Source organism: Erithacus rubecula (genome assembly GCF_903797595.1).
Source record: "Erithacus rubecula genome assembly, chromosome: 3".
Classification (NCBI taxonomy): Eukaryota; Metazoa; Chordata; class Aves; order Passeriformes; family Muscicapidae; genus Erithacus; species Erithacus rubecula.
This window is the reverse complement of record NC_136689.1, coordinates 60,225,502-60,471,181: the sequence shown is the minus strand read 5'-3', so window position 1 is coordinate 60,471,181 and position 245,680 is coordinate 60,225,502. Positions and strand designations below refer to the sequence as shown.

General features: G+C 41.4%; 2 protein-coding genes and 1 long non-coding RNA gene across 3 annotated transcripts; 1 reads left to right on the top strand and 2 right to left on the bottom strand.

The window, feature by feature from the left end:
* Window positions 1-3,404: 3,404 nt before the first annotated feature.
* Window positions 3,405-19,717, bottom strand: DEK (DEK proto-oncogene). Its single transcript, XM_079302376.1, has 11 exons — window positions 19,494-19,717; window positions 17,745-17,903; window positions 15,984-16,085; window positions 15,369-15,478; window positions 13,410-13,504; window positions 11,880-12,000; window positions 10,650-10,832; window positions 8,781-8,913; window positions 7,187-7,335; window positions 5,860-5,928; window positions 3,405-4,974 (listed from the first exon to the last, which is right to left on the bottom strand). Exons 2-11 carry the CDS (start codon window positions 17,890-17,892, stop codon window positions 4,963-4,965), a joined length of 1,122 nt encoding a protein of 373 aa, XP_079158502.1. The 5' UTR covers window positions 17,893-17,903; window positions 19,494-19,717; the 3' UTR covers window positions 3,405-4,962.
* An 809-nt stretch (window positions 19,718-20,526) lies between these two features.
* On the top strand, window positions 20,527-108,255 carry RNF144B (ring finger protein 144B). The gene is made up of 9 exons (XM_079302213.1): window positions 20,527-20,613; window positions 39,355-39,402; window positions 79,206-79,395; window positions 92,065-92,169; window positions 99,882-99,942; window positions 104,537-104,741; window positions 105,846-105,990; window positions 107,729-107,818; window positions 108,009-108,255. Exons 3-9 carry the CDS (start codon window positions 79,231-79,233, stop codon window positions 108,147-108,149), a joined length of 912 nt encoding a protein of 303 aa, XP_079158339.1. The 5' UTR covers window positions 20,527-20,613; window positions 39,355-39,402; window positions 79,206-79,230; the 3' UTR covers window positions 108,150-108,255.
* Window positions 108,256-111,056: 2,801 nt separating this feature from the next.
* Window positions 111,057-113,415, bottom strand: LOC306800258. The gene is made up of 2 exons (XR_013773786.1): window positions 111,484-113,415; window positions 111,057-111,372 (listed from the first exon to the last, which is right to left on the bottom strand). It is a non-coding gene; the product is annotated as an uncharacterized lncRNA (long non-coding RNA).
* Window positions 113,416-245,680: the final 132,265 nt, after the last annotated feature.

Genomic DNA, 245,680 nt, shown 5'->3' with positions numbered 1-245,680 from the left:
TCATCAGGCTTTACAGCCCTTTCTGAGCTGTAAGCCCTAACTCTACAGTTCTTTGGACAACACTGTAGCCACTGACTTTTGCCTCCAAATTTTACAAAGCAACACATAAGCTTGTGTCAGACTATTTTCCTTAGGCCAGAGGAAATTTAAGCTAGCAATAATTGTTGAGAAGCATGGCCCATAATTTTTCAAATATTACCAAATAACCATTTAAGGCTTTTCATGGAGTAAGTATAGTGTGATTGCTTTGTAGGATCATGGTCCTGAAAAGTTCCTACTAGCACAGACCACTATAAGCATGTGCAAGCCTGACTTCATATTCAAAAATGTTTAAAATACAAATTGTGACAAATAGTAACACTTATTTGCATTGATCTTCATGAAAGGAATATTAGGTGCTCATTTTGTCTAAGTATCATTGCAGCTGCCTTAGGAGAAAAATACTCTTAGTGCTTTGGCAGTTTATTTCATCTACATGCAGGTCTGAACCAGTGAAAATGCATTACTGAGGGCAAGATTCACTGCTTTCCCCTACCCATGTCATAGTTGGTGTGCAGTTCAAGGTTTGTATCCTGAAGATGTGTTTTGTTTTCCAAATGCCAGCTTACTACTACCTGATACTGCTTTTGAAAAATGATAGCTTCATTCTAAGAAAAACAAGCTTTAAAATAGAAATACTGATGAAATACTTTAAAATAGAAACGAAATACTGCTTTTTATCATAACATGCAAATCAGCAGATTTCATCATACTCATAAAAATTAACAGTTCAAAAAAAGAGTACTTTTTTCCTTTTGGCCCAGTTGTCTAACACTTAGATCAGAAATAAGTGAAATAGTGCAGTCCAGTGAATGAGGTCAGCTGAAAGGGCAGGGCAAGTTACATCATACTACCATCCTCTTACACCCAGAGTCTCTGGAGATCATCTGGTACCAAAGCTGCTACTTGGAACAGGGCCAACATGGAGCTGGTTACTTGGGCCCCTGCCAGGCTGATGTCCAAACTTTTCCACTAATAGGGACTCAACTGCTCCTCCAGGTCCTATTTCTGTGACCACCCTAATGGTGAAGTTTCTTCCCTTAATGAATAACTGCAGTTTCCCTGGTACCAACTTTTGCCTGTCGCCTCCCATCCTCTCCCTGTGCACCTCAAGCAGAGCCTGGCCTTGCCTTCCCCAAACTCTCCCATTTGGGGGTTGCAGACTGCAGGATGATCTCTCTTCCTCCATCTCTTCTGCAGGCTGAACAGGCCCAGCTCTGCCTTCCCTCCTCACCCTGTGCTCAGCCCCCTCACCATCTCAGTGCCCTCCACTGGCCTTGCAGGTGCTCAACAGTCACTTCCCTGAGCTGCTGGCCCCACCCTTGCTGCAAGACCCCGACTGCTGTCCTGTTCCTTATCAGGAGGGCCCATTGCTGAATGGCCTCAAGCAGCTGTCTGCAAGAACCATCTGCCCCTGCCGGGCCCTTTTTGGCAAAGGTGCTTGGCAGGACACCACTGTCCCCACCCCCAGTGTTCAGTGGAGATACTCCATCCCAGAAGCAGGATGCTTCTTCTGCTTTTGCTAACCTGTGTGAGATTCCTGTAAGGCCATTTCTTCTGCAAGTCTAGAATAAACCTTTAGACCTGTAGTTTCCAGCAACTTGCTTTAATAAATACTTCTGAATCCAAAAGGCAGGAGAAATATTTCTTCCAGAAGAAACCAATGCACTTGTCAGCATTCAAGATGTTTCTTTTCTCAGCAACTGGAATATTGGTTTTTCTAAATTTCTTACTGCAAGTTTTCAGACAATTCTGATATCTTACAGATTTTTCCAATCTTCTCCCTAAATAACAACCACCACAAGTAATTTCAGGAATGTTTTTATCTAGTCCAGTTGAAGCTACTGTATTATAGTCAACTTTGTGATTTGGAAACAAGGAAGATTAGATCTGCCCAAGTAGTCATGAGCCACCCTCTCTCTGAAACAGAAGAGCTAATAACAAGCTTTACTAGAATCACTATGCTGACAGCCAGGGGCTTTATTTGTCCAAATTAAGTACTGGCCTCCAAAAGGGTTATTTTTCAAGTACAGCTTAGCAATGGCTAATATAAACTCAGACAATTCTTAGATCTTGCTCTGTCATGTGCCTTGTAACAGGATAACACAAAGACCACACACCCTATAAACAGCCTGCTCAGGTCCAAGAAGGCTGTTAGTCAAGAGCTTCTGGGAAAAAATGTGGGCTGAATTTACAGCTGTGGTTTTGTAATTTCATCTTGGTTAGATGTGCATGACCACTAATCCATGGGTTACCACATAACTCAAAATGCATGTAACTTCAGTCCAAACTGCTGAGCTCCTTCCAACCTAGCCCTCCCCATCTTCCTTCTCCTACAGGCCCCATACACTGCTGCCACAAGTTCTCCTTAAGAACAGCTCTTCATACCTGCCAATAGTTTAATTTGTGGTTTTGCAAGTCACCAACCAAAATACTGAATACCAAAAACCTAACTAAAAAGAGGAACCAATACACTGGATTGTGGGAATTATACTGGAAGCAATTAAATCAAGATATTAAAACTATTTTTAAGCATCTTAAGCATCTGGAAGGTACATGCCTGTACAATTTATTCAGTTATCTTTTATCCAGTTAACCCACTGCTATTTTTATAAGACTGTGAACAGGATTTAGATCCTTCTAATCCAACAGCATTGGGATAAGGAGGACATTTTATTTACCTTTTAGTACTGTCTGGCAGCGTTTATTCCAGCTGCAGAAAGAACTGGAATCCTGTATCAGCTGCAGCCAGACTAGTATGGATTAGCAAGGAAACACACATTTCTTCTCTGTTGAGGACTAACACTGAATCATTAAGAGATTTAAACAAAGCATTTGAAGGGTTGTCAAGTTCATTTCCATTCCATCTGTGCAATTCCAAAGTGGCAACTAATGTATATATACAATAAATAGAAGTATACTACCCTTTTCTAAGTTTTCATTAGAATTTAAACTATTTAAAAAAATGCTTATTCTTTGGTCCTGACCTATATAATTAAAACTGGCTAGGACATTTACATAAAAATCAAAAGGCAGTTCAAGTATTTTTAAAATATCAAAACTTAATACAAGTAACTTTCTGCTCTTAAGACTGACTTGAAAAATTTTCAATTTTTTTAAATGCAAATTAAAAGTGTTTTTTCTGCCAAGACAGTTCAGAGACAAAAACACAGAAAAAATGAAACCAAAACACAAACAACCTCACAGAGGATAAAATAATCCTGGTGCAAGGACATACATTTCAGCCTGTCTTCTAAAGTAGAGACGCCAATACTTTCTAGCAGATGAGATAAAGACAAACAACCTTGTTCCTGTATATGTTTTTTTTTTACTATACATGTAAGGAAATGTTAGATTAAAGCTGATTTACATTTTTGTGAAAGACATTTATTGAATACAAAAAATCCCCATTACATTCAGCCTTATTATAAATGATTACACGCAACGAAATTCAAAAGTGTGTGTAAGATCAACAGTCTAACAGGCTGAACATTTTTGGAATTTAGGTAATTTATGAACCCTGACTTCTCAACTGTACAATAATAAAATTCAAAAAAATACACTTTGTCTTTCCAGCAATTCTAGTCAGGAGGATTCTGTGCTCAGGTGTGAATGGCAGCCCACACTCCGGCAGCTCTTAGTTTTATGATTTTAAGTGTAGGACTTCCCATATTAGAAACAAAATGTATGGAGAAGAGAAAACCTAAACAAAAATTTATGCAAAAAGTTCACTTTGACCCGAAAAACTGCCAGCCAAAGTTCAACACTGCAGGCTTACAAGTACCATTGTCCATGCTGAGGCAATGAAGCTCAGATTTAGAAAAGCCTTCCCACACAGAAGAAGGTTAAACACAGGTTCAGTGTTGCCTGATTTGGAAGCCCTACTGTGGATTTTCAAAGCTATCAAGCCTCCAGCTGTATATCTTGGATACCCACTTCTGAGATGCTAGATGTCAACACACCAACATAAAAGATATTCTGCAAAGTGAACTTCAGAAATTTACCTATTGTCTTTGGAGGGATTTTATTTACTACATCCAAGACATTGTTTCAATGTCTATACTCTTTGTATAAAGTTAAACTACAGGTATAAACCTACAGTTTAGTTTCTGTACAAGGTAAGATGAGACAAACATAATGAAACCTCAGCTCATTTTTATGAAACTTCTGCACACCATTTGTTATCACTGCCTCACTGCTGAACACTGACATGTCATGAATTCAAAGATACCAAGATTAAAAAACTGATTTGCACAAAAGAAATTTGAAATAACTTTATATACACAACAAAAAGCCTTTTAGAAGTACAAAAATAACATCTATATGCCAATTAGTTGCCATGCTGTGATAGTTCTTTCAGTGCCTACACATGCAAGACTGTAATCTAGACTCAGAATAATTCTGTATCTGTAGAATGTATCAGAATATAAAAGAGATTAATGTGACTACCTCTTCTTATTTTCAGAATTAATATGTATTCAAAATATCTTTGTAATCAATACTGCAATATTCCAGTCTCTGAATGTATACATGTAGATAAGCAGCTTTCATCTTAGTCAATTTTAAAATCTCCTGTATGCTGGTAATCCACGCTAAAAAGCTGTGATGGCTCTAATGAATCTAGTTATACAACACAATTCAAAATGTACAAAACTATAAAAAAGGAAACATTTATTGCCATGCATGGAACTTAAGTATGTTCAACTAAAAATTGCATCAAATGCAGTTCTGTTTAAAAAAAACAAATAAAAAAAAAAAACACACAAAGCAATTTACATTAACACTCTTAACATTAGATCAGAAAAATTAGCTCTGACTTAACACCACAAGGGTAAGACACATTCCTTTTGCTGGTGCCTATCAGATCTTCAAATCCATGGAAACATAAACCCAGGAATCTTCATTTCCCACAGTCAAATCAGATCATGAAATCAACTGAAAAGAAAAGCAAATTAGTTTTCTTTTTCTCAATCAAATACATATAACCTTTTGTATCCAATTATGAAAATACACTCTCCTTTTGCTATCACAAAAAAACCCACATACATCCCTAGAGACAAATTGCTCTTGCATGCCTTTGCTGATAGTGGCACAGGTATGCACAAGACAGAGACACAGCAATTCTAGACAGCCATGTATCAACATCTGAGTTAAATCACAAGAAAATGAAGTTACTATATTAACTCCACTAAGTGAACCTCACTTCTACAGTTCCATTTTTAGTTTCAGGGCAAGCAAGAGTAATAAAACCTGATTTTTCTTTTACAAATTACAAACCTTAGACTGGACAATAAACCCTCTGCCTTAAGTACAGTAGATAAGGCCTGATCTTCAGCACAGCAAACTCAAATGGAACATCAACTATAACTGTACTACCAAGAGCACATAGAGAAAAGCTGTCCATCTTTATTCCCTTTCACCTGTCTGCAGAGCTTGTACAACTTCATGCACTGTTATCTATGAACATATGTGGCCAGTGCCTGAATTAGAGTGCATCTTGCAGCCAAGGTTGTAATTTAAAGCAAAGTCACAGCTTTCAGAGTACAACTCATTAAAAACAGTAATACCATTAATTCTAGTTATGCTTACCAAAGAAATGCATAAGAGTAGTAGTAGCATGCTAAGAAAAGAATCTGAAGCAATTATTTTTTCAGAGGAAAACACAAGGGAAAAAAAACCTAACCAAACATCAAAGGTGTAGGTTTAGGCAAACACTGAACTTTCAATATTATATTAAAACTAGTGTAAGAGGATGACAGGCTGAAGAAAAAGAACAACCCATCTCAACCCAGAATATTTTCTAAATTATAAAGTCTTTACCTCTTTGACTGTTTTTTTAATGAAGTCTTTTCTGTCAGATAAATCATAACTAGGATATTTTTCGTACACCTAAAAAAAAACCATAAAAACAAAATCACAAAAAACAAACTTCAAATTACTTTCAATCAATGGATTGTATGAATAGATGCAGCTTGAATGACATTAGGGCAAAAACTGATGTTGGCACTTCTAGTACAACTGCCAAAATGCCCTCTGTTACTTAGGGAAAGATGAAGCTCATATTCCTATCCTTATTTTGACCACATAAACATTTAAATGCATGTACTCTTATGTTTGATCACTGACTAAACTGGTACTATAATTTTTCACATTAACAAACTGAAATGCCTAACTTGCCAAGTCACACAAGTAAGAATTCTCCAATTTTTGTTTAAAATGCTTTATTAACTCAGATAGACCGGCACTAGTATAGAAAGCTAAACAATTAATGAAAAATTAATAAGCCTTGGTATTTGATAATAAGTAAAACTGTGAACGTTTCAAGACACTACCAGAAGAGTCAACATATTTGAATGCTACTAACAGAGTGGGAGAGAAACAAACAAAAAACAGATGCCAACACTGACAACCAATTCAGAGTATTTTATTTCAGCATGCCAAATTTCCCACTTCTAGAATGACTATAAACATGAAAAGAAGTTACATACAGTTTTCTAGTAACTTCTGGTTTAGTTTTCTCAACACAACTTACTGAAATTAGCAGGAAAACCAAACATGTAAGTTAACCACAAAATATCAAGGTAATGTATTGTTTGTGTTCTGGTCACTTTTCCCCACCTTTCCCTTTTCTGGCCACGTGGTTCCCACATTTCTGACAATTAATGGATTTCTTGCTGAATTGATTCAACTCACTAACTCAGCTGAGAACTATTCTGATAGATGTTGATAGGCAACAGCTGAATGGACTTATAAAGAGAACATATGAATAAGTGTGTCAAAGTAAGCAGCAGAAATGTACAGAACACAGGACACAGCTGTCCCCTATGGACAGCAGCAAAACTGCTGCACTGTCTAAACATGTCAGATATTTTCATTGTCACACACAGCACTTGGTTAGGAGGTAAAACTGCTACTTCCCAGATAGCTAATTTTAATATTTCCCTTTTGATGCTGATATCACTGTTGCACATCTAAAGATTAAAGCTCTTGTTGTTATAGCTATTAGCAAGTAAATAAACCAATGCAAAACTATTCAGTTTCTGAACAACTGTGCAGAGTACAAGCTTCCAAGTCTGAAATTATGATAAAAGTCAGTTCACAAACAATCCACTACCTATAAAGAGACTGCAAAATTGTATTTACTTACCTCCTTGCAGATTTGCTTCATTGTAACCTCCTCCAAGTTTGCATTAGCCAACAAATTCTTGACAGTTTCCTTCAGCTCTTCATCTGTGGGTGGTTTCTTCAATTTTTTAATTAAAGGTTCATCATCTGAACTATCCTCAGACTCGCTTTCTAAATATGAAGAACAAATTGGACTGTAATAGGTTTTCAATTTGTCTGTTTTCCTCCTTAAAAACAGAAGCCATCAGTACTTTCCACAAACATGCAATCCATATGTTTACATTTAAAACAGCCATCCTGCTAGACCATCCATTTAAAAACAGGACTATCAGGACTACATTTATTTATGAATTTGTGTAATTATTGAGGAACCATCAGTTTACAAATCAACAAGAACTCTAAAAAGTATGGGATTAATTTAATATATCACACTAATGAAAAAGATTTATTACAACAATTCTAATTCAAGTATTACAGCCCTAAGAAAATAGAAAGTAATTATTTAAAAAGTTTGGTTTTTTTTTCCCCAGCAGTGCCGTACAGTAGGATCTTGCAATTTTGCAATGTAATTTTGCAAACTTACTATCAGAAACACCATGAGAACAAATAAGGAGAACTTTGTAAATGAAGTTAAGTGAAGGAGCACTTCTACACTCCTACAATCTTTTTCAACAAAAAGGCAATTAGTCTGAATGACTACAACATCCACTCAGTTCCTCTACTGCCAAGACAAAATTCAGAGCAAATGCCAAGCAAACTAGATAATGACCCTACAGGATGACCTACTTCACATTTTGATTTTTGTACTGCAAACATAACCTGGAAACAGACAAGCATGAGAAGTAAATAAGAAATTACAAATATATTATGCAACTTACAGGAAAAACAAATATATAACATTTGTGTTATATGCTGATGACAAAATAAGATGTGCACACAACATAGCCACATTCAGAAGTCAAACTGAAAATACACTTAGTTCAGCACAGGCCAGTTAAGCTGCTGAGAAATAAGGCTATGAAAGAAATTTGGCATACTTCTATGCCTAAGAGTTTACCTGCACCTCTTCACTGGTAAATGTGCTTGGCAGGACACCACAGTCCCCACCCTCATTACTGCAATCTTTACAGAGCTACTAACAAACTCAGTGTCTGTATACTCTTCATGCACATCATGAGACATGAGAAAACCAACATGCAAAGGATGCATGGAGAAACCATATCTCTGTTAACAAAACACCCACATCAAGCTGCTGAACCAAAGACACACACATGGGATATGCACCCCTGGATCAATTACAAGATTTGTATAAAGCTACTATAAAGGTCGAAAAAGAACTTTACAATATTCTTCCAGCAAAATAGAGAACCTGCCTGATACTTTCAGTTTATATGCAAATAAAAGAATACGTGTGCACCCAGCAGGAAATACATGAAATACACCCAAACCAACAGCTTTTTTTATTAAATACTGTTTCAAGGAAAGAAACATCAAGTAGCACACCAACAATTTACCAAATTCCATTTTCTTTCACAAGAGGTGCAAAAGCTTGCTTTCTAATAAACATGCCAGTTAAGCTACAAGGCAATGTATGATGAAAGATTTAAAGCATTTACCTTTTCTAGAACTGTTCTGGTTTTTCTTAGTAGTGCTGCTGTCTGCCTTCTTGACATTTGCACCCTTCACAGCTTTCTTGGTTTTAGAAGTCATCTTTTTAGGTTTTTCTCTTTTAGATGCTTTTCTAGGGGGCTGCAGAAAGAAAATCAGAAAATTAAAGTAATGATTAATTACTTGAACAATCCATACCTCTTTTCTATAAAGGAAAATTTTCCCTCTCTGAGGACAATTTACTCCAGCCACTCCATGCCTAAGTTTCCAACAGAGCTGGTGCAGCAAAACAGATACATTGCCTACATCCTTCTACCTGTAGTATATCAAAAGCTGTTATAAACCTAACTTTCCAAAATATGCTGCAATCTTAAAGCTGTACAAACAGAAATTTTCCATTTCAGCAGGTCCTATTTTCAAACTAATTTGACAAACCAGTGTTTTTTTGTAATAATTAAGCTTTTATTCCGTGCACCTAAATTTCAACTTCTGAAGACTTCAGTCCACTCAGCCATTGCAGACATAGCTAACTCCTAACTTCAGAAAGAAGGCAAAGATGACCCAGTTAGACGAATGGAATTTACTGTTAGGCCTTTTTGCTTGTTAAAATTTTGTTTGTTTGGAGGGTTTTAGATTTTTGGGTTTTTTAAAGAAATAACTGAGTTCTTGAAAATAATACAACTCTCATCTATGACAGATATTCCTCTTCTCACTGGAGAAACCCTGTTTTCCTGAAGAAATTAACACTTAGGTCAACTTTTAGTATTTCACCCCTCTTTCAATTTACCATTTATAAGGAAAGAATTAAGGCTGTTTCATGGAGGCATAGGAATTTTCATGAACTATCCTTTTACATCAAACCCAACACCTATCAAGCAAAAAAACTGTTAAGTTACATTAACTGCCTTACAACAAAAGATTGCTACTATTTCCTATAGCTCAGGCTATTAACCTAACTGCTTATCACACATTTCAACAGGCAGAATGTAACCCAAGTAAACAGTGGCCTTATATTACAGCCAGGGGTTCCATAGCTTCCATAAAAAACTTTCTTGGACACCAGCAGTTTGACTAATTGCACCTTGTTGCAGGGGTCCAGCATAATGGTTTTTAACTGAAGGAGGGTTGATTTAGAGGAGAAATAGTTCCTTTTACAATGAGGGTGGTGAATGCTCATCCCTGGAAACATTCCAGGCCAGGTTGAATGAGGCAACCTGATCCAGTTGATGTCCCTGCTCATTGCAGGAGGATTGGATTAGATGACCTTTATAAGGTTCTTTCCAACCCAAACTATTCCATGATTTAATGCTTCTTGCCTAGTATGCACAAAGCTTTTCAGAAAACACAAAATACAACGAGATTGAGACACTTCAGAGACTACAGGGATCTTTCAAAGCCTACTGTGTTGCTTACTTTAAGACACAAAGCCTGAAGAGAGAGATTAGGATATAACATCCAGGAGGAATATGGAAACAAGATCCCAAACCAATGCAGTCAGGTAGGTCAGTGACTTCTTCTGAATTCAAAGTTAAGTTCTAGGTGTTAAATCCAATACTGCATTATGAAACTACAATAAAATCATCACAAGATGACGTAAGAAATACAATCGATTACACTAGCAATCCTGGCTGCCCCAAAATGACATATAGCAAATGGTTTTATAAAGTGCATACATCCACCTAAAAAACAGAATTTTGCCTTTTATCTAAATGATTCTCTAAGTTAGACACTAAAAATTTAAGAAAACATCTTATAAGTTGCAGATGTGTTCCCTTTTCTTTCAGTTAAACATAATTTACTCCCAGACTCTGTGTTACAAGAGGTATCAATTGACAGCAATGACACAATGTTGAAAAATGAATAAAACAACCCCTTACCTCATCTTCACTTTCTTTTTCTTCTGAAGACTCATCCTTTTCCTTCTTTTCATCTTCTTCACTACTGGATTCATCTGACAAGATCTCTGGGTACTTGGTGCGTTTTGCTTTTCTTGTTGTTCCAGAGCTAGTGCGCTCTTTTTTGCCACCTTTGCTTTGTGGTTTTTTGGACTTTGGCAATGGCTGAAAGACAAGGGATGTGTGTAACCCAAGTAGGAATACAAAAGTGAATTTTAAGAAGATAAATTCTTTCAAATCACATGAAATAGTAAAAAAATATAGAGGTGTCTTAACACAACCCAGGATTATTTTATATACACTTAAGTCGCAATATTTTGCAGTAAGCAAATATTCACTCTTGAGGCAGAGCTGAGCAAAACAAAATTCAGTTCTAAGCTAAGTGCACCCCTTGCCTAAGCAAACAAATCTTTATAAAGACTGGGCATTAGAGAAGGAAAGCAAGAAAAGTTACTTCTAGGTTGTTCTTTTACCTGCCAATCCATAAAACAAGCCTCTTCAACAAGTCAGTTGACAACTCAGAAGACTTAAAGACAAGAATTTTGTCACATTTTATACAAACCTGCATTTTGCTGCAGCTCAGTATCTGTGTCCCTAAAGCAACATGCCAACCCCTTACTCACATCACTTCCCTGTGTTTGCTGGCAATAGATTCACTTTTCTGAGCAAGAGTTCAACTATTTTAGTATTACTTTTAGATGAAAAACTGAAAGTCCAAGAAGATGAACAACAGAGTTCAGAAGTCTTAGCACTCTGAATCTAGTGCACAGGCTAAATCCAAGTTTTTGTACTCTGCAACAAATTCCATTTGGGGACATCCAAATATGATAATTTTGCCAAATACAGCAAACACAGGTAACACTTGCCACTTAATTTTCCTGTCCTTTCATGTACCTATTCTCCTCCACCCACAAAGCAGAGGCTAATTGGTATTTGGGAATGGATATCCTAATTAGCTCCATTAACTCATATTTCTGTGCTCTAACACTGTGTGTAATGGGTACACCCACAAGTAAATAGAATTTCTATTTAAGTCCTCATCCCATTATGGATGCCTACAGTAGCATAACTACTCTCTTCCACTAAGTCACTCCTACTTCAGTAAGTTAGAACAGTAATTGTATTATCAAAGCAAATAATGAGCAATAGAGAACAGATGTGTTTTCCATCAGAACAGAGCTATAAAAGCAAGTAAAGCAATCTGCATCTCACCTTGCCTGATGATTTTGGATGCATCAAGAAGTTTAATATTCTGGTTACAAGCTCACTATTAACTCCTGATCTTTCCAAGTCAAGAACTTCACAAATACTTTTCAACATTGCATTTCTAAATCTGTAGGAGGAAAAAAAAAAAAAAAAAAAAAAGATTCAGTACCACATCCTAAACAGTCAATATCTGACTGCTAGAAGCTGCTGTCTGATTTGTGTCTGCCACCTGATAATATATATACACAGTCAACTATACTTCCAGTGTTACCTATGGTTAAGCAAAGAATCACTACTATATTACATAAAGCAAAATAAAACAGAATTCCCTTATCTATTTATCTATCTCTATAATAGGATATTTTAAAATAAGTTAAAGAATCATGTATTACATTCTTTATGATCTATAGCCTGAATAGTAAGGTTCTGCAAAACACATGTTGATCTTTGTTCATCTTGTTCAATGCTTGTTTCATGGTAAACTATGACATGCAAGTGTAAAGTCTGGGCAGAAACCAACCAGAGGCAGAACAAGTTAACAAACTGATCAACAGTTTGTGTTCCACACAGCTACAAACAGCAGCAGAAGCTACCACAGTAAGGCAAGCACCCAGGGCTCTGCACCTTCACATGCAACCCAATGCAACCAGGTTTCAGAATATCTGTGGAAGACTAAACTAGCAGTTGTTTCATATGGAAAAATATGAAAACAAAAGTGCAAAATTACTTTATTTTGCAGTCTTTTTATTTGACAAGGGGAACTATCCAATTAAACCTTTGGGAAATGGTCAAAACTCCCATTAGGAGATAGAGTTTGTCTTGTAGATTCTCATGCACTTGACAAACCTTACCCCTGGAAAACTGTGTAGGTAAGAAGGCTTCAGCAAACAGGCACAAAAACCACTCCAGTTTTAGAATATATTGTGTAGATGATATTAGTTCTTTCATTTGTTACAACTAGCTACATAAATATGCAAGGGCATTTTAAACCCTTTCAGTTCAGCCAAAACTAAGTTACAGCAGCTTCTCCTCCTGATGGAAAAGCAACTTATGATAGGAGTCAGTAAAAAAGAAAAAAAAGGTTTGTGAGACTAGTTGGTAACAGCAGTTCTAGTATGTTTAATATATAATAGCAGAAATGGCTTTGATTCTGAAGGATGAAGGTTTTGAGGCACAGAAGGATGCAGGTTGAATGATGAATAAAGTACAATTGTGTTCACACTATACTTGCCCCAGGGAAATAATGCTTTCCTCTCACTAAGCAGAACAATCTACTAGTTAGTATGGAATATTTAAAGGCAGGAATGTAAGAATTGTGAATAAAATGTTCACAATTTTACTCTTAATACATTTTAAGCTGTCTTAAAAGACTGGTTTGTGTGATTAAAATGAACTCAGAAAAAAATTTAGAGCTCTAGTAAACAGCCACCTGGCTTACAGTTTAAATTTAATCTCAAGTAAAATTTTGTAAGAAAAAAAGAAAAAAGAGAGTGCATAGCATGAATCAAGCTATGTTAAGTACCAAGAGACCATTACTTTTTTAACATTTCTTCCTTCTTTTTATATTGGTCACTTCCTTTTTCAAATGGAAACCCACTGAACTGACCCACATTCTTCTTTAAAGATGCAACCTAGAACAGAACACACAGATTACTTTCCATTGCAAGCAGTCTAAAAGATTTCATCTGACTACAACTGTTAACCTCTCATATAAGAAAAATCTATTCTACCTTTTAGCTTTCTGTCCACAAAGCTACACCTTTTAAGTTATAACCTACATGGATTAAGCTTTACTTATCTGATGACAGAAACTACAACAATTAAATTCAACTTCTTGTGATTATGGTACTTTCAGTAACTTATTAGACACAGTAACCTGCCATTTCAAGTTCATTTAGAATGAACTGCATGATGACTTACAGGTTTGCAAAACTACATTATGAAGCCTGTTGCACAGTTTGCATCCCATAATTTGTTACAAAACAGGGAATTTTATTTTATATTCTATTACCTGCTAAAGCTGATTGGCTTTACTAGCTATTCTGAAGTCTTACATAGGACCATAACCATATTTTGAACCTCTTATTTAGTAGGACCAATTTTTGCAGTTACCTACCACCCAATCAACAACTTCTACCATAACACCTAATGTCCAATCTGGGCTGAACTTCCATTGCAACAGCCCTTACAATGGGAAAATTGCTCCCATCGAGTATACAAATGCATTTAAGTTCTATATAAGTTTTCAGTTCATCTCCTTTTAAAAAAAAACCAAAAAAACAAAAAAAAAACCTTAAGAACTAACCCCAGATCTCTCAGTCTTCTGAGATTTTTATAACACTATCAAGAGTAATTTGAACTAGCTTTCAATACTTCTACAAATCTTGCTTCTGCTGTTTCTCCACTAGTTGATAATTTTATCAAAGCTGAGCTGCTTTTCCAAAGAGCTTTCTCCAGCACGTAAAGAAAATTAGCAGGTGGAACTAGTATATTTTATTAAAAATGTTAATTACAATTAAAAGCACATACAAATATGTGCATCTAATACAAGATCTGACCTTCACTATATTAAGCAGCATTCTGAGTTCCCAAAAACTCTGATTAAATATAATTTTGACTGAAACCACACTGATATATTCCTTTTCTGAAAACTGGTGGCAACAGGTCATTCTTTACCATTTAACAAACATTGCATCAGAAACACTGGCCTGAGAAATCAGAACTAGCACACATTTGTACTAGTACTAGTCAACTTCTGGTTTCTATGATTGATGTCCAAGTCTCCAAAATACACAAAGATAATTAAAAAGCTGCAATAATTATACTAAACTTAGAGAAATAGTTCAGTTTAATCTGTCTCAATTTCGCATTTGGCCCCCATTAGCAAGGAAAATGGGTCATATTTACTCTGAAATTTAAGGCACAATCAGTGATACATAAACCACTTCAAGGAAGATTTACCATTATATTTTAAGTGTCATCCTTAAATATAAAATGGACAATATCATATTTTAATTATGTTAGGAAAAAACTTTATATATATAATCTTAATAGTGGTTTTTATCACTTTTATCTTTCTACTGCTTAGTGCAAACAAAGAGAAAAATAGATAAGCAGCAATGTATTAATATATGGACTATTTTAAGCATCACCTGCATGTCAGCAGCTTTTAGAATGTGAACCATAAATTACTTTCAACTCATCCTTGTAAGGTAATCCACCACTCCTCCATTAGAAAAGAAAAAAAAAAAAAAATCTATATTCAAGAGACTTTTGGCTTATTACACCCTGCCATAGGATTTCTATAGCAATATAGTTTATAGGAATTAAAAGGAGGAGGCTTGCTTAACTGGTCCTGGAAATACCCATTTTCAAAGTAGCTTGTAATAAATAACACTTCAGAAATAGATCCATATGTGCAAATGTAAAAAACTGCATTACAAACATTTTCACTGTACATGAGAACTAATGGATATACAAGATTGAAATTCTTACAGTGCCTGGCCTGTTGTAGAGGAGTTTGTGCAGGTTCCTAAGTTCATCTGTCTTCTTTTTACTCAGAAAGAACTGTATCCTCTCAATTTCACAGAGTTTTTGTCCTTTTCCTGAAACAAAATCATTTATGCTTTTCATCACATTCCTATTTACCTATGTATTTTTAACTTCAAGTTTCTACTGTTTCTTTTTAAAAGCAGTTACTTAAAAACAGCATTAGATGTTATAATAGGTCAAAAATTGAGCAGGCCTTTTTCTATCATTCAGCACCCTGACAGGATCTTTCATTGCCTACTTAGATCAGGGTACAAGGATTTGGCATTTCTTTCTATTCTGGCTGCTCCTGCCTTTGTTAGTAGTGGTGAGGTATTGAAGATCCTATTCCAATAGGTATTGAAGATCCTATTCCAATAAAGTTTAAACATCATGTAACTTTTACAGCTTAAACTGATGCTACAGAATAAAACATGGTTTTCATATAATAGCCTTATTATTTTAAAAAGGATCACAACTCAGAAATTAGGTCTCACCGACAACAAATTAGTAATTTCATGTTTTCAGAGTTGTCATTATCATTCCTAACACCCACAACTGGTATGTGGAAGTCTAGCTTACCTGGTGTAATTGTAAAAGGTTCCTTCTGCAGTGAGGACACTTGCATGGTCAGTCGGTCAACCTTCTTCTTCTCCCTTTTTCCTTCAACGATGAGACTCTTCTCTGCAAAAGACAGCTTCCTTAAACACAATATTCTTCATTGCAGATCTGACTGAAGTGACAGGCAACACCACACTGACTCTTTGAAACAGCAAATCAAAACCAGATGATGATATAACCAGGTACTATGACACTTTCACACCTTGGGCTAATAAGCCAATGTGATCATGTAGAGCTGCATGTACATAATTAGAAGTGTCTCTAGTTCTTCACCACAATCTGGGTATCCAATGTAACCTTGAAGACAAGACTGGGCATTTCTTAAAGGTAATTTCACCATAATGGAGATTATAGGACTTCATGTTTTCAGAAACCTATCCTTCTCTCCTTTCACTGCCTTTTTCAGGTACCAAACTGACCCTGTTTGCACATTCTCCTTGGATGCTGTAGTCTGTACACACACAGCTCCACACACAGCACTGTGAAGAATACTACCACCAGATGGGTAAAAGCAGGGTCCAGGACGCCTGCACACAGATTTATCTCCCAGTACTGGACTGGAGAAACCACACACTTTAGCAGGAGAGGCAGAAGAACAAGTGCAGTGAGACTGTCCTACACATCCCAGGGTACACAGAAATGCTCTGCAGGTCACAATATGAGTGTCACTAATACCACAAGAATATTATTCTCAGTAATTCTGATCCTGCTTACTAATAATACATTTAGACTGTTTTACATATACCCTGCACATCACTAATTTAATGATACCACTCAGAAGAAAATGCTAAAGCTTCACCTAAACATTTCATACTAAAATAATTTATCTCAAGTAATACTATCCTTAGAGTTAAACAGATGGGCTGTCCAGGCTTTAACATCTGAAAGCAGCTTCAAAACCTGCATGAACATAATTAAAACCTGAGCAAAAATAATTTTTTTTCTGAAAATCCAATGCTAATTATTTCACTGTTTTCCAAACAGCATAATCTGTCTTCTTTCTGCTACCTTTCCTAAAGACAACTTCATCTCTTTCAATGATCCAAGAGACCAGTGACGTGGTTTTCACTGTGCCACATTACAGGTCTATTTCCTTTTGAAATGGATGGATGGAGACAGATGCCTGGAGACTTCACAATAGAAATTAACAATTTTTGCATAGTAGCTCCTTCATCTTGTTTTGTTTTCCTTGACTACCTTCAATTACATGCCACAACAAAAAACTTGCCTTGCCTGCTCATCCTATCATACTGCCACAATTTTTTATTATGAAAATTAGTCTAAAAGAATTACTGCTAACCCAATATAATTACATGTGGATCACTGTAGTTAAGCAAAGACATCTGTATTGTTTCCAAAACCACTGCAAACTAAAACGTTTCTCTTTTGCAAACACAGATCACTACAGAGTGCTACTGGCAAAAAGTAAGTTGATAAGGGACATTACCTCCTATAATCATTGAAAAATGTATACAACAACAAAAAAATCCCTAGTATGGAAGTCCAGGATGCTGGCAATTCCTTCAATCTTTTCTGAGATAAATCAGCACCACTGTTTTTAGCATTGCCTGCTATAGTCTAGTGGAAAGCTATTATGACCCATAAGACAATTGCACCATGGCATCTCCTCAATAACTGTGAAATCAGCCAAAATCACAGGAAACTGCACTCAACAGCTTGGTATTCATTAAAGAACGATTTATTCAATAGAAAAACAAATACCCTTTTCTTCTTCTTCTTCTTCCTCCTCCTCCTCCTCTTCTTCTTCATCTTCCTCACTTTCCCCAGCTTTGTTTTCAGTTTCAGGTTGTTTCTCGTCTGTTTTTTCTGATGACATTGTGTCTTCTTTTGATGAATCAACAGAAGACATGGTATATGCTTCTGTAGAAAGAGTCAGGGAAAACCATCATCAGTAGAACACCACCCATGAAAAACACAGGAATCTTGCTTTCAAAAATGATCTTGTGCAGAAGCAGTGTGCTGGTACTGTGATTATCCACATTCTGTAATCACTAAGGTGTTCAGCATACACACAACACACACAGCTTGTCAGGAGAAGTTGCCATCCATTCTGCAAGAACCCTTTAAAAGGTTATAAATTCTATCCACACACAAGTCTTCAAGCTGCTTTTGTGAGGCATTCAGAAACACCCATTCAAAGCAGTTGATACTGTTATCTATTAAAAACTGCAGTGTTTTAAGATGTCACCATTTTACTGCACCCTGCTATAAACATTCTTGTTTTTGATCATGGTTAACTATGCATGCAAGTTTCACAGTAACTTAAACAAGTTACTTACTTAGGTGGGAAATGGGAACAGAAAGTTAAAAAAAAAGTTGCAAGCAATTCAGGAAAGAATTAACACTGCTTTAATAACCCAGACAGCTGCTGCATCTTTGGCCATGAAAATACTTCCTGGTTTTAATTTGCAGATCTACAACAAAACAGAATAAATGCTTCACGCCTAGCATATTTAAGAGTCTTTTCTTAGCATCTGAAGTAGCCTACATATAAACTTTAAAACTAAAATATCTTAGTTATGCATGTACCATTTCCCTACTAACATCAAACGCCTATCCAATAGAGCAAGATAACCATATGTTCAATTTTTTTAAATTCTAGCTTTTCAAATTTTTCACCGTTTATATCTGGAACAGATTTTCACACCATTAAGCATTTTCTTTTTGCAATATTAAGGCCAGTATTATCTGCAAGAGATCAGGCACAATAAGTAACATTTAAATCCGCTGCTTGCATGCAGCATTAGCAGGTGCCCGAGATCAGTCGTGTTCCAAATAGCAGAAAACATGAGCTAACATTTATTATCAATTGTATGGAGAAAAGCAAAAGTTTCCTGGCTAAATCACTAGAGAAAAATTTATCTTTCAGGGTATTGCTACTAGTATTTCATTTGTAATAAGTAATCTGGCATTTCCACGGCAATTATTGACTTTTACTTGAAGGCATGAGTAAAAGCAAGAGATGCACCACAAGCTGTCTTTCCTTCCCCTTTCAAAGGGAACAGAAGGGGAAAAGTTAAGAGACTTCTTAGCTTTCCACCACTTGGGTTAGGGACGCTTTGCCTAGCGAAGAAAGGGTTCTGAGATTCACCTATCCCGGGAGAGAGCCTCCCGCCCTTTTCAGACGAGGACTCTCCACCTGTTTCCCCTTCCCGATCTGTAAGCTGGACGCCGGGGCAAAGCGACGGCGATGCGCAGCGCCCGGCGGCCAAGGCGCCATCGCCGGCCGCTCCCGCCGGGCCGCCCCGCCGCAGGATACCGCCGCACCCACCGACCCCCCGGGCAGGGGACAAGCGCCCCGCACACGGCGCGGCCCCGGGGCGGGACGGGAGCCGGGAGCCCGGCGGCCGCGTTCCCTTTCTCCTCGCCACAGTCCGTCCCCGCTCGGCCCGGGCGCGGCGAGGCGGGACCGCTCTCGGGCGCCGTTACGGCCATGGCGGCGGGACCCACCTCAGCTCAAGCCCCGGCTCCCGGCTCCCTCCTCAGGCGCGGCGGCAGCAGCTGAAGGCGGCAGTAACTGCTGGACGAGGCGGGTTCTGGCGCAGCGGCACCCACACGTCCCGCCGCGGCGCAGCCCGACAGCCACCAGCCACTCCTGCCCTTTCCCTCTCCTTCTCCCTCTTCCCTCCCTCCCGGAATCAACAAGGTTTTCAAAATGGCGGGTTCTCGGGCGGCGAGGAGGAAGCGGGAAGGCGGCGGCCAATCAGCGCCCGCGGCCCGGCCGGCGCGGGGAGGGCAGGGGAGGGCGCGCGTCACGCGCGCCCGCCCGGAGTGACGTCAGGCCGCGCGCAGCGGCGGGCGCGCGCTCCCGCTGAGTGGAGAGGGGGGCCGGGGGGTGGGAGCGGCGCGAGGCTGCGTTTTCCCTTTCAAAACTGGCGCCGTCTGTAATCGTAGCGGCTTTAAAGTAAGCAATCCGCACCTCTTTCCCTGCCTCAATTGGGCGGTGATTAATATACGCTCCCCAGATTTTCCCTTTGTACACAGTATGTGAATTGTAGCGTTTCCCAACACCTCTGGCACAGGCTGCCCAGAGCAGCTGTGGATGCCCCATCCCGGGAAGTGTCCAAGGCCAGGCTGGATGGGGCTCTGAGCAGCCTGGGCTAGTGGAAGGTGTCCCTGCCCGCATCGGGTAGGTTGAGACTAGATAATCTCTAAAGTTCCTTCCCACCCACACCGTTGTACGTTTTCAAGCATTTAGTAGTATTTGTGTTACACATATATCCTGCTTCTACTACCAGCTCTACGTGACTACACTTCACGCGCGCCTACGGCGAACAATTCCCAGGAGCGCGGCACTCTCCCCGTTTCCTCGGCGCTCCTCCCCGCGGGGGCCGGTGCAGAGCGCCCGTTCCTCGGACCGGGGGTTGGGCCAACCGCAGCGAACGGCGGAGGAGGGAGTGAGGCGGGAGCCTCCTCGCTCCTGCAAAATGTAGGGTCGCAGAAAGAGCCGAGGGCCAGTCCCGCTGTAGCCCGAGTTCAGTCGTTAAGTTTAGGAGGTAATTTTGGAGCCTGAGAGGAGGCCGGGCTGGTCTGCACGTTGCTTTCGACAGGAGTCGGGAGTGCACAGACGGTATGTTGAAGGAAAGCAGCCCGAACTAGCCAGTGCAGGTGACTTGTCTGAAAGAGCAGTTTCTTGGCTAGTGTGAGGAGCTGTAGGTGTATGGCTTTACTTTTGGAGGGACCAGATGAAGGCACAGTAAATGAGAATTGTTCATCTTAGATGAGTGTAAAGCGTAGTCCTGTAGAATTGGTAGTAAACTCAGGAAATACGTGTAACACAAATACTACAAAATATTTAGAATCAAAGAATAGTTTGGGTTGGAAGGGACCTTAAAGGTCATCAGGTGCCAATCCCCCTGCAGAGGGGGAGGGACAGAGATACCTTCCACTAGACCCGGTTGCTCAGAGCCCCATCCAACCTGGCCTGGAACAATTCAGGAATAAGGCATCCACAGCTGCTCTGTGGATGGGCAATCTGTAGAATAAATATATTAGAAATATATATAGAATATATTAGAAAATACTGCAATCTATATACTGTGAAAAAAAGAAAGTTTGGAGAGTGTATATTAATCATTGCCCAATTTAGGCAAGAAAGACACAGATTCCTTATTTTAAAGCTTTTTTTAAAGCTGGTGCAATCACAGATGGTGGTCATTTCAAAAGGGAGAATGTAGATTATTTACCAACAATACGTAATTAGACAAGCTTATTGTTAACACGCAATAAGGAGACAAAAATATTATTGAGCCATGGGCTACACAAATGGCACAAGACAGATGTTTGAAGACAACAAACGACTTCCTGTAAGATAAATAGGTTTGGATTAATTCAGAATTGTGACAGAAGACATCCAAAGGCTGTGCTTCAGGTTGTGATGAATAAGATAAATTAGATCATCATTTTCTAAAGAGGGATGTATTTACCCAATGGAGATGATTTGTCTAACTAAATTACATATGTTGATATTCTACACATACCACATTACATGCACCTTCATCTTGAGGAGAAATAGAAGATAATGGTTTCATTGATCCTTTTGGTGAAGTCATACCACTTTAGTAGCTGACAGACCCTTAAACATAAACCAAAACCAGTATTTTAGGAATTTATATGCTCAGTGCAGGTAAATTTAGTTTTGTCACAGGTTTCTCTGGCAGAACTTCAACAGCTATGATGACTTCTCTTGATTGTGTTTTTGGAAACCTTCTCTGCCCTTCATAGTATCTTTTTGATTTACAGCTTTATGGAGTAGTTTCAGTATGCTGTCAACAGTTTAATAATTGGCTGTGGCATCTTCCAGATAGACTGCGACAATATAGGTTAAGAAGACTTGGGAAAAAATCTGCAAAGCTATAATTTGGGAGAAAGAGGGGACCAATTTGAAAAAAAAAATCAGATATGTTTTAAAGGGAAATTTCTAAATTTAAGAAAATAGTTTGAAACTGGTTTATCTTCTCATTTTGACTATGAGTAAGAATGCTGATTCTCAATATACTACTGCCTTGGGATGATTTGCTGTATTAACACTTATGTATTGATTTCTTCTCCGAATCTGATAAAGTTCACTTAGTTATTTTACTTTAGCTGAGATTTAAAAGACCTGGATGTGATAATGATATTGGTATAAAATATTAGTATTTTCTAAGGTGTTTAGACAGTGTAATGAAAAGTTCTAAATGTAACCTAAAAGCCTTGGTCCTAGAAGATGGACAAATTGGAAAGGATAAGTCATTTAAAGGGCTTTTTAAGAGCTGCTTCCTATGGGCTGCTCACCTTATTCCATCACAGAGAGGGTGCTCCTCTACTGTCAGAGTCCTAATGTTGAGGACACACTGAGTTTTGACAGCTAGCTCCATTGCAGATGAGAGTTCTGTGAAATGTAGTTCTTTTGGAGGGGCTCACTTTTAGATATCAAAGGGTGCATTTCTTAGACATCATAGCTCGGTAGCATTAAATGGTGAAAACTGGTTTGAGGGGGCTGTAAAACAGGGCAGCTTCATGTTTCAGCATACATAACAAGCTTGTATTTTATGCTGAAGTGCACAGGCAGTGCAGTTTTAAACATGGTCACCAGCCACTGTTAATTAATAAAAACAGCTCTTTTCAGTTAGTTCAGAGCAGCTTGTGCTAGCAAACAATGTTTATTGGCTCTTGATGTAGAGCATGAAGCAATGTATGAGAAGCCTTTGGGAGCAGAAATGTAGGCTTCCCTTCACAAAGTCCCCTAGAGTTGCCTTTATTTTGTTTCCAAAGTGACCTGTTTACTGCAGCGTCCTGCCATCAGCACAGAAATTAGCAAGTCAGCTGTGGGCAAAACTACACAAAAGGTCATCTGTGGATTGCTGAGAAAATGCCCTGCATCAAAGTAGACACTAAGTGCCTCATTTGGACTGTTATCCATAAAGTAAAATACCACAGCAACAAATGATGGGATGCTACTTTTTTAGTAATATCGGTACTGTTGCTTTGTGTTCTTGTATGAGTTAAATAAATATATGTGTGTGTGTGTCTACACTTCGGGCGTTTTTTTAACAGTCACGTGACAAAGTTTCCTTGCAATGTCAAAATGCCTGGCTTGTGAAATTCTGAGAAAATTCTGTGCAAATGCCAAGTATACATCATTACTAACATCAGGAGCAGTGTATGGTTTTTGAATCTAAGGGTTATTTAGTTGCTGCTGAAAGCAGGAATCTAAATATGAACCAATAATTGTGCTAATTAATACAATTTAAAAGACAAGAACTTGTAAACTATTTGAGTAGCATGCATTTAAGTTGTGATGTAATCAAAAACATAAGCTGAGAATCTTCAGGTCCTCACTGCACTTTTGAGCAAGATATTTTACATTTGTTGGCTGACAAGAACACTCAATTTGCACAGTGTTTCCTAAGGGGGTCCTGAATTCTACATTAATTTCCTTTTTTTATATGCCATCTAAGTGTTTCAGGATCTGCAGACTATTGCATCCATCAGCAGGCTTGTCATGCCTGACCCTTAAAAAGCTTTAAGAGTTGTTAGTAAATACAAATACTCACAAATGCTCAGTCAATATGAAATCAATCTAAACAGTTTCACTGCACTTTAGAAATCCCTTTTTGTGCCATGATTCAGGGTAAGTAGGTGCAAGATTCAACACAATTGTAAAGTACAAAGAAACATCAGAGGTAGACAATGAATCAAAGTAGTTTATAGAGGCAAGCTTTTAATCTGTGTCTGAATGGCAACAACCTTATGTTGTCAGACTGAACTCTGTGTGGGATTTCTGTTTACATTCCACTTACCGTGAAGTCAAATCTTACCTTGCAGGGTTTGAAAAGTACCACTTTGCGTGGTATAACTCTGTGTTCGGTCAAAGCATGCACGGCTTTGATGTGTTCTATGAAGTACTTAGCTCTGCTAGATCCAGTATTTAGAAGGAAGAGCCTGGGAACTCTGCACAGATGGCATGTAGCTCCTGCAGGCGACAGCTCTAAAGAACTCTGCTGTTGACACCAAGCAGGGGGAATAAAAGGGTCCTTGCCTTCGTGTCCCACCTGCCTCTCACTATCGAGCTGTGCTCACAGGATGGTTTCCAGAGCAAAGCATGGCAAGGACGGAATCTGACCGGCAGTGAATGCTCTCTCAGTTACCGGCCTGCTGCTGCCTCGGGAGAGCGCTGCCATGAATAGTGCGTGGATGTGCCAGCGAGCTATGCAAATGTGATGGAACTCACACTTTGGAAAAGGAAACTCTGTCCATTCATTTACGCCTTAAAGGTTTGAGTCTGTAAATTTCTGTACAATTCTGTAAAATTAATTTACAATTAAACATTTTTGAACTTATTGTAAATGGAAAATATTGCTGGGGCTGTTACTGCTTTGCTAGGAGGAGTTTACACTTAGCCCATCAAGTTGTTCTACATCGTGAAATCGGTGGTTTCCCACACACATTGTGTATAGGTACTGGCAAACTATTAAAAAAAAACAAAACACCAAAAAAACAAAGATGAGGAAAACACTGTGGCTTTCTAATAATTTAAGGTGATCTTGGTAATAACTTGTCTTCCTGACTGATATAATTTGAAGCTGTCCAGAAGACAAGAAGCTTTTCTTTCCCGAGCGAGGTCCTCCCCCCACAGCCGCCCGGTAGCGGTGGGGCCCACCCGGCACCGAGCCTTTCCGCGCTCGGGACGTGGAAAATGAATTTGTGGGAGGCGGCGGCGGAGACAGCACCGCCTGCAGCTGCACGCCCGGGACCGCCACCCGCAGCGGCGGGAGCAGCCCGCTCCCTGCGCGACGCGGGACAGGAGCTGCCCGGGCTCGCAGCCTTTCCCGGCCGCCCTCCCGCCGGCAGGAGAAGGCAGGGAGCGCTGCCCTCCGAGCGGAGCGGCCGCCGCGCCCCGGCTGCGGGAGCCGCGCTCTGCCCAGGCCGGGCAGGCTCCGACCGGCACCTGCCTGCGCGGGAAGGGAGCCGAGCCCCTTCCCTCCTTCTCCCGGAGCTTCAGGCGAAGAGGAGGGGATTGCTGGCTCCAGGCATGTGTGTTAATTGCGTTATCTTCTGCAAAAGAGGTGAACGTTTAAAGTTTAACTGGAGTTTGCTTTGGGATTTGCGTGGGGCTCCTCTGGACTGGAAGCTTAGGAACGCAAGTATGCTCCGGGGCTAACATAATGGGGTAATGGCACTTAGTGGGGGTTTCATTTTGTTTCATTACTTCGTTTCCTTGAAGTAACATTCTGAAGCCTAATTGAGGTTTCATTTTTATTTTAAATAACACTAATTCAAGCCTGTACTCTGAGTAGTTTTGACAGTTGTTTTAAGTAGTTTTTCGCATACCTTTCCTTTAGGTGTGCTTTGCTCCATGTAAGGTGTAAGTGCAACTCTGCAGAAGTTTTGCTTTAAAGAGACTACTGCTGTGATTAATCTTCACACTTTTATGATTCCAGCGTTTAGTGTTAACTATGAAATACATAAACTAGATGCACAAACAAATATTTAAGTATCCAAGTGTTCCATAGTTGAAACAATTAGATTTAGTACTTGGAAAAAGAAATCCCAACTGAAGTTGTTTAAAGGTTGTAGTACCTCTGGCTGTAATATTCAATCTGCTTTAAAATTCCATGTGAATTCTGCATGAATCATGCCTTATTTTTAAATGTATGTAATTTTACACTGAAAGTATTCACAGCATATTAAAGCAATATCCATAGCCTGGCTTAGACTAACAAAAGCCATAAAGTTCAATATGAAAGCAAAGTCCTTATCCTCATTTCACCTCTGTATCCTGGGTTTCTAGGCATTTCTTCTCACAAATGATGTAGTTATTCATTGTTTGACCCTTGCAGGGCTTTAGGTTGGGTGAAGTAAGTACTAGGTGACCAAGTTTTGTTCCCAGCTACTTCAGACTTTACACCATGGCAACTTTATTTTTTTCAGAGCTGTCACCACAGATTTACCTGACTGTCACTGGAGGCTGAATTTGTTCAATAGCTTCTGTCTTTTTTTTACTTTTCCACCTCAAGTTGAAGTTTTAAATACAGGATTTGTATATAAATTGGATAATGGTTTATTTGATCCCCCTCTATTTAGTTATGGTTTAATTGATCCTCCTCTTTACTAGGACTTGCAGAATTGGAAATCTGCTTTTAGTAGAGACAACAAAATGCAGTGCTATTTTGTGTGACTAAAAACTATGAGCTTTCAGTCCTGGTGACTTCTTAGTGGAAATTCTGATATGACAGAAGTAAAGGCTTTTGGGAAACTATTTTATGTATACACTCATAAATAAACTTGCACAGTTGAGATGTGAAAGGCTTTTAAAGTGTTTCAAAAATGCCAGCAATGGCATTCTAAAAGAGAGATACTTCAAATATAGGAAGCTCATATTTTCCTTTCTGATGGCTGGACTTCAGAGGCTTCACTGGTTTTGCATCTGGCTTCATCTTAGTGTGAGGTGGGCTCCACCATGGCCTGGGACACCACGGAAAGTTGCAGAAGCCTGTGGAGAGCTGAAGGGGTTTAGCATAGGACAGAGGATTTACTGTTTTGTAAGTCATGTCTTGGTTTGTTCTTGTTCTATTTTAATGAATAATTAAGGGGGCATTTAGGTGAAGTTTTTTTTTTCAGTTTAAGAACCTAGGAAGACATATTTTAAATTATTGAAGTATGTAAGGAGAAAATGCCTCATTTATTGTACAGAAATTTGATATTCAAGTATGAATGAATGGAAACGGATTGCCAAAGTCTTGCGTGAATGTTATCACAGTAGTTCTAAGTGGAAACAAATTTTATAACACTTACCTGAAGCATCACTTTTGATAGCAGTATCCTTATTTTGGAGGAAACATGGTTTAATACCTAATTTTTTATGTGAGACTCAACCGCTTGTTACATGGACAGGAAAACTGAAATAAACATTCTGAAGTTTTTGTGGAGCTGCAGTCTAATCTAAACATTAGAGACAGGTTAGAAGTTTGTAATTGCAGTTTCTGTCACTGTATTTCTTCTCCATGTAGCCTTTTAATTTATCATTTTTCCAAGTAAACTTTAATTGATGTGTTTTATTTAGAGTTTGGAGCATGATGGATTTACACTGACACAAATACGTTATGTCATTCCAAGGGGTATCCACATGCAGTAATGACTATGAAAAACCATGAAAAGGGAGAGTGCATTTAGGCTGAGATGACTGAATCACTCACCATTCTTTCCAGCAGAGGTACTGGCTGAAGAAGCTCATCATTCTGAAATGTGCCACTGTATAGTGCATTCAAATGATGTGGCAAGGTCTGAAAGCTGTGAAACTAATCATTCCTGATGAGCAGCTGTGGACAAGGTGATAAAAATTTCTTTCTCACCAGAGCCTAAAATAAAGACTGCACCTTGGTAATTACCAGATAAAGCGATCTGGCTTGCAGAAATTACAATGGGTAAAAGTCCCCATGTTACAGTGGGGATAATTTGGTGGATAATGAGGTTAAAATAGTGCATGATTTTGCTTGTAACAAGCAGGAGTGAGCAAAATTCAAGGACACTCATTATTTTGGTATGGTATAAAGGAATGAAGATACTGGTGTAGAAGTGGTTAGAGATGCTACTATGCAAAAGCTGGAGTCAGTTCTGCAGGATTTGACTTCTCCCAAATTTACCCCTAGGACTTCAGCCATTCTTTGTGGAGGAAGACACTGACTTAAAGTCACTGATCTTGAATGACTGCTCAGCTATTTTTTCTGTACAGAAGAGAAGCATGTAGTCATAATTTTATTACTGTTCCTTTAAACAGACTTCTTCATATTTTAGTCCTTTTCACATGACAATAACAGATACATTCTGAAGTCTTCCTAGAATAAAGTAGTGTTTCTACATTTGTTGATGGATTTTAGAAAAAAATTGCTGAAGATTTAAATATGTTTTACCAAAATTGCTTAAATCTTTATGTTTGAAAACATGGAAAGGCTTTTCCAGTATGGAACTAGTTGCAAGTCCTGTGTGTTTGAATCTGATGGTCAAATCTAGTGTCAGCAAAGACAAATTAGTGAAGGTTTCTGTTTCTGGAGGTAAAATATGGAGTAAAAAAATTACAGATTATTCTGAGTTGGAAGGGACCCATAAGGACATCAAGTCCAGCTGTTAAGTGAATGGCCCATATGGGGATTGAGCCCACAACCTTGGTGCTCTTAGCACTGTGCTCTAACAGGGATATTCTGAAGCTTGCTCAAAAAATAAAACATTGTGTTATGCCCAGTGAATGAAAGCTATGTAAATTCTTAAAATGGTTAATGGAATTGTATATTGTGTTTTAAGTCATGCCTGTAAAGTTGGGCTAAGCCTTTCTGGTCAAAATACCTAAATACAAGAATATCCACTTACATGGAAATCAGTACTTTAGTATCCTTTTTATTTTGCAGATGATATAAATACACTGTTTTACTTGAGGTAATTCTAAAAATTAGATTGCTCTGTAAAATGCTTGGGTTACAGCAATCCTTGTACAAGTCAAAATTATTGCAGGGCTGTCACAGAAGGCAGAATTTGAGTACTGAATTGCCTGAAGATGAGTGATACCACATGTGAAATGTGGACATTACAAATAGACTTTCCAGGAATAACATCACATTGCAGCCCACATGCATCTGTGGGTAGTTGGTTAAGCTTCTCCAGAAAATTCACAGACTAGCTAGGGGGTAAAATTCTTAAACTAGTTGGAATTTGCCAGTTAGTGTCTCTAAGTGAAACCACCTCCAAAACTCCAAATTTGGACTAGCTGCTCAGGTAAAGTCTGGGTTTTTTTTTCCTTTTTTTTTATTTTTGGTGATTGTTTTGTTTTCTTTTTCCCATTTTATGGCTTGGTAAATTGAGGATTAGCATACTATGAATATTATTTAATAGCAGAACTGGAAATAGGCTGCAAGTTTTCTGATTTCCATCCATACTGTGTGGGCAGTGGAAAAAGAAAATGGAAATTTACAACATCTTTCCTAAAAGTCAGTAGAAAAGGGTAGAGTAAACCAATCAAACTGTTCAGTCCCAGAGGATCCTAAATTGCTAACAGAAATAGTTTATCTGGAAATGGTTCTGATGCCCATTCTGACTCCTTTGGTGGTTTTGCTGCCTATGAAGCTGCAGCCTCACTCTGCTCTATGGCTTGGTGTGTTAGGATGAAATATTGGCTTGCAATCCATGGAAGGCAGCTGGGATTTGGGACAGAAACCCAAACATATACTGGATATATGCTGATGACTTTTCACTTCCAAATACTTTTTTCTGAGTGTGTGAATGTGTATGTGTTTTATGATGCATGTTTTGCTGGCATGAAAACTGTAACACAATTATTTTCTTCAGTTTTCATGTTTTGCTGGCATGAAAAATGTAAAGCAATTATTTTCTTCAGTTTTTGAGGGTGACTTTAGAACTTTGGCTTAGAACTTTAGAACTTTTGTGCTTTTCAGGATTCCAGCACAAAGCAATCAAACATCTGTTACTGTAGGTGCCCTATTTTAGGGCCAACAGAGTAAAGTATGCACAGGTCTGATGTCTCCTGCATTCTCACTCCCATATTTTTATGTACATTGTGAACAGATTTTAAGGTAGATCTTGAAATGCAAAATTAACTTCAAAACTGGTAAATTTTTTTTATGTGTTGGGTAAGATGGTACATTATTTAGAGCATTATGTAGAACAACTGTTTCACTTAAATATTACTAATGATCTAATATCCACTGATAGGTGCATTGCAATAGTTTTAAAAGATTTAAGAATTGGTAAAATAGGGTTTGTTCATTTTTTGCAAAAGTTTCTGGAGTGTTTAAAATTTTGCTCTATAGTTTTTATAGAAATAATTTTATAAGACACTTCAGACTTTTTGTTCTTACAAAACCTTTGTTGTTACAGGTATTTTTATTATTTCTTCAGTTTAGAGGAAGGTGATACATATTTCAAAATAAATGTCCCAGCTTCTCCAAGTAATTATTTTATAAATAAGCTAAAAATATTTAATACTGGAAAAATGAAATCCACCAAACCTGCCAAAATTCTGTGATTCTGTGAAATTATCTACTGCTTTTGGAACAAAACATGCATAGTTATGTGGACAAAACTTTGTGGAGTAGAACATATTCTTATGCTTTTTGATTATTTGTTCCTAATGCTGAACAAAAGTGTACAAAAATCAGACAGAAGTAGAGAGCACACAATATAGTGCCTGTGTCTTGAATTCAGTTGAGTTTTTTGAAATAAATTATTATGTTATTGTTAAAATAGGTAGTAGTTTGTAGTAGCTGCTGAGTGGAAAGTTACGTAAGAATTTTCTCCATCATTTTATGTCTGAATGTTGTCTTTGCATATTCACAGTTTAATGAAATATTCTTCTTTCCTGATGAAAGTTTTATGTTTGTTTTAGTCCAGAGGTTGACTTTCCTGGAAAGCTTATGGGAAAATACTTTGGCTGGTTTTGATTTAAAAAAAAAAAAAATTGTATGCTTTTCCCATTTGAAATGTAGCTGGAGAAAGAGACTGGTGTTGTATAAACACAACTGTATAGTTTGACAGTTTTAGCCTGGCCATTTCTCATTGAGGGTTTAATTACTTTAGAAATAAAAGATTGAAAAAGTATTTTAAATTTCTGGTGTCTGTTTCTAGTTTACTCTTAGTTGCTTTATGCTGTTTTGAAAGACTTGCACCCTGGTTGCTACCATTTGGTGAGGCTTGTAACCCTGTGCTCTTAAACTGCTGTAAATTAGTACAAATTAGTAAATACCAACTACACTTGCTTCTGCCTTTGGTGGGGGGATCCTTGGATGCTTAAGCCTTAAGGGAGACACTGAATATTGCTATGCAAAGCAGCTTTTATTGCTCATGAGAATTAGACTTTTTGGTGGTGGGTTGCAGCATTGATTACAAGATCCTTGATCACACATGAGCTTTGTAACCCAAGCACTCTGAGGTGTTGGAAGAAGTCTGCCTCTCAGAAATAGGTGCTGAAACCCCAATACTATAAGTACCTATGAGAGTGGTTTCCTGATTTGTTTACCAAATAAAGATGGATGATTCATGTGCTCACGGTTTCAACAGTTGTGTGCAGGATTGTAGACCTTAATAATGTAACGTGGCTGACATCTCTATAACAGATTTTAAAGCTTTATATAAGATTGTGCTATCTAATATTTTTAGGTCAGATTGTTCTATAACACTTCCCATTTTGGGCTTTAAAAGTAAACATGTTAAAACACTAATAATTTGCTTAATCTTCCTTAAAATTTGCTATAAGATCTGCCAGTGCCCTAAAGCCTCGTAAAATCTTTCCAATGTTTGAAGTAAATCCTGGATGTAGCAACTGTGAGAAAAGTCTTCTTGTCCATGGTAAATTGCAATCTGATGTATCCTATTACTGAAGCCAGCTGGGAGTGTACTCAGACTGAGTGATTCAGTTGCAGTTTCTGTGTGTCACTTCTGACTTGTAAATGTCAGTTCAATTTGTAAGTTTGAGCCTCCATCTAATCTGCAGCAGGCTTTGCTGTGAAGGAATGCAGATGCTGAAAAGTGAAGCAGGATCCATCATTAACTACAGAACTTAAGGCTTATTAAGTACAAGTGCCATGACTCTCATCAGGGTAAGAATTTAGTTATGTTATGGCTATTTCTTATTTAAAATGTGCATATATATATATGTAATTTTCTGGTTTTTTTTTTTTCTAGTGTGTTTAAGAGGGGACTTGCCAAGGTAGAATTTGGCGTGCATTATGCATCAGAGTGGTCAATAATACAGGGGTGGTATCAAATATGTATTTTCTTAGAAATCTGAGTGTTGTTAGATTACTTATTTTTTATGTGTGTGTTTCATTGACTAAGCAATTATCCTTTAGAAAATGCACTCACCTTTAGTTTTTCCAAAAAAAGTTTTACTTGTCTTTTCAGACTACTTTTTACTTTTAAACTTTATTGAAAAAAACACAACCAAACCCAGGTATGTGACCTTACTTGGCACAGAAGGTCACATATCTTGGCTTTCCATCTGGTTAAGTAATTTAGTTGAAAAATGAGCTAGGCAACAGAGCCATTTTTGTCATTTTTGCAAGTACCTTACAAAAATACTTACTTGAAATGCTTTCACTTCACACTTCTTCATAGCTACCTTCCTGCCCAGTTTTAAACACAGCCCTCTGTCTTCACTGCATTTTCTGTCTCAGAAAAAATGAATAGCAGTCGCTAAGCTTGCATACATAGGAACATTCAGGAAAACTAGTCTAAATTACTACATGGATATTCTGTATTATGAATTTGAGTTGGCTTCAAAAGTTTATCAATTAAATCACATTCAAATCTGTTGTGGATTCTTTTATTTGGAAGTGATTTTTGTTTGTGAATTCTAAAGTGAATTAAGTTAAATTTGCTTTTTAAGTAAATTAAACAAGAGCATTTAGTTATGGTTTAACTAATACATTTTAAAAGCTTTTTCAAATTAATCTTCCCGAAAGTTCTGGCTAATAAACCCTTCTAAGTTGTGGTAGGGTGGTCGCAGAGGTTACTATGTCCAATTCTCTGTTCTGCTCCTCCTCAGTCTGCTGGACAAAGAGCAGCAGAACAACGTGGAGACTTGTTGAGCAGCCAGGGTGGTTCACAGATGGCACAGAGCACAAACTTACATTCAGAGAAAGCAAATATGGGGGAGTGTGAGCTGGAGAGGCACGAGGCACGGACAGATTGCTCTTTGTGCTGCAGCAAGGGCCATCTTTTGCAGAAAGTGGGGCAGGCAGCAGAAAGGGGTAACATCTTCAGTGCTCCCTGACATCTTCTGTTGGAGGTTTTGGCAGGACTTGCGTCAGTGGCAAGAACATCTCTGTAAATAATATGTGAAGTAGGAATGTGCTCCCTCCTGGAAATCTGTGCTAAGTCAAACCATATAGTGAGGTGGTTTTGGTGCCTTTTTTTTGTTTGTTTGTTTGGTATTTTTGTTGTTTTTGTTTTGTTTGAGTTTGTATTTGAAAATGCTTCTTCCAAGGGAATTTGCTGGGGAAAAAGGCAGAATATACAGAACACGCATTGCTGCACACTGACTCCAGTTTTGGGTGCTACTGAATATTCTTGTTCAATGTCAATTATGCTGAATTAATAACACTTGTTATACTGGAGTGTTCAGCTCATTGCATTGAGTGTTTGAATTTGTACTATATATTAGTACCTTCAATTAATACAGAGTAAATTCTTTCTGTATATAAGCTGTAAGAGTCCTTTTCTTCATTTATGCAATTCTTGAATATATTCTTGAAAATCTTTCCACACTTTTCAAGCAGTACAAAAGTCTGCTTCTCATGGGGACATTCCTGATTCCAAAGATCCTTACACAGTGAGGCCATCCTTGAGAAACTGTGCAAGAGGAAATTTTGAATACAGTTAGTGGTGGGATAAGGCAAGCTTCCTTCTCTGGAGTAATGATTATATTCTGTACAGATTGATTTGGATAGACATGTGGGATCTTTCTCATTTATGTGGTTCTGGCTGGGAACGCCGACTGCTTTTCGAACTTAGTGTGTAGCATTGCATATTGAACTTCTTTATAACCTGTAAGTAGTTACACATCACTTTCTTCTCCGGTAATAGAGACTCAATAATCTGGAATTTTCCTGGTAAGTAATCTGTGAAAAGCTCCAAAATATGTGCCCTTAAAACATTCCTGATGCTTCTCAAACCAAATACTCCCTTTTGACTAGTGAAACAGATCATGTTTTCTGGCATAGGCTCTGCTCCTGACCTCAGAGAAACTGTAATGAAAATGAATTGAAACAGTTCAGAGCATTTGGAAGCAGCGTCTTTGGAATTACTAGGTGTTGGTTTCTGATTTCTTCTGAGGATACCTGGTTTTGTGCTTGGGGTCTTCTGTAAAAGCTGGTATAAGTCATCTTCATGTACTTGCAGCTATTTCTATTCTGTATTTTGCTCGTGTAAATTAAATGTTTAATTCTTAAAGGATATTGGGACTTGTAAAACTTATTTTTTGGAATACAGATTTTTTGCTTACTTGCATTCTGTCATCATTGCAGAGCTGAGTACTGGCCCATTTTGCTTTCTGTGTTGCATTTTATTCTGGCAAATATAGTATAATACGGAAATTCGTCTATGTCTGTTTGTGCCAGTTAATATTTTCAGATAAGTACAATAGAACTCAAGTGTTTCAGGATATTTTAAAAGAAAATTGTAGATAACTGAAAAATGGCTTAAGTGAAATTACTTGGTGTATTTATTTATTAAAATAGTAGTGGACTAGGAAGAGAACTCCTATTTATATATTGCAGAAGTGGTGCTGCTTTAGCAGGATCACTCCGTCAATCATTTAACTGCCAGAAGTAAATTAACAATACTGGGGAGTGGAAGGATGTGAAAAACTGTAGAGCCCACTCAAACACATGGAAGTTTCTCGTGTGCCTGACCATTCATCCATTGCCACGACTGTGCAGGGATTACAGAACGAATGTGTTTGTTGGTGCCCATTGGCCTCACGAGGTGGAGCTCCTCTCCTTCCTTACCTTGCTCTGGGCCCTTGGAGGAATTGCCCTTGTCCTGCCTTGGCACAGAAATACCTTCAGTCCGTGCTTCTGTCTCTGTCCTCCTCCTGGCCACTCACCAAGTGGTGCTGCTCTCCTCTATGCTACTTCTAGCATTTATTAGCTGCACGATTAACTGGATAATAGACATGGGCCAGTTGAAAAGGGATCAGGTTTTTGTCATTTAAGGCTTTGCTCAGTGCCCAGACCTTGCAGATCACATGCCTGCACCAGTGCTGTTCTGGCACAAATAGAAGTCAGGACTCTCTTTGTTTTTGGGGGGTAAGATGAAATTATATTTTAGCTTAAAACTGTGTCCTGAGCATGTGGCTGGATATGATGCTGTCTAGTACAGCTGCCATTCCCATAGGAAGAAGGGGATTTCAATTACATTTCTGTGCCAATTCATGTACTTCCTCTGTTCCTGGGGCTAGTCCAGGGAACTGGTCTGATGAAAACGTTTTTTCTTTTTTGGAGGTTGGCAGAAGACTGACTAAATCTTCTGTCAGATGAGTCAATTGGATTTTGTGGTTGCACAGTTACCAGGTCTGGTGGAGAGGAAGCTAAGGAAGAGAGAGGTGAGGGGGAAGGAGGCAAGTAGGAGCTCTTCTTTTAGGGGGAAGCCCACAGTTGCACCAGATTGGAAGGTGTTGGAGACATACTACATTCAAAATGTTTAAAATAACAGAGTACAAATTTGAGTAAAATTTCAGTTGCAGATACTTTTCTTTCTGTCCTTGCAGTTCTAATGACTTGCTTTTGAATCAAAAAAGGTTGGTTTTTGTTCATAAAGGGAAAGAATTAATAAGAATTAGAACTACTTTGTCATTAACAAAACAAGCCACTGTTTTAATTATTTTGAATGCTTCTGAGGTTTTTTAGCTCTTGTGAAATGTTTCTCTTTTTTATATGTATTAATGAAGTCAGTCTTAATCATCAGATTTTGCAGTATCCACAGAGATTAGCTGACTTGGGTCTTAAAACCAAATGTAAAGTAATATGAGTACTAATTCATTGAATAATTTTATTTATTGAATAAAACATTAGATTTTTTGCATATTTTTATTAGCAAAAGAAAAATTACAATTCTAACATCTCCTAAAACCTGAAAATTATACTTGCTTGTTTTTAACATTTGAATACATAGATTTTTTTGTTACAGATGACTCAGATTCCCACCAGCCTGTTAAGTGTTTTAATTTACAAAAGCTGTAAAAGGCAGACATAAAAAAAAAGTCATAGAGTGTGCAGTGTGCTGTTCAGCACTGATTACATGCTCATTACCTCTGACTCCCCTTGTGCAGTTTGTATCCTGGTGCTTTAGTCCCAGAAGACATGTGTGTGCTACTTTGTCCTGTGCTGCTACCTGGGAATTAAGAGAGCTGTGATGGTCCTGTTGTCCATCAGCTAGGAGATCCAACTAGTGAATGAAAGGGTGCACGAATGAATTAGAGCACAGGCTGGACTGGCACAATGTGTACAGGGATTGGGAGCATGCACATGGTGATAGTCTTGGGGTGGGAGGAGGGAACTGATGGCCCCTGAGGACCTCCCTCATCCAGAATATTGGTGTGTGTGGAATTACTGAGCTTCTCTACGTCCATCTTCTGGATGAGTGCCACCAAGCACTCATTTGTCATTTGCCTGCTCATTATCCATTCTCTTCCTTTGGCCCTGTGGCAGAAGAGTTTGGGACATAAAGCTGTTAGTTCAAGCTCAACTCAGACAACCTGATGACATTAACAAGGGAAAGGGGGGATGAGAAAACAGTGGGTTGTTTGTTCACTGAGATTATTTTGGGTTTAGGACTACTGCTTGTACTTGAGGAGTACAAGCAAAAACAATTCAGCAAGTTGTTGATGACACCAAGCTGTGTGGTAGGTCGACAGGCTGAGGGAAGGGATGCCATCCAAGGGGACATGGACAGGCCTGAGAGGTGGGACTGTGCTATCCCCCACTGAGAGAGACAGGGACTAGTGATTAGTTATCAGAATCTGAATTTACTGTGAGCTACATGTGCTTATATACCATTTTTAGGAAGGCTAGTAATTTTTTACTACATTCATTGAATTAAACATCACACAGACAAACTTTACATTTCTACTTAGTTAATCTTTCCTGTCAGCCAGACTTGATCCAATCTTCTTCTTCACAGCTCTGTTTGCTCTTGCCAAGGCAGCTTGGTTATCAAAGTGCATATGCTGATTAAATCTACAGTGCTATTAGTCTCAATTACTACACTATGGAATCCTCATGAAGTTCAACAAGTGCAAGGTCCTGCAGCTGTGTTGGGGTAATCCCAAACATGGATACAGGCTGTGCCACGAGTGGATTGAGAACAGCCCTGTGGAAAAGGTCTAGGGGGAATTGCTGGATGAAAAACTGAATATAAAAGCCTATTGCATTCTGGTCTGCATCCAGAGAAGAGTGGTGCTTGCTGAGGAGGGGATTCTGCCCCTCTGCTCCTCTCTGGTGAGACCCACCTGGAGTGCTGCATCCAGCATGAGAGAGATGTGGATCTGTTGGAGCAAGTCCAGGGGAAGGCCATGAAGACTGTCAGAGGCCTGGAGCACCTTCCATGTGAGGCCAGGCTGAGAGAGTTGGGGTGGTTCAGCCTGAAGAAGGCTCCAGGTAGCCCTTAGAGCAGTCTCCCAGTTCCTAAAGAGGGCTCAGCTATACCATGTGTGCCAGAGATATTAAAGTACACAGTGGAGCACTGTGGAGCTGTTCAGCTTTCCAGAGCAGTTGGTTTTACCCTCCCCTACTGCTTCATTAAACTTTAAACAAATAGTTAAATGTATAAAAAGACTTCTACAGCAAAAACTTTTAAAAGTTCCCAAATCCTGTTGCTTTCCCAATTATGTTTATTTTAGAAGTGAAAACTTGCTGGTTCTAATGTATGGAGCCGAGTTCTAATACATTCTTTTCTTTGTTATTATGTCAGTGTTGGTAAATTTGAGCTTTGAAGGCATGACCATAAAGATATGAGTGTATTTTTGTAGGAAGACAATTGTAGACACAATAGTTGATTAATAACTGATTAAAATCAGGTTTCATAATGTTGGACACATGCCAAGCATGGTCCCTGGACACTCTGCTGAGAGGTGAGCACTCCAGCTGCCTCTGGAAGGTTCAAGAGTTTGGCTGCTTTTCTGGTTGTTTACAATTATGATTTGCTCTGAAATGCTGAATTTTAATGTCACACCATTCTTAATTCTGTATCATTCTACCAGTTTCCAATATGAAGCCTGTGAAGGACTGGTGGCTGCTCTCTCTGAAGCTTTCATAGGTAGAAATGAACATTGAGTACAGGGCTACAAACTCATTTTGCCAGGCAGGATGGTGGCTGTGGCATGTAATGCCCTTGTGCAGCAGCTCCCTGCTTTGTTCTGGGTTCCACATAGTTTGAAGTAGCATCAGTTTCAACTAGGAGCTCAGTTCATACTTGACTTTACATGAAGTAGTTGTAAAAATTTTAATGGCTGACTTTTATTTCACTTGAAATGAGTTGAAAGCATCTTGGGCAAATATATAAACCTCCTCATCTTTCAATTGTGATGTTGACAGGCATTTGAAGATATCAGTGTGAAGTCTTATGAGATCCATAAACCTTTTTGATTGCAGAAGGAAGATGCATTCATTTCTGAAATCTCTCTGGGAAGTGGAAAAGAAAAATAGGTCATTAATCAAACGTGGAACAGAAAGTGTGAAGTTACAGCTTGCAAATTATTTTTGTTCAATGTACTTTTAAAAGATGAAGACAGAAGCACTTGTAACCTTTGTAACTACAGAATTGCAGATCTTTTTAAAGCATTTGCAGAAGATGCATATTCATGCTATGCTTTTCAGTTTTCAGATGAAGAAAATGTGCTTGCTTACTTGAGTTGACCTTTACAGAGTCATCTTTCAGTAGGGATCTGTAGGGCTTTTTTTTTTTCCTTACACTGACCTTTTTTCATGGAGGAGAAGAAAAAATATTGAATGAATTTGGTATATTGTGTCTTTCTCAGGGGACAGTTTAGTTGATAGTTTTGGTTGTGTCTGGGTGAAAATGAAACCTTGTGTTTGTGACAGGTGACCTAAGAGCAGCTGTCAAACGTTTTTGAGTCCTGGAAGTATTTGAAAATGTTCCTGTCAAATAATGGCATATGAAGTTCTTTCCTGACCTTGGAAATTACTGCTTGTTTAAAAAAAACAATCTTTTGTGGCATCTCTAGTTTCTGTGAATTAGGACCAGTAGGGTTCTTCAAAATTAATCTATGTTATTGTTAATATAATAAAACAATCCAATCCCCCGTGTCAGAGCATCATAATTAATTTGTTCTAGTGTCAGTCTGCTTTCTTTCATGCTGCATTTCATTTTCTAATGGAGGTTACAGGAAGAGGGAAATCATAACAGGATGCTTAGAATTGAACCCTTATTTACATGGGAAAATATAAGAATAGTAAAGTAACAGTAAATTTCCTTTGGGAAAACAACGTTTTCTTTGGTACTGTTGTTCTTGGTGAAATTGTATGTGCTTTGACCTTGTCATCAATGACCTCAATAGAATAATTCCATAGGCTTAAATTCACTACAAGATTTAATGTATTTTCCTTTTTCTTATATTCCCTAGATAATTTTACTGATTTCATAGGAAACATAAATTTCATTTACTTTCAGATAACCAGCTTGTCCTAATTCCAGGATGGTATGAATATTTCTAAAGCTTTTGCACAAATGTTCTGTAACTGAGGAGAGTGAGCTGACATTTTCATTCCATATTTAAAATAATTTGCACTTCTTGTTCTTACAGTGACTGCAACACAGAAGTATCCCTTCCAGTCCCTGAAGAAAGAATCCTGTAAGTAAATGTATGGGAGTTAAGGATGTGTTATATATTCTATATTCTTCGTAATAGAAGAGTGAACAAGAAGTCACTTTATGGCTTTTTATATGTTCAGCTTGCCAAACATGGCTCAGACAAGGCTGATGTTACACTTCCTAACCCTGTTAATTTGGCAGTGATTTTAATTGTGCATAATACATCATTATAATAAAGCAAATGTAGAGTGGACTTTGAAATGACATCTCGAGGATGCATATCAGTTTGGTCAGAGGTCATATCTTTGCTATCTAACTTTATTCTCAAAACTTTTGCACAGTCTTTCTAAAAATGAAGACGTTATAGAAATCTAGTATTTTTTTGTAAGAGTATTTAATATGTTAGCTTTTATCTCACTGCAGCATTACATGTCTAGCCCTTTTTCAATTGCAGTTGTGTCATGGATATAAAAAACTACTACAAATCATGAAGAAGCAGGAATAAAATGTCATAATACTTTGACATCTATTGCATTATCTCCCTAAAGAAAATGCTTTGGTGTAGATCAAGAATTGCCTTTCTTGCTGACAACAAAGATCCTTTGGGTTGAGAAACTTTTCAAAATTAACTTTCAAGAGTTGTATAAAGGCTAGTTAAAGTGCTGTGGATGTACCAGTGTAACCACTCAGTCCATACAAGTTGCAATTTTCTAGCTTAAAGAACACAGTAGTTTTGTCTTTGACATCTCATTATTCTCTACACACATATATTCCCTGCTCCTGGCATAGGTAGTGGAGGTACCATGTCCTGGACAATTTTGGGTGCATACTGGGGTCTAGGAGAATTGTGAGAGCTGAAGTAACCTCATAATCTCTTGTGGAAGTTTCATGTCTCTAAGGGTGGCAGTGTTACATCCTATTCTTTGCCATTGCTAAGACCAAGGGCTCTGTCTGTCCCTCTGTAAATACAAGATAGATAGGTCTTTAACTAAACTAGAGGGGAGGTTTGGTGCTTTGGGGGGCTTTGCAGGTGGTTTTTTTTGTTTGTTTGTTTGTTTGTTTTTTGTTTTGTTTTATTGTTGGTTTTGTTGTTTTGTTTCGTTTTGTTTTTTTGAAAGCTTCCTGCAGAGTCTGGGTATTGAATTTTGTATTATACTCCTTGCACAGTGAAAGAATAACTGTCTGGCATGTGTTTGCAAGTATATAAGTAGTCACCTAAATTTGAAGTGCAGAGAATGTATTTTTCACATCTGGGTTGTGACTGCAGTTGACAAAATTGTGTTTCTAAGGTGTGACAGTAACTTGCTGATATTAGGATAAGAAAAGGAAATTAGTTACAATTTTGTACTAACTTCATTCTAATATTACAGCTGCTTGGATAATAATCAGCTACCATTTAAAAATGGGAATGGTGTTCATTCTGGGATAGCTGGCAACCACCCTTCACTGGTAAATCCATTGTGGGATTGTTACTGGTGGGTGCTGGAAGATTCAATAACAAGTACTGCTCAAGTAAACTTTTTTAGGAACAGGAACTGAAGATATTGGAAAGTACAACAAGGATCAAATTAGTCTATCTAGACACCCTCTGGACAAAATTTAAACTAATAAAAATAAAAATTTAAATTAATATTTTGTCCTATTTTATGTGTTGCCACATCTTTGTTTTACAGCTCTTTTCAGTGGAGGAACGGGTTAAAATCCTTTCTCAGATGGTGGATAGGGAACTTGAAGTCATATTCTCTATATGTTTTTTTCTACAGTCTGTGGTAGCACTGAGGGGTGTCATGCTGTGGTTCACAGCTTATCTCCACAGGCAGTTTTGTTGACCCAGATAAGGGAGTGGGGCATGTGAATGAATAAGAAATCTTAAGCTAATAGTACCTTTTTTCCACAACATGATCTGAAGGTTTTTGTTTGAGGTGAATTAATTGCTTAAAGTGGAATGGGGTGGTCCTTCATGAACTTACCTGAATAGAACCTCAATGGAAAAAAGTCTTTCTGGAGATAATTGCAGCATCACCCATTAGTCATTGACTGTCATCAGTGGTGACTGAGAGAGCTGAATAATTTTGAAAACTGAAGGATCTTTTTCTGTATATCAATAAACTTGTATCAATAAATTTTATTGGTGGATGACTGAAATATTGTTTGAACACGAGTCCTTTAAAATTATACAAAAAGCAAAGTAAACATATTTTCCAAATAACTGTGTCTTAACTATGGAATTTAAATTACTTTCTTCATGCAGATGTATCACCCAATGCCTCAAATTCATTTTCTTTCCCTTAGCTGAAGGTGTCTGGTAGAGCTAATAGGCATAGATTTGCTAGGAAGTTCCTTACTTATTTGAAATTATTTATCATAGCTGCTGTTAGTGAGCACTAGAGGGCTCTTTAGACTAAAGCAAAAGAATACCATGTCATGTTTATCATCAAGGATATGTCTGAAGCATTTTGGTATTTTGAATTAGATCGTCAAAACCACTGTTTTCATTAGAATAGTGTAAGGCTTGCCTTTTCAAGAAAAAAATTAATCAATGTGTTTGAAAGGAGAGGGGTATACCCTATTGTTATGTAGTGAGTGTTTGAATTTTTTAGAATTTTTGATGACTATATGTAATCATCCTAATATTTTAAATTTTTAAATATAATTTTGTATTAGCAGTCATGAGTTTTTTTAAGTTTCTTTTCCAAGTTGTTTATTTTAAGATAACTCATGTGCATGGTTTATATTTTTTTCTGCTTGTCTGTCCACCTTTAAATGTTTCTCCTTACATGGTGGTTAGTTTATAAAAGCCCCTATATTATGAAGCCCAAGTCTGCCTTGCAATCTAATAAATGTGATTGCTGTACATATAGGTGAATGTAATTGTAGCTATGCTTCTTTGGAAGTGTTTTTAAATCACTTTGAACTTGCTTTTCAAAAAAGGGCAAAACGTTATAAGTTTCATGAATGTCAGAATTTATTCTTAGCTGGTCTGAATTTCTGGTGCAGCCTGAAAAGGCTTTGCCATCTTACATTGGCTGATATGTGAACTGAGTGTGTTTATTCCAGTGTTAATTGATGCCATTTGGGGGGAGAGGAGGAGTTGTAAAACCTACTCTATGCTGATGGGGAAAAAAAAACCAACATAAAAGAGGACCAGTCTATAAACTGTAGGGGAACAGTGGTCTCGTTGTCTTGGTTTACACAGTCTTTGTAGTCAGATATATTTTTTTCATACATTCTCTTGTTTTTTCCTTGCATAGTGGTTCTTGTGCATAATTTCTTCAAGAGTTTTTCAAGGACACCATGGTGTTGCAGAAAGCAATTGATATTAGAGAAAGAGAGAGACATTAAAAATTGAGTTAGTTATTACAGTACCCAATTTACATCACACTAGGTAGCATAATTTTTTATTGTCAGAGGGAAGCCTGAAATTATGAACCAAAATTAATACAGCTGTGCTTTCAAATGTAAAGCTTTCCCATAGACACAAATGTGCACTTGTTTCAATGAGACTTTGTAGAGAACAATGAGTAGGCTGCTTATTTAGAAAAATTAAGGACTTTTTTTTTCCCAATAGCAAGTCAGTCATTAAAGCAACAAATGAGACTTTACATAAAGGCTGAGAGATTGTTTGTTTGTGGGACCAATGTCCTAGAAACCAGTGGAGATTTTTCTGTCTTAAATAATGCTGGCAGCAGCAAGATAATTTTACTTGAGACACTTTCTTTGTCTGTCAAACGTTCCCCATTTTCTTGGATTTTCCTGGCCCTGGTGTACTGTTTCCAGTCATAGGTATATGCAACTTATTTTTAGCCCTTGGTGGTGGTGTTCTGTACAAAATATTCTGCCTCCAAGTGGAATTTTTGGAAGTAGAGAAATGTAATGATGGAGTGGGCACAAGAGTAGGAGATCTATTTGAACTGTTTCAAGATCAGTGATCTATTCCCATCTGGCTTTTTTTTTTCAGATTCCTGAGACTTGGTGATTAAAAATATCCTTTGTTCAAAAGGGGGCTGTGAATTTACAAGGAAGAATTATTTCCTGGTCAGGAGAGATTCTTGCTGGTGTTGAGTGAAGTGTTACCTGACCAGAGCAGCTTGCAAAGAGAGCAAGGAAAGAATATTGTGGTCCATTTTATAATTTTCCCTCCTCCAAGTGTCATCAAGCTCACTTTATTGTTCTTACATGCCAGAAGCTCTTGGAGGAAGTGGGAGAAAGAGAATATTTGGAGAAGGGTATCCAAGAGTGATGGAGGTGGAATTGCCTGCCAGGGAAAAAGACAGGGAAAGAAGATACAGTGTTGAAAAGCAATAGGCTGAGGGATTTGCTGTACTGAGGTCAGATTGTGAGGAGGAGTGGGGAGGGTTAGGGGTTAGGGAGAAAGGAGCTGAAGAAGGCCTGCTACAGGCACATATTGTCCCTGACTGCTGCTAAACCTTCCACCCCTCTCAGAACACTCAAACTTCTTGCTGGTACTCACTCCCTAGGGACATTTGGGAGTCTCTCCAGACCTTTTTCAGGTCCTCATTCTTTTTCTACTGCAGTCCAACAGCTTTCCCACCTGCCATAACCCCACTCCTATCACCTCTGCCCTACCTATACCTCTGCTCTGCTGCTGTTTCCAAATATTGCTGGCACAGGAATGAGAACAGAAGTACTTAGTTTCTTCTCATCCTCAGGGCAGTAGCATTTAGTTTTATCCATCTTGCTGAGGTGCCTTGAAGTGATTCCATGGAGCTCTCCATAGCTCTCTTCCTCCAAACTCTGCTAATATTAGACCTAACTATTAACAGAATCAAAGTAATTTCAGTTTTCTTTGAAGATGAATGCACTATCTGTTTAGTTCACTTTTCTGCACACAAAGTGAATTTGAGCTATGGACATTAGACTTCATTAAAATATCTTCTGGCCACTCTGTGGCCAAAGCCATGTCCGGCTGTTATATTTCTATTTTTCATCACTGATGAGGCATGATGCGTGTGATGACTTAGATTAGAAGATGACAGGCTTGGATCTGTCTCAGCTGCTGCTTCTAACTATCATTGAACCAAAATAGCATAAGCTACAACACAGTTCATAGAGCTTGCAAAACAATCTTGCCTAGGGAAAATGCCAGCCAGGTATCAAATACTTTGGCAAGGAGAAGGTTCCTTTGATACAATCAGCAGTTTATCCCTTGAGTGCAGTCTAGGATTTAAGGAGAGAACCTGTGTTGGCACTAAGCTGAACAAACTGACTGCTCAGTGAAAAGAACATAATGCATTTTAAAAATATTTCAGTCTTCTGTGCCATGGTCAGTTCTATTTGACTAGGCTTTGTTTGAATAAAAAAAATAGAAAAAATAGAATGCAAAATACTGTGATTCTGGGAAGCCCAAGCTCCTTCCTAGCTCTACTAAGTTTTTGATAATATGACTAAATAGATACATATATGTAATTCCTACATGAAATAATGTCTTGTGATATTTTTAGCTTTTTCAATTCTAAGTTTTAGGGCAAGATTCAAATAATTGCCAAGAATTGCAGCATATCAGGAGGAAACTAAATTGTGACAAATAAAGTCAGGAAAGATTAATGCATTTCACATTATTAGAAGATAATGGCTTATGTTTAAAAGAATCAAGTAATTCTAAAATGCTAACTTATCTAAAGACAGGACTCTTTGAAGGATAATAATTTTGTTCTGTATTACATAAATTCTGAAGCAAAAACTTGCTGCAGACACATTTGACTATATTGCTGGTAAAAGCATTTTGAAAAATTAATGAAATGCATAATTTTGACATTTTCTAAATAAGTAATTATGCCAACCCTAATCATCGACAAAAAGATCAAGAATTAAAAGCACATTTGGAATTCTGTCTTTCTGATGAAAGAAATTCCATTGGGAATTTTAACAAATGTGAGGATTGGGAATTTTAACAAATGTGGAGAATCCTCTTTCATATATAGTATTATTTGCCTCAATGCCTCTTTCAGTTTATAATAAGTTATGCTACTATTGTTCTTCAAAGGCATGGCTGTTTCTAGAGGAAATCTCTTCCTGGGTTGTAGAGAGGGAGTGAAAGGGAAGGGAAGAAAGTGAAATGTTAATGTTAGACCCTGATTTCTGCTGATAGTGTTGGGAATGCTGAAGAGGTCGGTGGTTTTGATGAAGTTTATAAACTCCACAGATATTTAATAAACCATATAAGCAATATAATTAATGTTAATAGCTTTTCATATAAAGGCAGTTTATTCCTAATCTCAGAAGGTGGGTGTTGGTGATTATAATCACAGCTCAGTACTTCCCTGTGATAGGTATGCAGATATATTTTTCTCTACCCATTATCTAAAATTGATGTCTCCCAGTTTTCAGCTGAGAATTTCAGCTGGAAGTGGGAAATTTGATGTGGGTGGTGGCAAAAAATAACCCTTATTCCAATGCAAAGTATACAGACACACTCAGTATATCCATGACTGCGTCCCTATCTTTCAAGTCTTGCTTTTTATTTAGTTTTCATGGGACAGCCTGTCCAAATATTCACAAAGACAGACTGGATCCTGTGAGCTTGTCCTAACTATCCATGTTCATTTTGCCAAGAATTCATACTTTTTTTGATTGCATGTTTGCTTCACAGAGCAAATTTTGCTTTAGGCTCTATGACACTGTTTAAAAATACAAAAAACATGAAAACTATCTGACTGCTATTGAGATCTCTCTTATAACACAACAGCCAAAATATTGTTAAATCTCTTGCTGATACAGCTCTGATATCTCATAGCTAGAGGAAACTCAAAAGTTGGCCACAAGTTCATCTTTTTTGAGGAATTGCATAGTGCATCCTCTTCTGTCATGCCAAGGCCTTTCTGTAGGTGGAAGATAGGGCTGAGAACCTCAGTCTAGGGCAGCAGCACTGATCTTTTTAGATGGCTTGTTATTGGCTTCAATAAAATGCATAAAACTTAATAACATACTTACTGGCTATTTTCTCTCTCTTGAGTTATCTGTGCAAATAAACTCCCAGAAGCAGCAGTTGTGCAATGAAAATAATTATCTCAGGACATTTTTGAAGAGTGAATTTTCTGGTAAGTCTGTCATGATGATGTGTTTCCTGAAAAGGAGCACCAAGGAGCATCTCAGCAGCTTTTTCAAGAGACTAGATTTTTCAGCCACCCTATGTATCCCTTTGTCTGTCCATCTTCCCTCTAATGGTGTTGGACTCACTGCCCAACTTGTAGTGATTCCTGCCAGGTTGGAGGAGACAGAGTTCAGGTCTAGTTCATTATGTTCAGCTGTTGCTGGTCACCCATGAGTGCAGATGCAGCACTGGCAGGAGCTGGGAAGGAGGAAGAATGAGGGTGGTGACTCTAGGAAGGGGAAGAGGATGGAGAGGAGGCAGTGGAGAAATGCTGTGGGAGGACACTCAGGCAGAGCTGTGTGTGATGGAGCAGTTCAGGTATTGTGCAAGATTGCTGTGTGGGAGCACAGGGAATACAGCTGTGTTGCTCTGGAGGGCTCAGGCACTGCATTACACTGTGGGTGCTAAATGTAGGACATGATTCTGTAGGAAAGCAGGCTTCATTAGTCCTGCTGTTCCCAGGGTGACTTACAGAACAGTAGCCAAGCTTTGACATGTGGCTGTATACCAGCAAAACTTTCTGTGAATGGCTGGAAGACTGAGTGCTTTCTTTTGTTCCAGAGACGCATTTTCATTTCTACAGAAAATGGAATTATTGAGAGCCTGCTGTGGATAGAAAGCCTGTAATTTATCGGGGAGCTGCACTGCTAGGCATATCTAATCTGCCTAATCCATTGCCATTAGCATTGAACAGACAAAATGTTGAAAGCATACCTAAGCCTGCTGGTGATATAAAAGTGCCTACAGCTAAATAGATTTTTTTTTTTGTTTCTTGAGATTTATAGCTCACATATGTTTGTTATACAAAAAACCAAATCCAACTGAGTAGTATTACTGTAACTTAGTTAAAGCTTTCTATTGACAATATAAATCATGAAGACAAAGCTAGATTCCCTTTTATGTGCCTTTAGAATATTGATATAAAAATAGATCTTTTTGTGTTCATATTTCTTCACAATAGTTTAAGGGAATGCAGAGGCAGTACTTCTACTGAAATGGATCTTTAAAATCAAGACTGGCATGTAGCTGCATCAAAAGGGAAATTCAAGCACTTCTGACGAGCCACAGTTTTGGAGGAGCAGGAATCATCTTTGGTTCTTTTATGCAACTCCTCTGCTGATTCCCATTGAATTATTTCAAAAGGATACTTTTATATAACATTCGCAAATGTGATTGTTTAACAACATTGTCCTGCACATTGCAATGCAGAACAAAATAAAAGGAAGGCAGAAAGAGGAGTTAATAAACCTTAGTGAGCAAGCTACGGTCAGTGTGGCAAAACAAACAAACAAAAAAGGTGAAGTGTAGTTTGGTGCACTGTTTGGTGCTCTGGATCTCAAAGGCATTTATCCTGTGAGTGAGCCACTGGGAACACCAATAACTTCCTCCTCCAGCAGCATCTATCTGATTTCAGTTAACAAAGATCCTCATGAACCTGTTTAGTGTAGTCTGAGGAGATAATGTGCTAAACCCTGTGATAGCTGGTCCTAAGTGCACTTCTTTTCAGACATTATTCATCTTTTACACAGTAGTGTGTTTTTCTTCAGTCTACTAATGCCAGACACTATCCCGTTATCACAGCTCTTAATTTGCATTCTCTCTTTAATGTTTTCTATGTTTTTTTACTGCAGTAGCTTTGACTAAGTAGTATTCTGATTTATTGACTATTCCCCTTTTAAGCTAGAGTAGATAATAACTATGACTTGCATTCTGAAGTGTCCAGTATTTATTTTGCTCTTGAAGAACCACTGAATAACTGGTCAGAGCTGGTTTTCAGGTGACTCATGCTCGTTTAGCACAACAGCTCTTTGAAAGAGTTGGGGTACAGAAGCAGAGGGCTTTTATCACCTTTTTTTCCCCCTCTTGGAAATCTTATTGGAAATTCATACACAGTGCTAGTATGCATTAGTGATTTTGCCTTTTGCAGAAGTTGAAAAGCTCCCTAGAGACCACCAGATTTGTTTTGTGCATGGTATTAAGACAAATAATGCAATTGTGTGATCAAAACACTTGACTAAAGGTTGTCCAACACTCCAGATATTGGTAACATGCTGTGGGAACCCTTTGACTTTCAGGCCAGACCCTCTGTCAGCTGTTTCTGGTTTTGCTGTAGTTTTACCCAACATGGAGCAGTCATCCTGAGAGGAAGTCTACAAATGTGGCACAACCCAGAAGATGATGAATAGCTGCAGGGAGCATAAATGGGCCAGTACTGTTTTCTTGTAATGGGTGTCAGTATGGGGAGAAGAAACTGAAAAATATATGTATATAAAAAAGATGAGAGCTTGTTCAGTTGGGTCAGGCTGGCAAAACAAGATCATTTATTCACACATTGAAGTAGAGGTAGAAATGGGGGAGGAGCTCTGGAGGACATGATGTTTCTCAAAGGCAAAATCTTTCCCAGTGTCTAAAATCATGGCTAGGCAATGCTCAAGAGTTATCTGAGCTTCAGGAGAGCAGAGTCCTGCTCTGCACACACGGGGTTTCAATTACTCTGCCAGACAGTATTGAGTAGTATTGAATCTGCCACTTGACTGGAGGCTGGCTTGATAAAGACAGCATTCATGATAATTAAATGGCTCAAACAGACTTTGAAAAGAGAAACGTGTCCAGCTAAGGACTGGGATAGTTGATCCCTTGCTGACTTTGTCAGCATGGCTTGGGACTTTGTATCTGAGAAAGGCAAAGCTTTGTGTGACACTGCAAGGGGGCTGAGTCAGGGGATCAGTAACCTGTCTGCTACTGCCATCCCCAGTGACAGACAGACAGACAAACAGAAGCTTTCTAGAGCCCAGTCTCTGCATTTTTCTGTGTCTGTTTTTCAGGAAGCTGATCCACAGAACTGTTCTTCCAGAGTGGTCTGTGGAATGCTCCTTGATTTCATGGCATTTAAACACTCTGCTTTGTTTCTATCCCCTAACTAAGAGCTAATCCATCCTAGAATAGTTTCCTTGTATAATTTTTCAGGACAATCAGTTATTGAGGCTCCAATTACAAATGCCAGGGAAAGTTCCTCTCAGTTGTGCATGTCAGCAAAATGTCTTCTTTTATTAAGGTGACTCCCATTGTGGAGGAAGGCTACATGGCAAAACACAAACTCTGCCAGAAACACCTCCGCATTTGAGGTGTTGGCAATATTTGTGTCATGATGAAGTAATTGGAGCACCCTACTGATTGCTAAAACAGGTTCTTCACAGACCTGTCTGAAACAGTGAGGATTTTTTTGAGGGGGAGGGGGCAGGTGGGGAAGGGGTTGATGGATGAACTAGGAAAAGCTGAAAAGGGGAAATCTCCCAGAAATTATTCAGTCCATGCAGGGACTGTCAGCTTTGTGATAAAGTGTTTGAGATCAACTGATGCAAGAGTGCTTTATGGGGCTCTTGAGTCTGGAAAAGTGTCCCTGCCAATGGATAAAATCTCCTTGAAACAGTTTGTTGTTGTTTTGGGGATTTTGTTGGGTTTTTTTAAAGTGACAAAATGACCGATTCTGGAAACAGTGAAAGGAAATGTGTGGTTTTGTTGTGAGTGTTTTTTCAGGCATTAGGTGCTACCATCAAACATCCTGTGGTGCTGTGGCTGTTCAGCTGTTTGCTCAGTCCCTACACCGGTGTGTGGCTCGTCCTGAGAGCCCTGTCTCCCACAGCCTGTCAGCAGGGAAGATTGCTGCTTCTGCTCTCTGCCTTTCTGGTCCTCCACAACTCACAGCTACTCCCTTGTCTTCTGCCCGTCGGTGTCATCCTTGCTTGTGTTAGGAATTTTTATGTGGGCTCATCTATTAAAAAAAGCACCTTGCCTTATTATTCATAAAGGAAACATATCTTCTTTCAGCTTCTTTGCTTCCTCTATGACTTGTACCAGTGGCTAGCCAGCAGTGATGACTAGTTAATGCTGGTCAAGAATTGCAGCTATTTATTTTCTCGATGAGGAGGAAAGGAGGCTGAAGAAGAATGTCAAATGTTTTGACTGATTTCATTGTGTATAAAGGTATCTTGTATCTTCTTCCTGTCACATTCTTCCTGCCTTGCTTTTTGTATTATTTCACAGCTTTTCCTCTGGTTCCCTCAGACTGCAACTCAGACTGTGAACTCTTTCTGGCAGTGTGTCCCTCCCCCTTGCAGGGGACCACAGTCTGAAGTAGAGTACAGAAAATCTGTAACATAAGAAGTATTGATACCAGGCTACTTCAGTCTCACAAAGTACAGCCTCTTATCATTACTTTTAAAAGTAGAAATGTTGGCAGTTAGGAATTGTCAAATAGGTGTTACCTGAAGGAGTTGCCTTCTGATAATCCTTTGCACACATTAATGACAAACATTAAAATGTCATGGTCATGTACGTTACATTTGCAGTAACACAGGAATCCAACTGTAAATACTAGAAGAAAAATTGCTTGTTCAACACATTTCACAAGAAGGCCTTCAAGGCAAAAACAAGATCAAGCACACTGGAGCATGTTAAATATTTCTACAGATAAACTCATGAGCTACTGCCATATTCACAGTGTGATATTTGGGATTTTGCTTACTGATGGAAGTAACTACTCGAAGTAAAGGTGCAGAGATTTTAAACTTTTAGAGTAGATTCAGACAGATCTCAGACAGGTTGTGCAGGAAGTTTTAGGAACTGTCTGCCAGACATTTTATGTAGCTGAAGTAACAAGATAGAAAGGGCATGAGTCAAAAGGAAGACGGTGGGAAGGTGGGAGGAAGAATACAGGAAGCGATTCAGAAATGGAAGGTATTAGTGGCCCATTGGCTCCTCTGCAGGCATTTGTATTTATTTTGTATTAGCATCTAGTATTTAGGCAGATAGAGTGTATATGGCATTTATGTCTTCTACCTTAGTTAAGGCAGGATTGATAGAAACACATGTAAACACTTTGTATTATTTGAATGATCATTTGTATTATCTTCCAAACAAATACACTTCATCAGACCACTCATGTTTACGGGAAAGCTTCTTTTTATAGGGAGTAACTTATCATCTTCTCATTCATTCATTCATTCATTCATTCATTCATTCATTCATTCATTCATTCATTCATTCCAGATTTCCCTTTGAAAATTTGTGTTTCACTGCTTTGCCCTTGAATGTAAGGCACTTCACTGTCTGTAACAAACCATACAGGATAGTTGAGGCATGTGATGTATACTTTGTATACAAGAAAGTAAGGTTGTGGAGGTCTTTTTTTGTAGTGTTACAGATGATAAAATTACTGTGTTTTTCCAAGGTCAGAGGGTGTTTGCGGCAAAGCCTGGAAAAAACTGAAAAAAAAAATCTAAACCTTTTATCTGTGCCGCAGGTGTTTTTTGTTAAAGAGCTGGACAGCCTATTGCAAAACTTCTGAAGTTGACTTGCAATGGTCAAAAGCTGAATGTCAAATGAAAGCATTTCCTCTTTACTTCCTACTGTGTATAATGAAACTGAAAGGCTGTATGTAGTCACACATTTGAAGAGTACCCAGTAAAATGCCCTGACTTTTGCTAGGATTTTGTGAAATGATCAGCCTAATCCTTAAAGGTTTGAGCTGATTTAAATTTCCTGCTTAACTGAATTTCTTAGGTGACATAGAGCTCATGTGGATTGCACTCTTTGTCTGCTGATACATTTGACAACTTTCTGAGCCATCGATGTAAAAAGGCAGGCTGGACTGCCCTGTTGCACATATCCTGGTACACCCAGTCAAAAAAAACATCGTCACATAAAAGGTTCACTGATCAGTGTGCACGTGAGGCAGTGCAGTTTATGAGTGCTCCAGGGACACTTTGGAAGCAATAGCAGGGAAATAGGATTATTGTTTTAGCAGTGTTAAGGCATACAAATCATTAGAAACCAGGCTTCATCAGTTTTGCTGCTCAACCACTTCTTCACATACAAGTTTGGAGCATAAAATCTGCCAAATTAATAAACTTTCATTCCTGAGGAAAACCATGGTTTACGATGCCTTCTGAATGAGGAAAATAATTTATTCAGAGTGTTTTTCAGCAACATGCTGGAAACAGTTGTACAAATATTCATTATTTTAAATTCATAAGCTTTCTTCAATCTTTCTACAGCAGAAAAAATAAAGTTGTTAGGCAATGGATGGTATAGAGAGCAGAGATCTTGTTTGTCAGTTTAGGGATGCTTTAATGTTAGAGAATCTTAAACCTTCATGCAGTGCCAGTTACAGACTTTGTGTGGCTTAGGCAGAGTGATGGATGGGCCTTGTGGCCCATAATAGTATTGAAACTCAAAACATCTTGGTATGTGGAGTGTTGCACATTTTTTATCACTAAGAGATAAAAAATTTATTGTGCACTTGTTGCCATTTGAAGAAGGCTGAAGCAACTTCTCTGTTTCCTGGAAATGCAATCAAAGAATGAAAGCACATTATTGGAATTTTTCCTTCACCGTCACTATCTCCATTCCCGTCATACTCTCTGTGTTTAGTGGAAATTAACTGCAGCAGAACATCCAGAGAACATCTGATTTCCTGTAAAACATTAATTTTTTTTATTGTTCCTGCATGTTTTTCAGTTCTCTCCTTCCTAATCTTACTGACAACAAAAGAAATTACCCAAACATCAACTGTTGACTTTATGTAAAATATTACATCAAAATAATGATTCATTGGAAAAAGATTTCATACAGTAAACACACCCACAAATACCCACTGAGGTTACAAAACCAAAATGTTATCAATAAGGACAAAGGAAGTTGTTATTTTAGTTTTTGAACAGTCTTGATTCATGTTTCCTGTCATTTTGCTTGGGGAAAGAGAAACAATTATCTTTAAATAAACAATTTAACAGAACTGCCAGAAATTCTTCAAATCCTAAAGCCAGTATTATTAGGAATAAATCCAAAGCTGAAATAAGCCATGTTCTTCTGCTGTCCAAATTCAGTTTCCACATAAAATTTTGAGTGCTACATCTCACATCATGATCCGATACTATTTTTAACCCAAAGGCAAGAAGCCATTATTGCAAACCCTGTTTCTGTGGCATAGTGTTCACCATATTTGAAGAGGATCTCAGGCGGAGTTTCTTGGTTCTTACCAAGTTGTGCTCTGAGGTTTGCTCAGTAGGAAGCAGTCTATTTGTTCCAGTTTTGCCAGCCCAGAGAGGTGCTTGGTGCTTCTTTCCAGCTGAAGCCTGTGGCAGCTTGCTCCCTGGGACACCCAGAGAATGGTGAGATGCTTGTGATCACCAACAGGGGTGCTGGGGGTGTCTGGATTTTGACAGAGTTTGTTCTCTGCAAGGCTGTTGGGAAGTGCTGGTTGTCATCTTTTTGTTTATGTTGTTCAAAAAGCCATTAAGATATACAAAGCTAAAAGGTCTTAGTTTTTCCATGCAATGTTAGAAATATTCTGCAAGTATATATGATTCTTCTTCCCTTTCACTTGCCTTTTTTTCAGTATAGCAAATGTACTCTATTCATGAACCAAGACCAGAAAGACTGGAGAATGTTATGTTCAGTCTCTTCATGCTGTTAATTTCATATTTAGGAGAGTCAAATGGTTTCCCTGCCTTGCCAGGCCATGTGTTCCAGGGTTTTACCACCCTCAGTTCCTAATGTCTAATTTAAACTGACTCTCAGTGTAAAGGCATTCCCCCCTGACCTGTCACTACTCACCTTTGTAAAAGTTTGTCTCTAGCTCTGAGGTAGGTCCCTGGAAAGTGCTCCCTGGACCCTTCTCCAGGCTGAGCAGCCCCAATTCTCTCAGCCTGTCTTTGTAGGAGCTGTGCTCCAGCCTTCTGTGCTCCAGATCATCTTTGTGATCCTCCTCTGAACTGATTCCAGCAAGTCCATGGCCTTCTTGTGTGTGGGACCCGAGAGGGGCAAGCATCAACCCAGGGGGGTCTCATGAGAGCAGAGAGGGGGAGAATCCCCTCCCTCAACTCTGGTCATGGTGCTTGTTATGCAGCCCAGTTGGCTTTCTGGGCTGCAAGTGTACATTGCTGGGTCATGTCCAGCTTCTCATCTACCACACCTTCCTTGAATTTTGTGTTAATTTCCTCCTTAAACTTCATGTTCTCTCATACCTCCTTGGCAGATCTCAAGATCCTGTAAGTTTCTTCCCATCTGCCTTCCGCCGGTGGGATCTGACCTAGCTTTGCTCATTTGCTAAGTGAGAGAGGTGTCAGGACTTCTTCCTTGCAAGTAGGCCAGTTGTTTCTCCTTTTGTCTAAAGTCTCTTACTCTTCTTCTACAATGCAGCATTTCCATCCCCTGTGATTTGGGATGTTGTTTTTCTTTTTCCCAAGATATATAAATTGAAAGCATGTAGAGAGTTAGCCTGAGGATAACATAAGGAAAAATGTTGTTTAAAAAAATTTACTCACAGTCAGAGATCATTGAACAGATTTCTTCACCTTGTAAGATAGAACTCATGGAAACTAAAAATTTCAGAGTTCACACTTCAAAGCTTTGTTTATGTTGTATAATGCAAAATAATACTCTGTTGGAACAGATTTATTGATGCATTTTGCCCTGATTGTATTTTTTCATTCCCCAGGAAATGTGTATACATGTATGAAACCAAAACTTGATGTGTTAAAATTTCTTCCTGATGAGTATAGGGCAGTTAAGTGCAGCCAGGGGCTTTTCAAAGATGAAATCAAGCTTAACAAAAAGATGAGTTCATTTGTCATTTCTTCAATGACCGCAGATTGTACTGAAGCAGAAAACATCATTTGCTTGGATTTTAGCAGTGTTTGGAACACAAAAGGTTTTTTAGTATACCTCTTGCCCTTCTGCCCCGATCATTCTTGTAAAACTCACGTTTCTTTTCCTAGAGGTTGTCTCTGCCCAGCTGGGTATCTCTAATTTTAGAAGAGTCTTAAACAAATTACTAGGTCAAAAGCACCTATTTTTAATGAAGTTACCCGGCAGTTGATTGTAGCAGATACAAAAATAAACAACATTAAGTAAAGTCCTCCCAAATTATTTCAGTGCAACTAAATAAATCCTTGTGTCACTTGCAGCAAGCAAGCAATGTGCTTGGCTTTGAGTTCTCAGTCTCCTAATTTTGGGATTGTTGAATTTAACAACTGCTTGCTAGCTGGTGCATGTTAAAGGTATCCTTTCAAGGAGAATGTTGTAATTGCTGCCTGCTCTGCTCTGAGCAGAGAAGGGCAAAAAGTTTTATCACTGTCCTAACGAGAGACTGGGATGTGAAGCAATCTTGGATTTTGTTACTGCAGCTGTGATGTGATAAGAATGCTGCCAGCAAACAGTTGCACGTGTTTTAACACGTTGGTGCTTCTCATCTGGGAAGTGGTACTGTGTCCTTGTTGGATGTTGCCATTACAAAGGTGGGCAGCCCAAAGCAGCAGGGAGAAGATAGGCTCACTCAAACAGCCCTGCTGGGGTGCACTGAGAGGCTGAAATGCTTAGTAACTATTAGTTATGTTAACTGACCACATGATTACATTCCACAGAGAGAAAAGTGGATCTGGACAAACCTTTTCTTACCTGGTCTCACCATAAATGGGTGAGGTGTAAATTCTGATAGGAGACTGTAAAAGGGTTGGGGAATGGCATGGAGACCTTTCCTGGAAGTTGAGTAAGGAGGGGGAGGCTGGGAGAGAGGGACAAGTTCTTGGTTTTCCCCTATGGATATGTTTCAGCTCCATTATTTCCCTGCATAGCCAGTCCATTGGAGGAACCGCTCTCCAACCCCTCTTGGAAACTATTTCTCACCCTAAATCAACCAAAGGCAAAGTGTGTCATACTTAAATACTAAAGAAAAGTTTCAAACAAAGGTATCTATTAGCTCCACACCTGCCAGATGTCTCTGAAAGTCCTATTGTTGGCTTTTATAGCCATTAAATTAAGTGCTTCTGCTCTGTCTCATCTCTGACCTGTCCATCCTTGACTTCAGAAGTTAGTTAAAACAACAAGGTCCGGGCTGAAATGTATTATTAGGTGCTCCCTGCCACCCTCCCTCCAAATTCTACCTGTGTTTTAAACCTGCAGATAGAGTCTTATTAGGCTAAGGCAAAGCCATCACCTAGGAGACTGGCTTGGGTTGGAAGGAATAAAGCTGTCTCTTAATATTTCCAAAAAAAGCAGCTAAGAGCTTGAGACAGGACAGAAAACACAGTAGAATCAGAGACATGAAAACAGTGCACATTTTTATGTCATGACACCAATATGTTGATGACCTCCTCTGCTACAGAGGAAGCTTTCTGTGTTGGCTGCCAGGATGGTTTTCCCCTCTCAATTTTTAAACTGATGGTGATTCTGATGTCTGAAATCACTGCAATTCCAGGTACGTTACCAAAACACTTTGTTAAAAGTCAACAGAATGTGTCATTTTGGGCACACAATCAAAAGGAAGAAAAATACTTATGCATGATTGAAAGTCTGTGCCATGCTCTGAAGTTAGCTATAAGCACACTTAATAGAAAATAATTCATCTGAGCTTTAAGTTATCCCCATGCAGTCTTTATGTATCTTGTTAACAATGTGTGCTGACTTTAAGAGAGGGCAGGAGATGAGGACAACTTCAGTGTCTCCTCTTTCATTTGTATTTAGTATGGTCCCTTCAATGCTTCATAAATTACTCTTTTCACAGCTAGAGAGTATCACCTGTTACCTGATGCCCATAAGAACTGAGCAACTCCATGTCTGTATGTGTAACACAAGAATATGAGAGCAAAGAAAGCTGTTTGGTTCCATTTGATTTTTTGTCATCAGTTCACAGGTGGTGCTGGTTTGGGGGGAGCTACATGTGCTGTCCAGCTGGGGAACTGTACCTGCCTGCACAGGGTGGCCTCAGAGCCCTGGAGGTATCCCGTGTCCCTGGCTGCAGTGTCTCAGAAGCAGTGCTGTCACCTCACTGATGGTCACTGTGCAGCTGGGGAGGGACATGACTGCCTTGTGAGCCTGTGGCTGGTACGCCTCGTGTCACAGGAGAAGGTCAAGGGGCAGTGTGACAGGAGCCTGAAGGAGCTGGCTGAGGACATGCTGAGGCTGCTGCTCTGGCTGGGTGTCTGCTGCTCATCAGTGTCTTATTTATGGCAGGCTCACAGCAACGTGGCTTGTTTTCTTCTTGCAGGCTGGTTCTCCATACACTGAGTGAGCAGGAAGGAGCTAGCCTAAGCAAAAATTTCTGTAGAGCTGTTGCAGAGCTCTTTGGTTGCCAGTGGCAAAATGCCTGCTCCTGGTGGTATTGCCAGTGGAGCTCTGCCACCAGCAGGTTTTGCTATGGGGACAGGTACACTTTGTCTCTGTGCCTCCAGGTCCCAAGAAAACAAGCTGTGCTGGGATTCTGGTAACACACTGTCAAAGCCATTGGCCTGGATATTTAAACTGAAACTTCTAAGCACCTGAAACCCACCCACTGAGGTAGCAGGCTCACTTCTTATGGTTTTCTGCTGAGGCTCTATTTTATTTTTTTCCTCTAGCACAGTTCGGTATGGATCAAATACCAAAAGACAGTTAAAAGTATAAACACAGGAAAACATAGGGATATAGAAGAAATACAGAACTTATGGAAGCCATATGATTGTGTTTGGAGATGGTCCACTATGCCAACAAAACTTGATGAATATTGCATTTTGCTTTGTTGGTAGGAGCACAATGAGTGTAAGTCACCTACCACTTTTCTTTGTGTTGGAGACAAATCCACACATTTTGAGATCATAATCATAGATGTTCAGTAGACATTGTGCCATCCCACTCCCTTTTTTATGGTATAATAAAAAGCTCTTTACACTGCACCTACTATTCTTTCAAAATAATTTAACTTGATTTATTTCACTACAATAGAAAACTCCTTATAATAAAGTTTTATGTTTTAGCTAAAGGGATTAATGAAGATTTCAAGCCTGGTTTCTCAGTGAGTGACTTGCATACCAACTCAGAATTATAGAACAATAGGGTTATTTAAACAGGAAAATATGTGGTCCTGATTTTCTTGTAGCTGTACTGATTAAAGCTTGTCTGCATGCAAAATATTACATAGCTCTGTATTTTTCTGCACTGACATCTGATTTCTAGCATTGTATGACTGTCTAAATACATACATGGAATAGAGATTCCTTTTAAAACATTTGGTTTATGAAGGTACTACAGATGACTTTTGATGGTGTTATCCCCCTTTAAAATACTTCCCATTGAAGACAACTATTAATAGTCCATGATATCAGGGGTGTCACACTTGCAACTTCAGATAATATATGTATACTCCCTGTGCAAAACCCCTTCCTGTTTTGTTTTCAGCTTTGGTTATGTTACTCAGTAGTATCTATTTTTGTTGTGAAACTGTCTCTCTTAAAACTACAAATACTTTCTTTTTTTTCTTAGGGAAATGGATTATTTACATATACACTAAGTAAAATGGACAAAAACTCGCTTTTTAAAGTTAGGCTTTGATTATAAAAAGCTTGTTATAAAACCTGTTTTAATATTACACCTATGGATGGCAACTGCTTTTCAGGTTATTTATTTTTTGTTAGTTGAAAACTGCAAAACAGGGTACTGAATTTTTTTTGTTTTTCCCCTTACAAGCAAATCGTATTTCCTTATAGAGAATTACAATTAAACTGTTAGTTATATTTTAACTCAGTGTTTTCACTTGGTATTTTGTTTGTGGGATGTGAGTGATCTTTTCACTGGTCACACGATTACTTTTTTACCTATCTATGTCAAAAATTAATTAGTAATTTCAGTTAATGCAGAGTAGCTTAGTCATTTCTGAAGTATTTCAAGTCACTGCAAGGATGACACAGCCACATTAGTAATTAACTATGCCAGCCTTTATTCTTATTCTGGCTAGAAACTCAACTAAGTTTCCAGTGATACTGCATTTTTGACATCTCAAAAGCTCAGTTACTGCCCCAGCCTAGAGGTATAAAAGCATCAGTTAAAAGTATCCAAAACATTAATTGGACCCTCTCAGTTTTGTGCTTTACATCACTGCTATCCAAACAGAAAGCAAATGGGGAGAACTTAGCTTGTGTCTTGTCTGGAATTGTGTGACAATGTGAACTTCTTTTTTATTTGTTGGCTCAGAAAGGAAACCAATCAATCTGGGTTAAGAGATTCAGGGATTTGAGCTGGGTAGCAATTTTAGCATGACTCATAACACTTCACAAAATTAGCTTGCCAAGAAGATGTGCTTCTGTGAAACTGTGAAGTACCTGGGCTCGAGGTATAGCTGGAAGAGAAATCATTTTGACAGAAGAGCTCATAAAAGTCCAGCTCACGTCTTTTGGTGATGGCAATTGGTAGAATCATCAGTATTGATCATCTCAAGTCCTTATAGCCTGAGCTTCTGCACAGTGCCACATCACCTTCAGCTCCTCTTTGCTGTGGAGATCCTGGGTAAGCACAAAACTAGTGTATATAGATATATATATATATCTGAATATACTGAAGAGAAGATGGAAGCAGGGGCACAGCCAGCTGTCCACAGAGCATCAGTAAGTGATTGCCCAGCATGTAAATCCCGGCCCCACAGAAGAGGAGCACTTAGTACAAGCATATCTTAACATTTCCAGTTAATTAAATCTCTTGAGAAACATCTTTGATTTTTCTCAACAATTTTGTCATGTCTAAGGGAAAATAATTTTGTTGTAAGCAGTTTTGCACGTTTATGCAATCACATCATAACTTGCATGGAGACAGTAGGAAATGGGATAAAAATATGATGGGATGCTTGTAGCTGAAGTTTCCAGAAATTTTGTGCATTTTAATGTACTGAGTCTAGTTTTCATAGTTTAAAAGAACACCCCCCTAGGTACAAGCTGGCCTCATCATTTATCTGAAGGGAAGATGACTAATCTTGGTTGTAGTTTGTGTCTCTTCACTGGTGGAGGCTACTTCAGTGAAGCTTGTTTTTGTTTTGTTGTGCCAGCAATGAGTAAGAACCAAACCAGATGGTACTTTTGCTACTCTGGTATTGGCAGCTGCCCTGCTCTGCTTCTGAACTCAGTGCCCTGCCATTTCCCCTACACCTGCTTGAATGACTTGATTTCCTTCATCCTCCTTTCTCACCACTTTCCTCCTTGAGATAATTGCCTTTTGCTGTTCAAGTGCTCTGGTGCTGAGCACAGGGGCTGAGAACAGGAAGAGTTTCCTTGCTGAGCTTCATCTGTGGCCCTTCAAGTACTTGTGTGATGGTGGCAGAATAGCAAAGGGGGCAGCTGCAGGAGGAAAATATAGGAGCTGGAAGCAGAGGGAAGGTAGGAAAGAGAGCAGTGATAGAGGCTCAAGCTATTTCATACTAGAACAGAACATGCAGGAAAAAAATCTGACCACAGAAGGAGAATAGTTTTCTACTCTTTAAGTTTTCCAAAGAATTCCACATTTTCAGTACTGCTCTAGAGCTTAAAAAAATAGCTCTGAGCCCTCAGTGTTTCTTGAATCTTGTCTAGGATTGGCCACTGCTGAGAATATATATGTCTACTTCTGCTGGAAAATGCTCTGCCAGCTCAAGTGGCAGTATATGGGACGTGGCTCTAGTTTGCATAATCTTGTTGTAGCCCTGTTGATGAACACCATAGGGATCAACAAGATTCCACATATTGGAATAGCTATATTTTTTCTTGTTATTATTCTCTCCCTCCCTAAATATATATAAATAATACATAAATATGTATATATTTTAATATAAAATTATATAAGTTATATATATAATATAACTAAATATACAATTGTATATAACACCCAGTGTTAAATAGATAAATTCTAAGTTTGTACTTATTCTGAGAGGAAAAGAGTATATGATGGTAATTCAAGCAAAGCTGTAATATAAAGAAATAATTCAGCAAGGAGGCTGAATTAAAGTTGCACAACCTTTTTTCCCCATCTTAAATTAATCTGATGCAGTATAATTGCCTGAAAATGCCTAAAATAACTGAAAAATAACTAAAAGCTCAGCTGTGAGCTTTTATACATCCCAGAAGAAATGCTTATATGTAATTTTTCACAGGAAAGTACTGAAGGCAAAACGCCAGCAGTGATTGTATGAAATACAAAGTGAATTTATTTCACTGTAAGAAAATTGTAGATTAACATTTATACTTCCTTCCGTTTTTCTGCACCTTCTGCACTCTTGGTATGTCTATATTTCTTATCTGTGGGTGTGGTGCATTTCCTACAGCAGGAAAAGTTCTTGTGGGTTTGGTGTCATGTGGCACAATTAGATATTCTTCTGCTACTTGCTGTGAATCACACCCTTAAGTCTGGAATACAGAACTGCAGGATTCCCAACCCCTCTTGCACACAGGGACAGCATAAAGAGCGAAATTTTAGTATTGACAGAGTAAGGTGAACATCATCCTCATTAAACACTCAGATCGGAAATTACACAGGTACTTTACTTTTGTGTTTTTTTTTTATTTGTTCCCAACGTGAAGAAATCACTTTTTTGGGGGGGTGGGGGGATGACATTTTCCACAAGCAGAATCCAGCAAGGTTTCAGACAGACATCAGCAGCTGTGCAAACAGGTTAATTTTGGAGGGCTTTGATGAGTGTCACATCTGATGCTTAAAGCCGCTCCCAGTTTTACCTGGTCAGGGTAAAACCGCTCCTAGGTTTACCTGGTCAGGGCTGGGATGGGCGCTGCGGTTCAAGCTGCGCAGAGACCCAGATCAGCACGGCGGGTTGTGTGCATTGGCTGGGAGCTGCCGGGGTTTAAGGAATCACCTGCGGCGGGATGGAGTCTGGCATGGGAAGTAGGAAGTGCTGCGCTGAAGCTTCCTGTATAAATAAACGCAGCTTTCCCACCGCCGTTGCATGCGGGCGGTGACGCGCCCGGGATACGATGGCTCGGTAGCAGGGCATGGTTGGCCGGAGCGGCTCCGGGGCTGGCAGACGGCTCCTGCGGCAGCCCTGAAGGGTGTCCAGCTGCCAGGCAGCCGGAGGAGAGGCAGGGCGTGTTGGAGCGATCCCTCGCTGCGGGCTCGGGGCTCCGTGACATCCCACGGGAATGCCCCGCTGAGGAGGAGGCGCGCCGGCAGCGAGTGCCGCTCTGCTCTCCAGGTATGTTGGAATACAGCATTTGCTTCCAATGATTGGAAAAGGCTCCTCTTCTTCTCTCTCTCTTTTTTTTTTTTTTTTTTTTTTTTTTTTTTAAGGTAAGCAGTAGAACGGTTAGATAGCTAAAATAAATGTTGTCTGTGGTTTGGCCAGAATCAAACTATGCGGTGCTTAGAGCTGAGGCAGAAGGAAAGCTTGGTCTCCCGTTAAAGGCTGAAAATAGACATCGAGTACTTCCCAAAAGAGTGAAATGACTTTTTGTCAGTGTAACTTTTGGAGAAATATCTGTGCGAAGTGCTTAAAAACGCTGCACTATTAGGGGATATATTAGGATATGTGTAAAAGGCAATTGCTAAAATGGCATACTGCCAATATGTTTTAGTTTAAATGGAAGAACTTCTTTCATGCTGAAAAAATACCTGACTAAGCTGGAAGAAGCCTGAGTTTAAAATGCTGATACTTCCTCCTGCTTTAAAGGCATTTCTTCTGCCACGGTCTCATGCAGCTGGTATCAGGAAGGAAAAAAATACATTTGCCTATATTGTAAGTGTTAACTTCTAATCCGTGTTAATGTACACTTCTAATCTGCTCAGGGTTTAGGGTTACATCGTTTATGTAAGCACATACAAAATATGCCATACTTTTGTTTTCTAGTTTGCATTTGAAATTTTTTTGACACTAAGAATAGACAACTGCATTTACTGGAATGTTTGCACTGCTTTCTCATCATAAGGCTTTCTCAGTGCAAAGCAGCTTTAGTAATGAAGATGTTTCAGTCTAGTTTGTTTTAAAGCTCTGTATTTTCTGTAATATGAAAGCACTCTGCTTCCTAACTGCTTACAGCAATATCAAATGTCTTCCTTCAGAGAGCACTGTAAGTTGTAAAATATTTAGAATTCCTGTAGTGAAGAAAGCACTGCATGATGACTTTGAATCCTCTTGGTCGATAGACACTGAATGCTTTAAAGAAGTAAATTTTAGCAGAGGTTTTCACATGGGTGACTGAAATACCCCCATGCAGCTTTCCAGCTTGCCTGTGAGCAGGCAGAGCAATCTGATATGTTTGGCTGCCCTCAGCCTGAAGGGCAAGTGGTCTCACTTAAGGGCAGGCATGGGGTTTGGGATTCCAGTATTTACAGAAACAGACGTTTCAGAATCCTGTTCTTAAGTATTTTTCAAAACAAATGTGTTGTCCTGATTCTTGTCCGTATAGGACTTGTCCTTGCATGAATGTGAGTGGGTGTTTGAATTGTTGCTTTAACATGAAAGTGACCGAAACCCTTCCATCAATGAATGTAAGCTGTTTTGGAGAAAGTACTGCACATTGATAAGGGCATGGCTGCAGCTATGCTGCTGGAAGTAATGCTTTAGGTTATGGTTTGAGAAGTGTGTGTTTGCAGAGTGTCTGAAGCTGAAGTAAAATGGAGTTATTCTTTCCAATTAAACCAGATCTGCTCTAGAGCCAAGCCAGTATGATGAGAATCAGACTCCTTTTCTCCCATGTATCTTACTGCCTGATGGGGGTATTTCACACAAAGTCCTGTCTGCTCACACAAGGACACAGAAACCTCCCTAGGCTTCATGTGGAACTAGCATTTGGCAACCTGGAATAGTGTCTGTTCCCCATGCTGAGGTATATTATGCTTGTACCTCGCTGGTGGTCGTGGGCTTCTTTCCTGCAGATTTTGGTGACTCTGTTTGTGTGTTAGTATGCCTTGGGGCAAAAGTTAGTGATATAAATAGCACATAATATGGAGTTTTTTTTCTCTCCAGATAGGTTCTTGGATTGCACTCTATTCTATAAACACAAGCTTTGTAGAAATAAATAGTGTGGAAGTGGTTGCCTGGCCTTCCCCTTTTGGTGGAAGAAAATATGTCCTTGTCCATATTATTATTGAGTTTAAAACACAACTGTGAGAAGCAGCAAGCCACTCCACAAGGAAACAAGCAATGCTAATGCTTAACCTGGTTTGCAGCTCATTAGTATACCTCTGATAATATCTGTGGTGTGAGCCCAAGCCCTGTGCCTGCAGCTCACCCTGTTCAGACCTTTCAGTGGTGAGACCCAGTGGGGTGTGTTGCTTTGATGTAGCTTAAAGAACTGCTACAGACTGGCTGTCCCTCTTCTGGAGTGGGGAGTTTTCTTGAATGTGCCTGAAACTTCACAGTGCCTATAGGTTGTACGTATCAGATCCATAAATATCTCCTGGGCTAGTAGTACTGTGATATCTGAGACCATAATTACAGCTCTGAGCCCATGGATATCTCAGGCACACATGAACAAAATACTGTGGCAAGCTGCCAGTGTCGCTGTGAGCTGAGTCCATCAGACCTCCTTGCATGTCCTAAAGCAGACCTTGCCTTCAGTGTCATGAGGCTGAAAGTGATTCTAGAGCTGTGCTTTTTCTCTGGTACTTGCCCAGAGCTGGGTGCAGTTCCCTTCTCTTCCTCTGGTTTCTCCATGCCAAAGCAGAGCCCAGTTTAATGCACTTCACAAATTGTCTTCTTTGCCCTTACATTCATTCCATTTGGAAACTAATCTTTTGGTTTGCAAAAGGAAACACTGAACAAAACAAGAAAGAACAGATCCAGAGGGAAAGACAGCAATGATACTAAGCTCAGCCCCTGTATTATGTATTTCTGCTGAAGCATAGCTGGGTTTCAGTGCTAGACTATGAGCCTTCTCACTTGACAGAAGCACAGGTCTGAGGGCCATCGTGCACTGCAAATTTACCTAGTCTTGGACAAACATTTACAGAAATGCTTGTGCCAAATAACTTTGTGCTGATCAGTAAGAAAACAGTGTTCAGTAATCGTTCTGTGTCTCTTCTAAATGGTTCCAGCTCAGTGGGAACTGAGTGGGCTTTACATCCATAAAGTAGGTCACTGCTAGGAGATACTAAAACACTAAAAAAAAGAAAGAGTGTTTCAAATTACAAAGGTCCTTATCCTTCCCTTCCTGCTGAAGTAGGAGTTTTCCAACTCCTAGTCTTCCAGGAGGAGCAGAGGTGCCAAGTAGAAATTTCCAGGCTTGAGAGCATAACTAGGTTAACTACATTGCAAACACACTTCCAAATAAAAAATGTAGCTATGTGGAAAACCACTTTGTTTTTGGAGTTTCCTAGATCTCTTTGCATGTATTGGTACTTGTGCACAATTACATATGTGTTTCTCCTTCCTAGTTTCTTTTACTCTGTTATAATAATGAAAAAATGTAATGAGTTGACCAAGATCTGGGTGGTTTTTTTTCTTGTATTTTTGGGGGACTCTGCTCAGCCTGCAGGAGAAAACCCATAGTATGTAGTTAGAAAGGTCACCAGTTTGTCTTCTGCTTTGAGTATCCTTGATTTCTGCAAGTACAATTCCAGCTTTGGTGGAGTTTGGGCTAACTTAGCTATGGGACCTACAAGCATCCTTGCTCCTTCTGTGTGAGTCAGTATCTCTGGAGTGCCAAAACCAGCCAGCACCAGGCACAACAATTTGGGGCACATGAATCTGACTTTTGGGTCCATGCACACAAGAACAAATTCCCTGCATGGGGTTTCTTCCTGTGGATTTCCTGAGATTGTTGTAGACACAGCCATCATGGGTACTTGTTATACATGATTTTTGTTGCAAGGAGAGACAGGAATCATGGAATGGCTTGGGTTGAAAGGGACCTTGAAGACAGACCATCTAGTTTCAACCTACCTGCCATGGGCAAGGAACACCTCACCTTCCTCTTGACCAGGTTGTTCACAGGCCTATCCAACCTGGCCTTCCAAGAATTAGACATCCACAGCTTCTCTAGGCAGTCTGTTCCCTCTGAGGAAAGAACTTATTCCTAGCATCTAATGTAAATCTCCCCTCTTCTAGTTCAAAACCATTCAGCTTGTTCTATCAGTATCTGCCTGTGTAAAAATTACTTTTCCTTTTTTTATAGACCCCTTTTAGGTGCTAGAATGCCACACCAATGTGTTCCTGGAGCCTTCCTCTCTCCAGGCAGAACAATCCCAGTTCTCTCAGCCTGTCTCTGGAGGAGAGTTGCTCCAGACCTCTGATCATCTTTGTGGCCCTTTTCTAGTCGTGCTCTCACAGGGCCACGTGTTTGCTGTGCTGAGGACCCCAGGGCTGGATTCAGAATTCCAGGTGGGGCCTCAGCAGAGTAGAAGGTCAGAATCTCCTCCCTTGATCTTCTGCCCACATTGCTTTTCATGCAGCCCGGGGTGTGATTGGCATTTTGGACTGCAAGCACTGATGCTGTTGACTCATGTCCAAGTTTTCATCCACAAGAACCCCAAAGTCTTTTTTGTCAGAGCAGCTCTCAATGAGTTCTTCTCACATTCTGTACCTGTGTCTGGGATTGCCCTGAACCAGGTGCAGCAACTTGCACTTGGACTTGTCAAACCATTTAGTTCTTAAGCACCCACTTCTCTAGTTTGTCCAGATACTGGGTAGGAGACAGAATACAGAATCACTTTCTATTAGAAGGAAAAATTACCATTTTACTGCCATGTTCATGCTTCTGCCCTTTAATTGAGACTGTCAGTATTTGTGTCTGTTGCAGGCTTTTCTGCCTTTTGCTTTGTTGTAAAAAGGAGAAGAGGATGGAAAGTTTAAGACATGAGTCATTACTCAAGGAGTGGACATTGTCTGGGTATCTGACAGAGGCTTTGATGCTCATGTTTGGTTATACAAACTTGAATTTTCAGATACAAAACTAGCAGATCTGAAAACGTTTATGTGTTCTATGTATTTGCAAAAAGGAAATGTCACTGGAACAGAAGAGCTGTATCTGTTTGCAGGAACTGGAAAGATTCCTTTGAGGCTGCCTCTGCTTACACTCTTCTGTATTGTATGTTGCTGTGGCATGGGGGGGGATTTCTTTGCACATGTGTAGCTGCAAATAATTCAAAATTACACATTGTAAATCCCCATGTGCATAGAAGGAAAAACATATTTCATGACAATCAGCATCTAGGCTAATCCTTTGCATGCAAAGAAAATTCCAGAACTAAGTAGAAGCAGTGACACGCAGGCTGGCACTGGCTATGTCTGAGCAGTAGATGGGAGAGTTCATGTGTCCTGCCTGTGATTAATTTTTGAAGCATTCTGATGGAGGTGGGGAGATGATGAAGGAAAACAAGTTAGTCTTCCCCCTTCCCCCTCCTTTCCAAAAAAAAAAAGGTTATGAAGCTGTAGTCATTGGGGAAATCAAGCTGATCCTGTGAGCTGTTTACCACTGCATTCACTGGAACATTTTTCACAGCAGTAGGCGCACTGCCAACCACTGGTACTGGAACTCTTCCCCATGGGGTTTACCTATTTTAGGGCTGAGATAACATCCACGGGGCCAGCAATAACTTGCTTGCTGAAATTTTTCACAATGGAGAAGATGCAATCTTGCACCCTCTTGACCTCTCCACGGTTGCACTCATGGTTTCAGTGCTGGGGACTCTTCATCACAGTTTCCATAGAAAATCTGTGGGAAAGGCGTCATGCTCTTTGCCAGGAGTGAATTATGTACATGTACATAATTTAGACAATACTACTATGAGGAATGTATTTTTTGGATTGGTCAATGTTTTTGTTGCAAATACCCAAGCAGTGTGCATGGCTTGAGCAATTTCAATCCCCTTGTTAACTTTGCTTATCCTATTTTGGGAGGATGGACCAACAAATTAAGGAAACACACTTGTAAAGAGTAGAGAAAAAGTCAAGAATTCTTGTCTTTTCTCCACATTCCACAAAAATGAGGACAAAATGCCCATTTTTCCTATGGTCATTAGTTATCACGGTCATGATTAGAAGACCAGCTGGCAGAAAGTTTCTAGAAAGGTCTCTCTAAGACTGTCATCCTATAATATAACAAATCTATGACTTCTTTTCAGTTCTACTTACTCATTTTTCTGAGAGTTTGGGAGGTGGGGCAGCTTCTATCAAAGATAAGCTCCCAGTTGCTTATCTTTGCACACATAATGCACAGGTCCGTTGAAAAACACTCCTTTGGAAACACTCCTGTTGGCAGGACTTTTCATGGATCATGTGGAGACTAGCCAGTTGTTACCAGATGCTGAGGCACTTGAGGTGAAATCTCATATGTTTACAGGTTGCCATTCTCCGTTGTAATTATTTTTGTAATGAATGTTGAAATTTGGAGTTGAAGTGAGGGAGTGATGAAAACAAACCTCTAAATGCTTTTCATGGACACTTCTGGTTTATTACAGGTCTTATACTAACATCTGGATTTCTAAGTAGTTGCATCGAGCCCCTGAGAAACTGACTGTGTTCCCTGTGCTTGGCACACAGGCAAAATCTCCTTGTGAATCCTTGGAGCCTGAAGCACAGAGACAGAAGGGGGATGTGTAAAATAGGGTGGGAGGGGGCAGGGCAGCAATGAGACAACATTGTGTTGTGTGATAGACAGTGTCATCAGTTAAACAGCTTTTTTACTCAGGTTTAAGAAAATGTCATGTTTGTCTTACACTGTTAATAAAATGCAGAGCAGAATAGATAGTGTGTGTTAAAAATGTTTATTTATAAAAATGGGAATAGACAGTTGTTTTAAAAATGTATGACTGTTAAAGTTAGTCAAGAGTGTAAGACTTGTAGTAGTAGTTGAAGGTGTTTTTGCTATTCCAGCAAATGTTCATGTTCAGTAACATGTACATGAGGCCTATCAGAGGTTAGAGGTGCCCCAAATTCAAAGCCTGGGCACATGGGGCTCTTCCACACTGGAGCAGTAGGCAATATGGGAGGAATTACTTGCAGCAGAATTCCTCCCAGGATCTCTCACAGCATGCCTGGCTCTTACCTTTTCCCATCTTGGGGAAGAGGGAGATGAAATGTGAATACTGAGAGCACAAGCAGAGAGATGCTCAATCAGGGGATTGTTACTGGCATTTACTTCTCCTTTTTGCCTCTGCGGATCTGGCCAGAGCTGGAACTTGTCCTTTCCTCATCTCCAGTTGCCCTTGGAAGGACTCACTGAGGAGCTGGCAGGGGAGTGGTTTAGGTATACATTCTGACTGGTTTAATTACCAGTTATGAAAAGCAGTAGTAATAGTTATTTCAGTAAATGTGTTTAGTTTCAAAACAGCCTCATGTCCGGCTCCAAACCTCTTCTTGCCAAATTTCAGCAAGTCAGTAGCTGTTCATGTTGTTTTCTTAATGTGGCAAAGGCTTATGTTAGAGATAGTGACTTCCCCAAGGTCTGATCCTGAGATTTGTCTCCCAGTCTTTGATTCACTGACTGTCCTTGTAGCTAAGACTTGAAAGTTTCCACTGGGTAAGCTTTCTAGTCATTGAGATAGATTTGGATCAAGGGCAGTTTTCAGTGTTTTAATTGTTTTAATTTTGGTTACATCGAATAACATATTTACTGTTTAACAATCAGCAATGTATTTGATTGAAAGATTACATAGGGGCAGATTAAAATATTATATGTACTATTTTTGTTCACTGAACAGTCACACAAAAATTATTATAGAAGGAAAATCAACTTATTCTGTTATTTCTGTTGATGTAAATCTAAAATTGTTAAAAGTGCTTTTCAATGCTTGCAGTGAAAAAAGTCTGTAGGGCCATATTCTTGCAAGTTTGCACTTTCTGTGGCTTGACAAGATGAAATGACAGAGGTGTTAAAGGTACCTTCTTCTTGCAAGCGCTGAAAGAAAAATTCTCAGGTCACCCCTTCTGAAAATAAATACACGGTAATTTTTTTTCAATAGATGGCTTTCAGTACATTTTGCAGAATTCAGTGAAGGATCAGTTTCCTTGTTCCTGTCAGTTGAGTTGTTCCTTGGCTTCTGGCAAGCTCTGCATGCTTCTCTTGACGTCACAAAGTTTCTTGCTGGCCCTTTGGAGGCATGTGGCTTTGTGTCACATCTTTGTTTGCCTTGATCTGCTTGCCTTGCAGCCAGGACACTGCTTGCTCCAGACACAGTTTTGGCAATCTCTAGCCAGGGGACCCCGAGAGCCCAATTAGTTTCTTGTTAGAAGAAGAGTGCAAACTGCAATCACATGAAGCTGGTCCCTCTGTTTTCCACTGCTTTCACTTTAACAGTGTGTGTTTGCAAATATCTCCTAAAAGTTCTTGTTTTAGAACAGGCCAATGTTGCAAATATCTTCTGAACACACCCTATCTAAACTGTAAATGATCCAGCTCAGAGATTTAACACATCCCAAGGTTCTGTTATCCAGTCAACAAAAACAAACATTTTTTTCTGTGTCAAAGGCAAATTGTTACATCTGACTTCCTATTCCTGTTTCAGCAGAGACAGTTAGCCAAGATATCAACCCATTTGACCTCCCAAAAACTCAATTCCTTTTACTTAGTAAATGCCACAGTTACCAAAAGCCTTCATGTGGTCTGAAAGAAAGATCTATCATTTGTCATTTTGAAGAATGTGTTTTTATTTAATAGTGTTATATTACCTCTTGTCAACAGGATGTTAAAAGTAAAGTGCACCAAACTAGTTTGGGTGGAAATTCCTTGCAGCTTAGCATTAACATATGTTGCATAGTGTCATTAAGAACAGAGGATGTTATTTAGAAAAGCTTTAGATTTTAATCTCAGACCTGGTAACCAGTACTTGGAATTCCACTTGGTATAATTTTGTTGTTTGAATATGTTCTGGAAATATTTGGAAATGTTTGATGCCAAAACACTCCAGTTCTCTTGTCTGACCTCACTTTGTTTCACCACATTTTGTGCTGATCAGCTTTGCTGAGCACTGTGACTGGGATGAGCATAAAACCTTAGGAGAATCCTGCTGTTGACCTCTTGCAGGAGCAGATCATGTCACCATAAATAAGCCTGTGCCTGGGGCCAGCACCATCTCACTGCTCAGGCACAGTAAGCCTGGTACATCTGGGTCACCCCAAGACTGGAAGCTACAGGCCTGCCCAGGACTCACATCCAGCAGATGTGGGGCAGGAAGCTGTGGCTCTCCAGCCTGCCAGTGTTGATAGAGCTGTGTCCTGAACTTTGATGTGTCCTGGCTTCAAGCACAGAACTGAGTGAAAGTGGTGGCTTCTGCAGTAAGGTCTGACCTCGTCCCATGCAGAATGGATTGCTCGCATCCTCATGGATGGGATTCAATCAGTATTGCCATTGTGTGGCTCCTGTCAGTTTTGGAAAGAGTCGAATACCATATTTTGATTTTGCATTTCAGTTTAGTAACAGGGTTATTTCTCTTTTAGTTGTCATGTTTTTACCTTTAAGGGATCCAGAAGTGCTTTTCCTATCTCCCTTCAGCTATGAGTGGCAGCATTTATTTCACCATTAGCTCATAATTTCCTGTTCTTGGACTCTCTTGCTTTTTGAGAGTGGAATGGGGAAAACCCCACTTTTCTCCCCCTCTTGCCTGTTTTCAAGCAGCGTTGCAAGGAAATCTGTAAAGAATTCCCATAATTGCAGAGTCACATCTGTTTCAGAAAAAAATAAATTCTGCTATATTCAGTTAATATCCGTGGTCTTCTTGCAAAAAAACCCATCTCCCCGAGGACATATTGACATGGGGTCACAAGAAGTTGCTGTGGAGAACTGGTGTTCTAAATATTCATACCTCACAGAATTAAAGTGAAGTAGACAAGTTATCCAATAACTGTACTCTCAAAGCCTTGTGGAGACTGATATATATATATGTGTCTTAGTGGTGTTTTTGTTTGTTAGAATGTTTTGGAATGATTAAGTGCATGTGACATTTGGGAAGCTGTTCAATGTGTATTTTAAATATCCCAAACTGCTGGTATAAAAATTCCTGGCAGAAATCTGGATCATATTCTGAATTACTGTAGTCAGTCCCTTAACTTTTTTTTTTTTTTTTTTGTGCAAGAGGCTTTCCACTCACTGCATTCCTATAAAAGTATTTGATATATTTATTTTTTGGTTGCTAGTATGATATGAAAATACCCCATATAGCTACTGCTTCTTGAACAGCAGCTCAAAGTTTTGGGATTTTTTCCCCAGGCATTCCAATGGAAATAAGTGAGAGAAACTGCCTCTGGTGTGTTCTCATATACCAGCACATTTACCTAGGCTGCATGTCCTTTAAACAAGTTTTCTGACAATAAAAATTTTACAGTGTAGAAAGCTGTCATGAAATGTTACACATCTGACTTTTCTTAAGCCTTGCTCAAAGAGAACAGATATTGAAATGCTTTTATTCTCTCTAGTGCTTCAGTTTGGTAGCATATTATGGTAATCCAGAAATGGGTACTCTTCTTGCATGCATGTAATCAAGTGCTTGCTGTTTTAAGGCTCAGAAGTAATACAGTAATTCTGAATATATTAAAAATGTGTTTAAAATGAGATCTTCTATTTGTGGATCTGGTTGCTTTTTTTTTTTTTTTTTTTTTTTTTTTTTGAGACCATGATTTCAGAAAATCTAAGTACTTGTTTAACTTCTTAATAACCTCGTTGCAATAAAGCAGAATATTCAGTCTTTGATACACAGGAGCACTTAAACATATGATTAAATGTCATTCTTGAAGATGAAGGCTTATTTAAATTGGGGCTTTAATCATATGTTTTACAGCCTAACTGGATCACTGCCTGATAAGTAATGCTGTATGGACTGGATAGGTGGCTCTGTGGAGGCAGTGCATATCTTAAGGAGAAATTATTGCACCGTGGGTTAGTGGTCTGTCTGTAAGACCACAGAAGCTTCAGTGTACTTGACTTGGACTAATTCTCTGAGCAGAAATGCTGAGTTTAAAAAAGCTGTCTTTGTAATGAATTTTGAATGACATTATCTTGAGGGATTTGGGGCAGCTAAGGACTTGTAACCAAAACTGGCAATGATGACATTTCACTGAAATTGATAGAAATGTGGGCTTCTGACAATTGTCTTCACAAGTCCTAATTTCATATATTGTAATTTGACCCCATTATCTTAATACTGCTCTGTTATATTTTTTTGATCTCTCTGTAATTGCCCTTTTCCCCCAAGGGCGTGATTTTTAGCATTGGTTTTCAACACTCATGTTTTTCAGGCAGTTTTCTCTTTTTATTTTTTAATGAGGGAACCTTAGTTACAGGAAACAACAGAATCCTGAGTGAACAATGTCAAACCAGGTTTTTGTATGGCACTGAAGTAATTTCATAATGGGTGGAGTACTTGAAAAATTTCTGAGGCATGAGAAACAACTTGCAGTGCTTGCAAATGTTTCTCCAAGAGTTTAGCAAATACCTGGTACACTAAATAGGAGTGTAACACACATGCTGTGAGTTTGTTTTGATGCTAAGTTTGGTGGGGGGTTTTTTTGTTTGTTTGTTTGTGGGTTTTTTGTTGGATAAACATGGTGAGACTGAAAAGAGGTATAAGGATACATGTGTGTCTAATATCTAATGCAGCACTTTCCTCTTTAAAAAAAAAAAAAAAAAAAAGAAAAAAAAACAAGTCCACATGCCTGAGTGCTGGTTTATAGGTGTACTGGGGCAGAGGGGCCTCTCAGGTCTAACCCTGCCCACAGGATGGACCTGCCATCCCAAGGGGAAAACATATTAAGGACCCTTTTTGTTCCATTGCTGTTTCCTGGAGCAGTGTGTTTAATACTTGTGCATTTCTTGGCTTCCTTTAAATTCTAATTGCAGGTAAAAGCATACAGCTTGATGAACTTCAGCAGAATTGTTTATAAACACAAGACTTGAAGTAGCTTCTCCAAGAGGTCTGCTTTTACCATTGGATGCAGCATGTAAAAAAATGAAAGCAGAATTTGTGGTGCTGAACATACTCCATTCATTCTCCTCCAGCTTCAGTGCAGGAGGGTTTAATATTCTATGTGATGTTTCTAAGTGGTGAAAGTCACATTCAGACACTTTTTTTTTTACTAAATACAGTGAGTTGGTTGCAGGCATGCCGACAATGTCCTGATGTTGCAGGTCAGGAAACTGCCTGGCTTGTTTTCTCTATGGCATACACAGAGTAACTTCTGTTCTTTGGTAGTAGTCATGGTTTGAGGCAGCTGGACAGACTCAAGTGAGCCTTTGTGTGACTCTAACAAGATGTTACCTTAAAATTCCCGCTTCCAGGGAAAGTTTCAGCAGTATGTTGCATCGATTTTTGATACCTCTGTGGAGCTGGGGTGGCTTGACCTTGGTTGTCTCCCAGACACCCACCCATCTGCTCTGTGACCCTCATCACAGGGAGTTTGGGACTCTAATGCCAGGCTTTGCAGTGGGTACCTGTCTAGAAGTAGGCATTGCAGACACTTGCTGTTAGGAAGTCATTTTCAAGGTTAGACATCAGACACTGCTGTCAGGAGGCCCTGAAGGCAGACAAGTTCTGCATTCCTTCCTCCAGTGCTTTACTTCTGCCTTTAATATTTCATTCAAAATCTCCATGCTTTGGTGTTAGTGTTTCTGCTTGTACTCACCCTTTTCAGCTCTTTCTGCTTTGAGCACTCTTTAATGTTTTCTTGCTTACGGGCAGTGTTGAGATGTTTCAGGGCTACAAGAAAGCACAAAGCTTTGTCACCTCGCAGAGACAAAGTGAAAGTGTCCACTTTCACTTTGGCAGATGAGTGAAATGGAAACGGTGACAGGTCTGAGTGCTTGGCAAGCTGTGGCCCTGGTGACCCTGCAGTTCACACCCCACCAGGGCTGGCTCTCCATAACTCCCTCACATTTGTTCAGACTTGCTGGTCCTGCCTTATCCTGTGGCATTAGGGACACAGCCAGGGAAGTATGAGTCTTCTTATGAGGTGAGCAGCGTACAATTTGAGGAAAGATGTCAAATTTCCTGGAAATCCTGTGCAGTGTGAAAGGAGTGTCATCTCTGTGTGTGCGTGTACATCGCTGATAGAAGTAGACAAAAAAAGTGGATCTTCAGAATTCCTGAGTGTTCACGGATCATGGGGTCAGTTTGACCCTTCCCAGCCATGACTCATGCTGTATATTTCAGTATATTCAAACCAGTATATTTCTCTGGATTAGAATGCCCTCAAGAAACATTTATCTGTATTCCATAACATCTCGTTGAGCCTGTGCTGCTGTTCAGTGGAGTTTTTTTTTGTGGAGTTAAGATGCTGCATTACAGTTTCAGTGACACAATTCTTGCTTTCTTTAGCAGGTCATTTGTGCTTGTAAGCACGAAAGGGAAGGTTTTAATGCTTCACAATATGTTGAACTTGTATGAGTGTCCACTGTTTTCCAGAAACTTACAATTTGCTCTTATTTCTGATCACGTTTGTTCATATAACCAAATATGGAATGGTCTTTTACTTTTTGTTCCAACTCATTCTTCAGTGACTCCCTCTTCCCCTGAACAACACATACAGTCAAGATGCTTTATTTTCAATCTAACCTACTGGCAACTCACTTGTAATTACAATAGGAATTTTAATGGATGGATGTGTAATTAAGTAATGACAGTTGCTCTGAATTTTTATGGCTTTCACTTTGCTTCACTTATCCCACAGACTGAGGTGGAGCTTCATGGCTTCCCTGCAGCACCTGGAAAAGTCAGTTCTGCTAGGTTGATAAAGTTGAGGAGATAGTTGGAGAGCTTGAGAGAGGACAATACATATTTGAAGTGTTGGGGAAGAGCAGGAGGGGCAGAGGCTGGGAACTGGAGGAAGATGTCTTTCTTTCCCCACTGATCTGATGTGATGGTGATGAGAGTGAACCTGCCCTGCAGAGGGGATTTCAGAGCCCAGCTGCTGTGGGATGGGGCTCCCTTGGGCAGGCAGGTGTTCAGCGCTGACAGGATGGCTGTGCCTGTGCCAGCCTGACCTGGAGAGCTGCTCATGGACAGGCTGGCCTCCCAAGCTGACCCTGGCAGGAGTGCTCTTCCTGCCAGCCACAGTGTTTCCTTCAAGGGCTGAGCAGGCAGGACATGGAGCTGTCTCCGTGTTCCCTGATCCTGTTCACTTTGTTTGATGAACTCTGATGGAATTAATGGGCTGTGGTGAGGTGAGCCAGCCTGGGCTGTCTGGGGCTGGATCCCTGGATGTGCCAGGCTTGCTTGGTTTTGTCTCCTGGAGATTCCCACAGGGTGCTCTGCCTATTTTAGGGAGAACCTCAGCTGTGCTCTGGCATCATGGTGTGAGGGAAGGATGGATGTGTGCAGGGACAGGGAGCAAAACTGAATTTAGCCTACAGTCTTCAGGGACAAGGGTTATCATCAATGACAATGGGGTATCATAATGAGTCCCTACAGCCATCACACTGTGGCATTAGGTTGCTACTAGCACAGTGTGGTGTATCAGGAACCTGCTCTTCACTGTTATGCTGAGTGCTGGATTTAGGCCATCTAAAATTAGCCTCTAGCCCTAAACCTGTATCTTCCTACAGCTGCCCTAATGCTACCTGCATGCAGGGTCATAACCCTTCTAGTTACAAGAAGAGCACTGACTTTTGAAACAGCTGTACCCATTTTATATCCATTCTCACATCCTGAAATATTCCTACCTGTTCTTTTGTGCATCCATCCTTTTAGCATTGCTGCCTTTTACTGTATAAACGAAGAAACTTCAGATCATGCAGGGTGATGGTGAGGAGCTCACCTGTACAGATGCAGCTGCCTTTGAAAAGCAGCCCGAGTAAACGTGTTACAGTTCTCCTAAATACTGAGATAACGTCTAGCACAAAGGTTTAAATAACAGGTAGTTCTTGATCTGCCATAGCATCTCCAGTGACTCAGTGTTCCCCCCTCCCACCCCACTGCAGTAATTACAGAAGATTGTTGCAGTTCCTGACTCGGAGGGAGGCTTCCTCCTAAGGCTTCTGGCCGTGCTGGAGCTCCAGCTCTGCAGCTGTATGGAGCAAATTGTGAGGGGAATCATGGTAGCAGGCCCCAGGACTGCAACAAGAATAATGTGGGAATAGCATATGTTATGAACTAGTGATGGCAAGCCATAAAAAGAGAGTTTGCTTTGGATTTGTGGTCAGGAATTTGGTTGCCAGAATCTTGGCCATGATGCTCATATCTCTTAAAATTGCGTGCTTACAAGAAAGACATTCCAAGCTACAAATCTGATGGCTTCTCTGCCAGGCTAGCTAAGAAACTGCCAAGTGTTAAAATTAAAAAGGGGTAAATGTTCTCTGACCCAGATTTGTTGTTGTTTTGTGGCTTTTGAAGAGAATGTGTCTTCCTTGTGGGAGCACAGGGCGTGAAGCTTTGGGGACAGGCCTGGGGATGGGCTCAGCTGTGAGTAAGGTTATGAGGTGGGAGCTGCAGGGAAAGGTTCCACAAACTCCATGATCCCCATGATTCTCCCCCTAGGGAGGAATTCAGCAGGCACTGTCACATGTGCACTGATGGTCTGCAGCTGCCTTGGCCACTCTGGCGGGCACAGAATGGCAGCAGGGACGTGCTGCCAAATGTGACCTGACAGCCCTGCCCACAGGGTGCTCAGGGCTGCAGGGGAGGCCAGCACAAGAGGACCAAAGGGCTCAGGTCTCTGGTTTGCTTCATGAGATGTCGGACCTGACAGGCACATCCATAGGTCTTGCTTGGTTTCGTGTTCATGCAGCCTTCTTTTGTGATGCAGCTCTTCAGATTTAGTGGAGCTGCACTCCTGGTGCTGCTGCAAGCAGCTGTGCACAGCTGGCCATTAGTTCTCTGCTTGTAAATATGTGTGAAGGTTGTCTTGTCATCAGCGAAGTGTATTCAGAGGGAGGTCTGTGGAAGTTGGGCCAAGTCTCTTAGAGGTGGGGATAGATTTTCCTGTGCCTTAAATACTGCAGTAAACCCCACTGTCTCTGCTGAGGTAAGAAAAATCTACAAATAGGCTTTGCATTGTTTCAGCTTAGGCACAAGGATATTATCTTTAATTCCTTTTTCAGTGTTACTGTGTAAGAATGAGGATCTTGAGATTTTTTTTATGATTATGGCACAGTATTTTCAAGTGCTTAGGCCAGAAAGCATTATATGCAGGCATGACATTTCATTTGTTGCTCATCAAAGAAGAGAAATTTCATCCCCAAGCACTGCTGTGACATGTAGTGAAAACATGGCTCTGGTGAGCTTCTCTCTGTCTAAGTGCTAGTGCACTTGGTTCACAAACATCAGTTAAATGCCTCAGAGGCCTAATGAAATAAATAGAAGAGCTAGATGGCAGGAAGTGGGATGCACAAAAGCTACTTTTTGGCATCATCAAGGCAATGCAAAGAAGAGAACTGCACATGAAATACTCATTTGGTTTTAAGCTCCAGCCCTGTGTGGAGTAGCACATCAAAACTGAAGCCCTTCCCTGGGTTTAGATGTCACTGTCTCAGTGATATCTCAAGGAGAAGGTGGAGTGCCCAGCACCTACATTACAGACTAAATGTTTGAAGTACTTGCTTAGAAAGTGGGAATCTGTTCTTGTCTTGCACTGCCTAGGGGAGTTTCCAAGCCACACTGGAACTGTGTGGGTGCAGTGAAGACTGAAGAATCCCATTTGGGTAGTAGGAGTATGAATCTGAAACTCATTTGAAAAGGCAGAGTGATATATATATATGTGTGTGTGTACATATGTATAATGCCCCATCTGTGTGAGTTTTATTTTGTGTTTGTTTTTGTCTTTATTTTGATGTTTAGCAGCCTGACTGAGGTGGTTTGTGCTAGCAAGATGAATGTTCTCAGAGAACTCAGCCAGTTTGGGTCTTTTGAGGAGGTGTGCTCTCTTTGTAAATTTTGAATGGCCTGAAGTTGAGACTGGCCCCAAGACATTGAGTAGTACATTTGGGTGTGGGGGTACTTGTACTGATCTGAGATCTGAATTCTTGGAGCAGTAGAAGTGACTGCATGGCTTGTGGGATGTTTCAGCTGCCGATTTCTCTTTTCAGGCTGAGTTGCACCATTAATGACTGAATGGACTCTGCTGGGAAGGCTTGTCCTCACACCATGACAGCTGATGAGTCAGAAGCTGGAGAGTTAGCTCTGGAGCCTCTCCTGACTTGCAAGCTATGTCTGTGTGAATATTCCCTGGATAAGATGACCACTCTTCAGGAATGCAGCTGCATCTTTTGTACAGCGGTAAGATCTGTCAGTGCCTTTTCACTACAGGAGCAGATAATGGGAGATGGACAGAGCTTGAGATGGCATTGCTTGTCTTGTACAAGAAGCATGTGCTACCCATGCTGACACAAGATGCTTTTCTAAAGAGCTTTTGGGTTAGTTAAAAGATTTCTCTTGTCATTTTGCTTTTGATAATTTGTAACTAACGTGTTCCTAGAGCAAGTACTAGAAAAACCCAGTAATAAAAGGGAAAAATATGAAGTTTAAGAGTGTTGGAGAGCATACACAGTCTGCATGCAATCTCAGTGTTTACTTTCTTCTGAAGCAAAACCTTGAAACATCATAGGATAGCTGTGAGCTTTTGTTTCCCTGCTATACTTTTCTGAGTTCTCAGAGACCTTTTAAGATCTTCTGTGTAACTTCTAAGGGCAATCAAAAAACCTAAACAAAAATGGCCTCTGCAGCCTTTGCCTCCGTGCTGCAGAGATGTTGCCCAGGTCATGCATTGCCTATAGTAGTCAGTAAGGACTTTTTGGCCTGCAAATTCAGATCAAATAAAGCTGGTGGAAATGATAGAGGGAGAGGTTGAATGAGCTGATAAAAGCCCTACAGATAGTAGTACTCTTCTGGTCTCTTTGTCAGCATGGGAAAATAGACCTAGTTTCTGTGGTGATAGAGACTTTGATGTACCTCACTAACAGTAACTAATGTACCTGACCTGAAAACAGGTCAGAAGTCACCGGAGGATGTTGGTGTGGTGTTTCTTTGTTGTTTGGTTTTCATTTGTTTGCTTGTTTTCTGTTTTTTGTGATTTTTTTTTTTCTTTTTTGGAGGGGGGCTGGGGAGGTGGGGCGTTTAACTCTAGAATAAATGTACTTGGTTTTATTTTTAAAAACAAATTGTGGGTAAGCATCAAGCAAATATGTTTAAGTTTTACCCTTGATAGTTTGAATTAATGAAGAAATTTGTTATTTGTGAAGCCAGCTAGGGTGAGAATATCTTCACTTATGCTGAATTCAGGGTAGCTTAAAGAGGATGAGAATCTAGCTGTGTGTTTCAATAAACTAGGATAAGATTAATTAATATGTATTTCAATCTGAACTTCATCAAGTTTGTTTTTCATACTGACTTGCACGGAACATTTCTGTATTTTAGTTTGTAACAATAGTTTCAAGAACCACATACTTGAAAGGTCAGAGTGAAGATACTGCTTTAAATGCAAAAAAAAGAAAATTGGAGAAGTTGATACTTTGACAGTGGTCCCACCCCTATCCAAGAACTCAGTGTTTCTGATTTAGTATCATTAATGGTACATTAAGCTCAGTGTTAGCTGGGCAGAGTAACCCTTAGGGAAGGGTGGGCTGCTGAGAACTGTGCCAGGCAGAGCTGGACTCTGCTCTCCAGCAGGACACTGGCCAAAGGGAGAGGTCAGGGATGGCTGGAGATGTTGCTGTGCCCACATGTCGCCTGTTGGTGCTACAGCTGCCAGCACATCCATACACTCTTTCCCTGGCCACTGTGAGCTTGGTGCTCCAGAGCAGTGACAGTGGCATGGAGGGTGCAGCCACAGTTATTTGGCATCTGTGCAAACTTCAGTGACTTTGAACCAAGAGTCAGCCTTGAGTGAGCCCGAGTGCAGCTGGGGGAAGCCTTTAGACACGCTCTATTTATTTCATGGGGCATAATAGGTCTCAGTTGTGTTTATGCTCCAAGTCCAGCCTTTGTCTGACTGTTGTCTGTGTCCCAAAATCCTCCCAATGGATGTGTCTGGGCTGATGCATGCCCAGACATGCAGATCTTGCATCCTATGACAAAGAGGGCTCTGGAAGCTTTTAACCTGGCTACATGGCTTTCTGTCTTGAAGCCAGAGCAGTTTCTGGGAGGCCATATGAGTTGCACTTTTGGGCTGCCTCCAAAAAGCAGTGTCAGGAGCATCTTGACATGGAGTGCTGGGACTTGCATGGGGGATTGCTCAGGGCACAGCCTGCAGCAGCTGTACTGGTGTGCCATGCCATGCCCTAAATTTCCTCTCACCCATGCCAGAATATCTAGATACACTACACTTAAGAAAGCTTTTGGGGTCAGAGTATCCACTGTGAGCTATGGGGTTGAGCACCAATCAGTTTTTCAGTTTTTCAGCTAACAATGGTCTCAGCTTGCATAGCTTATTCTTCTGTCACTAGGGTAATTTTATAGATCCAGGAGTCATATTAAACTTGAAATGGAAAAGGGCTTGACATGGACATAATAGATTCTGCTTCAATAAGCTGAAACCATTGCTTTTGTTAATTTTTTGTTCTGTTACATGTGAAGTCTTTTTTTATTTTGCTTTTCTTCCTGACTGTAATGGTGATGCTGCAATGATGATTTGTGGCTGTGGAAATAATTGGAAGTTGTTGCTATTTAGATATTTGTGGGAGTGAGGTTATATTTCCTTTCCATTTGTAGCCTGTAAAACCAAGGCATTCAAACTACTTAGAATTGTGTACAGCTATTTTTTTTTCAGCTAAGAAACTCTTGCAATAAACAAAATACTCCACAAAAGCTGTGTTCTAGCCAAAGGAAGTAAACTGTGCTTTAGAATGTGTATGTTTGCATTTTGGTGGAGCGTTGCTAATAGGGCAGGAGTTTTTAAAATAACTGTAAACATTTTTACTCTCTCTGTTCTAGCAGAAAAAGCAGATGGCTTGCAGAACATACTTGCCATCTTACTTGGTAGCTCAGTCAGGTCCGAAGAGGCATCAGCCCTGTATTTTTCATGTGTTGCACTTGGCATAAAATTCCACTGCAGTGAGAGATAAAGCACACATTTACACATCCCAAGAATTTGGAAATGGCTGTAGTGTACCTAATTGCTTGGTTTCATTGTGTTCTGATTTATATTAGTTTTGAATGAAAGACTGATCTCTGAAGAGGGTTGGGAAGGGATGTGAGATAATATTTTATATGTGAAAATTTTAGAGGACTGACATTTGCATTATTCAGTTAATTTCCTGTATCTATAAAACCTTTGCAGAGTGCCATGCTGTGGTGCACACTTTTACTATAGATATTTAGCAATATATATACTGCTCAAGCTGCACAATTTTATGGTCCCTTTGTCACCTTTACTTGTCCCTTTCCCAAAAGTGGAGGGGGTTTCATTTGTTCCTGATACTGCTCATCTTGTTCCTTGTCTTTCCACTCATCATTGTATATTTGGGGGGATATTCTTCTTACCAGCAGTCCCTTAGGGACCTTTTGTTGCAATTTTTTCTTCCTTGGAAGCTACTCAGCTACTCAGGTTTTTGCCCCCGTGGTCGTCTTGGTGCTCACAGATGCATTTGAGATAATTATGCACTGTGTCTGTCCACACCACTATAGTGTTAAAAAATACAGTATTTTGATGCACTTTATTGCATCTGGGTCCAAAGCAAACAAATGTTAATTACTTCTTGACTGATCCACTTACAGAATAATACTTTGAATATTGGTGCTCATTAGACTGTCTGGAAACTGTTCATCTAGGAGATTCCTGCCTTTTCAAAACATGGCTGAAACTGGGAAGACAGGAGGGAGAGACAGTGAGTGGTGTGATCACGTGCATCTGACATCCCCCTTGCTAGGAATGGCCGAGTGCAGGACTGGCAGTGACACTGGAAGTACCAAGGGCCCTGTGAGAGACTCAGTGTGAGTCTGTAGCCTGTAAGCAGTTGTGGAGATGAGGTTTTAGCAGGTGGGATAAGACTGCCCTGGTGGCAGAGGTGATAGGAGGGAACCTGTGCAGTGCTGTTGCAGAAATGTGGTCTTAGGGGTCAGTAAAAAACCCAGCATTGGCTTCTCCCTGCACTGCAATTATTTCTGGTTTTGTCTTTCCTCTTTTCTTCCCCTCTTCATAAGCATTTCAGGGCTCCAATAAGCACCAGGTGAGCAATAAATGGGATTGCTGCAATTTATGTCTAGCAGCAGCTTATGTCTGTCTATCTTGTGTGTTGCTTACTGGCACAGGATTTGAGATGTTGAAGACAATGTATGACAAATTGTAAACAGAAAATGCTTTCAAGTATGTTATTCTGTGCTGTTGGCTCAGGTTTATGCAGAAATAGCATGATTCACCCCCTTTTTTGTTTTTTCCCAAGCAAATTCTTTGTTGAGTCTTGTACTTCTGAGAAGTGTGTGAGGCAACTGGGTTACAAAATGTGCAAAAAAATTACCATGATTGTTATTTTGGTGCAGACAATGCAGTACAAATTAGGTTAAACCTCATGCAGCCTTAGAAGAAGGAGAAGTCAGCATGCAAGCCCAGGTAGCTTCTGTGCTGTCTTGTGCTCCTACAAGTAGGAGGTGTTCCAAAGGCAGTTGGAGAGGAAGATTTTCTGCTGTAGCTGTTATGACAGCAAGGCTGGGGCTTGACATGGGCTCCAAAGGCTCCTTTGCTGCCATGGGCAGGTGGTGCCATGGGCAGCTGCCTGCCTGGGCCTGGGGGGCTTCAGCCTCGGAAAGAAGCTGCTGCCAGCTACTCCTACTAGAGGAGAAGGAGAAAGTCTTAGAAATAGGAGTTTCTCTGTTGGTACTTCATCAACAGGATGGTCTAAGGCTTCTCTGCTTTTCTTAATCTTTTCAAGGGCAGCTGTGCATTGTCCTGCCTCCTTTTGGTGGCTGAATAGTGACATTTCGCCCTTAGTGCTGTGAAGTTTCAGTTTGTGGAGTGGAGCACTGGAAAACTGTGAGGAGTCTTTGCAAAAAACATGAGCAGAAAAGTCTGAGAGCAGAGAAGACTGAGTAGATCAAGGACAAGGAGGATGCAATGGCAAAAAGAATGGGATTCCTGCTAGGTGAAACAACTGAATAATCCAGTGAAATAATAATTAGTAAAATTTATGAATAAGGGAATATTTGGATTTGCCATCATCTAGCCAACACTGGGTTTTAGTATCACTTCTGTTTATTTGTGCTCATTTTCAAGAAGGGGTTTATTCTCCTCTTTTTCTCCCCTTTCTGTGAGACACCTTCTCACAACTGCACCACTCACTACCTTCTCTTCCTAAATACACTTTTTGCTGCGATGCCCCACTTACTTTATATAAAGCTTACCTCAGGTTGTTTTCCGTTTGGAAGTGTTGACATTTGGGATTCTTTTTTTCCCCTGCTCGACATTTGAAATGTTTCAGAATAATTTTTTTTTTTCAAGTTTTAAAAAAGAGAATTCCTTCACCTGCTAATATTGGCACTGAGCACAGAGCTATAGTAATTTAGATGATTTAAGAACTTCTTGCATGCATTTCTGTGCAGAATAACACCAAGGCCTGAGTTGTGGTACCAAAAGAGTACAGATGTACCCATTGGCTTTTGATGGATACTACTATTGAGAAAGTGGGACTGCATGTTTCTGAAGTCAGTAGAGGTGGCAGCCTCTGGATGGTGGCCAAGAGAAGACAGGAGGAAGAGGGAACTAATGTTTTAATGACAGCATTGTATCAATGCAGTTGGTGTTATCTCCATTTAACCAATGAAGAAATCAATGTGAAGTAAGTTGTCAGTGCCTTGAAGTGCCACAGTAACTGAGCCAGTCTGTGACATAAGCCTCATGCTCATGTCTGTTTTGTAGCTGGTGGTAAGGCCAGGTTTGGTCTGACACGGATTTTTGGCAAGAGAAACTGTTATTTGAAGCCAGTTCATTTTGAGAAGGGGGTCCTGTTCTCTGGTCCTTTTCTGTTTGGTGGTACCACTTCATGGCAACAATTACCAGGAGCCTTTCCTGCTTTTTATGAGATGCTGCCAGGATTTGTTGGACCATGAATAAACTAGTTTCAGATTGTGTTTCTGAGCAGAATTGAACATCACTGGTAGATACTTTGAGACAAAGCTGAAGACAATATATTTCTCAGGTTTATTTGAAGGATCCCATAAAAAATAGGCTTGTGGACCAAGGGGAGGCAGTTATATTCTGGGTCATTGTCAGGTTTGCTTGGTGTTTTCACTTGGTTGTGACAAAATTGAATTAATGTCAGTGAATTTATTCCTTCCTTCATACTGAGCCATGAACTGACTGTATGTTCTCTGAAGCTACAGGAGAATTTTTTGCCTTTCTCTCAAGCATCTTTCTTGATAAGGCTTTTATGTGGCCTGATCTATCCATTTGATCTTCTATCCATTCATTTATTACTGTATCTGGTCCTTAGCAGTTAAAATAGAGATGGGGCAATATGCATATTTCATGGCAATTTTGTTTCTCACTTTAAACCATGCCTATCATAAGTTCATCTGTAGCAAATTAAGAAATTACTATTTTTGTCGTAGAGTTTTTAAAGACTTTAATTGGAAAAGCCTCCTTTTTTTACAAGTGAAGTGCAAATGCCTCCAAGCTAATTGTCATTACACTTTCTTCATCTAGTTTTAAGACCTGCTGAGAGATACTTGAAAGACTGCAGGAGTTTGAGTACCACACATTGAAAGTGACTGATCCATTTTGGAGATTGAACATGCAGAAGTGCAGATGTCATGGCAATGATGAACATATCATTAAACATTATATAGATCTGCCATAAACACTATGAGTACTGTCTAGGGGGGTAAATTTATCTCAGTACACAATTGGTTAGATACTGGGTAGATCAGGTGGTTAAATTCAGAGTTCTGATGGGAATTATCTCACCAAAATTAGTAGTACTAGATTGTGTTCACACTGAAGAACAGGTAACATTTCTAAAGTATAAGAAATAAATGAACATTATGTCTTGCTGAATAAAAAGTACATAATCGTGGTCCAGAACTAAAATAAAAACTAAATGGCTGTCTGTTCATCTGTTCTGAATCATGAGACACTCTGGAATGTCAACTGAAAAGTTAAGTATTCTCTCTATATACAGTATTTCCATGCCCTGCCCCCAGCCCTGGGGTTTGTAAAAAAGCCTAGGCTAGACAAAACCCCAACCCCAAACAAATACAGTTTTGAGGACAAATCTGGAAGAGAGATTTAGCATTGTAAATCATGCCTGTGGATTGTAAGTGGGAGACCTGAGGTTTGGTTTTTAGTTTTTTTTAATGTTTGTTTTTTTTTTGATCGTGTGCTTTTGTTGCTGTTTTTTTTTTTGTTTTTTTGGTTTTTTTTGACATGGAAATTGTCTTCAAGTTACATCTTAGGAGGAAAGACCTTCATGTTTGGCAAGATGCCTTCAATCATTTTGGGCATTTTCACATTTAATGTAGATCATGGCCTAGTACTGTCTGGGAAATACTGTAGATCTGTTCTTTACCTTTCCATCATTGAATTAAAGACAAATACTCTTACTTATCCTGTACCAACTGCTGCACAGTGACTGGCAGCAGTATTAGTAGTATTTGACAGGAAAATAAATCACTATTTTCAGTTTCTTTTTTCTTCTTATCCCTCCCTCCATGTTTCTTAATAAAGGTACCTGTTCAGTTTTGTCATATCACCTATGAGGTTTCTTTCATGCTTTTGTATCCAAAGTAATGAGGCTGCATTTTGGGAGCTGAAGAGCTGCAAGCAGGTTAGGGAGGAGCACGGTAATGGAATATATCTGGGTATGTGAAAAGCAGCATGTAGGAATGATTGAAATCCATCTTTTTTCTTTGATACATAAATTATCTAAAAGTGGATTTGAATAGAAACTTCAGATTTCACAGTGAAAGGGGTACAATGCCTTTGTCACATCATTACCTAGCAACATAACACTGAAGTTATACTTTGAACTCATTTTTATGTTAAAATGCAGAACTGTTATGATTCCTTTGCAGAGTAAATACATAACCAAACAGACACCTTTTTTGTTGTTCAGTATATTAAAAATACCCTCTGTACAATATACTTTGGGGAAAAGAGAAGTTGGAGTAGCATGTAGAAGCGTTGAAATGAAAAATCCGTGAATAGCCTGAATAGAATTTTATTTCTTGGCCTCAGAGCTGACCATAGGAAGCACTTTTGTTTATTACTGAAAAAGGAACCTTTTGTGTTACTAGTTTCTGCATTTCTTGATTAGGCTTTTGTATTTTTAAAGATGATGCTGTCACGTTTCAGTGTATTCTTTCAATAAACCCTTAGCTCTAGGAGGGGAATATGTGCTTGGGGCATTTGTAAGAATTTGCCTAAATCATAATCTTTCCTATGAGTCTTGCAAGATTAAAAAAAAAAAAAAGAAATTAATATATGTTGTATGATAATTTGATCCAGCTACTTTATAGACCTTAACTTACTAGGCACTCATGAGTATGAAGTAGGTGACTAGATGTTGATCTTATTTTATTAAATAGAGGAAGTTGGCAGCCTGAAAGACAAAACCAGTATAAGAAGAAACAAATCTTGCTCCAAAACTCCTAGCAAATTATTGGAAAAAAATGTCATTATACGTTATGAATCTCAGACAGGGAAAAAAAAATACTTGTCCTCTTTTGACTGAAGTTGTTATTAGTCCAACAGGAGCAAGATATGCATTATGTTTCCCAGAATACAGATATATACATGAGAGAGTTGCTTGGTGGGGAAAATGTGGGTAAACTGAATGTAACTGATTAGAGCATGCTTGCAGGTATGGGAATTAAAACTACTTGTGTTGGTGTCTGCTTTTTATTTGAGGGGTGAACATAATGGAATCAGACCTCTAGTGTGTGATCTGTAGTCAGCAGGATTCCAACATGTTCAGCAAGACCCTGGCCAAATTTTAGTTTGTTGTCTGAACCATTCTGCCTTGGCTACGTGACACATTCATGGAAACTTTATTGGCTCTGGCCATGGAAAGTAAGAGGATGGCATTAATATCACTCTAAGCCACACATTCTGTGTTGAGGCCACTCCAGCCACTGAATGCTTTCTGTGCTCAAAAGTCACCACACTGTGAGAAATTGGTGGGAGAGTGTAACCCAGGGTGTTGAGATTTCATGGTATCTTGGATGTCAAGATTGCCCTTTCAGGCAATGCTTTGTATCACAGAAGGCAGAGCATCTTGATTTTTCCTTCACTTTGAAGAGCAATTAAATAGCATATGTAGTGTATGCAATTTTCCTGAGATACTGCTGATTTTTGTAGACAGAATGCACAAAAAATCTTGCCATTTTATGTCTGTAATGATGTATTCTCTGAAGTGTGGGAGGACACACTGCTGAGAAGGTCAGTTGTGATTCATTATAGAGACATGAAAACATCTTTTCATCACGTTTTTGGCTTGCATCTTTTCAGATACTCTTAGTTGCCACTTCTCAAGTAAGCAGCTAAATTAGTAGCTGAGCTGTAAATAATGGTAAAATCCCTCTGAAAACAGTTTTGCTGCAAAGTTAGGGCATATTTTAAAATTTCAGTGATTTTTTCCAATGTTTCTTCTTTGGTGCTAAGAGGCTACAAGAAATTCACATCTTCATCCATGTACATACTTTGGTAAAAAGCTTAATCCTTCAGTGGTAAATATGAAATGCTTCCTTCAAGTTTCCCAGCAACTTTAAGCCCTTTTTGTGTTGCACCCAAAGCACTGTATCCAAGCACAGAAAGTCAAGACAAAAGATTTTATATCTATAAAAAGGATTTAACAGGGAGATTTTCTGGGAAATACTTGAAGATTCATGGCAGTGCACAGCCCAATTACAAAATCTCTCCAAGCTGAAAACACAGCAGCCTCTAAAAGAACCACAGAGGGCTTGGTTCCCCACCTCTGCCCACCTACAACCAAGCAGTGGTTAGAAGAGAAGGACCCAGATCCATTAGCAATCCTCAGAAACCTCTCTTCTCCTGGCTTGGTTGCCCTAATGACTTAGATACTGGATATGGAAACTGATTGCAAAATCAGTAGTGTGGATTGAAGCTCCTTAAGAGCTTCATGCCCATCCTTGTACAGAAGTGGAATTGTCAGTGCTCCCAGCTCCTGTCCTGAGAGTCTAAATTAAGAACAAGCCTCTGGGCTGCTGCTGGGCCTGCAGTAACTTCTCAGGCTTTGTCCTCCCTCTGTAACCACCTGACCTGAGCTGCCCCCAGAATACAAATCCACTGTACCATGCTGTCAAAACAAATTACTAAAGAACAGGCGGCACCACAGAGGAGACAGAGCCCAGGATCTTAGCAAAAGTAAAAGGTTGCTCTCTCATGCTTGCTGAGGAATTAAGGCAACCTAAATGCTTTGGTGGGAGGGAAACATTTGCCCTTCACCAAATGCTGCCCTGAGACTTGATCCAGAAAGTAATCAGGTCTCCCATGAGGAGATGGAGTGAGATGTAAGGAGGCTCTGCCCGTGTATCCAAGAAGTGCACTCAACACACTGCAGCGTGTGCAGGCATTGGGGAAGGGACTCTGAGGACAGAATTTCCTGTTTACATTATTTATGGAGGGGGCTGGGTACAGGTACAAACCAGGGGGGACATCTGCACAGGGAGTGAGCACTTGCTGCCCTGTTTCTCCTGTGGTATGTGCTGAAGCTTGTGGGCAGTTCTCAGGGCTTAATGAATATGGATCTGCAGGACGAGGTCACCCACTGCCTCCATCTGCACCACTGATGACACTGGCAGCCACCCTGGGCTCTGGGCATGCTTTCTTTGGGCTTTCCCTGTGTCACCTGCTGCCACTGCCCAGAGCATGGTGGCAGATGTGGGCAGGGCCCTGGCAGCTCCAGTGTCACCAGAGTCCATTCCCAGGCACTACAGTGGTTCTGTTCATTGCTCCGTGCTCTGTGATGGAGCTGCCGTGCTGGGGGGGATTTGATCCCATGGGTAAACTGACTTTGTACAAGCACTGTGCCCAGGTGCCTTTGGGAGGAGTGGGAGAGAAGATGGGACAGGGCACTGAGGCTGCTGTTGGAATAGTGAAAGAATAACTCCTGATTAAATCTGGGCTGCTAATCCCCAAGGAGCTAATGCCGCCCTCAGTGACTGACACGATTTCTTTCTTGCTTTTCACCTATGAGTATCTCCCTTGCCTCCCACATACTGCTTGCACCATCAATTCCTTACAGCCTGCTCTGCTGCTTTCTTATAGGGGTGCATGCTGGATCTGGATACTTTAGTGCTTAATGAGATACATATTTAAAGCTTACCAGATAGGTTATATCCCAGTGTTCTTCTAAGAGAATACACTTCAAATATTTACAAATCAATAGTAAGTTAATTTAAAATGCCACTAAGTTAAGATGATTCTGCTTGCTTGAGGTAGTATCTCTGTATAACTCATCAGAATTAAGCAAAATGTGGATGTGGACATTTCAGTAGAGACAGACAGAATAATAAGGAAATCTCTTTTCCATTTGTAAAGATCCTAATTATCCTGATGGTTAAGAGGGAGTCAGTTTTCCAGTAAAAAATAAAAAGGAGGAGATTTCTTTAATCAGACCTCACTATGCAAGGCCTTCTCAGAATAGTCCAGACTAACACAGAGTTGAATGTTAAATGCCTATAAATAATAAAACAATGTTTTTTGAAGACTCTAAGGCCGCCATACTCAGAAGGGCTGTGATTTCCCCATCACTCACCTATTAGCTTTTGAACTCAGTGCCTCTTCTAAAAGTTGGCTGAGAGACAGAGTCTCTAAACCATATTTCACTTTGACATATTTCTTGAGAGTTGATGGGGCAATAAGGAAAGAAGTCAGCAGTACTGGGAAGGAGGTTTGTAATGTGAGCATGAAATATTGGTAGGGAAAAAACTACATTAGTCCTGCTTTTCATAACATATGTTTATTTTCATTTACAGTAAACTGTGCAAGCTGATACCAAAATCTGTCAGAAGTCCATGCTTTGTTGTTCTGTTAATGGTGACTTGCAATTTATTATATGCTTTGCCATTATTTTGAGGAGACTTTGTAGTTTTGTTTTGTTTAGAAGTGACTTTATTTACTTATCTGTGCAGTTTGGAGGAACAATTCAATCACTGTTCTTTGGTCTGTTGCATGAGTCTTATGCCATGATTTTACTGAAAACTATAATATGTGTTATAAAGACTAGTTGAATATATTTGAAACTGGCATGCCAAATAAAATGTGGGGAGAATAGAGGGCTTTTTGAGCTCGAAGGGGAAACCTGCTGTTTTTGGGATGGAACAATTTGGAAACATTCATAAAGTGACCTCCATGCTGAAAATAGACTTTAGATAGGGTAGAGGCTGATGATAAATTGTTATAAATTATGGAAATTATTTGTTTAGTGGTGATGGGGAAGGGAGTTGAGGGAGAGGAAGAACTGGTAGCTGCACATCTTCTAGGACAGATTTTAACCTAGGACAGATTATAAAGGGGTGTTAAACCCCTTTCCCATTTTGTGCAGCTGAGAAGAGTAGTGCCTTTTTTGTAAATGAGTTCTTCTACAATGGAGACTTCTGACTGAGAGTCTGAATTAAGAATATAGGAGGAAAAACAAAGGCATGAAGCCTGTTTAATTAGGATAAAAGATCCTCACCCATGCCAAATCCTCCCATCCCAGTTTAGCAGAGCAGGGGTGTTGTTAGGGCTGAAAGGTCTGACTTGCTGACTTAGGTAAACGTAGTGCCTGGCAGATGAAGTCATGCATAATTAATTGCTCTTTGTTGCATTCTTTCCAATGTAATGACTTGTAGCATTCACACTTATAATAATTGATGTTTGCTGTGTGCTGGAGCTTCAGGACAGCCAATTAAGGCGGTGAAGGTGGGAACTGCACACCATCTCTGACATCTGGTTGTTACCAACATGTGGGCTATAACTTTTTTTTTTTTTCCCCCCATTTCTTTGCTTGTTTCTAGTGTCTGAAACAGTACATGGAGCTGGCAATTCAAGAAGGTTGTGGTTCCCCCATCACATGTCCAGACATGGTATGCTTGAATCATGGGACACTACAAGAAGCAGAGGTATCTGTACTTCTCATACTTCTTTCTTCCTTTCTCTCTTTTAGTTTTTTTTTTTTAAACATATATCCTCTGAATTTATTTATTTGCATAATAATAAATATAAGCATACACTTTCTCTCCCTTTAATTACCTTTAATGAGCTATTGGCAAGAGGCCTGACTGACAAGAGGAGATAGAAACAAACAGATGTTTTTCAAGGGTTTTGCTCCTTTTTCCCTCCCTCTGTGCCTTGAGGGAGAAGTTCCCTTGGCATCTGGACAGCCTCTGCATTCCCCATGCAGGTGACTTCACCAGAATACCCTGTGTGCCAGAATTGCTGAGTCTCCATTAGGCTGTCAGTTCAGTCAGATTTCATTTGACTGCAAACACTAAAATTCTTGCATCTTTCTTAAGAGCAAGAACTCAGATTGATGGTGTGCAAGGCCAGAATTTCCTTGTGTGTGTTGATCTTGGGGTGCAGCAACCAATTTGCAGTCCAATATAATCATGCAGGGCTGTATAATTATATGGAAAGAAAGGTACCTGCACAACACCAGGTAAAAGTAGGTCTTAAGAGATATGGAAGGTATCTCTTGGGATACACCCAAGGGATGCTTGCTTGCCTGCTTTGTGAGGCAGGAATGTCCCTGCTGGGTCTGAGAATGCAATTAGCACCCAAAAAAAAGCCCAACAGGAAAATAAGATGGCTAAGGGATTTTGATTGGTTTTGTGCATTCTCTCAGCATTTGTTTGCAGGAATAAAATCAAGGAGAATTATATCTCCATCCCTGAACTGAAGAAGTTTTCCTTCTGGATTCTCTTGAGCCCTATGCATACAGATGCCATAATTTCTGCAGAAGTATATAATCCTATTCAGATGCCATAATTGAGTGTGATTTCCTATACCAAAAATTACTTTTTCTCTAGAAAAAAATCTAGACCTGCTCTCCAGCATACATTTGAAATACTGTGCTTCGTTGAATCGGGGCATGGGACTTTCAGCTATGTTTGTCATGGCATGCAGGCATATGTGGAGCCTTTTTTTTTTTTTTTTTGGCTGAATCCAGCTATTGTGAAAAGCAGCCAGCTGTTTCCCTTTCTCCTCTTTTTGCAAAGATACAGAGAGGGTGTAGCAGTGTCCTTCAACCCACTGCAGCAGATTGGAGGCATCTAGCCTTTATTGAAAATGTATTTTTAAAGGAAAATTACCAAATGACAAGAAGAATTTTGCTCTGTTCAACCAGGGTTATAATGCTATAGGGATTAGGAGAGATATATTCCCCCTTAGTAAAGGACACTCCAGGGGCATGTATTAATGGACCACTGGCCTAATCCTTGGGTGCTTTTTGGGCTGACAGCAGAATGACTAAGCAGCCCAAATGTGCATTAGTGTCCCATGGATGACTGAATGTTCTGACACTCCCTTTTGGTGATGTGCTTGAAACACAAGCCTTCTGCTTGAATAGCAAACAAATCCACAGCCTGGTTAAAATTACTGCTTATGTATTTTACCAAATACCTATTTATTTAAGGAAAAAAAACCCATCCAGAGAAAACAGTAATGACAGAAAGAATAGATTGGCTCCATTCACAGTCTAAAAAATAGTATGTAAACTGCAGATTTATATACAAGCAATCTCTATTTTTTTTCCTCTATAAATGAAGGCCTATAAATGTGGCCTTTTAAAGCTCTTTCTTAAAAAAGCAGAACCTTATCAAATGATACAGAATGTGCTTAAATAGGGCTATTGTTTGGCATGGAAGTACTGTTTAGATTTGCAGTTTATTCCTTACACACTCTCAAACTCCTGGTGTAGAAGTATAAGGCTTCTGACCTCTGGGGGGTCTGGATGTTTTGTCTCTGGCTTCTGGCAGGACAAGGTTCTTCACCAGGACCGTGGTATGAGGAATGACATGTTGCCTGTACTGTGGGGAAAAACAAAAATAAAAGGCCCTTTTTTTGGTTTTTTTGGTTTTTTTTTTTTTTTCTCTCTAAAATGGCATCACTGTTTTGAAAAGTCATGTTTTTCATGTCATGTTCTGTTCACACAGACCTGCTGTGACTGCTGTTCATCAGGTACTGTTACAGTTTGGAGAAAAAATAACAGTTCAAACTATGTCATGGACATGATGCTAAATTGGTTCCCATACTTTGGGCTAAATACATCTCATTATGTTAGCTCAAGCAGTTGTTTTATTTGCTTTTAAAATTCCTTTTGCCATAGCCTGCACAAGGGAGATGAAGGTGAATTTTGGCATAATTTGAAGTGAAGGAATGCCTCTTCATTGCCTTCATTCTATTTTGGATTGAGCTTTCTTCAATAAAGAAACTAAACAATTAATAACAAAGCTTATAAGCATATATAACACAATATAGCTATGAAAATTCCTATTCTTTCCCTCTAAAGGTCCTTATTTAAGGTGTGTAACATTTCTTCAGTGCTTTCCAGTGGCCTGTTTGTCTTCATTTAGACAAATCAGAATTAAGTCCTGTTTATTTTCTCAGTAAAATTCTGAAGAGTTCATCGAGTTTTGTACTAAATTACTAGAGCCTTTTCCAGGATCTTGCCTTGCTTCTGATTAATATTCTTCTTCTGTTGCTTTTGGGGGATAGAGGGAGGCAAAAACTCTGGTTAACAATTTAAACGCAGAATAGAATTTCTTCTTGTATGTCTCATGAAGAAATGAGCAAGTGTGAATAGTAAGAATGTGTTTCTCTAAAACAGTTGAATATTTCATCAGTGCTTGGGGAATAAGCTGTTTATTCATAGAGTATAGGAGATGGTGGGAATTAAGGCTTTACTTTCTGAGGTCCCTCTGGACCTCAGAAAAAAATGTTCCAGGTTTTTTGTTCTTAAAATACATAAAGTGAAAAGTAGTTTGAACTAGGCAATCGTACTTCTCAGTACTTTGAAAATACGTTTTCTGAAATCCCTCTGGCTTGGGTTTCTTTTTCCTTCAACAAAGTCAAGTTGAAACTGGTATACTTCCCAGTAGGATTTTTTGTTTTGACAAATAGTTCATTCAAACAGAAGGAACTGTTCCACTGAAGTGCTTGAAATCAAGTGCAATCCTAGGTCATATCTTGACCTAATACATCTAGGTAGCAGCTGCTTTTAGTATAGCTGTCTTTCAGCAGAAAGAAATGAGGGGTGGTGGTGCTAAGGCAATGGTTTTGGCTACAGACTCTCTTTCAAACAGCTGGTTACACAAAACAAGGAGAGTTCCAAAGCAGTCTTGTTAAACAAAATGTTTGCCCTTTCAAGCTCTAATGGTACAATAAACAAAGATTATTTGGATTCCTTCCTGGAAGCAGAAGGTAGAAGGAACATCTTATGTTAATGCAGTTGTCTTTAAACATGCAGACTTCTTCTGTCTAGAATATTTCTGTCTCTCTTGGGAACTTGCTCCATTGATATCCCTAATCTAAATAAGGGATAATTTATCATAGCTTGAAATGATTTTGCTTGGTGAGAATCCAGTCACCAGGGTAAGCTAGGATTCAGGGTCAGTCTTCACTGCACACAGGGATTCCTAATGCAGTACTCACTTGGATAATATCTAGGGCATTGTGCTTTGCTGTTCCTGATTTCTGTATTATTCTAAGGTTTATAACATTGATGCAGTGGTCCATGTACACATAATCTGATCTGGATTAAAGCTGTGCAGCAGTCAGTACAGGAGGTACTGATTTGGGCTGTCAAGTTTGTCAAGAATTCCCCCTTTGCGTGCTGTGCAGATTCTGCTCATTGTCCCCCTGCCTGTGTAAATCTGTGATCCACACCAGTGCTAACCTGACAGAGGTTGTCAGCACTCTGTAAAGTGATGCTGAAATAGGACAGTAACCCAGATCTTAGAATTCTTAACTGCATTATGTTCCATACATAGCCAAACACAAAATCCCGCTGGGACTCAGTTTAAAATACCAGTTTTATTTTTAATCTCGAAATTGGTTTACGTTTTGCTGCAGAGGAGATTGAAGTGATAAAATGAGAATGAATGTGAGGAAATGCTGCAGGCTGACCTATCTTTTTCAGGGTCAAAATAAAAATTTTGTTCTTTTTATTTACTTGTTTTGAAATAAAACCGAGGGAAGCAAGTGAGAGAGCCTTTATTTTGTTTTTATTTCTTGCTAAATAAGAGACGAGCTCTTTAATGGAGAATCTGAATAATTTAGTATTTCATTATGACTCTAGTGAGTGTGGTAGCTTGATGAAGAAAGTTGTGGGTGTAATTTCCAACAATATAGAGATTGAGCTCTCTTTCCCCTTTCAAAGGCAAACCAGAGCCCCTGTTGAAACTGTTTTACACTGCTTGCAAAACAAGACAGTGCCTCTGTGGGTGGGGCTTTGGCAGAGGTGGGCAATGCCACCCTTTGCAAACTTCTGCCAGTGCAGAATCTGCCCTTGCTGCCTGCTTGCTGCAGTGAGAAAGGGAGAAGCTTTTGTCCTGCTGAACTTCCCTCCCTTGGCATTATCAAGGTTTGATTCATATGGGTGTGAAAGGAAGTAAGATCTGTTCAATTTGCTTGATTGCCTCCTTGCATCTCCCTTGAAAGCCAGAGAATAGGTGGAGCAGTGATTTTCCCTTTCCACTGTGGTAGCCAGTGTTTAAAAACAGGGCAGTTGTTCTTCCTTGGGTCCTGGTTACTGCACTGCCTGGAAAAGTTTCCCGCTGTGTAGATGGAACCAAATTATTTTGAACCTTTTCAATTTCCTTTCTTTGCTCTTTTGTCTCATGTAGTTGCAGGGATCCTGATTATTGTGACACATTTCATGACATTATATTTTTGGATGCTTGACAAGGGTCCAGCTGGAGCCCTTTGTGGTAGTAAGCCTTCAAAATTTTGCTTTTGTCCATGGATATTTTTACTTCAGGTGAATGCTGCTGTTCTTAGCAATAGCTCTTGTGTGTTCTTCTGCTCTATAGCAAGTGTTTTAACTGCAAATATTGTTTACAGGGCATGGGAAATCAGAAAACTAATTGCAACTCCTAACAAAAAGCCTGATAAGTCTTCGATCAAGATGTTTACAGGAGAGGAGAGCTCTTGCCTGTATTTTTTTAATTAAAACCCCCAGTATTAAAAAAAAAAAAAGTTTGCCAAACTCTTGCATTTCTTCCTACATTGAATAATTTCATAGCCTAGAATAAGAAAAGGCTGTTTTCTGGTCTGCTCTTGGTCTTTCTATTTTGGCTCTTTGCCTTTGGCTGCGTTGCTGGTTTTCTGCCTCCCGATTTCCATGCCCTGAGCAGCCCAGAGACATGAGTGGTTGTGCAGGAGAGGAGGTGTTTGGGATGGACAGACACCCAGGTGGGGCTTGAGAAGTCCAGAAATGAACATTTAGACTGATGCCAAGTAGGAGGAGATAAACATCTAATCCCCTTATTGTACTTATGACTGTCCTTGATTAGGAAGGTGTAAATGGGATTACAAGTTCACCAAGGAAAGGATTTGCTGGGTTTTTTTTATGGGGACCTGAGAGTCATGTTTGCTTTTTTTTTTTTTTTTAATTAAGTATGCACATACAGCTTTCATATGGCTCTGAATTCAGGCAGCAGGAATTTGTGCATTGTTTTCCTCATGCCTAAAGACACTAAATCCATGAGAGGCTTTGGCTGGGCACCTCTCAGCCTGAGCTGTGTGTGGGTGCCATCAGGACCTGGTCTTTCCAAGCCTGTGGGAGTCACTGGCACGGGTGATGGGTTGCATGTGTCCAACTCCCAGAGCTGCACACAGGGAGGGGGGAAAGCTGAGTTACGAAGAGGATATGTAGGAAAAAGAGTGGAGCTGAGTGAAGCCAGTGGGGAAAACTGGCATGGTAAGCTCAAGTTTTCCCCAGGAGAATGGGAAGCTTTCAGCACTGCCTCTGCTTCCTATTGAAATCTGCATTAAGATGCATAACTCTGCTCCCACTGCAATCAAAAAGGCTGATTTTTAATACATGGGAAATTCTGGGCTCAATAGAATGGCTCTTGAAAAAACTGTTTGTTAGAAGTAAAAGCAAGTACAGAAGGACCCTGGCCAACTAAACAATTCACTCAAGTGGCTCTTACAGCATCGAGACTCACTGTTTTAATTTAGTTGTAATGAAGGAAAATTTGAAGTAGTTGCCAATGCTCACCCAGCTAGAGAAATGCAGATGACTCTTTTCATTTTCCAGACTATTTATATGTGAGGCTGCCCTGGGGAGGAGTGGGCAAAACTGAAATGATTGTGTCATTGCTGAAATTGCTAAACTTGACTCTTTTTACCTATTTGATACAGTTTCTTTATGTTTTCCAAGAGTGTTTCAGCTGACTTCTGATGAGCAGGTGAAGAGTTTCCCAGAAAAATCTCTGTGTCTTACAGTCATATTAATCTTAAATATTAATTAATTACAGCCATATGAATCTTTAGATTATTAAATCTTGATATAATTTGGATTCATTTTTTCATTTTTGTATTACTCTGGCTTAAGTTAAATAAATGATCCAAGCATCTGCTAAAAAATACAGTTGTGTGCAATCAAGTCCAATTGATTTGAGATATTAATAAAGCAATTTTGTATTTTATAACACAGATTTATTTTCTTTTTTCCATGTGTGAAAGAAAATGTATTCACAGCATGATGTTGGCTATTTATTGTAGCTTTGTCATTATGTTTCTTCTCATGACTGCTATACCCCACGACCAAGAAGGACAGCAAGGGCCAGTGTCCATTTCACTGAGGGCAAATTTTGCCCTTTACAGTAATCCAAAGGACTGTGGATATTGGATGTGAGATTTGAAAGCCTGTAATTTTGAAACTGTCAGTTCTACACTGTCTCACAGTACTTCAAATTATCAGATCCCAGGTCTGATATTAGTCTAGGTTTATTTTCTATAAAAGAGAAAAATATTTCCAGTGCTGGTACAATATTACAAATGGATCAGATAAAGAGAATGATCCCACATTCTGAATCTGACAAACACATGACTCCTGAATTGCCTGTGAAGTTTCTTTTCAAGCCCTCCATACCCTGTATGCAGGTTTGATTATTAGTTTTAAATAGGGCACTTGGTGTTCTTACGTAGAGTGTTAATTGGAGATTAGAGCACTTAGCCTTTTAGGCTGCTAGTTTAATTAGGGTAATGTGTAAAATGTATCAGCAAAGCCTGTTTGTCTGTGCCAACTGAATTTGTTAACTTCAGCTGGGTTCCCAATAGGCTGTTCCGTGTCTAAGGCAAATTCCAACTGCAATGGCATTAGCTGACTTGGCCCAAACCCCATAAAATGAATAAAAAATGGAAACCAGACTGGCTTTCAGTTCCTGAGAGCTCTGACCCCTGCCCTTAACACTGGGAGACATGAATGAAGAACCATTCATTTGAGCTGTATTCTTGTGCATGAACAGTGTGCTGCAGTCTCCAGGGCTGGCAGCATGTCACCCTTTGTTACACTAAACCAACTTGAAATAAAACTGGGAAGCCTGAAGTAAATGCGGAATCCACAGACAAGGTTTTTGTGTATGTGGTAAGAAAGGCATGGGCTGAACTACTGGGCTGTGTGGCTGAAATAGGGGAGGTTAAGAACTACATTTTTAAGTTTTGGAGAAGAAGTCAGGGTATGAAAGAACGTGGTGCTGAAAGCAAGCAGGAACAAAAAGGTGAATTTGACAGCCAGCTCAAAAAAGTAGGTGTGTAGAACATAGTGCTTATTAACTTTGTAAAGTTTGTATTTCTAATGCTTTTTTTTGTGTATTTCTCATTTCAGATTGCCTGTTTGGTTCCCGTTGACCAGTTTGAGTTATACAAGAGGTTGAAGTTTGAACGAGGTGTGAACCTTTTTGTTTCCATTACCTTCTCTTTTGTCAGTGGAGGCAGCACTGTTACATATGGCAGAGACAGAGCTTGTTGAGTGAGTTAAGGAAAGACAGAAAAGATGTCTTTGCTTTGAAATAGTTTAACTGCATTCACTAGGTCTGGCTGTGCTCCTCAGACAAATTTGAAATTCTGTTTTCCAGAATGAAAAAAGCAACACCTTAATGAATTATCAGACTTTTACTCAAGCTTGTGGGCAGCACTCTCACATTGTGTGCCTGGGGCTCCATTGTTCTTCTGATGGCATGTTAATTTTGGGTCCTTGAGGTGGTTGTACTGGTAGAACTTACCAGGGTGCTAGAGGCTGGTGCAGGCCAGGGCACACAGTCCTTGTACACATCCATAGGGAGCTTCAGAGCTTCTGGGGAACACATATTCTGAAATGCTAGGTGAAGTTTTGCAAGCATCCCTGCAAAATAGCTTTGCAGAAGTCTCGTGTGTGTTCATCTAGTTGAGTTTTTCTTCCCAAGGAATAGTAGGTCCCCTCATTCCTGAGGAAGTCCTGCTTTGTAAAGAAGTTTGAAACTGAGGGTCTCACTGAGGCCAAGCTTTCCAATGCCCAGAGGTAACCCTTCAGCATCAAGAGATGGTTCCTTGCCAAGGCTGAAGAAGAAACTTGCTAGCCAGAAAGATGAGATCCCATTCCTGCTTTTAAAGACTGTCACCAGCTTGAGAGTTTCAGCTGGAAGGTGCAGTGTTTTTCCAAGAGCTCAGTGTGTGGTAGTGTGCAGAGTGGTGTGTCAGAGTCTCTGTCCCACTCTGCCTCTTTCCTTGAAAGACTTGTATTCTTGCTCTGCATGATGCAGATGGGTTGTATAAGACAATGCAGAGGTCTGTAAAAATTAGGCAAAGTAATGCACTTGAAAAGTTAATTGAAGAATATATAGGATTTTACAGAGTCTCATCTGACATGAGTCCTTGTGCATGACCACAAAGTACAAAAACTGCAAAATACTCAAATAGGCCCCAGAGATTATGGGCAAGTGCAGATTGTAGCCATGATTTTCAGGCACTCTGGTCAAAAAAAAAAAAAAAAAGAAAAGCCAAACCTTGATTTAATTTTTTATTTCTTTCTCCTGTTTTGCCACCTCCTTATTTATTCTTAATTCCCATACAAAGTCTCTCCAGTTCATAAGCTAGTTGGTGGCTTGTCTACAGTTCTAGACAGTGGAAATCAGAGCTTGCTAAATCACCATATTAAAGGGTTAAGAAACAGAGTTTCTTGCAATACATTAATCTGTTAAGACTCTGAAACTATTGGTTTCCTGGTATCTCCTTCTCTAAAACTAGCCAAAGCTGAACTCATGATCTTTTGTTTAACTCACTGTACATATTTTTTTATACTGCTTCCCACACAGAGAAGCCTGAAACTTACCTGTTTTTTAAACCTTCCTTTCCTTTGCTTTCTTACCTAAGTCTGACAAATCCTCTTCCACCTCTGCTATCTCTCTATGATTCTAAGACCAGTCCTTGCTCCTTTATGATAAAACTGGTGTCCAAGCAGCAGACTTAGACATAGCCCTTTTGCCTTGTCTTTTGGCCCCAGCAATAAATCCAGCTTACTGATGTCTGGGAACCATGATTCCTGCTAGCTAAAGCTCTGACCTGGACACCCAGCACTAATCTCAGCCCTAGCCAAGACCTTTTTTCCTGTCCTGGATTTAGTTCTGTCCCCAAAGCTAACCTTTCTGCACTTGTCAGTAGGACTTGGCTTATTAGCTTCTGCTGGCCTGGAGTTCCATTCTCACACCTGAGCCTTACCTGGCAAAGCCTGCCTGCCCTGCTCTGACACCCTTTTTCTGAAACTAGTGACAAACCTCACTGATGGCATCTGCTGGGGATGAATTCTGACCCAGAATCTGCCCAGAAACTCCTTCTTGATCTTCAAGGGATTGGTAGAGCCCTTCCAGACATTTTCCATTGTGAGATGAATTGTGAAGATTTGAATTTGGAAAATTTGGGACACCTGAAAAACGACTTATACTTCTAACAGCTATTTTCTCCATCCCCCATCTGTGCTAGCTGTGTTAATAGAATATATTTTTTCTCAGTTTCATTGCTTTCTTTTTTTAATGGGCCAATAATATTGTGTGAAAACATAATGAGATGTAATTGGTATAGAATGGTGCATCTATAGACAATCATTACATTCAATAATAGATGCACTGACAGTGTGCTATTCTCTTGTGGGTTTTGTGTTCATAGAATGCAAATGTGTTTTTAAAAACAAGATTTCCTTGCATATCTGTAACTTCTCTGCATCCAGTCAGGTCCAAGCCACAGAGCTTCTGTGAAGGATATTTATTAGAAGAAACAAGAATTGCTCTGTGTCTGGTTAGGGTGGGGTTGATGTAGTCAACAGAAGTAAAGAAATAGAGGAATGGTAAGTGGTCAGGACACATGCATAATGTTTGTTTCTGTGACAGTGACTCAGTAGGCTGAGTGGTAGATGAAGAGAATCTCCATTTTATGCCTGACTCAAAAGTAGTCCATTTTAAATGGAGATTTCTGTGAAATACAGTGACAGTCTTATCCTTTCAGTGAGTACCTCTTCTGAGCAGGAAATAATTTTCTTCAGGGTGCTGCATTCTCCCTGTCTGCCACCCACATCTCACTTGCTTGCTTGCATGTTTTATGAAAACTGGCCAGATCCCTGCCCAAAGCTGGCACTGTTTGGGAGGGATTTCTTCCCAAGAGTGGAGGGAGCTGTGGCTGAACTGGCTGCAGGGAAAGACTTGGGAGAGAAGTGGCCCTAACCAAGAGATGGGACAACTTGCCAGAGCAGGATGATAGTGTCTTTCCTTTTTTTTGGCTGTGCCCTTTTAGTTTTTTCTGGTTTCGCTTTTACTGCATGGTAGACCAAACAGTATGAGACAGCATGGATTGCAAAACACCATCTGTAGGTTCTTTGTAAAATGGAGGAAGTGGGAGAGAAGGGAGTTTCATCTCATGAATTACATCTTGCTGCAACAAATTCATAAAAAACAGGTTTACAACCCAGCTCTCCTCCTCCTGATGATGCCAATACCAGACATTCTGTCTTTCACCCAAAAACAGGATAGGGGAATTTAGGTTTCCAAAGATGAATTTTCAACAGAAAACATGTAGAACCTATTGTGTGAAGGATTAAATGCAATAGCAAGTACTAGCCCACAGTCTTACCCAGTTCAGGGTTTCTTTTAAGAGACACCAAAGGAACCAGGAGAAATAAAGACTTCTCAGTCAGGGCATTACTTTTTAGAAGTACATAAATATGAAACGTTACTTGTTTGTCCATGGCTCTCTTCTACCTACATATGAAGCTGAGAACTATTTTCTTTTTGCTTTCATTCAGTAGAAAGCAAAGCATTTGTTTGGTTTTGGGAGGCAAATAAAGCATGTGCAAGACAGTAAGAGAAAAGAATGCAACTAGATCCATTAAATGGCTGAAGGTAGATGGTACAGGTGTTTTGCTGTCGCTGCCTAAATTATAAGTGACAGCCTTTGCATGGATATAGAAATTCTTTCCATCTATTGGAGCACTCTGACACAAACTCAGAAATTACCTGAAGTCAGAGCACTGTATACCTGTGTCCTGCAGCCAGCAGAGAAGATGAACATCCATATGTGTTTTCAACAAAATTTGCCAGAGAACATATATATGAGATTCTTGTGCAGCTGTTTTTTTCAAGTGGAACAACAAATTTTATCTGCTGGAGAAACCTTGTGGTGGCTTTTGCCATCTCACAGTCAGGATTTCCACTGACTTTGGAGACATCTCCTCCATCTATTTATTTTCAGTGGTGATACCAGAGAGCTCCCAGGGAAGGAGGAGGAACAAGGTAGCTCTGCAGGCATGACAGTCCTTTTCTGGAGAGGCTCTGTAGGGTGTGAGTGTTCAGCTGCATCTCATGGAATTCAGTAGCAAATGAGCAACAGTGAATGTGTCCCTGCTGGGTCTTTGTTCCAAATTCCTTGAATAAAGATTGGGAAGTGAGAGAGAGGATGAGCATTTATCATTCTCTGCTATGTGGTGATGACTGTAACTCAGTGTCTACACCCTGAATCTTGAGTCCTGTGATAATCTGACACCAGACAAATAGTAATGATATGATACAGTGAATATGAGCTGCAGTTTATAGATAGAGGAGAGTAAACAAGGCATGGAAAGTGACTTGACATTAATTTAATTACAGTCCTGTTGTTTATATGGAAGTTACTGCATGGCTTGCACATGTGGAAGACCTGGAATGGCCTAGTGTTACAAAAGACACGTGCTTCTCAGCAAGCAGTTAGGTGCATTTCTTGAACCTCCCTGTAAAAAAGGCAAGGAACACATTCTGTGTAGTGCATTTCTGTTGTTGCAATGCTTTCAGTGGAAGTGCTTAGCAGAGCACAAATTCAGACCTGCCTACAGAAGCGAGGGCCCAAATGCCCATGGGCGTGGGTGAGGAGAGCTTTGGCTCCCACACCCTTGTGCAGAATCAGCTGTTGTATACTAGACACATGTCACTGGAACAAGAAGGGGACTGTGTGAAGAGTTGTATTTCTCTCTCTGTTGCATTCCAGAAGTCCACTTGGACCCCCAGAGGACGTGGTGCCCCACAGCTGACTGCCAAACAGTGTGCCAGGTCGCACCGAGCGAGTCGGGAGCGCCGGTGCCAGTGGAGTGCCCTGCCTGCCACCTGACCTTCTGCTCCTCCTGCAAGGAGCCCTGGCATGGGCAGCACCAGTGCCAGGAAAGCCAAAATACTCCACTACCAACAGAGCAGGGGTAAGATGAGAATCCATGGTGGCCATGCAGTTTATGTTTTTTTCATCACAGGGCCTCACAGCAGGTTCGTGGAGCAACTTCTTTCTAGGTCCACAGCTTCAGCTCAGGTGTTTCCTAAATACAATTCCAGTCTAAATACTACTTTAAATGTTAAATTTTATTTTTTAATACTTAATATTATTTGTGTACTTGTCAAGCTTGTAACTGACACCTCTGAAAGGTGAAGCCCTCCAGAACTTTAAATCTGCTTAAAGGCTTTGTTAACATGCTAGAATTATGACCTGTGCCCATACAAAAAAATCCAATATATCAATATTGCAGGATCCAAATTTTGCCTATACTGTGTTTAAGAAATCACCCCTGCTTAATATTTATAGAATTCTCTGCATAGAAAAACCTTAACTCCTACACAGAGTGTAAATTTCACTTGGTGTGAGAAGCCTGATTTATGCTTATTTTCCTTAACTGCAAATAACCTACAGATCAGGTTGTAAAAGTCATTAATCTGTAGAGGAGAGACTTTTGTGTTTAAATCATGTCATGTCTTTGGCCATCCATCTTTGTTTTCAGAATCAGGTTATGTTGAGTCATGTGTTCAAAGTTTTCTATAATTTTTTTTTCAAGAAATGAAAGACTAGAGCACTCTGCTTGCTAGAGACTCCATTGAATAGGAGTTGCCAAAAAGCTCTTGCTATGATTTTTCTTCTCTAGGTGTGATCTCTGTCTGTGTTGGAGTTTAAGTCTATTTTATTCAGACAAGGACAGTGCTGTGAGTTGCATAATCCAGTCCTGTTAAGTGAATTGTGCAAGGTGTCTGTAACAAAGTCTTGACTTTTAATGCTATAGGTGATTAATAGTGGGTGTAGTGAGTGTTGGTTTTATATAGGATAAAGGAACAAGGCAAGGCATTTTCACTTTTGTGATATTAATAGTCTTACACCTAGTAGTGAGTATGCTTCAATGTATTGTATTGAATATAAGAAACTGAGTGCATTAGGACAACTTTAGATGCTCTAAAAAATAAGCACAGTGTACATCAGGCAGTGGACTTGAATTCCAACAATTATGTTCACATCTCACTTTAATGTTCCCTTACTTTTCTAGATTCCTTATTGGAGCAGAGACAGAGGCACCAATTAAGCAGTGCCCAGTTTGTCGAATTTATATTGAGCGGAACGAGGGCTGTGCTCAGATGATGTGCAAGAACTGCAAGCACACGTTTTGCTGGTATTGTCTACAAAACCTGGATGTAAGTGCTGCTGTAAAGCCACCAGGATGAAGAATAATGGGGTTAGGGTTAGTTTGAGGCCCTGCACAAGCTCTTTGTTAGTTCATTGCTGTCCTAGCGAGTTTTTTGGCTCAATTCATCTTCTGACTCAGTTTCTTTCTCTTCTTTCACCCAGTGCTTCTAATTATATCAATATAGTTTTTATTTCTTCCACAAAGGGTTATAGTCATGTCCATGTTAGTTCTTTGAGGAAAATGGGACTACCACATTGCTTTCTGGAGGTTTGTTCCAGCAATACCTTGCTCAGATTCTCTCTTCCAGTAGCTAAAAACAGTTTGGTTGAGAGTGAAGGAAATAAATATCTTCCACCCATTTTAACAGCAAAGAACACAGCCTGTCTAAAAAATGGTGTGGTACTGAGTGAAGGGGGTTGTTCCATGGTGTAGTGGCTTAAGGACTCCTTGTTAGGGAGGATTAGGTATCCTTTACTAGTCACATCTCTAGTGCTGTTTTTGCTGAATAGAATGGTTGGTTATTAGGCTTGAGGATAAAACTGTTGGATCATAAACATGGATTCTGAAGTGCATGTTGCTAGTTCTCAAAAGTTGCAAACCAGTCTCAACTTGTGTTGACTTCAAGTATCCTAGTAGCATGAAGAGTCTTAGAAGTAATGCACTTGTATATATGGCAGCCTGCCCTTTTGGCACAGTCATCAGTAACAACTGTGGGAGCGTGAAAAGGACTTTACCAGCTCTTGAAATAAAATGTTTTGTGCTGCGTGGCTTTTCTTGTCTTCCTTTTTGTACTCCACCACCAGCAAACAATGAGACTTCCTCAGTCTTCAGCCTTTACTCAGCACGCTAAACAGGTTTCCTTTAGTGTTTTGTCCCCTTTCTGTGTGGGTGAACGTGCTTTTTCAACATGAGTCTTAGGGATTGCCTGAGAGTACATGCAGTACACAGTGATTGCTTAACACTGTGCTGAACCAGAAGAATGTCACATTCTTGCAGACTCTGCAGACATGCCTTTATCAAGTTTGTGTCAGTTCAAAGGGAGAAAGAGAGAAAGAAACTGTAGTTGTGTGATTCAAATGTAGTTTTTCTAAATGTGTGGGGCTTACAGGAGCTCCAGGCATAGATGAAGGTAATACCTGCAAAGCCAGAGAGCAGAGCTGAAAAATGAAAGGGGAAGCAGCATCAGGCTACAGCACAGGGGTTTAGGGAGGGTAAGGCAGGGCATGAGTCACCTTCTGAAGAAAAGAATGGGTAGTTTAATAAGTATTTATGGCAAAAGAGAAATGAAACAGGGTTTTTGTACTTTTTATATTTTCCTGTTAAGTCTAAGAAGAAAATTACTGTGAGTAGGTACAGCAGGAGCACAGAAGGTAGACTACTTCGGAAGATGATGCCTCACACTGCTAGTTTTCAGAAATGCCTCTATTGCTAGTTTTCAAAAATGCCTGTTGTTTTCAGTCCCCTTTATCATCACCAAATTATAGACCAGGTACTTGTGCAATCACTGAAACTCATGTGCTTGTGCTTTTTAAAAGTGGAGGAGGAAAGATGCCGTATGATAGCTCAGGTGCCAAACACATGCCAATTTCTGAAACTGTGAGAAGTTACTCTAGGTAATTATTTAGAAGACAGGTGAACTTGTCTGCTGGCAATTTCGATGCAGTGCCAGGAAGGTTTCACTCTGGTCTTGAACCTCTCCCTGCAGCTCTGTACCTGCTCTTACAGCTTCTCCTTTTGTTTTTCAGAATGATATTTTCTTACGACATTACGACAGAGGCCCTTGCAGAAACAAGCTGGGCCACTCACGAGCTTCAGTGATGTGGAACAGAACACAGGTGTGTTCCTTGCCAGCTGGGCAGAGCTCTCATGCATGCATGAAGCAAAGAGATTTTGCCTTTCAAAGAAAAACCAAGATGATTATTTTCATATTTTTGTATTTTTTTTGTGAGCTATGCTATGTTTTATTATGCATATTTTATTTTCCATACTATCTAAATATGTATTTTTCACCACTCTGTCTTTCAGGTTGTGGGGATCCTCGTTGGACTAGGTATCATAGCACTGGTGACCTCCCCCTTGCTGCTTGTGGCATCTCCATGCATCATCTGTTGCATTTGCAAATCTTGCCGGAGCAAAAAGAAAAAGCCCAGCCTGCCGACTACCTAAAACTGTGTCTTTTTGAGTCTCCATCTGTACAACATGTGTATGTGAGAAAGCACAAAGCTTGGGTTTTGGTGCCATACCTACCAAATAATGCTTCCTTTTTTTTGCCAATTCTTGGGATAAGTGCCTATTCTTTACAGGCTACTCTTATCACTAAAAAGTCCTGATAGAGAAAAAGTCTAGGTTATTATTCAGTACATATGGTGTAGGTTTTTGCTTCCTGACGAGGAAAACAGGACACCATTGAGTACTTCATACCATAAATATGATCTACCATTCAAGACTGATAGAACATTCCCATTTTCCATCAGCTGCACATGACTTGATCGTGCTGCATTACTCTGTCTTTGCAGATCCAGTCATTATGGTCGTGCTTGCTGTTGGCTCTTGGTGACACTCAGATTTCTCAGAAAATTTTGGGTCTTTTGTAAAAGAGGGAGAATAAAAAACATGATTAGGTTCTTCTGTCTGTTAGCTTGTGTCCAGTTAAATGTAACAAACCATTAAGAAAATATGTTTGGTAGTTTCCTGCCAATTGGCTGCCAGTGCATTTCTTTCAGCATTGAAATCCATTTGATTTTTGCCATTGATCTCAACCACAGAAGTAAAAAAACCCAACAAAACTGTTTTTAAAGTAGGGCTTTCTTTTGAGAGACTGGACTACCTGGGAAAGCTGCTATTTTTTCATGTCAAATGTGACATGAAATATTAGGAATGTGCTTATTTTCCTACCATTGGGCATGCCTTTTGTCATTACATGGGTGTATAGCAAATTACAGTGAAGGTAATATTGTAAGAAAGGCTGTGATACAGTTCCCATTTTGCGCAGAGCATTGGGATCCTGGCTGTGTGTGTACAGAGTGGTGGCATGGGTGCAGATGTACCAAGTACATATGGGCAGTCAGTGTATTTTTCTCAACAGTTTACATGGGGTGGCAGCAAGAAGTTACTGAAACTAGGCTAAGCCAAGCCCTCCTTCAAAACTTTATGGACCTGCAGAAGTGAGTACTTGAGAAATGCTGTGTAAATGTGAGCTCCATCCATTGTTGGGAGTATTTCTTTTGTTCTGCTCAGGGTTAACAAACCCTATTGCTGATATTTTTTAGTTACTCTAAATCTGGAAGGCTATAATTTAATAAGTGCTTCATTTTAATTTGGTGCCTCACCACCAAACCAGTTCAGACCCTGGTATCAGTTACACCTGTGTTAAGTTCACAGAAAGCTCACAGAAGAGCTGGAATTACTCCAGGCTCAGTCAGGAGTAGCTGAGGTCAGGCTCTGCTCCCTAGAGTTTATTTCCTTAATGGATGGTGCTCCTCACAGCTGGGGCCGGTGGCACTTTTGTTCTGGACTCCTGTCTGTGCATTCTATATCTGTGGGAACAGGTACAAGTTTGCACCATATAATTGGGTGTAATTCCAAACCCCTTTCCATAAAGGGCTGCGAGGTTTGAAGAGATGCTCTGCCCCAGTCTGAGCACTCGGCACGGATAACCTGGAGAGAGCTGCCAGGGCTCTGTGTGTGGTGTTTGGCCCAGCCTCGGGAACTTTGCCTTCTTGGCAGCTGGAAATGTGACCTTTTTTCTGTTTAACTTCGCTCTCTGGTTACTGTAACAAAAGTGGCAGGTGTTCTTTTGAGAAAGTGTAGTCTGTTGAGCAGACCAGCAAGGACAGAGGCCTTAAATGATACTGTCTGATTTGCTTTTTAATTGATTCATTTTATAAATACTGTCTGACTTTGCTACCAGTCGTGGCTGGAGGGCAGACAGTGCTTTCCAGTGTGAAAAGTTGTATTTATTCTTCACTGAAGGGAAGCAGAATGGTAGACAGTACATTCTAAATACAGAGTGCAATGCAGGCAACTGCCATTTATAATAAATAAAGAATGTTTTCTGTGTGTGTTTTCTTGAAGAGCACTAATGGTAGTGCTTTGGGGTACTTGTGACAGATTAAAGTGTCCAGCCCTTGGCTTTGCACTATTTTTCTACCTACGTCTTTATGGCACTACTGTCATTTCCATTTTATTTATTAACTTGAAGTTGCAAGTCTTTCTTTAACAAAGCCTCAAGGACAAAGATGTAGGAGCTGTACAGTCTCTTTTAACCATAACCAGCATTGCAGCATACCAGTATCCTTTGCATGTGAAAATTTGAGGGTTTTTAATGTTTTGTGATCTTACCCATGTTTGATGAATCCTTTGCTGATCTGGTTTATTTCTATGTCCTCTCTCCCTTTCTGTTGGCTTATTTTTGCTAAAATGCCCATTGGAATGAAGGTGTTGGATTTATTTTTTTTTTTTTTCTTCATTAATACTGTTGTGTTAATGAAACTGTCAGGTTCTTCCCTCTGTTACAGAAACACAGCTGAAAGCAGCTCTCTTGCACCAGTTTAGATTCCTGGTGGGTGTACAAAAACTGGTATAAATTAATCATGCAGGAGTTAACACAGCCTGGCAGTCTCAGTGCCAGTCCAGGTATCCAAGAAATCTAGATGTGGATTGGTAGCCCAGGTTTTTGCTAGAGGTCTTTACACAAAATCTGGATAAGGAGAGCATGAGCTACAGGTACCCCTTCCTTTGGCTGTGTAGGTACAACAAATGGACCAAGAGAGAAGCTCTAGACATCTTCAGAACTTAAAATTAAATCTTTACAATAATGATTTTCTTTAAAAGGCCCTGTCCAGTACCCTAGCTTTTCATTACATGGGAATACTTGAGCATGTGCATTGAGCCAGTAGACCCTGGCTTGGTCAAATTGAGCAGTACCTGCACTGAAGTGCTGGGAGCAGGAAAAGCAGGAAAGCCCTGCTGTTTTGTTTTCCAGAAGGCAGCTATTTTGCACCAACTGGCTATGCTTACAGAGTTTCCAGAAAGACATTTTAGCAGGAATCTTTTCACAGTGTTGGCTTTTGCTTTTGTGTTCCTTTGTTTTTGTTTTTTTTAATTTTATAAGAAACATTAAAGTCACTTTATAAAAGATTTATTGAAAGCATGACAAATAATACTAGTAATAGTTAGGGAGAATGAAAAAAATCAGGATTCTAACTACATCTTCTTAATTGAGGTATCTGCAAATCCATCCTCCTGATCTCCATCTGTATGATGTAGTTGGCACATGACTACCAAGCTTCACTGCTCTTCCCATCTCTCTTCTTGCCCCTGTGGCAAGTGGCTGGTGTGGGGCAGCAGCCAGGGGAGAGCTCAGGGCTGTGGCAGTGCAGGTACCACACTGGAGCACATTGCCCACCCTGGACTCATCACCAGTTTGTTCCTGGGCCTTTAACCACTGAGAGACGCCTTGGGGGTTTTAGGCCCTTAATGTCACATTGAGAGCATTCACTGATGGCTCTCTGGGAGAACAGAAGTGGAAAGTACTCTATTCCTTCTGAACCAGGTCTTATGAAAATTGGGATCTAGGTCTTTAAAGGTCAGTTCCTAAACTTAAGAGACCAGTGCTAGAAGTCTGGATTTGTACTGCATCTGGCCACAGATCTCCATGGCCACATACCACATCATTTCTCATCAGCCACTGGATCCCATTCAGCATTTTGTGTACTTGTGTTAAAATAAGGATGATTGTACCTGCTCCCAAATCCATCTCTTAATAAAAAGAAGATATTTGTCATGCTACAGCATAAGTTTATCTCTGCAGTATTTATTCCAGAACTCTAGTGGGTGTTCAGTGCTGTCCTTCAGTAAGTGATGGTTTGTTTCTGCTACATGGGGTTTTACTTACCCCAAAGAAGGGCACAAGGGGTAACAGTTATGAATGTTCCTCAGTGTGTTGATGATGCTAAATGTTACATCTTGTTGTCTGTCCAGTAACACAGCATGAAGTCCAAAGATAGTTTTAAAATGTACACAAATTTTACTTGAATGAACTAACAGAAACTGGATATTGCCTCCATAATTGCATGAAGAAATAAATGCAAGTGGACAGATACAACTGCATTTCCACAGTAGGACAATAAAAATCTACTTTTGGCTGCTCCATTTTTTGGTACCACAATGGGTGGTTGTGCTGTAGTGGTGCTTGCTGCTTTAAAAATTTGAAATCTGTTTTGCACTGTAATCTCCTTCTCCCAGTCATTCTTTCTGAAACTAATTCCTTTCAGGATCTTATTTTTCATCCTGTATTTCAGGCCAAAGATTCTTAGAGCAAAGCTAGTAGATTCCTTTGTATGAGGATAAAAATCTTCTAGCCATTTTCTCCCAGGTTTTAAAAAGAAATTTGATGCTGAGTTACCTGACCAAAGATAGAAATTTCAGACTTGGCTTGTTTAGAAAAACTTATTGAGACTTAAGAAGTTCTCTTGTAAGACCTAAATAAGGGCTGCTTTGTTAGAGCTCATAGATAAGGGAGCCCTGAGCTTCACGGAAGAGATGCTTCTGTTGTTAAGATTTCTTTGGAAATGTGCTGGAGGGGAAAAAAATTAAAAATCTAGATCATGTATACATATTTTTATTATATAAATAAAATTCTTATGTATGGATTCATAATTTAGGGATTCAAACTCTCTGGAGGCTTTCTAGGGTGTACTTACCCAGGAAGATAATCTTATAAATATACTGAGGCAGTTGAACAGAGTGTGCTAGTTATAAAACAGTTGTCAGACATCTCTCACCCATGAGTGTGTAGGATGAAATCGTAATTTACATGGCTGGAAATAAAGATGTGAAAATTTACCTTTCCTGGAACAGCAAGAGTTGGTTCTTCTGCAGTCTTCTGAAAGGTTAACTTACTGATAAGACTATGGAGAACTTCAGGCTCATTTTCATTTGTGATCTAGTTATTAAAGTAATGAAGTGCGAGTTGAATGGTATTGCTGAACAGGAAGCCCAAAGGTGTGTCTTGTGTCACGACACTCAAGTTTCTCATAACCAGTGTGGTTTTATAATTTATTACTATAATTTATGCAATGCAAATATAATTTATAATTAGTAATTATAAAAAACTATGGATGAAGTATCATTGCCTTTATCATATGATAGATTTATTTTAATTATATTTCTACTGGAAGGCTTTTCTCTGCTGCTTCCCGTAGAGAAGGTCATGATGCACCTGGCCAAGTAAATTTCCTGATCTACTGCAGTCGACAGTAAATGTTTCCTACTATTTTGTGGTTATATCAGGATTTTTTATGATCCCTCAAGTTAGTTCTTTGACTCGAGCAAATCTCTATTGTTAGGAAAGGTAATTTCCTAGCACTGAATTGTATTGACCATCACTGTCTGAGCTATAACAGATGATACTGATTGAAAAGATCCACCAGTTCTTCTCCCTTCTTCCCAAGAAACTTTGTCTTTTCTTGGATGAAAATTAAGGATGTCAGTAACTTGCTTGTGCCTTCTGGATGTCCAGACAGAAGCTGCAGCTTCTGGTGGCTGCGTGCCAGGAGATCCCAGACAGGTTGAATGTGCGATGCTGCAGCACATGTGCAGTGAGTTGCTTAAAGTCCAGGAAGGTGCCTGAGCTTTATGGCTTCCTGGGGCCCATGCAGTGGATGTGGTGCACAGGGGACTCCTTCAGGTGAGACTTCAGGTGCCACCAGGTCTATGGCACGTGTTGTGCTGGGCTGTCTCACCATGTTCAGTCATATGCTGGATGTTCATCAGGGCCCCTTGTCTCAAGCTTGCCCTTTCCATAGCTACTCACCCGCCTCTAGAATGCCCAGAACCCAGAGCAAACCTGTTCATTTTCCAAGTCTCTTGCTGCTGGCCTGGTCCAGTTTCACAGGAGCTTCAGTTCACATGAGCTATGTGGAGCTCAGCTGTTCTAATCATTCACTTTTCCCTATGAGCAAGGCTTGGGAATAAAGAGCAGCAGAACTGTTCCATATATTGGTATTGGCATCATAGGCACCAAGGGTGGCCGTGTGAGAGCTCTTTTAACTGCCCCAACATTGCTTATTTCAGAAAAAGCCTGTGTTTTAAATGTGTGTAGCTGGAAGTGTCCAGCTCTGACACTGGGTGTGTTTGTGATGTGAACCAGCAGCAGCCATGGACCTCTGTCCTGCCCCTTGCAGATTTCACATTCTGTTTGTCTGGTTTTTTTGGGTTCTTTCTTTTCCTCCAGGTAATACACTTTCTTCACCACTTTTCCTCCGGTGAAGGGCAAAAGGGTTTGATCTTTGTAAGATTTGTTAAAATATTTTTGTGTTTATAAGAAGAAAGATGACATGTATAAAGAAATAAGTGCTTTTGTAAATTTTTTTTTTTTTTGTGGTATGATTCAGCATTTAAATGTTTTACAGATGCAGTTTTTTGCACTCTCTCTGCATATATTCATAAAATTATATTTATTTTCTGTCTTTAAGGTTTACTTCAGGGTTTTTTTTCTTTCTGATGTTATAAAATGCGGTATGTGCAACATTAAAAAATTAATGTAAAGACATTGTCTCATTTTGTTGTAATCTTCAGCTGCCTTTAAAAAGATAACATAGAAAATTTATGGAATGAATTTGAATACATCAGATGTGCTTAATGGAAATTTTGAGGATGAAAGAAGGTAAAAGCTGGAATCAAGAGTCTTGACTCTTATTTAGTATTTCAAGAATAATTGACATTAAAATCCTTTTAAAGAGTATGGGGCAGGTTCTGGGTTAGCCCTGGGAGCTGCTGCAGTGGTGTGCAGACATCAGTGATGTTTGCTCTCTGTAGGTGGGATGCAGGATTACTAAAGATCTGCTCCCCTGCAAAGTCTGGTGAAGACTGTGGCTTGGGAGCTACCAGGAGCTGGAGCCACCCCAGGAAGTGGATGTGGGATGTGTACCAAGCTGCACAAAGCAAAGTCTGCTCCTCCAGAACCCCCTTTCTCTTCACTTGCTCCCTCAGCCCTGCCTGTCCTTGCAGCAGAACGGGGCCTCCTGCGCCAAGTTTCCAAAGGACCTAATGGAATGCTACATCCTGCCATGCACTTTCAGACATCCATGCTCCTTAGTTTCCCCACACTCCCACATCCCACAATGCTTATGAGAGACAATCATGACTGTGGTTTTAAGCATCACACATGAAGGCAATGTTTGCAGTTAAATATTTCTAGCTCAGCTACAATTACTCAGCATCTGAAGGTAGAATTTTCCAACTGGTGACACATCCTTGAAAACTTTGTGTGTCATCTGTGAGGCTTTTCACCTCACTATATTATCTTGAAGGTCTTGATAGTTTTGCCTCTGAGAACATGTTTTCAGGAGGAAGATTGAGGTGAATACTACCAGTTTCACTTATGTACTGGTTTGAAAGCAAAACCAGTGAGAGACTCCAAATCAGAAATACAATTTAGTAGGAAAAAAAAAAAAAGAGAGAAAAATGAAATGCATGCTACAGGACAAAAGAAAAACCACTGACAGAGTCAGAATCCACCCTGACACCCTGCTAGTTAGGATGGTGGTAGCAGTCCAGATGAAGTCGTCTTGTTGAAGTAGTGATCCTGTAGAATGGTCTGGTAGCTCTTGTCCTCTAGAAACTGGTGGGTAAGGGCTGCTTTGGTGTTCCAAATCTCAGTTTTTATCTAGGTAGGAAAGGCTTGGCTCCTCCCCCTGGGTGGAGCACCTCACAATGGGATGATGTGATTTTATCAGTCATGCAGAGGGAACTCGATGGTCCATTAACAGGAGATATCTTCCTGGAGGAAGGGTGGGTCGTGGGAAAGATGAAGAACATTGCCCTATCTGGTTTTTAACAGATGGCCCATTAGCAGAGGATATCTCCACAGAGATAAGAATCACTGCCCTGCCTGGTTTCAGCAGATGGTGATAGAACACATACTTTTGGGTATATCTTTGCATTGTAACCTAGGACAACTTAGAGCTCAAAAGTTTGGTCATGCATGTACATTTTTTCCCCCACTAGATTGCTTCTAATAAGTTCAGCACTGATACTATTCCACTTAAACACAATACATTTTTTTTTTCCAAATGCGTGTGTGTATATTCAAGCTCTGGTCTTGTGCAGCAAAGCAGGAGCAACTTTCCAGTCCGCACATTAACAAAGGTGATGACTTGCAGCAGACTGAAGGTTTCCAGCACAGCACTTTTCCTTCAGAGGATTCCTTCAGAGGATCTTGCTGATTACTGAGGAAGCAGCTTTCTGATGGGAATGTGTCTGTTCTGTCAGACTTGTGATGGACACCAGCTGCTGGCAGCCAGTGTGCCTGGTGCCCTGCCAGCCTGCCAGCTGCCAATGGTGGGCAAACTGCCTGACTTCCCACCTGGTGGATGAGAGAGCTGCCAGCTCCTCACCTGGCAACTCTGAAGAAAATCACCAACAAATCTTTTCCAAGGAAAAGACACACATTTCTAAATTTCCAGTATTTAAAATTCCAAGTCAGACTAGTCTAAGCAACCCAAACATCTCCTGGCCAGTTTTGGAATGTTAAAAAAAGGTCAATGGATTCAAATTTGATTTGATCTCAGCTTCAAGGTGCAATTTCACAGCTCCTACACTTGTCATGAAAATTAGTTTTAATCAAAAGCCTTTTATTTCAGAGTTAGTTGTAACCAAGTCCCTCAATTTTAAATTCTCCGATTTTTTTGGGATTATGTAAGATGTCATTTACCTTTTAAACCTCTGTGTGTGCACATCCATCCACCTACCCACACCCTTTTCTACACTACTCTCAGTGTCATTCATCCTTCCAGTTTGACAAACACAATCCACATAACCCTCTTAAAACACCTTTCCTGGTCTCCCATTTTTATTCTGGGGAGACCTTTTGGATGATGCCATCCACCCCGTCATCATTCTGTCACATTTTCCTGTGGGGCTTGTGACTCCTCCTGGGAATCCGTCCTCTGTAGGCAGTGATTGCCCACCTCTCAGAAGGATTGCCCTTGCAAAAACCTTTCCCAATGTCCTTTGATTCTGGTGTCTGCTTGGCAGTTCCTTTCTCTTTCAAGTTCTACAACTTTTCCAGTCAGAAAACTTCTTCATTTTTGGAAACCAGAAATAACAGAAAATTAGAACAAAAACACTTGTCTTTCTACAGAGCTTTCCATCTATATTGCATAGCTAAAAAACACCAAAAAAATCCAAAAACCAAAAGCAACCCACAAGAAAAATAAAACCAAAACCAACATCCCATACCACCCACAACATCATACTGCTGAGAGGAAGCTCTTTTCCCTTGGTGCCATGGGTTTCTTCTTGCATGGGATGTCTCATGCTGAGCTTCTCAGCCCAGAGAATAGCTTGTTAACAGCTCTGTAGTGAACCATGTCTACAGCCACTGCCATGCTGGGTCTCACAGGTGTTCTACAGGCAAACTCAAGGCTTCAAATCTGTACTGTGATACTCAACATAAAAAAAACCACCTTAATTCTTTCTTGTGATTCCTTTCCTTAACCTGAGCTCTAGCTGGGCTGGCAAGCAGTGCACCTAACAATAGGTGCATTTTAAATTCAGCAAGGATGCTGGAGCAGCCAGGTCAGAGCTTTTAACAAGTCTTGTGTCCACACATGAAGATGTGTTCATGTTTTATCCAAAAGAGGAAGATTGCAGGATCTGCAGTTTCTCAAAATGGGGTTATAAAAAGTGTCTGCAGAAGGGTGAAGCCTCTAAGCAATCAAGAGCACCCCATGTCTTTTTCCTTAGTAGTGTCACATAGCAAAGAAATGAAAAATCCTTCCTGATGCTGACCCTCTCTTATCATAATCCATTATAAGCACAGTCGGTAATTTCAGTCTCACCTTCGTGAGATCTGTGCCAGTGTCAAGAGGTCAGACTTTGAGAAACCTGGAGGACTGGCCAATTAGTAGGTAATTGTGTTTTCCTGGGTCTTGGCTAATAATTTTGTATTTAAGCCCAGGTGGGTGCAGGTGCCTATGGTAGTGTGTGTGGTTCCCAGCTGTGAGAGGATTCTGCTGCTTCCAGCAGTTCCTGTTCATCCTGGGTATCACAGCTAGTGGGAAGCTGTTTTGGGAGCTCTTGGATTAACCCATGTTATTGTGTTTGAGCATCCTATTTTTTGGTTGGGTTGCCCAGAGAAGTTGTGGGTGGTCTATCCCTGGAAGTGTTCAAGACTGGGCTGGATAAGACTTTGAGCAACCTGGTCTGCTGGAAGTTGTCCCTGCCTGTGGCAAGGAGTTGAAACTAGATAATCTTAAGGACCCTTACAACCCTAACCATTCTGTGGGGTGGGAGTTTATGGGTCAGGCCCTTAGGAGGAGGGCTCCAGGGAGTGCCATGTGAAAGTGGCCAGAAGCAGTGCTCTGGATACTGGAGGAGGTAGTTCAGGACCTTGAGCCTTGCTCAGCTGGATGTCTCTTGAGAAAGATTTGGGGTTTTTTAAAAACTATTCTTGCTCCCATTTGGAGGTTTTTTCCTCTGGTTTCCTTGGGATTCCCAGTCAGAGCAGACAGTGAGAGATGCAATAGGAAAGATCAAGGGATTGAAAGCTGACTCCCTGGGATGCTGAAACTTGACTCAGCTCTCTTGTTCTGCCCTCAGCACTGCCAGGAGAGGGGAATTTATCTGTTTTCTGCTAAGCTGTGTTCAGTTTTGCTGACCCATACTTTGCCTGTTTAGCTGTTGCCTGGAAGGGACAGTTCCTGATGATCTTTCAGCTGGAGAAGCCCTGTGGCATGTCTGCTACTGAAGTTGGCTGATGTGAGCAGAGGCATCAAGTGAGGTAATGTCATTTTAAAAACATAATCAGAGAGGAAAGGAACCTTCTAGCTTTGCTCAGGCTATGACCACAAACAACTGAAATGTGGCACTCCCTGGGGCTCCAGCCTGTGTCATCACAAGGTTCAGTAGGCAGCAGTTTGTGGCTCCTCAGGGGCAGTGGTTTCAAAGTGGTAACAAGGATATTCTGGGCTGTAGCCAGACCTGAGTCCCTTTTGGCTGGACAAGGAAGTGCAGCAGGGCCTGATACAACTGTGGTGGCTCAGAAACCAGAAGAATGCTTGTGGTAGTGGTGGGTTGGCTGAGTTTTACACTCATTTCTACCACTTCTGAGCTATGTTGTCTTCACATCACCCGGTATATGGTCTAGGGCTCTTGGCCTCAGGAGAACTCTGGTAGACAGAGTGGAGGCTTGGGGTGGCTGTAAGAAAACTTTCTTCTACTCTCTTCCACCAACTATATAACATTTGACATGGTGGTATGTGTGTTTAATCAAAGGCTTCAGTCTGTATTGCAGGTAACTTTTGGAGGAAAAGACACTTCATTATTTAGCCAAAGGTGTCCTGGGTAAAGTTCAGCTGGTAAATATGATCCTCTTACTAATTCAATTTATGAAGATGAGTGATTTCCCATAATGTCCCATCCCTCATACAGACTGTGTTGTTTGTGGGTTTTCTCTCTGCCTGTTCCCTCCAGACAAGTGGCACAGCTGTTCATGCAGTTATGTGATTGTTTGAATTGGCACCTGGTGCAGCCACTCCAGAGGATCTCTCTGCCTGAGCATGTGAGAGATGGTTAATGTGTCTCCTTTGCAGGCTGTGCTGCAGCACAGAGCTTGGCTTGGACCTGTTCATCACTTATAGGGAGCTTGGACTGGGTCCCATCATGGTGAGGTGAAGGGAGATTTTGTCATTAATTTGGTCCTTTTACCTCTCTTCTCCATGTAAGGTAGACTTCTTTCAACAATGCCCTAATCCTACCTTGGATGAGCCAGTAAAACTCTGAGTTTTATCTGAGTGATTAAGATGAGATCTGTTTATAGAGGAAACACAAGGACAATGGACATAGTTATAAAAGCTTTTTGTCCAATGTCCTGAATCCCAGCTTGGGACCAGAACAGGGCATATGAAAGAGGCTTCCCAAGAGCCTGGAAGAGGAGGCAGGTTTGGAGACCCAGGAGGAAACCTGACTGCCCCTGACTCTCCTGCCTTCCAGGGCTCTGCTCACATTTACCTCCTGGCAGCTCCTGGTGTGGCAAGACCCTTCCTCTGAGACCCTTCAAACTACTCTGAAAATGAGTATTGCAGAAGAAAAAAACCAAAACCTGCCTGCAGGGAGAAAAAACCCCTTTCAAAGCAGGGAATGGCAAATGCCTGTGTAGGAGAACACATCATGGGAGTAATGTGTAAGACTACATTATTTTTGTTAATTTTTCTAAGATGACTTGGCTCAGCTGCCAGAGTTGAGGCATATGGGATCAATAAAAGGAATTCAAAGAAAAGAGCATGTATGTAAACAACAGGGGGTAACTCAGCAAAAATCAAGCATGTACTTCTTTTTTAATTAAAAGCAAGCCCCTAATTCTAAGATGCTGGTGGTTCATAATCCCTCTAAGGATTCTGGTCTCTCTTCCCAGTTGTGGCTTGGGTTTTGATGGTGCCTGGGCTTGTGGTTGTGCTTAGTGTTATGTGTGTCCCACTGCTGCCAGTATGGCCTGTGCCAACTTTGTGCCTGTATATAGACTTTTGTGGGATGACAGCTCTGCAGGAGACAAGCCCTGAATGGCAGTGGGCAGGGAGACTGGTGGGATTGCATGCCTGCTTCCTGCCAGCAGCCTCATCTGTTGCTGACACCACCCAAGGGAATGGATTGTGGTGCCCCCTTCCTTTCCTAAGCACCTCTTGTCTCCTGATTCTGCATCCATGTATTTTGGGTGCTACTGAGGCACGGTGAGACCCAGCCTTCTAGTTAAAATCAAGGAGAGACTTGGTGGCTTTTCTAAGTGAACAGTAGACACCTTTAGTCCTGTGTGACTCCAGCAGACCCTGGAGCCTGTGCAGGCTGGGATGGGGGGTGTTACAGCTGTATCTACCTGGGTTTCTCTGGCACAGGCTGTGATGGTGGCCTGGAGGGAAGTGTGTGCCCCCACCACACATAACCTGGCAGGAGGTATGTCTGCAGCTCACCTCTTCTGCCCCAGGTCAATCTGCACAGGAGCAGCAAGGCACTCAGTAATCCTGCCTCCACTCCTCTGGGAAGGTGTGTCCCTCTCAGACCCAGGGTTTGGTGTCAGTCCACATCTGCAATTGTCATTAAACTGAGGTCACACTGGAAGGATAAGCACCAGTGACAACCAGGATTTGCTTATGACCTTGGCAGCAGAGGTGTCATTATAAGCCCCATTACTTGTATGTTGTCATTATGCTATCATATAATTTTATATAATTGCTATTATCTAACTATATATTTATATGCACATGGTGATCTTGGCACACCTGAAGTGACCAGTTTCTGCCCAAACGTGGTGCAGTAGTGCATGTGAGACTAAAACATGTGGCAGTTGTCTAAGGCCAGGAGAAGTCCAGGGGTAATAAGGCACTTGAGCTACATAGGACTCTGCTTTGCTGTGGGAGGATGGAGGCATTTTCTGGGGGGAGACAAAGTTATTTTGCTCTTTGCAAATCATGTGTCACCATCATCCTTGTCCCCCCTAGCCCTGGCTCATTCTTTGAAATGACAGTGATTTTGGCTGAAGATGTGTCCTCTGCCTCATGTTATGGGATTTTGCACATCCAAAGCTTCCTGTAAAGCTGGCACTGATGTGGGCCTGCTGGGATTGCTGCTGGGCTGCAGCATTCCAGTGGCCTGGCAGGACAGAGGAAGAAGAGACTGCTTTATACTCTGTGGACTGAATCAAGCAAAGTATAATAATTTTCTCCCTGAGATTTGTTTTAAAAAATGAATGCTAATGTACTAAAAGCAAGGATCCCATTTATTTTTAAATAGGGTTTAACTAGAAACCATTTGCACTATTTCATGCTGTATCATTTGTTTCACTTACATTTTTGGGAAAGCAGTGAGGGAAAGATGTTCAAGTTCAAGGTGGGAAAGAGGGAGGAAAAAGAAAAAGCAAATATTGCCTCATATGCAGGATTCTGCCATTTACTGTTTTGGTACCCACAGAAAATCCATGGGCTCCATTTGGAGCATCTCTGGGCTAAGCTGGTAATACTGAGAGTCAAATGCCATGGGGTGAAACACAGCTCACCACCCTCCTTGCATCCCTGAGGAGCACAGGGCAGCTAATGTGTGAGAGAGGAGCAGCAGCAGGAACAGCGACTGCTCACCAGTGACTGTGTGCAGAGGAGAAAATGAGGGTGGGAAGGGAGAAGGAGAGCAACAGGGAAGCACTGGTGAGTGTCAGAGAGATTTTTCTTGCACTTTTAAAGTTCTCCTTGTCCATCATAGCCACCACTGGAATGTTGCTGCAGGTTGTGCTGCATCATCTCTGCTCCCAGGAAGGAACGGAGCTGCCAGGAAAGCTGTGGAGAGGCATCACCTGCTGGCTCTGCTCCTTGCTCTGAGTCTCCTGCCTGTGCCATGGCAGGGAAACAACTTGTAAGTGAGGGATTACAAGGGTGAACAGGCAAAACAGGGGCCGGGAAACAAAAAGCAGGTTAGAGTAATTGTCCGACTCAAAGGCAGAAAAACAATGTGGGATTCTTGCCAGCTGATTTCATGGAGTGAATTTGGCTGTTTTTCCTTTAATGTTGCCCAGTCTCTGCTGGGAAATAGTTAATATGGGCACACTGTCAGAATTATGCTCCTGGAGGAATTGGAAATGATTCTGGATGTTGGAGGTGGGTATTGAGGGTCTGGAAGTTGGGTTTCTCGAAGGGGCAGCTCGGGGACTGGCACATGGATGGACACCACAGCATGAATTCCCTATGGAGAACTGCCTGTGCTGCTGAGCTGGTGTTGGTGTTGGCTCCACAGGGCACAAGAGAGGTACAGCTACCCACAGAGGGGGAGCATGTGTGGACCCTTCTGGCCTGCTGTCATGGGATGTCACATGAGGTCATGGCTTTTGTCCAGTGGATACAGTACTGGGGTGGGACAGAGCCCTGAGCTGACATCTTAGATACCAATGCCTAATCTTCTCCAACATTTCAGGGGAATTTTTCAAGCATGTATTGGTGCTTCAGGTGGGCACATCTTCCTTGACTTGTCCCTGCAGATGGGGCTCTGCTGCATAACTCTTGCAGACACCTGGCTGGAACATCCTTGAGCAATAATGAGAGGCTGTGTTTGTCCTTGTCCCTCCCTGTTCTCCTCCCCTACTTCCCCCAAAGATCTTCCTTGTGTGGCTTCAGGGTGGGTGAAGTTAAGACACCAGGCAGAGCCACATTCCTGCTCCAGAAAGTAGGATACCCTTTTTCTCAGAGGTGTGGATCCACCATGGTTCTGCACTCTGCCACAGCTGGGCCAAGTCTGGGGGCTCTCAACAGTGAGAAAAAGGGTCTTGCAGGGGTTTCAGAGGAAATTGAATCATGCTGTGTGTGGGCTTGAATGGGACACCTCATGACTTTTGGCTGAGCAAGTGCCAACTCCCCAAATGTGGGAAGAGAGGGGCAGGAGGGGATGGGGTCATGCAAGCTGCCAGATGACATCCATCTCTCTTCTCTCCCCTCTAGCAAGGGTGAGAATAGAAATGGAATGAACTAGTGAGGTTTGGCCACAGAGCAATTTCCCCTTTGGAGCAATGGGAAGGTTAAATACTGATGAGCAGCACAGTTGTGTGCAAGCTCTGCACTTGCACTCTTCCCTTGCCTGGCTGTGCTGCAGTGGTTATTTCTCTGGAAATAAGAGAAAATTCAGCCACAGGAAGTAGGTTATGTTCTCCAAGTGCCATAACATCTGACACATCCAAGCATGGTTTGTGTTGCTGGGGTGATTCAGCTTCCCATTAACTGGGATAAGGGTTTTACCATGGATTGCTGTGCACTTCTGCTGTGATGTGTGAGCCTCTGTGGGAGCAAAACAGTTCTTTCCATGGAAGTTAAGGGATGTCTCTGAAATGCTTCAGACATTTCTCTTTATGGAAAATTTCACTATTACTTGCAGGAACAAAACTTTTACAAGTCTGGAAACAACCTGGTTTTCTTCTGTGTACTGAAGGGCTTTCTAGAGACTTTTCTTTGCTGCTCTTCCCCTTTCTGCAGGTGTGACCTAAGTCAATGGTAAGGGGGTAGGGTTAAGGGAAATCACTGATGTTCTTGCCCCTGTGCCAGGCAGCTCACAGGACAAGACAGAGAACTAACTCAGAGGTTTCAGCCAAGTCCCATTTTGGAGACAAAGCTGCATGAGTGCTCTGGGACTGCAGGAGCAGCCACTGTGGCAAGGGCCAGGGAGTGACCTTCCCAGCAGGTGGTAAATACAGCTGATGATGGCAGCCAGAACTTTGCCTTTTAGAAAATTAATATCTTTTATTTCTGAGTGGGCACCAGAAAACAAAGGTACACTTTTCCTGCTGAAGTCTTTATTTTCTTCTTGGCACAGGCTCTGAAGGGTCTGGAAATGCCAAGGATTCCCTTCTGCTGCCTGTGAGGTTTCCCTGGACCGCTGTAGGGCTGGATAGAGGCTGAAGGTTGGCTGCTGCTAGCAAATATCAGTGGGGTAGTGCTGCAGCAGGTTGGAGAGTATGAAATTGCAGCCTGTGAGTGAAATCTGAACAGAATCACTGCCACAGTGAGGGGTACAGCAGCAGACTAACTGGGTCTAGGTGAGATATCAAAGATCAGAGAGGAAGGAGCAGCTTTAGCAGGGAGGAAGAAAGCAGCCTTAACAGGGAAGGAGAAACCACATAGACTGTATGAAGGAACTCCCTATTTTCACTTTCCCATATTTTTCCCCTGGTCTATAGAAACCCAGTGAAGGAAGGAACCTGGGCTGTGTTAGCAAAGAAGGAAGAAGCAAGTCAGTTTAGCTGGCCACGTTTGTGCAACTTTAAAGGTACAAAGCCCAGATCTGCTCAAATGACCTCTGGCTCTTTCAGGTTGTGTCAGCACTGGCAGCTCTCACATGCTCACCCCCTGCCATGGGACTGGGGCTATAGCTGGGGGATGCTGCACTTCCCAGCTCACAGGGCACACCTCTCCAGGTGTGTCCTGGCTGCAGAAGGTTGCTTGGGCAAGTCCTGGCTCCTGCACCAGGCACTTGTGTCAGAGCAGGCTGCAGAGGAGAGATGAGATATGGGGTTCCTTGAGTTGTGGGCTGCTCTGGAATAAATTTCAGGAATTGGGTGCTGGGGAGAGGAGAGGATGGTAAAGGGGGATTATGTGCACATGGTGCTAAATGCATCTGATGTCAGGAATTGTAACTGGAGCTTTGGCTGTCTGTCAGACCTCATCCTTCCTCTGGTAGGAGGTGCTCGTGGTCTCCCCTTCTGCCAGTAAGGGGTTGAAAGGTAGTTATTACGGAAATGGGACTGGGGAATGGTTTCTTTTTACCTTCTATGGCTGATTCAGGAGGGGTTCAAGGCTGGTGCTGGCAGGTTTGGGCCCCCCCAGGATGAGTCAGGCCACTTGCAGAAGTAAATACAGGAGATATGTGTAGTATATTGTGTGGCATGAACATAAGCACTGTGCTGCTGTAGACAAAGGAGTCACCTCAATCCTGCCCTGCCATGTTCATCTAAAGAATGAGCTTAAAAACAGAGTGTGACAGATGAGGTACCCTGTGGGAGCAAACTGGACTTCTGAATAGCAAATCAATATGATTTTGCAGAAGCCGATGTATTGTTTACAATTCACCCCAATTATAAATTTCTAGAACCATCACTCACGTGGGAACATACTCTACAATTGGTAATTTTAACATATTGATCCACCCCTTCAATCCCCCAAAAGTCTGTCATTGGTGATCTTCAAAATCTTTGCTGCCCCCTGCTATCTTGAATCTTCTAATCCTGGTATTCTTTGTTTTCAACTTCTTCTCTCCTGATTTAGCATAGTTGATGTTCCAGTGGCCTTGGGGGGTTTCAAACAAGTTATTGAAAAACTACAAAAATTTTCTCATGCTGTGCACCTGTTGTAAACACTGGTCTAAACTAAGAAATACACAAAAACAGCTAGTGTGTGAGAGAGGCATGTGAACGAACAGCAGAATGTGCAGAAATAACTGGACAGCAAAACATAACAACTAAATATAAAACTAAATATAGTTTTTGGCTGGTGCACACACACAAAGCCCAGATTTGTACAGACATGTCCAGTGGGGTCCAAACCCTGTTCAGCCTTACAACAGTACCTCAGTGCAACCTCCTCAGCTCCTCTTGAGCAGCACTGGAAGCCCTTAAAACAATCTCTCAAGGTGGCCACTGGCTGTCATTGCTTTCAGAAACTTAGGAGGGGTGCACAGTTTGAGAAATTGCACAGCTGGGTGCCTCAGTGTGGGAAGTAAAGCTGGGGAAAGCAAAACCTGTGGGCAACCTCATTGCTCCTAGTTCTTGTACCATAGAAGAGTTTGAGCCTGTTGCCATACACTTTAAAGATCCTATTCCATGTTGCTCTTTCTGCCCCTGGATAGGAGACACCTCTGTGTTGTCAGAAGCAGAATATATGCATCTGTCCCATGAGAGGAGCTGTCATGGGATGTGGTGTGAGGAAACGTACAATGCATGGTCGGGGTGACTGAAGTTGTCCAGGGCCTCTAAGTGAATATTGAAAAGAGAACAAAGCAAATCCAATGGGTTATTCCTGTTATTTTCTCTTCTCTGGCCTCCCACCCCATCAGGCAGGTGAGAAGGGCATCTCTGTAGGTATGTCAGGACAGAGGGATGAGCTGGGGCAGCCAGAGACAGTTCTGTCATGCAGATCAGTACAGTTATATAAAAACCTGGCTCTAATAGAAAATAAAGCAAAAGAGAGTTGATGAAAGAAACACAAGCATTAGAGCTGAAGGAGAAGTGAGTGTCTGGGGGGACATCCTGAAAAGCTGCTCCAAATTATCAGTAGGAGGAAGCAGCTTCACCAGAGGGGAAGATACAGGTAGTGGGGTATGTGGAAGGCCAAGGACATACCTGGTAACTGAGGAAGGCTTTCAGAAAGCACAGCACAGAGCACTCTGCTGACACCAAGTGTGTGTGACCCCTGCTGCTGTAAGCATAGCTTGGGAAAGCATCTACTAAAGAAACCAGGGGCCAGTGGAGGAATGGTGCTCTTGAGGAGGAGTTTTCTGCTGGACATCCTGATTTGGGATGGATTGGAGATGTAGCTGGCTGAGGGCTTTTCCAGCAGATCCCTCTCTGCCACCTGGAGGTACAATGTTCACTGGTGGGAAAGCAAGAAGTGATATGAGGCAGGTGTGATTAAAAAGGGTATAAAGAGAGTTTGGAAATGGGAACATCCCTCCAGCTTCTTGGACAGGTAACTCTCCTGCTTTGTGAAACTTGTGAGGTCTGTCTATGTGACCTTGTTGTGTGTTAAAATGCTGTTGGGTTTGTAATGCTGCTGGTCTGCGATGGGCAGCAAGCTGTATCCCAGGGGACTGGTGTCCCGGGTAAAAGGGATTGATGCTCCCGGGCTCAGTGAGTTCCCAGCCCCAGAAGCTGCCCCGGGACCCGCAGGTGGGCAGATGCCCATCGGACTGCCAAGTGCAGTTTCTTGCTGCCATCTAGTGACGTCCGTGGGTACCTAAAAATATCCCAAAACGCTTGGTTCTAATGCTGGGCTATAAGCGGACCAAAGGAAAAGGGCAGTGAAACAATCCTGGAACGCCGCGGGGTCTGGATTCTGTATCTCCTGCAAAACCACCGTGGGAAACCCCGAGACGCCAAGAGTTATTTGGTTATTAGGCATGAAATGTATTTGTCATTGAATAAGGTAATAAGGTTTTTCCCAGATTTGAGACAAAATTAAAGCCGGGTTTTTGACTCCATGGCATTGTGGCTCCATGTTGGAGCTTGACTGTGCTCATTCCTTGTAACAGTGCCCTGGTGATGCTCCTGACAGGGCAAGGATAAACCCCAAGGTAAACCTTGCTGATGAACCTGGTATCAATTAATGAAAAAGGGAAAATTTATTTATTTTTATTTTTATACTGTCAAATGCTTCAGACTCCCCGAATAATGATGGACCATGACCCATAATATTTTTTTCCATGTAGAAGTGTAAGGCAGGCCTAGAAAAGAAGACAGGTAGGGCATTAATGGTTTGTTTAAATGGTTTATTGGGATCACATAAATCTTGACCCTCTCAGTTCTAGAAAATGAGTAGGATTGCAATTAATCTTAAATTCTAACTGGCCTCTCTTGAGCTTACAGGTGAAAAACTGTGCATTTTCTACAGAAATTAAAAAAGCTTATATAAATTCTGATTAGGCTGAGATTTCACTATGAAACTTGTGAGTCCTTTTACTACTTCAGAATAAAAATGTGACAAAGATAATATTCTTACCTTGGAAACATTTTTAGAAAGCTTCCTGGAGCTTCTTTGTGGGTGCTGCTGCTGGGGCCCATTCATCCCAGTATAATGTTATGGATACTCAAACCTTTCTCCTGTGTCTCTAAAAACCCTTGACAAGAACCACCTTTGTGTCCTGTTATCACCTAACAGGCTTCTTCCCTCCACCTCCAAACATCACCTTGCAAGATCTGTAATGGAAGCAGCATATTACACAATGACTTTTCCTTATACCCCCTTTTTCTGTGCCTTCCTCCTAGCCTGAAGATTTGCAGGGAGACCCACTAAGAGGTCTTCAGCTGCTGAAAGCTGGATGCCTAGAAATACTGCAGGTGTCTCATTACCATTCCTTCAGTCCTTTTTGTTCCCTGGCATCTCAGGGAGTCCTGGTGCCAATGGTGATAAATCATTGCTGCTGGTGTTGTCTTTGGGGGCAGCTGTAGTAATTACTTGGAGTGACCCTTGCTTCCAGCCATCAGAAAAAACCTTGCTGTCATCCCAGAAGAGCTTAAATCCTTGATAAGATGCAAACTGCTGGCACCAAGGGCAGAGCATGTAGCCAAACAGGAACATAAGACTCAAAGTACTGCTCTCCAACCTGTGTATTTTTAAAACAAGGTTAATGATCTCTTGTTAGAAAGGGAACAAATGTGTAATGGCCTTAAAAATGTGATGACTGTTTATCCATCTGTAATGTTTTAAAGACTGTCACAAGGGGATTAGAGATGACAGTCCCCTTCATTTGAGTCGGGAGGTTTGTTTGGACACAGGAAGGTGATGTGTGTGTGACTCCAGAGGAGCTGACAGAGCAGTCAGGTGGGGAGGTGAGAGGTGAGCTGGGGCTGCTGGTGACAGCCTCATGAGGAGATGGTGGTGAAGTACTTCCCTGCTCTGAAGGTGAATTCTGTCTTTTGCCATGATAGGTTTGCTATACTTTTTGATCACTGGGGAGGTACAAAATTGGACAGAGGTAAAGTCAAAAAACTCCTAGAGGAGTGCAGTTGGGACTAAGGTGGTGAAAGGTATATGAAAAGCAGAGCAGTGACTTTCACAAGGTGAGGCACATGCCATTTCCACACCTGCCACATGCAGGCAGGCCAAACTTTCCCTTCCTGGGCATGTACCATGGCACTGCATAACTTAGAAGGTCCATCTGGGTTTGATGAGCCCCTCTTTTGCCCCAGCTTGTCCCCAATAAGAAGCAGGAGAGATGTGCCTGTAAGCTTTTGGGCTTGTGGCTGAGGAGGCTGCAGTGTGGGGGCAGCAGAGTTGCTGCTGGGCACAGCCAGCTCCTGATGGCCACTGCATCCCTCCTTTGCTGCTCCCTTCAGGAGGCCAGCTTGGTGAAACATTTGGCTACACCACATCTGGGCTTTAATTCTGGACCAGGGTAGAACTTTGGGTGCTATGGGGTAGATGTGTCCCCTGCAGCAATGGAGATGTCACTGGTCCCACTTGATGACCAAGAGTCACTATTCAGGAAGAATTCTGCACTTTGTCTTGTCCCACTGAGACCCTCTGGAAGATTTTAGCCCACAGATACTAAACCTTGGGCATGTAGTACCAAAAAGGTTTAATAATGGCAAGCTGTGAGTGAAAAAGATTCTCATGAAGCATTATCCTACACACATGGTGCATGTCCAGACTAGAAATCATACCCAATTTGTAACTTGGAGTGTTACTCTTGGAACAGTGTTCCTGGGCCTATGGTGAAATCTCCATCAATTTAAGTTGCCAAATCAAGATTCGATGTCTTTCCCAAAGTCCTGGTGCAACAAAGCTGTGAGTAATTTGGCTCAGGGCATAGCAAGAGAAGCAGTACATAACCCAAACCTATTAGATGGTAGCTTATAAGGCTGTCATGTTGGTGATGTCAAATCCTAATGTTTGCAATATCTTCCTTGAAAAGGATTCAGGTGCCCTACATTTCCAGAGCTGTTGTATGCTACTTTTTACCTTTTGCTGGAATAAGGAAAGGGGAGCAGAATCTAGCAGAGGTCCCACTCATGTCCTTGGCCTCTATACTGTCTTTCCCCCATTTTATCTGAAGATGCAGAAATGACCAGCTGGCTTCAATGAACCAAATCAGAAGCTGACTCCAATGAAGTAACATTTGAGGCAGAGGAAAAAGAGAATTATTCTATTGTTTACAAAGTCCCATTCACAGCCTTTCCTCATGCTAGGAACCATGCACATGGCAAACATTCAGATCAACTTCACAGCCAGCTGTATAAGAGGACTAAATTTGGTACCTCAAAACTTCTTGTAGAACTAATGAAAAACATCTGAGAAAGTGCTTTGCCTTACTTGCATGGCAGGCAGAATACTCTGAGTGTCTTTTGGGGTTTGGATAAACATGTGTAAGCACAAGGGTAAACTATAATCCTCTGATATTGTTTGAATCAAATATATGGATTAAAAAAATTGTCCTGGCTTTGTCTTGAAAGGATGCCAGAGGATATTACTCAGACAAGAAATCTAAGTGAGATTGCTGAAGTTTATATATCAAACCTAAAGCCCCCAGGCTGAGTGCTGGATGCTAAGGCAGGAAAAATCACAGGCTTAAAATTTCAGCCATCATCTCTTATCAGTCATTTGGGCTGGAACTCCTCAAGCAGAGAGTTTGATTTAAAAGTATGTAATTTTTTGTTGTGCTCAGCCACAAGGGTTTAACTGAGGGCAGCCTTCCCTGGAGGAGGAGATATGCAAGGGCCTCTAGCGGTGGATACATGCAGAAATCAAACAGATGTGATCACCTTGGTTTTTAACATTGCAATCTATTCATTCCCAGCTGGAGCATTCCTGGGGTGAGAAGAGCAGCTAGAGTATCACAGCATCCACACAGATTCCCTTTTCTGTTTGATTTTGTGGCAAGAGACTGTCTTTCATCTTTTTACTGGGTCATAATGCCTTGCAGATTTTTAAAAAACTCAGTGCTTCTATCTGGATGATAATGTTTAATGAAAACCTCTTCACTGATGTTTTCTGCATCTGAAGGTGTGTTTGCTTTCATATAAATGAGAATGATTTTGGCCTTTGCTTCCAATGCCCTTGAGGTGGAAAGTAATAGTGGTTTGCCATCCCATTTGTCTAGTAGTTCTCGTGGTAGGTAAGAGGGACAAATTCCTGACAGGGTAATCCTAATCAGTCCTACTCATCTCATCAGTGTTATCTCAGGTCCCTGTCTGTCCCAAGGGAGCTGTACTTCTGGGCTCTGTCAGACAGAGCTGGGTATTGAAAAAGGAGCTGCCTTTGCACAGGGAAATTTATTGACAAGCCTAACAAGGTGAACAATTTTTGGACAAGATTTTAACCTCCCATGGATTAAAAATGTTCCAGAATTTAGCGCTTGTTTAGGTAACCCCTAGAGTCAGAGATCTTGAGCCTCCTTCAAGCTGTGCATGCTTGCAGAAGCAGCTGGGACACTGCTGTAGGTGGCCAGAGTGCCAATCCCCATGGTCCTGGCTCTTCAGCAGCTCTGGTGACAGAGGGGCTCTGTGGTGATGGCTTGGTACAACAGCTGGGTGAGGAGAAGTGCCAGGTCTGGGTCCAGAGCAAAAATTCTTCTTTCAGCTTTGGTGCTGTTCAGCTGTGTCTTGCTGGACCTGGAAAATGCAGAGTAGATCTGAGTGTGGTGGATTTGATCTGCAACAGGGATTTGGCCCAAATTCACCAGAGGATTGTTGTATTGGTTTATCTAGGATTATCTGTGCCCTACTTAGAATGGCTTTCTTAGAGTTTGATTTGATGTCTGCAAGATCTACCCCAGCAGGCACTTGGTTGATAAAATGTCTGTATTCCAAGAATCCTTGTTTTGCTGAGTTAGTAACAGCCCTCTCAAACCTATTCCCATTGACACCTTATTTTACTTTTTCATATTTTAGCTAAGTATTGTATGTATTACTATAAAATATATATTCACAGTGAATTAAGTTTACTTATATTAATTTCTTAGTAAGATGCTTGTTAAATGCTGCCTTCAAGTAGCACACATGGGCACACATGGGCAGTTTTTAGTTAAAAAGTATTTTGAATATAAGTTCTATTTTTGACTGATGCCCAGTTGAATGAGAGACTTGAGAAGTTCCAGCTGCTCTGTATCTGTTGCAGTGGGCATTGTCACAGTTCTGATCTCTGGCTGGAATGAAGCCTCCTCCACGAAACCAGATTTCCCTTGTTCACTCTATTCCCACCCAGCACTCTTGGCTGCCATGATGCTCAATGGACATTTAGTCTCTCTAGTCAAGTCTCTCAAGTCAGCATAGCTGGTCTTGACTGTAGTCACCAATTGAGGACAAAGAGTGCCACCACAGCCTTCACTGATGTTGATTTCTTCAGCTCAAGATGCCTACAGAAGAGACGCCAATGTTTAGTGAGACTAATCCCATCCCTGTTGTTTTACCTGATTTTTCCCCTCCCTAGTGTGATGCTGCAGGACATCTGTTTCTTGTCTTCAGTATATGAAACAGATTTCCTTGGATAAAACACTTAATACTTAAACCCATCTCAGTTCTCTCTCCTCTGAATAAATTGGCATTGTTCAGACTAATTTCTCTCATAAAGTAATGCCTCCCAGACCTGATTGTTTCTGTGGCTCTCCAAATATTTTACTATTAGTCCTTATCTTCCTCACAGTGTGCTGCCCAAAACTGGAGACCATATTCCAGCTGAGGCCTTACTCATCATCCTGAGCAGAAGAAACAAATTGCTATGTATAGGAGAAGCACTCTAGGAAAATGCTGAAGTGTGTAAAGCCTGTATATGCTGGAGGAACTGCTGAAGTAGCTGCTGCTTCCCTCCCAGCCAGATCACACCTGGGCTTTCTGTCACCTCATCCTCTACAAAATCCTCTTGGTCTGAAGTTTGGAGCAGCTTGGGACTTGGTCCATCTTAGAAATATTTGTCCACCTGCACTGTTACAATCAGTAGGGGAGATTCTTTAACAGGAGAGGGCAGCTACTAAGAGGGTATTTTCTGGGTTTTTAAAAATCTTTTGAGTGGTTTCTTCTTTTTTATTTTTTTTTCTCCTTTTCATATTATTTCTATGTAATGTCAGTCAGTGATCCCTCAGGAATAATTTATTTCCCTATATTTTCAAAGGCTTCAAAGTTAGTCTTTTGTTTGGTGTGGGTTAGAACAATTTTTGTAGGACACTCCCAGAATTTTTTGCTGACTCATATAGTTCATTTACCTGCAGAATATGTATTTCCAATATTTTTAAACTCAATACTGGTAGAGTTAAGAACTTTTAAAGGAATCCAGATTTATTTGGTTTTACTGTAACCTGGTGAGTTTCTTCCACTGGATGGAGGGTAAGAGAAACATCTTGATAAGACACCTTGATAAATAAAAAACAGAGCATCACTTTCAATTTCCCTGTTGATCCAAGGTCAGACTTTATAATAATGAAAATATCAGAGCAGTGTCTATTTTAAAATTTGACTCTGCAAGGGATAAATGGATGGAGATAAACCAGAGTTAGAAAGAAATTTGACTGAAAGCAACCATGAAACAACAGAATCACTGTTCTGGGGAAAGAAAGGAGTGAACTTCAAAAAGCAGACGTCAACAAGCCTGGGAAACAGGTAAATGTGTGTCGTCTGGGAAGATAATCCTAAAGGTAAGTGAACTGTCAGTTACTGAAACTGCTGTTAACAAAAGCAGAAGGGTAAGCTATCCTGATGTGAAAGAAAGAGGAAACTGAGCAGGAGAGCAGCATCCACCCTCGGCACCAGCAGCCAAGACCTGAAAATCAAAGGGACTCGTGTCATAGGTAGAAATGGGGACTCGTAGCTGCCAGTGACTGCAACAGAGCAGCATAAAACTGCTGGGGTGTAAGCAGAAAAAATCACAAGCCAATTAGGAACAAAAACCTAAAGTGCTGCCTTACCATAAACAGGCAGAGGAAATTACAAAGATTTAATTTAATGAAAAGATGTACAAATAGCAGATGAGTCATAAGTGCAGGGAAATCCAACATTTCCTTCACTTTCTTTGCACAGCCTCTTTGGTGGCAGGCAGAGCTGTGTGGCATGGCTGCACAGCGAGGTCAGGAAAGCACAGGCTGCACATTGGATGGAAAAATTAGAAAACTCTTATGTACAAAATGACTCCTGCCACATTTATGGTCTGTTTTATGGCTCTTATCACGAGGCATTTTCAAGGAGTGAGAGCACATTTCCTCTATCTCCTGCAGGAAGGAGCTCATTATTCCTTATTAATTAGGTCTTCAGTCACTAATCTGTTATGTACCTTTCCAGCAACTGTTTACAGATAAGTGTTGTAGGATCTAATTGATGGAGGATAATTAGCTCCTCCCTAATTAGAGTGAAGTGTGCTTCTTTTCACTCTGTGGATGATCGCTTATGAATGAAAGGCCACAAATGGAAAGCTCAAGATGTGCAATGTGTCAGGAACTAATTTGCTTAAACTATTTCTGAAAGCTTATTCAATTAATACCCAAATAGTAGGCTTATACATGAGTGTGTGCAACTGACTTCAGTTGTAGGCAGGCATGTGGTTGCCACAGAGCTGAGCATTAATGTCATGCTCAGTTACCATACGCTGTGCAGGCACCAGGAGCAGCAGGCCTGCAAGCATCAGCACAGAGGAAATAAAGACAAACCTTCTGGAAGTTTTATCCACAGCTTCATCATCTCACATCATTTTTTCAACTCTGAAAAAGAATGAGCTGCAGCCTAGTGGTTGATAAATTGTGAATTTTGGGGTGTCTTTTTTAAAATTTTATTTTATTTGTAGCTTTTATTTGGCTAGCCTATGAAACGCAGAGGTGTCTTATTGCCAGTGAACAGATACTCAATGTCCTTTGGAAGCCAGATGCTTATATCCCATTTGGCACCAAAATGGCTAGCTATTTTCCAAAAAGCTTCTCTAAAAAGACTCTAGATTATTCTTTCTGTAACACAGCTATGGGTTATTGTCATAATTGGTCTCTGTTACAACACTTTTACTTCTTCCCAAAACGTGACTGCCTGTGACTGCCTATGGTCTCCTGGCTGCAGAAAGAAAACTGGAGATTGGCTGATGATCACTGCAAAGTACAAGTGCTGATACATGCTGATGTATCAGAAAACCTGAATGAAATGTGGAATTTATATGATTAAAATGTGGATAATTTATAAGTATATAACAATCAATTTTCAATGTATATGTTTAAGATGTGGATTCACAGCACTGTCTGAATGCAGACTTAGGTTTATAGGGAGATGTGCTTCTTTCTGGAGTAAAACAAGGTTTGGTGTTTGACATAAGCCCTCAGCTTGAGAGCCCACTAAAGTTCATATAAAGTCTCTCCTTGAGTTTCTGTGTACTTTAGCAGAGATGACATAGCTAGAAATACCAAGGGAGACCAAGTAGGCCTCCTTCCTAGTTATGCAAAAATCCTGAAATGTGTCCCTTAAGGATTTGAAACTCCGGAAAACAACAAGACAAATCCCATAAACTTTTTCTCCCCAGGAGGTTTAAATCAGTTTAATGATTTGGGAAGTTATGTTCTGCTGCATTGCTGCCAATCTAACATATTGAGTGCGACAGAAGCTGGGGAGTCAGAAAGGACAGGGATGAGGTTAGGATTACCTGCAAATTTCTCATGTTCCCTGAGACTGGAGAATTGCTTCAGTTCCCTGGAAGCCTAATACTGTTAATCAGCGAAGAAAGATTTCACTGTTTCATTACTTGCTGCAGCTGAAACTCAAGGAAATTACTTGGGTCTCATTATCAGATAAAGCTAAGATTCCAGTATAAAAGAAAATTTCTTTTCACACTCAGGTCGAGAGTAATTTATTTTTTGTAGCTCAGATTTTAAAAATAGAGAGCCAGCAGAGGAGAATACGATAGAACCGCACAAAATCTGGATACTGCAGATCTGCTTTGATACAATAGCAGTTTCCAGCCTCTCTTTTATCTTCATAACCATTCCTAGGTATGGTGGGAAGAGATTAGAGTGGCAAAACGAGCAGTGCATCTGTCCACTGTGAGGTGCTTGGCCCACTCTATTATTTTGTGGAGGCTGGAGCTGTAAAAGGGGCTGCTGCCATCATTGGGAGCTGGAGCTGGCCAGTGAATCTTGGAGATTAAAGAATGCTCAGGGGACAGAGTGTGTAACCTTAAAAATCCATGCAGGGAAGCAGGATCAGACTCTGTGTCTGGTGTGATTCCCAATTTTCCCTGGTGGAGAGGGACCCTACAGACCTTCCCTGGGGCAGGGTCTCTCTCTTTGGCATCCTTGGCACCATGCTTGGGCTGGGATACTGGGCCCCCTCTGCTCTTTGTGCTTCCTGCTGCCATAGGGGAAGGGATGCCTGGGAGAGCTGCTCACTGCCACTGGCATCCAGCCACTCCTCAGGACCCTCCTACCTTGCTTGGGGACAGGCTGATGACAGATGTGTGCTCCCAGCAGAGACCATGTGGGACTGTGAATGGTTTTTGAGTGGGGTTGGTGGTGTGTCTGTATGTTTTACTGCTGCAAAAACCAGGTCTGTGACACTGTAAATCCTAAGAAAACTCCTTGCTGTTAGACCTGTGGGCATTTTCTCCTGGGAAATCTTGCTGTAATGAAAGCTGAGCTGAAGGGCTTGGTTACGTCCTAGGCAATGGCCAGTTTCCAGAGGGGTTTGATGCCAAAGTTCAGATGTTTTTCTTTTTCTTGCTAAACACAGCACTGACTAGCTTAGGCTGGTTGCAAGATGTGAACTTGCAGAAACAAGATATGCCAGCAGGGATGACAGCATGAATGTCCCCTTCTCTCTGGTGTCATTAGAAAGAGATGCAGCTGCCAGCTCAGGTGCCTGAGCCCAGAGCAGGACTGAAACAAAGGAGAAGCCCAGACGAGTTCTTGTTTTCCTTCTAAATAACTTGGTAAGTACTTGGCAAATCCTCTGGGAATCTCAGTAGTGAAATGTAAAACCTTCCTGTTCCCTTGTGTCTCCAGCCACATCTGAACAAGGACATGTAACTTTCTGAAGGGAGCTGACAGGCTAATTGGGAAGTGCTGTGACCTTCACCCTGCTGCTCTCTGCCAATGTTCATCTTTCCCCCCCCCCCCCCCCCCCTCCCCCCCGAGCTGGGAGTGTGGAGAGCCTGGCTTTACAGCCCAGAGGAAAGTCTGGAGTGTCAGTGTTGATTAAAAGGGGCAGAGCAGTCTTCCTTGGCAGAAGTCTTGAGGGCTGGTGTAGCCCCAAGTCCAAAATCATCAAGTCTTTAAGTTAAAGAAAACTTTTTGGATGTGCATTATATTTACTAGAGGGCTTTTTTGCTTTCTCTTGTTCAGTGACCAAAATTAGTGTGCTTTTTCTACATCAGCTAAATATGACATAATGACTAAAGCTAAAAGTCAAAGTTATTCCACAGAGGAGAAAAGGCTGACAGAGAGCTCAGCTGTCTCTGAAGTCAGGTGGTATCTCCCATGCAGAAGGCTGTGTTACCCTGAACTCATTAGCAGTCAAACACTGGAAGGCTGCCTCTTTATTCAAAACCCCCATTCCCCATCACTTGCCCCCAACTCAAAAAGCCCCTTCTCCACCTTTCCTATGGGTTGTGCACTGTGGCACACTGATGAGGAGCCTTTCTCCTTTTCCACCTGGATCAGCTTCTCTCTGTGTCCACCTGTCATCTTGGCTCCCTGAAACCAAGCTCAGCCCTATCATTTTTAACTGAGAGACCTTTGATCTCTAAGGCATCTTAATTTCCTTGTTTTAGGAGAGTAAGATGCTCAGCTTTCCATTTCAGTCACCTATCTGTTGGGAGCTAGAATTAGCACTTTGCACAGAACTGAAAGGATAGTATCAGCTGTGCTAGTGATATGAGTCAAATAACTCTTAGTTGTCATCTTAGCTGTTAGTGGTGGCCAAGGCAAACAGCTCTGGCTATAGAAATTGTGTGCGCACATTTGGATACATGGCTCATTTTCAGCCTTCTTTTTTCGAGTGGGAGGGTCTAAAATGCCAGCACAGCTATGACCCTCAGAGAACATAACTCTTGAAATCTGTTTTCAGGTGCAACATCACTAGCGTCTCCTAAGCTGAGCTCCCTGTTCTTTCTAACTGGGAGTAGAACAAGACTTAAAGAAACTGCAATAAATTTCAATATCCATGACTTTTCTCCAGCACTGTTTTGAGGATGGGGACTGGATCCTTTGCAGTGCTTCTAAGATCTTCCCGCTCTCCTGAGCCTGAGGACTGCTCACAGCATGAAGGGAGGCAGGGTGGGCAGGCAGGGAAACCAGAATGAGCCAATGCTGAGGACAGCTAAGAATGCTCCAGGAGACTTGCACCCTCAACTCATTCCTGCCCCTTAAATGTGACCTGGTGCACAAGTGAGCAGCAACCCAAGGAAAAGAACCACAAAAGCAGCTTTGAGAAGAGCAGGCTACTCCTTTCTCTAGCACTGGCATATAATCAATTCCTCTCTGAGGCTTTCCTTTATGTATTTCTTTTGTGTACCTGAGGTGCAAATGAAAGGCAAACAATATGGGTCAGGTGTGATGGTCTTGGGTAATGAACAGCTGGGAATAATTACCTGCTACCAGGAGGAAGGATGATGGATGGAGGCGAGGAGCAGCTGTGTGGCATCTTCAGCTGGCTGCTGTGACAGGAGAGGAATCAGAAATGCCCAGAGAAATTGCTTGGAGGGGCTGTGGGGCTGAGGCAAAACATTAGTGCTAGAAACAGGCTATGGCACCCTCCTGGGGAAACGCTTTCAGGGACATTTCTTATTGTGAGACCCTTGTGCTTCCTTCTGGAAAATTTAATATTAGCCTTGGCTTCCATCAAGACATTTATTTCCCTAATGGGCTGTGGGAAGCCTCTGCTCCACTCTTTTAGTGAGCTGAGGTGTTTCACAGTCATTCTATGAAATAGGAAGCAGGAGCAGAGAATGTTGAGGAGAAAGGGGCAGCAGGCTGAGGTCAGCCTGGTGTTCACAAGGGAATAAATGTCCTTCTAAAGCTCTGGGATGCTGTGCCTGAGGAGGGAGGAATGAGTGGAGCCAGAGAGCCCCTGTTTTCTGGGATAGCAGAGCCAAACTGACATGTCATGGGCTGTGTTACATGCCTGGGACAGTTCCTGTCGCCAGCTTCTCCCCATGGCTATTTCCTGCAGCTGGGGCTGGGAGATTGCTGTCCCCAAAATGCATTGAGAATCGCCTCCATAGCCAGGAGGCCAGTGAAGAGCCCAGGAAACTGCTCCCCTAAATAGTTAAACGGCTGCCTCTCGACAAGCACAATGTCACATTGAATCCGAAACAGGGAACTTTTTATATTTTCCCCCCTGATTGTGCTGGCACCTGGCAGATGCCTGTTTACCACAGGCATCCATACACACAGCAATCAAAGGAAATCAGAGGCACGGATTAGCAACAGCTGCAAGTCATTAGTGGCAGCCATGGGAAAGCTCGGCTCTGCTCCCCGCTCCGAAACGCGCCCCGCCAGCGCTGCGGAGCGCAGGGGTGACCGCGGGGCAGGGGACACCAGGGACACCCGACAATCGCCCCGCTGGCCCCGGAGATGGCTTCTCCCCTCTCCCCGGGGCGGCAGCCTGCGATCCATGAATCAATCACACTTTATTGGCCCACGGAGCATTAACTCTTTGGGAGGCTGAGAGCTGGAGGGTGGGGTCTCCACCTGTACAACATTTCTTTATTTTCTTTGGGCTGGCTGCTGGCATCTTTGGCAGTGTCTCAACACGAGGGAGGACTCGGGATCTCCTAGAGTTAATGCTCATTTTACAGGAACTTTTATTAGAGCGAATGTAAAGCAAAAGCTGACCAAAAGCCTTATTTGTGTATCTGATTTCTTTATTCAATTCATTTTGAACCAGAATAGAGTACAAATTTTATTTAAAAACCTAATGTTGATTGAAATTTCCATTGCAGATTTAGGCAGCTTGGGTTTCTATTTTGATCAGTCCCCGGAAAAGCTGATTTTACTTCAAAGCATCTCTGACTCTTGGAGGAGCAGGAAGCTGGTGCCCTATTAATAGAGAGCAGAATCCAGCATCACTGATTCCCCAGCAGTCCTGACTTATTTGGCTGTATCTGCCCTCCTTTCTCTCTGGCTCAGCATGGCTTTCACCATCACAGGTGCAGTACCCAAGCTGTGTATGGTCTTTGTGGTCCACAGGAAGGCTCTGCCTGCCTAGCCCCTCCCAGATGGGAACCCATCCCTGCCTTGCACTTGACCATTGCCATGGGGAGGTGGAAGAATGCAAAGGAGTTGCCAGCAAGATGTACAAATGCTGATATCCAGTACTTCAAAGTACCCCTTGAGCTTCTGCTTTTTCTCAAGGAGAGGAATAGGACAAAAAGGAGTGGAAGCAAGGAAAGTAGTCATGGTGACTAGAGAATTGGAAAGCTGGGGGACAGAAAAAGATCTTTCTGGAAAGGCTATGGTCAGCCTGACCCTTGTAGCCCCTGGGGTTCTTTCCAGCCCCCAAACCTTCACTTGCTTTCAGCTTTCCACCTGCATCTCTGACCACAGACCTTATTTCTTATCTTCTGTCCCAAACCTCACTAATTACCAAGGTTTGGTCAGACCCAATTTTCTCCAGATCCCTTCCTTGTATGTTCTCTCAGCTGTTACTGGAAAAGTTGACTTGGTTTCCCCATACATAACATCATTTACATGGAGGCAAAAATGGGATTTAGCCTTGTCTTCCAAGTCCTCTTAAGATGGCTCTGCATACAGTAAGGAACATAGAAACAGCACATTAAAGGTAACAAAGGGAAATATAATTTTCAAGTGAAAGAAAAGTAAATAGTCCCAAAATACAAAGCACTGCAAATATATCATCTAGTGCAAAGGTGAAACCAAGGAGAAAAGAAGGTGCAAGTATGTTCAGACCTGCAGCTGTTTCCATTTGAAAGCTATCTTAGGATCACAAAATCTACAGGGAGCAAGACAGGTATTTGTAAAGAAGCTTCATTGCTACTAGCTGCAGAAAGTAGAGTTGCTTCCTGTGTGGTGCCTGAGGAAGCAGACCAGCTTTGGGAAAAGTCCTAGGTAAGTCTTGTTTTTAAAGTATTTACTGATTTTCTCTTATATCTGTGAAATGTTGAAAGAGTGCTTTCCTCCTTCATACTTTTGCTAAAATGGTGAGTAAAGGAAGATGCATGTTTCTGAAGAACTATTTCCACTTCTTTTTCTCAGTAGGAGACAGTGTTTTCTGCATGTTTTCCTGTCCTATCTTCAACTTAGGAGTCAGTGTTTTACTTGCTGAGTTACAAGTCATGCTGGACTTTGTTTTGGTACTTTCAAGTAAGACTGTGGTTCCTCCTGTGCTTCAGCTAAATGTAGTCTTACTGGCTGGTGTTCAAAGTACTGTGTGATGTGTTCACTTGTGATACTCATGTGTTCTGGACTCTTCTTTACCTTTGAAATTCATTCTGCAGTTCCTTCTGTTCCAGCTAGATGTGCTAATCCAGACATTTGCTTGCTAATGTGAGAACAGTGGATGATAACTTGTACCTGCACTGTGAAAGGGACTTTTTTGTCAAAACTGGAAAATAGTCATATTAATATTATGCCTTTAGAGAAATTAACTTACCTTCTTGATATTCCTTTTTTCTTTTCTTTTTCTCCCCCTACCTCTAACTGTCAAGTTCATGTTGAAAGGATCATAGTCCATCTCTGAACTCTTAGTAGAATCACTGCTGAGATGCAAAGAAAATCTGAGGGAAGGTCAGCAAAATAGTGAGGGTGTTAGAAAATATGTTTATGAAGTGAATCTAAAGAGGTTTGTGCATTTAAGTGAATGAGGAATGACTTGATCATTCTTTACAAGTACCTATATTTGAAAGATATAGATACCTTTTCCAAAACTATTTTTCTGTGAAAGAGCTGCTGTCTAGTCCCTGCCTGTTCCCTGATTTTAATCTTGGTAAGAGAGATGGTGTTACAGGTATTTGAGTAGTGCAAATAGAGGAACTTCTCAGCAGAGGAGAGCTTCACTTGCAGCTTCAAAAGGAAAAAGCAATTACAATTTTTTTGTTGTTTTGTGTAATTCTTTTAGCAATAAGATTGTGTATGAACTCAGCAACTACTGTTTGGTACAAGGATCCCTTCATTCATCCCTGTCTTTCAGAATATTCAGGAAAACAGGTTTTCTTTTCATGGGGTAGAGTGCTGTGATTCATGTTGGGCCACAGCCTGCAGAATGGATGTCAAACTTTATTCTTGCTTGCTGGCAAGAGGTTTTACAAACTTGGGGAGTTTGTTCTCCTGGTTTTTAGCTCTTATTTTTCTCTGAAATATCAGCAGAGCTCTGGATAGAGGATCTAAACCCCTATGGATTGGACTGGTTACATGATGCCCAAAGTCAGAATGATGTGTGGGGTCAAATGATGAAGACCTTAAGGCTTTGTTTGCTTTCCTTTGCAATATAGGACACAAATTGCCTTTTCCAGACTTCTCAACAATTGAATTTCCAGACACCACAGCTGTGGAGTCTAATAGTGTCATCAGCCCTTCCAACTCTTTCTGATACACAGGCAGTGGTGTAGGCTCTTGAATAAACCTTTCAAAAGTTTAAAATCTGGGCTTTGTGGACAATGTGCAACACCCTGGTATAGGCAGGAAAAAGTGGTTTATCAGATCACTGTGGACACTTAAGACAGTCCTGTGGGAAATATGAATCTTATATGAAAGGCTTAATTTCGAAGTGTCAGATCATTCACAAACACAAAGAGGGGAAATCAAGGATAGATATTAGCAAGAAATTCTTTACTGTGAGGGAGGTGAGACCCTGGAACAGGTTGCCCAGGAAGGTTATGAATGTCCTATCCCTGGCAATGTCCAACACCAGGCTGGATAAGGTCTTGAGAATCCTGGCCTAGTGAGAGGTGTCCCTGTCATGGCAGGGGAGTCGGGACTAGATGATCCTTAAGGTCCCCTTCCAGCCCTTAACATCCATGATTCCATGTGTAAGTTACAGAGTTTGGTACTTACTTTCATAATGAGGGGCAGCAAGTACTGCTGGCAGTTTGGAAAAACAGAGATCTCCTCTAGGTTATATGTGTACCATAGCTGCAGAGCCTACAGAGAGATGGGGTTGTGAAAATTGAAAAATGAAGATTAGGCTCCCTTCTGTAATTAACAACTTCTGTGCTAGATCAAAGTTAGAGTTTTCAGCTTTTTATGTTTGAGTGTGCACAAGCAAGTAGGTGAAATACATGTCTGGGGAGCTTCAGAAGGAAACTGGGATTTGGATTTGTACTTTTTAATGTTTTTTGTCAGTTCATCCCTAAAGACTAAAAGGAAAAGTTTATTATTGTAATCCTGATTCTTCCTTCACGCCAGCAGCCAGGGAAAAGGATGTATGATGTTATGGCCATTTTATTTCAAAGCTCCCTGAAGTGCCTGATTAGCTGGTTTCAACTGGTTGTCTTGTGTGAGGTTTATTGCACACAGGTCACTGAGCTATATCTCAAAAAGTTCTTTACAGGGAGCAGTGGTCCTCACTCAGCCCACCCCACTCTAGTCTAGTGTGGGGAGTCACAGCTGTGCTTGGTCAATCTCCTTGTTCCAGGGACTGCAGAGGAATCTTGAGCTGCTGTGAATAATGTCCAAGCTGGATGGCTGGAATGTTATGAGGATGATATGAATACCTGTCTTTATGTAGCACTGGCATCTCTGCTCAGGAGGGCCTTGAATGGAGCATCTATACTGACTGAACTGCTTTTCACATCTGTTGGAGGCTGTATGTGTGCACCCTTTCAGGTCAAGAAAAATGATTTTGTAGAAACCTTGCTGTTAAAATGACTTGCTGCTCAGGATTAAAAACCAGAACGATTCCATTTTCCACTCCTGACAAGGATCTCTAATTCTCCATGAGCAAAAATACTCAGGAAGACTATCTCATTCTTTCCAGGGAGCTGTAGTGTTTTTGACAAATTGCAGGGTTTTTTTTTCTTTAAATAAAGCCCTGGGGTGCTTTGCAAGATGCTCTCAGTTCTGATTCACCATCTGAGTGTGTTTGTACGTTCAGGGGGAATGAGGCTGTGTTGCACGTAGCCCTAGAGGCCTCATTAAATTGTGATGTGTGGTGTCACATTTCAAACTCACAGTTCTTGCTGTCCCTAGCTTAAAACTTGATGCAAATGATGAGTAACAATGGTCCAGAAGCTGTCTTGACAAAAAAAAAAAAAAAGCAAAACAATGTATAAAATGATCTGAGATATCCAGTTGTTTTATGTCCTTGGGCTTTCAATTGCTCAACTCCAAGACCATTGTGCTTGAGTTGTCAGAGGTGTGATGTGTCCTTTACTCCCCTCCAAAACACAAAGTATTAGAACCAAGTAAGCACTTTGGAAAATGCTCTTCATGACTAATGTGTGACTGGTTTGGTCATGTCTTTACACTCTCATTTGTGTTTCCTCAGGAAATCTATCAGTGTTGTTTTGATGAAGGTCAGCATCTGTTTGTACTCATTTAACTAAAAGAAATGTATCGAGAAGGTCAGCAGCTCTCTTAGACCTGAGAGAATAATTAGCAATAAATTATTCCACTACACAATTGTATTTTTTCCCCTATTTGTTAATTATCTTCAGCCAACTTATAAAATGTGTCAGCACTAAAAGAATTATTCACAAATAACTACTTGACAAATAGTTTGAAAAGGTGCTGGCAGGTCCTATGGAGGTGGCATGTTCCCTGCCTGGAGGAAGGCCAACAGGGTCACACCTTGGTGGAGAATGGGCAGGACACATGGTGTTGGGCTAACCTTGCTGTGTAGAAGAGATTCCTCTTGACCACACACAGTTTCTGCTCCTTTCAGCTCCAAGGTGCACTCCTGATACCCCCCCAAATCCCCAGGTAGGCAGCAGCAGGCTAGTCCTGAGGTTTGAGAGAATGCAAGCTGCCATTTGTTTGCTCAGAAAAAAAAAAAAAACAACAACTTTAGTTGGGGTATGTTAATATCAAGCTCTCAAGACCATCAAACCAAAACAAATCATGCCTGGGACAGGAAGAAGTTGGTGTTATTTCAGAGAGGTCATGGTACTGTGAAATGGCTTCAAATGGTGACTCAGTCAAGTTGTGACTACGTTTTTTTTTTTGTTGTTTTTTTTTTTTTTTTTTTTTTTTTTTTTTTGTGTTGTTGTGTGGTTTTTTTTTTTTTTTTTTTTTTTTTTTTTTTTTTTTTTTGGGGTGTTTTTTTTTTTTTTTTGTTACTTCTGCCCTTTGGTGCTGAGCCTAAAAATATGCATGAAAAGAGATGTGGGAAAAATGTGCTGATGGTGTTTTGGTGGACATCTGTCTTGTAGAACTCTGAGTTGAGATGTTTGATTTGCACCACAAAGCGTTAAATTATCTACTTCATGTGTCAGTAATTATTCTCATGAATAGGACTATTGGAAGAATCTGTCTGCATCAAATTCAGGTCCAACTCTGTCCTTGTGTGAAACACCAATATAAACCAGGAATATTAATTGTTGCTGATCTGTGTCCTCAGCATACTACTTTTAAATTATGAGAAGCAAGCTGTTCTAATAGCTACTTAATAGATTTAAGTGATGCAATTTCTGACTTAACAATATCTCAGAGGGGAAAATAAATCTATAATAAAACACTGCTTCATTAAGAATTTGTTATTGTGCAATGTGACTTATAGGCAACATCCTTGTGGAGTCTGCCTGACTGTTTTAAAGCACTGGATTTTGTGTGTACTGGATACAGTAACTTGTTGACTTTTGCTGTCCTTGTGTGTGTCCTTTTTCTAGGAGTATCTGAAAGTGTTGGCGCAAAGGCCACTTTCTATAGTGGTAAAAGATAAGCCTGTCCCCTATCTAGATTAGTCTTTAAACTTCAGGGGCATAACTCAAGGAGGACAAAGATGTAATGTTAATGAAATGAGCTCAAGTACTGGCAATCAAGTTAATTCCTCAGGATATGTTTGATTGAGTAATACACTGGCTAGTAAATAACCCTCCACCTGCACTGATTTCTTTTAAAATTTGTTTGCATAGTTCATGCTTAAGTGGATTTAAGATATCTTCAGAATAATCTTGACATGAAGAGGCTGCCAGAGGACAAGAACAGTCTTTCCTCATTGGTTTACTCATTCCACAGCTTGGAGAATCACAGCTAATTGATACTGTTTCCATTTAATTACACATAATTTTTCTGTTTTGCTACTCAGTGAGCCAGGAGAAGAAAACAATTCTCTGTCTACATGCAAATCTTCCAATCAACAATTTACAACCTTTATGCTCTCAAATTTGTTCTCTTTATTTCAAAATGAAAATGTATGTGCTTGGGCAGGTTCTTACAAGTTTTCATCGACTGGGGCTGCTGTCACTAATGTTCAGACCTGTAATTTAGCACAAGAAGCTTCCCCCTCCCTTTCCCTGCACACTGGGGCTCACAGTCATCATTCAGGCTTGGTGCCAGTGTTTCCAGCTCCCATCTTTTTGGGAAGAGATGGCCCACAAAGAGTTGATGTTCTGGTCCATGGCCTTCTTGTGCCTATAGCTGAATCCCCTCCCCTGTTGTCACGTCCCACCTTCAGCGCTGTGCAGGAGTGGCTGTCCCTGTGTTTTGGTGAATGCTATGGTGTGGGTACCTGGAATGTTGCATTGATTGCACTGGTTTAATGAAAGCTGCTGTGGCAAAGAGGAAATATAGAGGGATAGGGTGGGGAAGTCAGAGGCTTCAGAGGAGAGTTGTTAGAATTGATACTCCAAGGTAGAAACCAATGGGATTTTCCTGTGGACTTGGAAGGAGTTCTTGGGTGAAGAAGAATTTTTGCATGGATGGCAGGAATGTTGCTGGAGCCAGGCAGGAAAGATGTGTGTGTGTCCAGTCCCTCTTGGCAGCAGAGTCTGCAGAGGCCTATGCAAAGCTTTTGGAAAGAAAATAGGAAATGCTGTAGGGAGGAGGAAAGGGGGAAGGCTAGAAAGTATTTTTAGTAGAGAACTGCCCATGTTTCCATGAATGATGGCAAAGCCTTCCTGCTCTAGTTTGGAAAAGTAAATATTGGCTGTGGGAACAGTGCTCCAGATGCACTGAATCTGCTTTCCTAATGTTGGTGGGCTCAAGCCTGTGGACCTGAGGCTTATGTTTGATTAATCTAGATGCTTCAGAGAGTAGGAAGGCTGATTTTTGCCTTGCCATGCCTTTTTCTTTAGCCAGGCACCAAGTATGCTCCCTGAGCAAAACCTGAGTCCCAAGCAAGCCTTACTGACTTGTACTGCAACTTTATGAGGAAGACCTGAAAGCTGATCCTGCAACATGACAAAAATACGGAGGATTTTAAAGAAACCATTGTAATGTCAGCTGTGCCTTTTCTTTTTCATGAGAAACTTTTTCAGCACAAGTGGAATGTTGAATCCAGTTGTTTGGATGAAGGATGGGGTCTCCTGGCACTTTATTACAGAGAGGTGGGAAGCCACCAGGTGCTGTGGGCCAGCTGCTCTCAGTGGGGTTGTACTGTGTGGGACCTCCCCAGCTCCCGTGGCCAGGATGCCCTTTTGCCCTGGGACTGTGACATCTCTCATATCTTTCTTTCCCTTCCCCTTCTGTTTCAAATTCTTGCAAACCCATCTGTTTGTACCAGGGCTGGTGACTAATGCAATAACTCTTATTAGGTCAAAATAGCTGAAATCATACGGCAATTACACATGCACGCTCACATGCACACAGAAGGGTTGTTCCCCCTGGCCCCCCTTTTCCCATCTCTGGAACAAAACATTCCCTCACTGTTCTGAGGGCTGGAGCAGCTGCCCAGCTGGCAGGAGCAGAGATGTTAATGCTGTCAGTGAAAGGATGAGTCACTTTGCAAAAGTTATTTAGGAGGGGTCACCCTTCTTGTCCCCTTTCCCCTCCAGCTACCGATCCTTTTGGGTTCATCAGATGCTGGAGGTCTGCACTGGCTGCTGCCCACAGAGAGCACAATGAAGGCTTGTCAGGGCAAGAAGGCTCCTGATGGGAGTTATAAAAATGAGTAGTCCCATGTTTGAATGATCTGTTAGTCTCCTGAAAAAAGCTTTTGCCTGTCTTGGAAGCATGTGATACCAGCTCCAAGGCTGCCCTTTTCTTTATTTCTGTGTGTGGTGCTTTTTGTTGGTTTCTTAAAAAAGTTAATTAGAAAGGAGTTCCCAGTGTGTGAGAGGAAATGAGAAGTAAAAGATGCAAGGAGAACAGAAAACTGTAATACAACTTCCTTTTGGTTCTTATTTTTTTGGAAATAGGTCACTACAAATCTGCGTTCTTCCCAGGAAAAACCATCTTCTTTCAGTTTTTTGAAGGATACAGAGCTCTTCTAAGACCTGTCTTTAGCTGAGACCCCTTTCATGACCTGAATCTTATTCTCAGCCAATTAGATTGTGACTGATGTTTGCTGCCTCTCCAAACTCCTGTGAGACCAGAGTGCCCCAGGAGCCAAACCTAGTGCACAAGCACCACTTTCTCCCTCAGTGAGTGCTTGGCAATGTGTTCCCAAGTCAGCACCAGGTTAGTCATGGGGCACACTTGGCTTCTTTACTTTCTCAGCTGGGAAAAGGCCTGACTTTTGCAAAGGTAGTTAGCATTTCAAAGAAAGTTGGAGACCAGCTGCTGTGGAGGCTGGTATTGGTGTAGTCATTGTAATTTTGTTTATTAGATATGTTCTAATAAAGATAAAATAAAGGTCCTTTTATCCTGACCATTTGCTTTGCTTTCCAATTCTCCCTCTAAACCTGAAATTGCTGAGTGGTTGCCATGGCTGTGCCCATGCACTCTCACATGCATGCAGGGATGGAGACCAAGCCCTGCAGTTCCCCTTCCACAGAGCATGGCCCTGCAGCACAGAGCTGTGCTGAACAGGTGTGGTGTCCCCTGCATGGCCTAAACCTCCTTTGGTGAGGATGCCTGCACAGTTTTGGTTATCATTGCTGGGGTCATGCTGATGAGGTGGGACTGGAAGTTGCTCTGAGCTCTTCTGTGATTTTTCAGTGTGTAAAGTAAGCATGTGCATTGCATGCATGAATCATCTTCTGCTTGATTCTATGTCACTGTGAGAGGCTGCTGAGAACTTTCTATCACTTTTTAATGTCAGCCATTTCTCTGTCTTCTAATGTGTGTCAGCAAGTCTGCTAGAATTTGCATTGGCTGCTAGAAGGGTTCAGTTCCTTTGATTCCTTGATCCTCATTTCCTGTCGTTGGTTTGGTGATTACAGTGATATTTTTAAAATTTAGTAGAGGGAGAAAGAAGAAAAAAAATACAGAAATTTTTTGAGAAGATTCAGACATCCTTGATGACAATAGTTCTGGCTGGATAGAGGAATAAAATTCTAAATCAAATCTTTTGTTGCTTTTAGCACTTAAAATGTTTTGACAGTCTTCATCATTCCTTTAGAAATGTTTCTCATCACTTCTTAAGTGATCTGCTCATGACAGACAGGCATGCAGTCCCTTTCAGGCTGTGCCACAAATGGAGAAGCGCTGGCTCAAAATACTGATGTGGCAGAGACTTCCATTGATAGCCAGTTGCATGTTCCCTTCTGAGAATCCTATAACCTTGCTGGAACAGCTAAATCTAACTGATTAATCTCACACTTAGGGTTTTTTAAAAATTTTTCTTCTAGATGATCTGTTTCTGCTATAACAAAAAAAGCTATTCCCTATTTCTAAAAGCTAGGAAAGTGTGCATGTGTGACCATGTGTACGTGTTTTCCTCCTTTTCCTCCCCCTGTGCAGCTTTCCCCTAGGGTACAAAGGTGACTATTTAATTTGCTAGATAAATTGAAATTCTGGTGTTTGAAAATGGCAGGCAAGCTAGTTAAGCAAACTTGCATATGTAAGTGGGAAAGAATGGTCTCTTGATGGAATTTAAATGAATATCTTTTTAAGATAATATGTCCCCTTCCTTGCTACCTCCCTGGAAAGATACTGGTAAGTTGACCATGAAATAACAAGTGACTAAGTGTGCTGACAGAAGAAATACAAACCCAGCATACTCATCAGTGGAAAACCAGTCTTGTGTCATTTTGTGGATGTCTAATTGGCCCCGTGTAAAGTACCAAATTAAGCCTGAATATCCAGACTAGAGGACTAAAATAGCCTCTATCAGAAGTTTATTCTGTTCTCTGATATTTCTGTCCTATTTTCAACCTTTATAGAGGTGACACATCCCTGCTCAGCGTTACTGGCTGCGTATTGTCAGTCTGGAGTACTGGCGCTCCATCTGTGAGCTCCGGCTAGCAGCAGGTACAGTAAATCATAGAGATTCATGACAAGGCTGTGAAGTTTTCTGAAGGACAAATCACAGTACCTGTGCAGAAAATTACTGTATCTGGTAACCAGGAATGGCTCTCGATTTGTTAAATGCTGCTGGGATGTGCTTGGTGATGCTTTTACCATTGTGAATCAAATTCACAGAAACCACAAGTGTATCCATGTATGTGCTGAAACTCCCATCTTCCTCATGTGTTCACTTGCACACTCATGCATATGTTTGTTGCCTCCAGAAAAACAGAACTGAAACAAAGCATTGGGGTGTTCCAAGGCTTCCTTTTGGAATTGGGAATGGAGAAGGTTGAGTCATCCAAGAGTATGTGTCCCTACACAGCTACAGGTTGTACTGGCTTGGATGGGAGGGACCAAAGTGTAGTGGGTCCAGTACCTAAACAGCCACACTGGAAGTCTTCCAGTGTGTGATGACACAGGCTGCTTTGTGCTGATGATGTCAGTTTGGCTAGTTTGGAAGCAGGTGCAATTTGGATCCAGGTGTGCACCTTTTGCACACATTTTTGGATCTGTTCTTCTCAATATTGTAGGTCTTAAGAGTGTCCTAGAGGACGCCAGTGGATGAGTTCTAACAGGTGGTGAAGATTGATGGTAGGAGCTCTTGGGATTTAGGAAGAAGCTAATGGTGACCAACTGGATGAAAACAGTTAAGCAAAGGGACCTGCCCAAGAGGATGAGGCAGCATCAGCCTGAATTGAGTAGTTCTCACTGTAGGATATGGTGGAAGAGTGCTTAAGGCAGACAATTTCCTGTGAATCAAGAGCAGCAAAGCCCAGTCAATGCAAACCCTACAGTGCTGATGTCCCTACATGTTACATGTGGGACTGCCAGTGCTGGTTGAGGTGGGAAGAAGGGGTGTGGCTGGGAAGGGGGAAGCCTTGGGGGGCTCTCTGTACAGCCCCTGCTTGTGCAACCCTGCTCCATCTCCTTGCCTTCAGCGGGTGTGCAGAAACACCCTTGGACTAATATGGATGTACTCAACAGCCATCTGCAGGGAACTGTGGCTGGAGAAACTGCCCTGGCACATCCCTCAGTATGTCCCTGGGACATCTGTGCGTGCCTAGCTTCATCCTCTGTATTTCCAGCTCTTCACATGAATTCTTGAGGGAGACGAGAAAGGAAGCTATTCCTAGAAATTCCACTGCAGTTACATGTCTTTTTTCCCTAACTGGCGGACTCGTCCTTGCTTCTTTTTGGTGCCAATGTTAACACGTCTTTTGGCTGTTAAGGGTGGTTTTTAGACTTGTTTAGAAGAATCTCCTCCCTTTTCCCTGTGCCACTTGCTGTGCTCTGGGGAAGGGTGCAGGCCCATGGCTGTTGAGTATTTCACTTTGTAGGCTTTTGAGTCAACACATTTCTGTCCCAGTAAGAACCTGGGCTCTGCCCAGAGCAGCACTATGGTGCAGGGAGCAACAAATGCATTGCAAATGGTTCTTGTGCAGTGCCTGTGTTGTATGTAAAGCACTCTAAACAATGAAGCAACATTTTAGTGTTAGGGTACTTGTTTACAGCCTGGTGTGAAGACTGTGCATAAAGCCAGGAGAGAAGGGCATTTATGTATGTTCTCATGTGTCAAATCTCCTTTCTTGAGCTGCCTTGCCATCCTATATAAGACTTTCATACAGAATATGGTTCTGTCCTTGGTGTGCCTGCCTTTGTGCTCTTGAAAACAGGTGAGAGATATGCCTCCTTTAGGGCTGGCCCTGCTCCAGATTTCCTGGAGCCTCAGATGTGCTCTATAGAGCACCCTTGCCACCACTGAGCAGTGCTGTTAATGCTTCTGGCACCAAAATACAGCTGGTGACTTCTGCTTCTTCCTTCCCCCTCAATCATGAAGGGGAAAAGAAGGGGGGGAAGTAAAAAGAAAAGGGTAAAAACCCAAAAAGCACATGTATGGAAGGAGAAAATCTCCCATCTCAGTTTGGGACCAACCTCCTTCCCACCTTGCTGCCTGGGGGACTGATTTTGGTGGTGATGCCTTTGGCACCATGCCTGACAGCAGCCATTATCTTCAGCTTGCTGCTCCTAAAACACACTTTGGGCAAACTGTGTTTTTGAGCTTAGTTCACAAGAGTGTTCTCACTTAGGACAGAATTTAATTGCACTCTGGAGTCAAACTGAGATTGAGTGGGACGTGAGTGAAGCTGTAACTGCTCTGTTGCACCAAGCCAGACCTGCATCTGAGGCAGGCCTGGTCCCTCTCTAATGTTAGCAGCTGGATACCAGGAGTGAAAGTGGGACTGACTCCCTCTGTTAGGGCAGGAGTTTGGATTTGTTGATCCCGAGTGCATCAGTGATGTGCAGGCAGGAGTGATGATCTCCATCCAGCTGCACAGGTATGTCCCTGGACCCCATCTGAGCTGAGGTGTTATCTCTGGACCCACAGACATGATGCTGGAGGGTCTCCAAAGAGAGACCAGAGCTCTGGCTTTTAATGGGGGAGGATGTGGAATGGGATGGGAGCCTTGCATTGCAACTGTGTTTGGGTTGCTGCAGGAATGGGAAATACAAAATAACTCCTTTCCTCTTCCTTGTCCTTGTTCCTACAGAGATTTCATAGAGTGTTGATGCTGTTGATACTTTTCCTACTCCAGCAGGAACTTCAGGCCCCTGGGGATTCTGTGTGTGTATCAGAGATCAAAGGAAGGGTATGGGAAATAGGATTTCTCCTGTATGTCCCTGCCTGGGAAGCACTCCCACCAGTCCTGTTTGGCTCTTATCATCCCAAGCCATGAGGGATAAACTGCTTTTTTCCAATCTGGGTAGCTCCAGGTAGTTTAGGATTGACTCCATGGGCAAAGGGTGAGATGCTGGCTTTACCCATTGCATAGGTGGGCTTTAGCTGGGGTGGCTCATTGCCAGGGACAGGGAGCTTTGAAATGATGTTTTCTGGTTTTGACATCTGCTATCAGAAATGTATTGTGGTCAAAACAAGTGGTTTTCTCTTCAGAGGAGTAAGCCCAAGAAATCTGTCAAGCAAACTTGTCCACCTCTGTGGAGGTTTAGTCTTAATTTCAACAAGTAAATTGAAGAAAAGTAAGTGTGGACCTCACACAACTGTGGTTGGAGAAAGCATGCAATTCCACCGATGAAGCAGTGTTTCCTAAAATAACAGCTTCGGGAACCTCTGCAATCTGTTTCCCTGTCTCTTACCCTTTCACAAGAACTGAGGAGCCTTTCAGCATTGTGAAGCAAGGCTGCGAAATAGCAACCAGAACAAGAGTGCCTCAGTCTCTCACACTCTATCTGGGGACCTATTGGGCTATTATTAGCAGGGGATACCAAATACATTCTGTAAATATTTGAGAAGCCCTGTGAAGACACATGCTCTTTTATGAGCCCCGCAATCGTTAAACCCAGGCAAAACGCGATGGAAGAGCCAGAGCAGCTCACACTCATCACCCTGTTTTGTTCTTGTCTGTGGAAGGAAATGCACTTGGATGCCTCTTGGGTCAAGGCTGAAAATTCTGTCCCTAATTCTTGGCAGAGAGGGTTTATTTGTAAGTGGAGAATGGACAGCAGGGCTCCTGAGCCCCTGGGCTGGCACAGGGTGGTTTCCTGGCACAGAACTGCTGTGCTGGGGTCTGGGACATGGTCTGAAGGGTCACCCGGCTCCTCCAGCATACTGCGAGGTGCCTAACTTTTTTTTTTTTTTTTTTTTGGGGGGGGGATGGGGTGTGTGTGTATCGCCTTATTTCTTCTTGTCCTCTTTGGGAGCAGGGGTGACCCGCAATCTCGGTTTCCATCGCTAGAGGGAGGAAAACTACACGGAATTATCGCCCTCTCTGGTCTCTGTCCATCCACTCCAGGCAGGAGAGCAGATGCTCTTAGGACCTAATAGGTGAGGAGCATGTAGGATTGTAGTGGATGGACTGTTTTTCTTCAACAGAATTTAATGAAAAAGCCAAACTCAATCTTTAACAAAAGCAGATAGCAACTTTTTTGTATTCTTGAAGCAGTGTACCACAGACACCTCTTCTTTTTTATTGAAAACATAGCAAATTGAAATCAGTTTAAGAGATAGATGATGACAATTTCAACCCAGGAATGGGAGCACGGCGGTAAAGGCAACCTGATCCCATGGGAAGTACTGGAAAACAACTTCCCTTTGCTTTCAGAACCTACTTCATGAAACCTGGTACCTCTTTACCAGTGTGATTACCTAAGGCCAGCTTTCTCACCAGAATGGCACTGAGTAGCTACACTGTTCTTACCTTCATCTGCAGTTAAAGGGACCATCAATTTTTCCCTACAAGATGGGGTTTGGTTAAATTAGACATGTCAGATCGAGCTACTGTCCCTGTAAGAAGAAAACTAAATGTGCATCTCTGCTCTACAGTTTTTATATGATGGCCATGGTCATGGCACTGCACTGTAAAATGCTGCAGGCAAAGCTGTCGCCATCTCTTGGAAGATATGCTTTTGAGGGGGTGCTTTTTAGGGATGACAGCAGACATTATTTTTTTAATAATGTTTAAAACGAAAGAAAAAAGGTAAGGCAGTTCATTGCAGCATGGAAGTAATAGTAGTAAAAATAGTAAATAAAATAATAATAAAAATGGGAAGCAAAACTGACCAAGAATGAATGGGACCATAGGCTGTCTGCTGCTCAAGCCTGAACAGATAAAATCCAGAGACACTAACAAGTCAAGGGAAAAGGCACATGTGTGGGGTTTTGTTCATTTTTCTTTTAAAATTTATTTATAAGTTTAGGCACAAGAAATTATCTGTATTTGGTAGCAGTAGAAATCAAACAAAAAAGTCAACACTTTTTTTTTTTCTTTCATAATGAAAGGAAGCAGGAATGGTGTATGACTCTAACTGGAGAAAATTAAAAGATGGAACTATAATGAGATTCTTAATGTGTGACTCAGAGGTGGTCACACTTGTAACTGTCTGGGTCATTATCAGGAGGGGAAAAGGACAGGGTAGAACTATACTGAACATGCCCCCCCTCCTTCCTCCCGCCTTTATCTTTTGATGCAAAAAGAAATGTGCGCATCCGTGTTGTGCAAAATGTGGCTTCTGGCAGTGAAAACAGCATGAAAGGGCTGAAACAGCAGCAGGTCCCTGTAGGACAGGACAGGGGGGTATTGGGCTGTGCTCTGGACTCAGCCTTGCTTGGGAAAAGCCTCGTCTGACTGCAGCATTGGATGGCATTGGCAGTGGTGAAAAGGAGGCAAATTTCTTCATCCAAAACCCGTCTGAGCATTGCCGGTGCTCGGGAGGAGAGGATGGGCTCCAGGAGGGGATGAGTGCCCGAGAGGAGGGTGTGCCAAAAAGATGTGGCTGGCAGTGGAGCAGCTGGCCTCTGCTGCTAACTCAGATTGGCTTGCCCAGGAGGATCCTAATTACAGCACAACTGCTGTCTCCATAATCGCTGCGGCAGGAGCTGCGTGGGCCATAAGGCACTGGAAGGGACCTGGATGTGGCAGAGGAAGATTATCAGAGTTACTGCACTCTGTTCTGGCCATTGAGCTGCACAAAACCTACCAGATGTCAGGAAGGAAGAAATGGGTCATCCTCAGCGTAGGCTTTTGCAAATAATGTCATTGACTGCTTATATGTGAACAAAGTGATTGTACAGTGGGTTATGCCTGACTGAGAGTATCGTGGGGAAAGCTTTGGAAATGCAAAGAGTCTGCTTGGGCACTTGGGGCTGATTTGCAAAGCAGCAAAATTGTGCAGCTACTTGTGTGGCTGGGGTCAGATGGGAATAAAGAAAGATGCTCAGATAACTCCTGGTGAAGGACTGTAGCTGTGTGGGATGTTCCCTGTGTACCAGGAACGCTGGCCCTCACCCACCCCACCATCCGCTGACGAATGAAATCATCCTTGACAAAACTTGGGCCTGGCAATTATCAAGAAAAGCAGTGATGAGCAATAAGAAAAGCATGCTTTAGGATGTGAATGTTATTATTTTTTGTTTCCTGGTATGCTTCCAAGGTCAGCTTCTTCAGATATATTTTGAAATCAAAATAGTAAGCTCAGACAGCAAGCATTCAGGGGGAATGCATCAAAGCAGATGTCATTTTTGTAATATGGGCAGTGTGCTGGCTACTGGAAGTTACTGCTCATGCCTGGTGCATTTAGGATCTAGGGTAGGAGTTGCTCCCACCATTTCATTTACAAGACAGAAGCATCAAAGATTTTACAATGCTCCTTTTGGAAGTGCTCTCTCAGAAAAGGACTGTGATATGTTAAACCGCATCTTTGACTTTCAGGCCAAGTGTTCTCTGAGTGGAAAATCTGTGCTTAGTCCCTAGATGGAAATAAGGAAAGCGGGGTGCAGGTAAAGCATTATTCCCTGCATCCTCCCACTTGCTTCCCTGCAGAGGAGAGCCCCCCCTGCTTCCCCACGGGCTGTGCCCGGAGCGCACATTTTCCCTTGCGCAGACTTTAATCACATGCAATCGCCTTACGGAGAGCCGGGGCAGTAATGGTGATCTTGAACATTGCTGGATGCCTCCCATTGGCTTTATCTGAGTCTGTTCACACTGTTGCAGCTTTTCTTGCTGGTGACGATGTGGCGGAGAAGGACAGAGTGAGAGGGTGAGATAGTGTGGAAGTGGGAGGCCGTGCCAAGGTGACGAACTGTTTTGCATTGGCATCTGATGGTGCTAATCAGGAGCCATGTACTTTGGAAGGTGTCTTTTGATAAAGTGCTTTTATAATTTAACCCTCCTTATATTTCTGGGTATATAATTTGTGCAGGGTTTACAACCTGAATCTGCTTAGGTGCCTCTGGTTTCTGACACAGCAGCAGCCTTTGAATCAGCGAGTGTCTGCTCTTGCTGCTTAATCTCTGAGGCAGCCAATTTGGGGACAGAAGGAGTCTTTACTTTATCTGCTCCAAACACACTTGTACTTTATTCCTTTGTATTGCAAAAACAGGGGGAAAAAAAGAAAAAAAAAAAAAAAAAAGGAAAGAAGTGCTGTGTGTGTGAGCACGTGTGTGTGTTTATATAGTATGGGAGACAGAGACTAAACTGAGCAAGTGTGGGAGGGTGAGAACCTTTATTGTGCAACAAACTGATGGCACAAAATATGCTGCATTTGTTGTGAGTTAAAAGGTTTATACAAAGATTTTCTTAGTAGTGTCTAAGATCTTAATAGGGTAATTAATCTTTCTAAGTGTTACTGCCAGATTATGGGATCAGCTATTACCCCTGGCTACAGAGTACTCCTTTGTGTGTTGCTATGAACAGGACTAAGTGATGAGACTACTCCATTTGCCAAACAAAGATATGGTTGCTGCTAGCTTGTTTATGTTTGAAATGTGTTTTCTGGTGCAGTAAGAGAAGGCTGCACCATTTCTTTGGGAATATTGGTGCCCTTTAAAATGAGTCTTATTAGGAGAAGAAGGGCGTGAAGCACTGTAGAATTTCCAGAGCTTTATAGAAAAGTGCATATAATAATGGTGAGTTGTTTGGTTTGAATTTTTTTTTTTCAAGTAGGAAAAGAAATAGATAGCTAATGTAATTGTAAGAAAGCAGCTGTAGGACTAGATAAAAAGTGGTCTCTACTTAAAAACTTCTGCATGGAATGCAGAAGCCAAACACTTTAGTTGAGGAATTAAAATCCAAGTTGTGTTGCAGCAGGATAGAGTAGGACATAGAGGACAGGGAAGAGTTTTCTCAAGAAATAAGCATTGCTCAATCCTGTTTATTCGTAAGAGTGAGTCAAAACTAAAGGTTGTTTTATTTGCTAGATAAGGGAACTTTTTTCCCAGTGACATTGCTGCTGGGGGGCGGGGTGGGGGGCAGAGAGAAGAGGAAAAAGCTGCATATTACCTCATGGTTGTCAATGTTGAAACAACTGGGTCATTCTGGAGAAATGTTTGCTTGGCCAAATTTTGACATGTCCTATGCTGCTGAATGAGCAACCTCTGATCAAGGTCAGTATAAACTACTCTGCCTGGTCTAGTGAAGGCTGTCATGTTCTTTAGTGGCAATTAAGGAAAACTCCAGCTCCAGGTTTTAATGATATAGCTGCCTTGGACCTTGGATTGCTTTTAAGCCATCCCAGAGGCATCACCTGGAAGTGACTGTTCATGTGTGGGCAGGTGTCCTGCATGTGTAATAGCAACCATGGTGACATTGTCACGTGTGGAGATGAAATGCTTTGGGCTGGGTCAAGTTGCTGACTTTTTTCTAGGCATTGGGTGGGAGAATGCACTCACAGGGTGGAGGGGAAGTTGCCACCTGCTGGAACACAGGGATGCTGATGGCATGCTGAAAGCCTGGGATTAACAGAGACCTTCCTTTTATGAGAGCAGGTACCTCAAACAGGGTCAGCTGGCACTGCCCACTTCTCTCTGTGGCCACCATGGGGTTGTGTGCTTTCTTCTTTCTCTGCTCTACAATGATTTACAGCTGAGCAGTGATGAAAAGGAGAAGCTACAGAACCTTGTTCATCCTCTTCTCAGTCTCAGCAGGAAGTTTACATTTACACAAAGCTTGGAGAATCTTGAAACTGTGCCAAGCCACCAGAATAAAGTCATAATGCTACAGCTTGGAATAGTGCTGAAGAAGATTCCCCCAGGGCACACTGTGTGGAAGTAGGAAGTAGGATTGAAGCAGGTGGGCAGCCAGGCCTTGTAGATGTTTATTCTAGATGGTGACAAGCCCCTGCCTAGCTTGTCCCTAGACTGAGATGCTGAAATGCCAGCACTGCTGTCCTGGTAGGGCTTGTACAGTGCTGAGCTGCTCCTGGTGGGCTCATTTGGCTTTCTTTGTGGCAGCCCCTGCTGGCTGGCCACTTGTTAGGACCCAGGGAGGAGTGTGACTTTGAGGATGCCTACCTGGTCCAGGGGTTTGGGGAAAGGAACTGCTTAGCTGATGATGGTGGGGTGGGAAATCACCAATTTCTCCCACTGGGCTGTATCATTGGGGTTGTTCACAAGGACACAAAAGGAGGATGATACTCATCCCACATCCCTAGGAGTGCTGATGGTTGAAAGCCCACCATGGCTTTCCAACCTGCTGCAGAGTTACCATCCTTGCTTTAAGTGATTGGAGTATGCTTCCTAGGAATTGAATGTTTGCCTGAAAGCTACAGTGAGCTTCTGGCTCCATCCTGGTGTCCCAGCACATGCAGAGCCTCTCCTCCCACACCTAGCACTGGGTTTTCTCACTCTGTAATGCTGCAGAGATCTGCTCTTTTTGTAAGCAGATGTCTTCATTGGTCAAATTACATTTACAGCTTTCTGCATTCAGTATTTGGGATGTAATTTGCTTTATGAATCTCAGTTTGATTCCAGAGGCGATATGCAACATGAGATGCTAAAAACTCTGAGAGTCTTTGAAGATAATTACAGCTACCTTACCACAAAGAAGCTCTGAGAGTTATAAAGAAAAAACCCAAACAAATCCCTGTTAATACAGAGTTAAGATGACCCAGTTGTAGCAGAGACCTTTCCAAATGGAAAATTCAAATCCAGGATGTACAGAATCAATGTACATGCCAATAAAACATTAACTCTGGCCACCTAGAGCTGGTTCTGCTCACTGGGATTTATCTGCAACCACTCCAGCTGCAGTCACTGGAGTGACAATACTGCTGGAGCAGTATTGAACTGTGGGAGGATTAGCTGGAGTTTGGCAGAGCTTGGAGGATAAAAGGAAAAAAATTCAAGGTGGGTGAGAAGAGAAGCTGAATGGATGTACCTGTGTGTGTATACATGTGAGGGAATTTCAGAATTTCACTTTAGAATTTCACTTCAGCACCGAAATGCAGTAAGGAGACATACCTAGAGATGGGGGTTTTGAGGTAGAAAGGCATAAATACCATTGAGTTACAGGTTTATTGCTGGAGTGAGGTGTTGCTGTAGGCTGTGTCTGGGTGTGGGCTGGATGTGCAGAGCTTCCCTCTGGCACAGCTCACCTGTAGTGCAGTGAGCATTGGCACAAGGAAGGGGTTGGATGCTGTCTCACTGTGGTCATCCGTGGTCGCCCTCCTTTTCTTGCACCTACAAACTGTGTTGTTGGGAAGCTGGGTCAAGAAACAGTTGTGCAAATGAATTTTCTTGTTTCCAAAGGATTGCTTATCCAGACTGATGCATATTACTGGGCAACCCAGGCTTTCTGATAGCAAAGATATTTGTCAATGAATTTTCTAGGTTTATTCAATAGTAATAGAAATGGTTTTTTTTCCATCTTTTTTGTTGTTGTTTAAAATAGTGGTGACTAAAGCAATTGAAGTTAACCTATAGGCTTTTGCTTGATATATATATCACTAAAAATGAAATAGGGTGTCATGATCAAGTGGTTGTGTTCTTTTTTATGTACCAAAATCAATTTTGCTGCTGTGTAATGGAAATTATAGTAATGTTTTGAAGTGTCTGTGGGCTAGCAGAAGAGGAGAGGAATTCAAAATTGTGGTCTGTCTTTCCAAGGCTTCAGAATTTTCTCCTGTGGGGTCTGCAACAGCAGGCTAATACATCTCCATCCTGCCTCCCTGTGTTTCAGGCAAGGTGTAGCCTGAGTCAGCAAAGATTTCAGACTTCTTTGAAGACTCAACCTTGTAACAGGAAAGACTTCCTGGCCTTTGTGGGAGCCGAGCTGGCCCTCTGATATGTCAGATGCACCCGAACCTCTTCTCTTATCCCTGGTTTTTGGCAAACCCACAATATGAGGAAAACAGGGCAATGAAATGCTAACATTATTTCGAGAAGGAGCTAAAAAAAGCCCTTGGGAGAGAAGGGATTTATTAACAAGTCATGGGACTGTGGTATGCCTCAGGCAACATTTTCAAACTGTTGCTCTCCAAATCAGTCGCTATAATTACACTACTTCCCAAACAGAAAAGGACAACATGGGAAATTCATCTAATGTAACATCATAGGTCTGAGCCTAGGAACAGAACAAAGTGGGTTATTGTAACATAATAGTAAAATAGGTGTGACTGCAGAATAGCGGGTCAAAGCAAACCTTCAGATGAGTAATTATTTCTTACTATCCTACTTGTTCTATTTCATCCTTAGGTATTTAATTACACAGTTTTCTTTTTCTCCTGTCCTAACATGCACCACCAGGCAATTTTTTTTTCTTTGAGCCTTGGAAACAATATGACTTGAGTGCTTTACTGGAGCTGCTTCCCTGAAAATAAAACTTGAACAATCTAAGCAGTGGTAGGACCAGATTTTGTAATTACGGCTCTGTCTGGAGGGCAGAAGATGGATGAAGGTGTTCTTGTGCTGGGTGCTGCACTTTTTGTGTTAAGACAGGAACTTAAAGGCAGTAGAACTCTCAAGAAAACCACTATATTCTGTGCAACTTGCAGCCCTTGTCTGGAGTTAATTCCACCCTTTGAAACGGGTTAGGTGCAAGTTCAAACAGGATTTTGCCTCAAAAGTGTCCCTGTCTGGGGATGAGAGACTAACTTCTTTGCTGGGATGCTCACTGGCTAAATGTAGTAAATGATGCCTCTGTGTTACTAGCCTGGAAAAATAGGACTCAAGTGTTTTCTTAAAAAAAACCCCAAAATCCCTGCACACTTAGGTGCTTACAATGTTCCTGTCATTTTAGTCTTCAGACGCCTACTGTTCCAACATCTCAGCTGATAGCACAGTGAAAACTAAATCTCTCTCAAGCGTTTTCCTCCCTCTGAGTAATAGCTAATCTAATAATAGTTTGACCACCACAACAGCTCTCTCTATAAAATGTGTAGAGGGAGGAGCCTAAAGATTCTGTCTCCTCTGTGGTGATCCCAAACTCCCTGGAAGTAGTGCAGGAGTACTGAACTTGGGCCCTGCACTGCCTATGTATCACCCTGAAGATGTTTTAGAGGTTTAAATGTCTCTCAGATTTGGATATAAAAAAATCCAACAAACCCAAGCAATACACGTCCCTTTTACTTTTTGTTCTTTCTTTTCCCTCTTCTGTTAATATTTCCCTTGTTAGTGTTTCTGCATGAGATCTATTTATTCATTTATTTTGTGCTTTTACATCAGCCCTAAATGATCTTCCTATTGGCACAGGAAGCTGGCAGCAGCCACTCTGCAGCCTTTGGATAGTAAACTAATTAAGGGAAAAGCAGGTGTGGATGGATCTATTGAGTCTATAAATAAATGCCAAAAATTTAAGTTATTGGTCTGTGAGTGTTAACAGGTGGAGCACAGATTTTACACCTTCAAAAGAGAGAAAAAGAAGGGTTAGAGGAAGTGATTTCTTCTCCCATGATTTAAAAGCTCTTCAGTAACAAAATACATCTTTTCTCAAAAAAAAAAAAAGGAAAGAAAAAAAAAAGTCCTTGTCTTGTACATGCTTAGTCTTGAAGAAAAATAAAGGTAGTGTAGGGGTTGTTATTTTCATTGACCTGGACTGGGTGATGAAATGGATGGTCTGCAAAGAAATAATTCATATTCTTAGGCTGACACTCACATTCTCAGGCTGAAACATAACTCACAAATGACTACAGATGTTAGTGCCCATTGTTCCTTTGCAGTTCTGTTTATAAATAAAACTTTCTCTGCCTTCAGTCAAATGCTCAAAATGTTCTAATCTGCAAAAAGCCTCTTCCCTCAGTGCTAAAGAAAAATATGATCTATTGAGCAAAGTATTATGCAAGGGATTTTGTGTCTAAGAATATATTCTCTCCTCACACTGATTTATCCTCCTCCCCAATTTCTGTGCTGGCTTTCTTCCTTTGTGCTTAATTTAGTAATTTATTCAAACACTTCTAACCAGGGGGCGTTTTTCACCAGGGTGCAGTGGCAAGAGACCACAAAAGCATTTCACAACACATACAAAATACATTAAACCATTTTCAGGGTAGTATAACGTGGTAGGATAATGTTGGAATAAAAACATGTAAACCAACCACCTCCTAACTCAACTGGTTTCATTAATTTTGATCTGACTGATATAAAAGTCTTCTTCATGGATATATATTCATCTTTTATGGGCTGTGTATAAAAATAAATGCCAGCAATAAATGAATGTTTATATTAAAACTTGCATGTGTCAATCTGGGAAAAGCAAGGTGAGAGAAAAACCCAGCAGTCAAAACCTGTGCATTGTTTATATTTTAAAAAACTCTGGGAGCATCTAACCAAGCTAACAGGTATTGCTCTGGAGAAGCAAGGAAGGGGACTTGTGGTCTGGGAGACACTGATGGTTTTAGGGACTTTAATTTCTGAATGTGTGTCTGGAAATCAGAATGGGACATTTGCCTTTCCCTTTCTTTTCTGCCTCTTAAATGCTTAGAGATGGGGAGGGGAAGGGTTTTTGAGGTTAGATTGGTCACTGTGGATCATCTTTTAGTGTCAAGTCTGCTTCTCAGGGCACTCAATCATGTGCACATGTGACCTATACCTGCTAAGCTATAGAATGCTCTGGCTTGGAAAGGGGGATGTTTATAACTTGTTTTTTTGCCCCTGGTTCTTCTCTGTATGGTTAATGAGATATTCACTGGAGCAGGGATTGGGACAGGGTAACCAGCCTTCCCAGCTAAGTGTACTAATTAGTCTCCCTTTCTCTGTCTCTTAATGAATTCATACATATTCATTGAGAAGCAGAACAGATCCAATAGGAGAGAATCAAGGAAAAACTGAATACCCTGCAGCCTACCTGATGGTTATAACTTTCTCCTGATGGTTAGAGAGCATGGCTTAATTTCTTTGAAACAGGTGGAAGGAAGAAAAATGCTTTTTAGCCTCTAGGGTGAATATTCTGACCAACAGTCAATTGCAGGCAAGAGTCTGGTCTCCTTCTGCAGCATGTGTGTGTGCTCATCCTTACTTCTGATCTTTACTTACTTTCACTGCAAGAGTCTTAAATACAAACTTTTTTTACACTGAATCTGAAGAAAAGGTTTGGCTTGCACTTGTTTCCTAGGCAAAATAAATCTTATTTTTAAAAGCTGATTTTGAGCATTTAAATGTTTCCCTTCCTTATATTGCCCCAGAAATATTTCTTTGGTTTGATAAAGGTACAAGGAATCAATTACTGATGTCATTTTACTGAAGTGCTTTTTAAAGTACTCAAATCCTACTCTGCTTTTATATTTAATCCTCAGGAACACTTATGTCTCTCCATCAAAAAAAAAAAAAAAAAGTCACTAGAACAGAAATTAATAAAAACGACTTGAAGGTAGGTGAGCAAGCATAGGCAGAGAGTACTGACAAAATCCATCCTGCTGATGTAAAGCTGGCTGTGAAATGGATGCTAAAAATAAACCTCAATTCTAAAAGTCAATTCTGACAGACCTGGGTCCTGTTTCTCTCTCTAACATAATTTGCCACAATCTGTGGGCTGATGTTGCAGTAAATTAGGTTCGTGATACTTACTGTTAATGAGTCACTGAATAAATACATCTGTATAAATTAGCCCACAATTTGCCTGTTGCAAAAATAAACAGTTTTGATTTCCTATGTGAACAGCATGGCAAGCATTGTGCACATGCAGTTTTACTAAACACTGAAGATGTTAAACTGTGGGAAGAGAAAGTGTTCACAGACATGTACTTGAGTGGCATCTGGTGGGATGGAGAGGCTCAACCCTACTCTGCATCCCACCAAGCTGGAATGGGGATCTGAAGGGAAGGTTGGGGTAGGAGGGGTCAGCATATTGACAATGAAGACCCCAAGGTCTTTAGAACTAGTACCTTGTTTTAAACTGGGTGTCCTCCTCTGTGTCAGCATGTATGAGAAGAGCAGCAATAAATTGTGTACTCAACAGCAGTGTTCAAGATGTTGTGTTTTGGTAGCATGGTGGCTTGAGCCTCATTGCACTAGATCCTGTGTAAGACCAAAGTAGGAAATGTTCCACTCTCAAAGTATTTTACAGTTCAAGTCTGAGAATATGTAATAATACTTGGAAGGAAGACAAGAAAACCAGTAACGAGGACTTGGGTTTATATAGGCCAGTCACAGTAGATGCTCCTATGCTTCTTGTGTGTGTTTTTAATCTCCAAGTATGGTAGTCCAAGTGTTTTACAAGTTACCAAGCCTGGAAAAACTTGGCTACCTGTTTTTTTCCGTGACAACCTCCCTCCTCCCCCACCTCCCATGCAATGACTTCAGCTGAAGATACGTGGAAACAGAACTTAGTTCAATTCTCAGTCCTTGTGAGCTGAGTAGTGTGTTTAGCTGTGGAGCTGTGCAGCAATACAAAGAATAATCATATCATGTCACTCTCCCTGAAATGGCTGTCTGTATTAAGCTCTGGGTCATTTCCAAGGGTTGCAAAGAACTGCCTGTCTGCTGGCACTAGACATGTGACCTTAGTGAAATGTCTCCTTCAGTATCTACAGGCTGTGATGTGTCACACTGATACACATTTCTACCTTAACACTCACTCAACAGCAGCTCCCTGATGTGACAGCGTTTTTCTAATTCATAGATATCCAAGGAGATGGATGCCTGTGTAATGTTATGTCTCTTTGCCTAGCTGGTCTGATAAAATGGATATCCTCACACAAAGTCATTAAGCAAGTGGCTTATGACAGCGTGCAGGAATAGGAACCTTAGTGCTTATTCCACCCTTGTTGTGTTGCAGACATTTCTTCTAGAGATGACTGACCATATTGTTAATGAAATAGATTTAAAGAATACTTAGCAATTTGTAGGGTCATTTTGGTGGCTTCTTTGGGCTGGAGATGACTTCAAAAGCATCTGGTAAATCTTTGGTTGGTACAGTTCTGTATGGGTGGCATTTTCTAGGCAAAAAGTTGTGAGCTTTTTATGGAGCTGTCTCTCCTGCCATCAAGCTTAGGTCTTTGCTTGTTGGCACACAATGCTGTGCTTCCTCATTGTTTTTATGTCTCAGAATGCTGCATGCAGGTGGTCAAGCTGGAATTTACTGGTTGTCTGCCAGCACAGGGAACACATGAACCCTGCTAGAGGATGCACTCATCAGGATCCATCAGCACCAACCAGCAACCATACATACAAAGCTCACTCTGTGAGTGTCTTGTGTGCTGTGGGAAGAAAAAACTGAGGGCTATATGGAAAGAACAGGATGAATTAATGAGCCAGCTAGGCAGTAGGAAACCCTAATCTGACCAGGAGGAAACAGTGAAGAGCAGAACTATTTAAGATTAACCTTTTAACAATGAGATGACTCTCTGAAAGTCTATTGTATACTGAAACAAGAATTATGAAATTGTTCATTGTACACACATGAGTGTGCATATGCACACAGACACACAAACATGCATGTATATATATATATATATATGTATGTATGTATTTATGTATATATACACCTGCACATGATCTATACATATATGACTCAGTCAATTTGATTCTGCAAAGTTGTGAGCAATCTTGTCCTGGATGGGAAATTTGTAAACTCTTGCATAGTGCTGAAGAGGTATTTGCAGAGGTTATCACTTGCCCAGCAAGGCTAATGTCTTAAGTTCCTACTCTGGTCAAGGGGAAGTGATAAACTCCTCCTACGTGCTAAAGCAAAGATAGGATTTTTTCTTCTGGTAATTTCCCAGTGGGAGAGCTTTTCTTTTGACAGAGACAGTCTTTTTGGTAAGACTGAATACATGCCCATCACAGGGAGATGTAAACTAGGAGAGGCCAATTTTTTCTGGTTTTGAGGGAAGGGTCTTTAAAGTTAAGTTCCTATCTCAGTGCTGAGCAGACTCATGGCTTTCAGCCAGGAAGGAGGGCTCCTGGCTTTGCCCCTAGCTGCCAGCAGCTGGACCTGGAGGGGCTCCCCTCTTACTGCAGGGCAATCTGGGGGTCAGAGGCTGCACTCACTTCCCCCTCGATAGTCTCTAAACCTTGGCACCATTTCACAGCTCTTCATGGAAATGACTCCCTGTTCTGGGAGGGACTCGGTCTCTTCTCAAATGATAATGCAATCCAGACATGAATTGGCAGAAATGTCATGAGACTTCTTATTCTTGTGTATTTCCAGTGTGAACGCTCTCAAAATATCCTGGGAAGGCAGCCTTGGCATTTTTTCTGATGAACTGACACTGACCTGACAGCTTATTGTGGTTTCTTCCCCCAATGACAGTTATATGGAAAAGAAACAGAAGAATCCCTTTCCCATCCCTAGTTTGCTTTTCAGCAGTACTTATATTAAAAACTATAATATTTCTGCACTGTATTTTAATAATTGCTGCTCTATCAAAACACCATTAAGTTCAACTCCACCTTTAAGCATATGCCAACTATGACTTAGAACATATAAATCTCTGAATCATGGGTAACATGCATTTTAGGAGGCTTAGTGCACCAGGTAGAAGATGGCAAACAAGAATTTAATATCCTCTGAGCACAATTTTGGAAGGGTAACATCCTCTCTCAATATATGGGCAGCTTAGGATGACTTATCTTCTTCAGTGTTGGCACCTAAATTTACTGCCTAAAGTTGGACAGAGAGAATAGCTACTGGTTTTTGTTTGTGTCTTGAGTTCACAGGTTCCCTCTTTCTCTGCTTCCCTGTTTCCTCTGGTCACACACAGGGATTCCTGACATATCCCAAATGATGGAGAGAGAAAAGGTGTTTCACAGGCTTTTTCCAATTTTGTTTTCATATGTGAAGGGGCTAGTGATGTGGTACAAGAAGAATCACTGGCAAAAAGGCTCTGAGCATGGACTGGGGTAAAGTACTTTTTTCAGAATCCTCTAACAGCTGGGAAACATGAGTGCTTGATTTAGTGAGCTCTGAGGTGCAGTGATAGGGAAGGACCTTAATTCAGACCTTGACCTACTGTGTGTAGTCTGCCCATTTTAGGGGAAGGTTGGCTAATTCTGAATTCTCTGCCTAATCTAGAGAAACTTTCCTAAGGAAGAAATCCTGTCAAAATCAAACAGGTGATTCAGGAAAGAAAATTACATTCATTCATGTGTCTGTCCAACATATTTATGAATGGGTACAACAAGGTAGGTGTCAGCAATTTAGTTGAGTGTCATAAAGAGCTGTGTTGGAGTTAAGAACAAACACTGATCCTCAGCCCCATGGAGCCAGCCTTCCTGTGGGCTCCCTTTTCAATCCCTGGACCAAAATAGCAGCATTTCATACCATTTTTCATGAGATGGAAGATATGAGGTACTGGAGGGCTGGATCTACTGGGTTTTTTTCTAGCTTTTTTTTACTGGAGAGATGAGTTTGCTGCCTGTCTCCTCTGGCCTTCCCTGGTGTTTCACCAGGAACAGGCACCTCTGTGGTTCCTGGATGTTGATCTTTAGCCTCCAACCACTGAGATGCCAGAGCAGATGGGATTGCTGCTCAGAATGGAACTTAGGAAGAAGGTTTCTTCATGTTTCTACCTCTCCCAAATACTTCTCAATGGCAGAGATGCATCACTTCTGGACAACTGAGCTGCTTCTGGGAGAGAAGCAGATCATCCTCATCAAGCTATTTTTGGACTAGTGGCTGGGTTGAGCTGATAGTTTGTATACACCTGATACAAAGTCATATGTGTCACCCAGCCAAGCACATAATTTTTAAAGAAAACTCAACTGATATATGTTGGTAACACCTGGCAACCTGAATGTTGGTTCACAGAGAATTAACTGCTGCACACTTGTTAGAAAGGCAGAAAACACAGCCAGCACCAAAGCTGCAAAAGCACTGCACTGGTAAAGCATCATAGCATGACAGGCACATCACAAATCTGTACTACAGAAGAGTTTGAAATACAGTGTGTAGAAATATTTACAGACCATGGAGATTAAGAAATATTGCTGACATGGTTGGGAGAATCAATACATGAGGGTAATTATGAAATGCCACTGCCTTCTGAGGCAAAAAATATAGATCCCTATCCTACCCTAGGAGTACTTATTGTGGACCTTTATAACGTTTTGCTGAAAGCAATGAAAAGTTCAAGGCATTTCTGTTCCTCAGCTGAGTTATCTAACTGAAGCCAGTATTAGCTTATAGAAATGTGTCCCTTTCTTCTAGCTCTTTTAAGGAAAATATAAAAAAAAAATCCTGGAAAGCAGGATTAATGAAGAGATAAATGATAGGAGAAAGGAATATTTAAAATGCAGAAAATTTTAAAATTGTAGAAACATATCCACAAATTTTCATGTAGCTCTAAGTTTGATTCTGAGAATGTAGGGATCAAACTGAAGTATGTAATTGAGGATTTCTTTTTTCTATTGGCTTTCTAAAGGTGTGATTTAGTTTTCCTTGTGCTAAAGCAGTTGTAGGGAGGATAATGCCCCTGACAGTGTTTCAATATAGCCTATATTCATAGGTGCCAAGTGGATTTTTAATTTTTTTCTTTCTTATTACTGGGGTGTGAATTATTATGCAGCCTGTCAAATATGTTAGAAATTTAACTATTTAACTCTTGTGAAGGAGAAGGCAATTCATCCCTGCACAAAAGCTGCGAGCAGGATGGATCTGGAGGCAGATTGGCCTCCTCTGCTTTAAAATTAATCTGAGCTGCAGTGGCATGGTCTGTGATTGCTGCCTGGTTAGGTGCACTCTGCAGAGATCCAAGGAAGCCCTCTCAGACAGCTGAGAATGTGAGGAACAGCAGAGCTGCTCCTCTGGCCCTTGATCCATCTGTGCCAGCCCAGCAAAGCTGCAGTAATGTCACCTACCAGGTAGGGCTTTGATGTTGCCCAGGCAAGATGGCACCTGATATAAATGGAAAGGGAATGGAAGGGAAGCCATCTCCAGAAAGTGGGAAAAACGAAACTGCTACATGGACAGCCTTAGAAGAGAGGGGGTGAGTAGCAGGCATGTGTTGCACTAGGTCTCTTTAGATGCTAGTTGGATGAAGAGAAGTTACAGCAGAACCTGAGGGTTTGGAAGCAGCCAAGGAGGAAGAGCCAAAAAATCTGGAGGCAGCAGAAGCTGAGTTTCTGCTAGCACCAGAGACCAGTCGACCCAGCCCAAGCATATTGTTACTGTTTTATTAAAAGGGTTGATTTGGAGAATGTTGTGTTTGCAATTCAGCATCATGCCTCGGAGCCTTGATTTCAAGCCTTTATTTATATGCTTAATTGTTGCTATGGAAATTCAATATTTAAAGAGGTAATTATTGCTGATCTTGTTGCATGTGTCCATTTCTGATGTCCAGCTGTTAGCTCTTTAGCTCCAGTCTAGCAGATTAATTACTACTATTGATTACTTTGAGCTTCTCTCTTCACACCTGCAGTCTGTGTAATTAGCCGGTGGCCTCCTCTGAAAATTAGGAGCAGTTTCATTTTGGCACCTTGCCATTTCTCAGCCATGTGCCTTACACTGATGAACAAAAGCAAAGCTATTTTAAATAGAGATATCTGGGCAATGAACTCTTTGTATTTTTGAACTATCTGTGGATAACTCAAATTACTCCATGTTAGCAAACATTGCAACCCATTGAAAGACCCCTTATGGTAAAAAAAAATTAATTCCAAAGTACTGGTATTTGTTTTGTCTGCCCACTAGTCAGTAAATGCTATCCTGGCTATTTGAAGTTTATTGTCCACAGTGACTTTTTTCACTAAGTGGGACCCAATTCTCTGAGTGCAATTATTTCTCCTTTCAACCTGCTTTCCTGAAGTGGAGTTTTCCTTTCTCTGCTGTGTGTGAGAGATTTCCTGTTGCTCTTACTGGATGCTTCCAGGGCTCATCAGAGGAACTTTAAGTAGGAGGGCAGGAGGCATGTGTGTGTACCCAAAAGGCCCTCATCCATCCTCTCTCTTCCCAAGCACTGTGTTTGTCAGTTTTCTGGTGCCCACTCGAGGCTCTTCTTGGAAAGACAAATCTGAGCCACATTCCCCTCTCTGCACATCACAAAGGCAAAGACTGAGTGTTCAAAGGCTCTGTTTTAAGAAACAAAATATAATTCTTCTGCCACCAGGGTCATGGCTCTCTCCTCTCAGAAAAAGGAAGCCTTTTCTTTACGTTTGCTGGGTTGCTAAGCACAGGCCATGCCAGCATTGTGTGATTTTGACATAAGTAGTGTGCTGGGTGGAAATGAGAGCGTGGGGACAACTCTGTCTTTGCTCTCTCTGGGCCAGCATCCAGTCTGGATTTATAGCAGGCCAATGGCAGTCCAAAAGCACAATACAGGTGGCCTGTGAACCGAAGTGTGCTGAAATTCACTGTTCAGGAACTAACTTTGGTATTAATGCTGCATGACTGGATGCTGTCCACATATTAGCAGTTTAATGTGCCACGCTTCAAGGTTGTGAGTCTCCAGAGCCAAGGCAGCAGTGAAGGGCCTCTGCTTCCTGGGTCAAACATCACCCTGAAAGTTGCAGTGAAGTTCAGGGGAAGGGAAGAGAGTCATCCCTTTCCTGGCTGGATAAAGTAGCTGCTGTAGACTCTTTGGTACAGTGCTGGCCTCCAGACCAGAAGGTCCCCAGCTGGAATCTCATCACCGCCACTGTTTCTAGATTAAATTCTAAATTGTGTACTGTCATTTGGAGGCCTTCTGTGCAGGGTCTCACTGAGTCACCAGTTATTAGGAATGCCTCCTATTATCACAGCCCTAAAAGCTATTTGAACAGAAGCCTAATGTGGCTGTGATTTCCAAGGACCATTTGCTGTTATTGCAGCTCTGCTTTGCTGTGAGTGAGAAACAAACCAAAGTTGCTTTCAGATCACATGAAAGGGAGGGACAGGGAAGCAGTGGAGCTGGAGTGACATTCAAGCTGCCAACAAATGTAAATTCACCAAAAATAACCAATCTTTTTATTAACTACAGCAGGGTCATTTCTACTGCAAGAAAACAAACAGGTTGCTTTTCTTCAAGCAGGCATATTTTGAAATTCTTGCTTTTTCAAGGAGCTGAAAAATTAGCTGCTGAAAAAGTGTGCAGGACCTATGCACTGCCATACCCCATGGGCCAGAAAGACTTTCTCCTCTGCAGGGGAGGAAGACATAGCAGAAAGGTAAATGCCTGCACTCTGGGAGGGGAAGGCAGTATCTTGTGTGCACAGAATGGGAAACTACAAATGCAAATATTATTCCATAGGACGCACAGATGTACATCCGAAATCTACATAGTATGGGACAGCTTGGAGTCTGAACAACACATTTATGGACTGGATTTCAGAGCAGTCCTGATTTTACTTTATTGCTGACTCTTTCTAAGACTTAGTCCTAAAGCACCTCTGTAAAATGAAAATGGAATTTTGCCCAAAAGAGGGATGATTAAGGTAGTAGGAAAACAGGTCTTTCATGAAAAATGTATTTAGATGTTCTGTTGGATCTACAGCTAAACGTGCTGTGAACAGCTTGCTGCTGTTCAGGAGGACTGATGTGAAATGGCATTGGTCCATTACAACTAGTGGTGCTGGGTTTGATGCTGGTGGAATATTTGGACAAATACACGTATTAGTCCTGTATTATACTGTTGCATACACAATTTAGCCCTGCCTTTTCCTTAGTCTAGTGCTGGGGTGTTTGGCAAGTGTGAGGGGCTAAATCAAAGAGTCTATTTTGAGCAAGAGCTGCCAGACATTGTCTTGATATCAGATGGACTGCAGCCAGCCATGCTTACAGAAGGACAGACGTCTGGCAAGGGAGAAGACAACAGAAAGCTGGGGCCATTAGAAGAAGACAGTGGTGCTGCCAGCTATATTTCCCTGTCCCAGCTGGATATATCCCATTTAAGATGCTGCTGCGTTGCCTCTAGCAAACAGATCAGTAAATGGGGAAGGAAGGACAGTAGGATAATAGAGAGGTGATCAAAAAGAAGAAAGAGCAAAAATGGTTTTACATCCATTTTATGCATCCATATGCTCATAGAACTAGCTTGCTGTACTTGGAAATCTTTGAAACTTAGGACAGAAGTTTCAGTGATTTCAAAGTGGCAAAATCTCAACTGCAGCAGCAACAGTCACAGTTTCTGGACAGCCTGAGATGCAAAAAGGATATTCCTACCATGACTGTCCCCCTAAATCTAAAAGCAGCAACTGATCCAGTTTTGTGGAAAACTGGCAGCCTGGAAAATATCAGGCCTGAATGTCCTGAAGTCACCTGAGCACCAGCAACCTTTGTTATGTATTTTAAGCCACTTACAGGCATTGCTTTTGCTAACGGAGACTGAGCCTAGGACAGCTTGCTCATATGGAATTCGATTTCATGGTTTGGTTGTGCAGGTGAGGTGGTTGCCCCCATATTTATGATGTGGAAGGCTCACCACACTGACAGTCTGTGTCAGAGCCAGCTTGCTAAACCAAAGTGGTGGCAAGATGGAAGATTTCTAAGGTGACTGCTTTACCCATGAAGAAAGGTAAGGGTAGTGGTAACACCTCTCAGGGGCTGCTGGTAAATAAAGAAGTACTCTATCTAGAGGCTGTGACTAAAACTGCCATTAAGGGTCTGCTAAAACTAAAGAACTAATGGTTTGATTGAAGTGTCTCCCACACCGTGAAGTTCTTAAAGTAAGTTTGCTCAGCAAACCATTCATAGGCACCTAGTGGCATTATCAAAAACTTCTGAGTACCCAATTCAGGAGAATTTGAACATAGATGCTTTTGCAGATTGCTGCCTATGTCATTCTGCTGTCTGAACCTTTAGGTGTGTAAGCAGTAATGTGTTGCTGTGCTTAAGAGAGTGTTAAAGATGTGACTTGGGCAGCCTATCGCTCAAGACCCTTTATGAGAGGTCTCATAATTTAATTTCTTATCATTGCTGCAGCTACTTTCTTCCTTTTACTAGATTGTGAGGTACAGACTCTGCCATCACACACTTATGTGGCTCTCAGCACAGCTGGCTGAGACTGTAAGTCCTCCCAAGATGCAAACAGTAAAGAGGAATAAGAGCATGAGGTGCGTATGTAGTGACAGAAGTGAGATGCTCACAGCTGGCAAGTTGTGTGTCACTGGTTTGTAGATTTGAAATGCCATTTATATCCTGACTGCTTGTCTCAGTGCACTGACTTTGTTCATGTGCCAGGTGTTGTGTTTGGCCTTTGGCATCAGCCTGTGCAACCATCATGAACTTCATCTGAAGCTGTGCTGAAGTGCTGAGCTGCTTTTTCCTTCCCCAGAATTTGTTTGAATTGCAAGCTTGTGATCCTTCCACTTAGTGACACATGATGGTTTTACTTTGTCTTTTGTCAGCTTGGGGTTTTCCTTTAGCCTGGTACAACTGGAAGCTACCTTTGAGCCCTGATGGTTTGGGGATTTTTCCACCAGCCCCATGACAATCTTTTGCTCTTGCTGGAGAACATGTCTGTGAGCACAGAGTGTTAGGAGAAGCTTCAAGCCTGATCTGCATTTGAGGTGCTTGTTAAATCCTGCTTCTCTGTGACACCAGCTCAGTAAACCCTTCCAACTTGCTGCCCATAGGAGCAGCCTGCTGGATCCAATAGCACACTCCATGTCAGGCCTCTCCTGCAGCATTCCATCTGCCTCGCTTAGCTGGAGCATTTATTGGCCAAAGCCCTCCTGACAGGAAACATTCTGGCTGCAGTGAAGTATCCACAGAGATTATTATGGTATTTTTTCCCAAAATGCCTCCCAAACCCACAGTGCTGACTTCTGTGTCCTAATTGTCCTGCATCTGTTTCCAGCCTTGGAATATTTCCTCTTAGGTGGAGGGGGTGATGTAACCATACTGTCTCTTGGTATCCATTGTGGCATCTATGTTGTCCATGAGCTAAGGAAATAGCACGGTGCTACAAGGATGCAGTGGAAGCTGGGAGAATCTGGGTTTATAATATGACTAGATGTCCTCAGGAGCCATTTGAAATCCTTGATATAAAATCCCTTTCTTGAGAGTACTTATTTTATGGCTCACATTTTTTTCTCTGTGAGTGTCAGTACATGTACATTCATATGCATGTGTCTATGCAAGACATATATGAGCTGTTTTTTGGGAAGACATGGGTTGGTGTGTGTTTTCATGAGCCTGAGTATCCCATCCACAGCATCAGCTCTCACCCTAATGAGCTGAAGCTACATTAGCAATATCCCAGGCAGATAAATTGACTTTAAACCTTGGTTTGATGATCCTACTAAGACATTCAATTAATTCTGTTTTGCTACAAGCTAATTTATGACTTTGTGTTTATTCCAAAAAAATGTTGAATGTACAAATCAGTAGCAGACAAGGTAATGAATTATTCTACCTTCCTTCATGCTCTTGTCTTCACACTAAGAATGGGAGAGGAAATATGAAAGAAATGTCTTTTGATGTATGAAATGTGGGTATTTTCTCATACTGAGCTGTATCTAACTGGTGTAAACACATAATCAAGCCCTCTAGGAGATGCTAATTAGTGCAGTAAATGTTAGTTTATTAATTGCCATTACGTTTCTCTTTGTTTCACCAGTGAATGTGCCTTTTCAGGAGAACAGATTTGATATGGTGTGTCTGTAGAATTTGTTTGTGTTCATGGCAAATGAAGACAAGTAGCCTAACAAAGCTGTGATGAATTAACAACATTCTGTGCGATCAACGTTTCTGTAACAGAGTCCACAAAGTGCATGGGCTTCTGTGTGATCTGAGAGGAAAAACAACACAAAACAAAAAACCCTGGAGGATTTCATAACAATTTTCTGCTCCATCTCTCTACTTGGTGTGTTTTTAATGAGCCCTCCAAAAGCACAGGTAGTAAAACTTTTTCCTTTTTGATGTGGCAGAATACACTGCCAAGACATACTGCAGGAGAAGCACTTCAAAGGCAAACAGCCAGTGAATACAATTACATTAGGTGAGGCTGCTGGGTATAATTGAGTTCTCCCATCCTTGGAAAGTGATAGGAGACAGTCCCTTAACAATTCCCTCTTCCTGCTCCTCCAGCTTGTCATTATAAATCAATACTTACCCTGTGATGTTCACATTTGTGAACTATACCTTTACCACATGCTTCATTGTCAGGTACCAGGAACCAAAAAAAGGATCAAGTGAGAGGTCCCCCTGTGGGCAGCTGCAGCATGGTGTATGGAGAGGGCAGAACCAGCAAAGCCTGGAAGACATCTCTTTGCCTCTATGAGGGCTGCCAAAAATTGTTGGAAACACTCATGCCAGAAAGTGCTGGTGCTTCCTGGAAGCAGAAAAGGGGATGGTTGTCCTAGTTGCAGGGAGGGAGCAGAGCTAAGGTGTGGGCGTGGCAAGCTTGTTCTACAATGTCCCCATCATCACTAGAGGCATTAGTTTTGGGAGGAAAAGCTGGGCATCCCATTGGAAATATGCCATATTTGCCTTCCCCTCTCCAGTCGAGGGTGTTTGGCTCAGCCCCTTTGTGTTTTTGATCCCCCCGGTGAATACCTTTTTGTGGGTAAAATACCTTCTCCCTTTGTATACTTTTGGTATTAATATTGTTTGTATTATCAGGCATGTCTTATTCCATTGCTTTTTGTGTTTAGTAAATTGTTAACTCATAGTCTCTGATTTTTCCCCTCCTTTACCAGAAGAGGCAGGGGGAAGGAGAGTGACTTATTTGGAGTTTAATTTCATGCTGGTGTTAAATCATCACAGCTGTGTGTGTTGAAGCAACTTGGTGTCCCAGAAGGACCACTGTGGAAAACAGCATTCCTGGGTGTGGATCTCGGTCATAGCTTGATCAGGCTCTCAGAATCTACTTTTAGACTTTGTATGGAGAGAAAGGCTTTGAATGTTTTTAATCACTTGGCTTGTGATACCAAAATACAGAAGAGGTGTTGTGGAACATGAGCACTTGTTTTTTTCATGGATTTTGGCTAAGACAAAACTCCAGGTATCTTTTCATATTTCTTTCCCTGCAGAATAGGTTCTACAAGGCCTTCTACACTGTGAAACAATATTTTTCACCCTGAAAAGTGAAAAAGCTTTTTCACAATTTTCTTCAGTTACTTGCCTAGAAAAGTTTCAGTAGGCCACTGAAAATCTGAGGCTAGAATTCTTGTTTCATCTTTGTCTTTGAGACCAAGGTTGCTTTGCAATGTCTTTAAATAGTTCGAGTCCCACCCTAATCCTGTTCAGGACATCTTGTGTTTTATGTAATTGCACAAATAAAAACAGTCCCATGTCAGAAACTCCTAGCTTGGGCTTCTAAGGGTGTCTGTTTGAGAGGCAGAATCCTTCTTGCCCCTTTCCCTTAGGCACATATCTTGCCTTTGTGCTTCTGCAGAAGTCAAAGGCAGGCATGGCAGACTGTCTGCTAGGGCTCTGCATGGCAACAGTGGGTGCTGCTGCTGCAGGTCTTAATTGCCATTAAGTCATTGGTTTATTTTTTGGTGACAAATAATCATAACTAGCATATAAATATGTAGTTTTTCTACACTGAATTCATAGATTCTGTCCAAATGTTTGCCTAATGAGTGCCAAAAAAATTGGAGCACCTTTTATTTTCCAGATTGAGAAGATTTTAAAAAATTTGTAGATTTTGCATTCAGTGTTATACTTCAGCATGGCTTGAGCAAAATTTCACGTTTTAAGTAAAGGGGCTTTGGATTTTTTGGACTCTAGTAGCAGAATTATATGGAGGGTGGACCTAGCTTAGAAATTTGCTACAAATCTGGAGATAGAAACTGGCTTATCCTCTGAGACATGCTCCATATATGCAAAATCTATCTGAATAAATGAGCCCCTTACTTAACTGGGAACGTACTGTATATTCCATCTGCAGACTGAATGATTGCTCCATTTCAAGCCTCCTGACTCCCATGGAGCCATCTGGTACACGCTAGTTTGTAGGAATAGGTGAGGATTCCTGCTAACACAACAGTCTTCAACTAGGCAGAGTGCTGATATTTAGCACTCTGCTTCACATCTGCGCGCAAAGCCGTAACAAAAACCCCAACGTTTTCTGTGCTTAATATTTAAATGAACCTTCTTTTTTTCTCCTGGAAAACCAGTTGGGACAGGAACAATTAAAGCAATTACATCAGAAAATGAGTTGAGCTATTAATACATCCAACTAAGCAGAGATTTCCTGTTATGTGGCATTGTGATTTTTTTTTTTTTTTGCCCATTGATTACTTAGGGCTGAATGGGGAGGAAAGTGGGAAAGGGGAAGGTATGTGTGGTATAGATATTTTATATAACTTTGAGATATTATAAAAAAATTAAGCTAATGGACATAGGCAATGGGCTGATCATGGGACTTACCAATAGGTATGTAAAGGTTGTATCCTTTTTGTCTGCTGTCTTGTGTCAAAGGTATCCATATGAGATTGGTGGCTTGGCACAACACCACAAAGAAGGTGCCTTTGTGGTAGATGAGTCACTCTGAAGGGTTTCAGTGTCAGCTGACAGAACAAGGTGGATGAGGGAGAAAGGGAAATGGGCTAAAATCCAAAGGCTGCCTGCATATTCAGACTGTTTTATTCTCAGGTACAGAGATCCAACAGATATATTTAACACATCTAATATGTATCTGGAGAGACCTGTGTGGTCTTTGCTTATTAATAAAGAATAAAGAGACATGAGATCCCACTTTCCCCCCAGACACTGCTTCTGGTACTGGAGGGAAGGAGGTCAGAAGGACTTAGCAGCTGCTCTGTGGAAAGTGCTGCTACCCTGGGCTGCACAGTGACAGCCTTCATGCCTCTGGAACTTGTAGGGAAGTCTCAACTCAGAAAAGTCCTCCCAAGTCTTGCTCTCCTCAGATGTTTTACTGAGTGTAGTTTACTTAATACTTTTGCTTTGTTTGGAATGACACTCGCATGAGTAGCAGATACCTATCTGGTTTGAGTTTGACTTTATTAATTAATTTATTTCAGCACCAAAAATAATGATGGATCTTTCCAATGTAAGTGCCTTTTTTCAGCCTTTTGAACTAGCTCTTGCTTCTTGACTAACAGGGAGCCAGTGTGGATGGTGCCAAGACTCTCATTCACTCACACCGCGGTGAATACATGGTTTAGCAGTGTAGGAATGGGTCTGTGCAGATTCTTGTGATTCACTCACTGCAATCTCACTTTGTTTTGGTAAATGTTGCCCCTCAGACCTGGGATCTCTTACAAACTGGGATCTGTGTTCACATGCCTGTTGCAAAATACAGCCTGCTAAAAACAGCTGTAAGGAGCTCCCTTTGTCTGGTTGGGGTTCTTCACTTAAGTGCTTGTGGTGCCTGATTAAATTAGTAATCAGAGATATAGTCATGCTATTTTGTGACTCTGAGAGCCTTGATTGTGGATTATATTTACACACTGCAATTTCTTTCTAAATGGAGCTCTTTGTATTCAAGGACTTTAAGAGTCTTTCAGCCTGCGATAAAATCCAGTTTATTATAGAGACCAGTTCTTGCTGTGGTGCCAAGCTCTTGGTCGGGCATGCTGTGTGAAACAGTTTTTCATTTGCACAATAAATATGGCTATGTAAGAGTTCATGTGTGGTGCAGTGGTTTTGCTGACCCTTTACACTGAAAAACTGCATGATGGCAGGCTGGCAGATGCATTGAATGCCTTCATGTTGTGTTGCCTCAGAAAAAATGAGTTTCCTTTTTTGTGAAAACAGGGGTTGGCTTGAACCAAAGCCACATAAATGGTACTAACAAAGTTTGTGGTATTTAAAATCCCTGCATGCATTCAAACCCTTTGGCCTATCTCTGGTAAAAACAATAGGGCTGGAAAGTCAGGCAGCCCTTACAGAATATTTTATTGTGTTTAAAATCCACAGTGTATGCTAAGGCTCTGTCACATGCATGTGTGTAGCAGAGGTGGGCAGGAGGAGATCCAAATACTCTGCTGATTTTGAGGCTCCAGAGCCATTCAAGTAAATCCTGTGGTTGGAAGTTCCTGTTTAAGGTTTCTTGTAATCCTGTTTAGAACAGGGACAGAAAAACCTGATCTTCTGCATCAGCCCAGCTGTATTAACTTGCAAAAGTGTGCAGGAAAAAGAGGAGGACTTGGCCTGCCATGTCACGGTGCTCCAGTATGAAGGGAACCTTGGACCAGGTTATGGTTTGAATCATCTTAGAGTGGGGTCTAGTCACCTAGGGTTTTCTTCTATTCATGGCCAGAAATTTCACCCAGGGTTTGAGGAAACTTTTGTGGGACAGGTTTTCTTGCTTGCTTTGCTTTGTTTTGCTTTTTTCCCCCCTTCTGGAAACTAATGGGTTTTCATTAAAAAGTCATACTTCCTTTTCTGATGACATTTGATTGAAGCTCTGAAAAATTCCTGATCATCTTCAGTAGACACTGTTTTTTAAGATTTTTTAGGTGAGTTTTATTAGCAGTACAATTTATTTGAATATCTTACATTGATACTAACATGAAAGTCCTATTTATAAATGTGTCAGTGGAGTTAAAACAGGTAATTCTATTTCTTGCTTTTAATACCCTGCTGAAGTAGTACTTCAAATATCTCTGTCTCAATTTCCCTTCTCCTATTACTTCCCTTCTCCATAACAATTCTTTGGAACGAGATTTTTATCACTTGTGCTAGGAAATGGAACTCTAATCTCACTTGGATCATTGTATTGCTACAATGTAAATAATACTCTGTTCAATGGAGTATCTTTAATAATTATTTTGAGGTACCTTACCAGCTACAGTAGCCATCGAGCCTGTTAGAGTGGTGAAGCCTTTGGATGAATTAACAGACCAGATGCACAGATACAACTTATGCACTTATAATGAAATTCACTCTTTCCAGAAAATTAGAGTACCATCTTGCAGATTGTTGGAATGATGCTGCCTATTGCCATATTCCTTCTGCCACAAAGTAGTTGCAAATCACTCCCTTGTGAACAGAAGAGTCCTACAGGATAGCAAATGTATCAGGAATGCCCCTGGAGTGAACTCTCTTTGAGTACAGGGGACTTCTGTTCAAACAGCTGGAGCTGCACTTGCCTCTTGTGTTTCCTCTTTCGGCACTGATGTGCTTACAGGCTTGTTGAAACAACCTGCCAGGCCAAAAAACAAGTCACCTTTGCATGGTGTCAGCTGTACTCACTGTAGCTTTGTGCCTCTAAGAAAGCTCCTATCCCTGTTCCTGGCCCACAGCAGGTGCTTGGTGAAGGGTGTAAGAAGGGTGACATGAGCATGGTGTCACATTTGAGTGCCCTCTGTATCCCATTCATGGCTTTTGCCCATGGCTGGTCACGGCTCAGGCTGGCACAGGGACTTGCCAGTGTTAAGGCAGACATTGCCAGGGTGTGTAAATCCAGAGTCAAGCCTGAGAGGAGGGCAAGGAGGTACACACAATGAAGAAGAAGAAGAAGAAGAAGAAGAAGAGGTGTCCCCCAGGGAGGCTGCAGCTTGCCTGAGACATTATTTGACAAGTGGCTCCATCTGCCTGGAAAGTGCTGTCTCCAGGATGGTCCTGCCTGATCACACCCAAAACAGCCTTTGTCCTTCAATAGCTGCTCAAATGCACTGGCTGTCCTGTCTGGTTTTGCTGCTCTTAAGTCATATTTAGTGATCTCATCCCTCATGGGAGGAATGTGACTGTTAGGATTTGTTCTCTTTTAGGTGTTTGATTTGGGCTTTCCCTGATCTTGGATCAATGTTCCCCTAATTGCAAAGTTTACAGGCTACCCTCTAGCATAATGTAGGAACAGAAAACTATGGCACATAGGTGCAGACTCACCCAGCCCTTTTATTGGTATATACAGCTCAGCTGTGATCTTGAAGGAGTCTGTTCCCAGGGGCTCCATGTGTTGTTTAGTGTTAATGGCAAGCCATAAAATCCTAACCCAGGCTTCCTCCTGAGCCTGAGTGCCTCTGCTGGTAGCCTGCTGCTCTTGATCCTGGCTCTTCCGCTTCACGCATTCAAATGCTTTTATTTTATGTGGTTGGATATAATGGGACTCACCTGTTTCAACAGCTAAGCTAAGTCAGCAAAATAACCTTGAATCTCTATGAAGATTTCTCCTAGTCTCCTGCAATCACTGGATTACTACTCCCCTCCCCATAGTGTTAAACTCCCCTTCCCTGCCACCAGAGAAAATCCAAAGCCCTCCAAACCATCAGAGAAGGAACTTATGCTGTCACAGTCATACCATTTCCATAGGTAGCACTTTTCATGTTGGTTACTGAACTTTTTGAGGGCCTTATTACTACAGCAGTGGACTTGCTTGGTGGCTTGTGTGGAACAAACAAAATGGGACTAGAATTGTGGCTGCAAAAGTTTAAAGGAATACAGTTACTGTGTGTTTGTTAATTCTATCTTTGCAGGAGGATAGCAGCTGCTTTTCTTTTCTTTTTTAACAGATGGAGTGATTTCTCATGTAGTGTTACAGTAATGACCAACGTGACACAGAAGGAAAATTCTGTGACAATATGGTGAGCAAGATCTTATTGACAGCTCCACTTGGTTGTAATTTGTAGGCTCTATATTGTTGCTCTATTCTTTTTTTTCCTCCCCCCACCTCCCAAATGCTGCCTGTCTTTTCTGCCATATAGAATTAGATTTCAAGCTGAATCAAACAGTTTAATTTGAAGGACTCTTAGCTAAAAGCTGTTCAAAATGTTCACAAGAGTTTACACCCCATCATAAGTTTAAAAAAATTTAAAAAATAAATAAAAGCATTGCATTATGAAACGATGGTGCAAAAATTATCCTGTATTTAATGTCTCTGTTGAGACAGCTGCCTTGATTCCTTCTGTAGCAGCTGATGCCTTCTCAAGGAAGGGAGTTTCCCCCTTTGGAAAAGGAAGCTTAGCCCTGACATGAAGGAGGGCACAGCCCAAATGTGGACCATGAGAGTACTGCTTGCAGCCTGCCCTGACCAAGCAGTGTGCCTGGGCTGGAAACATGCACAAGGACATGACTGCCAATGAAAATCTGTGACTTCTGCCATGCATAGATGTGCCCAGAGAAAATGCCACCATCCATTTTTAGAGCTGAAAATCTACCTGGAGACCCCCACCCACAGCCCTTCTTTTGCAAGACAGTATTAACTTTGTCACTATGTGCATTGCTCTGTTAGGCAAAGGGCTCTGAAAGTCCCCATAAGCTTTTCATTTACCTTAATGGGAAATAAGCTACAAGGCAATCTATTTATGGGATAGATAGGATGTTGTTCTAGTCTTCCTTTGACTCTATTAAATTTGAAACTTGAAAGAATAAAAGAAGAATGTTTGTTAGCCTTATATTAGCAAAGTAAAAAGTACAGTGGAAATTTTTTTTAAAGGGACTGTTGCAAAATAACAGAGATACTATATTTCTGTGAACAATAAGAACCATGGAACCATCCAATGGATTCAGCAACAATGTAAAGCAGAACTACAGAGACTATCAGGCCAGTATGAAGACTGATGGAGCCTGCCTGTGCTGCAGTCCTGACCTTCTCTGCTCCTGAGGGTTTTATAATCATCCTTGCTCCTGAGCACTGTGGACTGGCAAATTCTGCTCTTGGAAACAGTTCCCTAAAAAATAGTCCCAGCGGATGGTTTTCATGTTTGCTACCAAATGCCAGTGGCTCCAACAATCCTATTGCACAATATGTACAGTGCTAACACAGCCATTTCTTTATAACTGGGAGAAATGCCCCTAAGGGAGACATTTGCCTTTACAGTTCATAAATGGGACTTAACTTTTTGTATTTGCTACACACACAAAATGAGGCTTTTTTGATCTCTATGGCAGATTTGTCTTTAATTTCTGGAATTAGTGGAAACTTGTGATAGTGTTTTTCAGAAGGTTAGTTTGAATAGGGGGAGATTAGAATGATTCTTTATTTCACATTTACTGCCTTTAAGATTTCTCCAAGTGAAGGGCTACCAGCCTGCTGCTCAGTGACTAATAAATTTGATTCATCCTCACTCCCCACAGGGTTATCCTCCTTCTTACTAATGTTTGACATTTTACATTTTAATTAAAATCACCCTCCAAGCAGCAAACCACTAAGAGAGTGACAGATATTCCTACTACAACAAGATATAAGAAAAAAGGGCAATTTGCTAACTGTATCTTCAATAGTGCCTCTCACTTATTTGCTACGTGAGCACCTAATGTGTGTGTGTGTTAGACAAGGCAGTGCCTATCTCAACATTCAGGGTGTTTCCAGTGCCCAAAGATACTATATTTTAATGTCTGCATTCCAGTAGGAACAAATGGGACTCGGGAATAGCAGTGCTTTCTTGATGCTATACAAGAAGGTATATCCTTGCCTCCTCTTGGGCTACTGTCATGGTTTGAAGGACAGGTATCTGCCAATAAAGGCAGAAGCTTCTCTTTGAAATGGAGAATGTAAACCCCTTCCCTCCAAATTATTATAATTTTGAAATTAAGTGGCTCTCAGGCAAAGATATGGGAATTAGGAATAACAGTTCTTCACTAGAAAAATTAAAATAGAAACACAGTATTACAAAGAACAATTCCAAAACACTGACAGTCAGAATCCAACCTGACACCCTGTCAGACAGGGTGTTGGTAGCAGTCCCATTAAATGGTGGCTGCAGTCCTTCTGCAGTGGCAGATGTGGTTCAGCTGGAGCAATGCTCCTGTAGAAGGTGCAGTTTTCCTCTGAAGGCCCAGGGATGATGTGGAAAGGTCTGGCTTTCCTCTGGAATCCAGTGGAAAGAAGGTATCTTGCTGTCCAAAATCTCAGTTTTTATCTAGGTAGGAAAGGCTTGGCTGCTCCCCCTGGCTGGAGCATCTCCCAGTGGGATGATGTAATTTTATCAGCCATACAGCAGGACTTAATGGCCCAGCAGCAGATGATAACTTCCTGGAGGGAGGATGGGTTGTGGAAAAGATAAAGATGATTGCCCCACCTGGTTTTAAAGATGGCCCATTAGCAGCTGTTATGTGCCATGGAGATAAGGAATCACTGCCTCACCTGGCTGCAACAGATGGTGATAGAACACACATTTCTGGCCACCTCAACCCAACATAGCTACAAGTTTGTGTAGCCTAAGAGAAGGGGGAAAGGGTAAAGAAGAGCAAAGTAATTCTAAGCTTTGAAAGCAATTGCAGTAAAAATACTGCAGATTGCCTTATCTGGCTGATGGCTGCCCCAGCCATTGCTGAGGAGCTGGTTTTGTGGGACTTCTCTGCAGAGAGGAGCAGAACGAGGATGAGTGGTGGATAAACCTGGTGGACAGGTGTAGAGAGGGATTTATGTAAAGACCTCTGAGTCAGCATGTTAAAACATTCCAAGAAGCTGAAGAGCAGGCAGCAAAGCTGGTGCCAGTGGCAGCATGGATGAGATATTTGATGGGAAATGAATCAAGAGGATGGAGTGCATACAAAAGGTGTGAGGTGCACAAAGCAGGAGATCAACATCACAATGTGCTTTGAAGGAAGAGGAGGTGATGCCACTGCAAAGGATCGATATCCCTTGCAGAGGTGAGTCTGTAGGCTTCAACAGGGGAAAGAACAAATTATTTGAACAGAAAAAAGGACGTGAAAATTGAGCCAATGGGGGGGGTTTCTTAACTGCTCTGTAGACAAGTCAGAGAAAGGATAATCCAGGGCAGTTCCCCTCTAGTGTACAGAGCTTGATGACAAGATGATGGTAGAGCCAAAGAGACAAGGATGGGGGCAGGGGGAGGGACAGAGCAGTGCTGTAAATATGTTGAGGAATTGTTTCCTGGCTCTGTATGGAGAGACAGAGGAGGGAAAGACATTGGTCACTGCATGAAGCCCAGAGCAAACCCTGCTTATGAATCTTATCTACCTTTGACAGAGCTCTGGTGAGACTTGTCGAGGTGTTCATGACAAACCAATTTTTTTTAGATAGCAGTAGCTGGACATGAACATTGTAAAAATTTCATGTTTCCTCATGCAGTCTAAGGGGTTAAGTTGTGAGAGGGCAGTGACACAGCCTACACTTCACTTTTTTCTTACACAATGCAGCATCTTCCTGATTCACACTGGTGTCTCTTCCTCCATCTCAAACCCAACATAAAAAATATTTTTCTCCTATGTACCGAGGCTGCTTGTATTTAGAATTTGGTTTAAAAAGTCTTTAGAAAAGACAGCATGCAAGTAGATCTTGCAAAATCCTGCAGGTTACAGGCTTGTCTTGGCCTTTCTGAAATATGATATGAAACCCAAAGAAATAGAGAGAAATAACAACTCCCTTTCATGTGATATTCTGGCTGGAGATGAACAGTGGAATATCTGACTTCTGAAAAGAAATATACTGAATGAAAAAGAAGGTGGCTTAGATATATTGGTACGAATATATGGGGAAAGAGAGAAAGCTGTAAGGCAGATGGCAAAGTTTTGCATTCACAGGTCATTTCTCCTACCTTTTGGAACAGAAAAGTCAGAAGAACATGGCAGTCCCTCTTGAACAGCTTAAATTATCTGCATTTAAACATTGCCAAAAACAATCAAGTGGGATGAACTGGTCTCCTGTAACTCCAGGGGGACATTTGTTTTTGATTTGTTGGAATAGCTGTTAGATAAAAAAAAAACCTCTGTGTCATGTCCTCTTGGAAATAACATCTTGGTGAATAGAAGTTGCTCTAGGAAATAGTGTTTGTGTCTCCTCATGACTTGGTCCTTAGGAGGCAATTAACAAAAAATGGTCGAGGTGCCCCCTTGCATCTTGATGTCTCAATTTTTCGTGGAGCAGGGTCTTGTGTCAGACATGGTAGAACCACCCTGACTTCCTGAGATCCATTGCTGAGTGTCTTTGTGTGCTTATGATGGAGACAATCCTGGCTGTTTTCAGAAAGAGGTTTCTTTGAAAACTGCAAGGGCATGCAGATGCTTTGGTAGACTTTTTGAGTGCATACATGTATGTGATAATAGGAAGCAGACACCATGTCTCAGGAAAATGGCTGCAGTGCTGTACAAATTCTTACCCTCCGTTAGCCACTCCTCAGATATGTTGAGTCATAGGTTAGTCTACTGAGGCATGTGGAAGGAAAGAAACCCAAGCTAGCTCAACGATCTGAATTTAAAGTGAACTGATTAAATTCCATTAAATCCCTGTGTAGATGTCCTTGTTCAGAATTAAGGTAAAGTAAGATAAGTCTCATAAAGGCCAAGTTAATTCTGAAGGAGAATACGTACACAGAGATTTAATGCATTTTTAACTAATCCATTTTAGCAGTTAATTCAGATTAACTGTGCTCAGTTTTCCTCTCAGGCAAAGCCTTTCAAGGGAACAGGATGTGGAAAAACACCAATATGAGCAGTGCAATGTTTTTAAACATCCTATGCTGTCAATTACAAAGCAGATAATTGGTGCCACAGCACTCCTGTATTGAATAGCTGCATGCAGACCTACCTGTGTTGGTGCTGTCAGAAGGAACAGTGGTCTTGGGAAGGAATTGCTAAGACCATCCTTGCTGCCAGGAAAGTACTTTGAGAAATACTGAAGCACACTGGCAAGGCCTTGGGTAACTTGCTGCTACAAGGAATTTTAATCATAAATGAGATGTCTGTGCTAGCAAAATGAATACTCCTCACAATGAGTGTGCAGTTGGCTGATACCTGTCTGCCCATTGTTTGTGTGCCAGGGATGCAGAGTGAATCTCAATGGCTCCCCTCCTACCTGGAGTGTTGTATTCTTAGGCCAAATCCTGTCTTCACTCTTTTGTGTAAACAAAGCTTTGCTTAGTCCCATGCAGTGTCTAGTTTAAAAAGTTAAAACCTGGAGTTTAAGCTTTACTATTGAATTTTAAAAAATATATTACAAACAATAGCTTAAAAGGAAATGGGAGATTATGAATAAATAATAAGGTGCATAGGTGTACAGGGAAAATACAGCCATCCATAAATATAGTTAAGAATTCAGTTATACAGTAAAAAAGAAAAGGCATAAAAATGTAGATGACTAAAGCAATATGTGTGCAGAGGAATAATAATATACCATGAATTAAAATGCGAAAGTATTGGGGACTAAATTGCTTTTACTACTCTATACATTTTTTTAAAGTACCTAGAGGCCTTCAGGTATGAGTGCTAAAATAAAAATATTATTATTATTATGGATTTGGGGGGGCAGATGAGTTGGAACTCAAGGGTATCTCCTGTGCCTTAACTCTATTGTATATAGTTTAACACATTGGGCCAAATTTATCCCTGGCCTGCTATATTTACTGTTGAAAGCACTTTGGAAAAGCACATATTAAAGCGCTATGTAAAAAAGTACTGAATTTTGAGCAGGCACTTAAGGCCAGGCAAGAATCAAAGATGTTCTCTCAGGTCAGTTTAGTTTTGGGTGTGGGGAGCAGTTGCTCAGTCACATTGGTCCAGTGAATCTGGAACAACAGCGCGTGAAAAGATGTGGTGGCAAAATAATGGCTCCATGTGGGATACGTGCTAATGCTAATCACTGGCTAGGCTATTTCTCGGTTTTTACTCATGGATTTTATCCTAATTTTTTCACTGATTATTATTCTGCCTCAGTGACCACCAAGGTAACTTTTCGCCCTGTTTCACAGGGAAATTTGAGGCTAACTTTTTCTGCTGCACTGTGGAGTTCATATAAGAAAAAAATTCATAGAATTGCTTAGATTAAAAAGGACTTTTAAGACCATCAGATCTCTCACTAAACCACATCCCCCAAGGCCACAAATATACGGCTTTTAAAGACCTCAAGGGATGGTGACTCAATTATTTATCTGGGCAGCCCGTCCCAGTGCTTGACAGCTCTTTCTGAGAACTTTTAGCCCCTAAGGTTCAATCTAAACCTCTCCTGGAACAACCTGAGGCCATTTCCTCTTGTCCTATTGCTGGCACTTGGGAGATGGACCACTCTCCACCTGGCTACAATGTGCAGGAAGAAGCTGGCATGCTGGGGCTCAGCACTTATGTAAGCAGACTGTGCAAGCATGCAAGCTGCTCCAGCATAATCCTTCACACCTGGGTGGAAGAGGATGTGGTGCAGGGGTGAGCCTAATCAGCTCTGCTGAGAAATCAGAGTCAGGTCAGGGACAGACCTGCAGACCAGGAGTGGTCATTATGGTCACCAGGATGACCACAATGAGGCTATCACATACAAACTCTGGCAAGAGGCTGAGCTTGTCCAAGGCAGGCAGCAGAGTTGGAAAAAGCCATGCTCCCAGTCTTTTTGCTCCCTGGAAGAGCAGGGAACCACACATGGCCACTTTGAGGCTTTATCCTATTTTGTCCCCTTCATTTAAATGCTGTGCTCTGCAGAGAAGGAGAAGGGAGGGTTCAGTCTTGTCTGCCCTGGTTTGCATCTGTCCTACATCAAGATTTGTCTGTGTGTGAGTCTTAAAATCTGTGCAGTGAGTTAATGGAGTGCACATATGAAGCTCTATCTGTCTTTTCTAGATGCTCTCAGATGCGTTGACATGTGATACTTGCCTTTTGCCTTTTATTTCTATTTCTGGTAGTTGAAAATATCCCACTAGTTGCCATGCATGCAGCTTGTACCTCACATGGCCTGGGTTTGTTATCCTGCACTTTGCTGTGGGGAGAGGCTCTTGACCTCAGCGCAGAGGCTGTGTTTTTATCGGCAGAATGGTTTCAATGCGCAAACCGTGCGAGGGGAAGATCAATTTTCTGTTTCCTTTAAAGCACTGGGATCACCCAGGCTAAAAGGATTGAGGTATTTCCAGAAGCATGCAGACATTTCTGTGATGGCTGCTGTGCCTTCTGGGAGGTTTGAGTCCAGTGGGTAATGCCCTGCTGTGCTGCTTCAGCACAAGATTCCTGCCAGAAATCAGCCCACTCCTAGCAATATCAAAGAAGAGCTGCCACTGATTTTTGAGGCTGCATGGCTACAGACTAGAGCAGGTGTGCAAATCAGTCCTAGGGATCATGATTTATTTTAGTTGGAAGAGTAAAAAGACAGTTTAAGCCCCTCTCATTCTTCAAGTTGAGCAAAGCCCTTTATTATTGTATCCTCTTCTTGATCACTTTTTCCTGAACAGAGGTAGGTGAGTATGGGGAAGCAGGACTGTCTGTATTTTGACTATACTGCAATGCAATGTTGTTAAAACTGTGGATCAGGTAGTGGGATCAATAAAAGTAAAAATTACCCAAAATTTCATACAAAACTCAGGGACACAAAAAGAGCAACTCTCCGTCATCTTGGGGCCTTTGTGTGTCCTCTCTCCAGTGATGCAAGCAGTATCATCACGTTCTCCCAGGTGAAAGTGCTCCTAAAAGTGAGGAACAGCAGACAGAGCAAACAGTCCTGGTGACCCAGTTTGAACCCTGGCCTCATCTGCACAGTGGTGCCACACTGGTGTTATGAAAAGCAGGTTCAAGTGCAACACTGCTGCCCATGCCAAGGACACCTCAGATGCCTCTGCTCTGCTGCTCCCAGTGATGGAGGAGCCAGGACTGCCACACTTCAGCAGGGTAGCTAAAAAGGGGAGCTCTGAGGTGTGACAGGATTCTCAAAATAAACCCTGCAAAGGGCTTTTGGGGAACCCACTGCCTTTATAGAGGGAATCCCGGCCAGTGCAAGGTGTGCCCTGCCCTCCATTGTCATGGTCATCCCCCAGTGGCACGGACACAGTGACCTCACATCTCATTTTGACAGTTCTAACCCTTTGGTTGTTCCTGGCACTGAGGTCTGTCTTTCTGCTCCCCTTTCTGTTCCACAAAAAGGAGGATGATGCTCTCCCCGTTGCATGGGTGGGTTGTGAAGGTGTAAAACATTTTGGAGCAGATAAGTCCTGCAGGTATCCTGTTTTGTAGACCCCTGTGCCTCACCCTGGATTTGGAACACTGAGATCTACCAGTCACTTTTCCAAGTCAGGAGCCCAAAGTGTCTGTGTGGAGTGGGACTGACACACTTTGGGCATGGTGCTGGGGAGGTAAATGTGGCAAAGGAGAATAAAAAGTAATCCCACCTCACTTTTTCCCATCTCCTTTTTTCCAGATGTTAGGTTTTGCTCCCTTCCCTGTTGCAGAGGCAAGGGAGGGCAGCAGCAGTGTGCCCAGGCTGCCTCTGGGGTGATGGCAGCTGCTGTGACAAAAGGGAGCGTGCTTGCAGGAGGCAGCAAAAGTTTACATTTGTGAGAGCAAAGTGAAGAAGCGTGGGATTGAAGAACACTGGGTGCTGCCATACAAGCACCATAGCCCCAAGTCTAATGGGTAATAGAGTCATTAATTCTGCTGATTAACTTGGCCTTGGGGTTCATGGAAATGACATCCACCTCCTTTCTTTTTTTCCTTTTTCCTTTTTTTTTTTTAAGCTCAAACTGTGGAACGAGGGAGCATAAAAAAACAAGCTAATTAGAGAGAAATCAGGAGAAAAGAAGCAGGGAGAAAAGAGAAGACAGTCTGAGCATTAATGAGACTGATTTGGGAAGAGGATGTGACAAGCTCTTCAAAAGCATTATTGTCAAATGTGTCACTGTTTCATAGACGGCTACTGCTACCTTTGAGCTTCATGCTGATAGTTAATGATTTGAAACTATAAAAAGATTGAAAAGGTAAAAGAGAAAATGGCAGACTCGACTGGATTTTAATGAGAGTCCCCCCCTTCCCACTTTTCTCTTTTTCCATATGAAGCAGCCTTGGAAAGTAGGAAAAAGTTCAGTTTGCCCCTGCCTGGTTGCTCTCTCAAGGCAGAAAATGTTTACAAAGGAGAAGGGAGAGTGCAGAGGTCCATCTGTCTCACTCTGACCACCATCCATCTTCCCTTCCTCAAACTCTCAGCTCTCCCATTCACTGTCATGCAGTGGTGGGGTTGTGGTTGTGCAGGCAGAGGACTGACAAAAATAAGCTGAGATTGATGGAAGAGACAGCTATAGCTCTTGTTTGTTTTTTTGTGACGTGCTGAGCAGAAGCAGTCTTCACACTGTGAAATGTAACAAAGAAATCTAAAGTGATTACACAGGTTCATTTGTCAGTATCACTGCTCCAGCTATTGCTGTGTGCAACAATGAGATGACAAGGCATTTATTGCTGATGGTTGGTTATTAGCTGCATTATAGGAAACATTAGCACAGTCTAGGATACATAGACCAGGGAGACAATAGCTTTCTGGGCTCCAAACTCAGCAGGGTAGCCTTGTCATTAAATTTGGTGGCACCAATTTAATTTTTTTTTTACAATAAATTGAAAGGAAACTTTGAAAACTGAGTCTGTAACCCTGCATTTACCTTAAGACTGATAAGTGTGCTTTCTTTGGATGCTACATTTTATATCTAAGCTGTGCAGCCCAGCAGGCCAGAAAATCTAAAAGAAGCAATAGAAAAGCCTTATGATATGTGGCCTCTTGGCTGATCCAATCACTGCCTTCCAGCCCTGACCTCCAAAGTTCCCTTCTGCCACTGGGGTGGGCAGTCTCTTCTCAACCAAGTCACCAGTAAACCTATAAGGAGAAAATGCTTCCCTAAACTTTTGTTATGACTTTTGTCTTGCTCTTCTTGTCTTTCTCAGACCTGCTCATTTTTTGGTTGTCTTGCCTGGATCCTTTAGGACCAGATTTGGTGTCTCTCCCATCCTTGCAACTGGTCCAGTAGAAGTCACTGTAAGTCATAGAATTGTGTAATATCCTGGGTTGGAAAAGACCTTAAAGATCATCCAGTTCCAATGGCCCTTCCGGGGCAGGGACAGCTTCCACTGGATCAGATTGCTCAGAGCCCCATCCTGGCTTTAAACAGCTGGCTTTAAAAACTTTTGGGGATGAGGCATCCACAACTTCTCTGGGAAACATTTTCCAGTGCCTCACAACCCTAACAGTAAAGAATTTCTTCCTAATATCCCATCTAAACCTGCTCTCAGTTTTAATCCATTCTCCCTTGCCCTGTCACTACTTGCCCTTGTAAAAATCCCTCTCCATCTTTCATGTAGGCTCCCTAGGTACTGCAAAGACACAATTAGTTCATCCTGAAGCCATCTCTTCTTGAGGCTGAAAAATCTGAATTCTCTCAGGCTTTTCTCAGAGGAGAGGGGCTTCACCCCTCTGATCATTTTGGTGTCACCTGGATTCGCTCCAGCAGGTCCATGTCCTTCTTGTGCTGGGGACCCCAGAGCTGGATGCAGCACTGCAGGTGGGGTCTCACCAGAGAAAAAAGTCTTTGACAGGGAGGGCTGGGTATGGAAAGTGAAGGTTTGGCATGCATGGGACGTGACTGGATGAGTGCCATGTTTATTAAGCCATAAAAGGATAAGCCTGTTCTGTGGCAAAAGCTGTGTTTGCACAGCGGTGCGAAGCCAGCCCTCAGTTCTGGGGTGAAGTGCCTGCTTTTTGTAGCCTTTCAGTACTGAATTTTGCAGTAAATCTAAAAATTCTGGTGGTGGCTTGTTCTTTTCAAAGAAGGTTTTTTATCATAGAATTCATTTTCTTATTAACTCAGTCAGTGAGTAATATATTCCCTGTTCCATTTTTTCTGACACTCAGCTTCAGTTTATTTTATGCTACCATCAGATTTCCAGAATGCCCCAGGTTTTGGCACTGACAGCACTTAAATAAACTGAAACAGTTGTCCTGGGAAAGTTGGAGGTTTTGACAGCTGCATGAGGGACCATGGGACTGCAGCCTGTAAAACACCAATGTAAGGGGAATTACAATATTTTAAAAACCACTATCATTTGATAACATTGTAAATAGCAACAGGAGCTGTGTTTGAACAGATTCAGGCCAAACCTAAGTATCTGTGAATGTAAAAATGAAATTTTGCTGGAATCTCTTCATCATCAAATTTGTATGAATCAGATGTGAGGTTGTTTTTTTCTCCATGTTATGGAATTTATCATATTCTGTGTCCTATATACTGTTTGCCTAGCAGTGAATTAACCTAAACTGTTTGTTCTGGATTCATTGATCAGAGAAGTAACCTGAAAAGATTCTGCTAGACTCAGACCCTCAAGATTCGTAAGTCAGGTTGTAAATTTTCTAGTATTTTTGAGGTTAAAAAGAGATATTATTTTTTATAAACTGCATTTACCAAATGTGTGAGAGAAAATGAGTACTGTCAGGTCTCTTACATTTACTGAGCAATATGATTTTTTTCCCCCCACTGGACACACTTTGGGCCACATCATCTGTCTCTGCCCAGCAATTAATTTTGCCTTGGACTACCCAAGCACTCGACATCACTGTGCCATTCTCTTGTTATTTCTGTTCTTGTGTTAATTTTGTCTTCCAACTTCCTGCTGAAATCCTGTGATTTCAGTGAAATCTAAAAATATAGGGAGCTGATGGTGCTGTAAATTGGTTTCAATTAAAGAATGTGTGCCTGCTGAGGTGGGGTCCCTTGAAACAAATTTCCCTTGCAAGCTGGATAGTTAGCAACACCTGTGATCCAGCTTTCAAACGAGGAAATTTTGTAAAAAAGCCAGAGCAAATAATTTAATTCAACAATAAAAATATTAAACATTGACAACAACGATAGTAATAATAATATCATGTCACTCCACACGAGTGGGTTTGAAAGGGTAGCCAATAGGTCTTAATCTATGGTGGCAATTCAGAATCAAATAAGAATAAAATATCTTTTGAGGCCATAAAGCTTGAAACTTGTCACAGAAGAGGCATCTAAACTCTCAGAAAAGAAAGCAATCTCTATTTGAGAGCACACAGGCATTTCTGACAAGTAGGGTCTGATGAGTCAGCATTTCAGCTACTGAGTTAATGCAGCATTTGGCAGCTAAGCTAGAAAAAAAGAATATAAAAAAGCCCTTTGGCATGAACTTTGCTTCTGAGATATATGCAGTGAATGTATCTCTGAGAAGTGGGAAGGTTTTTGAAGTTATAACAGAGGCTGTTTTAATTTGGGGCTCATTAAGGAACATGGTTTAAAAACATAGATTTTGTTCCCTCTGGCTGCGCGCTGTGCTTCACACACTAAACTTGGCAAAGACAAAATACAATCCAAGAGAAGGTATCTGTATTGTAAGATAAAATGCCTCAAAGGCTGCCTGCTTTGTGGCTGGCTCAGATCAGATAAGGGCTGCATCTATCATACCCTCCTCGTGGTATAAACCAGGGCTAGAGGTATTAAGGGGTATGCTAAGATGATGTGTCAAAATTTAATTTAAATCCCACTGCAGTCAAAAAGGCCAAATCTTTCAAAACATTAGATGTTTAGCAGCAGTTGGTTCCAATGGAGTTTTGTTGCCTGAAAGGGAAATGGTGGAAAATGACATAAAGGAGCAGCTAGCAGCCCTGCGTGTGGGTCCCACCCATTGTCACAGCTGTTTCGCTCAGGCAGAGGCACACCTTGGTCTTTGTAAAGGCTGAGCTGTGCTTCTGCTCGCTCTTCTCACAGTTTCCACATGGAACGTTAAAGCTGGCTTTCAATATAAAACTTATGGAGGAAGGGCAATGTCTGCTTTTCAACTGAGACTGAAATGTTAGACTAAAACTTAGATTTCAGATCTACAAGAATTTGTACACGAGACAGCAGCAAGTAACTGATGACACACTTATAGGAAATGGATTAAAAAAGTAAATTGTTCTTTCCCTTGGAGGATGTTAAACTTTCAGAGTAAAGTATTGACCAGCTATCCATTACAAATGATACACAAGTATTTCAGACAAAGGATTTTATTGCTACAATTAATCATTATTTGTGTCATGACTGAGCCTCTGAAGGCCTAGTGAAACCAGATCACTGATGAACCAGGCCCAACAAATACTAAGAATTCATAGCTTAAATTCACAAGAGAGCCATGAGAAAGAGCTGTCTTATAAAAGCAGCACAGTGAGCTGCTGTGGAGAGAACACCCAGCCTGAAAACTGCAGCTGAGTCCTTGTGGCAGCCGCTGTCTGACAGTGATTGCTGCTTTGAGCTAAGCCTTGATGAGGCTGCAGGACCCAAGTTAAATTCTCTGCCCAGCACTGGGCTGGTTGAGTGGCTTGGAGGTGGCACAGCATCCTTTAGCCTGGTGCTGTGTGTGTTTGTGCACCCACAGCACATCCACCCCTGCAGCCAGTGCTGTTCAGGGAATCCCTCCTTCCCCTGGGCTGTGTTTGCCTTCCTGTGTGTGTGTGCAAAAAACACCAGTGGAGGAAAATCAAAGTGATGAACAAACATTCAGAGCTGACCCTGAATGTTTGTGGTTAGTAGATTAAAACAAAACTCATTGAAGCAGAGTTGCTCAGGATGACCCTTGGAATTTCACTTTTAAAGGTCAGATGGTAAAAAACACTGCTTTGCTGCTTGTAGGAAGGAGAGTATAGCTGTAAGGTCACTTTGTTTTCACATTCTGAGAAATGTTACCTCCACCCTTCACAGGGAATGTAAATCAAGTAAAAAAACACCCAGCAGGGTTATCAGGGTAACACTAAATCAACACCAGCTGCAGCTGCTAGGGGTGAATGTAAAATTTACAGTGAGGCATATGTCTATTGCTACTGAGCGATTAGCAGTATTTTCAATTAAAACATGCAAAGACCAAGATGATTTTTATTTTAGTGGTCTAAATAAAAGCAAACTTAGAGGCCAAACTAATCTAGTTTTTTAATTTGGTGTTCATGGTGTCTCTAAATTAGGACCATATTGCAAGCTGGAAGAGAACAGGGAGGAGGGCAAACTTTCCTTTCAGCAGTTTTAAAAAACTGCTGACTAAAATCTGCATCTATCATCTTGTTATTGAAAAGTATAAGTAAAAGGTGAGAGAAAATTGTGTCTGATATGGGATGTTTAGTTGACAGACAGCTCATTGTAACAGATGTGGCTCCTTTTAAATAGCACAGTAAATGAGATCCCAGAAAGACAAGGACAAAGGCTAGGAGAGAGCACTTAGTCTAATTAGACAGAGAAATCCATTTCTGTTTTAACTGAATGCTTCTCTGAATGTGCAGAGATTTCCAAGTTATGAAGCACAAGCAAAGGATGGAGGCTACAGCTATCAGTTCATAATCTGCAAGGCATGGAATAATAATGGTCCTCATTTTTCAAGCACTGATCTCCAGTAGTTTGTTAAACCTGCACATCAACTCCTCACTAAAGCACCTGCAGATTAATGGCATGGCTAGAAAGCTTTTCATCTGGTGTGTATGCGGGGAGGAATTGTAAAGAAAGCAAAGAATGGCCTTAAAAACCCACAAAAGAAAGGACTGGTAGTGCAGATTTTTACCTATGCCAAACTTATAGGAGAAATAAAAATTAAGGCACAGAAAAAAAAGACACAGAAATGGTACTATGGTTTCTATAGCAATCAACACTCCAGACTTGCCATGCCTTTCTATGTCTGTTTTATGCTTGCCACAAAATATTTAAGGCAGGACCCCTCTTACTCATCTTCAGTTCTTTCACTGCCAGTAATTCATATATTAACTGCCCTTATAAATGTACATGAGCCGAAGTTTTCCTGGATCCTCCTACAGTTAACTTTGGGAGAGAGAGTAATCTCCAAAATTTGTTTTATCTTGTCCAGGGCAGGTATTGGAGTCTGGCCCCTCTAGAGGGTCAATCTGCCAACCCATTGCCCTGTACTGGCTGTAGAGGACAAAGATTTCAGGTTAGCAGATGTGCTTCTAGACAGAGAGTTAGGTTGCAATTTTATGAGAAGTGATTTTGCACTTGTCTCCAGAAAATGCTGAAATATTCTCAACAGAGATCTAAGCACTTGCTTAGTTTTGATTTTTCTCTGTTCTACTCAGAAAGAAAGGGGAGGAATCCTGAAAGGGAAGCTCAAGGAAATGGAGAACCTGACTAATTTTTGTTGACTGCTTTTGAGCTGAGCAGGCAGCCAAAATGTAGTGCCTTGGACATTATGTGGAATAACCAGGTATCCAGTTGAGTAGTTTTCATGCAACATTTGTGTTTTTCTAAATAAGTAATTCTTCTTTCTTGGAACCTGGGGAACCAAATGAATGGAAAATGTTTCTCAGCCCTCACCTCTATACTTCTTCTGCTAGCATTTCCCTGACCTCCTTTAAAGCCTTTATTTGCAGTCCTGTTACAGTGCTCATGCAAATCTTGTTTTTGCCAGTGGTTTAGAATATAGTTTTCTGCTCCCCACCAATAAATAGCATGTGCTAACAGGGCAGTAGGAGTGAGGACAGAGCAATGTGGTTTTCAGAGAGTCATGGGAAGCCAAAGTCTGTGGGTCATCTCTAGTCTGGCTGCTGTCATATATTGAAGCCTGAGCTACAGTGCATTTTCACTGCTCTTGCCCATGATGGCTGCATTGACCAGGAGAGATATGCTAGCATTAGTGAAAGACTAACTAAAAAGTCTGACAAGAGAGTGAAGTGAGGAGAAATAGAAAGTAATTGTTTTCTCCAAGTGAAAGAGCCTGAACCTCCTTTTCCAGAGCCAGCTCCTCTTTGAAAGAGTAGGAGTGGGAGCAGGGAATGATGAGCCCTGCTCCTTCCTACATCTCCAAATATAGGAAGAATGTCTAGGATAGAAACATCATTTTAGGAAGGATTTGGTACTTCTGAGATGTGCTCCTTGCATGCAAAGGAACATTTCATTAACTTAAAGGGAAAAGCAAAACCTTTTGCTGTATGACAACAGCAGCTTTCTAGATGTCTGAGGAATAGTGCAGTGTCTTAGTAACATATGAGCCAAACAAATACTGTTTTATTTGAGTGTAAGATCTGCCAGACTCTTGCCAGTGGTGTTTAACAGGCAAATTGCTTAACAATTACAGGATGGGTTCTGCAACTGGGATCTGTGCAGGTGCAGGCTCCTGGTTACAGGCCAGGCAGATTTTGCAATGCCACTGGCTAAAATTATTTTTAAAGGAAAACATGATGAAACTGCATTTGTTTCCATGTGTGTGTGTACCCATAAGTTTATATACACACACCTTTTCGTGTGTGTGGGCATGTGTGAACACAGATACATGTGCCTTTGAACTGTACATTGACAGTATTTGGAGCAGCATAAAAATCTTGCCAGAGTTTCTGGTGATGAATTAACCCCAGTGGACTGAGTTTAGTTTGATGACTCTGAAACAAAACAAAGTCATCCTCGGCTCTGAAGATTAGCAGCACATGAAATGATGAAATAATGGATGTTAGAAACTCAGCAACGTTGTGTTGTGTTTTCAAATGGCATGGAATAAAAGTGTATTGCAAGCACAGGCTGGGCATGGGTCAAGATACCAATCTCAGCTGGATTTCTCCATGAATCTGGTCAGGTAGTAGAGCACACGGGCAGTATTTTCCAGACTTAGCAGCTTTCATTTGCTTACAAAACCACACAATAGGAGTTATTTATCTATGATTTTGATCAGAGACAGCCTTAAGTGAGATACTAAGAGAATTAGCTGTGGAATAGATTTTGGTGACAGATGTCCTGTGCTCTGCTGTTATGTAAAAAGCTACCTTACCTTCTCTGTCAGCTGCAATATCTGGCTATAATTAGAAGAAGTAATATCTGTCAAATAATTGGTTATGCACATTTTGATTAATTTCCTGAGACAATTCCACTCCTGGGCCACTTCTCAATCTCCCTGTGATTTTTAATTTTCTCATTTGGGGAGAACTTTCAGTTAATTAGACTCCAAAATCTTGCAAACAGCTCTCTAAACATATGCAGTAAGATTTATTTCTTTGCATTGGTGAGATCCTGGTATAAGTGTTGTATGAGTATATATAATATTCATATATGTAATATATAAGTAATGCATGGTAATATTAAAAAGACTTCTCTAAGTTGTATAGCACATTGCTACTGAAAATGGAAAGTGGTAGAGAATTTTTCTTGGAAGTTGAGTAATGCAATGAAGAAGGACTTACAACAGTCTAGGGGTGCTGTAAGCATGCTTTGCTGGTTGGTCATGCTTCAAGCAGTTAAGATTGTGAAAGATGTTTTTGGTGAGATTAAACATTTTGAAATGTGAGGCTTGCTCATCCCATTGCGGATTTGTTATATACATTTAATTTTCTTAGAAAAGGAGTTAACCTGAAGACTTCTTAGGATCTTGAAGTTGATATATCTGTCAGACAGTGTTGATTAATTAACCTCTTCAAAGAGTAAAACCTAAACAAGCTAGAGGAGAACAGACACTTTAAGAAAAGGTGTTGTCCCAGGCACGGGCCCAGCAGGAAGGCAGGGAAAAGGCGTGGAGGAAAGCAGGGCAATCAGCTCCCAGTCTCACAGGGCCGCTGCCTCTACAGCATCTGTGCGTGCTGCGCTGGCAGGCGCTGCCCGAGGGGCTGCTCTCCCCTGAGCGGATGGATCCACAGGAGCTGGAGGCCAGGCTGGCTGGGGATGTGTGCCAGGCACCCGTGCCGTGCTGGGCTGTGCTGCCCCAGGCTCTGCTCGGGCAGCTGCAGCTGCAGTGCCAGTCCCAGCCCTCCCTCAGCAGCAGGCACCGGCACGCTGCCATGGGCTGGCCTAAGGAGCCGCCAGCCTCGGGGTGGAGAGGGCTTTTCTGTGGCTTTGGATAGATAAGAAACCATTAGGCACCCAGCACTTCTCTGGAATAAGGTAACTGGAGAAAGAGCAGGGTTTTTTATCTTTTTCTTTCAGCACTCCCTTTTGGGCACACAGTAGGAGCAGCAACCTACCCCAAATGTGCTGTCATATTCAAGCAGTAGTGCAGTATCTTTATGGAGCATATATCGCTGATTATCTCTCCTCATAAAATTTTTGAATGAGATCCACCTGCATTTTGGCAAAGATGCAAGTCAAACATCCTAAGCATTCGATCAAGGCTCACAATGAATTCTTGGGCCTTTTGAAACATGAGACTTTTACTGATTTGAAGGGGGCCAAGATTTTTCCATAATATGATGTAAAAAACTTGAGTTTGATCACACAATTTGATATCAAGCCTCTTCTCAATTCAAATCTCTACTTATTTTCTATGTGGGTTCAATCTCCTATATGGAGAAGGCAGAGTTTTTACTTCAGAGCTGACCTGGAGATGGAGTCGCTGTGACCAAATCTTGCTGGGTATAGGGATTTCCCCGATAGTCTGCATGCTGTTCAGGATATGGAGCCTGCAGAGGAACCCTGGAATTGACTCAGAGGTCAAGGCAGATGAGGCTCATCCTCCTTTGTTCTTCCTGGGGTGATGAGCAGAGTGCACACCTGTGCACAGAAGGGAATTGCACCCAGATGCTCCTGTCCATGGACTGCCTCCCAGCTGGAAGATGTGGCAGGCATTGCATTCAGCCACACTCTTCCTAGCTCCATCTTGCTTTGGGGAGTGTAGATCTGTGGTGTTGCATTTTTGAGGCACTTTTCAGTACTGGAGGCAGAGCACCAAGGGTGAAATACATCCCACCTTGTACTTCTGCAATGTTTGGCAAGGCCAGTCCGTGTGAGTGTGAAGAAAGTGGACTGGCTGGACAGTGCCTCCTGCTGTGCTGTGATAGATAGTGCCATGAAGTGGATGTGATGTGGTTATTAGGCTGTGATTCAGTTCACACTGAGCAGTATTGATTGGTGTTGGTTCAGCGCTTGCAACGTATTTTATCAATTGACCTTTGTGATTATATTCCTGCTCTGCTTCTTTTACTTCTAATTCTCTTTGCCTCCAGTTTCTGTAACTCCTAATCTTCCTGTGTTTGATTTCTAATAGTATTTCTTCAGTCTTCTGTTACAGGAAAGCTTTTCTAGTGAAGATATATTTTCCTTCCTTTACTTCCTTTACTTACTTTACCTTTTTAAAATCAGTTTGTTTTTTTTTTCCCCGAGAAATCCACCTGCTCGTCTTGATACATCAATTCCATTAAGAGATTCGGCTTCTAAAATATTTTGCCCTCAGCAGAAGAAAGGAGCATAAATGCAGGTGTTTTGCAGTAAAGCTCAGGGGTGCAGAAACTGTTTTTATAGCAGATCTTGTCAAATAGGATTTACAGAACCCGATAAGATAACACAGTTCGATAACATAATGCCTTCGTGAACAGTTCTCCTGGCCATCTGTGGAGCAGCACGGTTGCACCAGCTGAAGATCTGCTAGCCTATTTCCAAGATGTTGTTTGTAAATAGGCACTGAAAGCCTGAAAGAATAATTGTAGCTAAGTGCATTTAGCTGGGTGCAATTCACTGTGGGTATTAATTTTGGACTTTTACTGAAAGCAAGGAAGACAATGTTGTCTTCTGGGTTGTTTCAGCACTGGCTGGTACTAAAACAAGGTAGGGAGCTAAAATATCTTCCTAGATGTATGCAGCTGCCTATATAGCAAATTCAGGGCTGAAACTAAAGAGTTTCTGACTCACAGTGGTGCTCTAAACAAGGAACGTACTACCTGTGTGTCACAGACCTTTAACACACCAACCTGCCACATCAAATAGACTCAGGCTATAAGAAATGCAGCACAGTTTAAAAAAAAAAGCAAGTTTGTGCCTGTCAAAAAAGTAAAAAATAAATAATACACTGTTAAGCCACAATGTGCACAAAAGTTACCTTCGGTAAGGGGATGCAGAGCATCAGAAAGAAGGACATAGGATTTTCAAGCCTTTTGTTTAGTTTCAAGAGCTATAAAATGTCCAGTAGTAAGTGTGAATCCCCCCAGATATCAATTAGGATAATTTAAAGATCTCAGATTTATATTCCTGGCTGAAATTCAGAGTTATCAATTAAAAATTGCTTTCTAGGATCTTATTACAGCCTTTGTGTAGGAGGAAATTTGAAAGTCACAGCCCAGAAGAGTGGTGGTTGATAGCAAAAGGGGGAAAGAAGTATCAAAATATGTATTATGGAACTATGATAAAGTGCCATCTTTTTAGAAATCTTGCCTTGTGAATAATGCACAAGTGCCTGGTCTCCATCCACTTTTATCCAATGCTCTCTTTAATGACCTGGATCATGGGAGGCTTAGCAAGCCTGAAGCTAAAACAAATCTGAGAAAGACTGAAAACACAACAGGGAAAAAGTTAGAATTAAAAGCAGTTCTGAAAAACTGAAGACTTTTCCTAAATACAAGATGAAATTCCACAGTGCCTGGTGCAAGGAAGGGGGCACAAAAAAAAAAATTAATTAAATAAGGGGTGAGAAACTTGGTTTCTTCCAGGAAGGATCTCAGAGCGATGCTGAATCACAAGACAAGCAGATGTGAACAATGTCAGCCTGCTGTGAAGAGGAGAAAGTCCACCCTGTGATGTGTAAACTACAAAGGCAAATGATGCTTCCACTACTAAAGCTATTTCATGTCCAGTGTCTGGCACCGTGCTTTATGAAAGCCACTGATCACTTGGAGAGGATGAAGGGAAGATTAAGTTATTAAAAAAATGTGATCTAAACACATAGTCTAAGAAGAAAAAAGGCAAAGATTTGGGTTACTTACTCTAAGGGAGAGCAGATTGGTGGAGGAGATGGGACAGGATAGCAGTTTTCAAGTGGAAAGAGTGTTTTTCAGAACAGGGGAGACAAGCAACCCCTAGGAATGGCATTGAGGTACAGCTTGTCCTATCCTGGGACATCTCAAGGTATTTTCCTCCTGCATCCTGTGATTCCACAATGTCTGCATTGGTGAAAGCCAATGTGGAATGATGCCACATTTACAGAAAGCATGGGAGAGTCAGAGGATAAGCTGGTCATGCAACATCATGTCTGTGCTGATGTTCATGAGAGTTTTTCCACAGACAACCATCAAGTACAGCACCCCAACACTTACCTTAGAATTGTAGAACTGCACTTTAGTGTTGTGCTTTGTGATGATTGAAAAAAACATAAATTATGCCACCACAAGAATACCCTTGAATCTGCTAGTGATTCCCAGAGTTTGCTTGCACACACAGTAGTCTTGTACTCTTCTGAGGAGCCTTTGTTGTAATGCTGCTTTTCCTCTCAGTCTCTGTGAGTGGGTAAAAATATTTGTTCTGCACATCATTCGAGTTATCTGTCACTGGTCTTTTAGAAGATGTGGTGGTGCCAATAGAAAGAAGTGCTTTAACTAATGGGGTATGCACTGGGAAACAAGCATTGCTAATGACACTCCTATGGAAACAGGCAGCTTGGATGTATTTTGAAAAGGTAGGGGAATTCAATTTCATGGACACAGGCTCTTCTCTGCCACTTGATCTTCCTCCCCCAGGATGGTCCTGGTCATCCTACTTTAACTAGTATGGGTGGAACCTCTCTTTGTTAGCAAATTCCTCTAAAGCATTAGCTGCTATTGAAGAGAAATTTGCCATGAGAACAGTGGTTCTCCAGGCTCAATCCAACAATCAACATGACTTCACTTAAAGAAAGGTTGTCCTGAAGAGATTATCTATAGTTCCCATAAAAATACACAGTGATACCAATGCATATTAATGCTACACCAGCTTCAACAAATTTCTGCAACTTTCCAACCTGTATGGCTGTTCCCAGACTGTCTGGCCCAGATGAAGCCAAAAACTAACAAAAATTAAGAAGATGAAATCCCTTTTGTCTCAGGTCTGAATGCAGTGTGTCTGGTCTTCAACTCAACATGGCACAGGGGGATTGAAAAAGTGCCTTTTCAAGCCTATCTCTCCATCTTGTACTAATACAAGTAGGAAAAACCACATACATTTTAGAAATTTCCTCTCACTCAATCTGGTGGCATTTGAGTGTGTTTATGAAACCACTTCACAATTACACTTAAACAAAAGGATAAAAAAGTCCTCCTTCAACAGTGCCTGAACAGATTGGTCTGTCTGATATTGTTATAGTATGAGGGCAGTGAGAGAAGTATTTTCATGAATAAATCCCTTACCAGGAGAAATGGTCCCTTTTCTTAAAATTATCATAATTCATAAATTTTATATATATTTTTTTGTTATTTCTCAATGCATTAGAAACAAGCCAGCCATTGCCATTAACATCTCTGAGATTTTACAATAATTGTAATGGCCATCCTAAGGGTTTCTTCCAACTTTTTTTTTTTTTTTTTTTCAGTTTGTTTTCATGCACTTCATTTATTGAATAAAATGTCATACTTGTGTTATCTTGTAGTGTCATGTGACTACAAATGTTTGACCAGTTTTGGAGTCGAACCCGAATGTTTTCTCAGTTTAGATATTTGTGTGTCTCAACGATATAAAAATTAAAGCTGGAAATACAGTGAAGACTTAGGGTGACTTCTAGCAAAGCTGAAGTTATCAAATATGAAGAATGATATGAAGAATGATGTTGAATATATGTACCTTGGTGTACTTTTGGGATCCTCTGCCTCCCAAATTTTGCAGCTCAGCTTTTTTGCTACCCCACAAGCTGCAGGGCTTCCCTGAGGGACCCAGAAAGATGCATTTGGTTTCAATACTCCCTGTAAGAGCCACGAAGTCCAGAGAGTCTCTGGAGGTGGAGGATAGCTGGAGAGGGTCTGGCCAGGGAGTTTGATGTCTGAGAGAGTATCTTTGAAGGATGTTTGTTGTGAGGCAGACAGAGAAAATCTGTAAGATGATATTGAGAAATAAATTTGTGTGCACCAGGGAGATAGAAGAGCTCCTGGGAGGGGAGGGAAGGAAGAACAAAAGATGCAGGAATAGGCATTTTCCAGAGCAAGGGAAAAAAAAGGATGTTGGGGTAAGAGAAAAGTAACCACAGTGGTTTTATTTTTGGGGCACTAATCTTGGAGCTGGAGTCTCATGATATTTTAAGTAAATTGTTTTGAAATTGTTTATTGTTACAACATTGTTTCTATTCATCTTGAAAATCAGGGATAGTGGATAGCCAAAGACCATTTCTATCAACTGTCGTGTTTGATCACTGGCCACCCGGGTAGTGAAAAGTAAATGAGAGAAATTCTACATATTTTTACTTTTTAAACTATTTTTTTTTATTATTCCAAAGAGACAGAAATGGCAGAGAAGTATAAGTCTTAAGTCTTAAAATCTGGAGGAAAGTTCCCAAGGGCAAGCTGTGGAGTGACTCCAGGAATGACCACATTGTTTTCACTGCTGGATGAGGAGACAAAGCAGCCTGTAATGGTACAGCAGAGCTGTGCTCTATTCTTTGAGCCCACCACAGCACCTCCCCACACCAGCAGCTGATAACCCCAAATGCACATTCAGCAAGGATTGGGTTTTGCTCTTTTTTTTTAATGAACCTTTCAAGCATTGATAAATTTTATTCAGTCTTCAATGTGAACAGAGTGTGAAATTCTACATTGTTGCACAGAGGAAAGGGAACAGCACTGTCTTGTAATGTACTTATTTGTCTCCATGAGGGATTGCTGCCAAGCTTCTGCGAATACACTTTTTTGGCTGCCCTGAAATGAGTAAGAATGCTGAAAATGTATTCCCACAGCAACTCAAAACTTTTTTTCCTGGTATTTTCTGACACTAAAACACACACATAAAAACATTATACACATGTGCAAAACTTTACCAGAATTAAAACCACTTTTTTTTTTTTTTTTGTGATCACAGCATCTTCTTTCCCAAAGCCTCAGAAAATGCATGGAGATAGCTAAATTATAAGTTCACTCAAGTGCTTGGGATTTTTTATATCTCTGCAACGCTAAAATTGTTGCCATTCTGACAGACAAAAATCAAACATGAGAAATATAATGTGTATTCTCTGCAGCTTTATTAAGACTGAGATAAAGGAAAAAAGAAGGGAGAATGGGTAAGTCCAACATTTAAAAAGTAGGCAAAAGTTCACATTCCATAGCTGCAGTAGTTTTTTATTAAAAGAAAAGTAAATAAAAATGACTGATTAAATGTTCCTTGCATCTTTATAAATCTGCTGCTCTCCAAAGAAGGCCAGGCACTTGCTTGGAGTGTGTACACATGAATAAGTGAGTGTGTGCATGTTATATCTATTTCTATGAGCAGGACATATTTCCAGCAGAGGCAGGTAGTAGAAATGATGAGTACAAGATGGGAAAAGGCTTTGGTGATGAATGATCAAATTTTCAGAAACATCTCACCTAATTTGATTTGTTCATAAAATCCATTAGAAGAATAAATAGTATTTTCCTACCTCAGGCATTCTGTGGTTTTTGGTCACAGGATGATGGTTTTCTGCTGTATCTGAAGTTGGAGGTTTGATGGTTTTTTGTCAAATAGTATGTCATCAGAAAAAAATACCTGCATTATTTTTGAAAAAACATTGTGGAGCTGGGCTGGCGACAGCATCATCAAACAGCCAGCAGTAGAGGGTAGGTAAGGAATTTGTATGAAGAACTTTCTGGATAGAGCAATCTATTTAATAGCCAGGACTGGGAGAACGAGGGTGAGAGAGCCAATGGAATGATTGTGCTGATATAAATGTTTCTCCTATCATTTTTCTTCCTCTGAAAGCAACAGCTTCTTGAATAGCCAGTACTGTTCATTTCCATCAGCTTTGGTGGGATGGAGGTGGAAGCTTGGACTCACAACCAGGAAAAATCTCTGAGGCTTGCAGAGTCAAAATCAATGTGCAGTTTCCTGCAAATAATTCTTTACAGTTTAATCCCAGAAAGTATTGTCTGCTGCTACTACTGTTATTGGCTACTCCTTTTTCAATAGCATTAGTCCCTCATAAAGCAGTAAAGAAAACATGTTTTTATTCTCTTTAGTGGACTCCAATGGAAAGTGCATTTGAGGGTCCACCTTTCTGCATGGGCTTGTGGGGCATTTGGTGAAGTTTTCTGCCCTTACATATAGCATATGATTGAATGTAGCAGCACTTCTGGGTTCCTGAGCCTGGGGACAGGTTTTCTTAGGATGAAACTAGTGCACATTAGTCTCTGCAAGGAAAACCCAGGCCCAGTGAGAGCAGGAGTACACCACGATCCCATAGGAGCCCCAGACTTTGTGGTAGATTGCCAAGCAGGTAATGTTGGTGCAGCCATAGTGAATGACATTTGCATTAATTGCAAGTGTTAATGATTAGGTTACAGAGACTCACAAATAATTAATCTTATTAATGTTTGTGAGGCTTTACAAAGCCAGGAGCCTTTATCAGAGGCTAAAATACAGTTTTTATGATATTGCAGTAGGGATGTTTTTGTGGCTCTTGCATCACTCAGGTGCTATGGCTCTTCCCTCTCAGTCTTAGCAAAAATAGCAACTTGCAAGCTTTCCAGAGCTCTGACATGAGAGTTTTCATGCAGCACAACCGGTGCATAGGTTCCTGCAAGATGATGCTTGTGTGATTCTCCCCCTTCCAAGGCCAAAAGGAAAAGGGGAATTCTTGGCCGTGTGCCATCCATGGATACTCAGAAAGGGTGTCCCTGCAGATGGTGCAGTATCCTGTCTGACAGTGTGCCTCTTGGAGTCATGCTGGAGTTCAGATTAGTCTCTCCCATCTGAGATTGCACCAGGGGCCACAGGCAGGGGCCAGGCTCTGCCTCCCTCCCACAAGAACTTTGCACAAACGTGGCAAAGATACCATATCCTATGCAAAGATATCACATCCCCTGACTTGTGCCTGCTGCTCAAAACCATGCTGTGGAGGCAAACCTGTCCCCATCTGGCTGCTTATGGTGCTGTGTCCTTGAAATGGTGAGAACTGTCTAGCATGCTGCACCCCCTGTTTCAGCTCTGAACTCTGTATTTCTGCTCCTCATCAGATGCATTGAACTTTTTGCAGTGCTTACAGTGCTGGAGGATTGTGCACACTGGTCCAGAATGGGAAACTTTCTTTGCCTGGCAAACTCTTGTTTTGGCACCAAGAGTTTGTTCCCCCAGCAGGCTCCGACTGAATGTTTTGCTGCTGCTATTGATCACCCTCTGCTCCCTTGGCAAGCATAGCTTTACCCTCCCAATATTTGATGATCAACTTCTTCTGCCTTATGTACATTAAAAAATCTTCTACAATTTCACAGTGTCTTCATATTCTCATCTGCTTTAAAACAAAATTATCTTCTGATTGTTTTCCAATTTGTAATGAAACATTGTTCTAAACCTTTTCCACTTACAGGTTTCCAGAGAGTTTAATCTCTATTGTGGGTTTTACTGCTTCATTATCTTTGTAGATACTTGTTTAATTCTTCTGATGACTAGAACCATATGCTATGTGGTTGTCACTGAGATGGGGAGTCTGAGAAAGGTTAAAAGTGTATGTTAAAAATACAATTTTTTCACAGGTTGCATTGGGAAAAACACTATTGATCTTCTGTCAGCCATTTGGACTTTTTATGTGTAGTTCTGTTTAAAATGCCTTCAAGGAAGTCCTTTGAGAATGAAATTTTAGGTCATGAAAGACAGAAAGGCTGAGAACTCAAAAAATTGGAATCTTTTGTTTTTAAGTGTGCAGCACATCTCTTGCACCAGGCTGGTAGCAATGTAGATTTCCATCCACCCTCTCATCGAGGTACTGAACTGGAAGGAACTGTTCACTGGTCAGGGGATATCATTCCCAAAGGTGGGTCAAGCCCTGTCCTCTGTGGTGAGGCTACGAGAAGGAGCAGGGGCGAGGACTGGTCAGGCAGGACTGGGCTGCAGGATCAAGTTGTTCAGTAGCCTGAAGCACCCAGTTTATTTGGAGGAGGCAGCAGCCAAGCCCTCAAACAACTCCTGCCTCTGCAGTTTCTCAGACTTGGCCCAGGGTAGATCTTTTGGCTTTTCCTATGTATTCCTTATGGGTGACAGGAAAAAGTACACTCCAGAAAGGATGAATGCTGTGCTGCTGTTTGGGCGTCATGCTATTGTCTAGATTAAAAATAATCAGCTGCAGTCTCAGCTGTCTGAGTTAAATACTTTAAATTTTATTGCAAGTGTGTTGACTTGAAGGATTTGGACACCATGCTCTCCACGCTGGAGGAGCTGAACTTCCCTCTTCTCCTTTCTTAACTTACTTTTTGGCAGTAGATTACAGAAAACACGTCTGCTACCCTTGGCAACTAAAGGCACCTTCGTTTTCAGATAGATTCTATGTAAATACCAAACAAAACATATATTATAAATGGTTGGCTTGGATCTAGGAGAAAATTTACTTTCTAAGCTGCTTTCTTCTTCTCTAGTTTGTGCAGGCGTAAGGGCATTTCTGCAGCCATGTACGACTTTCCATCGACAGTATTTTCCGATCTAATTGAGGTCTAGTGGCCACCATCCAGCTGACCCTCCTTTTGAGAGCATATAGCCTGCAAAAACACAATCTGAGGGAGCACTGCTGCTGTTCTTTGCCTCAGAAACAGAAGGGAATAAACCCTATCTCACCTCAACCTCAGTGCAGCTGTGTCAGGCCTTGTGTGCACTTCCTCATTTCACCAAACATGATAGGCACACTGAGAAAATAATTGCCATGAGTTGATGGCTTCATAAAGTTTGTCCTTCCTCTCCTTTGGGTTTTGGTCTGCTTGTAAGAAAGCTGGGATTTTATCAGCTGTCCCCAGTACCCCTCTGAAGGATTCTTTGTCCGCAGATCTGCTGGGTGCCTGTCAGGCTGGTGGAGACAGAGGTTGTGTGGTATGTTTCTGTCCTGCGAGTGGACTTCTAGAATCCTTTTTCTGGGATAAATATTTGGGTTTACAGTTTTGAAAATGGCTTACCACAAATATTTGCCTAAAATTTGCCAGTGCAGGGAATGTTTCTTCAGCAAACACATTTACCAGCATGCTTTCAGTCAGCAAACACCACTGAGGTGTGAACACAGTGAAAACAAATTAATTTTTAATGCAAATCATTATTAATATAAAGTAATTTGGAGAAGGCTGAAATCAGCTTTTTGTCTTCTATTTTTGGGGGGCACTCATCAGTCCAAATGAAGACACACTCCATGCTAGCCTGTACCTTTTGGGGGTGGGGCTGAAGAGAGGAGTATGCTTTTGGAGCTGAAGATGCAGGGACATGTGCCCCCATTTGGAGAGCTGAATGGGGTACCTGTGTGTGCTATGAACCAGCCCACTGATCTTGTCCAGGCATGAATGATGAATCATGACACTGAGAAGGTCCTTGCCACTGTCCTGGAGACCAGCCTTTTTTGTGGGGTGAAGGGAAGGTGGGAAATGGATGCTCTTGTTGCACTGACCCTCAATAGAGGTGGTGCTCAGTGGGGTTGGGAAGCAAAGAGTTGGTGGGACTCAACCTGATCTTGTGGTGATGTAACCCAGGAAAAATAGGCAAGCTGAAGAAACAGAGGCTTGGTCTTCTTTGTGCTGAGGTGGTAGCTCCTGGCTAGGCTAGTAAGTGCAACCACTTGTGTTTTGAGCTGCCTCTGGGGTGTACTTCCCTCCCCGTGGAAGGTCTCTCCAATTTAGTGGTAGGGCACCCTATTCTGTGGTCAGTTTTCAATGGAAAAGCAGAGCAGGTTCTCCTGCCCTCCTTGATGCAGAAGTGCTGCCCTGGAATTGGTTCTCTGAGATATGGCATTTTGGAAGGAGAAAACAGGCTGTGGTGACATCTGCTCTCTGCCTCTGTCCCCCTAGCTGGGGTCAGCCTGTGGTGGAACACCCCAACTCCCTGCCCTCACCGTGCCTGGGATTGGTGAGAGGAGACTTTGCCTGAAGGACTGGTGTTGGCAGTCTGTAGCAAGTCTGTGGCTTGAAAATTATGGATTCCCACTCCAGTATTAGAGCTAATTTGCAAGCTCTAGGGAAGTGATGGCTTGGCAGAGGGGAAATGTCATTATTCTTATTAGCACCAGTAGTTTTAGACCAAACCCTCTGTCCTCGCTCTCTATGAGAGTCTGCAGATTTTCAATCAAGAAATGTGTGACCCAAGCGTGGGTAAAACATTTATTGTTAGGCTGAGCAAGATTCTTTCATGGCCAGGAACATGAGTAAGAAATCTTATTTTCATTCTAGGGCTCTCAGAAGGTTGTCAGGGCTTCTGAATATAATCAAACCCCTGTCTTATTAAAGGTTCTTTTCTTCATCAGTGCATTGGTCACTAGCAAGGTGGGAGGCTCAGTCACTGATGCCAGAGCAGACCGAGGGCTTCTCATAGAGAAGCTAATTATATTTTGCCTTTTTCTTTTTTTCTTCTTTTATTGCAGAAAGACAGAATAGTTCTGAATAAATTGCAAAAGGGGAGGGTGAGGAGAACTCAGAATTCATTAATATTCATACTTAGCCACAAGTACACAGGAAAGGTGACAAGGAGCTGGCTGCCCAGAAACCTATGCACCTTGGTGCTAGATAGAAAATTGAATTTAATTATAGTTACCTTTAGCTCAGCACCTAATGAGCATGTTTGAAATAATGGAGGGTAGCTGTATAATAGAAGATCCAGTATTCAAACAGAAAATGCAAACCTTCCCTCCTTCTTCCCTGCTCTGCTGAATTTAAAATAATTCTGCCAAGGCCCAGGAGACCAAGTAGATTTCTATTCTTGTTTTTTCAGTGATTATCACACAAAATCATCCAAAAAAAATATTAAATAATATGGTCAATAGGGAGGAACAAGCACATTTTAATGGGTAGTAAAAGAAGGGAGACTTATTCCATTTTCACTTTGCCTAGTGAGCACTGCTAGGGTCTTGAGGTCTTTGTTTTTTCTTTTTTATCATCTCATATCATGCTGTTTTATCCTGGTTTTTTTTTTTTTTTATCCTTTATCTTATTTTCTAGGAGACTACTATCCATGGAGTTTACTACCTTGTTGCTAGGGGAGAAAGAAGCCAAAGAGATTTCTTTCATACACATTTCCTAGGGTTGCTTCAGAATATTGATTCTCACAAGCAACTCCAAAACTGCAGACCCAAATCCTTCTCTGTAGCCCACAGGCACAGGCAGGGATGGAATCTACTGGAGATACTCCACTTAAATTTATGTGAGTTAGGGGAAAGCAGAATGTGGTCTGTACTTGGCTGTTTGTCTAATACTTCTGCCTTGCTGAAATAAGAGTTAAACAAAGTGTTTGAAGCTGCTTTTAGCCATATAGCCAGGACCTGATGACTGTAGCAAAAGTCCAGCTGAAATTATACTCATTTTGGTGGCCAAGGTAGCAAAGTGGGTGTCACAAATTATCCCTTATATTTTTAACCCATGCTGAAATTTGGCTTTTCGCAGTCCAGTCATGAGCTGTAGTAAATGACCTAGCAAAACACAGCATTTATCTTTAAGGTAAGGCTTCTTCCAATGTGACCAAACCTTGAAAATTCACCCAGAGGTGAAACCATGCAAGCTGGCAGGATGGAGGGCAGCTGGCCTGGGTACCAAGCTATGAAATTATAACCACAACCTGGCCCTGAAACTCTCAGTTTAGCCCACGTCTCTCTCAGCTTCTGTTTTTCTACTGAGAAAGGGCCATGTTTGTTTCTTTCCTGCCTCTGTGCCAAGGTGAATTTGGTAAATCTTGGGAGAAACAGAAACTCCCATAGTTTTGCATTTGGTCTCTCTCCTCTTTGGTTCTTTGTTTGGAGAGACTGTGCTAATGGTTCATGTTGCTTAAATATCCCTACACTCCTAGTACACAGCTAACACTGGCACTTGAGAGATTCTGGAGATAAATCTCTTATGGACACATGGTAGTTTCTACACCACATGTTTTCTCCTTCCTGCTTCTTTAGCATGCTTTTGGTGATTTGTTTGTTTCCATGAATTACTTTCAGCTTCAGAACGCATCCATGTCTTCTATTTCTTATTTCCTTAATTGGGGATTTTTTTTTTCTGCTCCTGCTCTTTTTGGATTCATATTGCTTTATTAGCAACATTACAGTCTATTTTGGGTGATTTAGAATAGAACAGATAGAAATGCATAAATATTATTCCCTGGCAAATTAGCAAGCCTATATATGCCTCAAACACATTTTAAAACATTTTAAACCCTTATTCACAAGCAATTTGTGTAGCTGACTACTGGGCAAACATAAATCCCTAAATCCTTCTTTTCCTTTATTTTTGATCAGCATTGCTTTGTCTTTCTTCTGCTTTTCTTGTCAGCTCATTTCTAAGGGGCTCTAGGTGCCACCATGCTTTAAAAAATCCTGTTATTTTGCTTGTTTAGACACCTGCATACCACAGCAAATTTTTATCTCAGTTGTCACTTATTTTTTGACTGAAAACAGTCTTTAATTATGATCAAGACAGAAACCTTCTATGTGTGTATGTCTTTAAAGGCACAATAGATGCCTTGGCTGGGTGCTGCTGCCACTGTGCTATCTTCTGTCTATTAGAGTCCAGCCCCTCACTAAGCTGTCAGCCAGGCAGAGGAGATGCAGAGTGACAGGCATTTCTGAGTACACTTCATGGATGTGTCAGAGCCCCAAAGTGAGTCATAAGGTGTGACGGGCATCCACAATTTTTCACCTCTATGTGGAGCTTGAAATGCTGCAAAAAATATTTTCCTTTGGGCAAAGTAGCTGCTGTCCCCAGAGCTGTGGTCCAGGCACTGTGGGTCCTGTCTTGTTGGTGCTGCAGGGAAGGAGAGGCTGTTGTGCAGGCTGGAAATGGCACAGCCCAGTTAGGGGAGAGTTCTGGGAAAATTTCCTTTGGCTTTTTGGTCTCTCATGTGTAACTGTCATGGCCATTGTGATACCTTGTGATGTGTAGTGAGCATTGCTGCATTTTGCTTGGGGAAAAGAGAAGGGATGTACTTTACCTTCTGTCTGGATTGGCAGTAAATGTGGTCTGAGAAATTGTGGGGAAAGGGAAAAATACAGAATCTATGCAAATGTGACTGGATTTTTTTTTTTCTATACTCTCTTTGCATAGACTCCCTTGGGGAAAAGGGAGTCAATGAACTAGCACATCTCCTGAGGGACTGCAGCCATATTTCCAGTCAAAAAATTTTGGTTTTCTAAGAAATGCATGTCAGAAATATTTTGCTTTTGTTGAAGTATGTGGCAAAAATATATTTTTTAATTTTAATTTTTTTCCTAGTGAAAACACAGCAATTTTGTGGGGGAATAAATAGGCTTAGCCCTATTAGTAATACTATTTTCTGTCAAGAAGCTAATTCATTTTAATGGAAAAATTATAATCAAGCGTGGGAAAAGAAGCACTTTTCTAGGCAGTGATCCTGTCACCTGTAGAGAAGAGATTTGGGATCTGGAGTGGTTTGCTTCTATTTTGAGCTTTAATGCTAATATTTTCAGGCTCCTCAAGTCAGCCTCATGCTGTGCGGGCATGCACAGCCAGAGCATTATGAAAAATAAATAAAAAGAGATTTCTAATAGAGTAGCCAGAGTTGGTAAAAGTGGCTTCACCTGCTCTGCTGAGAGGTTTGTGAAGCGATGCTCCCCTGTGGCAGCAGCCGTGCACCCGTCCTTGCCATCATCTGTATGACTTCATGCCTTTCCTTTGAAATACAATTCCTTTATGTCAGCTCTATCTCTGTCAATCAGGGTGGTAAAGTGCAAACTCTGAGATGATAAAGGGAATTTAGACTGGGGCTACCACTGATACCCACTGGCTGATCCTGAACTGCTGTGTGGGAGCCTGTGGGAGGATGCAGGGAGATGTCCCTGCAACAGCATAGATGGAGTATCAGATTGCAGCAGGCATGAGAATAGCTGTATGTACAGAATGTATCCAACCCTCAGGCACATATCCATATGTTTGGATGCTGGTGGGTGTTTTTTAAAGTTACTCTTTTAAAGATATCCACACAGGTGGCTAGCAAGCATTTGTTAGATGGCACAGCATGAATGTTGAAGCAATCTGACTGCTCGTGGGTGAGGAATAAAAGGAGAAACAGTGCTGGGTGTTCAGGATTTTCTGGATAATGGTTATTTGCCTTAAGAAAGAAAGGACTGGTTTTTTTTTATTTTTTTCTACTTAGCTTTGGGAGAAAGCAGAGGGCTGTGCGGAGGCTGACAGCAGTCTCTTGTTTCAGAGAAACAAAAACCCCATCAGGTAGAGGCACTTTAAAAAAACAAACCCTATTTTGGTGATGTGATTTTTTAAAAAATGATATTTCATGTCTGTGTGCAAAGTAGGTTTCTTTTAGTTCTTCAAGGGAAATAATAAAAAAAAAGAGCTCCAGATGTGTGTGTGGGAAGGCAGTGTTTCATATTTGAGCTGGGTTAGTTTTATTTTTTTTTTTTTTTTGATGGTGGAAGGATATTCTGAGGGCAGAATGTGCTATTGTAGAACAACTCTGTGATGAGCCCCAGGCTCACCAGAGGCACAGTCCTGCACCACTTCCTGAGAGGATGATGAGAGATTTTTCTATGTCCAGCCAGCCTCTCTGGGTTTGCTTTCTTGTCTCCATATCACACTCATGGGTGCATCCTCTCCATGAGGACTGGCTTGTTGTATGGGCAGTCCCTTAGAGGACAGCAGCTGCTGCTGGGCATGTTCAAAAGCATGAAAGGCCACTTTCATGGACTTCCATGAAAGGACATGGAAGCCACTTTCAATCCACAGCTGTCTCTAGGCCTAAGTTTGCTCACTGCAGAGATGGCAATAAACACCAAGTGAAGCTGTGTCACTAACTGTAAAGGAGGTTTCCCAGGGACATATTGTTTTGAGGACTTTTTTCTTCTAAAGCAGTAAAAGCAGCTACTGAACTGAAGGAAACACATCCTTAATTTCTGAACAGTTGCTGAGAATAAAAAGACTGTCAGAAAAAATCCCAGCCTAATTCATTTTCCATCTCTTATCCAGAAGCTCCTGAAGCCATGTGGAAAACAGAATTTCTTCAGATCATCCCACAACTTCTCCAACCTGTCTCCAGCATGAACACTCTTATCACAACTTTTTGTGGCATCTACAAGATTTCTGCCAGTGCTCACTGAGGAAAACAATTCCAAAGTAGATTTGCTGGCTCATTAGCTGCGAGTCTGTAAGGCTGTGGATGATGTACGAGAGAAGTTAATTAAAAGAGCTATTGTTGTGAGGATGGAATGAATGCTGGTGGTCATACAGGGTGGGTGTAGGACTCAGGTAATATTCATTTTGAGTTATAACAGGGATATGTAGCTGCCTGGGCCAAGAAGCAGCAGAACCACCCATATGCTGATGAAGCTGGGAAAACAGAACAGGATCAAGACTTTGACTCAAAATATTGACATGGATCCCTCACCAAGCTGACCTGCACCAAGAACATCTGTATATTGTGAAGGAAGAGATGTAGAGACCCTACTATTTTAATCTGAAGCTCTTTGTTAGTGGGTCTGACCAGCACTTGTCTGTAAAGAGAGCAATTGTCTATCACAATTTGCTTCAAATATAATTGAAACTCAAGGAAAATTAGAACAGCCACATTGATATCATCTGACTGCAAAACTGACTAACTGACTGAAAAAAAAAGTTAAAATTACAGCAAAAAAAAGCCATCACAAACACCTGGCTTTCTGTTGAAAAGCTGTGGCGCTCCATGGGAAATCTTGGAAATGACTGAGTGATGCTCCAGGTCCTTTGTCTGTCCGCTCTTCAGGGCTGCTGTCCATGTCCCGTGTGGACTGTGTGAGCCAAAGATGGTGGCCCTTGGGGCAAGTCTCTACTTCCAAACTTGCAACCTATTAAACTGTAGTGTATGTGGGTGGTCTTTAAAAATCCTTGCTGAAACCACACCTTACACCAGCACACACACACATTCACCTGCATGCCATCATGGGCTGCGCACCATTTTTCCACCCTATGTTTTTGGTCATTTTGGGAATACCTTCCCCTTGTGGGCTCGGGCTCATTCTATTCTTTTGCCATCTCTGAACGATGTTTGCAGTGCATTATGCTGAGAAGCCCCTTAAATCTTCCCTTGCCCCCCCATGTGCTCGTGCAGACAGTCCAGCATTATCTGACTCCACGGTGAGGACGCTCACATCTCTTCTCATTAGCGCTGTGCAATGTAAAAGGCTTGCCTTGAGTTTCTTGAAGACAGCAGTAATGAAGCTCTGAAGAAATAGTCAGGGGAACGGAGCTAATTAAAATGCAGCAGGGTGTAGAAGTAAAGGTAGCAGCAGCTCGCTATGCCATGTCTCTGGCAATCAGCAGTCCCTAGTTTACCCACACTAATTGACAGGAGACGCAGTGCTACTGAGTGTGCACACAGCCAGCGTTAATGGAGTCAGCACACGCTGCTCTTCCTGCCTGACTTGTCTCATTATCGACCTTGAACTGGCAAAGGTCAGTTGATGGTGCTGCTTTCATCAAGATGACAGGTGTCTGAAGATCTTCTCTTTGTACTATAATAATTTGGCAGTTGTCTTATCCTGTACGTGAATTAGTGATCTGATCCTGAAGAGATGATGGATAAAAAAGACAGGCTTACCGTGGTGAGGAGCTGGGCTGTTGTGTGTTTTTTAAAAAAATAGCAGGTACCAAAAGTCCTGGAGGAAGGAAACAAAAGTATATTGCATATTTCCCCCTGGAGAAGATAGTGCCTGAAGAAGCAAACAGGCAAATTTTCACAAGTGGAAATGCAGTCAGTCCACTGTTAAAAATCAGCAGCTTGTTTGAGCTGATGATGAGCACCAGGTGCACCGCTGGCACTCAGCAAATATCTAATAATAATAATAACAATAGCTGGGACACCTGACACCTGCAGTAAGCCATGAGTGACAGTGTTCTTGGGGAGATGTCTCATCTGAAGGCAACGCTGTTTCCAGGAGATGCATCATTATAACATGCTGCACCCGGGCTGCATCTCATGTGCCCTCCTTTTTTTATTCTATAACAGATGACACTGAAGACTAACAGAAATGCTTCTGCCATCTTCTTGTGAAAATCTACAAAAGCAGCATTTTGGAGCATTTTTAATGAAAACCAATGCTTTGAGAGATGAGCTGCACTCTCCTGTGTTCGGTAGCTTCTCTGGTTAGTAGGTTGCTGAAGCCTGAGCTCGCATCACCTTTCCTTTCCCACCTTCCCACTTGTGCAGGGTGTGTGTAAAAGTGCTGTGTGGTGCTGTAACATTTGGCCACTTGCTTGTGAGTACAAATGGGGTAAATCAGCACCTAGACTTGGGAGGAGTCTATATTCCCCAGCAGAGCAGAGAGAAAAGTGCTCCATGCGGAAGAGCTGGGGGCAAATCTTTGTGGCAGCTGACTTATTGGCAGGGCAGCACCAACTTCTTTTTCCTTGGTTGAGATAGGGAGGGTGAAAGTCAGTGTGAGCCCAGATACACAAAGCAGCACCTGCAAAGGGACTCCTTCAAAGATGTTCCTGCTCCCTCATCTCAGTGTTGGGGATTTAGCCCCACTTGCTGACTCATGGGCAGCTCTCCTGTCCTGCTCTGGCCCCACTAAGGGCAGTGGGAGGTGCTGGTCCCCAACCTGCTGTGCATTTCTTGAGGAAGATCACAGAATCATACAAGACCAGGGACAGGTCCACCTTTCACTAGACCAAGTCACTCAAATCTCCTTTCAGCCTGGCCTTGAATGTGGATGGGGCACCCACAGTTTTCTGGCCCAGTGCCTCATCATCCTCACAGTAAAAAATTTCTTCCTTGTATCTAATCTAAACCTACTCTCTTTCAGTTTGAAGCCATTCTCCCTTTTCCTGTCCCTACACAGCCTTGTACATAGACTCTCCTTCTTTCTTGCGGGCTCCCTTCAGGTACTGGAAGATCACAATTCACAATAACCCTGAAGCCTTTCCCAGACTGAATAAACCAAATTCTCTAAGCCTTTCCTCATAGGAAAGGTATTTCATCTCTCTGATCATCTTGGTGGCCTCCTCTGGACTCATTCCAAAAGATCAGTGACCTTCCTGTGCTGGGGCTGCAGAGCTGGATGCAGCACTGCATGCACTGCAGGAGTAGAGGGGCAGAATCCCATCCCTTGCCCTGATGGCCGTGCTGCTGTGAATGCAGCTCAGGCTATGATTGACTTGTGGGGTTCCTGCAACCCTCACCAGAGCTGGGGAGGGGACACCAAACCAAGCAGAGCTTTTTTTTTCCCCTTTACCTGCAGTTTCCTAGAATATTTTAAAAATATTCTTCTCTGAAAGCAAATGGTCTTTGCTAGTATAATTACCAGAATACTTCTTCATTAATCTGTGATTATAAGAAACTGAAGTATTGTCTGGGGAACAAAATACTCTGTAACTTGAAAACGATTTATAGCAGCTCTCTTTTTAAAGATGTGTGAAAATAAAATGCTGGGCAGCATGATGTCTGTATGGCTGCAGTCCAGCTGTAAAGGTAGAAGAGCAGGAGATTTTTACCAGGATAAGCCTGTGGGCATCAGTGAGATACTTTTTAAAATAGAAGAATATTTTTGGTTTTGAGCCTTCCCAGTCTGACAGGTTTTTTCAGCTGCTTCTGTGGTGACTGTCAAGGATATGGAATGCTGCTGGTCTCTGCATTCCCAGTACCTCGTGCTGCAACAGCCCCCATTTCCCCCCTCACACACACACACACACACACACACATACAGACACACACTGTCCCCTGGCATTCAGAGGGGCTGTTTGCATTGCATCCACTCTACCACGTCAGGTTGCACTCTCCTTTGGGGAGATGAGAGCAAATCTCCACCTTTGTGCCAGGTTGTGAAAGCAATTGTAAAATAAATGTTAAATGAAAAAAAAAAAAAAAAAAAAAGAAGTGTTGCCTAAGTGCATACTGGGATCAATAAAATATGCAAGAATGGACTCCTGCTGTTCAGGGCTGCAGCAGTCTCTAACCTAGAGCAGGGAGTCCTGGAGGAGCACGTTGGGGCTGCTCTAAGTGACAGCTGATAGGAATCCTACATTAATGCAACAGGTAGGGCTCATATGTTTGCACCCAGAGGTCCCATGTTCAGGTGCCAGCTATGAGGGTACTCTCAGGAGGCCTCTGAAAAGGCAGTGATAAAGGAAAGAAACAGTGATAAAGATAATTCTAGCAATTATGGTTTTATGCCTGGGTTAAGTCCAGCAATGGGCCATTTCTTGTTTTGCAAAAAAGGCTTTATCCCATTTCTTCCCCAGTAAGGAGAAAATCAGTTGTGAAATGGTGAAAAATATAGGTAGTGACCCTTTTTCTTCTGCTGGGGAAAGAGAGATGCTCCCATCCAAACCACAGACAAATGAGATGGATTTATGAATCATTTCTTCTTATAACAAAAAGCTTGGTTTATGCTGCTGAAACCAGTAACAACATGCTGGGACAAGAGTTTTTCTTTTGTACCAATAGAAAGGAGCACTAATGTGCATATAGGAAATATAACATGAAAACTGACAAATATATTGTAGTTGCCTGTTAGATCAACCTTGGTTCCTGCCATCTTCCAGGTTCTCTCTTTCATTACAGAAAATAAAAAAGAAAAATAATAATTAAGAAAAAACAAAACAATACAGGAAAAAGCATCACACAACTATTATATCTGCTTCCTTGTCACTTTTGTTGGGAATGATTGCTTAGGTCCCAAAACTTGATACTCTGTGAATGGCAGTTTGAATGTTCCAGAATTAAGGTACCACAAGAAATTTCTGAGGATGAAAGTATTTGATTTAAAGCAAAGGAATCTAGGAATATCTGTGGCTCACAGGAGTCTTTCTGTCAAGAACAGTCATGTCAGTGATTTGAAATCTGAAGTGTTTTGTCCCTGTCCTTCCTGTGTATGTGTATGTGCTGGAAGGGAAGTCAGGACTGAAAAGGAAAGTGGCCTCTGACACAACAGCTTTCCTAAAGGGTGTCAGGAGAGGTGTTCTGAGAGACCTGGTGCCAGTTTATCTTGTTTGAGGAGGGAGGGACAGGACCCATGAACACTGAAGCAATTTGTGCAAAAGGAACCAGAGTTTTTGAGAGACAAAAATGCAGCAACTCTCCCACTGAGGTCAGGTATTTTGAGGATGTAGTTTGGATGGTGCTCCACTTTCATCAGCAGTTAAGTCTTCTTGTTTTACAGCCATCTTTTAGCACCAACTTACACAATATCAAAGAAGTGCTTTACTCTGAAAGCCTGTCACTTCTATCTCACAACTACTGTGGTGTGCTCAGGTGAGATCTGCCGCTACCGTGCTATTAATGGTGTTATTAACCATTAACATCCAGGAAATTATGTTTGGGCCAGTGCACTGCCTTGAGAAGTGAATCAATCTCTGTCTTTAGACCCCTTAAGAAAGCCAGTTATCCCTGCTCCAGAAGTATGATTCTTTTTTCAGCTCTTCCCTATACTCTTCCCAAGAAGATCTGGAGTGCCTACTTTATTTTGCACTCATTTGGAGCAGCATGGAAGCCTGTCTGAATTTTCACACTGTCCTTCAAAGGAAGCGGCTCTGTCTTCACACTCTCCCGTTAGAAAAAAAAAAAAAATTCTCTTGCCTTTAAATCACAGCTTGAAAATTCTTGTATCTTCAGAGGTATCATCAACATTTCTCAATAATTTGATTAATATCATTTTTGATTCTACAACTGGAAATGTCTAAGTCCTGGAAAGCAATTTGTTTTCTAATCTGTAAAAATCTTAGAAGAAAATGTGCTGAGAGAAGGACAATGAGTACTGTTCTTTTATCTTGTTTGTTTTGTGTCAAGTCTTCTATTAATCATCATCAATACAGCACAGCAGAAATGTTTACTACAGCAGAAGACCATGAATTTAGTGGAAAATGTCTTTCTAAAATTTTATGCCTCACTTTGCGATTTTTGTCTGATATGCACATTCTCTATCACATTGCTGTGTCATAGGAAGGCCAAGGAATGTGTAAGGAAAAAGAATAAATAAAAGGAGACAGATGAAGCAACCTGCAGTGCTCTTCAGTTGTGCTTGTGCTGTTTGGATCTGTGCATAGGTCCAGGAGCATCACTGCTGGTGGTGAGCGAGTGCTCAGCAATTACAGGGGAAATTTACAGCAGAGCCGTGATGAACACCAGGGGACTTGGTGAGGAAACACCACTGGTGTTTTTCCTAAGCGGGAAAACATTTTTGGTCATCCCCTTTTTGTTTTTTGGTCATCCCTTACACTTCACGAGAAAGAGGGGAAATGTTGATGTTAGAAGAGAATGAATTTGCCTGACTCAGTGCAAACCTGAATTCACAAGATGCCAGCACAGCTTTGCAAATCCAAATACTTCAGGCATTCTTATCTTCAGATAAGAGTTAGAAGGAAACTCTTTTTTTCTGCTGCCTAAAAGCTAATACCAAGAAAGTAATTTTAGCAATTGATTTTTTTATCATTCCTGCACAAATGCTTTTTTTGTGGTCTGGATTTTCTTCTGCATTTCCCATTTTCATGGTTTTTGGTCTGTTATATAACAGCAAAATCAAGCTAAGGAAAAAGGCAATGTTTCTTTTCTGTGTGCTGCATTTGAATAAAATTAAGGTCATGGCAGAAAAGCAGATGAGACCTAGGGAACACATAGATCATCTGAAAATCCTGAGAAAAGTCATCACTGCAAATATTTGCAGCATGGAAAGTCATAAAATATTTTTATATGGGTGGTTTATTTGTCTTCCAGATTTCTGGTTCTTGTGTCTGGCATTTTTGCTTATGTCAAAATCTTCTTTGCTTTGGATATGTATAGTGATCCATTTGGCTGATTCAAAGCCAAATGAAGTCAACAAGGCTATGTATTTCCATTAATTTCAGTCCATAAAAGGCTATATTTATATAATATTCAGCAGTTTGGAATCTGATCTTCTGTATTAGCAATGCAAAAAGAGTGTTTCTGTGCCCATATACCACTTATTCTTCGAGAAACTCTTTCAGTTGTATTAGTGATTGGGGGAAAAAAAAGAGCTATCTGCCCTTTGGTGTAAGATATATTTTATGAGAAGATCACTGCTACACCTGGGTGTCAAGAACAGACATATTTTCTGTGATAGCAGCTTAAAGAAATAGAAATAAGCATTAAAAGTGAACTAACTGGACTAGTTAATTACAAGGAATGTCAATATTTTCTCCAGCATACAGGTTGACCCAATCCTTCAGATCCAAAGAGGACCACTGGGTTTCAAAATAAGACAGTTTTTGAGTTTGCCCCATTCTTCCCATGCTTGCTGCTTGAACTAAATGCAGAAGAATAGAAAGAGTGGGAGGAGGAAAGACACTTCTGGGAAGCACTTTTTGGCAAAGTATAAAGTGCCAGGAAAATATACTTGTAAGATTAAATCCTGGGGGATTTGCACCCCTAATCTATCTAAATTACAGAGGAATGCTCAGACTGTAAGGGACCTCATTGTGTCTCAGCCTATGAATTTCTCATGTTCCCACTGCTACCAGTAATCATATATTGCAGACAGTAGTTTTATTATGACTACAGTCTGATCCTCAGTTCATATCTGGCCTTCGTTGTTCATTTGCAAAATAGCAGCCTGAGGCATCCTCCATGCTTTACTGTAAGATGCTTGAAATGAGTACCCTTTTTTCCATTCAAGAAGGAAAACAGGCAAAGAGGAGGAGAAGAAATGGGATGAGATGTTCAATTTCTCTCCATTACCTGCTGGGAAATATTTGTAGTTAGAAGTTTGGCTCTTTCCCTATTTATCAGAAGGAGAGCTACCAGGAAGGGAAAGAAGAGATACTTGTTCAGTCTGGTCTATGTCCTATGAAAATGTGTGACTGGATTAACTCTTCCTTATTACAGTCATTGCAGAAATGCAGATGCTTTCCTTTCTAACCAGTCAGACTGGCCACAGTACTATAGAAATACATCTTCTACCTTGTCATAAGGGAAATTAGTCACAAAACACTGTAAAAGTATTACAGAAATAGCTTTAAAAGCCCTTATTAAAAAGGCTGCCTATTCCAAAATGGCAATTTCTTTGACACTGTGACAGACACCATGTGGCTGCCTCCTCTAACAGTACCAACACCACAGCTTGACCTTTTGGACCATGCTGGCCTAGCAAGGCTAGGTACCCCCTTGCTAGCTATGATGTGACCTCATGTCTGTGGGTTTTAGCATGTGCCTGCTTAGACTTTCATTTCTTTGTGTCCATCAGGGGTTCTCTTACAGCAACCCAGTGCAAAACAAGTCGTGTCACAAGAGTTCATTTCCTGAAGCTCTTCGTGAAATCAGTGAGAACTGAAGGTATATTTGTGCCTCCAATATTCAGTCATAAAGAAGCTGCTATTTAGCACCCAGTTCTGCCATCCTGATCCCTATGTTATCTTCCTTTGCTAAGCCTTCTCATTAATTCCTGAGAGCCTAGACTAATATGCACTCAGTGCAAGTAATGATGGCAGAGCTAACTTTAGACAGAAGAGGATTGCAAATGAAGGAGTAAGAGAGATAGGGATAAAAAAAGAGAGAAGAATTTCAGTTTTGCTGTGGGCATTGGTGCAGTCTCTGTATTGCAGAAAACCCCAGGGTGTCATCACTGTGTTTAGGCAAGAACCCAGAGATGGGCAGTAACTCTTCAGTGGGGGTGGCTGTGAGCAGAATAACCCTTCCCATTTAATCTTTGTTCCCTGTATTGGGTGTTTCAGGCAGAGAAGCCAAAGTAAACAGGTTTTGCTGGTGTTGCTTCAGTGCCCAGGTGAAGGGTAACCCAGATATTCCAGGCAGATTGGATGTGTGTGGGGCTGAACTCTGAGCTCTTTGTCTCCTGCTTGCCCGACCCCCCTGGGCTGCTGAAGGTTCATTGTCTCTGATCTGTCAGGACCCTTGCTGAAAGCTCTTTCTCTTTCTGCTGCTGAAGCACCACCACACAGGGGGATCATCAAGAGGTGTCCTGAGGAGAGTGAGATATTGCTGGGGAAGGCCTTGGATTTCAACCTCATTCCTGTGTTATGAATGCAACTTATTTTCTGTAGAAGATTTTGGAAAGTAGATCAGGCTGTTCTTTAAAAAGAGCTATTACAAGGCTAAAATAATTCCAGCGAAGAAGATTGTAACATCACTCAGTGAAAAGGGATCCTTACCAGACTCTCAATTACAACCTGCAGCTTCACTAAAAGCAATGGAGCAGTGTAGGCATAAGAAATGAACAGTACTGTCCATTTAACTTCTGAGGCTGGCAGAAGCTGAGGCAAAGATTTACAGTTGTTGATACAAAGTGTCAAGGATTTGGATTAGACCCTTTGATTTTTTTTTTTTTTTTTTTTTTTTTTTTTTTTTTTTTTTTTTTTTTTTTTTTTTTTTTTTTCCTCCATTGGGATGCTCAGGAAGCTGGTCATGACTTTCCTGTGCCCAGTGATACTTTATCCAAAAAAGACCAAAGATCCAGCCAATGTCAGAGCAGCTGTGAGCTGCATGGAGCCAGGCAGAAATTCTGCCCCTTTATCTTAACCTTTATCCATTTGGGGACTTTCCTCTTTGAAGAGGAATATCTTGCTATTCCACTTGCTATATGCTGATAAAGCTCTGAATTGACTCGTTTGCTCTGAATTTTCAACTGTTCTGTTCTTTTAAAGAGCATCTTTCTTCTTTCCCTCCTGCTCCTGCTTCCCCCAAAGTCCCCTAGCCATGATGAAATAGCACTGGCCATGACCCAGGGAGAAAGGAGCGGTGTTGAAGTGTGTGTGCTTTGTGGTTTTCCTATTCTTTCATTTGGCATTGAACTATCCATGCAAGAAGGGAATTAAAATCATGTGAACATTTTTTTTCCTCCTCAAAGTTTCTCTTCCTGAACTCCACATAAAAACTTTAGGTTTTTGCTGGAATAATCTCCCTCAGGACAAAGCCTATGGGCCGTGTAAGACCGAGCGTTGTGGAACTGCAGCATGCGTTGAAAATCATCCTAGCACACACTTGGGGGCAGTTGTGTTTTTCTGTGATTCAGTCAAGCAGCTCTCTAAACTACAAATCCTTATCTTTGATTCTAATGGCTAGCACCATGGAAAATGTGACAATTTGGGTGATATTTTCCTCTTGTGTCCCCCTGTGGAAGCTGGATAGTTACCACCCCTGTGTACCTGCAAGAGCAATTGCCTGTGCTTTTTTCCCTGAGATGTTCATGAACTGCTGTCAGATACAGAGGAACAAATTCATTCATTGCAAAAGCAAAATGTGCAAGCAGTTTGAGTGTGTGAAAGTGCTTATGATACTGTACAAGCTGGAAACAAAATCAGCCTGTGAATTAGAACGAATTCTAATACAAAGCATGTATGTTTGCTAATAGCATAAACTGAAAGCCATCAAAGAAAAAAACAAACAAAGGACAGAAAAAAACTTAAAAGAGGCAATGAGAGAAAAATTTGGTTCATTGTACTTCACAAGCCCCACTCTTGCTGCCAATAACCTTGCTGCCTTGGCAGGGCAATGCTGGGAGCTGCTGTTTGACGGGGTACTCCTGGCTGCCCTCTCTTCCTGGGCTTGGTGGCACCCTGCTGGGTGCTGTGTTCTGCCCTCCTCAGTGGTGGCAATGAAGGAAACCTCACAGAGGGAGGCTGGCTTTAGGCAAGAGCTGATCCAGGCTGCCTGCTTGCCTGCCACCTCATCAGCTGGTGCTTTGTGGGGAGAAGAGCTACCCTGAGTGGGGTAGGAAATATCCTGCAGGCTGTTTCTATGTTAAATCACACCTCCTCCTACTTTTTGAATTCAGCAGAGGGGCAGGGGTTATAAACTAGCAAAAAGCATTGGCCCCTTGTGTCTGTGCCTAGCCTGCTCAAGTTAATTCGTTTTTTGGCTCATTACATTTTCTGCCCCATTGCTAATTGCCTCTTGGGCTCTACTCATTGCCAGGGTTTTCTGACCATCAAAACATTACTAAACAAATGAACTAAATAAAATAAGCCTTCTTTAAGAGCCTTCCCCCAGCCCTCCCCTTGTGTTAATATTCCAACAGCGCCCAACAGGTAGGCGTCTGCACTCATGTTATCTGTATTAATTAGACTGTAATACCCTTGGCACAAGACAAGGACAGGGAGGCAAGAGAGTCTCTCCTGCAGCTCTCTGATAATTTATACCAACCGAAAGCCTGCTGCAATGTCTTTCTCTAGTGCCACATGTACCAATAGTGATGCATAAATAAGATTAATTTCTATTAGCTGTTTTTCCCTTCCTTCCAACTAATTAGCCCCTTCTCCATAATATCAGAGCCCTTCACGATATTTAATGAGCGTTTTGCAGCAAATTCCTGAGGCAGAAGTGCTTTTATCCCCAGACAGATCGGCTGGGTCGCCCATGGCCGTAGAAGTTTCTGATAGAGTCAAACACGAACTTCAACTTTCCCAAGGTCTAGATTAGTCCTCAAACCACTGAACTCTCCCACCTAGCAACAGCATCTAGTAGTTGTTTACTGCTAAGTGACTTTTCAGCTGTCAGATTTTATACCTGAAGGATTTGGGCATGTTCAGCATAAGATGCAAGTACGCAATCTGTCCTTTGTATTGGGTTTTCATCTTCGCCACATCAGCATTTCTTAAAATCAGAGGGAACAGGAGGGTAAACACGGCTGACTCAAGGGATAAGCTTGCCATGTTTTTCATTATGGCTGATTATTAATATAATCAGTTTAGCAGCAAAAGTACTACAGCGAATTACTTAACCTTGGGCCTTGCTTGACCAGGCTCTGAAGGATCTTCATCCCGTGTTCATGTTGCTGTAACAGCGGGACAGGCTTCATTATTCAGCCAGTAATGCTATGGCAATAAAACCAGCACCAAAAGTGGGTTTGTCCATTACTGCCTGCATCCACGTTGTCTGCCAAGGGCTGCATCCTACACTGATAAGCATCTTCCCTTAGCAAGTTAGCTTAGCAACAGGGGCTGTCCCTGCCGCTCTCCTCGCTCCTCTCCTCACACTCACCCTGGTGGCTGTCTCCTGCAGCCCCTGAGGAGCTGTATCCCTGTTCCTCAGCAGCAGGAGCAGCTGGTAGCCTCAGGCACCCCTTTGGCAACACCCATCTTATGCCTCTTGCTGTGCAAGGGAGAAGGTGGCACCTACACCCTGCATCACACTTTTGGAAGCAGAGTGGGAGTGAGGGATGGTGCTGGGGCCCTGCTGTCCCAGGAGCTGAGGATGAGGGGGCAGCTCACCAGAGCTGAGGTGCACTGGAGCCCTGGGGCTCTGCATGGGAGGCCCAAGGTTTAGCCTTCCATGTGGGTTTCTTCAGAGCAGGGCTTTGTATCCCCTCTGTACTGTTAACATTGTGTTTCGAGCCACTTCGGGAACTTGCACATTTGCCAAGGTCTTTGCTTTACCACATTCTTTTGGTTAATAGAAATATTTAGCTGAAGCATGAAGGCATTGTATTTCCAAAAGGAAAACACACAGAAAAAGGTCCGATCTTTTTTTTTTTTTTTTTTTTTTTTTTTTTTTTTTGGGCCTGATTGTCTCTGCTTGTTTATGGCTGCCACTAATTTGCTCGTTTGCTTGCTGGAAAATAGCTAATTAAAACCCACTTCAGCTAACAAGCTGACTGGGACCATGCAAATGTCACTCTCTGCTGTCTGCTATTTTCGTTTATACTTTACATTATTAGTGTTGTTTTTCCTCCCTCCATAGTAATAAACGCGAGGATAGATTTAGTACCCTCTTCACAGGTGTGTGCTTGTACATCAGCACATCATCCCGAGAAAAGTGCTGCTGTTTTCCTGCACTTCAGTACTTTGAGTGTTATTACCCCTGACAGTTAATGGTTTCAGACTACACTGCTTGTTAGCACTAGATTCTGAACAGCTTCATCTATCTTTTTGTTTTTACACTGACTGGTCACATTAAGTATATGTGTCTGAGCTATTAGTCCCGTCTGTTCATTGCATGCATTTCATTTGCTGCGTTTTTTCGCTAAAATTAGTATGTATTGTCATCCATATACTTCAACACATCGACTTTTGTTATAATTATGCTGTCATCATTTTGCTTCCACACACTTGCTAATTTATTGTAGCTAAATTAGACCTAATATTAGCAATTTTGCAGCTGTTCTCATAGACCACGCTCAGCCATATATTTGTACATTGTTTGGTAATTGGATTTGAGGGCTCAGGAACGGACAATGGCACTCTTTAGAAACAAGGGAAAGATTTGAGGAAATGGGAGAAAAACAAAAAACACAAGCTCCAGAAGAGGCTTCAGGGGTAAATTTCCAGAGCCTAGCTTTAAAGGTTTTCACAAGGCCAAACAAATCAGAGAGTTAGTGTACCAGATCACAAAGTGTCCAAATGGCATGTTGCATTCAGGCAGGGGATTAGTCATTCCCCCCAAACATGCTTTCTATTTTAACGAAGACTGGACCCAGAAAAATCCCTGGAGACTTATGGAGGGCCTTTGAAAAAAAATGTTTTTGCTGTAGTGTATTAGAAATCTTCATGGAAGGTTCTCTGCATCAGGGTAGGCTGCTCTCAGATGATTTCTTTTAATTGAACCATGGGCAAAGAAGGATAAGGAAAAACAGTTTTGTTTCAGAATGTGAGCTCTCCATCCCTGAGTTTTAATGTCCACCTCTCGTTGGCTATCCAGGCCCATTTCAGATATCAATACAAGCAGAGAATAAAAGGGAAAACTGAAAATAACAGAAAAGAGTGCAAATGAGGAAAGTGGACTAGAGCTGTACAGCTCTTACTTACACTTTCTGGGCATGAATTATTTATTGCCAAGTGGGGTGCAACTCTGGGAAAAGAAGTTACGAATGCCCAGCCTTGAATCTTACATCTTAAATAAGTTTCTGACATGATGGAAGACAAAACTGTGAGGGAGACTGTTCAGACTGATGCTGTAAAATCAATTGAATTCCCAATACGGCAGAAGATATAGATTAAACTTAATCACTGAAGAGCATACCCTTAACCAAAATGGAGCTAAATCCTATCTGCTCATGATTCATGATTCATCCACCTGCTTAATAAGAATATTATAACAAGATGCAGTGCTGCTGGCAGATGCATATGCAAGTTTAAAAATAAGACAGTGAAATTAACAACAAAAAAAGAGAAGGGTATTTGATCAGCTCTCATCTATAACACAGAGTTCTTTCCAACTCGCTACAAGCTGTTGCAGCAGGCTGCATTCTGCTCTGCTTCTCCCTTGGCCAGAGCTTAATTTCTGTTTGGAGAAGAATAGAGCAAAGTGACCTGCCAAAAAGTAAGACAGAATAGGCCAAGTCATGTAAGAATCCAGGCCCTACAAATGTCTTGTGCAGGAAAGGAAAGTGAAGGCAAAAAGCCAAGCCATTTAACATATTTTTAAATTATTTAAACTCATACAAAATATTTAAAATAACCAACCCAATTTAAAACAACTCACTCCCCCCAAAAGCCTAATCATTAATAACCAAATGATTGCCAGATTAAATTCTCTTGTGCTGACAAAGCCTTCATTATGCTTTCTTTCTTCCCAAATGCCAGGAAAATATATAGATTGGTCTTGCAGAAGCCTGCACAGTTACTGGAGGCAGCAAAGGAGAAGTTGGTCTCTCGTCAGTACTTTCCAGTAGGTGCTATGACCATGATCAGCATATCCTGTGGGGAACAGGGAAGTATCTGCTTTGCTCATTTGCTCTGCTTTGTGTTTCTTGGGCTACTTTTTATTTTTCTTTTCTTTTTTTTTCTTTTTTTTTCATTTCATGGCAAACTTTTCTCTAACCAATTGCCTCTTAGACTCCTTGACGCAGACAACTAGGTCAGCCTGTTGTTTGTGTTTGCTGTCAGCACGTTGCAGGTCTCTGTTTTTGGTGTTGCTTCTCACTGTCTTTTATTTTCACTCTGTGTGAGATTGTCTCTCAAGTGGAGGTAGACAATTGCAGCGATTCTCAGTTATGATGAATATTGCTGAGCAGAGTAGGAATATGCATGCAAAGAGCACTTGCAGCAGCAAATGGATATGATATATTCCATCATATCATATATTTCAAGGTGAGCATAAAAAGAGGGAGCTTGCACATACTCTTTTTATTTTTACTTTCTTACTTTACTGTACACATGGTACATTATATCAAGCTGCTAAAAACCTACTAAAAGGGTACAAAATGAAGCCATTAGCAGAAACTTGTTTAAGATCTCCACACACATATGTGCTCTTCAGGTAGCTGGCTGGGCAGTGCTGCGAGGCTCTTACTTGGACGCTGGAGCAATAAATGTCATGTCAGGGGCCAACTGTCTGTAATCACAGTTAGCAGGTTGAACAGACTTGTGAAAATATTTTCTTTATGTGAAGGGAGACGCTGCACACTTTGCCACAGCAGAAGTTGCTAAACCTAATGTAATATGACAAGTCCTTTGGCAGCAAAAGCCACATTTAATAGACATGCTGCCTGTGAAATGGGAAAGAAACAAAAGCAGTTTTTCTGCAGAAATGTCACCTCCTCTATTTTGCAGTGTCTCTCATGTTGTCCTCATACCAAACCGTGTTTTTTCCTGAGTGACATTGGCCTTGCATCATGGTCTCCTTCCACATCATCCCAGCCATCTTCTCCTTTGGGTGCCCTGGCACCTGGCCTTTCCCATCCACAGCCCAGCTAGCAATGTCCACCTTGTGTTTCCAAATCCAGCTCATGAGGGGTGTCTTGCTCTGCTGGGAGGAACCCTGGGCATGGAGTGGGATCTGGCACACCCCAGCAGCTCCTCAGGGCTGCAGCAGACAGGAACCCCTGTCACCCCACAAAGCACCACCAGCAGGGTACATGTCCCACGTGCCACTGTCAGTGACAGACTCACCTTGCAAAGTGTGTGCAGCACCTTGTGCAGCTGGTGGTGAGATTCAAGAACCTTTAGGGCAGTGCTGTGAGGCAGTCAGGAGTCTGTCCTCTTGTTTGGCCAGTGGCATCAAGCTAAAAATGAACCAATGCTGCTTGTCTTGTGCAAACAAGAGTGGTGTGCATATGCATCCTCTGATGATTTCCAGACTCTCCCTCCATTGCCCTGTCTGCTGGAATGCTGCTGGAATTGGACCTTGCTGTGTGCAGATGTGTGAGAGTGTTTTGCACTCACTTTGCACTGATGTAAATGATTACATGAGGTGTGAGGCAGTGGAGAATCAGGCTCCCGAGGGCTTCTTATGACATGGCAAATAATTAATGATAGTTTGCAATACAAATGCAATAGCAGGAACAGTGAAATCAAGGCTTTCTCTTGCCAGGCATTTGTCTATCACTTGAGTAACAAACTGCCAGCATGAAAAGGATATTCCCATGCAAAGGCTTCCAGCATCACCCTGGGTAATTTTGCACTGGCTTTCCACAGAAACCAGAGTCAGTTTTTTCAGCCAGCACATCCTCAGTACTGAGACATGTTCAAGGGAAGGATAAAAGGAGCCGATCAAGAAATGGGGTTCTGAGATTTCCCCTTCCTAAGAATTATTGCCAAGCTTCATTACAACTGGCAGCAATTCTTGAGGGCCTACAGGGAAGTACAGTGCTAGTCCATTTTCCATCCACTTTGGTTGTTTTCCTCTGCAGGACTTGCCTTCCCCTGACCAAGATGGTTTTTCAGGTCAAAGCAGGCAGATACAGGGGCTCACATTAATTTTCTGACCTTTTTCCATTGAATGACCAAGGTTGAGATCTTAAAGAAAAACAACAAAAAAAGCCATGAATAAGTGAAACATTTTGAAGTTGCTGCTCCCTTTCACAGATCTTTTCAGCACTTTGGCTTCTTAGTAAGATGATGCCATTAGGAGAATAGGAACAAAGCATGCATGAGGACCTATAAAGGGAGGGAAGTCAAGAAATATCCTGCAGCAGGATGCCTGGCCCACATTTCTTATTCTTGACTCATTCCCCAGCATGCTCATCCACACTAAAGGATGTAGTGGTAGTGATTGGAAAAGCAAGCCTCAAGTCCCTTGAGCTGTAGATCGTTTCCAAGTTGCCCTGAATGTGACAGATAGACAAGTTGATTTAGTGGTGAGGGTGTATATGCTGCATTTCTTTAAAGCTGCAGCAGGGAAAAGCAAGGAACCCATTAGAAGAGACTCCAGGAACAAGCATTATAGATGAGAAAATGAACAGATTCGTACTTGAGGTAATAGTGTTTTACTTAAGAGAGTGATTTAATCATAAGGAATGAAACTGCAAGAGGCGTATATGTTCCCTCAAGTTTTACCAAAGGTCAGCCTTTGCTGTCTCTTTTAAAATCAGTCCACCTTTCTGGCTTCTGCTTTTCTCTCCAAGAGTTCATCAGACTTTCATGTTGATTTGATGTAGGATCACAGCTTACTGGTCCCCCACAGCCCTGCACTTATTCCAGCATCTATAGAGCTCACTTGAAGGCTAGTGCTCTATGAGTCTGAAGCTGGCACAGGGCAAGGTGGGTATCAAGGTCTCCCCAGTGCAAGCTGAAGCCAGGAAAGGCTGGAAGAAATAATTGAGTTTGAGCTGATTCATATTTAAATCACATGAGCTTGCTTCATAGCATTATTTTCACAATCATGGCCTCTTAAAGCAACATTTAAGCCTGTCCTCTTAGCCACAGCTGCATGCTGGAAATGACATTTTCCAAGTCACTTTGAATGCAGATATAGATTCACAGCCTGTGCTGCAGAGGAAGTATTTTTTTGCTGACCCTGCTTTGCTTCTTAAACCTCAAGTGGACCCTGAAAATATTTCATGTTCTGCACTGCCTAAACAAGTAGTGCTAATGTTGCCATCCTATATTTTAGAGAGCTGCAACCATACTGTTTTTACCATAGAAGTGACACTTGTTTTGGATATAAATTCAATACATAAATGTATAACAAATTATTTCATGATATTAGGGCAGTAACTTTTATTTTTTTCTGAACAAGCTACCCAAATGACTGAACCAGTGTAGTTAATTAGAATCGATCTCACTTTTTAGCACCAGGAAGTGCATAATGGAAGATAAGATTGATTGTAACATTGGATCACTTCATTTAAAGACTGCTAATAGGCTAAAATGACAGAACCAATCTAAAATTATAATTTCAGAATCAATATAATTTTTATAACGTTGTCAAATCTAAAAAATTAATCTAAATTTATGCTGTGAAAGTAGCAAATCCTTCCTAGCTATTATAATGAAATGAACCAACATTTTATTATATTACTTCTTTAAATAGAAAAAAGGCTTCTTTATTGGCATAGCATTGCAGCAAGCTAGATAACCAGGCTTTCACTTTGGGAGGTATCTTCTCATTTCCTGCTTAGGGCAAGAGTAGAAATGGATTTTAACTGTACCTCTTTCCATCGTGGACCCATTTTCCCCACATTATTAAACCATAACAAAAATGTGAAAGCAGGCTTCTTTTCAGAGGAAGAGGTCAGGATGGGGAGGAGAGTAGCACTTCATGATGGAAAAAACCTGATGGAAAAACACAATGCCAATTTTGATGATGCCAAGGATTTTGGTGTGTTCTACCCTGCAGAAACCAAAAAAAGCTGCTACATGGCTTCAGACAACATTGATGTTTCTTTGGATGTCAAGTGTTCAGGTTGATATCTTTTTTTTTTTCTCCCAGCAATCAATTTTCTGCAGAACTTGCAATGACTCATTTGCTGTAGGTTCATAACTGCTCCTGCGCGCTGAGCCATAATGAGTTGAGTGGGCAGAAGTGCTCCCCAGGTGCTTCCAGCAGCAGAGCTCACCCACGGCTGTGGATCATTCCTTTCACTTGACTTCCTCTGCAGCAGCAGATGTCTCAGGAGCTTTAGCAGCCACATGATAAAGCAGCCCTGGCCACCACAGATGAGGGCTATTTGTACCTTTGAGCCCCTCCTGGAGCTCCTGTGGGGAGCAGGAGGTACTGCTTGGGAATAGGAGAGCTACTGCTCTCCAATAATCTGTGACTAATGAGTCTAATCACACTCAGGGTAGTGCCTCACTGTGTTTTATTTTTGTTTGTTTCTTAACTGATGTTGATCAGTTTGGCAGTAGCATTATTTTTAATTCTTTGCTCTGTGCTGTCCTAGTATGAGGCAGTTGTTTACAGCAGTGATATCCCCATAAAACCTTCTTCCTGCTCAGAGTAAAGGCCAAGCTTAAGGACACTGCTTCCTTCTGAAAGCACAAATGCTGCTGAACTTCTCCCAGCACTGGCTGTCACCACTCAACTCCACAGGTGAGAGTGCCATGGTCTCACTGAAATCAGGGGAGCCTTGGCGTAGATGCCAATCAGCCAAGCACTGTGATTTGACAGCTCTGCCTTTAGCAGAGGGAATGAAGATGTTCCAGAGAAGTGGGTTGGAATACCACCATCCCTACTTCTCCAAAGAAGCTGAAGAAACCTCTTTCTGCAAAAAGGGACTGAGCCTGAAAAAGTAGGGCAGGGCATCCTTGCAGACAAGGCATTTCCCTTGCTTCTGTGCACAAAAGCAGAGGAGACGTGCAGGCAAAACCCATCCTGAATTCATTTTGCAGCAATAGGAGGTGAGGCTATGTCAGAGTGGGACCTGCACACAGGAGCTGACCCTGGGATGGCAGCAATTATTGCAGGAAAGAGCAAGAGAACACATGTACAGAGACCCCATAGAGCACTTTGGAGAGCTTTGTGTTTCTTGGAGGTTTAATGTATTATAATCTGATTCGGCACAAGCCAGTCTGGGAATAAAAGAGAAATGCAGAAAGACTAATGATTTGAGGTGCAGGGGGAAGTGGAAAGAAAACAGCACTTTTAAGTGCATTTTTTCCCTTTTATGCAAGATCTGACTGGGGCCAGGCAGAGAGAGCAAAAAGCTTCTGTGAGTTAACACAAAAGTGGAACAGTACTTTAAAGAGACTTTATTTGCTCCTTAGAGCTTTCTTTTGATTTTTAATATCTCTGAGACTTGTCAGGGAGAAAACAGAAAAAGACATTAGATTCTGGGTCTTCAGCAAAGCTCAGGGACTTGAGACTTCCACAAAATGAAAGAAATTACATCCTGGAAAAGTTAATGACCTTACCCTAAGTGCTGCGCTACGTCAAACAGAAGCAAGCTGGTCCATCCGCTGTGGAATTCTCTTGCACTGGCTGGAGAAGTGCTTCAGGCTGATCTCATCATACCCCAAATTTCCAGATGAACAGTTTTGGCTGGGTTGAGAAGGATAGGGATTTGGGGAGAAGCCTGGCACCATACCAGAGCTGCTGCCTCCATTAACTCCAGCAGGCAGGAGCTGTCCCAGTGGTAAGAGCACACAGATTACATTGGCTTTCCCAAACCCGCTTTCACACTGCCTGCTTGGGGCCACACTCTGCATTCACCAGCCTCTGTGTCCAAACTCTGTCAGGGAAAGATGAAAATCCTGAAGCTGCTTAAGCTTCTGAGCCAAAAAAACATGCTTGGTTTTCACTCAAGTTCAACTTAATTCTGTTATTTGAGCCTGTCTTAGCTACACGAAAGAAATAATTTCAGTTTCATTGAGTATCTGTCTGCTTTCTGAGAGTTTCATACATTTGTGTCACTTGCCTGCCTGCCTATCACTTCAATTAGAAGAAAATAATGCTAACAGTAAAGATGCCATAAAAAGTAGAGCCTGAGATAAATTTTGCCAAAAGCCAATTAGAGATTTGAAAAAGAGTTGCATTTTTCTGGCCAACTCGAAGCTTATCAAATTGAGCTTCTGGTGGTTCCAAAAGACTATATAGATGGAAGTGACCATGAAGCATCCAGCAGAAGCAGACAGAGAGATGGCAGCTAGCTGGGACTGTCTCCTGGGAGAGCAGCAAGGTCTGCAGGAAGCCCAGAGAGCTCAGTGGCTGCAAGAGACATAAAGAAAGTATCTATCCCTTTGTGAAGTGAGTTCCTGACATGGAGGGATCTGTCAGTCTTGGTCAGCACTACACGTTTGTTTGAAAGCAGCCAGTGACCACTGCAGAATGTTTGAAGGACATCTATTTTCTGAAACAAGTGGAGTTTTCCAGTGATGGCTTCACAAAGAATAAGTTGCACTGCTCCAGCCTAGGGACTGCAAAAATGTTGGCTTAGGCCTGTATTTGACTCAAGCATGGGAAAACTTGGGTTTTCATAATCATGCATGGAATTCAGTTGTGATAAAACATAAAAGCTTGCATTCCTAGGTTAAAAGTCACTCAAGCAAGTTGTGAATTTGTCCATATTTATTGCCCGATTTAGGAAAAGGAAGTGACTGCCATGAAAGGAATGCACAGGGAATAAGTTTGGGAGGGTTTGATATTTTTAAATCTATGGTTTCTGCTGAGTGTAAGGCCTATGGCCATTACTTAATCCACAGGACTGCCACCATTTGTCCCAGCAAGGACTCCCACACATATCCTGTTTTCCACATTTCTGCAAGAACATCTGTTTGCGGTTCCTCCAACAGATTTTGAAAATGCAAATCACTCATGATGGGACTTTCCATCATGACCTAAAACCTGGGATTGTCCATTCCAGGAGAAGACTGAGTGGTTTTGACCATCCAGAGAATTTTGATGCACCTGGTTAAACTTGCCTTTCTGGAGGTGGAAACTGATGTAAAGATAAGGGAGAAATGGCCCTTTGCTAATAGTGAAAGAAAAGCAAGGACTTTTGATATATCGGGGAAAATAGACCATCTTCTCCAGCAGATCCACCAGAAGGAGGAAACATGAGAGACTATGGTCTTCTCCTGCCCACCCAAACTGCTGCTAGTGGGATTTGGACTTCTTATCCCCTGCTGCACACTCACAGATGAGTATTTTAAGAATACAAAGAAATTAAGTCAGTTTAAACCGCTCATTGTTATTATTTTTTTTCCCCTGAACAAATGCCCCTGTTTTCCTTTAAAATAAGAGTATATATGCACTGGAAGAAGAAAGCAGGTTTGTCAGCTGTTGTCAAAAGACAGCAGCAGTCTTCCTTCTTCTTTGGTCCAATGCATCAACTCTAGCTAGGAATGATGCTAAAAAGCATCATAATCCCAAAGTTGTTACAGTGTACAGATGATGCAACCAACACTTTTCTGTTGTGTCTATGGAAGGAAGGGGTTTACTCTCCAGACTGCCCACTTTAGACAAAAAGTTCTGCACACTTTCAGCTCCTGCATTCAGCAAGGGGTCCTAGAGCACTGGTCCCTCCAGCCTGACAGCCAGGCTGAACAATACTGGCAAGGTAGGAGCTGAGCATCTGAATCAGGAGTTCTTAACATCTGCTTTACAGCTGTCCTCTGATGCAAGAGAAATGGTTTCAGGATGCTATGAAGCCCCTAAACAAGCAACAGTGCTTGTGGTCAGAAGTTTCCTCTCACATAGTGTTGATTTTGTGGGGAAAAATACTTTTAAAAACTCAAACCTCCTGCACATGTGAATGTTTTATTTTCAACTTCTTATCCAAACGAGAAAAAGAGCTTCTTTCACCCTGAATAATAACCTGGGGTATTCACTAGGACTAGAGACGTATGTCTCACTCTTACAGGTTGGAAATATGTGTCAGAGCACCAAGTGCCTGGTCATTCTCAAGCAGATATTCCCCCACCTTTTCTCTGTATCCTAGATAACAATTCTCCAGTTCTGAGTGTTTTGAAATGGCGTGAGAGTCTCTAGTTGGCACACATGAAAGCTTTTACAAGGTGCAGATTCTGCTGCAGAAGAGAAACCCCATCTTCTTTATTTTCTGTTTTTTTTCTTTAAATCTTGACTTTTTTTGAGGGGATGGCTAAGCTGTTCTCCCACAGCTCTTGTTTTGATAGTTTGAAATCTATTTGTAATCTTCAAAGAGATAACTTGTTTCCCGAGGGCCTTCATTAACCATAAGAACACAAAAAGTGGCTGGGCGTGAAGGTCAAGTGGATTCCCTCCGGAAGAGAGACATATTTTTAATAGTGCCAGTGACTAGTAGAGACCTTCACTGGTACAGATGACTTTCCTAAATCTTGAATCAACCTGATGTGAGCACAATAATGCACAAACTCTATGTTGTGTAACAGCTAGGAGATGTGGTCAGAGATCTCTGCACCCCCAGCCTTGCCTTTGGGAAGGCAAGATCTGTCTGCATGAATAGGTGGCAGGAAAAGGCAGGGGTGCTCTGCTGCTGCCCTGCACTGATGGTGGGTGGATGTGGGGTGTACCTGAGGCTGTGGGGCCACATCTGCATGGCCTCTTGTGCATCAGCTGGGCTCTGTGCTGGTGTGCACATCTAGAAGCAGCCCAGCAGCTGTGCTCTACAGCACTAGGTGAGCAAACACACACCTAAAAATCTACACAACAGTGCAAATACATGGTACGTGCTGCACAGGTAGATCTTGAGCTATTATTTTTCCTTTCTGTGCTTTCTCCTCTGAATGCTGCCCTAAAGAACTTTTTTTTATCTAGATCATAAGGAAATGGAAGTGGAAGATAAAACCAGAAGGATATTCCTGGACTGGTAAGGTGATAGCTTTGTCCTCTGATCACATTCATAAATGTGTCTGGGAAAGAGTTAAGATATCCTGAAAATACTGCCAGGAATCTAATGCTGCTTAAGAAGGCAGGGGGTAATTAGGGCAGTTGTTTTGTAATTATCACTGAAGTCAGTCCTTGCAAGGCCCCCAGCCATAGCCAGGTTAATGGTCAGCACTGTATGCTGAGTCAGCAAAATGCTTGTGTTGGCTTTCACCAGGGGTTCCCCTCGGCTGAGGGCAGTTCTTTATCCTGGATGTGCCCAACTTCACTCTGAAGCCAGGATGATTAAAAGAGAAAAGCAATCTGCAGCTTTAATCAAGCTTGCAGGAACACACCTTCCAGATTTTGTGAGACGAGGTATTTGTTACCTCCTGTCCTCTGGCATGGTAGCAGTTTAATGAAAGGCTGCATATTTTTCTGTTAGCAGCTCAACCACTTAATTCTTAAGTTCCTTCAGAGCTCTCAGATGTATGCCATCTGGTCATGGTGACTTGTTGCTCTTTAATTTGTGAATTTGTTCCAGCACTTCCAGTTTTGACACCTCAATCTCTGACAGAGTCTCATCTTCATTACTTGAAAAGAATAGCTCAGAGGGCTGTCTCTCTCTCCCTCTCTCTCATGGATCGTCTTGTAGCTTCAATTTCATTAATACAATTTCAACTTACAGCAGAATTTATAGCTTTCCCAAATAGGCCATCTCTCCACCTCCTATCCATACTGCAGTATTTTATTGTGCTATATTTTTATTAAACAAAAGCTCCTATGAAAGCTACGCAGAACCCATGCACTCAGGTAACCAGTGCCTTTGCAATCTTTTAAAAAGGTCTGAAAGTGAGTTCAAAGAAACATCTGTCACATCCACCAAAGAAATGCTTTTAGTCCTCAGAAAACAGGGAATCAATCAGCCTTTTGAAACACATCTAGGATGCATCTTCATGGCCCAGTGCTATTTATTTATGTATCATAAATAATATCCATTATTTACGGTCTATTTGCATTTCAGGTTTTCAGGGAAGTTGAGTCCCCATTGTAACAGGCACTCAGCGAGTGCATGGTTTGAGGCAGTGCCGCTTCTGAGGAGTTTACAAATAGGGAAGACAAATGGCTAAGAACAGACAGCATGCAAAGAAGTTGTCAAAGATGGATGTCTTTGTATTTACATATTTAATGAATTTTCCTTTCATATGTGGTGCCCTTCACCTTCTCTCCCCAGTGTTTCTCCAGGCACAGATCCCGACCCAGAATCACCAGGATTTCCTAATATGTTTTGTTTCCATCCTTTCCCTACTGCAGGAAGACATGACAGTAAAAACCTGGTAATGCAGCAAGCCAGCCCATGCCAGCCATTTATTCATCTTCCTGGGTGACTGAAATGTTTTTCCAGAGGTGTCTGTGATTGTGGGATTCAGGGCAGGAGGACCACCTGGCTTGCCACTCTGTTTTCACCCACAAAGCACTGGTGGCATGGCACCTGCATTGCCCTGGCAGCAGAGGCCACTGCTGGAAAAACTCCTTTGCCTTCAAACCACGGAGCAGCCCTGGCTTCTCCAGCCCTCCCTCCATACTGTCAAAATGCAGGAAACTTTTCAGCAGTGCCATCCGCAAACTTTGGAAATGGGCTGTCTGGAAGAAGGGATTATGGATGGGCATGGAAAGGGCAGAAACTCTAAACTTCACTGCTTTATTAAATCCAGGAGATGACAGAAAGCGTGCTCCCCTTCTGACAAAGTCAGAGGGTCTCTAGTGACATTTATGTCACTGGAAAGGCATATAATACGTACACAGTGGTTTAATTTTATCTTAATGAAACAATATACATATAAAACTATCCATTAAATATAAAACAGTGAAGTAATTTGCAAATTTTCCTACAGCATAATAAATTAAGCATGGAGAGCACTAAGGAATGCAATTTGCAGTCATTTATAATGCAGTGTTTTATGTTAATAATTCAAAATCACATGCTATTTGGAGACACTTCTAATTAATGTATTTATGAAATTGTGAACTGTGACTGTTTTGGTTCCATTTAGCTAAACATTTCAACAGAATGCGCTTGCTGTTGTTTTGTGTTTGCTTAATGGCACCAGCAAGCATCAAATGTACAACTGGGGAAAGTTGGGGGTGGTATCTGATGTGGCTTTTTTATGGGTATGTGTTCCTGTCTGTGCACTGTATCCATGTAATCATACGTGATTGCACTCCTGATCTCACTGAGGAAAAGAAAGTACTGCAGTAATTTGAGGAGGAAATAAGGAAAGTTTTATGGATGAATAATTAATCACATGGAAAGTTCAGTATCTTGCTAAAGAATTGCTAAAATATTCAATACTTTTTACGTAGCTGATTTTTATACGCTGCTATTTCTCCTGACTGGTTAATTATGGCTAATATAGCTTGTAAATTTGTATTCATATTTTTATTTTGATGTCTTTCAGGGTTTTTTTTATCATACTAAGCATTTGTCAGGCTGCTTCTTTATTGGAACACTATGAGAAATGATTCCCCAGAAGGTTAGTCTCCTGAGAGGAGACTTGCAGAGAGTTGGGAGTATTTTGAAATTTCAAGTACATTCTAAGAAAAAACCTTCATCCATACCAGATTTTTTAGGGAATTATCACATGTCAAGGCCCTGATTCTGAAAGTGGCTTGAAATGAATGAGCTTCTAGGCATATGCAGAACCAGATGCTAATAGCACTCTGTTGTAGCTCTGCACAGGAAAGTGAAGGGAAAGCTCTTGAAATAATTTTCTATGAACAATCTGTTTCACACAAGAAAAAGAGGGGGAAAAAGAAAGAAAGAAACCTGAAACTCCTCAAACACATTGTAAGGATGTTCAAGGTTCTATCTGTGGTCCCTTCCACCTTCCAAAATGATCATGAAAATTCAGTGGGATGCTGAATCGAAATCTTTATGTCTTCTGGTAATTTCAGAGCTCACATGCAGAGCAGTAACTCCTTGTTGAATGTTTTATTTCACAATTGTGCTTTCTGTATGGTTTCTGCTCTTTTTCTTGCTTGTCGTATTTAAATTTTCTTTTTCTTTTAAAAAAAAATTATTCTCAGGACAATATGTATATGGCTGGGAAAATATTTAAAAAGTTCTCATGGCCTTTAGCTGTGGTCTTGGAAATCGACCAATGTAATCATTAGACTGAGAATTAAAGCTGTATTTGACCACTTTGTGTGATTTATGTTTTAAACAGTGTAGGAACTGTTATGATTAAGGAGGCAATATGGGTGTCTAGGACCTAGCTCCCTATTACTTGTCATCATCAAAGTTGCTTTATTGAGTCTCTTTATTTTCTTGGTCTCAAATAACAAATATTGGCAACATATTAGATTAGCTGAATTATAGTCTTTAATAAGCTCCTTTTTCCTAAAATGAAAAATATTACCATATCAATTTCATGTTGTCCTTTTTGTCCAGTATGAATGCATTCTGTAAAAGCTCACATTTTTAAATATTTGTCTGCTTCTGTTTTTAAAAAAATATTATACCTGTCACAGGGTCCTAAGGCGTTAGATCTGTGCTGCAGTAACACAGGATATAAGATGATGTAGTATATCAGGAAATATACTGAGAGATAGGGGACTTGGTAACCAACCAGTTATTACCTTTTTGACAGCAACTGTGGTCTGGATACATTGCCCAGCTCCATATTGAGCCATATGATCCCAGCTTTATATTTGAATTTGAGTTTTATGATTTGTGCCCATTTCTAAAATTAATTTACAGAAATAGAGAAGGAAATTGCCTTTCCCATTTTTTTTCTTCTGATTTTAATGGAAATTTTTCATTTTATTTTGAAGTATGGTGAGTGCTTACAGCTTCTGTTTCAGCCCTGCATTTGAACATCCAAAACATTAGGGAGGGCTTGTTTTAAAAATCCTTTCTCCAGTGGTGGGAAAATGACAAAACTGGGGAACATGTGCATTTTTCTTTTTTCTTTTAATTATTTTGGCATGGTTTATAAGACTAGATCTACAGCTGCCTGTGGTTACATGCTGTTCATTAAAGGTGTTGTAAAACAGAGCAAGGCCAAAATGTGGATTCTAACTGCTCTACTCAAAGCTATATTGCCATTTTTGATGGCAAGTTTGTCTGAAAGTTATGGTTTTCCTTTTTAACCTATAGAGGAATAAATCCAGAGTAACTATATCAAAATCCATTCAGTAAAAATGTCTGGGAATGATTGGTTTCACAATTTGTAAATATCATGATGCTATCTCTCAAATCTTTGGAGTGCCTGAAGGCACTTCAGGTGCTTCAGCACATATCAAACAAGAGTTAAATTAACTACCATGTTCTGAAAAGAATAACAAACACAAGCACATTTGACTTGGATGTCTTATGGAACACCACCACATAGCATGTGAAGATTATCTTTCCAATGAACATTGGGGCCCTTAAATGTAATTATTAAATTCAGCAGATGAGCTGCCACCCCTTGGCATTCTAATTATCATAAAGGATTTTTATTTGGTGATTTATGTAGAATTCATCAATCACAGTTATTTCTATAGAAACAGTGCTCTATTTCTGGGGAGCCTCCCTCTCAATTTGACATGTTTTTTTGAAATAGAAGACTGTTTTTAAAAAGATCTTCAAAGATATCAAACTAATGGGCTTGAAGAGAGGCAAAGGAAGATAGGAAAACAAAGGCAGAGATCCTTATGAAGGAAGAAAAAGCATATTTCTATTTCTTTTTAAGCTATGTCCACTAGTTTGATGTCCTAAGGATAACTGTACCTATTTATCAGACTGAAGATGGATGCTAGCTAAAGGTAAATACACCATTTATTTTTTAGATTTCATAGAAAGCTTTAGCTGCAATGTCCATGTCCCTCCTCTCCCGCCTTGGGCTGTAAGAGGACATGCCTGTCCTTGTTTGCAGTTCTACCCAGAGCTATGGTTTGGATAGGCAAGACAGTCATAAGGAAGAATAAACATATTCTGGAGATGGAGTGAAATGTGAAAAAAAAGTGAGAAATACAACAAATCTCTTTGGATTGGCACAGACAACTCTTTGGTGCAGGACAACTTCTGTGGAGGCTGCAGTTTTGGGGCTCTGAAATGGCTAGAGACTGTAGAAGCAGCAGAAAGTCTTTGGTTGCAGAAGCTCATTAAAGCCCTACACATGGGAAGGAATGTAGGACTTTTGGGTACATTGCAATCACAAAAAGATAAATTAACCAATCAGTAAAAGGAAATTCAGCACCTGCTGCACTGGCAGCATGGTAAGAGGTAAAGGATTTTGTCACACAGTTTAATCCAGCTCCCACTGAGGTCCTTGGGAACTGAATTCAGCCTTTCCAAGTTAAAGCAAAGGAAGTTTTCCAAGCTGTTAAGAATACTTTTATTTCCAAGAACAAAGCTGCCAGGTAAGGTGCAAGCACACAAAAAAGCCCCCCCCCAAAACCCACATACAGTCATTACCAGCAGTGTATGGAGCTGTCTAGCAGCAGTAAACAAGAAAAAATCCACACATCCTCTGCTGAATGGGTAAGCATTTGTCTCAGCCATGTTCGTGTCCCTGTTGCCTGTGCCTGCCACATACATTATGAGAAGGTCCTTGACCAGACCAAAAGTCTCGGGAAAATGGATTTCAAGTGTCACATTTCTAATATTCTTGGGCAGAGAAGCTGAGAAATCTGAGAAGGAGTTTTGTGGGCAAATTTTCTGAGATGTATCCCCATGAGCCACACCAAACATGCTGGTACCTGGCCTGAAGTTACTCCTACCAAAGAGCAAAGGAGGAACTTGGAAAGACCCACGTTATGGAGGCCACACCACTTGGAGAGAAAATTTCAAGTTAAATACTATTTTCCATTTATTGTTTAACCACCACTGCACTTGAGAAAATAGCAGCTCTGAAACCATTAAGCAAAC

What these genes read in the sequence shown, in the direction of transcription:
- RNF144B (XM_079302213.1), top strand. Translation starts at nt 79,231, where the DNA reads ATGGACTCTGCTGGGAAGGCTTGTCCTCACACCATGACAGCTGATGAG. An exon ending in CCACTACCAACAGAGCAGGG is followed by an intron (nt 104,742 to 105,845) that starts GTAAGATGAGAA and finishes TTACTTTTCTAG; the next exon opens with ATTCCTTATTGGAGCAGAGA. An exon ending in TGATGTGGAACAGAACACAG is followed by an intron (nt 107,819 to 108,008) that starts GTGTGTTCCTTG and finishes TCTGTCTTTCAG; the next exon opens with GTTGTGGGGATCCTCGTTGG.
- DEK (XM_079302376.1), bottom strand. Translation starts at nt 17,892, where the DNA reads ATGTCTTCTGTTGATTCATCAAAAGAAGACACAATGTCATCAGAAAAA. An exon ending in AGAAGAAGAAGAAGAAAAGG is followed by an intron (nt 16,086 to 17,744) that starts GTATTTGTTTTT and finishes TGTCTTTTGCAG; the next exon opens with AGAAGAGTCTCATCGTTGAA. An exon ending in AAAAAGAAAGTGAAGATGAG is followed by an intron (nt 8,914 to 10,649) that starts GTAAGGGGTTGT and finishes TTCTTTCTGCAG; the next exon opens with CCCCCTAGAAAAGCATCTAA.